The sequence below is a fragment of the Trichoplusia ni genome, chromosome 11, assembly GCF_003590095.1.
Source record: "Trichoplusia ni isolate ovarian cell line Hi5 chromosome 11, tn1, whole genome shotgun sequence".
Classification (NCBI taxonomy): Eukaryota; Metazoa; Arthropoda; class Insecta; order Lepidoptera; family Noctuidae; genus Trichoplusia; species Trichoplusia ni.
Window position 1 is genome coordinate 9,927 of NC_039488.1, and position 273,139 is coordinate 283,065.

At 35.9% G+C, this 273,139-nt stretch overlaps 17 protein-coding genes across 28 annotated transcripts; 6 read left to right on the top strand and 11 right to left on the bottom strand.

Moving 5' to 3' along the window:
- The first annotated feature begins 8,918 nt into the window (after window positions 1–8,918).
- On the top strand, window positions 8,919–17,092 carry LOC113498616. The gene is made up of 5 exons (XM_026878693.1): window positions 8,919–9,179; window positions 12,690–12,820; window positions 13,375–13,530; window positions 15,887–15,962; window positions 16,547–17,092. The coding sequence occupies exons 1-5, from the start codon at window positions 9,017–9,019 to the stop codon at window positions 16,657–16,659; spliced, it is 639 nt and encodes a 212-aa protein (XP_026734494.1). The 5' UTR covers window positions 8,919–9,016; the 3' UTR covers window positions 16,660–17,092.
- LOC113498615 lies at window positions 17,021–21,372 on the bottom strand. The gene is made up of 4 exons (XM_026878692.1): window positions 20,136–21,372; window positions 19,290–19,466; window positions 18,054–18,186; window positions 17,021–17,749 (listed from the first exon to the last, which is right to left on the bottom strand). Exons 1-4 carry the CDS (start codon window positions 20,428–20,430, stop codon window positions 17,629–17,631), a joined length of 726 nt encoding a protein of 241 aa, XP_026734493.1. The 5' UTR covers window positions 20,431–21,372; the 3' UTR covers window positions 17,021–17,628.
- Window positions 21,373–21,814: 442 nt separating this feature from the next.
- On the bottom strand, window positions 21,815–26,586 carry LOC113498613 (tryptophan--tRNA ligase, cytoplasmic). The gene is made up of 9 exons (XM_026878691.1): window positions 26,439–26,586; window positions 26,069–26,198; window positions 25,877–25,945; window positions 25,397–25,556; window positions 24,763–24,945; window positions 24,296–24,473; window positions 23,568–23,774; window positions 23,106–23,237; window positions 21,815–22,619 (listed from the first exon to the last, which is right to left on the bottom strand). The coding sequence occupies exons 2-9, from the start codon at window positions 26,187–26,189 to the stop codon at window positions 22,458–22,460; spliced, it is 1,212 nt and encodes a 403-aa protein (XP_026734492.1). The 5' UTR covers window positions 26,190–26,198; window positions 26,439–26,586; the 3' UTR covers window positions 21,815–22,457.
- A 436-nt stretch (window positions 26,587–27,022) lies between these two features.
- On the top strand, window positions 27,023–55,099 carry LOC113498661 (spastin). 4 transcript variants are annotated; one of them, XM_026878761.1, is made up of 11 exons: window positions 27,023–27,630; window positions 28,736–28,906; window positions 29,106–29,273; window positions 35,723–35,916; window positions 36,876–37,079; window positions 39,555–39,669; window positions 40,668–40,810; window positions 43,093–43,283; window positions 43,779–43,978; window positions 45,300–45,475; window positions 47,857–55,099. In XM_026878761.1, exons 1-10 carry the CDS (start codon window positions 27,168–27,170, stop codon window positions 45,461–45,463), a joined length of 2,013 nt encoding a protein of 670 aa, XP_026734562.1. In that variant the 5' UTR covers window positions 27,023–27,167; the 3' UTR covers window positions 45,464–45,475; window positions 47,857–55,099. The 4 variants fall into 4 exon arrangements, with proteins under 4 accessions (XP_026734562.1, XP_026734564.1, XP_026734563.1 ...); XM_026878763.1 differs by having other exon boundaries at window positions 36,888–37,079; XM_026878762.1 differs by having other exon boundaries at window positions 35,729–35,916.
- On the bottom strand, window positions 54,915–58,184 carry LOC113498667 (odorant receptor 46a-like). Its single transcript, XM_026878775.1, has 8 exons — window positions 57,481–58,184; window positions 57,265–57,402; window positions 56,709–56,877; window positions 56,443–56,552; window positions 56,176–56,275; window positions 55,991–56,095; window positions 55,589–55,744; window positions 54,915–55,395 (listed from the first exon to the last, which is right to left on the bottom strand). The coding sequence occupies exons 1-8, from the start codon at window positions 57,816–57,818 to the stop codon at window positions 55,339–55,341; spliced, it is 1,173 nt and encodes a 390-aa protein (XP_026734576.1). The 5' UTR covers window positions 57,819–58,184; the 3' UTR covers window positions 54,915–55,338.
- Window positions 58,185–58,250: 66 nt separating this feature from the next.
- On the bottom strand, window positions 58,251–61,841 carry LOC113498666 (odorant receptor Or1-like). Its single transcript, XM_026878773.1, has 8 exons — window positions 60,942–61,841; window positions 60,654–60,788; window positions 60,064–60,232; window positions 59,770–59,873; window positions 59,541–59,640; window positions 59,069–59,173; window positions 58,575–58,730; window positions 58,251–58,400 (listed from the first exon to the last, which is right to left on the bottom strand). The coding sequence occupies exons 1-8, from the start codon at window positions 61,274–61,276 to the stop codon at window positions 58,350–58,352; spliced, it is 1,155 nt and encodes a 384-aa protein (XP_026734574.1). The 5' UTR covers window positions 61,277–61,841; the 3' UTR covers window positions 58,251–58,349.
- A 1,369-nt stretch (window positions 61,842–63,210) lies between these two features.
- LOC113498660 (conserved oligomeric Golgi complex subunit 2) lies at window positions 63,211–66,600 on the top strand. Its single transcript, XM_026878760.1, has 6 exons — window positions 63,211–63,417; window positions 63,506–63,733; window positions 63,888–64,731; window positions 65,097–65,302; window positions 65,739–66,184; window positions 66,311–66,600. Exons 1-6 carry the CDS (start codon window positions 63,340–63,342, stop codon window positions 66,582–66,584), a joined length of 2,076 nt encoding a protein of 691 aa, XP_026734561.1. The 5' UTR covers window positions 63,211–63,339; the 3' UTR covers window positions 66,585–66,600.
- An 83-nt stretch (window positions 66,601–66,683) lies between these two features.
- LOC113498662 (DNA polymerase iota) lies at window positions 66,684–68,857 on the bottom strand. The gene is made up of 2 exons (XM_026878765.1): window positions 68,686–68,857; window positions 66,684–68,588 (listed from the first exon to the last, which is right to left on the bottom strand). Exons 1-2 carry the CDS (start codon window positions 68,694–68,696, stop codon window positions 66,776–66,778), a joined length of 1,824 nt encoding a protein of 607 aa, XP_026734566.1. The 5' UTR covers window positions 68,697–68,857; the 3' UTR covers window positions 66,684–66,775.
- Window positions 68,858–69,113: 256 nt separating this feature from the next.
- LOC113498665 (protein phosphatase 1 regulatory subunit 21) lies at window positions 69,114–74,796 on the top strand. The gene is made up of 8 exons (XM_026878772.1): window positions 69,114–69,289; window positions 69,364–69,558; window positions 69,791–69,928; window positions 70,539–70,790; window positions 71,033–71,116; window positions 71,274–71,600; window positions 71,794–71,889; window positions 72,233–74,796. Exons 1-8 carry the CDS (start codon window positions 69,224–69,226, stop codon window positions 72,377–72,379), a joined length of 1,305 nt encoding a protein of 434 aa, XP_026734573.1. The 5' UTR covers window positions 69,114–69,223; the 3' UTR covers window positions 72,380–74,796.
- A 421-nt stretch (window positions 74,797–75,217) lies between these two features.
- Window positions 75,218–118,279, bottom strand: LOC113498663 (serine/threonine-protein phosphatase 2A 56 kDa regulatory subunit gamma isoform-like). 6 transcript variants are annotated; one of them, XM_026878770.1, is made up of 11 exons: window positions 118,063–118,279; window positions 105,199–105,382; window positions 91,020–91,219; window positions 88,618–88,821; window positions 82,623–82,753; window positions 80,409–80,526; window positions 79,930–80,042; window positions 79,404–79,566; window positions 79,001–79,230; window positions 78,491–78,695; window positions 75,218–78,204 (listed from the first exon to the last, which is right to left on the bottom strand). In XM_026878770.1, the coding sequence occupies exons 1-11, from the start codon at window positions 118,078–118,080 to the stop codon at window positions 78,058–78,060; spliced, it is 1,713 nt and encodes a 570-aa protein (XP_026734571.1). In that variant the 5' UTR covers window positions 118,081–118,279; the 3' UTR covers window positions 75,218–78,057. The 6 variants fall into 6 exon arrangements, with proteins under 6 accessions (XP_026734571.1, XP_026734568.1, XP_026734572.1 ...); XM_026878767.1 differs by lacking the exon at window positions 118,063–118,279 and adding an exon at window positions 117,756–118,056; XM_026878771.1 differs by lacking the exon at window positions 118,063–118,279 and adding an exon at window positions 114,237–116,062.
- Window positions 118,280–119,217: 938 nt separating this feature from the next.
- Window positions 119,218–123,150, bottom strand: LOC113498493 (dynein regulatory complex protein 9-like). Of its 2 annotated transcripts, none has more exons than XM_026878501.1 (9): window positions 122,768–123,150; window positions 121,921–122,012; window positions 121,486–121,556; window positions 121,187–121,358; window positions 120,965–121,111; window positions 120,632–120,737; window positions 119,975–120,169; window positions 119,658–119,789; window positions 119,218–119,447 (listed from the first exon to the last, which is right to left on the bottom strand). In XM_026878501.1, the coding sequence occupies exons 1-9, from the start codon at window positions 122,885–122,887 to the stop codon at window positions 119,259–119,261; spliced, it is 1,224 nt and encodes a 407-aa protein (XP_026734302.1). In that variant the 5' UTR covers window positions 122,888–123,150; the 3' UTR covers window positions 119,218–119,258. The 2 variants fall into 2 exon arrangements, with proteins under 2 accessions (XP_026734302.1, XP_026734303.1); XM_026878502.1 differs by lacking the exon at window positions 122,768–123,150 and adding an exon at window positions 121,661–121,831 and having other exon boundaries at window positions 119,219–119,447; window positions 121,921–121,989.
- Window positions 123,151–123,511: 361 nt separating this feature from the next.
- Window positions 123,512–128,645, bottom strand: LOC113498494 (dynein regulatory complex protein 9-like). Its single transcript, XM_026878503.1, has 9 exons — window positions 128,336–128,645; window positions 127,816–127,880; window positions 127,555–127,625; window positions 127,181–127,352; window positions 126,483–126,629; window positions 126,003–126,108; window positions 125,391–125,585; window positions 124,998–125,129; window positions 123,512–124,638 (listed from the first exon to the last, which is right to left on the bottom strand). Exons 1-9 carry the CDS (start codon window positions 128,420–128,422, stop codon window positions 124,432–124,434), a joined length of 1,182 nt encoding a protein of 393 aa, XP_026734304.1. The 5' UTR covers window positions 128,423–128,645; the 3' UTR covers window positions 123,512–124,431.
- A 363-nt stretch (window positions 128,646–129,008) lies between these two features.
- LOC113498492 lies at window positions 129,009–147,731 on the bottom strand. The gene is made up of 7 exons (XM_026878500.1): window positions 146,779–147,731; window positions 145,129–145,248; window positions 141,618–141,698; window positions 133,564–133,703; window positions 132,842–132,958; window positions 132,352–132,413; window positions 129,009–131,433 (listed from the first exon to the last, which is right to left on the bottom strand). The coding sequence occupies exons 1-7, from the start codon at window positions 147,670–147,672 to the stop codon at window positions 131,402–131,404; spliced, it is 1,446 nt and encodes a 481-aa protein (XP_026734301.1). The 5' UTR covers window positions 147,673–147,731; the 3' UTR covers window positions 129,009–131,401.
- Window positions 147,732–148,347: 616 nt separating this feature from the next.
- LOC113498539 (neurogenic locus notch homolog protein 1-like) lies at window positions 148,348–210,645 on the bottom strand. 2 transcript variants are annotated; one of them, XM_026878572.1, is made up of 25 exons: window positions 210,357–210,645; window positions 160,387–160,466; window positions 159,254–159,400; window positions 158,778–158,971; window positions 157,958–158,189; window positions 157,421–157,561; window positions 156,994–157,315; window positions 156,599–156,888; window positions 156,249–156,451; window positions 155,933–156,116; window positions 155,502–155,706; window positions 155,011–155,204; window positions 154,522–154,690; window positions 154,255–154,402; window positions 153,940–154,146; window positions 153,610–153,799; window positions 153,191–153,367; window positions 152,946–153,011; window positions 152,480–152,608; window positions 152,220–152,360; window positions 151,862–152,140; window positions 151,430–151,579; window positions 150,811–151,025; window positions 150,324–150,464; window positions 148,348–150,237 (listed from the first exon to the last, which is right to left on the bottom strand). In XM_026878572.1, the coding sequence occupies exons 2-25, from the start codon at window positions 160,442–160,444 to the stop codon at window positions 149,980–149,982; spliced, it is 4,440 nt and encodes a 1,479-aa protein (XP_026734373.1). In that variant the 5' UTR covers window positions 160,445–160,466; window positions 210,357–210,645; the 3' UTR covers window positions 148,348–149,979. The 2 variants fall into 2 exon arrangements, with proteins under 2 accessions (XP_026734373.1, XP_026734374.1); XM_026878573.1 differs by lacking the exon at window positions 152,946–153,011.
- A 20,617-nt stretch (window positions 210,646–231,262) lies between these two features.
- Window positions 231,263–245,987, bottom strand: LOC113498978. 2 transcript variants are annotated; one of them, XM_026879259.1, is made up of 8 exons: window positions 245,829–245,987; window positions 237,313–237,336; window positions 236,188–236,393; window positions 234,567–234,696; window positions 233,727–233,909; window positions 233,091–233,269; window positions 232,598–232,704; window positions 231,263–232,134 (listed from the first exon to the last, which is right to left on the bottom strand). In XM_026879259.1, the coding sequence occupies exons 1-8, from the start codon at window positions 245,872–245,874 to the stop codon at window positions 232,026–232,028; spliced, it is 984 nt and encodes a 327-aa protein (XP_026735060.1). In that variant the 5' UTR covers window positions 245,875–245,987; the 3' UTR covers window positions 231,263–232,025. The 2 variants fall into 2 exon arrangements, with proteins under 2 accessions (XP_026735060.1, XP_026735061.1); XM_026879260.1 differs by having other exon boundaries at window positions 231,264–232,134; window positions 233,727–233,891; window positions 245,829–245,984.
- Window positions 245,988–257,755: 11,768 nt separating this feature from the next.
- On the top strand, window positions 257,756–260,184 carry LOC113498452. The gene is made up of 7 exons (XM_026878445.1): window positions 257,756–257,847; window positions 258,062–258,085; window positions 258,248–258,462; window positions 258,633–258,759; window positions 258,908–259,087; window positions 259,516–259,697; window positions 259,981–260,184. The coding sequence occupies exons 1-7, from the start codon at window positions 257,793–257,795 to the stop codon at window positions 260,098–260,100; spliced, it is 903 nt and encodes a 300-aa protein (XP_026734246.1). The 5' UTR covers window positions 257,756–257,792; the 3' UTR covers window positions 260,101–260,184.
- Window positions 260,185–265,642: 5,458 nt separating this feature from the next.
- Window positions 265,643–268,003, top strand: LOC113498453. Its single transcript, XM_026878446.1, has 7 exons — window positions 265,643–265,735; window positions 265,950–265,973; window positions 266,136–266,350; window positions 266,530–266,656; window positions 266,805–266,984; window positions 267,378–267,559; window positions 267,800–268,003. The coding sequence occupies exons 1-7, from the start codon at window positions 265,681–265,683 to the stop codon at window positions 267,917–267,919; spliced, it is 903 nt and encodes a 300-aa protein (XP_026734247.1). The 5' UTR covers window positions 265,643–265,680; the 3' UTR covers window positions 267,920–268,003.
- Window positions 268,004–273,139: the final 5,136 nt, after the last annotated feature.

Genomic DNA, 273,139 nt, shown 5'->3' on the forward strand with positions numbered 1-273,139 from the left:
TACGAACCGCAAAATAAAATGAATCCGTCTTCTGAGACATTGTCTGCGCTGTGTCAGAATTGTAGGTTAGTTTGGTTTACAATTGAGCAATCACTTCCCGTCGTGTGAACATAGAGTAAGCAAGCTTTTATTGCGAACCTATAAATAACGCTACAGGCAAAAATAAACCGCACTGTGCTCATTAACTTTAGAAAAGATTTCTATCAATAAACGTACCTTATTCTATGATCCTACATACAATAAAATTAAAAGAGGTATGGAGCTTAAAAAACGTTATAAATGTAAATTGTGAAAAATAAATTAATGTAGGTAATAGATATGGTGTTAATTTATGGAGAGTCCCGATACATTTTGCTTTACGGCATTCAAAATAATTTTGTTGAATTGTTAGGTACATTACCACATAATGACATCATCATCGTTTATATTTATAGCATAAAATAATCATCGTTATTTAAAAAAAAACTGTTATAAATAAAATATAAAGTGATTCTTATAGGTAATCAATCAATTGCACAATGTTGCTGACAATTCTCGTCTTGGTTTTTGCAAAAAAAGTATCTACTTAAATGATATCTTCTTAATAAGTGGATCTGGTAGATTTCAGCCTATACCATGTAAAAAAAGCAAATGCCGACTCCTATCTAAAATATAACCAAATAATATCTTTCAGTAACATCTTTTCGGTGTAAAAAGGCTTTTATCTAAAGTAGAATCATTATAAATACTAATCTCATCTGTCACATAACTACGCTCGAAATGATTTTAATACGTAGTGTCATAACAGTCCGATCGTGTAACAGATTTAGTACCAATACAAGTTATGTTTAGTGTTTCACAGAATCCGAGATCTTTTGATCACGTTTACTAAGAATGTTGGACAGGGATTTATAAGGGAATTCACTGAAAATTCAGCTATTCATGAATAAACTCGGTTTATTTACATGTTTCTGGTTCAAGTAATGTACAATTGGTGTAATTTTAAGAAAAAATATGCGTTAAAAACTAAATACTGTCTTCAGGGAATAGAATAGAAAATCAAACTTTAAAGGGTAAAAAAAACTTATAAATAAATTTTATTTTAATTCATTTATCGAATTATTAATAAAAAAACTGTTCAAAAAGCACGTGAATCTTTTAAAAAAAAATTTAGCATAAAAAAATGCATATTAAAAAAATAACGTTTTTTTTTTTAAGAAAAGTTAGCGCTTAGCGCGTCCGTTTTATATCGACAACGTGTTCGCCTAGATTCGGTCTAGACTTACAAGATGTCTCGGTCTAGCCGTCTCTCGTTTGTACCTAGAATTACCAGGAGTACATAACGGACAAGGAGCCTTGTAAGCACTAGGTTTACTCTCGGTGCTAACTCACACATACGATATAATAAATACGTGTTGACTGGATTTTCAACACATCTGTAAACGTCTGAAAATTATATAATGTCATTTCATTAAATAGCTACCATTAAAAAAATACTTTAGTCTTTTATTTCACTATTATAAAAGCCGATTTATTTTTATAATTTCGTTTAATATGGAGGGCTATATTATATAATGGAATGGCTATGGGTTGAGAAAAGCTCCACTTGTGCGCTTAGCAACAGAAACTGATAGTCATTTATTTTAACAAGATCTTTACATTATTATTTTAACCGTAGAGTAAAGACACATTGTTTTAAGGAAACACCGAGGAAAAGCTGTTTAAGTATAAAATATTATGTAAAATAATAAAACGCTTTTTGTAGAGTCGTTTAACTTCGACCTCTGGTATTCAGGGTCAAGGTCGCTTTTTATTTCTTTTCTTTCCGTTCATTGTTTTTATTTGCGGAAGAAACTGTTAACCTTCATGGATTAAACACATTTTTTACATGATACATGATACTTAAATAATTTTCCATAATAAAAAAAATTAAGCCACCAAACACTATAGAATTACAGTATTGACGACTAACTTCTATATTATAGTATAATAGCATCTAAGTATTACCTTAAGCCTCTAAATACTCCATTCTCTTGTCGGTCCTTAATATCTTTTAAAATATTATTCTCTTCACCGAGCATAAAGTTACAAAGGCCTATTCAGCTATTGCCATAAACATGAGGCTTGGGAGACAAATTGTTGATGTCTTGTTACCAAATAGAGGATGGCGTTTAATGTACTTCTCACCGATCTTTATGACGTCTTACTGAATATGTTGGTAACGGTTTTGACAAATAAGTTTTGTAAGTAAGACTGCTGAATTTGTGTTTGAGAAGAAGCTAGCTTTCATAATTCATCAGAAAATTTTATAGTCCAAGAAAGATGTTAAAATGTTCTTAGAGATGAAATTATGTTTCGTTTGCTTCTGTGACCCTGGTAGATCGTACTTTTCTCCGGTAATTTTCTGAGGGAGTTTAGAAGGAATGATTTAATCAATTTAATATTCCCCGCGGGAAATAGAATGAAAAATATTTCAATTTATTGCTTGTTAAACAACTGTTACCATTGCCAATGCATTTTCAACGTGTGTACATTATTAAATGCGTTATTGATATGCTGAACCTTACTCGATAGCCCTTTCACATGATACATTCACTGTAGACCGGAGACAAGTAAAATAAATGCATATTTTATATACAACAAGCAATATAAAATTAATATTGACTCTGATTATAGTGTTTACAAACCAATTTGTTGCTTGTATCTTCTTACTAATGATATAAGAAAGAGAGAGACGATTAAGGTCCTTTAAGGTTTGGAAACATCTTTGGCTGCCATAAAAATGTTAGGATTGACATATTTTTATACAATGCAGTAATTCTTATCGTACTTTTAATGAGCAATGTGAAATAGCCAATAATATGGTTAATATTTAAAAACCGTTTTATTTTTAAAATTCAGTTGTATTACAAAATGCCTAGGTTTAAAGGTATCCAGTAGTATAAGATTGTATATTTTTTTACTTGCTTCATGGAACTAATATAAAACACCAGCATAAAAGTAAGATATTAAACACATCATAGACCTGTGACGTCAATGGTCATTCTCGATTTTATTTCGCGTTATAAACATTAAACTTACGACGTGTACTTGGTTTTAAATAACTCACGTATGCTCCGTACGCGATGTACATGAGCTGTACCTTCGCTGGAGATGAAAGATCGAATGAGAATTTATGATAATTGCGGCCTGTTGCTATAGATACCGTGTCAACAGATTTTAACGTCATAGAGAGGTTACCAGTACAAAATATTCGAGTCTCAAGATAGCAAACGGAGGTATAGTAGGAAATCTATAGATATTATATTCTCTATTAAAATAACCTAAGCCTAATACCCTTTACTAGTTGAACATTAGCTATAGTATAATAAGTGCTTATCTATACAGGACAGGTTATTAATAAAACAAGGCAGGATAATAAAAAAAATGATGTTTCGAGCAGCGAATTTGCAAAATGAGCTCCGTATTAAAGTGCCACTCAATTTGTTGCACGGTAGCGAACTGGTTCCAACACAAAATTGTATGTAAAGATATACAAGCAGGTAGGACATGGGTTACGATGGGAAACGTCTAACATTTATATTTATCTTAATATTTTAGATGATTTTTTAGATTACAAGTAAATCTTTACGAAATCAAAGATAGTGATGAAAGAATTTTGTTGATAGAACTCGAAGGTAGAGAAAAATTTAGAGGCAGTAAAACTAACAACAAAAGCATACTATCGGTGAACACGGAGAAGTACTCGTACTTAGCGCAGTACCCAAGCGGCGGATATCAATGATATCTCAGTAACAAATGGTTGCTTCACTAAACTTACACACTTGCATTAGTAGTCTCAGTTTGCTCACAGAGTTAAAAGCTAAACATTGTCTTCATCCCGACACAAAGCGCTTTGAACAAAATTACCGAACGGGACATAACTACAAAAACAAACAAGCCGAAATTGAAAGCGAAGTTTCAAAGAAATCGCGTGCGCACAATCCTAACGCTACTGTTTGCAAAAACTTTAAAATCTAACAAGCAAGCGAACGAAACAAAGCCCTCTCATAACGCAATAGATATCATATTAGATTGTGTGCAAAAGAAAGCCTTTTCTGCCGTTATCTAAATCTTCTAAGCGTTTAATTATACGGCCCTGTTTGCCACAAAACCGACAATGAATTTATGCATGAAGGGACAGAGAATTTCTCCACTCGGGCCCTGCGCGGTATCTCGAATAAAAAGGAACAATAGTCTTTAGTTTTAATCCCGCTTCGTTTTTTAAATATATTTTTTGGACGAAGATCGGGTTCGTGTGCGACTGAATTTACGACTTACGAGGAAAGGGTTAGGGCTGCCAGGAGATAAGCAGATGATATCAGGTGCGAACTCGAAACAACTTTATTAAAGAAATTAGTGACTATGACATGGACCGGTTTGAAAAGGTTGGATTTGTTTGATAACATCTTGATTATGCATTAGGAGATCACTGTCTTAGATATGGATTATACTGTGGTGAGCCAGACTTTAGCGTGCAATAGCGATTGTATTTTAGGAAATTAAACTATTTTATCTTAAAAACGTATTGCTGAGATTAAATAAAGATATTTAAAAACCATTTGTTTCAATATCTTTCGAAAATAACAGCTAAAACCTCGACCATAATATATGAATACGGTATATAACACTTAAAGATTTCAGTGTTATGAAGTACCATCCAAAAAACTCATCTGCCGTTTAACAGTCGGCAAAAATTAAAGCTATTTCACCAAAGTTAGAAATGTAAAAAAATAGCTGATAATACTTCACTGTATTAACATGTTCTTTGTAACACGTGGTAGCCCTACAGCCCTCCCCACTGGCCCTTAAACTCGCCCCCCAGCGCACAAGACATGCGCACAATTTGCGTGTGATTCTGATCGGTGCGTACGCGCACACTTTGTAATTTGGCGAAATTACAGCACACACTACAGTGCATATAGTATATTTATACTTCTTTTTCAGTTATTTCTGCATAACGACCACTCGTTGTTGGACAGTAATTGTCTTGTTATCTAATTAAAAGAATAAATCTTGGTATAAGTATTTGGAATGTGGATTTATACTTTCGAATTGTCGCGTGTTCCGTATTTTGTTTATAAATAACATTTCTAGATAACAGAAGTCGAAATGTCTGTTTCGTGAGAATACATCGTTTTGTGTTCGTGATCATTTGGTTTTTAAACCAACTTGAATTATTGAAAAGCTGTGCTTTTAATTACTTTTATAAAGTGTTGTACAGTACAGTACTAAATACCTATGTTCAATTTATAGCCAATTTTAAATAATGTATATGGATATATGTAGGGTAAAAACATTTCTGTTGACTGTTATTCATAGGGCAGTATTATATGGATATTTAGCGGTAAACGATATAAAAGTAAAACTTTTTTTAATTAAATCTTACACAAACGTAGTTATAATTTCTAATAAACCTAACCCAATAATTTTTTTAAAATCGTAGCTACATATTATTTTCGTTAAATGGTTATTTTATGTCTTACAAAATAGAAAAGATTATTACCTATTTATTACTCAGCGCCTGGCGTTAAAATAACAGCAAGCAATCATTGATAAGTTACTGTTGAGACCGGCTTGAAAGCCGGTTATTATAAAAACCAATAATATTGATGAGATGACAATACGAGACCAAGAGTTATAAAAAGTATATTGGAAAATAAGAATAATTAAAACATATTTAAAAATCGTAACAGGTAACTCTTATTTTAAAAAATTAACAGTTGCCTTAAATTTAAGTGCAGAATAGGGATTTTGACAGAATTCATATTTAGACACTAATAAAAGGTTCAATTGAAAATTGTGACCAAAACATTTTTCAAAAAAAAACTGCTTCCAAAATTTTAATTTATTATTTTATACTTAACTTAGCATGGTTTTAAATAGTCTGTTGAAAAAGAGAATTTATTTTTGACACTAATCTCTCACCTATAAAATCACATAAAAGGCTAGGATTAAGTTATTTTCACTTATTCCCGGTTAAATTGTTATAAAAACGAATTTTAACAATTCCCTTAAAATGTAATCCTACCTGAAGTTAAAAGCTGTCATCGTTATAGCAGCATGCCCAACAATCACGTAAGTTGAACAACACAAAACAACACACAGTCAGTCACAAGAAATATATAAGTTCGGAAAATAATATATTTTGAATGTCCCGCGTAACTGCGCGCTATTGCGCAGGCGCGCCGACAGTAGAGTGAGCCTCGCAGCCTCAGGCGCACTGTCGGCGCGCGCGCATCCACGCTGCCCCCACCACGCCCGCCATTCATGAAAACGTTCAATGGAGCTTTTAAACTTCAAACTTAGTGCTTTAAAGTCCCTGCATTTCGCACAGCCCCGCACAGCCCTTTCATGTAAAAACAATGGCCGTTTTGCGAACTAACTATATGGGCATGTCGTTTCGTTTGTTTGTTGGTTGCTTGTTTTATTTATGGGGAAAGGGGGTTTTAAGCATTGTTTTATGAAATTTGTTCCTTGAAGTGATTGCACAATGATTATGAAATTTCGTTAGTCGTTAATAACGTTTTTCGTGCTTGGTTTTGTTGTGTGTTTTGAGTTTCCTTTCAAACATGGTTATATAATAACGACATTGTAATTATCTGTTTTATGTTGAATATGAATCTGCACATACCTAGAAGGCCTACTAGCTCTTCCTACATTTACTCTCTCGCCATTTTGAAAGTGAAACGCAGCTTTTCATCTGTCTTCAAAAATTGCTATAGAGTGCCTTTAAGAATTAGTATCAGGCCTTCAGGCAAGAGAATCCAGACTGCCCATTCACTGGCAGAATCAAGAATTACGGTTAACGAGTATATTAATTTCTAAGAGGAGACCCAGTTGCAATGAAACGGTTATCAGAGTATTAATACACTGTATGTCATGTACATTCATTATCTGCAGATAATATCCTGCCGCAGTCATAATAGGTACAGAATGAATTTATATCTCATGTAAAATACCATTTTTTATTACAAAGTTAGGTTACTGAATTTATCATCTTGACGTGAGCAGAAACTATGGATAGTTCCAAAAAAAGATACGAGCTGTTTTTTGATTATGATAATTCTACAGGAATTGTGCTAACCCGTATCAAAATATGTCAAATATTTAGGCTCTAAATACTCATATCCTGGTATAATTGTAGTAAGATCATTTTAAGCCGATATCTTGCCAGTGTCGGAAAATTAACCTTAAACTAAATTATCAATCCATCGAATGAGATTTTTGTCACATTTTATATTACGTAAGTATCTTGATTTTTGCCAGTTGCTGCACAATAAAACCTCCTGCTTCCCTCCTCCGTCCCGTCTCAAGAAAAGGTAACTCCTGACTACGATTTTACCTTCTTGAGCCTAGAAACATTCGATCTATTAAAATTATACTATCAAAAAGTCGTAGTCCTCATCAAACTAATTATAGCACGTGCTTGAACTTCAATCATTTCAAAATTCGTAAGCCGGCGGATGCTAGCTACTAGATAAAGGTTTAAGGCAGCGACCGTGACACGTATCTGCCCTCCGGGACATGGGCAAAAATTTTGGCAAAATTTCGCAATGCTCCTATTATCTAGGATAGTATTACCGCGGAAGTATTCCACATCGGTTTGCGCAACATACGTAGCGGATGCGATGCGTGGGCATTATCGCATCCGTTCACGACTGCGGCGATGAGACCTCACTGCTATTGATTTTTTTTTTGTATGAAAACCACAAACATTTAGGTCTCGTTATTATAATTGTTTTTGAAGGTTACATTGGCAGCCTTCTGAAAACGCCAGTTATATCAACTAGCTTTTGAAACTATTAGATCTCGGCTATGAACATTCTTGCAGGTGACTTGTAGTGTACAAAACTAGAACATCGCTTATCAAACTAATTAATTTTGATCTAGATTCTGAGAAAATATATAGCTACTTAAACAAATAATAATAAATAGATATTTTAGATACGTACATATATCAGGTATCGTCTAACCCTCAAAATGGTTTTCGTTGCTCTCCTCTTTCAGGTGTTTCCCTTCTTAACTTTTTGTCTAAGAACATTATCACGTGTGATTATAAATCAATCAAATGAATCTATTTTTGAAAACCTTCATAAAATTTTACGCAAAATTTCGATATGAAAAATATTCACAATTCCACATGGTCATGACTAATCTCTGTAACTTATTTGTCGCCTTTATTTTACATTATTCAGTTTACATAACTTAAATTTATAGTTTTATATCTTTTTCCATATAACCTGAAAAAGTTTTGGAGGATCAACAGGCGAGGCACTTCTTAAAAAAGTAAGATTATTTGATCTTTCTGATAATCAGTAGAAGGATTTCAACTATTTGAGTAACGGTGAAGGAAAACAACGTAAGGAAACCTGGATTCTATTATTGGATTATGAAATCGCCAATCCGCAGTGGGCTAGCGTGGTGATCAATGCTCAAACCTTCCCAAGAAGAGACCTGTGCCCAGCAGTGTTACGTATTTAATGACTGGTATTAATTACATAAATAAAGAAAATAATATAAATCGAACAAAAATCAAATATAAGTACTTAATACTTCACAATCACTTAATTATACGATTAAGACATTCTACCTTAGAGGGCCAAAAACAGCAGGAATCTGTACAAGAAACTTATAAGTTCCTAATGAGATTTTTTATATTTTAGACAGGCAGCATTTCAATAAATCATTTTCCCTTACTCTTCTCACTTTTATAGAGTTCATTTAAATAAAAATGGAATCCGTATAGCAACGTTATTCGATGATAACGATATTTATTTGATTTAAACTCAATAACCATAAACTCCAAATACCAGAAAATCCTTCAAGCACTGAGTAAAGAGAGACTGGCCATAACAAAAACGCTATGGCCTAACGCAACATCTGACAATACATCACACTGTCACTTTTTTGGTACATCAACATCATATTTTTGTAATTTTTTCTAAATCTTCAGTCTCGTAATTAGTTAATATATACAAAATAGATTCAAACTAAAATGGGTGATGTGAGTGATTCAAAGAGTGATAAAAAAGAGCGTGTGAGATGCGACGTCTGTCGTACCATCAACTTAGCTAAACATGTGAAGCACCCTAAACCAGACATGCAAATGTATGAAAAATGTACCCCCGTAGAAAAGTACAGCTGTCCTCGCGTCGCAGGTATTACAAACCTTCTTCTATGTGCCACTCCAAAAAGATCGGCTATCTGTTGGTAACTATCTAGCCCTTGCATGTTGAACATTTTATATGCACTTACAATCCCCATATCCACTCTTGGACGTCATGATGCCAAAACTTGTAAAGAACTAAACTTAATCTAATATGTCACCTATCTCCAAAAGTTATCTGAAATTCTGAAAAGTATTTAATATTAAAGATACGTTCTTCAATACTGTTATTTATATGGAAAACAGAAGAGATCTATTCATCGCAACCTACGTAACACAAAAATGTAGAGATCTTTTACTAACAGAGATACGTCTTCTTTAATAAACAAATTCATTATTTGAATCTACTTATGGAAACATTCTGAAACTAATGCTCGTAATATATTTTTGTAGAATCCAATCAGACTTAAATTTCCGAACAGTTTCTACTAAAACTAAGCTTCGAAGCTTGAAACTGGAAACATTGCACGTTCTTTATGCATTTATGGTAAACATAATTGAGCTATCTTCATAATTTATTGCCTTACGGCCGCTTTCTATATTCGATCCCGAATCTAAGATTCCGATCAATCCAGATTTTTTTCAATCCCTCGATTGAACTTGAATCTGCATTTCTTTAATCGATCTCGTCTCGAAATCCATCGAAAAAAAACGGATAGATCGCCCTGCTAAACGTTTTGTTTTACGCATGTGCAGAAAAAGTACTTCATGAATATTAATGAGTAAAAAGGTGTTTTTTTTCTTAAAGCTTATCTATTTTATGTATAATCACTAGAAATTCCACAAAATACAAAAATAAAAGATTGGGAAGTCGTAGCGGTAAATACTATAATTCTACCTGAAGATTAGAAAAAGCATAAACGACAATAAACGTTTATTGATGAGCAACGGAACGTCAGTCAATCGAAAAGTTGTCAGTCAGTTTGACATTAACATAATATATTTTAAAATCGCAATTTTATTTGTTGTTTGTTTTTCCGATGTCTCAGCTATAGAATAGAATACAGCGGTAATATTCGAGCGCATTCAGAATAAGTTCACGCGCCATCTGTACAAGAAACTGTATGGGGTGTATCCGTTCTACCTACATGGATCCCACTCTGTTTGTTCTGGGCATGGTTGGCAATGATCAACTGTATATGAGACGGGAGTTTGCACTGGTCGTCTCCTTGGTGAAGGTGATTCGTGGAATGGAGAATCACCCGGAAGTATTGCAGCGCTTGAGTGTGTGTACCGGACCGCTTCGTGCGGCGGCGGCGAAGCCCGCACCTACAGCGAGAACAAATTTGCTCGCCAAAGCACCTCTTACAAGAGCTCTCCACACCACCAACTTCTTCAAAATCAGACTAACGTGTTTATGTGTTTTTAATAATGTAATGTGTTGCAATTTTTGTTTAGTTTAAGTTCTAAGTTGTCGCATTAGGGTAAACCCTGTAATGATACTTCATGGTTTTAAATAAATAAATGAAAACGAGAATATTATAATCGTTATTTATTGATTCCAGTATTACAGATATTGGTAAAAGTGTACTTAGTACACAAAAACTATAAAACCGAAAGAAAAAAAGTTTAAGCGTCAGCTTATGCTTAGCAATCCAAAAGAATTACTGAGCGCTGGTCTTCAGCTTAAATCCTTGACCCCCGTTTACAAGTAAAGTACAGAAAAAAAAACAGCCACTCGATACATCACAATCACAATTACAAATTTTGAGGACAGATTTTGTTCGTCTTCGCTGTCACTACTATCCCAGTCCGATAGCTGAGCTAATACTTCAAGATCGCTATCACTATCACTTGAAAATATTTCCATTTTCACAGATTTCTCAGTACAATCCGTAAAAATTTGGGGATCGCGATTATAGATCAAAAACGTCGAAAATCGATTTGTCAAAACCAGAGATCGGTTATAGAAAACGCATAACTGTCACTTTCATATAAATACCAATCTAAAATCTCGATCCGCCCTCCCAAAGATAGATTGAAGAAAAAGATCGAGAAAACGATCCATGGATCGGTTATAGAAACACTAAAAGTTGAAAATGGATTCAAATGTCAATCTCGATCCGTAAATTAGGGATTGAGATCGAATATAGAAAGCGGCCGTTAGCGAATATATTCCAGTACGCGGTCTGCCTTTCGTCTGGACGTCTAAACTTCCCTCTTGGATAGTTTAGATAGCAAACAAACCTACATCCCAGAAAGTCTGTGCTAACATTCTAAAAACAGCTTTTTAGACTTCAATACTTTATGAATCAGTCGATGATTTACAAGATTGATTAACGATTAGTAAAATGTATTGGAAAAATAGCTGTGTAAATTGTATATTGAGTTTACAAATACACTTAGACATCATACTAGTAAATTGAAATACATGTCCAAAGCGAATTTTGTTAGTACACGGTAGCCATATTTTTTTCTTGTAAAATGTTGGTGTTTATGTTAACTACGTTTTAGTACATAGTTCGGCCATTGTATGAGTGAGTCAGCCGGTACGCGAACATATAAAATCTTACGTGAATTCTATTTTAGTGCACAGATAACACTGACCGAGCTCGTGTCACTGACTCGCCATCGCCATACTGCATACGACACAATAGAATCGTAATGTGTTTCTAACTTAAACTCGATTCAAATCGCTAATTGAATAAACATTGTTAGTAACTAGATTCAATTGTCCAAAGGTCTATCAAATTATAAGTAAGCGAATCGCCGTCAATCATGTTACAAATAACTTTTGCATACAATTTAATAAACAAAAAGAAAAATGTTGTAACCCTACAAACACGCAATCAAAAGAGCGCCCCAAAAAAACATTCGTGAACAACGGCCGTAGAAAAAAAAACGAGACTGTCCAATGTACTAGGAAATAATAACTTGGATTAGGTAAAAATATGAATCAAAAAGTACTCTTTCCGGCTACAATAGCCAGAAAGAGAGGGGACCAAGTAATTAAAATATATCTGTCTCTTTTGCATCAATGGAGGAGCCGTGTAAAGGTGACTGCCCTACATTTTACGGACGGGCCTCCTAGTGTCTCTGCTGCCCTGGTATTTATTACAAATTATGTAACGTCTCCTAAATGCTCTCAAACTTTTACCAGGCACTTTACGTTCTATGTTGTTACAACGGTTACAATAGCTGTAATTATTATGGTAACTCGGCGACTTGGCGAACGGATTTTAGAATAAGACAAATGACATTATCTGCATTAGTATTTATTGGTGGGATTATAATTGATGTATCCTAAACACTCTCGTTATTTATAAACCTGATTTTTTGTAATCTTATTAAGTGCTGCTAAATTGACTGATAGTCACCGAATCATCTTTTGCCACATTCAATCGACTTGTTTAATAGAATAAAATAATTTAAATAAACGTATTACGATTTCACTTCAGAATAAAATGTAACAACTAATGTGACATTGTACTTATTATTAATGGCGCATACAAAAATGAGGTATCGTCTAGTATAATGTTACTATTTAATTATTACTTTTCAGAACTCCCACTGAAACCTACCTGTATCAAGGTTTGCAGTAGAGAAGAGTTCAAGTTAAAAAGAAGCGGCCAAGCTGTTGTGATGCCTAGAATGCCTCATTACGTGCACGGAAAGCTTTTGTACGCCGTCAAAGTTGGTGAACTCTACCTCTTTTATTACTTGCTCTCCTGGTAGATATTAAGATTTCTCTCGAGGAACGTCCATATTCTGAGACGTTTTACATAATCTTCACTGAACCATGGCTCTTCTTAATAAATGGCTGGTGAATTTTAAACCAACAATCTTTGCAGATTTGTTCAGGCTTTTTTTTACATTGCTCTTCGAGCTAAAGACAAGGGTAAAGTGATCTCAAGTATTAATGGTTTTCTTGTCCAATAAAATTATTTAATCAGAGATGCCTATCATATTACAGTAAAATATTAAAATGGTAGAGTCGAGAATCTCGGTTGATCATATTCAATCATTTCAATCAAATAATCTGTAATATGACATACTTCTTTTATTTTATTGTTGTTATGTACATCCTTTTTTTTAAGTTTTGTGTATTTGTTTAATTACCATTTTTTTTAGTAAGCAGACTTGCATATATTAATTTGACTCCGAACCTACAACTTACAACCTCCTCTACATTTCACCAGTATTAGTAACATTAGATACAACTCATCGTTTCCCTATCTCCTCGGCAGGCTGGAATCCTAATAGGCTCTGTTTACTTCACTTATACACAAGGAGTGTGGGGCGACCAACAAGAAGTCACAGAATGCCTCCGTCGTTGGCAGGAATACATTCGCAGCATCAACACTAGACGTCCACCCATCTTCGATCACTGTGGTAACGTGATTGTACGTATTATTTTCATGAACCTTAAATCTATTACTATAAGACGCATTCTCGCATGAGCTAGAGATTGTACTGAAATGTCTGTGCCTCCTCTCAACTCATGTGATCCTGGTAGAAGTAGTTACGTCACCAGTCGTTCGATCAACTTGCCACCGGCTCAACGACACCGCGCGGCGCTTCTGCCGGCGCGCGTCATCACTGTCGCTTTCGTTTGGATTTCGAAGGATGCTTTACATTTTTCATTGATATTGTTGTAAAGATATCATATAAAAACTTGCCCAGTAAAATAAGACTAGTTATAAATTATTTTTTAAGCTCTAAAGGTTTCTAAAAATAAATAGACCATTTTCGAACTCTACACACATGAATAAATTATGAAAAGAAAAACAAAATAATAAGTATGTAGTCTTCACGATAGTATCGTTTAGGTAGTGAACAAATATGACTTTGTTTTCTAAAGTAAAATATTAATCAAACCATTAAAAAGAAATCTTATTCCTTTAAACTTCCAAAACTGCCAATTTTCATCATGTAATCACTAGTTACATCTACCAAGTCCGTAACATTTACAAAGGAATCATAGTAACTATCTCCTTGCTGAATCTGAGAGCCTAGTAAATCGGTGGCCGTGTCAGACACGGCGCGGCGTGCCAATCGCATTCGCACACTTCCGCAAAACGTCTGTCCACCATGAAAGCCTTCCGCGGAATGAAATGAAACAACTCGAACATAATACGAATAACTCGCTCGAAGTACTTGAGTGCCTCGGTCTGAAAATATCAAAGCAACTTTCTGTTTTAACGAAGCTGTCAAATACTTGTAATTAGCATTGCTAAATTTATATTTACAACGTATTCTCTCTTCTGAAGTCTAATGCAATCCCAGCTTTCTGTGTACGGTAGAAAAATAAAAAATTACATCCTAAATTAGTGAATATTGTGACACTAATAAATATTTTGTCATTTTTTTACATAATTATAATGTAACAAAAGATACAGTTTGAAACAGTAGCTTGTAAACAACGTGTAACGAGACAGCGGCAAACTATTTCGGTACGCCTAGCGACGCGAATCACTGCTAACCTAGTAGGTGTATGCTACGCTCCGCAGACACTATGGGGCGATGTTGTCGCGGCATTTCATAGACAGCATTCCAGTGAGCCGTCCTAGGGTTATGACAGCCTGGTATGAGCACGTCTGACACATACGAGGGACGCCGTTCTTTGCATAGTGTTTGTTCATTCACTCCTCTCAACGCTCAATGAAAGCGGAGCGAGCTATTATAATAGGCGTATGTGGTTGTGTGCAAAAAACTATACTTGCGTAGTGCGTTAGTTGAAGTGAATAATATTTCCATAGATATTTTATTCATACGTCTGCTGGGAATTAAATCTATGACTGTGGCTTTGATTTCTGCCAAACAAAATCAATTCTCTAATGTTGTTTTAGTAAAAACAAAAAAATTAACAACTCGAAACATTTATTATAATATAAATTGTTTACACGGTTATTTTAGCAATCACTGAAATAGGTTTTGAGGGCAAATCACGGATCCTGACCAAAGTGACGCGGATAAAAAAAGCGCCCATTTAAAGCCAGAATTTGAATCATGTAACGTAGTGGTACCCTTCTGTGCTCCTTGTACGTAAATATTGAAGGAGGCAAGGGTACGTGGTGATCGATACCGTGTAAAGTAATTTAATACCGGCAGGAAGGAGCGTCCTATGCGTTGATAACAGCCTGGTATAAATGGGGCATATCGCTGACAATGTTACAAGGATGAAGTTGTAACGGTTACACCGACGTCTGCCTATCGGATGGACATGAAACAAGGCTGAACTCATTTTATTTATAGTAACCTTCGCTAGGGTTGGGGAAGTTGTAGAGAATATTATATTGTAGGAAATTGTGTATCAATAACGTCTTTATATTCTTTCGATAAAATTAACAAAGCTCATATGTAATAGTTAAACATTCTTAATAACAACGACATTTAAAAAAATCCGGGTATTAGGATTGGTGAATATCACATATCAGAAAATTACATATTAAAACAGTTGCTGGAATATAGACCTGCAACTATGTGCATAATAATTCAATCTTTGAAAGCCTAGTTCACATAAATACTTAGACCTTTGTTTAGTCCTAGCTACCGCATTAGGTTAAGTAACCTGTAATGGTAGATTAGTGTGATAATTAAATAAATAACACATACATAGATGGATTCTGTACTTACATAGTTACTATAAAACATCAGATAAAATAATTAGTACGAAAGTCAGAGAGGCAGCGAAATAAAACAGTATTCATATTAAATGTCCCAGTTACGCTTTAAATTAATGATGACAATTTGTTTCAGAAAAAAGATACCGTGGAGAGTTTTGTGGCACCACTGTACGCCATGTACAAAAGCGCCGTGACAACATGTTTCGCGGGTAAAATCGTATTCTGAAACTAATTTAATAGTTTGCATGGTAGAGCATACCTACGTTAGTGTGTAACGCATGCTCTACCATTGCCGGTAGAGTTATACGTATATGTATACTTTACAACAGACTTTGGTTTGTGTCTATTTTTCGTTTTTTTTCGGTTCCGAAATGTTGATAATGTGCCAAGCTAAAGTCGAGTAGCGATCTAGTTTTATCAGAGTTGTTGGCTATTTAATTGACGTGTAGCTTCTATCTCAAGCCACTGAACGGTCCATGGAACTTGTCGGGTTCCAAAGTATGAACTCGATATCAATTTGTTTGAAGCAGAACTATTCTGTCGGGATTAAACTTTTCTGGTTCGAAACAGTTTCGAAATACGAAGGAGGAAGTCTTTAATTCGACTTTTCTTATATCTTTTAATTTCCAAAAGCTGGTGCTTAGTCATGTAGCCCCATTTAAATTTGAACAAGATCAAGCCAGTGGTCGCAGTTAATTCGGTATCTAATCGTAAATTAATTACCTAGTTTAAAGTAGCTTACCGACTCTTTATCTTCAGAAGATCGTACTTAATATAGTGTACTGTTCAACAGGTGTAGTGAAGGTGCCGCTCATAATAAAATGCGCGTACCTGGACTACCTAAAAGCCTTAGAGAAAAAACACGAGGAAGCCGCCTTGGAACGGAAATTAAAGAGGAAGGGATAATCATAAACACAACCCCCCCTATGATAATTAACAACGTAAATTATAACTTTTAAAATTACAAGTTGAGTTAGTTTCAAACTGTCAAAAAAATTCAAAAGTTAGTCGTTGGATCGACTAAGCACTATTTGATCGTTTATTTTTGTCGTCCACTAACTTTGATTATATTATTATCTAAGTTTTAGTGAAATTTGTTTATTAATTATCTAACAAGTGTCCAAGTTAACATTTTATAAAATGCATTCTATGAAATACCGTAAAATGTCTAGTATTGTTTAGTGCTTGCCGTACTATAATTTTTAAATTCCTAACATCGGAATGTAGCAATATTTAAAATTATGGTGAGCATATATACAAGGGAACGTATTTTAAAAACATATTTATTGTATTGTTACTTATTGTTAAAAAAGAGTAATACAAATCTTTGAATGATTTATTGCAATGTTTTCTTTATTCCGTCCTAGTGCTCCTTACTTCTTAACATATAACGCCTTTTACTAAAGGCATAGCAATAGCGCGCTTATAAGAATTATAAGAAATGCTGGTTAACATGAAGCCACGACTCAATTTTTCCATTTTGTGTATGTAATATATTTAAAAATATCATGGTATAAATGGGAACTTACTCCACTAAAAATTAAAAGCTACTGAGCTAAACATTCGTTTTGTGGCTAGGAACCAAATTAGTATCTGTTCTACTGAAAGTCATGCATTTTCAATTACAACTAGTTTATATAAACTTTACATACCCTGGATACAAGAACACAGTGAGTTTGTGCATTTACCACCTACTCTACCCACCCGGGATTTAAAAAACGATTAATTTAACCTAATTCTGGACTATCCTCTGACCACGACCATGGTTTAGCCAAAACTTTACAACCAAGCACAGGGATTAACATAAAATTTGACTGATAATTAACTGATTATTGCTTTATGACCGTATCGGAGAAACCGGTATTTAATCTATGATTAAAATCTCTGCTGTCTCCGTCGAAGCTCCGTGGCGTGCAGCTCGAAGAAAGCGGGGTTGTCGTCAGGAGACCCTCCAGCCAGCATATACTCCAAGTGTCTGATGTAGCATATGGCTATCCTGGAATAGGGAAATAGAACTCATTTAAGTCAACGGTAAGATAATGACTGTAAGCAGTAAAATGTTCATATCGCGTTTTTAAGTTCGAAACTCAATTAATGAAAAGGTTTGCTTCATGAAACGATTTGTTTTTTGAAATGATTAAATTATCTATTTTAGAAGGTGTTTATTCACAGTTTTGTAAATTGGTGACCGTTCGACAAGCGTTAACAATGACACAAATCCAATAAATTACAATTACATTTCTTTCCCTGAAATAGCGTGCTTAAAGCACAAGGATTTCGGATATTTTGCCTATTATTACCTGAGGCACTCAATTTTGGAGTATTTCTTCTTGGAAGGCTTGGTGACCGGTAGTTTGGAGCGCAGCAAGTCGAATGCGCGGTTCATGTCTCGCATTCTCGTCCTCTCTCTGTCGCACGCTGTCTTTTTGTACTCTGAAATATTGGTAAAATGGACTATTTATTTATTTATTTATTTATGTACACACAACAGACACAGAGTAAAACACGTATAAAAAGAAAAACACCGAAGGTACAAAGGTACTGCTTATTTCTCAAGAAATTTCTTCCAGCAGACCTGCGACAGGAGATGACAAAAAGAAACATAAACACAGTGTGTAGACAAATATAGGACAATAAAAATAACAAATACACAACATAAAACAATATTTATAAAATATATACTTATATAAATATATAAATATATAATATAACATAAGACAAGGACGTTAAGCTATCTTAGTGATGCAAGATAGTGTTCTTTGACACGACGTTTAAATATACTGATAGATTGGGAGTCGCGAATGTTAGGCGGCAGCGCATTCCACAGCCGCGCTGCATGGACAGAGAAGGAGAAGGAATAGAAGTCGGTGGAGTGAGGTTGACTTTTGAGGTGGGATTTAAGGTACGATCTGCAAAGGGCATCAGGAGGGCGGATAAAGGAAAAGCGGTCACGCAAGTAGGAGGGATAAAGTGGGTTGTGAAGGACATTATATAGGAGACATAGAATACGAGTGTTCCTGCGAAGGCGAATCGGGAGCCACTTGAGTTCATTGCGAAACTGAGAGATGACTATTAAGTATGTCTGCACTAAGAGCTGAGTGGTTGAGCCAAATCTAATGCGCGTCGTGTCACGGGTTCGATCCCCGCGTAGGATAATCGTTTGTGGCATCCACCAATACATGTTTTAAGTCCAGATGTCTTGTGCATGTGACTTGAATGTATGCGAAATCCCCGCGACACAAGGATTCAATAAATTAGAGCGGGAATCGTTTTTTATTAAAAAAGAAAAGAGTGTATCCCCTTAATCGATTCAATAATTGAGTTTCGTAATCGGAAAAGGCTTATGTCAGTTACTAAACCTTCAGCGCATGCCCAAGGGTCCTCTAGCTAGATCAGCGTTAATTGCCTATTTCAGACCTAAATAATTGTATAAGATTCTAGTTTAAGAACTTTCTATGCATCATACTAAACCTGGGCCCATGGGCAACTTGATACACAATAGAAAAAAGTTTTTAAGGCTATATATATTAGTTTACCTTTCTCGAGCTGCATGGCTCTCTCCTTCCAGTTCATGACGGCATCCTGGTTGACATCGTCTGTGCCGTACTTGGGATTGTCCTGGGATTCATGGGAGTAGTCCAGCGAGGACTCAGAGTTGGCCGCCTCCGGGATCGTGGACACGTCTCTGTAATCTTGCTCGTAGTATCTGGGACCTATTGAAAGGATATAGAAGCAGTATAAGAAAATAGCCACTTTAAAATATTCGTTTGCCTGGTACTGCACCTACACGCTTAGGTATGTTGTATGTTGTATATTGTATTCTATATTATTGTAAACGAAAAGACAGCGTGCTGCTGGGAAGTATGTTGCGCCGTTTCTTTTTTAGAAGCAAAAGCACTTAGTAAGCGATGAAAGATTCGCGATTGACCTTAAAAAAATGCTTATTAGTAGCCCTATTTTTAATAAATGACTTATGATTTTAATGATCTCTTAAGTCAATCTTGACGCTATGAAAGAGAGTTGCGCTACGCGTAGTGTAAGGCGCCACCTACAACTTTACACTGGCAATACTTTAAGTTGCTATGGTACAGGGAGTTTACCGCCACGTCTTTAAGTAATAATATTATGGTTGTGGAAGCGAGACAGTGCAATACACGGTGTAGAGCAGCATCTGCCTTCCACACCCGCAGTGTTCATGGAGCAAGTATCTATTAAAGAAAACCTAAAGAAAACCTATGGACGTTCTGAGCTTTTATGTTTTCACTATTGTTACATGTACTAAGTACCTATGTTCAGACAGCAAAATGACTCACATAAGTAAACAAACGGATCTAAAGTACGTGACGTTCTTAGTTCGTTAATAATTTGTACTTCTCCCTTACCTTCTGAAGCACTGTGTTCCAATTCGTGAGGTCTGAAATACGATATCCTCCTTGGCTCATAGTCCTCAAGCACGTAGGATCTGTGATGGGATATGGTCTTATCATACTTCTTATGGGAGAATGTGTGTTCTTCTTTAGGCTTGTCTTCTTGACGCCCTATTTCTAGTATAACACGTTCTTCTGTTTCCCTTTTCTCTTCGTCATCTGCTTTGACAACGGTGTAGTTTGCTATGAGAGGCAGAGGTGCTTCGTCATCATACGTTTGATTGTACATTGCCTCTACACGAGATTCCATCTGAGGACTTCCTTTAAGAAGCTGCTAGCTGCTTAAAGAACTTCCAAGTTTCTTGTTTTCCAGAAGCTCTTTTCTTTGTTACAAGAATTGAAAACCTGGACATGTACCCGTTAGGGTCTAATACCTTCTTCCTTTCCTACGCCAAGAACCATATGGTCATGGATCTTTCTAGAAATTTCCCGCGAACTTCTGATGGAATTTCCAATGAAAGTTAGCAACTACTGCAACTATTGATACAGAACTGAGGTCCTTCTCTGAACACTTACTACTTTACGATTGTGAACTTTTTTTTAAATATAATTCATTCCTCCACAGATTTCGTACCAAGTAAAGGTATTTTTGATATCAGCTGAAAGTTTCACAACAACTTTGCCTAACGTATAACCACTTGCGTAATACACTGCGGCTATTAATCACCACTTGACTTAAGAAGCACGGAACGCCCGCCCAGTGGCTGCGACAACTGAGGACTGTGTCATCCACATTTCTGTTCTATTGTAATGCATATTCGATCAAAGTGTCGGTGTATGTACACAAGTGGCGTGCTACAATTTTAAGTTTCCACAGAGGAGGGCCGTTCGCCGTAACTATTGTCTCGCGTTCCATTGTTGCCTATTTGTTTTGTGCTGAACCTCTGTGTCACCCATGGAGCGGACTCCTAAGTGGATTAAATACCTTCCATTTTTATGCTAATGAGTTTAGGAGGTTGTGTTAAGTTTTTCTTAGTGTAGGCAAGTCTCGTAACTCTGTTCATTTCATATGCAACGCGAATGTTGTGGTGGTTTTGGAAAACAAGATAACAATGAGGCTTGTAATTTTAAGTAGGTACGCTATTAGTTATGGTTAATAGAGGTTTTTTGTTTTTCAGTCATAGACGATTTATTTTGCGTAATAGGTATGTACCTACCTACTACAGATGTAGGTGGTCTAACGTGCTACGCTGTTATTTCCAACTCACTTGAACTATTGACATTTATCTATCTTTTCTTCCGTTTTCAGTCCTGTTGTTTATCTCCCCTAAGAATTAAAAGGGTGATCTCAAAAACTACCAGATCACTATGTAAGGATATTGTCTAGACTACAGACCTAGTCTTGACGGTAACCTAACCTAGGTTTCTACAGATAAATCACATTTACATGGCGGTTAAAGCTTCGCGATCATTACGATAGCTGTCATAAAACATCTAACTCTGAATCGTTATAATTTTGTTTTTTCTTCACAAAGTAGATTACATACCACCTTATCTCACACAATTAAAATTACCAATTAATTGGTTCGAAATAATATTGATATCGAAACACCTGTTGTAACAATTTCGTCGACGTTAACAAACAAATAACGCGCTGTATACTGACAATAACGGAAAAATAAGAACACCTTGTATGTGGAATATTAAAATGTTTATTATGAAAAATTGTGTAAAGCTATAGCTTAATTACTACGACTTTTATATTACGATAACCATGCGATACAGAGATTATTATAAATATTGTATACAATGTACTACCGACATGAGTATAAAAACTCAACTGAAAGATCTTAAAAAGTATTTTATTTAACTAAACTGTAAAAAAATACTTTCTGGATAAATAATATAATAAGTTAATGACAGCTTTATTAGGAAACTTTTTGCCTTTCCTAGCACAACTATTTAGCAACACGCACTAGAATGATATGGTCAAACAATTGTAAAATCGTTAATATGTAACTTCTTTAAAGTAAAACCCTGTTGAAAGAAAATAACGAGGCAAATGATAATAGACTCTACTGTGCAAACAATAAAGTCATTTAACGAGTGAAGCGTAGAATGTGTAAATTTGCCTTTCTCATTAATTATGTTTTATTTGCCTCAGTTACCAAAGCATATGTAATTCCATAAAACATTGTATGAGAAATTCGATGTCCGATACCAATTTGAAGGCAATTTCATTAAAAATCACACAAGTAACCTTAAAGGCATACTGATACTGACTAAGTCAGTCTTTTATTTAATAAGTTAAACGAAAATAATTTAAACGACGGAGTTTTACAGTTTTATTGGTCTGATCTTGAAATAACTTTCTACGATCTCATCTGTGACTTTGGCGCGGCGCTGCTGGTACTGTTGGATCCAGGGCGTGATGACGTTAATGGCCTCCCTCTTCAACTCGCCTGTTAGTAAAACCCCGGATTCGTACTCATTCTTGATCTGTGGAAGAATATTTTTTTTAATGATATGTATGTTGTATGGTGTTGCTGAGTGCGCGATTGACGGTGTTTCTGGATGTAGGCCCGATTACGAAAGTTATTTATGCAAACAAGATTACTAAGTAGCACTTTTTGATAGATAAAATAGAATTGACAGTACCCAAATTGCTTAACCGCTTTTTAAGTGCTCTTGCTTTTTACTACCTATATACGTAAACCAGATACTTAGACAACTGACTGTTGGATGGTTAACAATTTTCTTCTGAAAATTGAAAACTTGTGAACTCGCAAGTCAATGTTTATAATAATCAGATAAATAAGCTACAAAGTAGCACCTTTCGATTTTAAAGAAAAATCAACCCCACTTCCTAAGTGCCCTAGCTGTGGTGTTCGTTGCGCCATTTCCATTACAGATGCACCATTTCATTTACTATACAAAATTTACATAAGTAAATCAAAATACATAATAAAATATAGATGTTATTACCTCAGCCAGTCTCCTGTCGTCCTCCAAGAAGTATGTGAGGTACTTGTAAGAGATATCTACGCTGGTGTTGCCTCCCTTCAAACGGTGCTCGTCCACCGTCGCTTGACCGCCGGAGAACGCGAATTTATTGATCTAGGGGTGAAAAGACGAGTCATGATAAACATTGAAGACTTTTTTTATATTATAGTACCTAGTGTTCGTGAGGATGTTTTTTTTTTTATTTATTATTTGGTGTCATAGAAAAATAAGAACGAACGACAAAACTTACGAACCTTAGAATTTCAATTTTCATAAAAAATTGAATGAAGATACATATTTTTCCAGTGATATTAATTTTTAGTAAAGTTATTCCTTCTCTTAGTTCCCTCACTGCTGTGAATAGAGAACTCATGTGTGCGTCTGCTACAGTGTTAAATAAGTGCTAAGTTTATTCCTCTCTAAACTGATCAACCAAAATTGTACCTTATTCTTAATCTGCTTAGGGCTATCATTCAAGAAGATGGATGCGTTGGGGTCGCTGGAGGACATCTTGTGTTGCGCGCCCTGCAGCGCGGGCAGGAACGTGGAGTGCAGCAGCGCGGGCTTCGGCATCTTCAGGCGAGCCGCCACGTCGCGGGACATGCGGAAGTACGGGTCCTGGTCGATGGCGCACGGGACCAGGCAGGGGAGCTGAGGGTGGAATATTAGTTGCATTAAAGTCGTCGATAAGTTTAGAAATGAACTTTTTGATGGTTTTTATTAAAAAATAAAGGTGTTTATTGTCGTAAATAAATTTTATTTCATTTTTTGAAATAACAAACGAGTCGCACATTGAGCTGGATTATAAATCACACCACAGTTGAAAACAATTTGAACATGTTAGTTTTTATTGCATAAAAAAACATATAACATTTTTAACTGGCATAAAAACGCTGTGACTGTAAGAATTAACTAATTAATATTATTGCGAGAGTGATTTAAAAAAGTGCGGTAACGACACATGTTTTCTTTTACTTACTGATAGCTCTTTCAACTCGACATACAATACTTATGTATAATACTAACAAGGATTCAATAATATATTTTAAGCACAAGACTCTTGCTTCATAAGCTGTTAATAAGCGAAAAAAAACCATGTAAAAAAATCCTTGATCTCAAATTTTAAATAATGTTCATGTTAGATAAAATTCAATCACAAATATTATACTTACAACTTTGTTCTCAAATATAAATGGGAAGCTAGTGGAGAACGCCGGCGCGGCCTCTATCGACGGGAAGGTGATCTTGCCGATGACGTCAGACTCGCCGAACCCGAAGATACCCTTCACTTGGTTAAACGTCACGCACTTCTGAATCCTCACCATGTTCTGGTAGAAAGCGGGGCATTGCCTGTAAATGACAACGTATAGTTAATCTCAAATGAAATTAGTCGGCCTAGTATACAAGTAGATTATATTGTGCAGAAATGCCCATACTCACTGCTAACCTGTCATAAAAAATAACGATTTTGGTTGAATAATTAGATAGACAAGCTATTATCAGACCCAACCGGAGTCGACTTGCGATCGCGCCAACGCGGCACCACATGATAAAGGATTTTGGTTGGGTCCAAAACTAGTTGGGTGATCCCGATGAAATACGTGAGTAAACCATTATCAAATGTTAACTTTATACTCACCCAACAAAATCTAAATCGTTGAAGATGAAGGTTTTTTCCTGATTAAAGCCCACTGCAATGATGTCTTTAGCATTGTCAAAGGCCATTTTCCTCGCGTCTTCAATCTTCAGATCCCGCCACAGAACCTTCTCATCATCAGTCAGCTGAATGATTAATGGTACATCGAAAACATCTTGCAGCCATCTGAAAATAAAAAGGGTGGTATTTTTAATTCCTGGCTCTTTTTCTCCCACTGCAGTATGTGTCTCCAATATTATGTTTTTGCCAAATATATTTGTATCTCGATGATGTAACCTTCTCACCATAGTATTTTCGCCGTGATTATTAAGGACGACATTTACTAAAATTAGTCTTATTATGTCTTGAGAGACTGATCAACAAATTGAAATTGTAGAAAATTAACTTTTAAATCTATCGTCAAGGACTATTACTAGTTAGTCTTTTAACTGACCAATCATAGTTAAGAGAACTAAATTTTAAATGTTAGAATAGATTATATTAGAGAGAGAGAGGTAGACCTTTCAGAGTCAGACACTTTCTGATCTAGTAGTACCAGAAGTAAAAAACGCAAAACTATGATGTTTGTTTTTTCTGTTCTCTTACAAAGTCATAAGAATGTTTACATTCAACTCACTTTGTGAACATGAAAGGCACCATGTGTCCGATATGCATGCTCTCGGAGGACGGCCCTCGGCCCGTATACAAATAGAACTTCTTGCCAGCCTCATGTAGATTTAGGATTGTGTTGAGATCACGGTGCGAGAAGAATATTCCACGAGTTAAAAAGTGATGTGCTGTAAAATGTTTTCATATCAAAGATCCTGAATACTTGTGGTACTAGTTGTTACTCGGTTGATATTACTAGTGATAGTGGTTACTTGGTTAATATTGGAATTAAAGATTACTTAATTAGCCACAAACAAATAATTTTTAAACAAAAGCAGCAGCAAAAAACAAAAGATGTATAATGATTGATAACATTGGTTGATACAGTAATATTTAAGATATGAGATTAATTGATGCAATTTATTATTACTAACTACCAAATAAAATAATTGGAATAAGGGCAGGAGAATGATTATAATGAAACTGATGTTGATTTTGAAATATTTACCTTTCTTGCCTGTCACTTTTTCAAAGCGTTGAATTAATTCATCATCTATTTTCTGACTTCCAAACCTTTCTGGAAAGATAAATAAATGTTTTTAGAAGAAAGAATTATATTATTTTCAGTGTATGAAGAAAATTTTCTTGATATTCTTGATTCACATTAAAGGAATGAAACAATTATTTGTAGTATACTTACTTATAAGTTTGTCATAATCAATGCCTGTATCAGATTTTCCTGTTACAGTCCATGGGTCTACAAAATCATCGTCTTCATTGACTGCAGGTTTAATATCAACCTGAACTTCACCTTCAGCCATTGTAATTATCTGAAATGTTTACCCAAAGATATGAGAAAGACAACCTTGCTTACAAGCTTAAATATTGCCGATAAATTGACAGAAATAAAGTATTTCTTGAATCTATTTGGTTTTTAAACTATACAACCAAGATGGGACTGTACTTCATCTATAAATATATCTAAATATTGACGTGTCTGACCAAAAAATGTGCGAGTGATACCACTGATACCGTCTAAAGTTTAGGTTATTTTTATTACTATGACTTACAGTTAAGTTTTTATATTTGTTTATTAACTCCTAATAAGACAAAGTTATGTGTACTTATTGTAGTGCAAGCTGATGCAACTATTAGTAAAAAATCAACAATCCGACATCGATCTTTAGTTCGCCTATGCGGCGATGTCACGTCGCCGTCAAATAAACGTTTCGTTTATTTACCACTAAAAGCTGACACTTTCACAAACAATAAAGCAATAAATATATGAAGTTCCGTAATCTTATCTATATTTATATGAATATGAACAGTGTCTATGCAAAGTACGAAAAAATTAGATGATACTATTTATATGTATATTATTTTGTACTAAGTGATAAGTTTCAAAACGCAAAATAATCTACCAAACTTGCTATCACTTAATCTTAGTTACTACTACCAATAATTTTAACTTACTGGTTTTTGTCAAAAAGAGCACATGAGTTCAGCATTTGAATAAATAGTTAAATAATTTTAATTACACACATAATTAGTCATAGTGGTAAATAATTTATGGTATTTAATACAAAGAGTTCTATAAATTTATAAAACTACCACAAAAAAAATATTTTAGATGTCCGCAGTGCAAGCGTGACAAACGTCAAAATTTGTCAATAATACGTTTCACAGCTCATAATTTTTTTTGCTGTATTTATGATAGGGAGTAGGATAAGCTCGAATTTCTTTGTCTGAAAATTTTATGGGGATTTTGTGTTAAACAATCCGGTGTGTTGGTGTTCTTGATGGTGTCCGGCGACGATTCAAATGGTGGCCGTTTGTCGCGTAAAACTACGAGGTCCCCGAACCGTAAGTCCAAGAAGGCAGATGCAGACCTAGCAAAGGGGTCAGCGTTGCGAAATGGATCGCAACCTTCAGTCCATAAACGGAACCTTTACGTTGTTTCTTTCCCAATCATCATTCTGTTCAACGTACTAAGATCAATTTTGTATCAACTTTTTATAATTTTTAAATATTTGTATACGGCATCGCATCGGTTTATGCACAAGCCTCATAAGGCTGGTGAGTGTAACTTGGAAGTAGTGGTGAAAGACGGTATAGTGTCGACGGAGTTAGCCCCAAGTGAAGAGATGACTCATATACACAATGTTGGTCCGGGGGACCCTTTGCTGGCCAAACAAAAGCACCACCATCGGAAAGCTTTTGAGTATATTTCAAAAGCCCTGAAGATTGATGAAGAAAATGAAGGTGAGTTTTCAATTTTAATTAAAATATTTTTCTTAATTTATTGTATCCAAGAACAGTTGCATATAAAGTCTTTACTCTGTACTGAAAGTAAGTTTAATATACATTTTATGACTGAAAACTCATTAATTAGTTAATAGTAATTAATTGCTCATAAATCTTTAACAATTTGCAGTTGAGAAGATATTTTAAAATTCTGAATTTCATTGTTTAGGGGCACTAAAAAGACATCAAGATAATAATATAACAATTCAAATAAAAGGCTGTATAATCTTAGTACTTCTACCTATCTTTATTGTTGTAGGACAAAAAAAGGTCTTTGTTTAAAATGGTGCATATTATGTGTAGAAACTTAATATTCCAAATTCAAATTATATTTTTTCTATACATCACAGCCAGCAGTAAGTGATGTTTGGATACATATTTGTAAATCATAATAATTATAAAAAAGTTACATTATGATAACCAATACATTTAAATGAAGCCTTTATTTTGTAAAAAGAGCTATTTACATATCCTATTATCATATTATTATTCAAATAGATTTAATTTGGCACAGACATTTTTTTCAAGAACAAGTTTCTCTAAACCTGTTAACCATGTTTATATTTTAATAACATGAATGGGAACTAGGGTAACTATCTTAATATAGGTATGTAAATGGTCTTGAATTAATCACATAAATCTTGTTTTATTAGATAAAATAGAATATGTTTTGTGTTGTTACATGCTATGTGCCTAAGTTAGCTATATCATTTGTTATTTAATTCTATGAAAAACATTTCTAAGGCCTAGAAAATTCATAAAATATCTTTCCCTGGGATACTTCAAATTTCAAGAAAAGTCACAGGCAATTTTTTACTGTTATTCTTGTCATCCACATAGACAGAGTGACAGGAAAAGACTAGTTCTATGTAAGACATTAGTAACATCGTATTTTGGTCTGGTGTCAATTGTACTAAAGCTCAATACTCAATACTTTATTGCTTCCATAATGTAGTTACAGGTGGTAATTTTAAGTACAATGATCAATTATAGACCCCATATATAAGCCATATCCTGTCGCAAGTAATTTATATATCTCCTATCAAGCAATTCTCTCCTACAGGCCAAAAAGAATTAGCAATAGAGCTTTACAAGAAAGGCATTTATGAGCTGGAACGAGGCATCGCCGTCGACTGCTGGGGCGGGCGCGGCGACGCTTGGCAGAGAGCGCAACGACTACACGACAAAATGAAGACCAACCTTGGCATGGCCAAGGATCGCCTCCACTTCCTTGGTATGACAACACAATATACCTCACAACAATATCACTGCAACATACTTCAAGCTACAAACCAACAATGCTATTTTATTTTGAAAGTGGAAATTGGCTGTATGTCTGCATGCTAAGCTTTTTATTTTTTTTCTTTAAACATATATACACAACTTATCCTACAGTTTCTATTCAATAAGGTTTAATCTGTTCCCCACTGTAGCCAACCTAGTCGCGCTCAGTAAGTTGGGCGTAGAGAGTGAGCCCGAGCGGAGCGACAAAAAGCCAACGGAGTCGCCTCTAAAGGGGCGGAGACCGTTAGAGAAGTCCAAGACGACGTTACTCGCGCATACAGAAAGTAACAGTGGTCAAACGAAGCCGCCGAACGAAGGTAGAACACAAGAAATAATGCTTAGCTTCGTTTGACGTAACCTACTGCAAAATTCAAACAAAATCCGAACTAACCTTTACATAACTTGATTGTTTACACTCAACATTGGAAACTAATTGGACTGTTTTGTTTTTTAAATTGTCAGTGTTTGCATGTGGGTTCACTGTGCCTACCATCATTCAGCTTGCAGTGTGTAGTGATCTAGCGACACTGGTATCTTGGTGCTGTAATATAATATGCAAGTATGGCCGCTTTCCGCTGCATCTATACATATGCCGTAAACGTATCATTAATAGAAATCACCTTTCAATTGTCTAATGAAACTCATTCATTACGTATTAATTTTCATTGACTTATCAAATACTGCCAGCATCGTCATTTATCTCATTAAAAGAGAATTTCTAAGTAATTTTCTATGTATGGACGCAGTCACTCTTGCATAGTAACTCGTATTATTAATTAGCACAGCGCACAAGATGGACACTCATTAGACCGTGTTTCTGTATTTAGATTTTTAGAAGTCGCTTCGTTACTCGTAGAATTAAGTTGAATACTACTTTCGTCACGTATTCAACTATATTTTTAGATTTGCAAACTTTTCATGAATTGCGTACAAATAAGGAACGTAAAGGTAGTGTAAATATGCTTTTGCAAGTAACGTCATGTCATTCATAAAAGTAACTTCCTCAAAAACCACTTATCTTCCTTAGATATTATGCAAGTGTCCCGTTACACGTAAAACAAATATTTATTAACATTATGCTGCATGATAACGGTAAGATGACTGCAAGGTTCTATCAGAGCCTTGATGACGTAAGTACAGCAGAACACAGCGTAATCTTTGCAAAAGAATATGTTAAAAATAGATCGCTTCTCCTTGAAATGTATAACGAAATTAATCTAGGTAATTTTATTGTCCGGAAAATATGATGGTAATTGTACAATGTGCGCTCGTTACTCGTAGGCGAGTTGGTTTCAGTTCATTTGTGCTGTATGGCTAGTGATCGTGTGCGTGCGGTACAGGGGGCGGGCTCAGTCATGCGCATTGCGCACACGCACGATCTTTTACATACGACTGGCAGTTCCCCTAACATCTCGTTACAGTTCAACAAGCAACACGGATAACAACTGATCCTATCTCTTTTCCCTCCAAATTAATCTATGCTTGCGCTTTTTAAACCATAGATAAATGTAGTTATTAGACCAGAATCAGAAATTTCACTTTTACAAAAAAGTATTTGAAGTAGCTACCTACCTTTTTACATAACTTTTGAAACACGAATTCGGCTTGCTTTTATTGGTGTTGGGACAGTAAAAAGTTTTCTAACAATATTAAGAGCCTTATTTTTTCGTGTAGGCTCATTGTATTTCATACTACGGTTTTTTTTTCAACACACCGCTACTAATCGAAATCGAATCTAGGGTATTAAATAAAAACTATCAAAGTCCAGTTTTAATAAATCCAATAAAAAAAAAAACGACGGTCTTATGTAATTGCAATGTAGTCATTATAAATGTATCTGCTTTGATTGTATTTAGAGTAAGCTACGGCAGCAAAAAGGTTACGTGACAAGGGATGAGCTAGATTGGCTAACATTGACCCGATTCGTGTCCTTTCAACGGGTCCAGTGCGAGGCAAGCATGGCTAAACAGTTTGTAAATATTAGGCCGACGAAATTAGATTGCGGTGTGTTAGAGCAAAAAAGGGTTAAAAAATATCTCGAAAATTGGAATTTTGCTTGACGTAGCAAATTCAGTTTTTTTGCAAAATAAATGTAACCTATTTTACAAAATTGGTTAACAGAGATTTAATAGTTGTCGTATGAACTACAAATCATAGTCGAAATAATTATATTGCTCATAACCGGCGTTGTTGAACTTCATTTAAAGTTAGACTGGTGTAATTTTGTCAAATGAAAATTTTATCAAATTTGGCTCATTAGTTTTTATATAAAGTCGGTTATAAGTTTTTGTTCTTAAAAAACATTATAAATAGATATATGAAGGAAGCTGAGTCCGCAACACCGAAAACACTCCATATTTATGTCCAACAAGAACAGTTCTCCGTAACATAAAAGGGAAGCAGAAATTTAAAATCTCCAGCCGGAACTTGTGCCAATTCGCCAGAGTACAATCTTACTCAAGTCATTGTAATGAAGTGTCTAGTACCGGTCATAAGTATTATTGCTTGACCGTAGGCGACTGGCCAACAACGAGTAAATTAATATTTACGCTGTTATTGAGTTCATCTAGTTTTATGGTTCCCTATCCAAAAGGTAAAAACGGAACCCTATTACTCAGGCAACGCTGTCTGTCCGTCTGTCGGTTACCAGGCTGTGTCTCATGGACCGTGATAGCTAGACAGTTAAAACTCCACAAATGATGTACCTATTCTGTTACCGCAGTTATAACAAATCCCACAAGAAAAGTTCGAGGTTTAGCAACGATTGTTACAATCATTAATTTTTTGGGTAACAAATAAACTTGAGACCCTCAAATTTATTAGTCACACGACCGATTCGTTGTTCTTTATCCAATTTTTACGGGACCCTTAGTGTCGTATGCCCGACTCGCACTTGATCGGTTTCCCTATTGAATGACGACACCATTTCTATGCCTATGTCATTTTGGGCTATTTGTTCCATAAAGGTAACTGCCGTGACGAAATACGTCTATTGAAAATTGTTTAAAACATGGTTTGTTATTGTTCTGTTGCCTGTCTGTTCATAAATGGATAGTATAAGAGTAGGTACCATGGGTTACAAATTCCTGTGCCAAGTCTCGGTAGATTCAGACAGAATATTTGTGATACCAAACATAAAGTTATCAATAACAACTAGAGCTGTATTGTTGCTAAATGAACCATCCAAATGTTCTTCAGCTTATTGCTTAAAGTTATCTGAAGTTCAAACAATTATTTTTTAATTTAAACTAGAGCCAGGCGTATTCGTAATTCAGTTAGCAGTTACGTAATCCCATCACAACTGTCACTTTGTACAAAAGTTATACTCGGCGGGATAGAAATTTCGTGGCAAGTTATCAACTAAAAGCTTACCAATTACAATACGCTTTGTAGTCTATCCAACAACTTGGACAAAGAGCGATTGTACGATACAATAAGATCGATGTGAAAGAAAGTTTTCACTATCATTTTTTTTAATATAAAAAGCACCTTTCCACAGTTTGATAGACCTTTCGAGATTCATAGTACGTCCGGCGAACGGTCGATGACCGACTGACATTGGCAGTGGCCGCTTTTCATACAGTCTATTCGATCGATCTGTCTATGTTGTTTAAAGTACTCGGTTGCTGGTACAGTCGTTTAGAAGACGTTTTTCTTAGACGAAGTTAATAGGTAAGGTCGTTGAGATTTTCGTTTTGAAGTCTGAATATTATACTGGCGCCTTGTCTGTAGTCATTTAGATGTCTAACTACTTTTATTAAAGTTAAATTACGGGGAGTATTACACCTATACTCCGTTTCATTGGAATATTTTTACAGAGGTAAACACTCGTGGGTTCTCTCTCTTTGTCTAAAACATTGGTTAAAAATAAAGCGTGACTAAAACAATAAAGATTACCAAATGAAATACACAACTGAAATAAATCAGTCGTTTATTTATTTCACATGTGTTTGTATAAAAATACACTCCAAGTCTCCAAGATTAGTGTATTAAAAGATTGTTTACCTTTTAAATACTCATAAAAATAGAGTATGATTTATGTATTTCTATTTTCAAGACGAATCCCGATTAAATAACTGACCTAAAATTAAAGTAAAATTATGTGGTTATTTTTATCGCCTATAGTAATCGAACCCACTTCACGCGTATCAGGTTAACAGCATGGTAAGCAATGAATCCTTATTTAACATTGGTGTATTTAGGTAACTTGTTGACGAATCCTGTAGGCTTGAACATCGTACTTAAATAAACAGCGTACTTTTATTTGTACTGCCGAACTAACAAGCTATTCTCGGTAAAGTCAACTGCTTACCCACTGCGTCACAGGTCGTCACTCCATTAATTCTGCAGCTTAACAGTCTAAACTCGTACACCCTCGAGGTCACAAACATGGATTTAAATAGGGAAATAAGACAACACGATGTTTAGAAAACAAAGTTGTATTACTCATCTCGCAATAACGAACCACCTGACAGCGAAAATTGTACAAATATTGCTGTAAAGTTTCTAACTCATGTATGTTTATAATAAACACAGTCATCATGCTAAAACATCGAAAGCAAACGAAAGCGAAAACAGTATAAATATTTTTTTCAAAATTTTGATAGTTGACGTCATCACGGAATTTTGGCAAATTGGCAGCAATTATTGTGTTCATTTTGCTCGCTTTGTCTAGTCCGTCGATATGTAATACAGCTACCGGTCTTTTGTTCTTTATCTCAATCAATACAAGGAGACAACGCATGAATGATTCATGTTTATACTTCATTGAATACTATTAACTAATTACTATATCTAGTTGTGTATATTGCGTTTATTCTTAGATTTATCTGGTGGATGGTTTCTCAGTATTGCTTTTATAGAATTTTAGTACAAAGACCTTCGTAGTTCTGCTTTCCTAGTAAGTAAGACTTATATTTAGGATGATAAAAACGGTCTTCTTTAAGAACACCTCGAATAGTAACGGACTTCCCATTATTTAGGAATATGGGGAAACAGCGTAGCTATAAAACTCGCTGATGTTGTAGTTTGGCAATGCTAAAGAATTTTGAAAATCGATAATATTGTTTAGAAGAGTGTTGTGGCGCAATTTGGGGGAGGCCTATGTCTAGCAATGAACTGGGATAGACTAAGTTGATTGAAGCGTGAAAGCATATCAACAACTTACATGACCATTTAGCAAAGTTTCAGGGGGTTTTACAATCTGAAGGATAGAAACTTCAGTAGGTACCCTAGTTATACAAAATCGATGTAATGAAAATGTTGTTACGTCATAAACTTATAATTAGTTGATATCTTGTCGACTACCACTCATAATGTCAGACACACTTGGGAACATAATACTTATAATTAACGACATGTAGCAATGATATAGTGTTGTGCCAATTCACACGTTGTTAAACAAAAAGTCTTTAGTCTAAACCTATTTTCTATTGTCTAGTGTTGTTGGCCGACATTCTATACCTATCATGGTGCATTTCAAGTTAATTAACAAGTTGGAATGCAGATCTTTTTACTAGCAGTGTTTGAAGTCTTAAACAACCTTACTGCATGATAATACAATTGTGCCTACCTATACAACTCTGTTTTACCTTACAGTGTAATTATGAAATATACCATAACGGCAGTGATATATTTTTTACAATTATTTATTTTATAACGGTCTTCTGACTTGTATTTATCAGGTTAGTCGACTATTTTCGGACCCAACCGGAGTCCTTAGTAATGAGCTGATGCGGCGACGTTTCGCGAGCATTTTAATGATGTACCTAGGCAATTATTTATTTAAAATTTTGATTGACGCGGCTATATAGTCCAAAATTATAAAACAACAACTTTACAAGCTAACAAATAGCTGTGTATATATGGGTATATCTACTTTGAAAGTTACGATATTACAGCCGATAGCTCTTAAAATTATTACTTTAATAAACTTTCGACTATGAATTACATAACAACGTTTTAGCTAAAGTAAACAAAAATTCAGTATCAGCTTCGCCGCGAATACTTCTAACAAATATTGATTTTGTAAAGAAATTCAGCTTGTTAAAGTGGCCCGATTGTGATACCAAAATAAACAAACGTTGCAGTTCTTAACCTAGTTTCTCAAATAGTCGTAACATCGTAAAATCAATATTAAATCTTAGAAGATAACTGTTGACTATAAACTAATGAATTTTGTTTCATGTTTTATTGTGTGAGACCTGATGATGTTATTAATAGGTACAGCTTACTGGCCTCTATCAAGAATTATCGTTTTATCTTAATTAATTAAACTATTTAAAATGCCACTCTTCAGGTAGCTGAATTTTCAGATAAGATCCGTGATGAATAACTAGTTTTCGGTTAGCACAGATATTCTATTGGAATTTGGAACAAAGTTCTTTTTTGGTCAAATTCTTTGTCTAGTAGGATTAAGGAAAAGCCTTCGTAGATAAGATGCGTTGTTAATATTAATTTCGGGTTGGAGACTGGCATCCTCAATTTAGAATTGCGTGCGACGTTTATTCAATCATAACTCCAAATTCCCTATTGATCTTTAACATTTCCATATTGGCTTAAGTATTGTATTTACAAATCTTTAGAAATATGAGATGAATTAGCTAAATAAGTTTTTTTACTTAGTCTGTTGTATTCAAATAGCGTGTTCATTTTTTCTGGCAACCTTTAACTTAGAAATAAAAACCTCGGCTTACCATAATGTTGAAGTACCAGGCGTTTAGAACCCATAGAGATGCTATTTCCTCCCTAACAATACGATCTTCAGTCGCAGGCCGAAAGCTTACGACGGCCGGTCGACGAGTGCCGAGTGGGGGCGTGGGGGGCCCGCTCATGAAGTCCCAGACCCTGCCGCGGTCGATGGGCAGGTCATCATCACAACCCAACAGCTCCAATGGGAGCTATAGCAGATATCCCGTGAAGCCGGCGTCAACGCCACCCGCTGTCAAGAGACAGCTATCTGTAAGTGTTTAATACGTTTTTTGCTGTAAAATTAGTCTCCGAGATGGTCAAGTAGGTTGGAACCAAAAAAGTTTTAACTGCAATCTGAATGTTAGAAATTTAATACTTGACGGTCACGTAGACACCCCAGGCAGGGTTGGAGGGATGAAATGTATGGCCTTTGTCCTGCAGTGGGACTATTCGGGCTATAAAATGAGTCGCAGTAAAACTTACTTGTTAATAAGATACTGGCTCCCGTTGGTGTCGTAAAAGACATGTATTACTCAAGAAAAGCATCATTATTTATGAAACTTGTAGAATTTGTCTACTACGAAACTAGTCGCATAAATCTAAACAACAAGTTGTTTAATCAACGATATTTGGAAAGTTTTACAAAACTTTATCTAGGAAACTTCCAGGAATATCTAAAACTTTCTATTTTAATTGCACAATCAATTCGATCATAAATTGGCATCTTCATTCATTCAAAATTCATTCAATATTTTTTGTTAACCTTTTACTAGACTTTAGCAAGAAATAAAACCGCACTTGAAACTTTAATATCCAAATATTGGTTTCACAAACTTATGTAAGAGACCACGCGTGGTCTTATGAAGTATATCCTCCTACATTACCACAACAACCAGTTTTGTTGCATAAGGCATCTGTAAAAGGCGGTGTGATATTTGGTACGCATGCCACCCACATATTGAATACGCTTGCAGCATAACGTTTTGCGTATTGTTTTGTAGCTCACTCACTATATTTTCAGGCATTTCAATAGGCCTGTTCTTAAAATAGCAACAAAAATGCAAAAAAATAATATTTTTGAGAGTCTTTAATCCCTCTTCAAAGTTTATTAGATGAAATATATACCCTTCTAACATTATTAATCCTGTGCTTTCATTTTTTCTCCCTTCCTAACATATTAACATCTCCATTCATCTAACCATCACCTTCGATTCGCGTCTCATCATCAGAGCGCATACCAGGTACCATCAAACGGGTCGCCAGTGCGTCGCGTGGTAGGCGGCGGTTCACAACGCGGGACGCCCACCAGAAGTAGAACTCCGCAGCCAACTCTTGCAGTACGAGGAGTTGACCCCAAGCTAGTCCAGCTTATACTGGACGAAATCGTTGAAGGAGGTCCTAAAGTACACTGGGAAGATATTGCGGGGCAAGATGTAAGTATTACGCGTTTATATGTTGGCTTAACTAGTTAAATTATTTGAACTTGTGTGTAAATACTCTTCATACATGATATATTATCTGATGATTTATTTCTCCAAATGGCGGTTGGCGGTGTTGCAGGCCGCAAGCAAAAACATTTAGACGTCTTAGTTAATAAAACCCAATGGGTACAGTGTATTGTTTTCTTAAATTAATTTGCATCTTTAATTAGGCAAAATCTACAAAAGCCCGGCGCGCCGCAAGACGTGTGACTGGTGGCTTTCGATAAAGTCAGCCTTTTGATACAATGAGAATTATTAAAAATATTATTAGAATAGTGACATATAGATTGCATTTTCTTCTCTGAAATAACCCACGCTCCCAAAACATAACTACAAAGACGCACCCTTAAAATTTGTCCCGAACTGTCAAGGGCTCTCGGCTTGAGTATCATCGACATCGTTTCCTCACTTTTGACAGTAAAATTCCTACAAACTAAAGATATTTTTATGAGAATAACAAGAAAAAATCTATGTTTGCGGTATTTTTGATCACTATAACTAATATTTACGAGAGGTATAGTAGATCGGGAGATAACGCCGCGTTAAAGTGATGTAAACTTGTAGATTGTACATTGACCTTAAAAGTAACGGTGCAACAAATGTGTCAGTCGAGTCTTCGTGTTGACTGATATTTACGTCATCGATATGGTCAAGGGCAATCAATTTGAGGCAAAGATTGTCCTGTGCACATTGTTTTATTTATGTCCACGTTAATTTCTTCATTAAATGTGTAATTTAAAATTGAAATTGTCAAAAGTCGCTTCTCGAAGGAATTTAGAACGGGGCTTGTACTGGTTTTTTTTATAGTGACTGTAAACTTTAGGTCAAAAAAACTCCCTATTGCAGTGGTATAGATACTTACTGTAGTAGCAATTACCAAAACCTTTAATCTCATACTAATGTTTACCTTCGAATTTACTCTTTACCATTGAAAAACCACAAACTGATTTGGACAAAATATAACGCCTTTGTCATGCAATTTCTGGGAAATAAAACCACACTGCGAATACTAAAAAATAGCGATATACTCGTTAACATGTCTCGCGACTTGTCAGGAAATGGATGATCGTTTGTAATCAAACTGATGCCGCAGCAATACGGAGAAATATTATGTTTACCAAACAATTATTGTCATTTATTTGTTTACCAAAGAGCGTGTGAGTTTGTAACACGTTTCTCAGATCATTTAGGCGGAGGATGAGATATTATTTTATTTCTAAAATAATGAAATCTAAATTTTCATTCGAATAAATCCTCTGAGGTTTGAAAAGGAGAACTGAAAATAATTTCTCACGTTTAGAATGTTTGAAGTTGATAATTTCAAATGTGAACATTGAATAGGTCATTAGGACTTGAATTTTTACCCGGTTTAATAAAATTAGCATTCGTATTAAAGTTCTTAATAACAATTATAATTAATATAATTATGCTGTTAAATAAACCGCTGTTTCCACAGAACAATGGGCACTAAATTAATGCTTCTCACCATAATACCTTAAAAGCACCTGTTGGACACATTTTTTACTCTAGTAACACAGAATTTTATAATGGAGATTGTACCTAAAGCCGTGTCTCTTTGAACAAAATTTACCGACATGTGTTGTGTTAGTGACTTATGTATGACCCTTGTCCAACAAGAATTATTCAAAATCTATCTGTGTTTAAACCCCGATGCTAAAAATGACAGGACGTTGTAAGTTTAACGTGTACATGTGTCATGCGTGGGTGTCGGTTTTTGACAACAGGGCTCTTGAATCGAACAACCGATTTTGTCTTTACTTTTCTTGAAAATTAAAGAAAATTCTATATCTTTTTATATATCATTTGGATTTAAACAAATTTCCAACAATTTCGTTGTGTACGCGCCTTTATATCTGCGGATTAAGTGGAGCCGACACAGTTCGTTTAGGCTGTGAAGGGGAAAGGTGATATAACTTGCGAAAAAGATTTCGCGAAAATGCTATGTCAGCAGGGTGACCTTGACCCAGACACTTATATATTTTTAACCTTATTTTTTAAATGTTTTAACATACACATGCTAAAGACATGGTGTAATGTGTTACACAACTTGTATGTATGTGTGAAAATTATTATCGGTAGCAAGAATCTTTAATATTATTTTCGTGAAGGGTCCACGTCTTTTTTTTAAATGACTCCCGGATTATTGAGGTGTCGTTGGGATTTTACAAACATTCAAATACACAACAGACTCGTAACAAGTAATCGTGGATCACATCAACGCTTGCTTTACGTAGGGATCGAAACCGCAACACGTCGCAAATAAAGGGCCCGGCCGCGGCGTGGTGACCACGGGAAGATGGCATAGATTTGCTTGTAAGAACTTATGAAATAACTCACAACTCCCATAAAATAGTTGAAACTCTAACAAATTGCAGGAATTCTTAACATTTTTTTCGTTTGTTGTAGGCGGCAAAGCAGGCGCTTCAAGAAATGGTTGTGCTGCCTTCTTTAAGGCCAGAACTCTTTACGGGACTGCGGTCTCCCGCTAAAGGATTACTTCTATTTGGACCACCAGGAAATGGTAATTATCACTTCAGATTATTAGAACTTTTTATAAACTTTTTGGTCAAATGTATAAATGTTTCAATTGTTGACATTCCTATGTGATGCTCGGATACAGTTTAAAGTTTGGTGCTAAATTATTTTACGATCTATTCTTTAAGAGTACAGAGTATTGAGTTTGAAATTTTTAACCCCCGACACGTGTCTATCCGTCTATGACATGATAGGTACCGAACTTATTGAACGATTTCGATTTAGTTTGTTTTCTATAAAAGATGATTTATGTGCGACTGTTCTTGTTAGTCATGTTTGATAAAAATCGCAATTTAAAGCTATTGGGGAGTGAAAGATTTTACTGTCGAAGGTTTTAATTATTTTTTTATTATAATTATATATCCATTAAAATTTCAGCATGTACATTTAAAAAAAGTCTCAACAAACAGTTATATCTTCGTTATGTGCACGACAAAACTAAATATAACCACGCAAGCTCGCCTACACTTCAATAACAATATTATTGCCTACTTTACCTTTCAGCAGTCTCTTACGTAACGCAAGTTTTCGTATAAGGCCTATAAGGCATCTGACACGCGAGGTCTAAACATATCGTGTATCGTTTAGCCGCACAAACGTTTACTTAATGGACATCTTGAATGTCAATAGTCTGGTATTGTTATGTGACCTGTCACTGTATTAGTTACTGCCTGCCGCAAAATAAAAGGTTTAGTTCACATGCTCTATTACTTCTATTCCTGTGTTGGCGACTTTGTTAGGAACGAAATGTAAATGAAGGAAAGAGGATTGAACTAATTACTCATGCGTCCAGTATTAGACTACCAACTGTTATACGTTGAATATTAGTTTTCTTCCGGTTCCTCTTTATAGGTATCACATTGACATTGATATTACATTTTGGAATGCTGCGTGCTCTAAGACTGAACATTATAAAACAGCCTGGAGAACGGCCTACTTGGAATAAAAACTTCTGATTTTCATAATCCCTCTTAATAAACACAGGTAAAACGCTGCTCGCCCGGTGCGTAGCGGCCGAGTGTTCGGCTACTTTCTTCTCGATATCCGCTGCGTCGCTCACCAGCAAGTACGTCGGCGAGGGCGAGAAGATGGTGCGAGCGCTGTTCCAGGTGGCCAGGGAGCTTCAGGTAATCATCTTACCTATAAATTCTACCCGATTGGTTTTACCTGGTTATGTCTGTTAGTCAGTATCACCAAAATGATATGGACCTTGCGCTGTCTTAGTATTTTTAATATAAACCAGTATCATCATTCGCAACTAATGTATAATTGTCACTATAACACGCCAATATATGCTCATGCTTGGTATAGGCATCTTTTCTTTTCTGTCCATATTTTGGACCCTAATATAGTTCTTTGTGCCGTTCTAAAACTAAGTTGATAACTGATGTTCATTGCTATATCACATCTGCTTGATGTCTGATAATATCGTTTTGTATTTTTGTATGACATTGGCCGATTGGGTTGCATTTTTGGATTAATTTAGATTAGCTTTTTCCTGAAAAAGGAATTGACAAGGAAGAAAAACAAACTGAACTCTTAATTTTTTTTATTAAATTTGCAAGGCTTTCATTAAACCCAGCTTAATGACACAATAACATGCATAATAGCTATAGGCTGTAGAGTCACAATGACATAGTTAAATGATTAACATGTCACGCGGCATGCAGTCGTTATCGCAACACTAGGCAGTCAGGCAAGTCGACGACCTCGATTCTAAAGGCGCCGCACTCTGATAAAAACTATTTCGATATTTCAATGCACTTTCAAATATTCATACGATTTGTTTAATGATCAGATATTAAGACTTCCTTAAGTGCAATTACAATTTTTTAAATATATTTGATGTGTTGGAAAATAAAATTGTTTATTATTAGACACGAATATTGGTAACGGAAACGGCTAAAAGAAAGCAACAAAATTCACTCTCGTGTATTATTTAAAGGACCTATCTTAGTTATCTGTAGTCTATTCACTGCTGGACAACATGGAATAAAATTAAGTTTCGATAAATTTAATTACAAGAAATCAAATCGAAATTAAATAACTACCAAACTTTCAGACCATCAGGCTAGTGATTCAATCCAAAAAATTAGAAATCGCTTTTAACCGCCGTCTTAATGGAAATAAAAATGTTCGTCGTTAAATATTTGACATAATTATTGAGAGATGTTCAAATCACTTTCTATCATTATTTCAAGTGCTTTTACTGTTGGCAAAAGTGATTAAAGTCGAGTGGACGGTTGCAATCGCAATCTCATGTCGATTCGAAGTCCGCAGAGACAATTATTTAATCAATTTAATAGTTATGAATCATCTCTGTATCATACTTTTTTTCTGCTGTGAATCAATCCTTTAGTTACTCTTGCTGTTAGTTATGTCTCGACGTAATTGTGTCGTATTTTTAACCTTATCATCCGTATGTTAAATACTCAAATGGACGAAATCTAAATATATTTCTGTCTGCTAAACTTCTACAAAACTTGAACAACTGTCATAAAACTTGCTTTTTGGTAGATAGTATTAGTGTATAAAACTATTCTTCGTAGTTACATTACTGCAAAAATAACGAAGAAAACCATGTATTTGTAGACACATGACTTGATAGATCATCACGTGGTATCAGTATTTTCTTAATGCTTATTTCAAGTCTTAGATCAATTTTTGTTTTCACACCGATGACTGTTACAACCTAGCCCTCCACTTGTTTTCCGGTCCATTCACCGGTCGAATAGTAGGAACCGAAGGAAAACACTAACTCGTGATATATATTACACACTTCATATGCATATAGCATGTATAATATGAATATGCACAAGGCCCGGTCACCAGTTATATGTCGCAATTACGACAAAGGTCGCAATAATCGATCAAGTGTGCACGCTGTTTCCTTATTTTATTAATATTTTATGGGTATTATATTATATTATGACCTTGAAATTGTAATTACTAGTAGAAATATAATTAAATCTGTGTAATTTATTCTTTGTAAATAGGTTTTTGGCAGGCAAATCGCCTGTAATGTATGAATAGATAAAATAATTCGTTTTGCAGATTAATTATTTTTAATTGAAATTGAATATGGGTTGGCAAAGAGATTTTCCAAATCGGTTAAGAGTGAGTCGGGAAATTTTGGGGTACGCTGACCTGGACCAGCCGTGGCCAAAGACCAGACTAAAAACTGAAATAATTTGTCTTTAAACTTTACTAAAATGTTTCTTGCTTCATCATCATCATCACCATCGTCATCATCATCATCACCATCGTCATCATCATCAGCCCATATCCGCCCACTGCTGGACATAGGCCTCCCCAAGTCAATTGCTCGCCATCGAGATCTATCTTCGGCTGCTCGGTTTTTGCTTCACTTGAACATTAATTAAAAGGTTATCCATCTATCCCCCAACAGCCCGCGATAATATTCGTGGATGAAGTGGACTCGTTGCTATGCGAGCGGTCGTCGGGCGAGCACGAAGCGTCGCGGCGGCTGAAGACGGAGTTCCTCGTGGAGTTCGACGGGCTGCCCGCCGCGGGCGCAGACCGACTGATCGTGATGGCCGCCACCAACAGGCCGCAGGAACTGGACGAGGCGGCGCTCAGGTTGGTACAAGACTAATATGGAGACTTTATAACTTTAATTTGACTCATGAGATCATCATCACTATTTAAATTTTGAAAAATTCCGTGTCGTTGATTTCTTAGTTATTGGATAAAACGACTACTTTCCAAGACGCGTCCTAATTCATGAGTTACCTACGCGCTGTCGGTTGTGACAGATGATAATATCTAAAGGCATCTTTCATAGCCTCTACACTCAAGTGTTCAACGATCAGAATTCGCTCAACTGTGTTTGATTATTAGTCCCATGCGTTAGATCATCGCAACGGATCACTGCGGTTATCGCTTTGTATCCCAAACTTGCAATGTGACCTTATAACACACAAAAACGATGACCAGAATTTTGCACGTTTGAGCACGAACCTCCGCGATCTAGTTCACTATCCTCTCCCACTGCGTTGATACAGTAACTCAGCCTCACAATATCGGGCCCGAACTAATCTGAATTCGTGTATAACCTGCTTGTATCATTGTCAGACGGTTCCCGAAGCGCGTGTACGTGTCGCTGCCGGACGCGCGCACTCGCATGTCGCTGGTGCGGCGCGTGCTGGCGCGGGGCGCGGCCGCCGCCTCGCTCAGCGACGAGGAGCTGGCGCGTCTGGCCGCGCTCACCGACGGGTACTCCGGCAGCGACCTCACCGCGCTCTGCCGGGACGCCGCGCTCGGACCTATACGGGGTGAGCATAGACTATACGAGTGATATGAACGTGAAAGTTCGTTTGGATAGATGGATGCTTGCTATCGCGATTTGATCGCTAGACGAATTTGGACGAAGGTACACAGATAGTTGTTAATCTGGTTTAACAAAAATAGTTTCCAGCCCGGTTTAACACTGAAAGACATAAGAGCATTTTTATGAAATGAAATCTTTTATCCTGTACGTAGAATAAATCATCACTTTTAAATGTCTTCTTTTTTTTGAGAACGCTACATCGACATGTCCTATCTGACTACCCTGATTACCCTTACCTATCTAGATTCCCGTGGTAAGGTTTTCGATTTATTGCGGGCGCGGCCGCTAGCAACAGCTAGTCTATACTATCAAAAGGTAGCTCTGCTGGCCACACTTACCAATGGCTACAAAAAAACTATCTATTTTCATTTCCCATAGAAAATTCCAAGCTTGAATTTTCACCCATTCCACAATTTTCCGCGATACGTCTGACAAAACATTTTCCAATGTCAATGCTGAAAACCAAATTCGTTTCACATAACACTAACCATAACAGTATTACTTTCTTGCGTGTGTTATTGAACATCTTATACATGTCTAACATGCAACGATGCGCCTTGACCCGCTTACAGGAGTCTTAGCTCATAAAACGGTATCAAAACTATCGGATCACAATAAAGCAACGCCCACGCCATCTGTCGGGCAAAGCGAAACTAATCGTAAATCTTTAAACGCCTATACGCGTACGATGTACCCAGTAATTATGTAGTAATATTCATTTATTGTATGACAAATGTATCGGTCAATAAACTTTTATTATGTGTTGTAATTAATGTATTGTTCTATAATTTATTTGTAAAATAGACACGTTCATAATCAAATCACATTTTATAATAATCCTGTCAGTGTCTTTCTTAAGGCAAACCTAATATATCTTTGATATCAATGTTTGTTTTTTTCTCAGTGAAAAGAAACTTTCTTCTCAAAACGTGTTATATTTACAAACAGTAGTATTGATTTTTTCTGATCAAAAAACGACCTCAAGCCCAAGAGGGCAGGATTGATGACTTTTTTTAAACCAGACCTTGAAAATCCTTTCTCATATTAACAGTTCCTTTTCCCAACTATGTGGGGGTCGGCTGCCTGTCTAACCGGATACAACTAAACAGTTTTTTTACAAGGAGTGACTGCCTATCTTACCTCCTCCAACCAATTACCTGGGCAACACCGTACCCCATAGAAACTGGGGATCAGACTTTTCTAGCTTCTGACTACTACTGATTTAAATCAATTCCCAATATTCATATTCCTTTTCGTTCCTCCAGAGTTGGACCCTGAAGAGGTGAAGTGCCTGGACCTGTCGCTGGTACGCAGCATCACGTTCACGGACTTCATGGACGCGCTGAAGCGGATCCGGCCGTCGGTGTCGCCGCTCAGCCTCGCCGGCTACGAGAAGTGGTCCGTGCAGTACGGCGATCTCGGGCTATGACTTGTTATATAGGTATTATATCAATCAATCAAATTTTACTAGTCTTGTTGGTCTAGTAGTTAGTGACGCTGACAGCTATACCGGAGGACGTGGGTTCGATTCCTACCCAGGACAAATTGTACCACCGTGCTCGATCTGTCGGTGGTTCCAATCCCGCGTTGAGCAAGCATTCATGTGTTCCACAAGTGCTTGTTCTCGAGTCTTGTTTATGTGACTTGAATGTTTACGGAACCTCCGCGACACAAGGATACAATTCCTCAGTGAAAAAGATGATTTTCTCTTTAAAAAATTAAAATTACGTGTATTATGTGAATACATGAGTATTGGGTTTCAAGGATCGTTTTTTTTATTTCGTGACAAAGCCCGACTCGTACTCATAGCGTATAGGATAGAGTAAAAATCGATCGTGTTTTATTAATGGTTCAGGCGTATAAAACTAAAAGCTATATAACAACGAACGCATCAAGAACATTGTCGTATCTGAGGGCACGGCAGTGCCCCTGCCAAGTCTCGAGCAAAACGGGCACGGCCGTACCATCTTTTCTCGAAGCGATTCGCGGCTGTTTCGCCCCCCCTGTATCTTCGACGTGGACAAAGCTAGGAGTTTAGCTTTTCGGGGAATAATAGTAGGCATTAGAACAAGCTTAAGTTCGAAATTACATGCCAATTGAATTAATGGTTTAGGAGTTACGGTCGATCAAAGTTACACCATTTTGTCACTCACTGACTCACTGACTCACTGACTCACTGACAGATCATCAAAAATCTAAGGTACTTCTAGCAGACTTAGAAACTTCAAATTTTGCACCAAGATAGGTCCTTAGCCACATATAAAGGAAAAATTATAAAAACATTAAAAAATAATATGCCATAGAAAACAATTTTATATTTGCGGTTTGGCAAGAACATTATGTATGGATTTTGACTGCATTGTTAACTTTGTTCGTTGTTTAAGTACCTATTCAATTGGATGAATACATACATAGAATAGAAAAGAATAATATAAATGTAATACACAGACTATCATTAATACAAATTAATACATAAAATTCATAATTCATTAAATTAATAAAGCTAAAACTCCATTGTATTGCGATAAATATTGTATGCGCGCTCGATAGATGGCGTTGTACGTGTCTGAATCGCGCTATGGTTTCGTTACAAAGCGCAGTCTAAGTAGTACTTCAGAATAATTCGATAATTTTCATTTGATAGCGCCACCTGTCTATGAAAAACCATTTCGAAACTAAAAAATATTGTAGTGATAATTGATATTCGGAGAACTTTACGTGTTATTTAGTTTAGTTTAGCTATAGTTTGTAAGTTAGTAGATATATATATGCATATATATATATAAGTTTATGCTTGTTTACATTAGAAGTAACGAAGTCTCAGAGAAGAAACAAAAGAGATAGAGATAGAGAATGGGTTCTAAGCAAAGCAGTAGCTGAAGTCCTAGAAATTATGACACCTAAAAAAAAGAAAGAAATACACTTACAAAAAATAAATGAGATCCCACCAAAAACATTAAATGTAAAAAAATGCCAAGTCTCTCGATGCAGTCTTTCCATCGTAAAAAGTTTTGAGATCTCATAGAAGCCAAGTCCTATTCAAAATATTTTGTAGTTATAAATCAACATTTAGTAATTGTATCAATAGTTTTCTTTATATTATAATTATAGTGACTTGGCAATGAGCACAAATTAAAAGCTGCTTGATGCCTGGAATTATGTGCAAATGTTACTGACGAGACCAGTGATCAGATTATTTGTTATGTGTGAATCATGATGGTCACTACCGACTACATGCTCCAATACAATAATTAAGAATACCTTACGGGCCATCGCTTTATGAAAGTAAATGAATCGAGAGTACACTAAGACTGACTGCCGTTGCCGAAATTCGGTTGGGACGACACGGATAAACCAAAAGAAAATTAATTTTGTGATATTAATGTTTACGCATGCGGTGTGTGTAACTTTCAACTCCTACAAATATGCCGTTTTATTTGTTTCTTCTTGTGCTCATTGCCAAGTCACTATAATTATAATATAAAGAAAACTATTGATACAATTACTAAATGTTGATTTATAACTACAAAATATTTTGAATAGGACTTGGCTTCTATGAGATCTCAAAACTTTTTACGATGGAAAGACTGCATCGAGAGACTTGGCATTTTTTTACATTTAATGTTTTTGGTGGGATTAAAACTGACCCATAACAATTACGACTTTTAAATTTAATAAAACTATAAAAAATAAAAACAATCATAAACTTCTTATTTCCTTGCTTTTACTGCCTTCCTGGTAACTAGAGCAAGGAAATTTAAAGATTAACCATAACCAACTATATTAAACCATTGAAGGCTAACAGAAAAATTTCTATTTCAGGTATTGATTTACTCAGAGTGAGTCATTAAAATTAAGTGAATAGAGAATATGTACGATGTTGATCTACAATTGATAAGTTTTACGCAAACTACTCGTCGCTCAAACTTTATAAGTCTTATTTATGCCTCGACTGATGAACTCGACATAGTTTCAAACTTCGCCATACAGTCCGTTCATACAGCCCTAATTACATGATAGATAAATAAAAACCTATCTTGAACAGTCAATGTGATCTAAGTTTTAATCTTATTTAAAAGACGTGCAATGGAAAAGTCAACCTTATACTATTGACTTAAAACTCATTTTTAAACGGGATGAAATTCTCTCTTCTTTGTGTCTGCGTGAACGGACTTCATTCCCTCTTGGATCTAGTAACATTCCGAGCAGACGAGGTATACAGCCAAATACGTTTCTTTACAATTGACTTAATAGTATACCTATTTTATAATAAAGGAGAATGGGGAAACAGTGTAAACCTGTTTTGTTTCCGTTTACAATTCCAATAAAGCCGTTATATACCGTAGTACCTAGTGTTGTCCAATTAGCAACTAACCGATTCAATTAGTCGATTTTAGATTCAATCGATGTTCATAATTCATCGAATGACACATGCGTTCTCCTTTGTTATATAAAATCACATCTAGTCAAAATGTGACTGTTTGTGTGAATTACAGTCCGATAGTGAAGCCCAGTCGATTAGTAATGTTTATCGACGATTGCCGTGATCGATTTTACCTGTAATATAGAACTTGCCGCAATACGTCAATGTTGATGCTTTTTTATATTGAATACCTAGTGTTAATTATGTAATTGGTTTCAACTCATTCTTGATTTAATATCGATGTAATATACTTAAGATTATAAACTAAATAGCACTGCACTACGAAGCAATAATATTATACTGCTTGAAAATAAAATTGTCAGAATGAGTTAAAAACAATTATAGTTCCATATGTCCAAACTCCACTAACATAAGTCCTTAACGGGTGACGCCAAAATAGTATAACCCGGATAGTTAGAGAAGTCGCTTTCATTGTATCTAGACGTGAAGAGATCGCTTTTTGCCAAACACTTCTCTATCGGCCCGGGTTACATTAGCCCTCATAGTACCCGTCCAGTCAAAAGGAACGTTGGAAAGTGGCCTCTATGTCCAGGTCAGAGAGTATATTATTTATTGCCATCCCTCCTTTTGGCTTGTTCGGTTTAGTTCAGCTTTTTAAGGACCAAATATGGAATGTACCTTCCCTAGGTTGAATTCCATTGTGACTGTGAACAAACACAAATTGTATTGCAACGAGAAAGCTTTTTATTGTGATTTTATCCAAATAATTATCCTCTACATAGGATGGAGTAAATATAAAATGATTGTTTTGCATTATGATTTTTGTTACCAATTAATAGAATTATCTAATCTCAAATAACCGAACAAATGGAATCGTTGTACAAAATGCGTTTACCTTTTAGTATTACCTCAGAATTTTGTATATTTGAATTTATTTGCAATTAATTATATTGTAGCTTAATGAACTTATTATATTTTAATTGTATTTTAGTGATTTATCGACAACCTTATGAATCTACCGTAGTATGAAAGTACGTATTTTTATTAGCCCCTTGTAGTCACAGTATTTAACCGCGTAAATAGATGTAAGGTACCTAACACGTAACATGGATAGACTACACATTTAAGTATAAATAGTACATAGAAGAAAGTTAAAAAGCCTAGAACTCTCAATAATTATGAATAGTGATTTATCAGGTTGTCGATAACATTGTTGAAATTAGTATAGTTTTAGCACTGCCCAATGTTGTTAGATAATCCTTAATTAAATCAATCAAGGTTTTATATTAATTATATTCTTTATGGCAACACAATTCTACACCAAAAGACTTATTACTGTTTTGACGCAGAATTGTGTTATCGAAAAATAGATTTTTGTTTAAAAAATGTTATAATTGTACTTAATTAATGTAATTTGTTGATTTTATTTTATATTTTCTAAATTATCTTGCCGGTATCGCGACGTTTGGTTTCTCGGTATAGTACGCTGCGTGTCTTATGAAATAGTTACTTTACTCGATCGATTCGCAAGGCTAGCCCCGACTGTAGCAGAATGGATTCAAATCGTTTGCTCAAAATGTAAAGTACGATGATTTTGAGCGTAAATGAAAATATATTTTCGTAATGGTTTGTTATAAAATTGTCTATCTCTTCGATTAAAGGTTATTTAATGGAAATCAATTACAGGACCACGCGTTTGTATATATTAGACTTGACATAGTGTGCCATTTAGTTTGCACTATCGAGCTGTGAGCTAACATGACGTATTCAGACATGAGGTTAAAGCAAGAAGTTTTAATACCTGTTGTCAGCATAGAATAATCGCTATTGCTGTAAATAAATGCGGCATAAGAATATTTACTGTTGTTTTAATTTAGTGAATTGTAATCTGCTTTTAAGCTGTGATTAACACCTGTCTGAATACACGTGTTTCAGTATCTTGGTATGTCGTGAAAAAGCTAGTAAAAGCTATAGCCACAAAGGAAGTGGTTATGCAATAAATGTACTATCCAAGTCGAATACATAGTAAAAGTTCATAAAGTAGCAGATTGATAGTTATCGAAGTTGATACCAGTCGATTTCAGTCTACAAACGAGTACCGCCAAATACATGAACCCTATGTATGAATCATACATAAAGTCGCATTGGAGATTGAAATTGCCTTTTATCAGATAACTTGCCTTGTCTCATACGAAGCTACAAGCTCACTAGCTCGGTATCGTGTCAGCCGGAAATTAAATAGTTTTTGTAACGATAGTGATCAATTCCTAAGAAGACAGCGACATAGTGGTTAGTGCAGTTTACGTAGCGACTATTTTAACGTAACTAGCTATAGTTAGTGTAGCTTGTAGTTCTCAAGGTATGATTGCGTTGATTATGTGTTGTGGCGTGATTCTGATTTGTAGATGGCAAGGGAAAGAAACGGGTTTTAATAGTGGGAGTTTGATCACGCGTGTATATCGGGATAGGCCGATAAGTTTCGGGCTCAACTGGAGTCTTTATGGCGCGGCCGCGAGATCGCAATTCGTTTTTTTTTTCTTTATAGTTTTGGGCTTATAACTTTGAATACGTACATTATGTGTAAATCGAACGCTACGTATTTTTCTATGAAAAAAAAAGTTTTTCTCGTGAAGTAGTATGCAAATTGCATCTTTATTTCTACGCATTTTGCAAAAGAGCCTATTTCCTAAAAAATATTTCTGCTTCGCTTATCTTTGCATTATATTGGAGTAAGCTTCGATTTAAAAACCGCGAGACTAAGGAAGCATATCAGGTAACTGGGAGCAGGGATAGCATCGGAATATATCCTGTGTAGTGGCGAAACTAAGAAAATAGGATAGAAAAAGAATTTTGGACTTTTGGTACGATATCGCCTTATGGCGATTATAAAAATTAAGGCTATTTGCAAAGCCAACTTTTGTATTCACAGCCAAAGTTTTTAAAAAAGCCCTGAGAAAAGTAAGAGGTATGGTTGTAAGGAGTCTGGTATCCTTTGGAGAACCTTTTAATAAGGTTAAGTAGTGGGACTGGGTCTTCTGAGGTAGAAGAACACGCCACAACCCGCGTATGTGTAGATACAGTTTAGATAATGTTCCCACTTCTAGTGCTGAATTATACAAACATTAAGATTCGATTTGCTTGCTAGGTCTTATGTCCACTGAAGTGAACGACGAAAAATTTGACAGGAGGAAAATGCTTATGACCAGAAAAAATAATGTCTTAAGTCAGTTTAGTCAGACACGGGCATCGACCGAATAAGATGGAAAAATCACACTAAATTTGATAAAGGTGATGTTTTTTAAATGAGATAAGCTCGTCGCTGGCTTGCCCGGATCGGGAGACGTAAGCTCGGTAGGGCAAAAAAATAAATGTTTTTTTTTCTTTGCTCCGGAATAGACCGTTTATTTCAGTGGACAGTTAGACATTTAGATAGAATAATTCCCTAATTCCTCACGACTCCCACTTAACATTACTGCTGATACGATTATTTAGATATGAGAAAGAAATGTTATTGTCAAGATAAGAGAATGTTAAGTAAATAGTTTTAAGGAAAATGTGTGTTTTTGTGTGGCAATTAAGAATGTAAGAAGTATAAAGATATGTCTTAAAGTTGACGGATGTGTAATGGAAAGTCCATTGCATTATGTAAAATTTTTTTTATTATGAGATTTGGGAAACGGTTGAATGAAATTTCAATGTTATTATGTATATTACGTTTTGATATTCCCGTAGAGTAAGAGTTGAGTTTTGTTGCTAGTTATGTGTGGACCTCGTTTTAATGAACTTTTTTACCCTTTTTCGAATGAATTAAATCTTATTTTTTATCGTATTGGCAAGTATCGTTCAAGTGGGATGTACGTAAATATTTTTTAATAATGAAATCTTTTTAAGGCAAGTGTGCAAGTTTATATTAACAAAATAAACGTTGTGATTTTTAAAAGATTTTTTCACGTTTCGGTTGTGGTTCTTTTGGAGATATTTTCCGTTTTTTTTTTCTATACGTGTCGTTTCGTAATTTGCTTGTTTGATCGTGAACTTTTGTACCAGTGTTACATGCGTTATGTTTTGGTAATAAATGGTAGTAAATGTGAAGTTTGATTAGAAATTATTATCTACTTATCTTTGGGAACTTTTTGTTGGAATGTCGCAATGGTAGAACTAGAATATTATTTTTGGTTTTCTCAAAAATTTGAACTATGAAGGGTTCACGAGAGGGAACACGAGAACGAACTTTCGTGCAATAATTTCAAATAAAAAAGATTGAATATTAAGAAAAGAATGCAAAACAAAACACTAGCAATCGCAGCTTCTACAAAGTGTACAGTCGATCACACAACAGCTGTAACGAACACACTACTTCAAGACAGTAAAATATATTTTTGTAATTCGTTATTTCCGATGTGCGCTCGACTGTAAAAAGAAACTGTTTACATTTATTTTGTGTTGGAAACGTCGCATGCGAAGTTGGTACACTGCATTTAAGCACGCACGCGCTCACAACTTCAAATAACTTTATATTAAGCGGAAAAGCTTTAATTAACACGTATTGCGATATTATTACAGTCCATTTGTCCATTACTTAAACTAAACTATTTTCTGTTCTGAATTTCTTTTATACCTTGCCAACCTAGTCTTCCAATAAACTTCTATTTTCTGTTTTCCTGGTACTTTATTTCTTGAAATTGGACTGTTATAATGTAAGTATTGCGTGCTAACTCTATGCGTTCATACATACAGACTGCACTTAAAATACATAGTATGAATGAAATCAAACTTATGAATCACGCGCCCAATTAAAACTGTTAAGAATATATTGCATAGACTATCGCTAGCTATATTTTCTAAATTTTATTGTTATGAATCTCATAAACATGTTTTAATTCTAAATTAATTACTTTTGGAGTTTCAGGCCGTTTTCAAACTGAGCGTATAACCAGCCGTCACATTTATTACATTTCAATACATATTCACTTTCAATCACACCTATTAGATCATGCCAATGGTCACAGGGTAGAAAACCTGGAATAAACCAATATATTTTCGAACTCTGGGGCGTATTACAAAGTAATTATCATTTGTTAAAACCGGCAAAGGTTAGACTTTTTCCAAGCGTGTGTTACGACGTCAGATAACCAATGTTAAACTCTGATACCAGGTTGTACATCACCCATTCAAAAAGAAGAATCACTCATTCGTCGACTGAATAAATGTCTGGTTTGAACATGGTCTCATTTAATTAGTGAAGTATAAGTAACTGTGAAGTGAAAGATTTCGGTCAATATTGAAACACTTTTAAATATGTACTTGCATTAGCTAGCACAATTTTGTAATTATATCTTTTAAATTCAGAGACCATATAATTATGTGACTTTATTCAACATAATCATTCATGTTTTTAAGTCCCAATACTTATCATCGGCATCAGCCTCGCCTCTTCCTATGCTGGGGTCGGCTTCCAAGCTAACAGGATGCAGCCAAGTACCGGTATTTAACAAGGAGTGACTGCTTATCTGACCTCGTCAACCTTACAAGACAGTACCCCTCAGTAAGACTGGTTGTCCGACTGCATTGTCTGATAGCTCCCAGAACGGAATGCCTTCCACCCCCACTTCACGTAAGACGGTCGTAATTGGTCGCAACAAACACGCGGGAATCGATTCAGTAACTGAATCTAATCAATTTGACAAAATATTACCATTCATAATTTGATCACCATCATCATTATCATGAACCAAATAATCGTGCTTTGCCTCGCTGTGATATGGATAATAAACCCAATGCCTTATTATTTCATGCGCACTATTTTTAATCCAAATATCGTTACTATTGTATTTGTCTGTCTTTAACACAAGTTTTCACAAGCATGTCACATACACATACATATTTCACGATGAAGTTTTCCTAATAGTTTAAATGAATCACAAATTTTATTTAAAAAAAGGTATTTGTGAAGGTTGCAATGAAAGTTAAGAGGACATTTTAATAAAATCAGACAACAACGTATTTTTATCTTTGTTATTTTATTAATACCATGGCAACACTGCGTATTTATTGCAGTTGGCAAATCAAGGCACACAATTTCACATCTACCTGCTTATAAAACTTGTATGACAGACAGACAAACGATCTGTTATCTCAAAACTAATGAGCTTCGTAACATAAGTAACGAATTGCGACTGATTGTTACCTTATAAAGATATTTCAAAATTATTTCCTAAGTCGTTTTGATGTGGTTGTTTAAAAGCGATAAGGAATAAGAAAAACGTATTGATACGGATCTTTGTTTATTGCTAAAGGTAAGACAAAACTGATGTCACTCAGTTTTAAATTAATTCTAATGTTTTGGCCTATTTATAAAGAAACGATTGTATGTTAAAAATTGTTTTATAAGACTTGGGGCTAAGGGTAAAATGATGGCGGATGAATCTCATTGAAAAAGAAGTGTTACATTATTTTGTCAGTATTGGTTAAATTAAGTATTGTTTTAATACAATCGTTTCTTTATAAACATTCCACTCGTCTCCTATTATTGCGAATATAAATTCTAAAACGTGGTTGTAATTGTTTTTACACGTTCGCCTTTATGCTACTTGTTTTAATTTAAGCGCACGAATTTATCGATTTGACTAAAAACTTTGTCGGTCTTACACACTCTGTAATATTTTGTAAATACAAAAAAAATGTAATACATTCTATCGCTGGCGATTTTTTTTGTGAAGATATTACAGGACAACATCGTAATAAAATATTGCAAAGTGTGTACAAGGCCTTATGTATCGTTGAGTGTTACAAGAATAAAAAAAATGATATTTTTTCATTATAATTAAGCACACTTTCGCCTAAAATGTCGTGAATGTTACACTAAGCATATGTGATACCTACACGGTTTATAAATAAATAATTAATTTGTGAATTTTGTTTTATTCTGTGTTAACTCTGTTCAAGACTGCGAAGTAAGAATATGAACAACGTAGAATCTGAAATAGAGAAATATAATATTATCTCTTTAAATACATTTAAAAAACACTTATTTATTTTTTTAAATCAATATAAGAAAACATATACAAGTATTTTTCAATAATATGTACTTGTTGAAATGACCTGAATAGAAATTTACAAAATTAACTATGTTGATAACGCTGTTGAAACTGCTGCCGGTCATATACTCACCGCAACGAAAGTAGGTCTAGACAAAGATATATAGTGTCCAGCTTTAAAGATGATAGGTTTCTTCATTCGTTCCATGGCTATCCACAAGGAGCGCGCGAACTTTATGTCCTGTTCATACCAGGGACACAAGTACAGCCAATCTCGGAGATTTTCACTCTAAAAATAAAAAGATTAGCTACGAGTTCTAACGATTGTGTTGTATTGTCCTATACTTCGATCTGACGTATAGGTACACCCATAAGACAAACAAGTAGATGTCACTAATTCGCCTAGCAAAAGCTTCTCTTTTAAATTCAGTCTTTGTAATTCAGCGTCAGACACCTGACTGATTATTTAGGGCCATCACGCCCTACGCGTTGGGAAAATGTACTCAAACGAGACATCATTTTTAAATAGTCTTACCCTTATTGTTAGTTCGTGCCCACACCAGCAGTAAAGGAATAGCTGTGACAACATGGTCACCATGTAATTTAGCATCGAGTAGAACTGGACGCTGTCGTGTTCCACCTAAAAATTAACCCAGGAGGTATATAAATGCAATAGCTCTAATATTCAATAGATGCTAGGAAATTTCATCAGAAACATACGATGGAAATCCTCAGTCCGATATTGCAGATTATAACGACGGTGCCAGTCAGTTGGAAGAATATGTTCGCGTGGTATGTGTCTTCACAAAGTTGAATAAATCTGTAATGATAGCATAATATTACTGATTACTTACCCTTCACGTACATATATATATAATTCTTTGACATCCGACGTCTCCAACGACTCGTGCCATTGTATGTGCAAAAATCTATGGCGGTTGTCGCTTGGAGTCGCAGTATTGGGTGCGACAGACTTGTTTTACAAACCTTTCCACAGTTTGATGCTGTTTTATGCATTCAATGAGAAGCTCGTTATTATTTTTTATACTTCCGTCATTATTTCCTTTCGACTTTGATGATAGAGACACGTTTTGTATCTGAAAATAATTGAAACTTTAGGTATTAACTGCGTAATGAATTTAAAGCTTCCAGAATTAATATATTTTCTGTAATTTATTTATTTTATACTATTTACTCTTTTTCGCTTGCTCAAAAGAAATCTAATTCGTGTCTAAAAGTCAAGCCTATAATACCTTTTCTATTTTGTTCATGATAATCTCAAGCTGGGCACATCCGAACATGATCATACAGACGGCGACGCTGTCAACAGATATGAAGAGGAACGCGCTGATGTAGATGCTGACCATCTGGTAGATGTAACCAATCTCGTACCCAGGAGACTTCAGTGGGGTCACCGGCATCCTGATGAAGAAATTTTAGTCAATAAGCAAGAGTCAAGTTGTAAGGATTTTGTAAGGTGTGAATGATGCATAAATAAATAATACGACGTCCAGTTTATTCACGCTTATTTCGTAAGGGTTTGCTGAAATTGAAGTAGAGAGATATTCAAGAGAACAAGCAAGAGTCGTATTATGCGAAAAAGATGGCAAGAATCAACGTACTGAAACTAATAAAGTGCTTTCACAACAAATTCTCGTGAAGCTTGTCAACGCTCAGGTACGATACTTAGTCTAATTACCCCCTCTTTCACACCAACAGGCACTCGTAGTACCTACCTATCTAAATAGCGTTTCGTTCCTCTTTACATTACCAGTCTTTCCTTTATAGAATGTAGGGTGTAATACTCACCAGATTCGAAACGGGAATGACCGCTTGCTGGCATCATCAAACAGCGGTATCATAGCCCAGAGCGTGCAGGTGGTGGTAGCGCTCGTCAGGAAGAACAAACACAGACGCCTTATCTTGCGAGCTTGGGTAGCTAGAATTCTGATAGAAGCTTTGTTACTTAAAAAAAAACTCTATGTGCATTAAGTTAAGGTCCAGATTACAATAAAAATTACTTACTTCTCATGCACAACAGATTTCGGTTTAAAAATATCGTCATCCATGTACCCCAAAAGCTCTATTAAGTTGTTCTTGTTTACCATGAAAGCTGTAGACTTGTAACACAAAGACGCCTGAGTGAATAGCAGGTATGAGGCTTCGGAAACCTCGTTCATATTGCCCCATACTTCTGCGATGTAAATAATTTCGAATAGCAGAAAGGAATACTGAGTCCACATAACAAAGAGCATGTACAATTTCCTAAATATGATATAGTTTGGTGGATGAGGCCAAATACCAAAAAAACCTAAGATTCTTTTCGGACGACCGAGAAATAGTTCCGTGTTTTTTATCACCATTGTTCCGTTTTCTGATCTGATAGCGAAAGTCTATTGTTGAGAATTTCAGTAGTGTGTTGAAGACTTCAATTTATATAATCCATTTTCCAAGGATTGTTTAAATATTGAAAACAAAAGTTTCGAACAATTAATTGTTTGTGTAAAGTTTTAATTGTTGTTGATGGGTTAATGTGTTATAAATTGAAGGAACTGTGTTATTAGCAAAACAGCAATTATTACTGTTCTAAACGAAAGTTGTTGTTTCTGAATTGTTTCTGAAAATTATATTTTACCTTATCGCTTTGTTCACAGTGCAGGAGGTTCTCATATTAAGTACGCCGCATGATCTTAGTCCGTAGGTATTAATTTTATACGCATAGCTTAACTCTCTCAAAATCGTTATGGAAAGCTTGCTAAACGAACGTATTGTTCTTCTCAATAAAACGCCGTGTATTCTTCTAATGTAATGATTTATTTAACTATTATTTGTGTTTCTACGTATCTTTGCTACATATCTAAAAGTGGTTTCTTGAGCTAAGTTTCATTATGCTTCTACATTGTCTGATTCAGTACGGCAAAGTACGAATAAGACATTCGGAGAATCTGAAACAAAGGTACTAATGTAAACGAGTAATCAATGATTATAACTTTGTAAGTATTTAATAAATTTTTATTACATACTTACAAAGTATGTAATAAAAATTTAAATGTTAAATGTAGTTCTTCGTATTTACGAAGAACCAGATAGTACTAAAAATGGTTGAAATCAATACTGACTGCAACAAACGTCTGCCGAGACAGTTGTATGTAATGGCCAGCGCGCAGCACAAGAGGGCGATTCATGCGCATCATGGCGAAGCACAGGTCGCGCTTGAACTTCACGTCCTGCTCATACCAGATGCATTTATACATCACCCTGTGTAGATCTTCACTCTGGAACCATCAGTTTAGTTAAAGAAACAACTAAAAGCCTCCTGACCAATTTTTGCCTATAAGTATTGGCAAAATTTCCAGTGCTCTCAATTGAACATGTTTCTGAATTCTTATGTGTGTGTTCCCTCTCTTTATGCTCTTCCTCTCGTAGAGTCCACGTGGCATCAAACCATCACTGCCGCGGCGTACGATGACGAGATCAAACACAAGTCCAATAATTTATTTACAAGCCACGAAAAAATACTAATTTTTAAGGTATTCAAACATAACGATCTAATCTGTACCTACATACATACCTTCTGTGGCCCAGTTTATATCTACCTGGCCCTTATACATACCGTTGCAGTAAGTTCATGTCCGCACCAGCAGCAGACAAACAACTGACTTATCATCACCGACACGTATGTCAGGATCGAGAAGAACTGCATGCTGCGCCAGTCGACCTGACGAAAATGTAAAAAGCTACTGTAGAAACACATGTCTTGGCGTTGATATAGGTTTGAAGTCGGACATCTGACGACCCGAATAACGATTTGTAGATTATTGACATCCGTTGGTACTCCATTGGTTTAACACTTAAACTATAATTCTTCTATGCGATCACGTCAATCGCATACCTAATGAACTAATTTTATTTTTAAATGAATGTTTAGACAAAAATACACACCAGTATTGTTTTCATTTTCTCCTCTTGTAAGGGGACATGGATCATCTACTATTGGCCGGTGGGTCGCAAAAGTACCCTACTACTAATTTTTATACCGTTTTAAGTTCCTTTTAAATTCTACCTTATAAATAAAGAGTACTTACTACCAAAATTCTTAACGCGGACATGCAGATAATCCCAATACTGCCCATCAATTGGAACAGTAAATATGAATGATAAGCGTTCTCAACTAGCTTCGTAAACCTGAAATAATTAAATATATCTAATATGTTCTTAGATAAAAATGTATGTAGATACGCCATCACCGCTGATTCGGACGTCTTCCACAGCTTTGATGTGAGGCTTTCAAGCTTTTTATTTCGTAGGACTTACGTTACTATGGTTTGATGATGTTTTATGCAGTTTGTGAGCTTTTTGTAGTTTTCTGATAAAGCCTCGGTAATATCGCGTCCACGTTTATCCCATACGGGAGTAATCTGCAAAAAACAAAGCATTTTTTAACACCCGCTACAAATGACAGCACCATTACATACTTTAACTGCGTTGATTTTAGAAAAAGTGCTTTTAAATAATACATTTTTTTTCTAACTGATAGTAAAAGTATGGGCAACAGAAATGAAGAAGATTTATGATTATTTCCCAAAAACATTCAATTAAATCACTTACTGTCAAAATCTTTTCTTTAACGATCTCGATCTGCGCGCACCCGAATATCACGGATGAAAAGGTGACGCTATCCACACCGAAGTACATGTAAGCGCTGATACATATCGTTCCCAACTGGAAGCCATACCCGATGTAGTATTGCACGGCTTTCTCCGGGTTCACTGGCATCCTAGAAAGAATAAAAAGGCCCATTTCAGGGTCAGTCTTGGACATCATCGTCAAGAATCAAGCGTACGAGTTTTGGTTCGGAGTTGGACAAGGAACAAAAGAGGTCACCACCACTGAGAACGACGTGTCGCGGCTTTTATCCCCGCGTAGGACAAGCATTTGTGTGATCGACTAATGCTTGTTCTGAGTCTAAGTGTCTTTGTGCACGTGATTTGTATGTTTTTAAAACCACTCGAGACACAAGGATTAAATTCTTCCCTGCGGGAGTCCTTATAAAAATGAAATTATAGCTGCTACGGAAGTGAAACGCCGCTCTTCGCCATGAAGAGATCGCGCTGACAAGAACCTTAAACTGCAATAAAAATGTGAGAGGTGGACCCCCAAGTTAAATTTTGGTCAGGTCAACACCAATTAGTACTTACCACATATCGAAGGGGAATTCCCGACTGGCGTCATCGAATAATGGCTTGAGAGCCCACAGTCCGCAAGTTATTTGAGAGCTTATCATAAATGCTAATAGAAGTCTCTTGATACGCTTAGCTTGCACCTGTAAAATCCTGGAAGGGAAAGCAACACCCAACCTTAAAAAAAGAAAATGGCGCTTACACGTCCCTATCATCATAAGTGAAAAAGTCTAATGATAAATGATAAAGCTATCATTTGTGGATCCAAATTAAGAAAAATAGTTAGTGGGCACAAAAAAAACCCACATCTCATGAGTTGCTGTCTCTGGCTTAAACACCTCTCCGTCCATAATGCTCAATAATTGCCGAAACATATCCATGTTATACTGAAATACTGTGATTTTTAAGCAGAGGCAGGCCTGAGTGAACAGCAAATAAGATGCCTGGGAAACTGCGTCCAAATCACCCCAAACTTGAATAATATAAATCATTTGAAATATTAGAAATAAATATTGTAATGTTATCATAAAGATTCTGTATCCCTTATATATGGCAGATTCATCATCGGATGGCATCCAGACACCAAGATGCTTCATCACAAACTTTGCTCTATCCAAATAAAGATCTTCGGACGAAGTCATTTTGATACAAACAAAAGTCCAAATGATTGTAAAATTTCTTCGTAATGAAATAATCTATTGTGTTTGCCTACTTATAAACGAAGTAATTATGGTAAATAACCGGTTGATAGCGACCCAATTGATGTGTTGTATCTATAGTGGGACGATAATTGACGTGTTTCGCATAAGTAGGTACAGGGGGCATACAACTATCTAACTAGACCGACTGATAAAACCATTGATTGATTGACGCATCACCATCCTACATTTTGAACGTTAATACAATTTTGGGAAGCCATGAATGAAATTTATTCCTAATGAGAATCTTAATAACGAGACCATTTTTCTTATTACTCTTTTATCTGTGACGAGATCTGCTAAGAGTGTGAATGTGATCTGCTACACGAAAAAGACATTTGCTACGATAATTTACTTTGCTACGGATATTCCATTCGTTACAAATCCTATGTAACGAATCTTGTATGTGTACGACCTGGTGCGTGTGATGAGTTCTACGAATTCAGAATGCTGCCAAATAAGTGAATTTCGAAACACATAGGCGTGGAATTTTGGTACATCTTTTCATTAATACATACATAGTTTCTCTCAAGTTCCCTCTCGCCTACGTAAAAGTCAAAAATGTGTAAATATCACGCAATATGCACGTATAGCAATTATGACCATTGGTAGTTTTGCTGCTAACGCAATATTCAAACTTTAATAGTAAAGCCCTCGGCTGGTGCACCTTCAATATTTTTTATGATACAGACGAAAAGCGCAGCCTGTATAATATTCCTCAGAGTTAAACGACATTTCTACAACCTCGTCGATTATCTAGTAATTGATAAATTTACGTAATGAGAGCGAAATTATAGCTTCGGGGTTTGATTATTTGTTTGTAGGTACAACAGTTTTTACAGCTTAGAAAATTACAGGTGCTATTACTGTGAAAATGAAGGGACTGTAAAGCGACAACTTATAAGCTATTCTAAAAACTATTCTGCCAATTGAATAGACTGCAGTATTAAGAACTAGAAAAAAATAAATTTATTGATTGATAAGATTTGTTTTTTATTTTTAAAGCGATTACTTTGGTCTATAACTTGATTCATTAGTGTAGTACTTAAATCAACCTTAACTGGTATTTTAGCCAACTGATTGCATATGAAAGACTTAGGTCCGTATTACAGAAGGCTACTCAAGTCCTAATCTCTGTTTAAAACTAGATTTGAGTTGAGATTTCATTTTAGAACGCTCCTCAAGCATAGATTCGGTGATCATAGTTCAGCTGAGTGTAGATCTTATTCTAAATCATTACTCAGTTCTAGATTACTACTCAAGTAGAGATTTGATGTGTGATTACTCAAGTGTGGTCGACACCGCGCTTGAGCAGAGATTTCCCTTTGAGTTCAGCAAATAATTGTGTTGTAATAAAAATAATGGATATTTTGGAAGAGTTTGATTATTACGATAATTTATTAAACGATATTTATTAAACGTTAACGTTACGCAACGTTATTTAACAATAATTTATTTAAGATTTTAAATAAAACCTACAGTTAAAAAGCTTAATCGTCTTTAAATTAAAATATAATTATTAATCGGTTTGAAACTAAATTCTTATTTTGCGTATGTTGAACCAGAATTTCGGGAAAGATACATTTGTAAACGAAGACAGTCTGATTCATAGACAAGACATATTCTCTGCTTGAGACGCGATTTGAATCTCGATTCAGCTGAGTGAAGTTTGAATAATGTTCTGAAATAAGAATGACCCTCAAGTGCAGATTCAATATTTAAACTATGATCAGGTGATTTAAGATCAAACTGGACTTGAGTAGCCTTCTGTAATACGGACCATAATTTTCTTTCTCAAGTAAATAAAACATTCTTGAAGTTTAAACATTTTTCTGGGTGTATCCGAACCATAAACTTGACGTGTGATGTGTCAGGCTTACGTCAGTGAAGTAAGTGTCAAAATGATCGCCGTAGGAAGAAGCGATCTAAATAGATAATTAAACACTTTTTTAACAATTCCTCTCAATAATGGTGCCTTCATAATACAATGATAGTGACACGTTAGTATGGAGAATAATATAATGGAGTTTACATTGCCGCCGGCCCCTCGTGGGCTGTGCTTTGATAGAAATGACTTTGTCAAGGTATTTTAGCCGCTTTCCTTGGATTAATTTGTGTTAATTTAAAGATTATACATGAATTGTTGTCCTTAATTGGTTGTGAATATTACAGACGAATTTTTCCGTCGATAACTTTTTGGCGGATCACCAAAATGTGGCATCATTGGAGACAATGCGAGATGATCTGGGAGTGTACTTAAAAGTCCTAAGGCTGGCTATGATAGAGCTCATAAACAAGGACTACGCTAACTTCGTCAATCTGTGCGCCACACTGATAGGATTCGACAAGGCGATTGTTAAAATTCAAGTGCCATTGGGACAGCTAAATGATGAAGTAGTTGTAAGTACAATTTTTGGTGAAAGAAATAAAATCTTTATCATTTCATCTTTGCATTAGCAAAATGTATGTTTCATAGCTTCCTTTGAAACACGATAAGAATAACACACTTTGTAACTGCATTATTATTTGAACAGATGGTTACTTTTTTTTATAGGGTGTAAAACAATGCTTAGAAGATGCTATGAAAGAGCTGTCAATGTGGATGAGTCAGAGACATGGGCTACAAAAGAAAAAGCAGCTGCTCAAGCACTACAGCCAAACAATAAACTGCCTGAAAACGTTAGACAATGTGCTAAGAAATATTTCTAATAAGAAAAGACAGGAGCAGGTAGCTCTGGCAGACCGTGCCGCGATGCAGTACAACCAGCTGAAGTTTTCCATTTCAAAATGCAACAGTATAATAAAGCCTGACCATAAACAACAATACAAGGAACTAGGAGACAAACTAATACAAACACTAAATGATTTACTTTTTCAATTTTGGAATGATAGTGATGAGACAAATGTTTTAAAGACCCTCATAACCCTGGCTTCTTTAGACCGTGTTGCCGAATGTGAAATGCTTATTAGAAAACAAGCAGTTGCTCCATTATTGCAAGATGTTATCAATGAACCTGCTCTACAGAAAAGCAAAGATGGCCTTCAAGGAATCTATGAAAGAATCTTGTCTCTTTTGGACACAAAACTGAAGTTACTTGTAACAGTAATGCAACATTCCAAGTTATCATTTCTTGTTAAGAAGTATAGGTTTTTAGTGAACTGTTTTTGGTGCGAAGTTGAAAATAGGTTAGAGGTGAACCTTGCTTCAATTTTTGCTCCAGGGAACCCTCAGATATTTTACAGGAGATACAGTGAAAGTATTGAGTTCATTAGAAAGCTAGAAGGGTACTGTTCTCCTGAAGATGTGCAATTAATCCATCAGAGTCCTGAATATAAGAGCTTCCAGAGAAGATGGAACTTGCCAGTCTATTTCCAGATAAGATTTCAAGAAATTGCAGGTATGATGATTTGAACTGCTATTTACTATGCTATACTATTTTACATACTATTATTTTGATAAATCATAACTGTTTTCCATTGTTATTCTAATCAGATTCTGTTTAGTAAGTACATTATTGTCGTCATCATTACTATTTATCGTCTATTTACGATGTACACATACCTACCTACATACAGTTTATTAAGTTAGATAGTATTATTATGAAGTTATTGAGTGTTCAGACATATGCACCGGGCATCTCTCTATTGGCTGTTCGCCAATATTGACTATCGATGATGTTGATATGAAAGAAGTCTTGTTCCCACCAGATTACACGAAAGAATTTCAAATGTGTCTGTTTACTTAATCAACACACAATCGCAGGAAGTTACGAGGCGGCGCTGCAAAAGAGTCCTACATTGGAGAACAACGATGATTTCGTTCTGAGGGAGACCTACAAGTGCTGGTGCGCCGTCCAGGAGTGCTGGGTCGACGGAGTCTACATCGAGGCACTCGCGCATAAGTTCTGGAAACTCACACTTCAACTGTTATCGCGGTACGCCACATGGGCTAACGGGTATTGTACACAGGTAATAAACATTATGTGCCGGCGATTGGAAAAAGCGATTGAGTGCTGATAATGTTGTTGTATGCACTGATAAGAAATATGAAATGTACGAGATTTATGATTAAGCTAATGGTATTTGTAAAACTTAACTGTCCCCTGTCACTACTCAAGGTCAAACATCGATTGATGATATGTAAATTATTATAGCTCACAATGCATTGCGTAAGTCAGCAAAGGTTGTTTATTTCTGGAGTCTTTGTTATCATCAGAAAGCAGTAAAATTGTCACAACGCGATTGAAATTAGTAAGCATACCTGCATTTGTAGGTAGTTCAAAAACACTGTTTAATAGTAAGTCTTACAACATTATCTTACTCATCTAAAAATAAATTCATGAACTAAAAATAAAGTTGAAAACAGATTAGAAAAGTTACATAATTGTTATAATTTTATTTTTAGAGAATACCAACACAAAAGCATGAGCCAACAAATGTAAATAAAAACCTTATTGACAACAGTATTAACATCTACGTCGATGTACAAGCCCTGCTGAGGAGATTGCTGAGTTTATTGGAGCTGGTCCAAACCAAAATACCTATAGACAACAAAGATCTCCTTGGTCAAAGTTTACGAAGTTCAGAGGTTGCGCTACAAGGCACAAAACAGAAGATTAAAGAATGTATAGTCAACGAACTTTACGATAGTTGCAATGTTCACTTAAAACAAGTTAGTGACATCCCTAGGCTATACAGAAAGACTAACCGAAGCGTGCCCACCAAGCCTTGCGCCTACATCGATGTAGTGTCCAATGCATTGAAGGAATTCAACCAAGAAGCAGCAATCAAACTGGACAATGCATTTATCATAGAACTCTTCGAATCCTTGTTCAATATTATGACTGTTTCGTGAGTATCTAACTCGCAACAATAATGCACGCTAAAAAAATTGACGTCAGAATGAAACTTACAATGAACGTAATTGTTATCTCTACGCGATAATTAAACCGCTATAAATAGTACCATGTGTTTCAGATACTACAAATATGTAGAGGATGTTTTGACCTCGGTGCAGAGGACCGAGGAGTCATTGAGAAGACTGAAGCAAATCCGTGAGATCAACTCCCCGCAGAGCAGCGACAGCGCGGGCGTGACGGACGGCGACAAGATCCGGCTGCAGCTGAGCGTGGACGTCGCCTCGTACGGCGCGCTCGCCGCCACGCTGCGCCTCGATGTACATAGTGTTCACAAGTTCACAGAACTTTCAAGTATGGTAACGGAAGCTGTAAAAAATATAGATATTAAATGATATGCCCAGTTGTATACTAAAGTTTTTTTGTTTAACCTGTAGAATAAAGATTGTATATTAAAGAAATAAAAAATATTTATTTTTAACATAAACATGTATTTGATCAGCTGAATAAAAATTGTATGATTTGAAAAAATAGAAACCATTCACTTATCACTTAAAATAATTAACAAGATAAAATCTTACTAATACTATTTGTGTGGAACAAAATATTTCATAATTGTGTTCGATTTAGCTTTGTTCATGGTTCTTGGACTACTCCTGGGCACCTCAGAACTCGAGGGGTTCTTCCACATGGCCTTCAGTTCCTTCTGCATGTCGCCTGGCAGTGCACTAAACACCTCCTTGTCGACGTAACTCGGGCAGTCGTCGCAACTCCGCTCCTCGCACTCCTTCATAGTGTCGGACGTGTCGGAGAGGTTGTCTTTAGCAGGACTAGCGCGAGGCGTCAAAGACCGGTCGCGGGAGTTGAGTCTGAGCTCTGACACCTTCTCCAACTCTTTAGAGTTTAGTCTGAGTTCACCCACTTTTAGTTTACTTGGAGAGGCGACTTCTTCTTTAGACAAACATCGTCTTTTTGCTATCCACGTAACTTTTTTAGGTTTTTTAGGCGACGGCTCGACTTCGGCGTCGGAGAGATCAGTCGTAGTGCTACTGCTCGGCGACACTGCCGAGTAGTCCATAGACGTAGCAGAGGTATCACATTCATTTTGTAAATTAAGCACTGATTGGACGGATATATCATTCATTAAGTAGTTCACAATGGAACTTCTGCCCGTCATGCGCTCCTGGAACTTTGTGAACGCTAGCCCCACTAATGTTAAATGGAATGGTTTAGTCAAATCCATTAATTTGTTAAATAATCTCATAATTATTGTCATCAGTTTTTGCCTGCCTGCTTCTGTTACTGTTAGGGTGCCATTACTGAGAGTGAAGATGGACGGGGATATTTGACTCTGTCTTGACTCCCTGTGACTGCTCAGTCTCTTGGCATCCTTCTTACGCAGTGTAACTCTCAAAGAAACTGGAATGCGACCATCTTCTCTCACAAGAACTAACAACCGCTGCAACAGGGCACAGAACTTATCCTCTACTTCACTCTTGACACTGACAATCTTGAAACTATCTTCTAGACCTATGCTCTGAGGCTTGCCAGTTTGTTTTACAGGAGTATTATCTTCACCTAAACTTAGAGATTTCAATCTAACTGCCATATCACTGCTAAAATGTTTTTTCAATTCATCTAACGAAGCCTGTTGCAAGTCCGCAACAGATATGATATTCTGAGAAATTAATGCTTCTGTAGTTTTAGATCCAATACTTGGAATGGCTCTAACACTCTGTAAAGTAGACATGAAACTGGTCCCATGCTCAGGGTATATTGTTGTTTGGTCATTAGGCTTGTTTTGGGGGCAGATTAGTTTAGCTAACAACTTGTTGTGGGCAATCCCAGCACAAGTTGTGAAACTCAAGTCTTCATTTATTTTCTTTCTCATTTCACTGGCGATTTGTGATGCTATCCTCAGTCTAGTGTGGCACCCACACGGACAGTCCACACTGGGTTTGTTGTACACATGACCAGCAATAGTGACATTACTAACATTCGCATTTTTCAACTTTTCTTGTACTAAATTTGTGACATCAATGTAATTTTCGTCCATACCCAATTTTTCCACTGGACATTTCCAACATTGTAACACAGCAAAAATCTTATTAGAAGCAGTTCTGTAGTTGTGCAAGTCTTCACCATTGACAAGTTTTAAATTGGGGCAAACTTTTAAAGCGTCGGAAACAAGCATACATTTCTGCACGCCGTACTTCCTGGCCTCGTAGTTGCTTGTTACGACAATGTTCTTCTGTTGTATGCCGAGCGGAACCGACCGCAGTTCGGGGTTTCGTACCATCTCCACTTGAGCATAGAAACAATCTATATCAATGTGAATTATACACCGTGCGTGTTCGCTTTCAGCGTCGTTATAGTGAGAGCAGCCAGTTTCCATATTCCTGCAAAATTCAGCATAGTTTAGTCATAATTTACTTTGTTCTAACTTAGTTTTACCTGTTGCGATACAATGTTATGAAAAAATAACAAATAACGTACCTATCGTCCATGACAATACCATTGATAGGTGAAAAATATTTAGTAGTATGTAAATATGCTTTATATGTGAGAAATTACAGCGTTTCTTTCATAAATTTCCAAAATATTGATATTTTATATTGGACAATCACGACACATCAACAGAGACAATGTTGCTCGGTAAAAAATAATTTTCCCCCGTTTTTTATTTTTTCGTCTGAGTTACGATTCACCTCGTAAAGTTGTCCATCATAAACGGAATCGATTAATGTTTTATAGTGATTTTGGACAGCAATAGTATAACAATAAGCAGATAATTATTTCAAATTTTACACTTATAATCAATTACACGTAATAGGCTATAAATACAATATAGAAACAGTTTTAATGTTAACTTTAAAATCGACTATTCTCTTTATTATCATTTGACACTTGACAGTTCATTCGTCCACTATCACAATACGTCACTTTCATGAAAGTGGGTGTTCATGTTCAATACAAGTAACAAATAAACAGCTAAATACCGGAATTTACAGTTATGACCACCTGAAAATTGACAATGGAGGGGCTGCCTTCGGGTGATATACAAGCAAAGTATCAAAAACTAGCAGCTGAGTATTCAAAAGTGTGTAACATTATTATCATTGATGCGGTGAAACTATCGGCAATTTGTTGGATTCATTGTTTCCGTTGTTCCAGTTGCGAGTGCATGTCAAGGTGCTTAAAAAGGGGGTGCTGGATGAGCAGGCGAAGTCGAACGAGCTGCGGGATGGGCTTAAAGAAAAGGAGAAAGCTCTAAGGAAGGGGGAGTTGGAGATAGACTCGCTGACATTCAGGAACCAGCAGTTGACGCGGCGCGTGTCCGTCCTTCAGGATGAACTCGACGCGTTACAGGTCAGTTGCACCATAAACCAACGCAAGAACCGTCATTTAAAGTGTTGCGAAGTGTTACTAATTAGTAGGTGATTGTAATCTTATCTAAATTTGCCATGGATTAATTCACAACAGATACCTGATATCTGTTCATCAAAACAGAAACTATTTACAGACATGTTTGTCAGAATTAGTCCATCATTCAAAAATTCTACAAAGTAAATTGTATTTATATAACATGTTTAATTTACAGTTGAAGTTGACGAAGAAATCAAAAAGCAAAGGGGATGAGAAACAGCCTACAGTCAGCTATCCTGGCCCATTGGACTCAGGACTGCTTCAAGAAGAACTACAGAAGAAAATCATTGAAAATGCACAGTATGCTTCTCAGGTAAGTTAAAGAATTATGTTCTAACCAGAACATTGGAAACTTGATTTCAGGTGATTTCATAGATGATTGAACTTATTCATAGTTACAATTGTGGACCCCGTACAGCATGAAAGAACTGTTTAGATAGTTGACAGTTGCTAATAACCAATTAGAAAATGAAGTGGACTAAAGTAGGACCTTTTTTGGCAACTTATAGATCTTATATGTTCTTGCCTCTTTAAAGTTATCACCTACAATTTTAATGAAAATATACTAAAAAGCAAATTGACATATACCCTTCATTATAGAAAGTAGTCTGCACATGTATTCTTGATACTAAAGTTATTTCAGCAATTGAAGTGTATGAGTAACACTCCAATGTTGTTAATTGTATCAATTAATGTAATGAATACATGCATTTGTTTATAGTTATGAATATTTTGTGTGCATTGTCGACTTTACTGTACCTTATTTAATCAATAATTTTGCCATTCTCCCAACAAATTTGAATTCTAATAATAATCTTATTAGATTTTTTTTAATTACCATACAGAGATTAATAACTATATGTACATATGTTGTATTTAAACTCTATTAATTTAAGATATTTAATAAAAAAACTTATTTTCAGTTATCAGACAAAGTATTTGAGGTATCCCAGTTGAGGGCTTCACTGGAGGACTACCAGAGGCACATTAACGAGAGTGACAGTAAATACAAGTGTGAGATAGCCAAGCTCAAGAACAAGAACCAGGAGTTGCAGTATTCTCTAGAAGAGGCCCAGAAGGAGAGGCTCGGAGGCACGCCAAACAAGATTCAGCTGGCCACCAGTAGTCAGGCTGCCAGTTGTAACGGAGACTTCTTGTCTGAAGGCGGCAGCTTGGTATGTACCTATAAATCATTTATTCCATGAGTTTTGATTTTGTTTAAATAAATTTTTATGCTTGTCGAATTATGTGAACGAAATAATTTTCGAATGGAAAAATTTACTGAATAGTAAACTAAAATACAACAAAAATGTTATAATTTCTTCAAAAAAAACCTACTATCATAATGTTACTAGTATTAACAACAACACAAAATAGTGAAACAGTCTATGAACAGTTTATTAATTGATGTTTGCAGGTCGGAAGTGAGGATGCGCTAAGTTCTGTAGATGACTTAAATGTTACTGAACAACTTAGTATAAAAGCACATTCACTAGAACAGGTAACTTGCACATATAGTTTTGCTATACATTGGTTATTTTACATTATTTTCTTTGAACACAGATATTTGACTTAACCATAAGTTTACAAAAGGTAAAAAAAAAACTTTTGGGGAAATTGATATAGTGGTTATTCCTAATTTTCGTTATCTTTTTTAGGAAAATCAAAAACTGAGAATGGAATTCGAGATGCTTCGAATGGAAAACGAGAGTCTCAAATTAGAAGTAGCAAAATACGTATCCGCGAGTCAGAAGAAGCGAGGGGATGGTCATGACTCTGGTGACTTCAACACCTTCGGGGAGACGTCTGTGGACCACGAGGGCAGGGTCACCGGCCTGCTGGGCAGCCTGGAGGTGCCCTTCCTGATGACCAGCGAGGTCGAGACCAGGGAGGAACGCATGAAGTCGTACTTTAGGAATAAGATTAGTGAATTGAAGTCAGAACGCGAGGAGTTGAAGAGCAAGACTGAACATTATGTTAAAGAGGTATGTTTTCGTTTGTTTTATAAAAGAGTTTGGGAAATAAATAACTTTCTTCTTAAAGTATTGTAAAAATTTGCAAATATTGTTTTGCTGTGGCTGAAATCTATAATGTTCAATAAAACATTCCTGACAGTTCTTGAAAAAGTATTTCTTTCTAATAATCATTAATGAAATCGTTAATGAATTGTTTGTCTAGTGTGAGATGCTGCGTCTTCGGTTTGAGGAGATGGAGCGCGACAGACAGGCGGACGAGCACACGCTCAGCGAGAAACACAACACTATCAGCAGACTGGTGAGTACCGAGTAGTGGCCATACTGAGTGTCTGACTCATCGTGTCTGGTCATATACGAGTTAAGTTATCTTTATATTGTGTTACAATTATATGGATATGGAATATGGATTATATTGTTCGACGAATTTTGATTATATCTAGATAAGATTGCGTAAGAATACAATGATGACTCATTGGTTCGACGAGAGTGATTGCATTAACTTAAATTATTTTGAAAAGAAAGTCTTAATTACAGTTAAAATTTTGTAAAAGATGAAAAGTCTCATGTTTTGTTTTAGGAGTAATCAACCTAATTTTATTAAATGTTAATCAAAACAATGTTAATGTTAATAATTTTCACAGGAAGAGGAGTTACATTCGACATCGCACAATTACGAGGAGCAGATGTCTGTGCTGACCGAGCACGTGGCGGGTCTGAACGAGCAGCTAGCGCGGCAACACGACGAGATACAGCAACTGAAGCACACGCTACACAACAGGAGGAAATAACAGACGGAGCCCTGCGGAGTACGGCTACATCCTGCAGCCTTATGACGCCCTGGTACCTTCACCCATCAACATTTGTACTAAACAATACAGTAACGGAAATAAGTAACGAATTGAAGCATTCATTATAATATGTATACGCGAATACGAATCCGACCACTCAAAAGTTGTTATGAAATTTTAGTTTGACCAGGACTGAGAAAATCCGTGGTAAGAATTCTTTGGCCTAAGTGAGGCCCAATTTGTAATTGCCCGCATTAAACAATTATACAAACTCTACAACTTATAAATTTAATCTCTGGTCAAAATGGCGGTTAGTTTTGATATACTAAAAGTCAAGTAATTTATAATCAAAATATTTCTCAAATAAATATGATGGCTATGGGTTTGAAATCCCAAAATACAATACACAAAGAGTAACTAAACGAAGGCCAGTCCCAGTATTGTAAAATATTAAAAATATAAATTATTGTTAAAATATATGGTCATAAATATGCAATCTGTACAGTTAAATTGTTAAACGAAGTTTATTCGAAAAATCAAATAAAATGTAAATTAAATAATAAAAGAAAATATACAGTAAGGTAACAATGAAGTTTGAGAAAGCTAGATAGATAAACAAGTAGTTAACAGTTTTTGGCAGTAGCAACAAAATATATAGTATTTTTTTATACTATCTGCAGAAGTTTTATATTAAAAAAGGGCTGTTTAACTATATTGACAGATCCATTCACATTTTCTCTTTAACTCGCTATACAGACTGTTCGATACCTTACTTCTCATTCGGCCGATCATCAATATTTTAACAGTAAAACCACCTTTATAACAAAGAGGAATGGTTTACTTTTGAATGTAGTGAAATGATTACCTGGTTTAAAGAAATTAATGGCTTTTTGTAAGTAAAAATATACAGAGTTCAATTGGATTTCAACGTAACGTTTTGTCTTCTTTTCACCTATTTCAGTGTTAATCAAATTTTATTGTATAGAATGTAAAAAAATGGCGTAAACTAATAAAGGATATAATAAACTTTATCTCTGAGTGTAAAGCATAGACTTTAATATATGTATCCGTATCAAAATCATGTCACCTCCATTTTAATTGGCTTTTCTTTACAAAATGTGATTTAATGTATTGATCTGATTGTGTTCACTGTGTTAAGGCACGAAATTGTTTAAGAATTTCACGTTTATTGGCTATGAAATTAAAGGAGATTGAAAAGTATTTAATTGTTGAAATTAGATAAATTAAAGTCGTATTATGATCATGTCCTGACAGAATTTAGCAAAATTTATTAAAACTAGAATAGTGATTGTTAATATTTCTTCCAGGGCTAACATTTTAGTGCCTAGTAACTTATTAACCTATTTTCCTGTAACATGTAGGCTGGTTTTCCGTTTTTTCTACATCTTGATTTAGTTTTGTCGCACGAAACATTGCAACTTCGACATTATTGATTATTCCAATACTTCTGAATAGCTTGTATGTAAATCCTGGCCATCAACTAAAAATAAACTTATATTGAACATCAATTTCATCACCTTGTAATTTTTTCTAGTCTTCTTTTTGAACATTCCTGCTGCACCTTTGATGAGATACCACTGGCCTAATTGTATGTACACTGTATTAAATTGGCTAGTGAATTGCGCGTTAGTTTAATTAAACCCATAGGTAGTGAGGGAAGTTTTTATAATTATGGAGTATCAATTGTTATAAAAAATGTATAAGAAGTAATAGAATGAAACCCACAGATTGTAAGTGTAGTTTTCGGTTTTTCGTCATATTGAATTATTAAAAGACTTATTGATGGTTTTTCTACCTGGTTTAAATGTAAACAAAAGATGTCCTTTGCGAAATTAGTGACAAAGAAAATTTAATACATTTTACTGTGGGTTATTTTACCAACGCTTGTTTACGTAACTATCAAAATAAGCTTTCTTAGGTAACTCAACTAAACAAATTGGTACAATTTTGGATCATCAAAACTGAAAACATAAGCAATGCAACTTCCAGTGCACGTATATGAAATTAGCCATCGAGTATAACCTTGTGACCAATAATGCTACATTGCAATGCAGTTCATCAATTGATTCTTTAATTAATAAGTCAATGCATATGCATCAACTGCTTAACCATAGTGTTAATGTATCCAATGTTCAGACTTCAGAGTTTGAAATAAGTTAACCGGTTTAGATAAGTTATTTATATTTAAGTAAAATATTATATGAAAATATGTATATGTAATATGTGTAAAAAGTGGTATAGATATCGCGAGCATTTTGGTATGTTCTTGAGACCCTATGTAGCTATGATGAAGTTTCCAGATTTTATACGCAAGACATACCAAAGTACTCTCAAGTCCTTGCATATAATGTATAAATAAGAGAAATAAATTATCAATAAATAGTTTTCAATACTTATTGTTGTTTTAAATCATTCTGTAGTCTGTCGTCTCCTGTACAAAAGCAAAGGCAACTGCATGGATACTAGCATAGTGGTTGTAGTCACTTAACCCACAGCAGTGCTTGACGTGTCGCTGAATCGATGCACGCGTTGGACTATCATTATGTAATCCACGAATGCTTGTTTTAAATCTGAGTGGTGTGGATGTTAATTGAATGTCAGTGAAACCCCCCGGGACGCATGGATTTAATTCTCCAGCGCAGGAGTCGTTATTAAAAAAACACTATTTATTCTCTTCACAGGAAAATTTTAGGTATATGTAGGAGTTTATAGGCATTTAGTATTAAACCGAATGAAATATGGAAGTCGGGAAAACAGTTACGTATTCACAAGAACATTGGACACGCGGGAAGGTCGAATAGGACATTAAAACTCACGTTATATGCACAACTTTGTATTATAACGATAATCATAAGCACCTTATAATATGTCATCTGTTACAATATTTGTTTTCAACAGTTACATTATCGTTATAAATATTTATACAAAATTTATCAATTTGTTGAACAGCGTTTTGCAAATAATTCGCTAAAGTGAGGTCTTTGTCGATCATGCGTCACGCTAACAAACAGACAGGCAGTTAAACATATTGTCAGTCAGCAAGTAACCGTCTAGAGTTGGAAGTATATCAAAAGATTGCACTTGACCGCCTACCTAAAGCATATTGCGTGGTTTTATTGTAAGTTTATACCTTAATTACAAATCGTTTTATTAGTACAGTCACTTGCTGACGAGACACCTGGTATTGAGACAAGTATTGGATACTATCAACTATAACAAGGCCTAGAGCTTATTACCACAGTCAAAGATTTTCAAACTTGAATGAACATTGTTGCTTTTCGAGATCAAACGTTTCATTAAAATTATGTTGTCTTGAGATACTTTGTGTAAGCAACAAACGTCAAGTCAAAAATCTTTCTGGTCTCGAACTGGCCATTACTGTAAATGTAGAATTTACCATTCGATAAACTCTCGTAAACTCGCGCCCGTAACGTGAAACTGTCTATTAAATATTAACGCCATTATACAATATTGCAAACAACTATAATAATATAAAAGTTACAAAATCTAGCTTCATTAGTCGATAGTATCGGATACTTTGATTAAAAACACTCGATAATTTTTATTTCAGTCGTCATTCAATAACATGGGTAAGTTATGTTAAAATAAAAAAATAAATAACTACATAGATAGGTGCTCTCAAACATCCTCTCTCACCCGAAGCTCATCTAATACATTTTATAAATACATTACACATCATATGTTAAGTCGACTGTTTGAAATGGCTTCAACGCAAACTCCTTTGGCACTCTATACACACAAAATAATAAAACTTAAAATAAATCGAAATACATCACCGTGGGTGCCCGACTCGTTAAACTAATATACTTCCGTAAAGGCAGATAGGCATATATTATTTTTAAATAAACTAACTTTACGTCGAGTGTACTAACGGATATATATTCAGCTTATATTATGGAAATTATAGTGTATACTAAGTTTTATATTACCCTAGAGCGAATGTGGAGCAAGCGAGTTTAGTACGCGGGAAGCGGATAGCGCGTTAAGTTTTTACATTAAGAACAGATTTAGTAACCGATGGACGGTTGTGTTAAGACCCTAAACATAGTAACTAAAACGTCTAGATCCTACTCATTTAGTTAGATTAGAGGAGCTATATAAGCCGAATATGTTTCCGTTCTAGGCGGGGACATATAACATAGGACATTAAAATATATTTTAGTAATGATTAAATGAAATGCTACGTCATTAGTAATTATTGTGCATAGAATATCCTCTCGCCCGTCATACCAAATCGACTAAAATATAATATGAGATAACTACAGTTTGACATAAAGTATGCTTTACATAATTATTGTGAAAACCTTAGATTAAATAATGATATCTATGTCAAACGAATAGTATCAGTACAAACATATATGTGTTCATGTATTTGGTTTCTATAAATAATAAATTAAAGATTTAATAAGTGTCGGGAGACTATCAATTGGTATTGTTAGTCTATATACATATAGATTGATATATATTTTAATACACATATACACAGATTATTATTTATGTACGTATTCAATCGCAACTGATGATCTCCCGTTATCAAAACATTATGGCGTTTAAATCAACATGATTATACATCTAAATACAATTAAATTAATACACGATTGGGCTAAAACATTTCGTAGGTGGTTCTGCAGTGGAATGGTGTATAAACCTGTTACTTACATTTAAAAAAGAATAAGTAAATACAAGGTACGAAAGCAAGGCGCTTTGTGATGCATATTGAAATGATTCGTCCCCTCTCAGCACAGGGACGAGGTCTACACCAAACTTGAACAGTACAAATTGTATTGACAAAGAAATTACATTTTTCATTACCTCAATCAAGTTAGAGTGAAAGAAAAACGAAATCCCATCAACGTACTGAGTAAGCAATCGTTAAATATTTGTAAAAGACCACATAAAGAAAACTACGTTTCCAGACACTCTCACAATTTGCATCACTCTGTATAATACAGGTCGACAACGCGCCGAATGACGGTAGAAACATCATTTAGATTATAATACAATTAAATAACAGCAGTGCTTTCGAGTACATTTAAGTAGCAATTTACTTGGCGTGATAGCCCACCAATCAGGCAGTCCGGAGCAAAAGCACACGGCTTCTGATTGGTGAGCGAGCACGCTAGTCGCCCGCGATTGTCGACCTAAGTGGATATAAAACATCAACAAAAGGACACTACCGTATTAATATAATTATGTGTACTAACTATTCAATATAGACCACAATGCGTCACTCGTGTCACTCTTATAGCGTCCTCTCGCTCGCACACTCGGGTTCCGTCCGCGGTGTTACCGGCGGTCCAATGTCCGGCACTTCAAATCACGTCTTGATTATTATTATTACAGTCCGTATAAATTTTGTTTAAACATATTGTATTGATTGTAGTTAAAATTGTTAAGGCCGTTAATAGTTCTGTGTATATTTGAGTGTGGTCTTAACGTCGATTTTGAAGTAGTGTTTGTTGAAACGCACTCCAGAGCCATATTCACGTATACCTTTTCGTAGGGGTCAGCCTTGATTGAACAGTTTTGAACAACATTGGTCGGCAGCCATGACAGTGCGCGGCTGGTGTGGCGGGAGCGGGCGCGCTAGGACCACGCGAGGGGAGCGGTGTGTGTGTGTGTGTGTGTGTGTGTCGCTAGCACTGGTTGACGTCGGGCGGAGTGGACAGGTACGGGTCGGCGCGCTTGTGCTCGATGAGCGCCTTCACCGTCGTGGAGTCGGCGGGCAGCTCCGACTTCTTGCGGAGGAGGGGCTTGCTCGCGTTGTACCCTTGCTTCCGGAGCTGCGGACGGGGTATATTGTATTTATTTTTAAAATTATGTATTGGCAGCCTATTTTTTAGGCACGAATAATTTTTATTTTTAAAGACTGGCTTAATAGCTCATTACGTATTCGTATACGCGTTTTACCAAATGCTATCGTCTATGTGCATTAGCCCAAATCTCGCCGCAAATTAAGGTCCCTGAAGTTATGCAGAGCATGCGGCGCCTTCGGCGTGTGTTGAACTCATTCGGTTCTACCCCTCGGGGAGAAACGGTAGCAGGTCAAGGTAAGCTAGTGTTCCTTACCTCCTGCGCCTCGTGCTCGATGCGCTGGTAGGAGAGCGGCGCGAGCGGGCTGTCGTCGGCGGGCGCGGGGGGCGCGGGCGCGGGGGCGCGGGGCGCGGCGGGGGCGCGGGGCGCGGCGGGGGCGCGGGGCGCGGCGGGGCAGGCGGCCGCGCGCGCCTCCAGCGAGCGCCACACCTCCTCGCGCTGCAGCAGCCGCTCGCGCTCCCTGCACACGACAATAGTTAGCAACAGTTAAAAACTAAATTAATTGTATCTTTATTAGTTCTTTGAAACAGGTTTAGGAAAGATATCGTAGCAATATAAGTGGACTTCTTGAGCTTAGAAACCAGTTTTCAAATGTCACGAAACAAAACACGAAAAAAATATTTTTTTTTTTCGGCTTACGCGTTTTAGCTCAACTATCCGTGCAGGCAATTTCTTACCAACACAATTACTTGGATCAAAATCCGTTACCTCTAAAAATAACTCCTTCTGTTAAAAAAGAACGACAACATACTGAAAACGACTCACTTCTGTTTCTCCTGTTTGTACTGCTGCGTGCACTCGTCGAAGAGTTTCTGATTCATCTCCATGAAGAGCTTGAGCGCGTTGTACACGAGCCCGTGGATGGTCTTGTTCCAGTGGCTCTTGGTGTTGCGGTACAGCGACGGGAACATTATGGGCAGGATGTGCGTCGCGTTGTCCGATATTAAAGACATTATGTACTCATTGTTCCAGTAGTACAGAGCGCGCTCTGCCACCTGTCAAATATAATATTAAAGCTAGAGACTTTTGAAGTAATTTGTTGACGGTAAGTTAAAGGACATTTCAAGAATCGTTGCCTAAAAAGACAGAAGAATAGGCAGATAGAAGTCAGAGGTTCGAGTACTGTATTTAATTGTCAATAAAAAAATCGTTGGTATATTCGACTGACCTGAAAGTGTGGGCTGGAGACGCACTTCGCGAGCTGCTTGAACAGTGGGTCCATAATCTTCTGGAACTCCGCCGGCTCGATCACGTCCAGGATCTCTTCCATCTCATTCAAGAACATCACTTCTTTCGGCGAGTGTGTTTTCGGCCAATATTTTAACAATGCCCTGTAGAATAAATACAGGTGAGATTAGGGATTGAAGCTCATTTTATTTTGTTTTTTTTAGACTTCGAATACATTGTTTATTTTGGATTTGTGTCTCGTATTGCTTTTCGTAGGTCATATACAGAAATTTTCTAATATGGAGCTTCAATTGAAAAAAAAAGTATAATTAATTTTTCGTCCCACCATCCCCACAAATCCATCTACAAAAGGCAAACGCCTTGTAAGTTGTAATGTTTAAAATGTAATGTTGTAATGTCTAAAATATAAAACAATTCATTACACAAATTCGGCTAACTGAAAATACAAAAATAATGTCAGCAAACATTGCTTACATTATTTATAACGTATTCACGCCATTACATACCTAACAACAGGCTGTGTGAGCGAGGGGTCCTTCTCGAGGAACTGCACCACGCAGTACGCGAGCTGCGGATGATACACCGAGAGGGACTTCGCTTTGTGCAGCGGTAATAGTACCTGGAAAAAATAACACGATAATAACTTATTATTTTAATTAATTGACACACGATAAGCTGGTGAAAATTGAGACTTTAATATTCTTGTATTAGGTAATCTTATTTATTCGTAAAAACGCAAGTACTTCATAATGTTGCTAAAACTTCTCGCGAAAATTATGATCTTGTACTTAATATAACTAAAACATTGTACGAAGCCAAGACCAGGAAGACGTACAGCAAAGAAAAAACTATTGCAGTAGTAGAGTGGTTTAGTAAACTATGAACGATGATGAAGTGTTTACTTGTAAACTGAACTAAGTTGTTATTTATGAATATTATAAAATCTAAGTTTGTATGTAGAAGAGTATCTTGTTATTGTTCTTACCCTCAATAAGAAGAGTTTGTGTTCCTCTTTGAGCGGCAACGCGAACCCGTTGATGATGGAGCCGAGGATCTCCAGCAGTTCCGCGATGCCGTTGTGATGCTCTGTCTCGTATATAAACCTGAACAAGGAGGATAAACATTAATATTTTGTAACTATTTAAATTAATAAGAAAATGTAATGTAATTTTTATGAACAATCCCATATCCTGCAATAATGCCTTTACAGTTTAAACTCTAAAAAATTAAAGTGGCATTCCCATTTTCTTCCATTACGTCCAGTTTGTAGTATTAGTCATGTTCTCTAGTTTATTTAATTTTTTTAACCGCCTAGAGTGAGTTTGCTTGGGAGATAAATAGAAATCGGGAAAAGGTCGGAGCTAATTGGACGGCAGTTATTTCAAACAGGTGAATAAAAAAACTAGGTACTACATAACAATGTGGTAGTAAACGCCAAATATATTTATATTCTTGAGAAACTACAATAAGCGCGCGTTTTTGTTGACAGTTCAAACAATATTATATGTATACTAGAATATTCAGTGAACATAAAAGGAAATCGTTTCCTATGTAAATATCTCGTCCTTACAATGTTACGTTAACTCCGGATGTTTTACATACAGATCAGATCTGGAACTGATGTGATATGTGTGCAGGATGTGATGAGGATAAAATCTGTCTACGACTTGCATTGAACGACTTTCAATCATCATTATGGGGTGTTAATGTTACTGTTTTTTAAAAGTATTAAGATGCTTTTCTATGAGATAGGGGGCAAGCGAGCAGACGGATCGTCTGATGTTAAGCGATTACCACCGCCCATGCACAATTGCACACCCGCAACACCAGAAGAGTCACAAGTGCGTAGCCGGCCTTTTAAAAAAGAATATGCTCTTTTCTTGAAGGTTTGAAGGTCGTATTGGAGAACATATGGAGAGGCTTATGTCCAGCAGTAGACTGCTATAGACTGAGATGATGATAATGATTGGCTCGGAAAGACGACAAGCGATTAGATGTGCGAGGCAGAGATTGGGACCTTTTCTATAACATACTAAGTACCCATAAACCACCTTAAACGTATGCATAATTATGTACATTAGATACAGACCAGTGCCTGATTATCAAAGGGAATATTCAGTAGACATAGAGTCAGTAATCCCACGATAATGGCGTTCATCTGCGCTCGGGGCGCTCGGACAGAGTTACCTATTTAATTGGGTCACGTGAGAAGAACGAGATCTGCTTCATTAATTTATTGTTGTCCGTCACGTTTCCTCGTACATAAATAGATGGGGGATAATTAGTGTTTACAAGTACAAACACGTTGGGTTTAATCTTTAAAAAATATTAAACATGACACTGCACGAATCTTTTGAGGAGAAACAGCCAGAATAGTGGAAAAATACCTGTCCAAAAAATCCAGTTTTAGGAATTTTTCGACTAGATTTGTTACAAGGAGAAAATTCAGGAGACTCTTTTTTAGCTGTGACAGTTTTTTTTATTAAGAAATTACTTTAAGACAGAAGGAAGGAAAATAAATCATAGCTATTAATTAAACTGGGTGTCTTTGTGGACTTGAATGTTTTTGCAAACCACCGTGACGCCTGCAGGAGTTGTTTTTTTAATCTTCTATACATGAAACCTGTTTGTCAATGTCCTAAGATATCAGATACAACTGATAGCCTTCCATTTAATTGTGATAAATCTCTAATTGCCTCGATAAATCTCATTCAGAACGTTGAGTTGTACGCACCCACTACTAAACGTTTTTCATTGAATGCAATCTTGATAAAAATCATTGTTGACTAACAAGATGCATATAGTAAGTATCTATCTTGTGTTTGAAGTAAATGAAAAACATTCAGTGTATTAAGAGCATTTTTAAGAAAAAAATAACTTCCTGTGATATTTTAAATGCTCATAAAAGAAACGTACAAAGTTTGTGAAAAAAAATTTGTATATTCCCAATTTTTTAATAAAAACTATATCTTACATTTAAATTTGAGATTAAATATAAGGTAACTTTATATTATTTTGTGACGCGTGTACTGGCTAGAGAACAAATTAATTAAGTAATAAGTTTTAATATACAGTTAACTGTATATCGTGGATATTAGTAACTAACAACGTTATTTCTCAAGCAATACGGTTCATTTTCGTCCATCACGATAACGAGTGACGTTTGTTCGTGTATACAGTTCAACAAACAAGTACTCACCTATAGAACACATTATTGATTTGTTTCCTTATGTATGCGCGCAACACTAGGAACTTGCCGTATATCCTGTGTAGCGTCGTCTTCAGGAAGTCGCGTTCCCGCGGGTCCTCCGAGTCGAAGAGTTCTAATAGCTGTCGACAATCATGTTGCTTTGTTAATAATGTTTATGATGAAAATTGCAAAATACATAAAAAAAATGATTTTAACTTATATGACAGCTTTGCATGATCAGGATCACATTTGCGAGATTTTTGCCGTCTAGGTTCTGGAGTTGTGAACAAGTTGGTGTTGTTGATAAATAAGGGTAAATTTAAAAATCTAGCCACAGTACAAATCGGCTGATTTACTGCAAATTCTTTATACTAGGAAACTGAGTCTTAATGAAGAGAAAAAAAAATGTTTTTCAACAGTTACATAAAGATATTTTGTTTGTTTTTATATAGCTGTATGTTCTCCATTTACTTAACAAATGAAAATAAAATTTATATTAGAAATACCACAAACAAACTGTCATATTATTTTTTCTCTTATCAAGTAAATGGCAAAGAAACATATTTACAGAGCAGTCTTTCGAAAAGCAAATTTACCTTCAAGAGACTGTCATTTTATCTTACGATACATTGTATATCTTGACACCTTCACAACGTCACAGTTCATGTTTTTGTACGCTACACAAATATAAATACGAAGGCAAACGATGAAAAATTCATTGGTATCGACCAAGTTATTGCTTCAATTAAAGAGAACATTTAAGGCTGCTATAGACGTGGTGAGGAATATCGTGCTGAGTTGAAATACACATGAGACCGCAGGTCTGGTATTAATATAATTCGACTGGCCTGTTGGCCAGTCCTAGGTTCGATTCCCACCCGAGAGAAATGTTTGTGTTATCAGCGCGATCATTCGTTCTCTGTATGTATTTAGAATTATCTTGCTATGGTCATCAAATCAAGCTTCGCATATTTTAGGACTAGATGGCGTTGTGTTAAATATATTATTATTGTGTCAATAGTGATGTATCATCGCCAGCAATGTATCGCAACTCGCCTGGTATTTCTCGCCTCGTCTAAATGAGCCTTTATAGACGTATCGTGTTCGATGTCTGCATGTTCAATTTACAGTGTTGTCTTGCAACATCATTGTAATATACGATTTTTGTATGGTATGTTTGTAGCATGCGTAGTGTGAATAGTAACTGGGCTGTCAGGATGTATTTAAATGGTCTGTAGAGCTTAATTTAAGCCTCTGTTATCTATATGTCTGAATCATGTTTTTTTAAGTGATATGCGATAAAATGGAAACCAGAATCTGACTAAGTATTGGAGCTACTAAAATATAAATGAGTTGGAATTCCTATGACGTTTCTCACGGGTTATCGAATACGAGTTTCAAAAAGTAATATAATGAAATTGCGCTGACTCTGTCATAAACTGTGCTATAAAGTAGGAAGAAAATATACCCAAATTATATACGAAATTCATGATCTTAATAACAAACAAACTGTAAAGTAAACAAATATTTTAATGTTTAAATTTATGGAAAAGAAATAAACAATTATTGATTTATGAGAGATAACTGGAAATTATCACGGGGTAACCGAACCTGAATCTTTTATTCGGTATCTAAAACAGAATCATAAATCAATCAACAACATACACCAGCACATTACTGCCCTCTTCCAAACATAAAGAATATTGAACACGTGAACAAAACGTCTTCATTTAACACCTACGTTACATTTATCGGCTCGCATGACCTATTTCAAGAGAGGATTAAGTAATAGTGCATTGTTAATCTAATTTCCCGTAGCGTAAGTGTGAAGTGACATTAACCAATCAGCGTAAGGCAGAAGCGTGATGAATCAAAAAGGCTTATAAATCAGTCGTTGCGAGTGTAAGGCCGAGGCTATGGTAACCAGCGATTAGCGATGCCACTGAAAAAGCGAAACGAGTTACTTATAGTATAGCTGCTCTCGACGAGATTTCAATTTTTGGATTAAAGATGCATAATGTTGGAGTGTTCTTAGATTCGATTTTTTTCCGACTTTTAATAAATGCGGACAACATCACATACATTGATCTGAACCCAAAGTAAGTTGCTAAAGCACTTGTGTTATGGAATTCAGATACAACAAAGGTACCACAAACACCCAGACCCGAGACATGTAGGAATAAGAATTTTTACATTGACCCGACCCGGGATCGAACCCGGGACCTCAGAACTAGCGACACCTTGAAACCGGTGCGTACGCCACTCGACCACGGAGGTCGTCAAATGTTCTTAGATTTGTTTGTTAGAAATAGGTAGAGCCGTTTAAGAGTTGTCATTTTTATTGAAGAGTTTAAAATTATATTTGCAATCTTTAACGTCACTACGTGAACGTTCAAATGTATTGAGATGACAACTCACGTGATCATTCAAAACGAAATGTCATTTTTGTACTTTCGAGTGTTTTCAATCGACGATAACGACTGTAAAATTATTACTAGGCTGGGGCTGGCTACTTTATGAGTGGGAGTTTGACGTTGTGTGGCTACCCTACTCATACATACAGAATCCATCCCTCGCCGTTTCGACGTTTTTAGTAGCTCTGTTGAACGTATTACAAAAGTAGGAAATTTAGCTAATAAGAATTAATCACTCATGTATCGCTGGTCGCGTCGCTTTCTACTGTAGCCCTAGCCTTATTTCCAACTAGCTGTTGCCCGCGACTTTGTCTGCGTGATTCTCAAGATGTGAAAAACTATGAAGTTTAATAATAACGATCATCTCAAAAATGTAATGCAATATTGAAAATGAAACACTTTTTTATATTTTAAGCTTGCTTTTTTATTTCTAAATTATAATGAATCTTGAGCGGCCCAAAAACTACCAAATGTTTGAATCAAACACACTTCATCGTTTACGATACTATCCTGGTGTCAAATATTTCACAGCTGTTTTAATGACTTTTTCTTATTTAATCCCAAAAAGATGGGTTTATAACTTTGACATATCTGCCTGCCTGCCTGTCTGTGACATCATAGCTTCCGAACGAATTGAACTATTTTAATTTAAATGTGAATTAGTGACAAATCGAGCCGTTCAATAATGGGGGGGGGGGGGGGTAGAAGGAAAAAATAACAGAAGGCATAACTCAGGCTTAGCAATTCTGCTAAAAATGTTTTACTTTCGAGGGTTTTCCATTTTCTAATTGGGTGGGTTATGATTTTCGAGCACGTTTGTTCTTTGGCCGGCCTACACCTGAAATTGCTAGACGGATTATAACAGTGATTATGAGGTATCATAAAATTATTATTGTACTGTAACCAAAGAGGTAAACCAGAACCATATTACTGAGGCCCCGGTGTCCGTTCGTTTGTCTGTCACCTGGCTGTTTCTCAGGAACAGTGATAGCCAGACAGTTGTTATTTTCACACACGATGTTTTCTGACGATATAAAGAAGATGTCAAATTATTTTTGTGGACGGAGCTGGTGAAGTGAGAGTCGGGCTCGGTAACTATGGATTTTACATAGTGTCATAAGATATAAGATTTTGCAAAATTGCACCCATATAAACGGTTTCCTGAAACACTTATGTTTGATTGTCCTCTTAATATTAAAACTGATCTTCCTCACAAACATTTGGAATATTTCCAAAATAAAAAAGTTGGTAAACGTGTTATCTTGGCCCCCTGGTGTTTTGATCATGATTTGCCTTTAAATTGCTGATAAATAAATAGAGTTATAATAAAAAAATATCAGTCACCCCTTTTTTTTAAATTGACAATGACAAAAATCTAAAGTACCTATAGGATATGTGTAATTTGTGATGTTACGACAAAGCAAAATATGAACATAAAAGTGACTTCATGTGCATGAGTTCTATTTACTGTACCAATTTACAAAAAAAAAATACGTATTTTATTCGTTAACATACCTGACGATCATTGAAGTAAAATACCTGCCGTCATCCCTACTGCATAAATGGAATTTAAATAAAGACTACATGAAGTTGGTTATGAGGTTACGCTGTCGATACCGACAGCCAAAATGAATTTTCCAGACATTGTATGACGGATGTAAGTGCTGATAGCTACACGCTATTATCAGCCTTATTGGGGAAATTTCCAAAAATATGTCCCCCCTCCCTAATCCTCGTCGGCTTAGGGATCTCAGAGACTTATTCAGTCTCGTTCCTTCCCCTGTTTTTACCAGGCTACGAAAGAAGAAAATTTTAAATAAGTACAGAATACAATAAATTGAAGGAATTTTTGGAAGGACCACGTGTGCGGTCTCTATAATGGCGGATGTAGACCGATCAAATCGTTAAAATATTGAAAAATCCCAGGTATCAGTAGACATTATTCTATCAATAGATACATAATGTATATTCATTGATAGCTTTGGTCTTATAGATCTTTCACATTGCATACCTATCATGCAGTTTTTATGCAAGTTTTCTGGGCTTTTTTATCCGAAATACTTTTGGTCTATGTAATGTTGCAAATTTAAGAAAAAAAAAATAGTTGCTAGTTGTTACAGATGAACCAAGGTAATAATTAACTGTGTCGTTCAGTAATTTTTTGTTATGCATAATTATAGATGAGATCAATGTGAACTACATGCAACTTTGGGTTGAGTGTCACTATGAATGTTTTGATTCTTCTTTGTTCCTTTCTTTCAAGAATGTACCGATTACGGTAACAATTGCATAAAAAAAACGTATTAGTTTATGTTTCTTTTATTTACTTGTGAAATAGTCGCGGTAGGTCTATATCAGACTTGAAAGAGAATAAAATGACTAATTTTGTGAAAATGATTTATTTTCGAAAAATCCTATTATTGCTCTGCCAAAAGTCTTAAGATAAATAGCGTGATGTTTTTTGTGTAAATTGATGACCGTGCTGCCTACTACTCAATGGGTTGAAAATACACCTCATAATTGTATTACACGATGTTACGGATGAGTCCAAAAATTTAAAACTTGACTGCTCATGCCCCTTCCATAGTAGCGTTATGGTTTTTGTATATTTGTTGTATCATGTGTACCATAAGGTTCATGCAAAATTTGAACGAAATATATTCAGTAGTTTATGAGATAATTTGATATTTGTTTATAGATATAAAAGGCTCCTGCTCACCCCCTGTATCAAAAAGCGAGATAATAAGTAAAAAGTATGTTGACCGGACCTCTTGTTGAAATTCTCTGAAAATTTGAATCAAATCTATCCAGTACTTTCCGAGATCTTTCCGGACATACATACAGACAAACAGACAAACAGACAAAAATTCTAAAAATCATATTTTCGCCATCGGAATCGTTCGTAGACCAACCTGCAATTATTCTTTTTTTTAAATATTCAATGTACAGTTTTCACTTTTCTACAATTTTATTATATGTATAGATAGCATATGTTCAAGGGCAAGACTATGGTAAACATTGGATATGTGCAAAGTATTGTATATAGCAATATATATTTATCGTTAAAGGAATTAGTTTGTTGTTCTATTCATTAGCTGAAGTACTAAAAGAGGTATAAAATTGTCCTGAAGTGCTTGAGTAATTTTTGTTGTCGTTGCCTGTGTCATGTGTTTGTATTGTCTATATAAACGTAAACATACATGACGTTTGCAAGTGACGGTTCTCACGGTTTGTGTCAACTCTGTTTTAAAATTGTAACATAAAATTTCGTTATAATATCATCTGCGTAGATTGTAACAAATGGATGATAAAGCTGAAAGAAAATAATGATTCTATTTAAATCTAGAATTCTATGTCAAAAACTATCTTAAAAACAAACGCTAAAGCGAAGACCATGACAAAAAATAAACGTTTTATAGAAACAGAATGAATAACTTATTTATTTATGAACGTTTTAGTAACGAAAGGAGGTGCATAAAACTATCAACCCAGCATATACTATCTTTCAAATATAAGAAACTGGTTCATGTACATATTGAAATCGAATTATTTGAAAGAAAACTCAAAGCTATCCCAAAATCGATACTAACCTGTAATACAAATTTCTGGTCTATATATTTCTTGGCGAGGTTGGGCTGGAAGTCTGGCGACTCCAGGAGCCGCAGGAACAGTTCGTAGACGAGCTGCAGGTGGGGCCAGGCCGCCTCCAGCGTCGGCTCGTCCTCCTCGGGGTCGAACTCCGCCCCGTTGGGGTTCGACGACGGCGGTAATGTTCGGAATAGATTTATTGCGAACTGTGGACAAAATAATGACAACATTATAATATTTGGCAAGTTTTAAGGTGGTTATTAGAGATTCGTAATTATATGGGATTCTTCCGATTTGTCACCCCGTGTGGTTGGGGTAAAAGATGGGTGTCTCTGTTCATGTGATCTGTATGTTTGTCAAACCCCCGCGACACAAGGATTGAATTCCTTAATGCGGGAGTCGTTTAAAAAAAAGATAGGAAAAAAGTTTGAATTGTCCCCTCGATTTTATGGTTCAATCAAAATGTGTGTTGTTCCTTGTAGCTTTAGGGTTTTCGTGATTCAAAATTTAATTAATGTGGAGGTTTATTTGGTTCTGGTATTTAAAAAGTGAACAGACCTCATGCATGTGACCTTTTTAACCTATGAAATACTAGGAATCGATCTACTTCATACAAAGTCGTGGTTTCCTATGGACATGCGCTGAATAAGGCTGAATGAGCGTGGGTAGTCCCTTAGGATAAACGCGACAATAATGACCTGAGTTTTGATATGATTTTGATGTTTAACATATTCTTGGACGTTGTCGACTAATGGAATAATTTATTACAAATACCACTTGAATTAGACGACTGAAGGACAAAAAGGCCGCAATGCTTTGCTACAAGTATCGGATCGATTAGTTGTACACAATTATATTTGATTGAAGTTTACAAAGTTCAGCTAACAAATATAGAGTTAAAGGATGAAGAAAGGACGATCTAACTTCCCCGTACCGAATCTAGAAGACGGGATATAACGAAATCATACACATGTTAGTTTGAGACGTGCTCAAGTTGAATCCAATCAGTTCGGTCAATAGACAATCAAAATCTATTCATTGGTTTGAGTTCTATTGTCTCTGTTTGGAATCCAACTGACCGGAAAATGTCATACACATAACATGTACATAACATTAATATCGTGTCAACACAAAGACATTTCTAGAAAGTACGAAAAGGTACGATACACGTACCTTGTCCTTTTGTAGGTATAGAATTGTTCGAGCCTTCGGTAAATTGTTAATGATCGGTATATGACAGTCCTTGAGCTATACGCCGACAGTTACTACGTGAAACAAAAACAAGAATTCTGAGAAACAATTCAGAAAACATTTTCCCTTTGTTCTGTGCTGTCGAGTGTAAGAAGCCAGAGAGTTATTTTTCAAAGAAAATTGTAAGGTGCTTAAAGAAAAGTTTAAGGGAAAATAATGTAGCTATTTCGGTTGCTAGCCATCGATTTCGTGGCTGTAAGTATTTCTTAAACATTAACTAAAAGAACGAGATGTTTTAAAGGTTTCAATAAAGCAACAGGAAGCAAGATAAAATCAACGTTAATTACAAAGCCTTAGAGACCAAATTCCAATTCGCGATTCGTAATAAGACATGAGTTGTTATATATTTGGCTTCGTTAATGTGCTCAACATTTCGTCTCGGTAAACTAAGATTTTACAATCTGTGAATATCAAACTAAAACAATATCACTCCGTACCTACTAACCGCCCTACATAGCATATAGGTTAAATGATGGCGCCAATCTGTGACGTCATACTTTCAACTCTAATAGGGTTGCTCATTTCCCGGGTTTCAAAATGCGCGATCTCAGTACCAAATAAAAGCGACTATTCGTTTTTTACATCTCTAAATAGTATTTTATGCTCGTTACGAATTAAATTCTGGTATTTTACCAGATGACATAATACAACCTTTGGGTGATCCCATCCACAACCCCGATTGGGACGATAATTACACATCGATGCTTATTGAAAGTCAGCAACAAACTTTACAAATATTGTAATAATTATAACACTCAACAAATGCAATATGTTTTAAGTCAACAACGTTAATTTGTTGAGCACCAAGCCACTTCGTTTTATAGAATTATCAGGTCGCTAAACATTTATGCCAGTTTTGTAAATCTATCTTGGTTCATAGTATTTCTTAGCTGACCGTGGTACATCTTCAACGTCAATATTTATGATGGTCTATAGAAATGCAAATTAAATGGATAGCCAAGAGGTTGAGGTCACTTCGCTAAATAAGCCCACTGGGCGCGAAGTGTCGTGGTTTCGATCTCCACGACCGACAAGAATCCTTGCCCTGAGTCTAGGTGTCTTTGTGGTTAATTTGAATGAAATGATTCTGAATATCCCCGGCACAAGGATTCAACACCTTAGTGCCGGAGCCGTTTAAAACGTTTTCACTCACCATATTAACCGCCTCCGGGTATATAGGTTCTGTGATGACGCCTCTCTGTGACGTCACGTACTCGACCATCTCCAGCAGAGCTGCCCGCTTCACCTCCTTCCATTTGAGGTCGGAGAGGGGCTCGTCCGCAAAGTCGAACAGAAGGCAGCATTGCCGCAGCTTCTGAACGAACAGCTGTTCGCGTTCCGCAGCTGGTGCATCTGGTGGGCAAGAGAAACACGTTTTAAAACACAGCAAGTATGAAATTAATACCACAAAAATGGTAATTATAATTATGTTCTCGTTTGAAAATGTGTAAAGTAAAGCCGCCATTGATCTCCCGCTTCAAGCGTACCAGAAAAGTCACGACGCTTTAATCCATATATTAGCCATAACAATTAATAGAAGAGGTCTTTAATTAGATTTTAACGCTAACATTTCTACCGTCACAAATTAAATCAGCTTCAGATCTGCGTTTAAAGTTTCCGGTAAATGGAAATCCACAATACGTTACACGCTTGAAGTCAAACTTACTAGAAGGTAATAATTGCGCTGTCAGACTAGTTCCTAAACTTTCAAGACCAACTAAATTAATTTTGAAGTACGAATTAAGACTGTATGTGCGTTTAAGTGTTAGGAATACGTTCTGTTTAGTAGGTAGACTAATAACTACATATATACACCACAAAAATTAAGCTTATAAGCAACCATCGATCATACAGTAGATTAAACTGTCTATTATTAAATATAAATTCACAATAATTAGATGAAACCACATAATATAATTATGAGGAATAAGAAAAATCGTATCCTTAACTTTCGGCTAAGTAGTTAAGCATCCCGAGATTTATTGGCATATTCGAGCAAAAAGGTCAGACAATTGTTTAAGTAAAGAGACAATTCTGCCAACAACTCAGTGCTGACTGTTTTCGTTTCGTAATAAATTTGTCACCCGCTCCAGACACCCTACTAGGGGTTCGGTGAGTTATGCCCCAAATGCGTGCCTGACTAAAACTAAGCGTACATTTAAAATACCCGAGGAAAACTTCGGGCATAAACACTCGGTTCGGGAGAAATGTGAATAAAATCTCTGTTTTTCAGAACATCATCTAATTCTGCGGTCGTGAAAACTACCCACAAATCAGAAAATAAGGGGAAATCAGTATAAAAGCATTGTTTTTTCCGTTGCTTTTACGAGAATTTTTAAAAGAAGGGGAGATTGGGGAGAGGCCTAGCTTTATTTAGTAATCCGTTAAGTTCTTTGAAATTGGGGTAACCAAACTAAGACTTAGACTTTCGGATTGAATAAAGTACTTACAATGAATAGATTTGACTCGCTCAGCTAAGATTGATTTTGAATTTAACTTTCAAATGTGAAATAATGCTACAATTTCATATCATGAATTGGGTATTAACTTAAAATTTCTTTGAACGGAATGGGCATTTAAAGTGCCCCGTTATTGACTTATTCAAACCATTTAAGAACTTAATCTTTAATTTTCTTATGGGGCTGTAAACGAAATCGTTAAGATCGCAAGGTCATCTTTGTGAACAATTCCGTATGTTCATGCCTAAAGTATGTAACCTTGAATCGCAAGACCGGCTATACATTATAGTTTTCTTGAAACAGGTGATTTTACGACTGAGCATTTGTAAATGAGCTCTGTTTACATTTGAGAAAAATACTCTACGGCGAATAAAGTGTTTGATGCCGCACCTAGCTCAGGACCGTCTAGTTCTAAACATTTCATGAGTTTAAACATCTTGTGTAATAAACGTCCCTTTAAACAGGTAATGTAAACATACAGCGGCATGATATGTTGACGAGCATTAACAGCAGGAACAGGCAAACGACCTCGTAGTGCTAATTTCTCTCATTAGCAAAGTTAACAGCTACAGAAAGGCCGTTTCGAAGCAATTAAGCAATATCCAATATTCTGAACACGAATGTGGTCTTGCATGAATAATGTCATAGGCAGTGCTGCAGAACGCGAGGAGGTCGCTATACGCTTCCCATGGCATACATACAGCACGGGGCCGGCCGCTGGCCACCGATCGGTCGATATATTTCTGCGGCATTTTCGCCATTTCCCGTTCGTCTATCTACATGTACACATGTTAGACTGTCAATGATTAGTTTCAGCCATTCAGGCGCATTGTTTCGGGGCGGCGAGTCTGATGTGCCGCTTCAAGGTTGTCAATGATGAGGCGTGGGCGGCTATTAGTTATCGTTACTACAGCGTGGATAATCCACGTCGTATATTACGATGGCGTATTGAAAATTAATCTTTCGACGCAGTTCAGTTGCGTTTATGCTTACTTCAGGAACTATAGGCCACAAATAGATACGGCTATTTCGCAGGCGGATGCCGAAAGTCAGCCAAACAGCGGAACGGTTTGTAAACAGAGATTAGGATATTGCCGCTTTTGAAGTCCGTGTATCTGTAAACGATCACTGGTGCATTGTTGATGTAGCGACGAACCTTTGAGCAATGGCAACTGCACCATCAAACTTTCCTTATCGGCATTAGGTATCGGCGTGGGGCGCTCGGGCGAGACGGCAGCCGCGGCGGGGGGCGGCGGGCTGCGCGCGTCCGGCGGCGAAGGCGCCTTCTGCTGCGGACCCTGGCCCTCCATGCCGGAGCCGGCGAATAGCGCGAACCGAAAAGCGCGCGCGACGTCCGACACGCTCTCTGAGCGCTTGGTAGCCGCTTGGTTCGCGACAAGATCTAGGCCCGAGTGGAACGACGGAGACTTTGGGATTCCGAGCGGCGAGACGGCGCGGCGCGGTTTGCTCTCAGCGGCGGCGAACATAGCGCGAGAGGGCGCGCGCGCGGCCGGCCCGGCGTGGACCATCGCAGGCGGCGGCCGGCAGCGGCATCCGAGCGGAGGCCCGGCAGCGCCGGGACCGGTGCGAGCTGCGGTGCGAGGCCGGACTGCCACGCGCCGGTTTCTGCCGCGAGTCGCCACTTGCGGCGCCGCACGTGCGCGCGCACACCCGCCGCACCCCGCCGCGCGCCCTCGCCGCTCGCACCCCTACCGCTCTATACAACCTCCGGTAGGGTTGCTACGTCATACAATGCACGATTTACATAATGTCTAACGATTGCTTCTATGTTACAATGATTTCTCTACACACAAGAGTGCGTCTCAATAGTAGATTACGTCTGAGTCTTGAGCACCGTTGTAACGAAGTAACGGTATTTACGGATAGCAATGACGCCGAGAGCGTCTTACAATGACGCCTATACGGTTAACACTGTATCAGCCCTGCGGATATTACGGAGATTTCGCAAGTCGAGGAGGTCGGGGTTCACTCTACCAGGAACAGTAAACAAATTACCCTTTTCGTTTAAGTAAATACTTGGTAAGTAAAAGTAGTTTTAAAATCCGTGAAAGAGCTCAAAATGTAACACAGGATTTAAAACTGTATCTGTTTTATGTAAACACAAATCAGCTGAGAGCCCTCGTTCATCTTTGATAGTATACGAAAGCTAGAACTGTTGCTTTGTAGAGAACATCTATTAGACATGTGCGTCCCGATTAGACCAAATATGTTCATTTTTCATTCAAGCAATAAATTATAAATTGCAAATAACGAGGCAGGAAAAACGGCGTGGTCTTCTGTATAAGAACAACAAGGAGTACACAAGGGTAAGTTTGTTTGGGTGATTCCGCAGGGGGGTCCTGGCACGCGGCGAGGGGAGGGCCGCATTCCTGAAGCAGACGCTCTGCGCTTTCCACTGCACCATCGATCGTTTAATTGACTTAAATTTGTCTGAGTCACTTCCTGAAATTATTTAGTAGCGGTGAAAGTTGTCTTGATAGTTAGATTTGGATATACTTCATATTATATTTAAGTATATATTTTTTTTGTCGAATGATTAAAATTGAAATACAATAAGCACACCTACACTATTTAATTAAAGTTAATTGCTTAGTCTATGAGAACGAAAAATGGGGATGATCATCTCATGTACCTTTTTTTCCCTTCAGGATATTGTATGCTACCACAGAGTACAACTTTCAGCCATTTTCCTTTATCCTTATTAATTATTTTAGGCTTTCTGTTTAATAATACTAATAGTCGTATCAAATACACATGCCACGTGTGCAAAATTTTGTACAAACGGCAAATTAAAGTAAACGTTAAGGAAAGTGGTTCCGAAATATAAATTGACAGCTGATGTCGCAACATCGCAACAAGTTGGAGATAGGTCAGTGTGATATCACACTCGCTTCAAGACAAAACCTTACTACACGCAACACTTTACACCCTTGTCTACCTTTCTCATAAAATATATCTTTACTTTAGATACAGATTATTACAGATAAAATTTTGATCTACCGAGCAGCTCCTGAAACTGGTTCGGATTATGGAGATTCGATTTTAATTATGGTATGTTTCAGTTCCCGATTATTATGGTATTGAGATCCAGTGTCATCAGAGTTAGCTGCAAAAATTGGGCTTATTAGTTCCAGGGTACCGACTCGTAAATTTAATTGTAAAAGCACCTGATTCTACCAGGAGTAAGCTTACGGATCGGTTATTCATTTCGTTTATAAACATTTCTTACAAACCTACAAAAGTATCGTTCGTACGATAAATACTCGTAAACAACCTACATAGTATGAATATCAATTACAAATAAAATAGACGATCGCAAAAATACAAAGAATATTCTTACTTTCTTTTATAATGTTCCGTTAGGGTGACTAAACATATAGGGATAGTACAAGCAATAGCATTTATGCATCATCACGCTCGTTCCCCAGTGAGGGGGTGGGATATAAAGGGATGCCGACGAACCTATGTAATCCTATGTGTGATATGCTTTATACAGAGTTATGCCTTTCATAGACGGTACTCGATGTAAGCTGGAATTGTATTGTGATAATATTGCTTGTGACATCCGTTGGCTCCCATAGTGTGGTGACTTTGGCCCAACGATCGCTGTCCATGCGGCTAACGTGACCCGCCCAATCCCATTTAAGCCTGGCAGCCTTTTTGCCGACGTCTTTAATCCCAGTTTTGGAACGCAGCGTGGTGTTCGGAATTCGGTCTCGCAACCTAACACCAAGAATGCTGCGTTCCATAGTTCTTTGGCAAACTCCAAGGCGGACTTTCTGCGAATCGGTCAGCGACTAGGTCTGAGCACCGTAAGTTAAGATGGGCGACCTAGGAAGCGGTGGCGAGACGACCTCAACGCTTAAAAACCAGGCTGGTTCCATGAGGCCCAGAATAGAGAGTCGTGGAAGGATTTGGGGGAGGCCTTTGCCCAGCAGTGGGACACAGTAGGCTAGGAAAAAAAAATTGCTTGAGTGGGTTTCGGAAATTCAAGACTTCGTGAAAAGATTTTCTAGCATGATTTAGTTTACAAAAGTGGGAAGGAAAGTTTGGTCTTTTCACCGTCATCATGATTACAATATTGTACTGTCTCTTTTTTCATCGAATTGTTGTGGACTTTTCTTTGCATTTTCCCTATAATGTGAGTGCTGAACTACAGAGTAAACTAATATAAGTTTTATTCTTTATGCTAGAAATTCTATAACAAAAAGTCCATACAATACATATATTTGATTGCCATCGATCGATTTTAAAGATTCCTTCAGCGTACACAAGCAACACCTATTCCATAAGGAGATAAAATGTAAATTGAAATATTTGTAAATCTAGTCGTGGCTCCTTCGAGAAGCGAGGGCGGCTCGCAATTGGTTTATACAACGTGACGTCACGGGCAATGGGTGAGGGTCAAATTGTTCAGAACAGGCTTCTTAAATTGCGGTGCGGTAATGTAGCATTAGTTGCTTTTAGGATATATTAAGATTATGGAGTTTGAGATCAACTTAGATACAGTAACTTCTATTCTATAAAGAGGGATTTTATTTATACATGAACACCCATTTTTAATTTAATGGGAATATCAGCTGTAAGTCCTAAATGTACTTACATATGATTTAAAACATTAAAAGTAATTTAGAAATGATAAATTCCACACAAGCTAGAGAAAATTGGTTTGGAGGCCACAGGCAAGCGTTAAACATTTTAAACCGCTTTTTCCACAGGGTTTAAAAACAGCAATCGCGACGTTAAGCCTCGCAACAGGTCAGAAAAACGTTAGGTTAAAAAGTTTTCTATTGTAAGGGTTGACTGTTGGTGGAAGGGGGCGGAAGGGGGGAGACATGTACGTTTCATTATCAGCGAGCTGGCGACACGAACCGAACCGCAAGTACTCGCTTTCAACCCCGCAGACGATAGTTCTGCGGTGTAACTTTAAAAATTGTATTTGGTCGGAAAAGTTTTTATTTATTTTGGTGAATATATCGACCTGACTTACAGTCTGCCTAAAACATTCCGCGCATTAGGGAACCTGTCTACGCAAACGGGCTGTAGAGGGCGGAATAGTTTTGTTGAAATCCGAGGCTGCCTAATATGCGTTAAAACCTTAGAGGTTGCTTCATATTCAGAAAAACAAAACACATGACGTGTCACTGAAATAAAAAGACTCTGGAAAAAATACGACAACCAAAATATACACAGGCTTGATGCCTGTGTATTAACGATAAGTACCCGCGCCTCCAACTTAAAAACTGTCATGAAAAAATATTGTAAATTTGAATGTAAAGAAATTATTAATCCAAACAACCTAATGACAATAAATTATAAGTGATATTTTCAATGTTACAAAAATAGCAACATCCTACCTGCCATAAAAAGGATACGCACTTCGAATATTAGTTTTTCCTAGCCTCCCTTTAATGTTTTTCTTTTGAAATACAGCGTAATTTTATTTATTAGGCTACTAACATAAAATACAGTAAACGAAGTGCGTATGTAGATAAAATAAGTTTGTTCTAACCTGTTTGTGAAGTATGTCAAGGATACCTATCTAAGACTTGTTTGTTCAGGCGACAAGAAAAATCTGAACCAGGAACAAATAGGAAGTTGTTGTACCGTAAAACAATCAATACTCAATACTCAATCATTTATTGCTGAATCCTGATGACGAAATGACGAATATCCTAGAAGCTGTAAGCCTTAATGGTCCAACAATAAAACTGGACTTGACATGTCCTCTTAGTTATGGTGGTAAAGTATTTCGACACACTTGTTTCGTATTTCGGCATATGGGTACTGGACCTACCGAATTGTCATTTAAGATCCCCATTAATCTCCAATCATATTGATCACAGTAGAGTATGGGACAGCTTTGATTTTAGTGTCATTAACGGGAGATTTAATTAATCTTTAAATAGCCCACTTTTACTATCTACAGCAGGTAAATAAACAGTAACTGATTAGATATGAATGTGGTCATTATCATTTCTTTGATTTAGTGGCATTGACACAGTTTGATATGCATTATTATGTGAGAAAGATTTCACATATCTCATTACACGTGGAGTGAGTTTAAAACCACCTTAACTTGTGTTGTTAGTTTTCGTAAAGTAACATGTATTCATGCTGTTTTGTTCACAAATTGTCTAATATTTATAAAATCTATTTTCTCTATTGTTTCAGTTCTACCAGCTCTGTTTCAATATTGAATCAAAAATGAAACCGCTGTACAAAATTACTATAAATAAAATTCTTAATAAAACCGACAAAATAAGAAAATACGAACAACCGAAACAAGACAAGAAAGACGCTGCTTTAATAAGTTTTAATAATCAGATCAAACTTAATGCAAGGTCAGTGCCTAATTGAGATAAGAGAGCAGATTAGTGGGGCGCTGATGAAATTAGCGAGATTAGTGGAGTGGCGATGACCTGTGCCCTAATTTACGCTCTTAATTAGGCACCGTATACCTTTAAAGGGTTCGACATCAAAGAGGTGAGGAAGACATACTTAGATATAGACGAGGGTCCTCATATTCCGTATACTCCATGACGTGCCCCCATATCGTAAGTTCGATATGCGACAAATATTTACCTATAAGTAGTAAGTCTTTTGGGTGTTTTCGTCTAGTATATTAATAGTGTATTCCTCTACTTGAGGTGTGTTTATATCGGAAGAACAAAGAGGCAAGAACGGTGCCAAGTTTTCTAAAATCGATATGTCTTTATTATACGTTAGAACTAGCCAGCTTCTAGCTTTACGTTGAGAATAACAAGTCTGTATCCTCGTAATAGAGATCTGAATTAGAACATTCGTTGGATATTTTCTGCTAAACTTTGGCATGTATGGAATAACATATAAAATGTAGCAAGGAAATAAAGAAATAATTTGATAAAACTAATTTTAAAATTCAATGGAGGTACATATATAAAAAAAATAAAGACTGCGTCAAAATAATCGACTCCAAAGAAGGGGGGGCCTACAAATGCTTCAAATGAGAACGATGTGTCAGATTTTAACACTAATTTCAAAGGACTATCACACAATAAGTTCTACTAATACTAAAAGAAACCTCATGCGTAGATACATACATAAGTTAATGGCTTTACAGCACGAGGAACTATGTTAGTGCATGGGAAACGTTTGAAGAAATCATTGTGATGGCTTGAAGGTTTAACGAAGTCTTAAATGCGAAATAAGCAATTTAAAAACAATAGAGATTTCAATAGCAGGAAAATGCGAAAAAAAAATTCGAACGAAAGTCATACAATAAAGTTAAATTACGCCCAACATCTACAAAATTCGCTTTATTGTATTGAGCAGGCAACGATTTTTGATCCAATTGACAAATACGAAGGGTTTCCGGGTCACACGAGTAGTCGTCGACCTATATTCATGATGTCTGGAGATTGACGCGACAGTCACGACGCTGTATGTAGCACGAAACCGATTTTTATATTACTGATCTTAGAATTTCGTGTGAACAAGCTCTTTTTCTCTTTGAATACATGATTCAATATTCATCCATTACAGTAGCACGTGTTTTTCATTAAGACTAAGAAGTACATTTCAAGTGATATTTTGTAAAAGAAGGAAAACAAAGCATGTTTGAATACGTATCGGGTTTATCGAACTAAGAAAAAAAACAACCTTTTTGATTAAGAATCTTTGGATCTCAAGGTAAGTTGACGTTAATTAAGCTTCCAAAAGTCCAACGAACAAAAACAAAAAGCAGAAATGTCTAAACTTCCCCGTCTAGTATTAGGTCATTTTCGTAGTGAAACGCGAGAAATGACACAAAGGGGTCGTTTAGCGAGAATTAGGACGATGCCAGTGAAGTATGCATTCATAATACCTACTTATACTGGAAGCTCGCTTGCAGCGGTGAAAAGCGAACGGAAACGGAACACGGCACAAAGGGATGCCAAGCGAAAAGCGTAGGACACATGCCACTTTATACGGCGTTTAGCGTGAAAAGCGCTTAAGGCGCTTAGGGATGCTTTGAGCGTAGGTAAAGAAGAAGTCAGCTTATTACTTACTACACAGGTAAGACCATCAACAGTTTTGTCGCGTTTAGTCGCCAGCGCCGGGAAAGGCAAAAAAGCCAGTCGACATGTTTCGCAATCAAATTAGTTTCTTGGAATACTTTACCACTAAGCCCTTGATGACATTACAAACACCAAAAGCATCTACTGATATGGATGATCATAAAAAGCTGATACTTGAAACTCTTATGCCTAATGCAAATTATAAAATTAATTATCCTTGAAGCGATATAATCTTATCACTTGTGATTACACAGCCTCCCGGAGTGCTTATAATTTCGAGTGTGCTATCTTACTCAGAATATGTTCAAATGTTAATATTTACCTATTCCACACGGATGAAAAGAAAGAATTGTGGTTTCTACAGTATGGTATAAATTATGAGAAAATATATAGCAGCCTACATACACTGATCACCATGCTAGCTCTCTGGTTGGCGATTTCAGAATTCAATATTTAAAATCAGGTTTCCTCACTTCCTTTTCTGCACTGCTTGCTAGTACCGTTTAGAAAAGTTAAAAAAGCGATATTGGATCGAATCTAGATTCGTCTCGTGAAAACTCCAAACACAAAATCAAGGGCGCACATTATACATATGGTTCACGACTTCTTTAATGTTCATACCTTAGTTACATTAACTCAAGTGAATCCGGAAGCTTACCGCCACTCTGCAGCCACGTCAAGCAACTGGGCACTTCTCAAAATTCAGAGATTCAAGTTATTATATAAAAACCGAAATTCAAATGTTACCTACAAAATGTTCGTATTTACATTTATTTCGCAGAAGTACAAAGATCCCAGTTTATTTACAATTTGTTTATTTACTTCGTTTGTTTTAACCACTAATCTTTATACGCCGTATAAATGAATACATAAAAGAATTATCGATCAATTAGCATGTGCACGATAATTATGAATCTAACAATCACCCATTGTCCGTTTTAACGGTGGTCATAATACATATATTCGTAACTGCGACTCTGATTTCGTTCTGTAATATGGAACCGCACGTACAAGGAATCACTTTAATTAACATAGTTCTAGTAACTTGAGACATTTTTTTTTACAGTAATTGAGGATATTTTTGGATATCGATTTGATGTGTCTGCCTCATGTTTAGAAAGTACAATGTCTTAAAATCGTTAGCTTTAAATGGGGTTAGAAAATTGTGATCTTCGCATTAGATCTTGTTTTTACGGACAAAGTCGTGTCTATTTAGTGAGTATACCTGTCATATGGAATCGTTCCTCGAAACTACACATTGTTGCCACTTGACGCCAGTATTTTGTGTACGATCAGACTTTCACGGTCGAACTAACTTGTTAACAGGCTTCAAACAACTACGAGGTAACGGAAAACACAAGTTTGGAGGGAAAAGTTTTGAAACTTAGCTGGAATGCAGTATCCAGTTAAGATAGAAAATTAAAGATGAGCTGACTGAACACTCAGGTAGGGAAAATGATGGATTGATGAAAGACGTTAATCTATTTACATCCAGGAAAGCTTAGTATAAGCCTTTGCAAACACAGCGACTAATCTTTCAAGCCATTAGTCAAAAATAGTATCGATTCATACAACCTTGGCACCAAGATGGCCACTTTACAAGTACTATGCAAGCGTCAATTATTTAGCTATCTGCGTTATACTCCAAAGCAATGGAAGACGATTATTGTCATTTGCCTTGGAAATAAAAGAATGATAGCATCTAGATGTGGCCGGACTAAAGTGCTTGTAAAACGTGAGACGATTACGTTTTACATTTATACCAATGTCAGGGATTTATTGAAGTATTGGGTAAGCAGGTGGGATTAAGTAGCAGGGTTAGTCCGAATTCGAAGACGGGGAAACTGGTCCACTTGGGAGAGAACAGCTTTGGATCCCGACGGGCTGATTTAAAGGGATAAGCATCCTTATCGTTCAGTAGTTCTTTTGAGTAGCACTACAACGTGACTTCGATGTGTTGTAGAGTAATTATATCTCAGGTGCAAAGTACAAAGTTTGATCACATCTAGTGATAACAAATCCACTGAAACTACATTGTCATTAATGGCTATTGGGAAATTATTTTGATAATAATCCGAGCCCTATCTTTCTGAAACACCTGAAAGTGTTTTCCTTTATCAGACAGGATTATAATTTCGACTGTATTTGCATAGTTTACGACAAATTCGATAACCTTATACAATAAACCTGCATTGTTTGCATTTTTCGTAAGTTTTGCTTGTTACGTCAAGTAAGAAAACCTATGATAGGTATACTATAACTAATTCAAAAGAACTTACGCCTACATGCTCTCATGGCACAATTCCTTCGTAATCTTTTAAGACATTAGATGATCAGACAAAAGGTGTTTTTGTTGCACTACACGATAATATCACTTGAAACCTCCCCATTGGTACTTTTGTTTACAGAGCTTATGACGTCACATATCCACCGTACAAAAGATTTAAGTGCTAGTGACGCACAAAGCCCTACCCACTAAGGACACCTAACTGAATTAGCTGAAAGTACTTGTTAATTAGTAGGCCAAACTAAGACATAAAGACGTACATTATACATATAATTATATCGAGCTAGGTACTTTAATATTCTATTTTGAAGCAACAACATCAAAAGTTATATTTTCTTCTCATTACGCGACGACGTCGAGTGACGAGAATAATTATTTTTTATGAAGGAGAAAATGTGCAACGGACACGGAAAAAATCTGTGCAGTCCGTGACAAATCACCTCTCATACTTGCGTGTAGTGTTTTGTTTTTCTTGATATAACACAGCGTATAGCTTTAATAAAACGGAAAATCTGAAATGCAAACGGTTATGCCAACGGTGTCATGATTTTGTTATATTAACGAAGCCTTCGAATAAAGAAAAAAAAATCCAATATTTACTTTTACTTTAATTACATTATTTTACTTTATTATCATTACAAGCAATGGGCGATAAATAAAAAGGTTACAAATGATCAAATCACACGCCACTTCGATTTTAGAATTACCCAACTTTTAAAATATTTCAGTTGGGCAATCAACGAGCGAGCAATGTAAACACGGACAAACAAAAACTGTAGTTATTAGGGATTTCCCGTTTGTGGTTTTTCGGGTCCCGTAGCGTTATGAAAAGCAATTTATTTCCATTTCCCCTTGAAAATGTTATCCCTTAGCGTACATGAAAAATGACATCCGGTAGAACCTTTCCATATGAATATAAGAGCTTGTCACGTAAACAAGAAACATCTTTTATACAGGGGTTTGTCGGTTCAAAATTACATCAAGCTTGTTTAAACAAATAGTTTATGAAAATAATATTAATACGCATTTGCTTAATTCAATTTTTTTTAATGTTCAACTTGCAAAATGTTTTAGTCCGCTTTACACAGAAAATTTAATTACGCATGGCATTAGAAGCGACGGCCGATATATTTTGAACATTAATAACCGAAGTTTCACTTTTCATTACCAAGTGTTGACCTTGAAGTAATTCCATACGATCTCGAATATAATGAACGCATATTTGAGTAGATACACGTGAAAGATTAGAAACCAAAAAGTTCCGAAATTCATTAAAATAATTCGGATAATATGAAAATGTAATGCGCTGAGCATTTATTTCGTCAATGACGTTGTTTGGGAAATAAGTATGTAATAAAACAGGCATATGAGGAGGAGCTTATAAGTCATAAAACATCGGTAATGCCTCGCGAGGTCACAGCGAACGAAAGCTAAGAGAGGTATATCATATTCAAATTTTACGGCGAAATTACGATTAATGGTACCGGTTAGCTGTTAGTGTCCGACACTGTCGTTTGGTTCAGAGTTAGATTAACATACAGATGAACCGTTCGTCGCTCGTGCAGTTGTGTAGGTCACTGGAACTCCACGCCACGAGGTAGCCTGTTCTTTATTACTTTACAATGTATTTCTAGAATGTCTAACAAGAGGCAATTTGCTAAGCTCGGAAACGAGTGATATCTTGATATTCGTATTTTATCATGTCATGCGTGACTACAATCGATTGTCGGAAGAAATGTCTTTAAAAAGGTCAAAGAGGGTTACGTTGTATTTCGATCTCTTTCTATTACTGTATAATATACGTAGGTAAATAGTTTACATATTCTATTAACAAGTAACGAAATTCTTATCGTCCACGTCCTTGAGTACCTACAGCAGACGGTGTCATTCACATGATAAAACTTTAAAACTAGTATTAATCGAGAAAGTACGACTGTCGAGTGATGGAGGACGTTTCACCATGTGTCCTATTGAAATAAATGGATGTGCACAGGTACAATATATTTAACGAGTCCTAAGTAATTGGATCGTTGACATAATAACGTCAGCTTAGCGGGAAGGCTACGTAAGTAAACGAAGACATACACAATGCTTTGTAAGTCGTTAAGGAGATTATAAGAGCTATCACAACACATCTCGACTTATCACTTTCGGCTACTAACATAATTTTCATCGTGCGATTAGATCCTAAACAAATTTAGAATAAAACTTGACATCACCTCTAAACATCATTCATATTCAGCTCATCAGAATTTCTCAAAATAATTAAACAATTGAACGATACTTGAAACAATTACACGTTTAGTTTAAAATACATTACAGCATAACATTGTCACACAATGGGTTATAAGACAATATTCTTAGCCGAATTTCAAAGAAACTATCGCTAATATTCACGATGGAAAAATTTTCACGACCATGCGTCGCCCGGTCTTATTTGTACATCGCAAAAGTAGTAAATTTACATGACCCAAAAATTTTACTATTTGATAAACGATTATCGCAAAACAGTAGTAGGGTATTTACCTTTCATGGGTGGCAGTTTGACGAGTTCTTGGTTGTGGTTGTGCACGTTGAACCTGCTGGAGCCATGCCTCCGAGGCTGGCCGTTCCAGCCGGGGGGGCGGGGGCCATCTGCGGAACGGGGTACGATGGGCGCTGGAGGAGGAGGCCCCGATGCGAGGGCCGATAACTGCTTCTCTGGACGAGTCTTGGGACAAAATACAAAAATATTTTAACTTATGAGATATTTGTGCTTAATAATTTAATTGCGCTTAATAATCCTATAGGGTCTTATATGTATTTAGATATAATGAGCATTCATTTCAAACGCTGTTGGGCACTATAAAAGTAAACGGTTAAATGGATATTATTATTCTGACTGCCCTCTTGGTCTAGTGGTTAATGGATTGACTGCTGTAACGTAGGTCGGGTTCGATTGAAATCCAGGACTAATGTTTGTGTGATGAGCACGATCATTTGTTCTATGCCCGGGTGTAATTTATGTATAATATGGATGTATTTAGAAATGTATAAGTATGGATACTAGTTGTCTAGTACTCATAATACAATCTTTACTTAGTTTTAGAGTAGATCAGATGTCGTTGCGTGAATGTTATGGAATATTATTAATAACAATTTATTAAAAAACATATCTTGATAGATCAAAACAATTCCTAAATATAGAATTAATATTCTTTAGATTCTGAAACCCGGAACGTAATGACAAAAGTTATTACGCGTTGGAACCTAAAAGTAATTTCAATACTGGTTTCAATGGTCCACAGGCTACTTAGCAAAATATACTCGTACAAGTCTTACACATGAATTTTCAAAATTGACAAAAAAAAATGACCAGAAGTCATTATGGAAGCCCATGTAGATAAAGATCACGTTTGCTCGAAGGTTTTTACTATAAAAACCTAGAATGGTTACAGTGCTACGGTATAAGTTGTATTGTCGTTTCGTGCGTTATTTGAGTCCTTGTAAAAGTCATGGCCCTCTATAAATGAAAGAGAATTGAACGAGCTGTATTTATACATTTTTAATGAAGATTCGCCTTGATAACAGATAAAATAATTCATGCAATTCGTATATTAAACAATATTTTTTTTATTTATTTTTATTATCACATGTAAGATCCCACTGTTAGGTATGGGCATCCCCCGTCTTCTTCCTCAAACCTCTTTGTCACCACATATGATTTCTTAATTCGCATACCCGTAAGTAGCTCATACAGTTAGGTTGTCTAGTCACAACTTAGCTTGGGAAAGCCAGGCTGTATTGTGGTCCGCATTCAGTCTGTCCTATCCTTAACTCATGTACCTTGCTTTATATGAAGCGCCTTACTATCTGTTCCAAATAATGGTGTATTTTATAAAGATAATTATAAATAGTTTGATATTTAATGCGTGCAGCAATTTAAATACACGCTTACGAAGTAAAATTCTTCCAGAGCTCGTTGCAAAATGAACATTTCATTAATTTACAGCAACGCTACGTAAATAGGTTGAGCTGTTTCGCTAAACGAGCGTATATAAAACATACGTTGTCGAGAACGGTCTGCTAACGAGTGGGACTCAATGTCAATGCTGAGCTCTGTGGTAATGGAGATCCTCGCTATCAAGAACATAGACCTACATATAAATAGACAGCGCAGTTCCACACTAATTGGATTTCATCATGTTCTTGTTTTCAACAATTTCTACACCCGTCTTTACGAAGGACTGAAGTAATTATAACGGCATTGTATCTATGAATACAATGTGTAACAACCATTAATAGTATAGAGTACCATTAATAGTGTAGAATCTATAGTAGATATTACACATTGTGTCATAATTATACGACTCGTGTATTCAAGAATCGATTGAACTCGAGTGCAGCAGGATTATAATGAAAAAGCATTTTAAAACACGCTTTGGTAATAAAAACAGACACAAGGATGTAGATTCTCAATGCATTGATTAAAATAAGAAAAACAACAATAAATCTTATGCGGTTTGTTTATAAACACAAATCGGACACTCAATGAGAATTTATATAAAAAAGCAACAGTGTTTAAATAAGTCTAAGTGCAAGATTTGTAGATGCAGTGCCGTGGGTGTGAATCGATAGTGTAAACATAGTCGGGTTCTGGAAAACTGCACAGTGGAGGCATACGAAAATGTCATATATTTATAGCAACACCAATAGAAATTCTTTACGGGACACGCCAAGGTTTATTGACAATGATCGATGCAAACTGACAATGAACAAATCTGTATTCCGTAGCGATACGTACGTGTCATCGATCAGGTAACTAGCGGTTACGTTGCGGATAGCTTTTTGCTATTAAAAGCGGATTTTCCTAGACTACAAGATTACAAGTCTGGTTTTATATTAAGCAGCCAATAACTTAAATACTTTTGATTTAATGACAATTACTAAACTAAACCGTGAAGAAAAAAGGTCATATTATTTCTTAGAAAAACATATTTCAATTACAATCGTGTAACAGGAATCGATATCCTAAATAATATATTAAAAGCAAGGTGGGAGGTACAGTCGGCAACAATACAAACGTCCAATCAGATACGCAATGTCAAGGTTGTTGTGAAGTACGCAATCAATACCCGTCCAGTTCGATAAGTTTACTGTAGTGAACGTTTACTCGAGTAAAGGTGAGGATTTATTTATGACGTTCAGAAAACACGTGTGCCTGTTAAATGGCTGGCTTTATGTGTATCATATTGCATCCCGAAGAGCTGCTAACAATCTGACAGCTCGAGTTATACATACAACGTTCTATTTTGGGTTTTAGATATGGACATCTTTATCGTAGGATGCACTCTGATAACGTGTTGTCAACGAACTGATTAGTGTAGGTTGAATGGGTTCGTCAGCGTTGCCCTTAATGGGTTTGTAATCACAAGTACAGGTTATCTATTCATTGTTGGAAAAATACTCTTCGAAAACTAACGTTAAACAATCAAATTCATATGTCAAACAAAGTTATTCGCCACGAATGTGTAATGCATTTCTTCGTTTTACATTCGACATTTCCATCATATCTCAGAACAATTTATGCGAGCCTCGTCCGCTTAAGAATTACAGTTTCCTATTACCAGTCAGGAAGTGATCTGGATAATATTATAGCTACATAATCAAACCAATCTGTACGTAGACAGACCAATATAGAATTACAAGGAATTGTAATATTGCAATAATAATTATCACGCTTAGCGGGAGACCGATGAGTGATTATTACAGTTAATGTATAACATGGCAGCAATATTCTGTTATTAATTAGTTTTATACTTGATTATAGAGCTAGTGGATATCGTAGATCTTTTTTAACAAAAGGCGGACAAGACGAGATGTCGTTCCGCGTCTTGATTGATGGTAATTTTATTGAAATTGCGTAAAATAAGTTGTTTCTAGAAGGTTGTCTTTAAGCCAGGATTACGTATTGACAGACTTCTACCGATGAAGCGGTTCTTTTCGCAATTAAGCAACCTCCGTGGAAGAATAACCTTAAGTGTGCTAATTTGGTAAAACAAAAAGATCTACAAATTGAACCAAGTAGTTGCTGGATTTAGAGTCCCAGAGGAAACATTCCCGTTCAGGGTATGACGTCAGACTGGCTATCCAACAAGACAGACATCGACTAACTTTACACTCGCATATATTAGTCCCAGGAGACTCCTCTAGGTCATATACTGCTAAAATATTCTATTCTCACATGTTTTTAAAGAAAATATACATTTAAATGTTGGAAATACACGCTTTCTATTATATTTTATTTATGTTAGTTATTCAATTGAATTTCGAATGTACCAAAATAATAAATAAGCAAACCGAAGTCGGGTTGTCATTTTTTATACGAGGACAACTTTCTCATACGCCGGTTGGGAGAAATATGTGCAAAGAGGCCAAAAATAGTGTAATTAATTACATAAATTTTATAAGTATGCAACCACCAAGTATAAAGGTCTGCTTTATAAACCACAACGTCAGCTTTCCTGAAACCTCGTATTTTATGAAAATCTAGAACATCCAGTTTAAATACAATCTTATAGTTTTACGATCTTATACTTTGGGATAATTTATTTAGCGAAGTATTACGAGTTACGTCAGAGCAAAGTGTGATGTACTCTCACAAAGTTTATTATCAGTTGAAGGACATTAAGATGTAACATCTAAACACATGGGCGCTGACCTCGCGCGGTACCGGGTTGCGCCCTTAAGTTAACGCAACAATGGCGTTGGACAATCGCGTCTGTTATCATTATATGCGTGCGCGATCACCTGTGACGCATTACCAATACAGTACAAGTATATGATTAACGTAAATCAAGATAAAGAACGTAAACAATAATTCTTTGCGTGTCTTTATGAGGTAAGTTATCTAAAAATGCTTGTGTTATGCGAGGGTTTGGGCTATCTAGTATGTGATTATACTATCCATGTGCATTTAATCGAAAATCTAGGAGTTTGACGAGAGGAATCGACAAATTTTGAAAAGAAGTGATATTTTAATACAGCAAATGAAAATAAATCGTGTCCAGATCAGAAATCTGTAATACATCAACTTTTATAACATCGAATAAGATCACGCCTCCCATAATTTACAACTACCTGAACGATCATCTTATTACCTTGAATCAAAATGTTCCGTTTGGTATGTAAAGCAAATGGTATCGCTGTGGACGGTGAGCGGGTGACGTAGAGAAACCACCGTTACACATAGACTTTAGCTCGATATAAAATATAATATTAAGAATTCCTGACGCTGCCGTTTTTATTAAAGTATCCGTCTATTCGTGTCACATCTATTTTTGTGATAACAATTATATTACATTCGCGAAAGGATTGGATATTTGCAGAGCTATTTGGACGTGAGAAATGTTTGAGGAATTGGTTAGTGGGTGTGTTAATTTACCTTTGAGTGTTATTTATGTGCACAGGTGAACTTACGTGCGGATAAGTTATATTTTGGCGTGTACGTAATATTCTTTTTGGTGATATGAAAGCTTACCGTGGCAGGCGAACGATTTCGTCGCCTGCGGAACATGGAGGACAGCGAGTGACTGGTGAGGTTCGCTGTGGAGGCGGCGGACACCAACATTTTACACTTGGATCACAACTATTACACACTGAAACTAGTACATTCCCGTTTTCACTGTTATATTAATTGTAACGCACTGAAGTGACGTTATCAGTTATAATTGCAAGTACAAGATAACATGTTACAGTATTAACAATTAACTTTACCCGTTTCTGTATTACCCTCAATTTATCAACGGTTATTACAGTCTGTTATTTCAACACGAAATTAGCGTCTTTTGTCTAATACGAACAAAATAAGAATGTTATCATATTACATTTTAAGACGCATGACAGGTAAAGATAATTTTTAAATGTACCGAGATAATATTTTAGTTGCACGAAGCTGTATAATCACGAAAGCACACAGACGTACTGAAGCACAATGAAGACGCGCTTTGCGATCCAAAGAACAATAAACTTTTACTATTATGCCACATAAAAAGTTCCACTGCAGTGCGCAGTGGCTCGTATTTTGCGAGAACCTATCACTTTTCTTAGTTTGGTCAAAACACGGCGAACTTTCTCTGCAAGTTTACCATATGTGAGTCATGGACTCATGTCACTACGGCAAATGTCAACGTATAAGGAAAATAATCAATGTGTAAGCATAAAATGTGGAAGTTATGCCTATAGAATATTGAGTTCATTAAACGTCTGATAAACTGTATTTTTTAAATAGAATGAATACTTTCGTATGCATTTGTGTAAAAGACGTTTCGAATGGGATGATGTTCGTAACGATGAGTAGTGTTTTTAAATATTAAATTATCTGTCGTTTCCATGTTTTACATTTATGTCTATAAAATTATCCACAACATTGTATCGACATCGATCTAAAAATAACCACTACTGTTCGAGTTGAATATTTTAATGTGAATATAAATTATTCAATGCTTTTTAACCGTTAGAAAATACCTAAATTAAAACGTCGAAATAGGTGCCATACAGTGCAGTAGAGTACAAACACAGGAACGTTATAAACACTGCTTTGTTTTGAACTGAAACGTTCAGTTTTCTCACACTTCCCACGACTTACTTATGTTTTAAACTTTTGTCTTGGTCCGGCACCGATCTACGGCTCGTCTTAAGATAGACTCATTATTAAAAACCGGGAGATTGTACAATTTTAAAGGTGTAACAGAGTTTTCTAGAGTCGTCAGGGATTGAAACCTCGTTAGTTACACGATCCGTCCGGAGTAACTCAATCCCGGGTGCGCAATCTACTGCATAAATTAAGTCTGTAAATCCACTTGGCGGCATACATTTTTCGTTATCTTGCAAATTTTAATAAATCTTCTGACATCACTGCGGCTGATTAAGTTTAATTAGGGTATTACGGTAAAATAAATCATAGCGTAGAATGAAGATAAGCAGGAGCAACAAATTTACGTCAACACTGAAAAATATAAACCGTAGTAGCGTTATTTTGGGTGTTATACGCGTGTACACAGAGGCGGCCGCGTCGTCCAACTAATGGCACAGGAATCGGATTTCTAAATCGCATTGTCGAATTACAGTCGATTTCCTACAATTAAACATCAAATTGGCGCAACTAATGTTACGTTATCGTTAACAAACATGATGACCTGGTTGCATTATATTCGCGAAACGCTGCTACTTAACTAATAATAAATACCAGTTCGTGAATAATGGCAGGCACCCAGGGGCACTGCAATCAATTTGTAATAATTCGCCAAAAATACAATTAGTAAAATACTGTATATAAAATTTGCTTAACTGGCAGAGCCTGGGGCTTCGTTTAATTGAAAGTCAGCTGTTATGTGTTAATCCAATATAATATGACTACGACGATTAAAACCTGCTTATACGTAATAGTCCAGCTTAGTTCTCAACTTCAAATATTCAGACGTCCGCGGTCGACGAACAACTTTGAAATTTTAAATCAATAACATCTGAGAATTCTGTAGCAGTTATGTACAATTATACAATTTCATGTGTGTAATTATTGACAATCACGCAAACTTTTAGCGCTTATTAATTGTTAAGCTATTATTACATTAACGTATTATCAGTCTGACAATCAAGCGGTTATGTTAGTAAGGTTTAAACAAGTATTCTGCTGTTCAAGTTATCCGGAAATAAAACGGCAACCAAGGATCTCCGAGCAAGCAGAAACAATTAGGATAAATTGATCTAAGATGCGTTATCTAATGCATTAAGCGCATTTCCAGATACCAAAGCGAGGCGGAGAATCCTTTATCGATCCGCTTAAATCACTAATTATATCTAAAGGCTTTGATCTTTAAGTCATAAACAGCGAGTACTACAGACTTACAAAGCGACTCTTAAAGCGATATTTAAATAAACATTACCTCTAGCAACTGCGAAAATATTAAAACTAAATTTCAAACTAAAGGAATAACGTGTTTCAACAGCATATGATATTCGATGCATTCAAGAACATTTTCATATCCGTGTTCAGATCAACGAAAAATCTTAACCTTTAAATAAACCAGATGACCCGCGCATACGCAATGAACGTCAGTGTAAAACTCCCACATGAATTAGAGAAAGCAAACAATGATGCGCTGAGTTTATTTATAGAATATTCTTGAATCCATGTAAACTAGGAATAAACGTCGCAGAAACCTAGATCAATTATTAAGTTTCTATATAATGTTAATACCGATATAAACAGAAAGCGAGATAGCATTCGTTTATCATCGGAGAATTTAATTAGCATTATTACTGTAGAGTTTATACAAGATACAGGACCACTACTCAAGTAAGATAAGTCTCAAAGATAAGACATCTCACTTTCCTATCAAAATATATTTGTCGTGGTATATAAAGGCGACGCTCCACGTGTTTACATTAGTGATAAAACCGCAAAACAATGCGTAATACTGAACTTGAAGGTAAAGATTATTTGTATCACGTGATGGTAGAAAATAAATGGCTGTTTGTTCAGCAGGGAGGGTTTCTTTGGACAATTGATCGGCAAAACGTGTCTTATAGCGTATGTAGGTTACTTTGAGGAAAGTGTGTTTTATTAGTGGCTGTAAGTGAAGGTCAGCTCAGCGTGCCACCCTGTTAACAGTAATGGACAATTCATAAGCTTGATTACGAACGCGTGGCAAATAACGTGGAAGTATTTTGGTTTTGTTATAGCTATACGACTTCTGGAAGATTGTTATTAGACTGCACGGTCAGCTGAGCGATAAAGGTCACCAGATCCACTGTGCACGACGTATCGCAGGTTCGATCCCTACGTAGGACAAGAATTTGTGTGATCCACGTAGTTTTGAATCTATTTGTTTGACGACAATGTTTGTGAAATAAACGCAACACAAGGATACATTCCTTAGTACGCAAGACGTTTAAAAAAACCTAAATATCAGTCGACTCTTTTAATAGAAATTAGCCCGCTGATATTTAACGCGAATTTCATTAAATTTTAATTCAAATTATATAATTCGATCACGTAGTTATAATTGAATCAAACAGAGGACTTGTTTGCGGATATTAATTTTAGATCTCTTTTAAGTTAATTGCATTAAGCGTGTGACCCAATTTTATGTCAACAAACAATGTTTGTACCAATCACGAGTATATTTAAGACGAGTTAAACGTAATGGAATGTTATGACCTGTTACTGTTTAACGAGGAAACAAAATTAGATGAGTGCAAAATTATCGCGGACATGCGTAATAAAGAAGGAACAAGTCATCGTGACCGTGCAAGCATACGAGCCGTTTATAACATGAATGTCGTATACTTTGGTCACGAATGCCATCTCACTCTCCCCGAGAGTTTTATGAATGATTAAATAAAGTAATTACATCAGTGGAAAGGTCGCCCATCCATCTTCTGACGTAATAACATTATGCTGCCATCGACAGAGCTGCCAAAGTCAACAGTAACATTCGAATAAGCTGCGAAAGCTTTTAGCAACACTGGAAGATTTTAAATTGATAGCTAGATATTAGTATTAGCTGCGAGAACTCACATACCATTTTCCGGATCGAAACATTGCACAAAATCAATCAAAACATCACATAACAAGCCAACTAGATTTTACCAGTTCGCGAAACCTAAGCACGTTTAATTAAATCCTTGTTTTATTAATAACCTTTTGAGATAAACTTGTCAAAATTCTGATGCTAGTGACGTAAATACCGACAAAGGTCGAGCCGATGTTTAATCGTGTCGATATAAAACAGATGTATCTGCAATTGTGGAGCATACATGTGATAGTGAAAGTTGCGTCAGTGGAAACAGATAACAGACACTCTTGCGTTCTATACAGAGAAAATTTGTATTAGTTATTCCATAAGATTAACATAATAAGCGCATCAAATGATACGGGGACATACAAGTGGCACACGATAGAAAGAAATATGTGTAAAATCTTCGTAATGAGTGCCGATATATGAGATGGAAGTTAAGAGATACGATCCGACGGCGAAGGATCGAGATTGATTGGAACTCGTCGCAAGACGGACGAGACCCGAATCCCGAGTGTCACTAAGATTTATCTTAAGGAGCTCCTTCATTTGGTTTCTAGTATTTCAACGTCAAATTAGATTATTCTGTTCTGGCTTGATAAGGCTTTTCTTATGCGAAACACGACTGAGACGAATACTACTTTATGTGTTATTAATTGAATATTATTGAAATACAGAACGCTTATTAAATAAAGCGGAAAGCTTCTTTGGATATTGTAAAAGCGGTGGAATTCCAAACATCTGCCAAACTAAACATAGCAACACGGGTGCGCAATATTACAAGTGAGATGATTTCAAATCACAACGGAATACTCGGGTGTAAGGGAGGCTAGCGGTCGCGCGCGTTTGCGCTGCCTCGCTATCGTCACACGCACTGCTGATCCGACATGTTCAGCGCTCACGAGAGATGCCAAATCCTCCAACACCTACATACAAAGAACTCTGTAGACTCGTTTACATATCACTGATAAATATTCAATGCGCCATCAGCAATAAGGTTGAAAATTCTAAAGCAGAAATTTATGCGAGTTTCGAGTAAAATGTGTATGGGATGTTTTTTGCAGGATTTAATGACGAAGATTGATGTTGAGATTTCTAGCGTCGCTTCATATTATCTTTATTAATATAAACATAATGCACTATATAAAGATTATGGGTAATATGCATTCTGTCATTTATTTACAGAATAAATTTCTCGAAGCCCTCTCCAGATTCAAATGAAATGAATGAAATCTCTGTGAGCAAACTGTAATTAAATGTCATCAAGTATAAATGTTTTATGTAGCTCTTGCTGTTCTGTGGAGTTTGAACCTAGGAAAATTCCTCTCATAAAGATTTCCTCAGGAAACATTAATTTTTTGATAGATAACTCAGTTAATCGTTGAGCAATGAATCATATTTCCTAGTTTGTTCTTAATATACAGACAGATAATAGCATAATTTATCAACCAGTTCTGACATTTCAGCTACACAATAATTCCTAGTCCAAGTGAGACTGTAAAAATATGAAGTTCACCATTCTATATTGTAGTGTAGCTTTGTCCCCTTGCACCTCAACCAACATAGAAGAGTTCACACAAAACTATTAGATACACATTTAAATTCTTTGGATAACAATGTCAACAAACATTAGAAAACTATCTGTGTACATTTACAAGTGCATACTCAGAAATACTGATAAAAGATTAATGAGTGTTTAGAATAAGTTATATTTTCTGCTTTGTCTATCCCACTGCAAAAAACATGCTAGAACCAATGATTCTTGTCTTCATGTGCGAAGTTAAATGAAACACTCATTGAAAAAACAAGCAATAAGTAAAACATATGTTTAATTAGATAACGAAAGACAGAGTATTCCCTAACACACCTATAGTGTTGAACGGCAGGAAGGTCTTTCTGTTCCTTTTAATATTTTTCTAGGGAAGTTGAAACCTTTTTTAAGAAAAATTTTCTTCAATAATAATAATTATTCTGATGTATCATATCTCAATATCTCTTAGCAAAGCGTATTGTGTGACTATCAACAGCTGCAATCATCATGCTATTACTGTATGAATAGTTGCTACAAAGGAAATTATATTATTAACAACTAGCTTTTCGCCCGCGGCTTCGCCCACGTCGAAGTCGGTTATATCGCGTTTCCAAGAGAACTCTTCAAAAGTCCAGGATAAAAACTATCCTTTGTTCTTTTTCAAGATCAACTCTATCTCTGTACCAAATTTTATTAAAATCGGTTCTGTGGTTTAGATGTGAAAGCGTAACAGAGAGACAGACAGAGCTACTTTCGCATTTATAATATTAGTAGGGCCTTACTATTATGCAATTTTTACAGAAAATATATTGGAATAAGGTAATAAAAGATACGTAAATATTCATGTTTTGTTAAAAAAGATCCAATTAAATGGTGATTGACCATCAATTGAAATATCAAACACTCATTCAATTATTTTGTTTACAATTTATAATAGGCCTGAATTGTGGAGACTGCTTGTTTAACCTTTAAGACACTGTTAAAAGTCAAACTGTGTCTGTTTTAGTAAATAGTCTTGGTATGAAAAGTAGAAGTTAGAAGCATTACCAAAGTGTTTAGGTGAAATGTGTGAATACTTCCCAGTTTAGCATGATTCTATGAAAAAAACCTTCGTCCCTACTTGTATAAAAGCATCCTCCCAAATTTCATAAATGATCACCAATTAGAACTGAACCAAGAACCTAAACGCAAAGCAGATAAAATTAGAGGCATCTCTTGTCTCTCTCAGAGGCTTTTTTATACTTTGGGTCTACTGATTTAATACCTTAAAGGTAAACTACTAAATTAATAAATATACTCCATCAAATATTACAATATGAAACATTATAATGGTAAATATGAACTTAATTTTATTATTGATCAAATAACCTAATTTTGTTTGCCAAGATAGGATGTTATATCATAGTTTCTTAACACTAGATGTATTGTTACATTTGTTTGTTTCTTTTAGAGCAGTCAGAATAGAAATACACAGAAAAGATAAATTACTTACAAGTTGGGTTAGAACATTGAATTAGTTACAAATAGGTACAAGGTCTAGAGTTCTAGTCATAAGGATAAATAGCTGGGTCTTAGTGTAAATCTTTTAAATGCATGTAAAATTGATTTTAACAGCCTATTTTTGCAAAAAAACTGTTCTCTGTTAGAGCTATTTCCTTCTATTAATTTAATTAAGATCTACACCTAAATTATAAGAACCCTTACACTGTATTAACGCAATAACCAATAAGAATTTAATGGCATAATGATTGCTATAGGGTTTTTGTATCATTACGTATATTTATAAAAACATATCCTGTTGATGAAAACATTGTAACAGTCTACAATTTCTTACGACATGGGCACTCGAACGAAAATCCTAATAAGATCGATTAATAACAGGTTTTTTTGCAAGTTTTATTCATCGATAGCTTAGGAACGCACTAAAATCAGCTCAAGAAAGTCGAATACCAACGGGAAGATAATGTGATCTTGCAAATTAATAAACAACTCACCTCAGGCTCACTGTCGCCGTTTTTGTTTTTATCAATTTTAGTCTTCATCGCCTCCTGTAAACAACAGCGTCCACTGAAACTCTCACAACACACGCTAATCCGCTTAGAAACACTAATAAACGGAGATTTTACACACTTAAATTATGCAGCACCGCATACCATAAACGAACTGACATGGCATAGTAGGTATTACAACGATGGAAGCGTAAAATGCCGACAACGTAAAATACCGTTTTTTTTTCAACGATCAGAAACTAACTTATTTGTTGACTTTTATTAAATTTGTTATTTTTATTCTGAAACTCACCTTTTCTTTTTTCGGCATAATATATTAAATAAATTAATAAATAAAGCTATAAATACAAGTTTTTGATAACATTCGCGTGGAGAGTTTACATTTTAGTTGTCAAATAGGCGGCGCTGATTGGCCAGACTTGGCCGAACAAGTCACGTGACTTCATTGACGTTGCAGATAGTGATGTTAATGTAAAGAGTATCGATTAAATATTATATTTTAGCTAGTATTTTATAAACTATAAATGACGGTTATAACCGACTTTTAAAAGGGCAGCTATTTTAAGTTTGCTACATCAGGACCGGCACACCATATAATTTTACGTTGCATATATGTATGTTTTGCTGGTAGTATGTCAATTTGATTGTCTGCTACGTATTGGGATAAAATTTGCAGAAGACTCTTATAATATATATATTGTTTAATACTGTGTTTTTTCTGGAATTGGCATATTGATTGATTGATTCAATCCACAATCCTCCTAAAAAACTAAACATTTCCATTATTTTCTACAAAGACTAGCATGACACATATAGCTTGCAGAAGTCGGTATTGCACATCCTCGTGCACTCTCAGCAACGTCTCTCGTCGTGTCGATAACTCTCAAAGCTATTCCTTAAACGCCCCTAGATCAGACTACAATAACTCTTTTCCCTATACAATATTATTAAAAATATTAAACGGAGAATTGAATCTGAACTATCAGTTTGGATTCAAACTAAGAGTTCAAGCAATGTTTTGTTACGAATTTCACTCAAGACAAGGCAGGTTAAACTATAATCTTTCTTTCATGATGCAATCGAAGAAAATACTCACTAGGGATCTTAGTTCCAGTCCTATGAATTTGATTATCATGTTGGTTGTTTTTAGACTTAGACACAACGACAACAACGAATCCTTAGACGAAGTAGAGAAAATCGACATGAGGATTCAAAAAATGTAAGGGCCAAGGTCTTTAGAATAGAAAACTTCAAATTTGGGTATAGGAATGATACATTTCGACAAGACTAATTTGTCAGTTCAGACATTCGGAGTTTCACCGGCTTTAGTGATTGAAGAAATGTAATTTGTGTACAGGGCCAGGTAACACTTTTTCCAAAATAATAATGGTAAGAAAAAGGTCATAATAAAGTATTGTAAAGTTAGTTTATTAAATAAGTAAATTAATTAACAATATTAATATTATATTAAAAGTTAAATGACTAAAATTATTTCTTGAGTCCCTTCTTGGGCTTTTTGACTTTAAAGGGCCCAAGCTGAAGGCGTACAATCAGTCCACGCCACCAAGCTTGCACAATTATGGCTGAATTAGTCATCAGTTCGATGTAACGACGATTTTCCTCGCGCTCTTCCTTAAATTTGATCCAAGCTTTCATTTGCATCTCGTGTTTCGCCAGCTGAAACATATTAATGGCTTGATGACGTTATATTTTCTTAAAAGTGATACATCTTGGCAAAGAACAGCACTGTCTGGTGTCTGTTACACCTTTGCTTTACAGTAGAACACAAAATCCGTTACAAAAATAAACCCCTAATCGCACAGTTAACGGCAATAGCATATATGTAATCTTAGAGGGTGTCAAAAACAACGAGGATGAAAAAAATACCATTTCTTCAAGCTCAAATCTTTTATCACGCATGTTTTGATAATCGTTTTTCTTGATTTGTATCTTCAAATCAATATTTTCCATATCAGTGTCATACTTGTCCATCCATTCTTCGACCTTAGCCAGTGTTTCCTAAATCAAAAAGATTACTTAATATGATATGTTATGGATATACATTATCAGTTTTGGCTCATTCAGGTTTAAAACCGGTACAAAAAGTTTAGAAGGTCTCTTAAAAATAGAAGCATAATTATGCCTCAGAGAGGGATTGACGAATATTTTAGATGGATGAATTTCATCAGCAGCAGCGCACTAACATTAATAGCAATGTTCACTAATAGTTCCACTTCAGCATGGACCCGGTTCTCCTGACCGGTTCTTAGCTTGTAATTCGCTATCTTATCCCCAGGAATACTTTCAATGTCCGATATAACTTGATTGTTTTGTTCGGCTCTAGCTTGCTGCCAGTTATCGATGTAGCGACTGCGTACTTCCGAGAGCAAGACTGAATCCTGGAATTGAAGCAATTGAGTTATTAAATTTAATTATTATTCAGTTTGACTAAGCAGTGCCAAAAACAAAACGTTTGTACTGAAGTTATAGGTATCAGAAAACAGTTTCGGAACCCAACATCAAGGCTAGCTTATACTCCCCCTGCCGGGGCAGCGGTATTGTCCGAAAGGATGGCCTTTGTCGGTGATGGTCAAAATGCATGGGTTTTAGTTAGTAAAAGTCTGACACTACCTTCCGTTTAACCCGAAGCGGAAGGAGTTATTTGATTTCCCATTTGATAAAAAGGCTCATACTACCGAATCTGGTACGGTAAAATTTTTAATTTCCTGAAATCGTACTATCGAACCAAACCGCCACTGAATTGGCGTTAGTGTCGGGTGCCAGAGTTAGTCGATCTCAATTCTGTTGAGAGTTAGCAAGCAAAAAGTATTGGATACATTTATAGACTATTTTATACGTACTTCGACTTGTGTTCTAAGCCTATCAATGTTAACGTCGGTATCATATAAAACAGTTTTGAAATGATTGCGTTGCTGCCTCACTTGTCTGCTCAATTCTTTACGTAGCCTGAAAACAGACCAAAATGTCATCATCGGCCTAGCCTTTTCCCAACTATGTTGGGGTCGGCTACCAGTCTAACCGGTTTCAGCTAAGTACCAGTTTTTTACAAGGACAACTGCCTATCTGATCTCCTCAACCCATTTACCTAGGCAACACGATACCCCTAAAAACAGACCAAAATGTATCATTGATGTAAAAGAAAATGATGGAATATTTTTTACTTGACAACTCACATCCTGTTTTTAGATTCTTCTTCTTCTAATTCAGCGCGATATTTATTGCGTGTCTCAATTTCTCTGATATATTTCACAAGTGGTGTAAAGTGAAAAGACTGCGCCAAATCTAGATATGTAGATTGGACAACGTTATTCACATATTTCCTAAAACAAGTAGGTACATTATTGTAGAACTAGGGAACATAGTAACTATTAATTAATTTGAAAATTAAGGATTACCTATCTGCATCCAGCTTTTTAATTTTATATGTGATAGAGTTTAGATTAGCTGGATTTATATCAACTAGATCTTCATCGGCGTGATTGGGTTTCTTTATATCAAATTTTACAGCTAGAAAATTGTCTAAATCGAACAATGTCTTCCTTATGTTTAACTCGTTGTTGCATCTTTCTAAAACAGAAAAAAAAACAGTATTCAACCTTTTAAATAACTCAATAGACACATTTTGATTCTGACAAGCGCAGAAAAGCAGGAATTCTATCTGGTTTTTTGTTTCAAAATAACATAGCTGACTTACCTAAAATCCACATTTGTGAAATCACATCTTCAAGAAGAGTGGCATATAAATATGACAGAAGGGTCGTCATTCTGCAAAGCATTTACTTAAGTAAACGAAGAAGTAAAAATAGTATTGAAAACTGAAATTACAGTCAAATTTCTAGAATTTCTACACAGAGGCCAAGTCCTAGTACTAGTACCATCTCCCAAAGTAAGTCTTGCTGCTGTGGAAGGGAGATGATGTTCTACGCCGTGTATTGAGTCATCACACTTCCACAGCTGCGACTTTTTAAGAACCAGGCAGTCAATCCACTTGGGTCATCTTCGGGCCTGCTTTCGAAGCAAACCCGGTTCTCAATTGATTACTGAAAGATCACCATTACATGCAACATCTAATAGACGTTAAAATAATTAGTCAAAAGGGCTCAATCAAAATTCTAAATTTGCTAATTACCCTTCGACCGGCACGAGCGTTATTGGATCAGGAATATGAAGTTCTGCAAGCTCTTGAGAGATGCTTGATGCTGTCGTACGTAAGTACGCATTCTGCAATATATAAGTAGGTAGTTGAAAGCATAATAAAGTGCTGCCTTACAGCACCTTGGCGAGATGTTCAAGTAGCGTGAGTTCAGCAGTTAATTGAACCTCTCAAAACGCAGAAAAAGTCGAAGAATAACATAATAGAACCTTCTTAAGGTGCGATGTCTATAAAGGTGGTTAGTATTAAATCAAACAAGAACGTTTACTTTCTCGAACAAATAACTTTGAATTTAGACATAATAACATCTAGGGTTAATAATTTTGCATAAGATACCACTGTCCCCGGGCAATGCAACTTTAATTATTGAAGAAGTGTTCTGCAGTTGCAAAGTTAAGCAGTGCCTTTGTACATCAGCAACTTGAGTGGAGACAGCCACTCAAAAGTTTTGCAAAAATTTTAAAGTTGTTCAAAGTGAAAATTGCAGTGCAAACGGTATTTATTGGCGCAATTTTCTGGCTTCTTTCTTAGTCAAAGCATGGCTTGGGATAGGAGATCAGTCGATTGACAGTTGAGGACACAGGTCACTTTAAAAATCGGTTATACATTTAACAGTTACTAATTGCAGTTCTTAGCAAATAACTTAATCTATAAACATATAATCAATTATAGCAACTGAAAACTGGAGACGCTCACTGGAACGCACTACTCGAGTTGCTGTGTGTGCAGAAGAATTGTAAAAAAAAATATGTAAATAGCATTTGCTGCAACAGTTGCACCATGTTCAAAGCGTCTTAAAAGTAATATAAATGGATTTATTTACTGAGGTGTATAGTATCTCGGGCTGCTCGGTAGTAGATGCCGCCTTAGGTGTTTCATAGGTGTAGACTGCCGCGCGGCCCCAAGTGTCGGACACTATACTAGCTATCCTGCCACGCTCCATGTTTAACTAATAATTCAAACACTTATAAAAATACTTATATTGAGTTCTCTCTTATGTTTTAATCGAAAACTGTTACTGAATGCTGCACTCGAGAAGAAATCATGGCGTAGTTGTAAACTTTTGGGTAGGTTGACTACCAATTGCCTGCGATTTCTTGTCGTATAGAACTTTTAAAGGAGTTGCAAAATTGTAAGTAATAGATACAAATAGTTCGTCTTCTGACAAAGTCAGACTAATGCACGCACTGGATAAAATGGCATTTTTCAGATGCATTCTATTTTTAAATAAAACGTACGGATTTGTTTTTTTAATTAAGTTAAGTACATAGATGACATGACATATTCTTGAATGGAGGTTACGGCTGTCCAATAGGTTTTATCCATACAACAGTCTAAAGTGAGTTCCTTTATTCTAACGTAGTCCCAATGCATTTTTATTTATGAGATATAGTTAGTACCTAACAAGACAACTCTTCTGAAGCTAAACAAGTTGAACTTGTTCAATCCTACGTCTATCTAGGAGCGCTGATTTCCAACAGCTGCAGAAGCACAGACGAAGTGAAAAGGCATATGGCGATATCTAGGTCCACCATGAGCAGGCTTCAAATGTTTTGGAAAAGTGAAATATCACAAAGGCCTCCAAAAAGCGCCTCGTGAGAGTATTTCTCTATGCTGCAGAGACGTGCACTTTGCGGGAAGTTCATAAGAAAAAAAATAGATGCACTAGAAATGTGGTGCTGGAGACGGATGCTTGGAATTACGGGGACAGAGTTCCGCGCCGATAATACCGCTCTCTAATGAACTCGGCATCTAAAAACGCATCTTCATCGTACAAGGCAGCATCCCTACTTTCTTTGGGCACGTCTCTAACGTGAACGATTCTTGATTTCTTCAGAAAACGTTAATTTCTTTTATGTCATTCTTATTCTTGCTGACTTTGCATACCTTAAATACGAGATGTGTTGGTAGGTACTTATGCCAGCCTAATTTGGAAATGACCTACAACTTATAGTGTCCAGACATCCGCCGGTTAATATTAAAACATGAATTTACTTTAGAAATAATTTAAATATATTTCCTACAAGTAAATAGTATTACCAAACTAAATATTAAATAATCAAAATACAAAGAATAATAACTACAAATTATTTGTAATCAGTTTTGCTACATATCTGGTTCCCGAAATGCATTTTATTAAATTGCATTTAAGGAGTCAAATACGATTAAATTTCGCGAAGAAAATCAAATCAGGTACAGGTTCATACATTGAATTTCGATTTTATTCTTGAATATCGTATTTTTTTCCAAATTGTGCTAAGGGATAAATTGGTATATCTTGGTGAATAAGTCTAGCGAGGTAAATATAGACGAATTTTGAAGACTACTTCGGGCTTTTTCCATATTTATTTTTAAGTGAAAAAATATTTATGAAAACATACAATAGTACTGAAAAAAAAACCATCCAAAATCCATGTCAATTTACCTCACAAGTCCTATTCACCTCGTTTTACGGTATCTTACTACAATTTCTATTAAAGAATATTATTATTTCTTCTTTTTAGCTTCCCCTGGGGGTGGAGGTCTCCTTCTTGGCGGCTTGTAGGGCCCAAGTTGGAGGCGCACTAGGAGGCCGCGCCACCACGCTTGCACGATGATCGCAGACTTCGTCATCAGCTCCTGGTATTCTAGAGCCTTCGTACGATCGTCTTTGAACTGAATCCAGTTCTTCATGAGCACCTCGTGGTAGGCATACTGTGGGTAAACAATTTGGTTTGCTCATTTTAACAGATAATGAATGCGAAGACTGTCTATCTACCTCGTTTTTACGCCAAACCTACTGAACCTATGAAATTTGGTACACAGGTAGTCTAGAGCCTGAGAAAAGGTGTTGAAAGTTTGTATGAAACTTTTTTAGAATGGTTTAAAATTTGGCTTAAAAATATGTGCATACCATTTTTTGGTATTATGATTTTAAGGGGTGATGGGGAGATCTCAATACTACATTTAATATTCTCAGGGAAACAGGAACCACCGCACGCTGTCAAGCGAAATCCACGCAGACCGAGTCGCTGGCAACTGATACGAAATAATAGTAAAAAAAACGTATAAACCGTTTGCTCCATTTCCTCCCTTTGTTCCACAGCGCTTTGATATTTATTCTTCATGATCTGAATCTTAAGGTCCATGTCTTCCATGTCTGTATCGTACTTATTCATCCAGGTTTCAACCTTTTGAAGAGTATCCTGAAATTATTTAATAAGTAATTGAGATATACTAGTAAAACAGTTCCTTTTAGATTTTGTCTGATGCTTCTGAACGGTGCTAAACCTAACATTTTTGTTCTTGAAGTGGTCGTTTAACTTTACAAGTAAATGCAGGCTTTTCATCCGAAAAGCTTTAAACGGTGATGGCACAATATACTGCATATAGCGGCATGTCTCTTATTATACAAGTTCGGTAGTCCTGTTTAAGAGCCCATAAGCCAAAGACCCAGATGTTCTCACACTAATAAAGATGTTCACGAGTAGTTCCACTTCGGCATGTATCCTCTGTTCCTGAGATAGCCTCAGCCGGTAGAACTCGATGGAGTCGGACGGTCCAGACTCCTTATCCAGGATCGATTGCTGGTGCTGCTCCGTGCGGGCGCGCTGCCAATTCTCGATGTATCTTCCTCGAGTTTCGGCGTTCAATGCTGCATCCTGAAGTGGTTAATGTGGTGATAAAGCTATGTTTATTATTTAAGGGACTTAATCCATTTTACTGTATCGTTAATGATAAATATGTAATATTAAGCGCCTAGTGTATGCCGTTATGAATGTTGAACTGCCTAGTCAAATGTCATAGGATTGTATCCTGGCAAATTAATAATGTGTTTATCACTTTCTCAAAAACGTGAAGGAAAACATCGTGAGGTGAACTAAACACATCATTTTTTTTATAAGGGCTAGTAACCAGACCCTCGAACCTTTTCAGACTCTAATATCACGCGATTTATAAGCTCTGACATCAGGTTATACATCAACCACACGAAATCAGACAGAAAATTTAAAGTAGCAGTGATAGTCTAGAATAATACAAAAAGACTAGAAAGGGAGAGAATATTCAGAACTCCTTACCTCCACCCTACTCTTGAGCTGATCTATAATCAAATCAGTATCGTAGGCGACTGTCTTCATGTGGTTTCTTTGCTGTCTCAGTTGCCTCATCAGCTCTTTGCGTAATCTGGTCAATTGCAGGATAAAATTATACGTGACGTCTTAATCCAATATTTTGTATTGGCATACAAAATTGATAAAAATCTCTATGAAGTGCCCACTTATTTTAATTTTGCTTTCTTGGGGAAAGTTGATCATTACCGCAAGCAACTAGCATCTTCATAATCCAGTACGAAATAATTACATCATTTTGCCAAAACAATAATTTGAAATCCAGAATGGGGGTGGAAAGTTGTCTTCCAATACAATCAATTTCCAATCATGAAATGCATAGGAGTGCACAAATAGTATCATTTTAATACATTCGTTCATCGGCAATTGTAAATAGCGGAAATGGAGCCACGGTTTTATCTGTTGGCACATTGGGGATATCATACGTACGCTTTGTTCCTAGCTTCTTCATCAACGAGATTCATCCGATAAGCTTCTCGGTCCACGAAGTCCTGGCTGCTGTCCGTCATGGTCCTGTAGCATCTGTATAGCGACAGCTCCAGGTATGTCCCCATCAAAACTTCGTTGCAGTATATTCTGAAAAAAAGCAGGTACTGGAAGTCAACAGGAACATGGAAAAGTATGTTCGATGCATAAGACAAAAAAACTGGGCTTTCCAAATAGTGATTAAGAGTTTATGAGTGATTCTACCGGGAGGTCTCAATAGAAAATAATCTCTGCTTTTTGGAACATTCCCTTCGGGACCGAACATGAATAGTGTGGGTTCCATATTGTACATATTTCTCCAAAAAGTAAAATCTCTCTACATGATACTATATTTTCCTCAGTTACTTTCAAGTCAACTGGTTGGTTGAAACAAGAATCGCAGGTTCGAGAACTGTTTGAGGCTTATTATATTCTTCGTATTTAATTGTAAGTTGAAACTTTGAGATATGGAGCTTCTGCCAGAAACCACGCCGGCTTCCCCTAAAGAAATATTAGTTGAGCCAAAACGGCCCAAGTTATAAAAATTCCGGTGAGGGGTAGGGGGGATAGGTTGCCTGCTGGCCCACCCTGAGCCCAAGGCTGGCTATGCCCATGGATGTGGATAACAGTAAATTAGTCAAAGCATAGTTTAGCATCGTTACCTGTCTGCAGCCAATTTGTCCAGCTTGTACTGCATGCTGTCGACGTTCCCGGGGTTGACCATCGAGAGGTCGTCTGTAGTTTTGGTGCCGCGCTCTATCTCGAACTTCTTGGATCGCAGCATCGCCATGTCAGCTATCGTCTTGATGATACGAAGCTCGTTGTTGCATTCGTCTGTTTTGGTAAGAAGAAATTACAATTTCCACATAATTCCGGATATCAATTCAAGCCATAACAATTTTTTTTTAATAGGCCGTGCTACACTAATTACAACGAGGAAATACATTAGATTTTAAAATAAAAGTTAATCTAATATAGTAAGTTTTTTTTTATTTCGTTAAATAGAGAGCGTCCTCGATGTGATGTGGGTACATACCTAAAATGCGGAGCTGCGTTATTCCATCTTCCAGTAAGCAGGCAAATAACGTAGATTGTAGGTATGGTAAACTGCCGATCAAAACCAGAAAAAAACTTACTTAAACAGATAATCGACATCAACTAAATGAATTGTCTTCTTCACCAGACTATAAAATCTACTGCCAGGTTTCACCTTAAATGTTTGGGCTAATGCCTTTTTCCAAATCAATATTTTAAGCAGATGCAAGATGGAATGAATTTATAATCCAAAGCTACTCACCATAACTCTGTCTTGACTGAAGTTATGGACTCTAGCTCGTCTGAACCCGAAGCTTGCAAAAATTCCTGAAGTTTTTAAAGGTCTCTGTTAGTCTAAATCTGCATATGCAGACATATGAATCCATAAGTTGTTGTTGTTCACAAAAAGAAGAAGAGTAATATATTTTTTAGTAAAATCCAAGGCTACTTAAATTTACTCATGCTTATACCAATTGGACCTGAATCCAGTAACATTGCTTGCTACAGTTGGAATAAGATTAGGTGATTAGGAAATATACAAAATTTTATAAAACATCGCGACCGATCTGAATCCGGCTGAGGATTCATATCATTAAATTCGATTGAGGTCGACTCTACTTATTTACCACCAGGTGGCAACGACATAGCACCCTAATTAACGAAGTAGGTGCATTATAGGTAGTATAGTAAGAAGCTGCTATCCAACAACAACAGACACTGGGAAATTTGCAAGCTGGTATTGTCATTATCTTCACGTAATAGTATTTAGGATCTAAATATACCTGATTAGATTTCTCGAAAGCTTTGCTGGAAGCTTGACGATAAAACAAATTTTGTCCCTCGCCTTCGTCGTCATCTCCCTTCTTCATTTTATAAGCTTCCAATGTTATATAACCATACAAAAGTAAACAGGCGTTACTAAAGCCTAAAAGTCTCTAAAATTAACACAATATAATTAAAAATTACTAATACATTTTTGTAAGACGATACAAAATAATGAGCTTTTGTTTGGCGTCACTGTGACACACTCATGTTTTAGCGTTGTGATGGGTACAGTTTTAATTTTATTTGAACTTGGATTTCGGTTATTTGCGATTGTCAAGTTATTATCAATTCCGTCAAAATACGCCTACTTTATACAACTGAAGGTATCAATTTTAAAACTCAATAAAGGTTTAAGCGAATCTCTAAACTCCGGTCTTGTTCGGAGCTAGAAGCTTTTGAAAAATATTTCTACTGATTAATAAGGCAAAAGAAAGTATGGTTAAGAATGCCACAGCTAAGGCAACAGCCTCGCTCCTAACAAGGACTTGCAGCAGTGGTAAAGTAGCAATCGAGCGATGTTCCGAAGCTTGCCGATAATAGCCGAAGATGCTCGGGTTGGCCTCAGTGGCGCCACTACTGCGGCATAAGGACCAATTTCTTTGGAACGTCTATTGTAAATAAAAGATGGAGTACAATGTAAAATTTTAATACCAGGCTCTGTCCACAAAATAATTGATGACTCCAACACGAGTCGTTTTGGTCTAACAGCGAACAAACACATTTTTGTCGGACAACATGTCATACAGCATATACAAAATCAATATCTACTAAAATATTACATCACACGGCTTATAGTAACTGATTATTTTTACACAACTTAGGACTAACGTTATAATGGGTAAAGAACAAGAAATAAAATACACTTTCATGTACAAAGTAGAATACTTTTAACACACAACTAACGTAAATAAAGTTATGTATCATCGTTTCGTTATTTACACCAATTCCATGTAAAACTGTATGCAAGAGGTATTTTATTGTTTCTTCAGTCACTTTAGTATTTTGTGACGGTAAATACATCATAGTTTAATAGACGAGGCGGTGGAAACATGTGTGGACTCAACAGCGTAGGAAGGGAGGCTGTAAAGAGGTCCACACACATTTTAGACGACAGAGAAAAAAAACCGGTACTGAGTAGAAAACAATTAAATAAATCTGAGTAAAATAGAATTTATCCAGAATAACATTATAAATATTTACAATGCGGCAAATAAGTATAAAAACAAATAAATAAAATGTACATGTTGAAATAAATCTCATAAACACGTGTCGAATTGATATTCAGTCTTAGCCATTCTCACTGTCCACTGACGCACTTCAAGTAGTCATTAAAAAAAATAAACAAAGAAATAAAATAAATATATAAAAGATAAAGAAACAACAAGTAAGGAAAACAGAAAAATATAACGTATACACATTAATACATAAAATATGAATGAAAGAGATTATTTTTTACCAATTAGAAATATAACAGGAAGAACCGTTACTTTCTATCTTTTAATTATATTGCAAAAATATTTCTCATTATTTGACATACACATTACTTCTCATAGATAAAAGAAATAAATGGATGCCACAAAACAAATAATTCAATTAAGTATTATAACATTATTTATAACAAAACATCAGTGAACTAGCTCAAACAATGAATAATTCCTATAGGCTGCGTTTCCACAGGTATACATAGCGTAGAATATGTTCCATGAAAACCAATAGAATTACTTCATATACCTAATCTAACTTAGACTTCGGTAAATAAAGCAATTATATTATTCCTTATACAGCACATTATCGCTTCGCATATCTAGTGTAGACACAGCCTTACGTGCGCCAACGAAAACGAATCATCCAAGATGGCCGCTCCAATAAAATACACAACAAAATTAATACTTCATAGGCATGGCGAACATAACCACACATTAATAAAATATCAATATTTATCTAGAACTATCTATTTATCTATCTAAAATATGACTCTGATGTCGGTTGACATTCAAATAATATATTTAGTACAGGACTGCAGTAAGTAACTCAATAAAGTACAATTAGCAACAATGTTTCATGAATAAGTTGGGAATAAGGCTATTGCATTTTCAAATCAGAACAACTACACTCATTAACTTTTGTTGCTACCTCACTAATCACTTGCTTGGTCAGTAAGCCTAGAAGAGGCAGTCATATCGCTAATTGTCAACGTATCTGTAAATAGCACGGAAATCGTTTTTTATGTGCGTATATAACAGGAATTGAAATACCTAATATATGACACATTCAATATTAAAATCAGTCTTGTGTTTTAACAAAACAACTGTTAGTTTAGAATTTAAAGAAAAAGTAAAAATTTCAAATCAATTTATCTGTTTTGGATAAGCAAAACGTTAGATGGCTGTTGAATTTACGGATACAAAATGTTTTAAATATAATTACTGTGTGAATAACAATAAATCTTCAACCCTAAGCAAAGTTCTGTAATAAAACAGGATGTATTAAAAAAAAATTGTATAAAACTCTCTGTGAAAAACATCTAAGACGACACCAGCCATTGTCTTAACACAATGACCGACATCTGAATGAAATAAAACTTTAAATATTATTACAGTTGTTTTGGTACAAATCTGAGGCATTTCCAACAGTAGTAGTATCAATTGACGTGACAAATTAGCACAAACATTATTATATACAACACGTTTTAAAAAAACCCGATTATATCTCGAGTGACACTTCTTTGCTTGAAAATGATCAATTTTCTCTATGAAACAAATAACAAAATGAGGTGGATATACCTTTAATTATCAACAGCAGACCAAAATACGGAAAAACAACTCTAATTTCTTTTCGGAATTTACTGATAAAGTTATTCACATCGAAGCGATTTCCAAAATATACTCGAGGTTTTCCAAAAGACATTGTATACAATAACTATAATATAGCAGTTACGATCTGCAGTCACCGGTACTTGGTACCCAGGCAGGCCGGGGGAGGGCCGCGGGCAGCGGGGGGGCCGACCCCCACGGGACCCATCATCACTTGCTAGATGACGGCTGGCCGCGTTCTTCTGAAAAGACAACGAGTTTATAAATTTTAAGTAAGAGGCATTTATGGCTCACTAGCGCCCCTGGTGGCAAATACTTCAATACTTGTATTGATTGTATCAGATCATCTGCCTGGAAACCATTTCATTCTCATTTCACTCACTAATATACAATATGAAAGGATATGGTGCCTAAGCTCTCCGACTATAAATTACATGCGCAGAAATAAAACTGGACCTGTTAGGTGTTTTACACCAATTATAACAAGTGTGAATTGCAAAAAAAACGTAATTTCAAGTTTACATTGCTTTTCAATGTTCCTCAGAACAAAAAAGGTATTACTTAATTACAAAGAAAACAAACAAAAACCAACAACTGACGTCATTCGTACAATGTTACTTGTTTTACTGTTTACATATATATGTTAGTAAATAAACTAGGCAATGCAGTAAATAATCAAACAAGTTTACGATCGATGAGTAACAGGATACGACTTGTGTTAAAAGACTCGTGTCTGCAATATAACATTTTCCTCCTTTTACAACAGCCGGTAATTCCCTAGCGTAAGTACGATGCAATTAAAGCATCATATCTTTACAAGTCTATTAATAATTTGAAGGAGTGTTGTAGATATTACGCATAAATAAGTCGATATGTAACCAGTTCAGTCCTGCTTTTATAGGCAGTCTTGGAAAAAAATAATTAAACCGCGATAAAAGATACAACGAGTGGTGCCGCATGTAAAAGCTACGAAATGATTTTGATGATCTTTTATTTATAATTCAAGTCTACAACTGGCCCGCAGCTGGGCATATGGTACTTCGAGTATAATTTTGTTACGACAGGTTATTTTTAAATGTGAATAAGGTAAAACATCCTGTTTGAATCTTGATAACGCTTAATTTTTAACCATAATTATGTGATTATAATGTAGTACTCACTGTAATTTCTGAGGGCCTCCTCTCTTTCGTGCGTGTCGAAATACCACAGCGTGATAGCATATCTGTAAACGTAAGAAGCTTAGGATTAGGTTAATCTTCAAAATATTAATACATATCATAATTTGTTTGTTTTACCTTTTCAATGACGGTGGTTCAAAAGCACGTATTTTGGGTGAACAAAATTCTGTTTATGTTACAGCTAATGAAGGTAGCTACAGCTAGCGAAATTTGAGAAATAAACGGGTTGTATTTAAGGAGTCAGCGGATAGGATCTAAAACATTATCTATAACATTGTAATTAAGTCCGTAAGCCTTCTCTAAAAATAAATAAATAAATAATTCTTCGGATGGGAAGTCATCATGACTTCTTCTGTTTGGGGTGAGCGGAGGGGGGTGTCAACTGTCAGGCTCCTACTGTCTAAAAACTACTTTTGTAGTAACACATTAACATTACCAAAAAGACATCAAGTAATGAAGAACAGGTAATTACCTGGTACTATAGGCGGGCTGGACCTCGTGAGGGTTCCGTCTGTCGGACCAGAAGAACAGCATCCTGTCGAAGATGGGCGCTATGTCCGCCACCTGGTTCGTGCCCTCGGGGAATACTCTGTGGAACATTAATAAATAACGTTATATTAAAAAGTAACGAGGTGATGGTAGCAGAATAACATCGATTTATGAAGTTTGCGTGGAAATGTAAGCCTCTCAGAAGTATGGAGTCTAATAAAGCCTGTGACGAGCAGTAAGACACAAGAAAGCTGTTTTAGTGAGGTTTGACTAAGCCACTCGCATCCCACTCGCATACCCCAAAAAGAATTGAAAAATATTGTATATTCAAAAAACCTGCGATCATCCTCTTGTTACTTACAAAAATAAACCAAGAAGAAGTAATCATTATCAGCACTGTTTTTTTTTATCCATGAAACATTTTTCACAACCTTGTGAATCTTCTAAGATAAACAGATGTTAAAAAAGCCCATAGTTTGTAACAAACAAATGCATTTTAATCTCTCGACACCTTACATTAGACGCGATCTCTCAGGTTTAAAGCGTCAACACAAAAAAAAAACATTAACAGCTGTTCTGGATCAATGGCGTCACCTGGCCTTTAATGGCAAGGTGAACGACCTTTTCGACTACCCTCCCCAAACAAAAAATGGCGGAGAAGGTCTATTGTATTGTTGTGGGTATTTTTTTATTATTTTTGTTTACCTGAGTAGTCCCCCGTATCGTTTGACGTCCCAATCGAGATTCAGATAATAGATGGCGGTGATGCAGCGGCCATCTTTGTTGGGGTTGTCAACGTGCTTGACGTAGTGACTGCCGGAACCGGGGTAGCACGCCACCATCGCCTGAGGAAATCATCACATTTGATATAAGAATACTACGTATTTTTTTATTATGCTAAGTAATCATAATTCATGAGCAAGACTTATACGAGTATGTTTAAAATTGACCATCTGTTTGACTTTTGCTAGAAATACTTGTCATAGAAGTAAAATAACCATACCGATGCGAAACTACTTACAATGATATTGTGAATTGATCATGAAATTGATTAAAATCTGCTAAAACATTGATAATTGATAAGCAAGGAAGTAAAAGTAAAAAAAAACGAAAACAAAATTATGCGAAAATTAGAATGTATTAAATTCTGTTGAAAGGAAGTAGCACTATAATATTCTAGGTTAACGGTTCAGAAAGTTTTGTTTATAGTAAATTTGACAAGCGTTATGTTTTGTATGGCATACACGTGTTCGATATAAACACATAACTACGCGTCGGAGCTATTAAACTGGTGAATAGATCGCGCTATGGGTGGTCTCATTCAGTAACGTCGGCTTATAAACGGTATGTGGTTTTAGCTTGAAGAGTTCCTATTTATTCTGGTTAAGGATGAAAATGTCTCGGTGGATACACCTTGATGACTAGGGGTGAGTTTAACTCCTACAACAGAAACTATAATAGCCGTGGACAGGGAGAAATGAAAGGAGAGTGGATAGACTTTGGCCTGCAGTGGAAAAGAAATGGCAGAAAGGAAAATACTCCTGCAGGAAGGAAAATAAATGAGGAAAACCCGCTTCGAAACCATAGTTGTGATACCGATATTATTCCGAATAGAAAGCATCAAGCATTGCGCTAAACGAAAAATAAGGAATAAGAATAGGAGCATGAAGGTCGATGCCATATTTAAAAGAAAGTACATACAATAAAAAGTCAAATTATTTACGATAAGATTTATCATTAGTTATATCAAAATCCTTTAAGTATGTTTATTATCAATAATGGTTCATTAATAAACTCTTCCTCGAACCGATAAGCTTAGAATCGGAATGTTAAATTACATCGTCAGTCATGACATCATCAGAGTGCAAAATTATCAAGACTTGTTATCAGATTTGTGTAACACGTTGAATGAATTAAGATTTCTTCTAGAATGAATTAAAAATACTAGTTTATAAAGTATTATCTACGGCAATATGTACATAAAGTTACCTTTGCCCTGATAAATTTGAACAAAATTTGTTATAATACTGTTGAAAATAAAATCTTGATACTTGATATTTTTGAAATATTTTAAATGTTGTGTAATATTATGATAACCTATGGTTACTTTAAATTTGAGTAAAAAAAAGCTGATACACAAACATAAATATGAGATAATTGCTCAGCTGATTATTTAATTGAAAGTGCGTTGTCCATGGTCAAGATGACAGACCCCACAGGGTCCATAATTGACAGTAAAATTATGGTATGCAATAAAAAAAACAGACCTAATGAAATGTCTAACTAATAGTCATAGTTCATGGTTTGGCTAGGAGGAGTTGTATCGTTTTTACTGGAAACTCTGCAATTGCTGCACTATTTGGCATGAAAAATTATTTTGATACGTCAAGTTCAGATAGATATTATATGGGCTATTCATGACATCGCGTCGGTAGTAAAACAGTGAAATCATCTATGACCCACACAATAGATGACTGTTGGAATAGATAAAACTCAATGTTTATCTACGACTAGCGGACTGTGAGATGATTTATGTGATGATCTTTAGAGGCACTGGAGAACTTTATTTAAGTATGTAATTTCATTTACGATGGTCTAGGAAACAGTAGAAATTTTCCATAATTTTTATCGGTCGTCAAATTAACACCCTGTATAAAGCTTCAACAAATTCGGAGATTTGTAGACAAAATTGTAATATTAACTTATGTTTATTATACGTATTACCATGACACACACGTTAAATATATGTAAGTATGTCAAGTACTTACCTAAGATTTCAAAAACGAGGTATATCGCGAATTTTTGTGATCAACGCCGGCGCACCTACGATACACCGATATCATCGCACACATACGTGTACTTTTACACATCGAGAGGGTGAGATAAGAGAATTAGTTTATTGTTTTGTTTATATATACTTAATAGCTTGATGCTAACTTAAGAAGCTTCCGAAAATAAGGAATGTACTAGGGCCTTTCGGCAAAGGAATGAAATATTGAGTCGAGTAAGAGACGCAGCTCTTTGTCGTATATTGCATTGTCATGCATGCACAACTACAATTAAATACTCCAAGAAGGTCGGTCCTCTAAGTTCTAATCATTAAAAAACCACCTGCTAATCGGATTAAAGCCTGAGTATGAAAGCTATTCAATATGGCAATGAATGAATTACATACATTTCTTTGAAGAATACTTCTTTGGACTGTTATTTGTGTCGAAATTCTAAAAAATCTACGTCTTGGTAATGAATAACAAAATTATGTCAACGCACCATAATTCAGTTTACGTGTGGACCTTTCTAGGTCAATCACAATTTATTTTTCCTGCCTTGATAGAGTGCAAAACAAAAATATTTGTATCTGAATCAAAACTGACGTTTGGGGTTTCCTAAACACAGTTTATAATTAGAACTTCGTACAAAGCCGTCTTTCCTTTAATAACATGTGGATGTTAGTAAATATGTTACAAATTAATCTGATATATTTAATTTACTCATTATTACTTTTGACGTGGCCTTTTCTTTTGATAACAATATTAAGGTGTAGCAACACTGATTTAACTTCCTTTTTTTCAAAGTTTTATTAAATTTTGTCTGTGATCTAATCTTGCATTTTTCTCGTCAATTGTTAGAAGAAAATTCTTTAATCCAGAAAAAAGTGATCTTGCCAAATAACTGATCTGGTTAAGCTATGCTTGACGCGGTTAATCCGTAGATGGGTGACCATCTTTGTCATAACGAGTTCCTCCGTGTTTCGGAAGGCACGTAAAATTGTGGGTCCTGGCTGTTATTCCTACATCTCTGACAGTCGTTACAGGTAGTCAGAAGCTTGAAAAAGTCTGACAGCCAGTCTAACCAAGGGGTATCGTGTTGCCCAGGTAACTGGGTTAAGGAGGTCAGATCAGGCAGTCGCTCCTTGTAAAACACTGGTACTTAGCTGAAACCGGTTGGACTGGTAGCCGACCCCAACATAGTTGGGAAAAGGCTAGGCCAATGACGAAAAATGATATTGGCAAATTCCACGCGGACAAAGTTGCGGGTACAGCTAGTTAACTATGACTATATTATTAAACATTGAAAATTGATTTATTTGTAAACACATGTTACCGAATGTTTAACCATTATAGTATTATGTAACTGAAGGGTTTACAACTAATCCAAGTTGTGATAACCTTTGACAATGTCGAGGTTCATATTATTATATAATTAAGCTAATGTTCATTAGTCGAAGTTCTATTCAATTTGAAAATTTGCTTTTCTTGAGACTAAAACCTTTGTAAATACAAAATACGACGAATCTGTCCCTTTTTATTAAAAGCTTTATTTAGCTTCACCTGCCCTACTGTTGTCTGCCTGCAATATTTTTTTTACAAATTATTTCTATTTCAAAATGTTACTGGCCAAAGTTGTCCGGAATCATACAACTATAGATGATAATTGAATATAATTAAAAAAAGGGCAGGTGTAATATTTTGCACATTATTTTTTGCAACATGGCCAATATTCCTCTTACAGCTTTTTTTACATACATTCGTATTCACATTATCCTACCTATCACAATTATTCCCACAATTACAGTTCTCTACAAATACAAGACACAATCTATTGGACGTCCCACAAATTCGTCGAAACATAATCTCTCAAGGTTTTACTATTTCGTCGCTGTGGCGTGCGATGAATGCCCTTTTGAAGCACGTGCGACCTTTTTTCTATTGGGCCTGTTGGAAATCACAAAGCAAAGATGCTCAAAGATTATAGAATCAAGCTTTTGTACTCAAAAGGAGAACATTTGAATTAATTTACTACAACATGCGCTAAATGTACTTTTTCATGATCTTTATTATTAGAAACTTAATATTATTAAAATAAGACATATTTAATCGATATTGCTTATACTTTCTCGATGCATAATTTCTCTGAACGTTTGTATACATATAAAACAATGGTCACTCTCTTCAAAAACATGTGTATTGTTGATAAACGAATGATGTAATGGTCAACCAACTACGTGACACACCGTGTGTTGATAATAAGTAATTAAAACATGAAGGTAACTGCTAAAGGTTCAATATCCTGTTTTGTAATAATGTTTTAAGGACAAGATATTGTAAAACATATCTTGGTGGTGAAGTAAAACTAGCGATGTCGTTGTAATTCAATGGTTGAAAGATTTTTCCCAGCAAGTAGAAAAAAATTGTGTCACTCAAAAAAGGACTTTGCAGAATTGATATTCAGTAAGTTGTGAACAATAAAGGATCACGGCAAAATTAAGTGACGTAGTAGATTGGTAAAACAAATGTTAGTAAAAAATAAAAACAGTAAATGATAAAATTAGAACTAATCCGTATAAACCAAATACAAATTCCGATGACAATCCACATTAAATTATCAAATATTTAGCAGAACATAACACTGCAAATTAAACGCTTTCAAAGCCAGAGTCAACACAGCACCCAGTCAATCAAGACCTGTGCATTCTTACTAGATTCGAGAAGTACGGAAGGAGGCGAGTACCAAACTATGATAGTTATACTTTGAACAATAGTTTGTCTTTGTAGTTTGTGGTTTGTAAACAGAGGGATGTCGGCGTGGGATTCGCTTACGATTCTTACTAATGTTTACAGTCGCCCCCTCCCCGCGGCCCCGCGCCTCCGCCGCCATGCTGCGAGTCACGTACGCAACGCCTCCACGGCGCATGCGCCAACGCGCGTTATTTTGGTTTTTATCGTGCAAACCGATCCCTTCGCGATATTACTTTTGCGAATGATAACGATAACGTTTGAGGCGAAATAGTTTTGTAGTAATCAATGTTTTAGGTTGTTCAGTGCGTTGCCTGTCCTAGAGAAACATTTGGGTAGGTATTACTACTTCATCAAATATTTAGAGCGTCAATTTCATTCATTATTGAACTTAGGAAGATAGACGCTGTAATAGAACTTTGTAGTATAGTATTAATTATCTGTGCCTCATTAAATTTTAGATCTGAGATCTAAATACAAACAGTTTCACCGTTTATATATTTTAAATTTTAGATTTTTCTTAGCTGCAAATTATTTGTGTATATCCACATTCTTATTAAAATAGGTCATACAAACTTATATTATATTTACTTAAGGATAAAATTATATTAGCTTGAAGAAAGCTACAGAACTCCTTACAGTATAGAGTTGGTATTTTTTTATATTTTTTTTATCACTTAAGCAATTAAAGATTACAGATGTATTGCTATATCCCTCCTAATATGTTATATATATTAAAAATATATGTATATTTAATCCATAAAATCCAAACTCTTAAAATGTGTGTAACCATGATAGGTCGTCGGGCCTACGTGATATTTTCTATGTGACCCAGTTATTGGCCACCCAAGAACGGGAGCACTGGTACACTGGCCCTAATAGTTTAATATGTATTAACATAAATCCAGGTTTCAAAAGACTGAAACATAGTTTTGTATTCAAAAGCAAACCTTAATCTTAAGTAAATAAGGTTAATTTTAGTGTTGTTTTTATCCAAGATAAATTAATGAATAATACTAGGTAGATAATAAAACAACTTGAAAGTATGATGTCAAAGTGAACTGTATACAGGTGTATTGACTAGATAAGATTTCGTTTCAGACATATGTTTGGTTTTAGTGCTTATTCTCTGCGTTTATGTACTCTATGCAACACCTGGGATGAACATTGTATGAGGCTTTTATAAAGACTAGAAATAGGTAACTAGACTAGTAATTATATTTTTAATGAAATTAGAGTAATAGGCAACATCGGATCGTTACACAACGGTATCACTTTGATAGATAATTGAGTTGTGGAAGTCAGGTAGGCAACACTCCAAATATAGTATCCCAAAGGTTTAGAAGTTTTGGAAGCTGACCTGTACTGTATCTGGGAAAGGGAAAAAGCTAGAAAGATGATTAGGGCCATTCATTCATCAGCTATTGAAAATAGCAGAATTATACCCAGTTTTGTTGATCCATACCAGATGGGCTGCATGAAAAAACCTAATCTCTAGCCGGAGGTGAATTAAATTCATGAAATGTTATATTATGCAATATCCAAGATAATGCCATGACAAAAAAAATATGACAAGTTATGACGCTTAATGACAATGCATTGAATTCGAAAATGATATCATTTCGTGCTTATTATTTGTCAATAAACAAATTATAATACATAAAAAAATTATAAAAGCAACGCGTGATTGTTAATAATAAAATGAATTTGAATATTGGAATTTCTTATAGACGCCAAGTGCTGCAAAAAATATAGAATTGTTAAAAAACGAAGCGATATTTTTCAACTGACTGACTGAAAATGAATACTGGTATAACTAGTAGAATAGTATTCACCTAGCTCCTTGCCACCGGTATATTTTAAACCACAGAAAGGGAAACATCAAAACTTTTACACATACTTAATTATGGTTTTATAATTTGCAGTCTAATGCGGTGTAGAAGTTAAAAAAAAAAACTCTTCGAAGACTCAATTTATTCAATAGTGACTCAATTTAGACACATTCGGTATACTTTGAAAGTTCAATCTAGTGACAATGAACTTATGAAGAACACTCAAGTTGTATCATGTTGAAAGCATCTTTCGAAGTTTCAACAAAAGATTTCTAAACATAAATAATGACGCTGATGATTTAGATGAGGTCGGCAATGCTACTTCACAATCACATACTCATAACTCGAATGAACGAGCGCGCAATTTCACAAGTGAACATTATGCAATGTGGAAAAACTGTTGGATTTAATCATCGTTACAGCGATTCGTTTTTGCGCTGTGAATAATATGATGATTAACAGTCGGGCTTGATCAATTGGTCAGATAATAATAAACAGGATTACGGTCTTATGTAAAGCCTGCATACAAAAAAGTTTAATTAAGACATTGATAATGAAATTCATCCAAAAAACTTTTTTCTTGTAACTGCGTATTGCATTTACGAGAAATTTATAATCTAGTACATTTCTTCTAAGCCAGGGGAAACTGGAAACTACAGTCATGATGATTTGCCATCAACAACACCAGAATGACTTGAAAATCGTGATATAACATCAACTCCTTATGGAATTTGTCAATCGATTTCTATTGCTAAGCAAATAAAATTAACATATGGTTTACACGTATTATAATATATGTAGCGTCTAAAGTATGTGTCATCTAACAACATAACTTAGCATTAAGGCTTAAGTAGAAAGTTTCGCTCTTCCAAGGCTGTCGATGAAATTTTGATTTTATTCCAAAGTACCGGAGCTTTGGGCGTTTTGTTTGTGTATATGTTTAAGCATCTTTATTTGTCTTTAATTGGGTAAAAATACAACGTATGCAACAAGAGTAAATAGTTATCGGTTATACGATTGTTTTACATTGATATGATTATACGCTTAAGAGTAGCAAAAAATAAAAATAAGAAAACGAAACGAAACGAAAACATTTGCATCCTTCGAGACGTGCCTTCTCATCTTCTCATAAAAATATGTTTTGTTTAGTTGAATTATAATATAATCAGATTTTGTAAGCTAATTACCGTCGTTATCATTCATTAAACAAAAACTTTGACACTTAAAACATAAGAAGACGTTGATGACGAAGATGTTACAAAAACAATAAAATCAGACTTAAAAGGTAGTCTCCATACGATAGTAATTCTTCATTTTCCCATGCAATAACTGCAAGTTTCCGTTCATTAGCTGTCAACACACATGACAAACACACAATCCAGTCTTACATTGAGTGTCTATCAATATTTACCTTCGTTCTGCCGTTGATGACGTAGTCCCCCATTCTCCCATTGTTGGCCATCTTGTTTGCCCTCAGTATGATATTGTCGACCTGGAAACAGACGGCATTAATTGTGTTTTGATCGAGTTTGCAGAATGTAATGAGAACGTTCGTTCTTTGTGGAAAAGAAAACGCGGAACATCATAATATGAGCAGTCACAAAATGCAAAATACATGCAAAATGCTATGTTACGGGGCCCGGAAAAGGTTTAAAGGTAAGTGAGAGCATCTCACGAATACGTTGACTCAAAAAGTATAATATTGTTATATTTAATCAGGCAATATAATATGGCAAACAAGACATTAGAAAAGGCAAATACAAAAACTAGGTCGAGTGAGCAAATCCTACGTCATCATATTTGGCAGCTATGTCCGTATGTGTGGCGCCTTCCAAATCTTGAGATATGGACAATCAGCTGCTATCTCTTTTATTCTAGGTTTGATACATATTACAGTTATCTGTGATGCGTAATGTTTAAAGAATTTGCGAAGGTATTGATTTTGTGTGAGGGATCCGGCGAGATTAGAACACGATGTCAGTTTGGAGAAAATCACTACGCTGGGACAGCAGATTTTAGACTTAGCGCAACAGCTGGACTATATGTAGTGAATCTTGACAAATTCCAAAAGGGTAGTCAGATAAAAAAAAAGACAGGATTCCCTCTACGGAATACTATTTAAATTCTGGCTGAAAAAAACTGGCTGCAATTGTAAATTTTGTTGCGCAGAAAGTTCAAAGATAATTATTATTTTTAGTAAACTCATTTGTTTTATTTTAACAGCAATTAGCATGTTGTCGCAACGCGGTCAAAACGACGGCTACACATAATTGTGATAACTAAGGAGCATTTATCATGAAAACAATGATAAATAGGTAATTGACGACTGTTTGCATCGATTTCTTAAAGATTTTACTATATTGCATGTAACTCATCACAAAAGTATTAAAATTCTCAATGATTCCTATTCCTACGTAGTTATAACGAAATCTTCTCTAGAAGTCCTATGCTATTAAGAGAGTATATTCTTTACACAACATTCAAATCCTTACAAGTACTTGAAAGTTCAGAACAACAATTCAAAGGACCTAGAAGTGGAACACGTTAAAAAACGGCTGCATAACGAAGTTGTCAGAAAGTAAGCTTTGCAAGGGAAAAAAGTCACCAGTTATATTATTTATTTGAGCCAAAAAAAGCATAACTTCTCTATACAACCCCGCCCACATTTTGCACGTTGTTGTGGCTATATTGTGCAGATTTGCAAGAAAACGATACGAGGGTTTAGCAAGCAACTGACAACTTTTTAATTTTAACTTAGCAACTTTACGCACTCCAAAATGACGCGACCAGATTTAACCTGACCACTACAAAAGTCGGTAACCTGTGTAAACAATACGTGACATCACGAGTAGATTCTGTTGTTATAGGACTTGCGGTTATAGTGACCCCAAACGGGCGTTTTGTGGTTACGTTATAATAAAAAGATATACAGCAAGAATGTTAATAGTTATTAAAACTGTAGCACACGTAGGGTGATGTGATTTTGAGGCAGACTAAAAGGTATTCATTATAGAATTTTTGGGAACAAAAGACGATCGAATGTTTTTCATACATTAGTGCGGTCATTCATTTTTACTACTGTAAAATATCTAAGGTGGTATTAAACATACCACCATACCATACTAACTATAATTCTATTCCTTTCTAATACGCATGCAGTACCAGTTCCCCAGATACCACTGCATCTCACCAATCCAGGATTCACGAATGCAATACTTTAATTACTATTTCATCTCTATGATCTTATTATCCTTAAATTGATGTACTAAGGACGCAGTAACATGAAGAGTAATATGATCCAGAGCCGGCCGGCCCCCGGTGAAAGTAAACCATCCGGATTTTAGACCTTGCAGGTATTTAAGACACGCACATATTATGCATTGTTTATCATTGACATTCTTGGCAAGACTTGGTATTAATCTGTAATTACTTCATAAATGGTCAAAGAAATTTTTGGTAATTTTAAGAAATTTCGAGTCAATGAAGGGCATCCATAGTCGACTTGACTGATGGATAAGTTAAGAGGCACGCGTCGTAGAAGAATAAATATAATCGTCGGGTATCAAAATGGCTTGTCCATTTCATTAAGAGACATTACTTACTTTTAAAGAATTATTATCCGATTTCTGGCTTTGCTCACATCTTTAAGTTGTGTTTGTTAACTCGGCGATAATTTTCTAAACTGTTTCGTTTGTGTGTACCTTTGAAGATCTTCAATAGTTCGCTGAACATTAACTGGGCGTCTATCTCGAACTAAAACCTACTTTATGACGGCTGGTTCCGCCTAAAACACCGCTAAATCCCTATCTATATGAATAATTATTCTTGTCAATAGATAATCATGTTTACAAGCGCTATCCGCTAATATACATCGATTGCGGTTATGACTTATCATTCGCTGGACAAAGGGAGTATTATCAGTCATCAAACAGTCACTGTCTAATTGTCCAGCACTATATCTAGGCATTGTAATGAATTCTTGTACGTACATTAATCGTACATTGAGTGTATTTAAGTATAGTGACAGCTGTTCCAAGTTTTAAGGATTAGAGACATAAATATACCACATGAGAAGAGGATATAATTGGACAAGATATATTTACAATTTTGCCATACCGACACTAACGAAAACCGCTAAACTCTTGAATATGAGGTCACAAACAAATACCATCTCAAGACACCAAGTAGAAAACACCACGCAAGTAGAAAACATTCAGGGATCTTAAAAAAAAAATAGGAACGAAATTTAAAGGAGTTTACAATAATTACTTCAGATGGACTAATAATTAAAATGATCAATTTCACTAGGCTAACCTACCTACAACAATCATTACAAATGGGAAAGCGGGAAAGGTAGTTTGGTACTACATACCTCGAAATACATTTACTCTCACCATTCCTACTACATAATTTTAATATTAATTAATAATAATAAACTCCTAGTTATATCGCTAACTGTTTTCCTGTATTATATCCCGATGGAGTGTGTCTCGGGTCACGTACGAAGGGCTACATTACCCATTATTCTTATTTCAGACTACATTAGTCACAAAACATCCGGAAGCTTTTCCTTTTTGTATTCTGACCTTGGTACTACTTCTTACGCTACATACAAGTTCTGTAATAGTGGTTGTATGTTTTTAAAGGAATTTTGATACTAACAGCCTTAGCCAAAGAGATAAGGAAATTTTGCTCAACATGCAGTCTGTGAATAGTGAATATTCCCTAAGTTAATGATTTAAAAGTTAATCACGATTGCAATAAAAATCAAATCACTACCAAAGGTCTTGGGATGAATTTAACTCGTTCTTTAGTACATACATCAAAATCATAACGAGGAGAGATGGATGATAAATGCAAAGAATTGCTGTTTAGATGGACTTTGATGTGGTAAAAAGAAAACAAACATTGAAAACACTTACTTGACTAATTAATTGTCTGATGTAGTGGCAGTTGGCTTCCTTGCCATCAATCCACGTGATAAGGTCACTTCGGATGGTCTGCGCTTCTGTACTTGCAGGGTTGGACACTAGCTGACCTGCCTGTAACATACAAATTTGTTAGGTGGTGATGTGTCAGTTATGACAAAAAAATTAGAATCAAATGAATCCTTGTAACAGCATAAATCACTAAAGTTTTTTGAATTTGATGCTGAAATTGCAGACTATTTTTTTTAAACTACCCCCGAAATTGTAAAAACTTATACACTGTATCTTACTTGCTTTCAAGTGTAATAAATAGAAGCACATGTATGCAACATATAACAGCAATATATTAACATTACATTTCTCTAACGAAGATGTTTTGAAGATAAAAGAAACTTAAAATATGTGATTGTACTAAAATTATACTTGAAAAAGACAGCTAGGCATTAAAAGCATTTAACATTTAAATCCATCCAATTATTCCATAAAATAAATGTATAAACAAGTTCATATTTAGCAATTAGTAGAAGCCAATATTATAAATATCAACTTACCTACATGTAATTTTAAACTTTTACCTAATGACTTAATTTTAATAATTAATTTACATTAGTTATTAATATCCACATAATTATAAGTAATTGTTTCTAATACGGAAATATTAATTTCATTATTTCCATCCCTTAGCAAGTGCCTCTATTAGCAATTTAAAAAAAAATTAAATGCTGAATAATTTGGAAGTGAAATCCAAGGAAAAATATTGAATAAAGAAAATTCTCCACCTCTTGTAGAATAGTCACTTAATCATGGATTTACAAAACCCCCATAAAGAAATAGTATAAAAACCTTTTTTTAATAACATGTATAAAACAGAAAGGAATTCATTTGGGACACAACAATAAAAGTTTTTTAATAAACATGGTCCCATATTTAAGAGGATTAATATTTTCATTACTTTGGTGTTTTGATCATGTCATAATATAAAATTAAATCAAGTTGTCTTAATAGCAGTAATCTATAGAGCAACATCTACTATCTAGTACAGAAAGGGGAATAAACTAAAGCATATTTTTTTTCTGACATAGATAAGAGTAATAAAATTATTGCTGTCTGGTTAGAAGATAAATATTTAATGTTTTACTGTTGGCATACTTCATGACAGATCATTTATAAAGTTAAAATTGCATTGTTTTATAACAACACTACTTATTATCTTTTAAGTACTCCAGGTTTTTATTAACCAAAGAGGATGATAAATTCATTTCTGTCCCTCTTAAGTTGACAAAACAAGTAATATTATATTGTTATAATAAAACATGTAACAATCAATTTCAATTAAAGAAAACTATAACAATATAAATGTGCACAGCTGGATACAGGCCTCTTTTAATGTCTTCAAGATTTGGGCATAAATCATCAATTTTTATACAAAGAATGATATTAGCTTGCTGTATCAGTGTAAACAATGTGTATGAGTTACATTCCATATGAAACTTGATTATATTTTAGTGAACAGCTATTTACAACCTCACCTTGTAAACTATTTATCATTATGTTACTTCCTAAACACTTAGTTTACTTTTTATGTCACACGACACTCGGGTTAAAACCTAACATTAAGTTTTAAAATAGAATAAAAAGACTTACTGTGAATATTCCCGATCGGTACATATCTAACACTTCATTTAACACCATCAGTCCTCTCTCCTTGCCCAGGAAATTGTTGAGCACACACACACCATACTGTGTCATGTCCCTGATTACTCGATGACATATCTCATAGCAAGAGTCACTCGGGTCCATATAGTAACTATTAGGCATATGATTAAAGGGTGCCCCGCTGCCTTTGAGTGAGGCCTCAGGGTACTCCTTGACGCGGGTACCCTGTTCAGGCCCGTAGCTTGGCAGCACTGGCATCTTCGCAGTGTCTGTCCTGTTCACAGCACGTAACACATTAGAGGTACTCGGCGTGGCGAAGTCCACCGTGCTGAGCTGTTGCGCTGACTCGCGCAACACCTCCTGCTCGGACGAGCCCTCGTATGTTATGGCACTACTGCTCGTTAAATCGCGGTTTGTATACACTACACTAGAAATTACACTATTGTCATTGTGTCCCGATGCTTTCGCTTTGCCTTCCTCACTTTGTTTAACGTTTTCAGTTGATATGTGCGAATTGTATTTACTAACACTGTCCGACGTACCCTCTTTAACACTATTTTTAACGTTTTTTGATTTAGATTTATTCAAATGTCTTACGCTACTACCCTCTTTTGAAATATCCTTCTGCCTATCTTCTATGACGTTGGAAGTTCCGTCTTTCACTTTCTTCTTAGATTCTTCATCAACAATTTTGCGTTCACTTGAATTATCGCTTTTTGAACCCTGTTTCGGTAACTTTGAAGCACACTCACTTTTGTGTCTTTTCCAGTCTTGACGTTGGTGATCCGTATTACAATAATAAACGTTCAGGCATCGAGCGCACCTCCGATGAGTTTTCTCGTTGCAAACGGCGCAACAAGCGAGGCCGCCTCCTTGATTCATTCTAAATAATTTCTCCCAAGGGCCGGCCCCTACGACTTGTCAACCGAAAGAAATGTCATCGGCGACGTGACAGTTACACGGATATCAAAAAGGTTACCATTTACTTGCAGAATTTGTATTTAATAATTATCTTTTTGGATAAAAATCTAAATTAAGTTACGTGTATCTATTTAATTTTGAATTTATTTGAGTTAATTGTCATGGACGATAAATGAACTCATTGGGTAATAATAAGAGCATGTCGCGCTTATAAAGCTAGTTACCCACAATGGGCTTACTAATAAGAATTAGTAACCTTACTATATACAAAAAATGTATAATTTTATTATGAAACTCTATTTTAGTCTAGAAGATTAAAAAAGAGTCAGAATAACTGTAAATTAATAAAATAATCGTAATCCCTCGCATATTCAATACCAAACAAAAAAAAATAACATAACATATTTAGGCTACACTCTTTTTTATTTGCTCAATTTTAAATTGCGTTTGCTTATTTTTATTTATAAGACGTCAGGGATAAAAGGTCGATTAATATTAATTTAATAAATAATTTGTGTTGAAGCAAAAGGTTGTCAAAATTCTTAAGCTTATTTCCCCAGCTGCTAAAATCATGGTAAGCGTTGGAATTATATAAGTTGGATACATTATCTTGGTTCAGGGATAAGAAAAGACATGTTATATAAAATCATTTATTTAATAAAATAATGTAATACATAATAATATTATGAATAAATTCTTCATTCAATTACTTCGAGGTTTTTGTAAAAAAGAGCCGTGACATGTAAGCTTTAAAATAACTTATTTAATAAGAAATACCAAATGGAAAATACGAGTCAAATGTGTTAATATTTGGTTGTTGAATAGTACAATGAAACTTATATAAATATTACACTTATTTACAAACATAAAACAGGGTGAAATGATTTACAATACGTAATGGAACGAATGAGGGAGGATACTCATGAATAAACAGACTAGATTAGTTCTACGTCGAGCCACGTTCTTATTTCGTGTTGTTTACCAAAGATTAGAAGTTTAAAGCGGTAGCCTAGCAGTTCATAGTCATAGAACTAAAATAATGATGAACCTAGTACTGGAGAGCGAGACTCAACGAGAGGAACTAAAGAGTGCGTAAAAGCGCGCGTATTAATAAATTTACGCGCGCCCTTGCGCTAACTTATTATTAGTTTCTTATTCTAGTATAAAACATAACAAGATAATTGTCTTCTGAGTTTCGGAAATTATGACAAATATTTTACATACAGATAAATCCATGAATTAAATCTGTTTGTCATAGTCTCCTAGAACTATATCCCTTAACTTAGCGATTGTTACAATTCTCTTAGTGTTACAGCCTATGCCTAAGTGGTAAGGCATCGAAAACATTGTCACCATCGCGTAGTTCACAGGCCATGTCAGAGATTTTTCAGGAGTATTCGACCATCACCTATCAGTCTCTAATCTTACGATCACTGACGACATCTGATCTGATATCTGGTTTTTTAACTTAACTCTGTACTTACAATTTTAAATATACTTTACTAAACCATTCTTTTCCATCACACTTACTATAAATATTCTTCATTGAAAAGGATATTTTACAGTTCATTAAATCTTTCAAGAATCAGTAAATTAATTTTATTAATTCACTAAGAATTTATACATTCAGAAAAAGTTTATAAAATTACAAATACAGAGATAAGGGTACTACTTGAATATACTACGTAAGGTACTCAAAATTCTAGCCAATATTATTTTGGACCCTATAATTACTTTAGTACCTGTACTATCATTGCAATAGCTTCTTTACGAGAAAGGTAAACAATCAGCTTCTCAGCAAAAAAGTTATACCATACACTTTGTCTACATAGATATGACATATCATTAAAAAGAAAAATTATAAATTCGAATTTGATATTAAAATTTGTTCTGGTCGTGGCTGAGGAAAAATTCGGGACAGCAGTTAAGGGAGAAAGATCTATGTCAGTCAATATTTCTAAACATTTTTAAATATCATGTAAATATAACAAGATTGGAAGTCATTAAGTAAATAGAACCATAGTTTTGGTCAACGAGCAGATAAATTCCTTTGTGCCGTGAAAGTCTAAAACGAGCACAATTTTTATTGTCACATAGGCCCAATATGTCGCAGTGTGACACTCAGTAAGACTATCGAGAATCTTTTTATTTTAATACTTGGCAACACATCCTTACCCATAGTGTAGCGACAGAATTCTAGCGGGAAGTTTAAGTTGTCATTTGTCATATCCATGTTTTAAACATTTAAGTTTTAAAGCATTTTCGTAGTTATACTCTAGTTTGGTCATCATTTTGTGGTGGGATAGGTGGTGGAGGAGAGTGTAGCACCCTTGCTAGCTCCGCTTTCTCATCGGCGGACAGGACGTAGACGGGAGGTGCCGCCGGTAGAAACCGTTCGGCTTTCTGCGGCTCTCGCTGCAATCTAGCCCGGTAGAGCATCACAAGGACACACAGTACGCTGATGATGAACGCTGAAGTGGCCGCTAAGACTATTAAGGCAGTGTGGTAAGAAGTTGTAGCGGAAACCTGGTAAGAAAAAAAATCATTTTATGTGTTATGTATACGTGAGAAGCTAATATTTAAAGTTCTAGAATCTAAAACTGAAAACTTACAGTAGACTCGCTAAGTATTTCCCGCTGTTGCATGGCGGGTGGCAAAAGCGGCGCGAGTCGGTACTCGCTGCGGATGACATCTGCGCCCAAAACAGCCGCCTCGGGCGACTTGCTCGTTCCTGATAGTTTTTCTTGTTTCACCTGTGCAGTAATTGCAGTTTTCAATGAGTAAAACAAAATATTTGGCGTTGGTAGTTGGTAAAATTACTTCGGTTGGCAATTCTTAACTGTACATTACTTCCTGTTTAGTAACTACCTCCTTCGCTTGACTTTGGTTTGCTAATCCTTTCAAATTGTTTACGTCCGGTGCGGACCTTAATTTAAACTTAATAGGTATACTACTTATTGTAGTTAAATTGTAGCATCAAGGAAATCTTAAAGATCTAAATTGTATACGATATAAGATTAGGTACATTTAACAGATGCCAAGTATATCTTGGTTCTAAAGGATAGAGTATACTAAAAGGGTTGTAAGATAGGCACTGACCAGGTTCTCGATATGGTAGACGTAGTCGACAGCGCGCGGGCCGGCGAGCAGCGCGCGCAGACGGGCGGCGCGCGGCTCGTGCGCCAGCGTGACGGGCACGCGCGCGCCCAGCGCCGCCAGCCGCGCCGCCAGCACGCCGCGCGCCGCCTCCGCCGCAGAGCCCTCCACGTTTAGCAGCTCCAGCTCCAGCACCGCAGATTCTACGCGGGTTGGTTCTGAAGCAACAATAATATCAGTTAATAACCATTGCAGTTAATCATTGGATTGCGCCAATTGATTGCGTTATCATAATGTTATTTTCTAAACGTTATCGTGACAATATGAAGATTTATTTGGCAACCTTTTTATTCCTTTTTGGATTAAAATTTACTGATATCCATCAAAGCACCTCCAATTTTATTATTTTAGATACCTAGACCATAACCGTTTTCATCATTATGTTCTTCAGGGCCATGTTTTCACAGACTTAATGGTGTTTTGAGTCCTTGTCCCTTGCCGAATATCGAAAATCTTTATAGTTATAATTTTAGACATTAACGACCAGTTCGAATCGCTTTCAAACCAAAAGCAACGATTTAAATTTAATACTGTTCTAGAACTAGTATTAGTAGGTACTCACCACAAGTGTCGGGGGCTGGCGCGTCGTTCACTGATCCTATGTGTTGCCTCTTCTGTCCGGCCGCGTCTACGCACCAGCACCGCCCGCGGTTACACTGCCGCGGGGAGAACGAACCATCTGACAGGCAACGCGGTCGCAGACCCTCGCCACCTATTGATAACACAACATTCGTAAATATTTCATGGTACGTGGTGGTTTCGGCGGTTTTTGAAGGTTGCTTATGTAGATCCTGGCTAAATAGCTGAGTGTTACAACTCAGTGGCAATTCAAATATATACAGTTAAAAAAGTGCTAAGACTATTTCTACTTTTTGCTTACGTTTACTTCTCATTCAATAGTTTAGCTACGCCATTTTTATATATAAACATATTGTTGATTACATAAATTGGAACCCTCTCCTTTTTTAACTCGATAATTAGATAAACTACAAACCATTATCAATTTCCTCTTGAATCATCTGACATTTTGTCTTAAAACTGATCTTCTCGGTGCTGACTTCTAGAGGTTTCTCAACTCTTCTGGTGGAGTCTGCGGGCTTCGGCTCGACGATCTCTGACACCAACACAGGTTCGTCTTTTTGTATAAGCATTTTCTCCAAAGATTCTTCCTCTCGACCTTCAGCTTCGAGATCGATATCTTCATCTTCGTCGTCTTCGTCATCGAAATCTTCTCCTCTATACGCCGTCATTTGTCTTATTAGTTCTTCTAACACTGTAAGAAGAGTTGGTATTTTTAATTATGAAGCGTGGCTTTTTTACGTTTGTATTTTTTTTTTCATTCACTCTATTACCTTCATCGGCTCTAGACCGTTCGTCCATTGGGTCACGTTGTACCCATTTGCGCGCTTGTCTGAAATTGCAGGAGGGTTTAGCGCCGCGTACCAGTGAGCCCTTTAGAGGCTCCCCTCGGGCGCTAACACACCAGCACACATCTATAAAGAAAGAGTGAATGCCATTAACACTTTTTAACAATTGCAAGTAGAGATATTAACGCATAAAATGTGGATAAATTACGCTTATTATTTTATTAGTGATTGGTACTTTAACTTACCGATATGTGACATACACTGCACCGGCTCCCAAGCCCCAGTTGCGTCACACTTTGGTATGAATGTTCCTTTTCCGTATTTTTCTGAAGCGGCTTCGTTTTTCTCTCGTAGCCTTTCACATGGGCTCAATACTGTTAGACAAAGCAAAAAGTTTAAATACTAATTCGATACAAATAAAAGTTTGAGCTAGTGCGTTAATTATTTGTGACTAAAATAAAAATCTAAACTATATGGTTATTCCTAAGGAAGTACTGCCCATGGTTTGCCCTAGTAACATTTGTTTACCACAAATGTTGCTAATAATAAGAGACTTACTATTTCACACTACATAAATTCTTAGATACTCAAGTACGTTCATGCTTTTATACTTATATCAAATGCTAGTTAAGCCAACCATGCTATTAGAAACGTGCAAAAACATTGAGTGAAGTTAACACAGATTAAAAACCAAAGAACTTTACGACATGCCTTCATCTTTCGATGTGCGGCTAGTCTTCCTTTTTTTATTTTTCTGTTTCACTGGCGCACCTTCAACTGTTTTGAAATGTAAAATGTTTTTTAGTAGAGTTGGAAGCTACACCGGGACTAAAAGTTAAAGAACTTCAAAGGTTAAGGAAGGTAGTAAGAAAACCATTACTCTTAAGTTTAATTTCAGTTGTGTATTTTGTTGGACTATTTACATTTCAGTTCCTATTATCTTGCGTTGTACTCACCAGGGCATACGTTATTACATTCCTCTTTGGTTCTGAAGTTGTTGTGATTGCCCGAGCAGCCATGGTACTTAAAACGTTCGCAGCGATTACGTTCATGGTTAAAATGCCATCTTGTCGTGTTGAGTACATCTCCTTCTGAGCAGTTCCCTTCGTCCTTGTTTTCGAAGCATACCGTACCTATACGAAAGTAAAAAATTAGAACCTTTCTTAAGACGTATTATAACCTTTATAAAAATACAAACAAAATGAGAGCTGTGGGTTGTTACGCTTTGGAGCACTCCCATAGTCCAATTATGTGATAAGACCATTACAAATGGCGATTTAATGGAATGTAGGTAATCAAGAGAAGTCTAGATCGACCTATTTTTAAATAAGGCCTAAAACTAATCTAACAATGCATATTTTTAAATAAGACTTACGTGGCTTTGGACAGCAGACAGATGGTCTCGAATCATGTGGAGCGAATCGACAAGCGTGGGTCGAAGGACAGGCAGCAGCGTTTGGCCCGCACTTTAGGGGGCCCGAGCCATCCGGTGCTTGTATAGGGTCGAGCCCTTCGGGGCACTGTGGGGATGGTGCACAACGGGCTAGTGGTAGGCAGGATTCACCCTAAAATGTAAAAACATTTGCGGGTTTTAATAGAGAAACAAAGAAGTTTTTTATTGTGTAAAAGAATGAAATTTGGCAGCAGGTAACTTGTACGGTATTTTGCAGAAAAATATTTTCAGCAAGTATTTAGGCCTAATTACCTCGCACTCCAAAGACACAAGTTCACAGATCTCATCAGATCTACACTTGGCATCAGCGCATGGATCGAGACAGTCGCAGGTAGGACAGCCCTTAGCGTCCAACTGCCAGCCGTAAGCGCACACTTGTTCTGCAGAACAGTCATTTGCAGGACACGTGATTGGTTGATTGCAGTTAGGTGTAGAGTTCGTAGCCCGTGTACCTTGGATCTGGAAAAAAGTGAAGAAATTGTAGCTTTAGAGCCCAAGAAATATGGTCGTCCGGTCTTTTTTTTAATCCGACCACAAATGTGCTATAGTTTTATGGGATCTACCCACCTCATTGCCAGCTATGTCGACGCACCAACAAGCCTTGTCGGAACCCCGGCATTGTACCGTTTCGTATGAGCCGTCTTCTTTACATTTTGGTATCCACGCCCATGCTGGAGGACTGCCATTTTCAGCAGCCGTGTGAAGAGCTAGTGCCCTGTGATAGTAAAAAAAGTAATTTGTGATTAAAATTTCGCGCTCCCACATCTTCAACGTCGTCAATACCCTACTTTAGGAGCTCGTAGCTCGTAGTACGTGTTAAGAAGTGGGTAGTACCTCCTCTGCTGGCAGTGCGTCTGGTGCACGGCGGGCGTGCAGGCGGTGCCGCAGCCGGTGGCGCAGCAGCGCTCGGCCGCGCCGCACTCCGCGTCCGTGCGGCACGACCACTCGCACGCGCCGTTAGACGGCACCAGGTACGGGCACTGCCCGGGCTTGCGGGGCAGACCTGGACGACATGATCAATACTTTTGATTGATTGTTGCGAAAGATTTATTTTACATAATTATTGCTCATATTAAAGGTGCTCGATATGGCGAACCTGCCATGCCATACCCTAGCCGGCTTATAATGAAATTTTCAGACCAAGATGTTCTTTTAATAGCCTCCATGTATTACAACACATATTTTTTAAAGATTTATTACAACGCGGTGACGTGGGTTGCTCTATCTTGTATGACTATTCTAGACGGCGCGCGGCGATCCGTTTTGTCGGAACAGTCGTCTTAAATTGTTGGTAGGTATGTTCAAAATGAAAGAAAAACTTACAAGCAGGCACAGGCGGGCAGTAATCAGCGTCGCAGGCGACATCGACGGCGGCGCAGGCGCGGCCGGCGGGGCACGTGACGCCGGCGCACGGATCGCGGCAGCGGCACGTGGGGCAGCGGCTCGCGCCCAGCTCGAACCCGTAGTCACAGCCCATGCGGCAAGTCAGCTCCAGGCAAGATAATTCCGAACGTACTCTGGCGAAAAAAAAAATTAGGTTGTTCAGATTCAGTAAAAAAGCGCTTCATCTATAAAACGAGAGCAAAATGGACGTATTTTTTTTATAAAACGAGGTTTTGAGAATAATGGCAAAGTGTTTACGTCTTTTTAAAGTAGAAATTCGGCAAAATTTGAGTATTCGTCCAATGTGATTGAGCAACATTACAGCGTTTCATTTTAAATTATTCATGCTTGGTTTTCATATTTTATAATGTTCAACCCTTAAGTTTCAGCTTCATGATACAAACTTGTAACTAAAGAAACAATAATCTTACTTGTCACAATCCACAGAAGAAGCGTTGTTAGTGCTTGTCTCAGGTATCTCTGTTCCAAATGAGTCAACACACCAACAGCGTCCGTTAGCACATTGTTGCGAGGTGAAGGCGCCGTCAGAGTTACACGTCGGCGCTGGTAGCGCTAGCTTCATGCCGTCCACTGTGCCTTCCATTTTCTCGTCGAAGTCGCGGAGGTATTCGCACACTGGTATTAAGGAGAACATTAAATTGTGATAAAATGTGTATTTTGTATAGTAGTTCATGGTTCACTATCGATTATCACTCAAATTGATGATTTCATGATACGGGCGCGCTGCTGTCGCATTTTATCTCACCACTGCTACTTTATCCCTAGTAAGAAACGCCCTATTCTTATCACACAAAGTTTTGTAATGTGCCGTGTGTTTTGTAATGACGGGCAGTCTACTCACTGGTAGGAGTATCATCAACCCTGTCGGTCTGCAGCCGCATCTTAGCAGGGTCCACGCACACTGGCCCGCAGTTGGCAGTGGAACAGCACAACATGTCGCTATCACACTCTCCGTCGAGACACGATACCGTGGAGTTCAGGCCGCATACTGCTTCAGCTTCGGTGCCGCATGACTCGTAATTCACCTGAAACGGTAAGTTTCGTTATGATGATGAAATAAAGTTTGTTGCTGTCGTGCCTACAGCGAGTTTTGCATAAAAATTGTGCCGTGTTGTTGTAAGAATACTTTGAAAATTAAACAAAAATATTCTGCTCACCTCAATCATATCGCCGTCGGCGGTACTATTATCGACATCGTGAGGGTCTGGGCAGCAGACCGACACGCCAGTGTGTCTGCCGCGCGTGCAGGCGTGTCCCGCCGGGCACGCAGACTCCGCGCTGCAAGTCGCTAACGAGCCCTCCTCGTCAGAAGCTGGCGTTCCTATCTCGCAGGGGTTCTCGTATGATATCCGTGGCCGACCTGGAGATTAACATAGAAAGTTAGCGTTATTGCTTATTTAAAAAAAGGTTATATTGTAGTATGTAGATGCAGAGAAGATCTGAAGTTTAAATATTGGTTGAATACAAACTAGCAATTTCATTGGGTGCTTGTGTTTTGTCTACTTACATACTGGGTATCCGGTACACAAATCTCCGGAGCATTCAGCTTCTTTAACTCTTATGCATTCTTCACCATTGGGGCAAGGGAATCCTGCGCAAGGGTCATCACACTCGCACGTCGGGCAGCCGTCGGCGCCGCTCTTATATCCGTATTCACAAACTCCTGCGCAAAGTGCGCGGGCGCATGATGACAAGCTTCGAGCCCCGCTACGGGCCATCAAGGGAGTAGCAGAACATTTCACTGAGGATGATGGTCCCATGGATCCGCGGAGTTTATTGCCTTCGGAGTCGACACACCTGAAATTGTTTTACTTTATTAGTACACAAATTTGCATATTTTTATTACTGCCTTGATTCATTTCTCGGTTGTTTCCGAAAAACGTGAGAAGTATAAATACTAACCAGCAAACTAATCCATTTCTAGAGCATTGTCTTGACACAAATGAACCATCGTCGGCACACTGCGGCACGTATCCCCTTCCTTCCTTCTCGCTCACTACCAGTAACTCAGCTAACATCTTCTGCTGGGTACACATTGTTACGTTGTGAGGTAAGATGCAATGTCTGCCGCATTCTCCACCGTCGCAACATTTCTGCATCGACGGGCATTCTAAGTCGTGGGCACATGGAGTTCCACAATCCAATTCGTTGGTCATAGGGACTGGGCACGTTCCAGCTTTTTGTAGTTCGAGTGACGCTGGGCAGCATACACCGTAATCATTTCCTGTGAACATAACGGACTTTAATTGAAAAATATTCATTTTCCTATTAGTGGAGAAATCGTCAAGTTCTTAAGTTTGTAATCTGAAGAAGTGGTTAAAGTTCTGACCTGACTCAACAAGACATCTATACAGTGGTGGACAGTTAGGTTTCCCAGGATCAGTACCACATAGGAACGGTCTACTTGTTTCAGATATCAACAACGGTTCTCCTACAGGACAAATGTTCTGTAGACTGCGGCCTCTTTTACCTGAAATCGATAAGGTTAAGGTTATAAAATAGCCAAGAATATCAAACAACTCTGATTAGCATTTCCGCCGGTATAGTGCGATAATATTCATAACATTTATAATTCTTACGTAGTTTCGACGGGTAGTTTGCATGTTGAAACTGTAATTAGCGTCCTTGTTTAGCAAACAATTATGTATAAACACCAAGATCGGTATTGATTAATAGGTTTGTAATTATAGAAGTAATTATGCAGGTACCTAAAATATGCAATATTAGGTATCTGCATAATTAACTCTCGAACGATTACCTCAAGATCAAGAACGGTTAAAGGTATCGTATAACATACCTCCTATCAAGTGGGATATGTTTTATATACCACTGATTCATCAAAGATGGTCGCTCTGAAGTTACTTACATGTTGGTACAGGAGGGCAAGGTGGTCGCAAGCATGGAGCTTCTTCCAACTGGCAGGACAACTGTCCGGGACACGTAACTGAAGTACAGGGGTCTCTGCACTTGCACAGCGGACACCCACGCGGATCCAGTTCGAAGCCCAGTGGGCACAGCATCCTGCAGGTGTGAGCAGCACACGGCGCCACTTTTGTACAGTTGACTAGGCCAGCAGCTGGCGCTCTAGTTCCAGGAACCTGGGAATTTAAAATCAATATTCAGATCATCTATAAAAATACCACCACGTTGGCACGGTATCTAATCATGATTAAAAAGCTACGTCCTGCATTTTGATTATACTCGTGACCTGTTTGCGCTCGCAATTTTTCCGTGGCAAAACTAAATAACTTTAATACTGTCGACGCTTCATATAATTCCCTCGCTTTTACAACACTCACGGGGATAAGGGTGGCTCATAATTCTACGCCGAGCACAACACATAAATCAAAACTTGTGAAAGGATTTATATTTATGAGATTTATAAATTTTTACTCTCTTAAAGACTGGAGCGCAGTTTGTCTTGTGATTTAGCTTTTGTATAATGTGTAAACAATCCGTTCATGTAACGGCGTTATCAGTAACTGGGTTACTGAATACAACATAACATAAGTATAACGTTTCGCTCTGATGCCTGTGGCATATTCAATTCGTCTTAATTAATTTTATTAAGGCGAATAGTATTTTAAGCTAACCCTATCCCAATCAGAACACCATCATCAATGACATTATGTTCAGTAAATATTTTACTAGTCTACTTACATAGTTTTGAATTTGCGAAGTCTTACCTCAAAACCAGCAGCATCAACACACCAGCAAGAGCTGACAATCTCGTTATCACATTGTATCTCCTCGAACTCGCCATCCGAGGTCCTGCATCTTGGCGACCTCATTGAATGCAAGAGGCCTCGACCTCCTCGACTGTTTTCCGCCGCAAGAGCGCGCGATATCCTTTCAGTAGATAGTTTTATGTTCTCACAACCTGAAAACGATAACGCGTTCTTCCTTATGATAGCGACTTAATAAAGTTGAATGGAATAGACGATAATCAGAATGCAAGTATTGAATTGAAGTACAGCTAAAACATGTTATTTATTTCTCATATCATCCGTAATACCGTCCTAAGATAAAATAGTCCTTGTGAATCACTTCATTTACAACAGTATTTAATTTCATCTGTTAATACTTTGATAAAAGTAAGTAGAATTTGGAAAAAAATGCTGAAACATCGGCTTATAGATGTAATCGTGAAACAACAACGTACCAGTAAACAAAGGATCGATACAAGCTTTCCCACACGTGGTGGTACAGCATATTTTGTCCCCGCACTCCTCGTCTGTGTTGCACGGCATCGCACGTGCCGGGCACGCACTCGCTTCCGCCGGACATCTTCCCCTAAGCTCTGCGCTTGCTGCAAACACAACATAACCTTAATATAAGATATTCCTCCAGTTCTTGAAACTATAATACTGAAATAATAATAAATGTTTATTATTTTACCCCAAGAGGTATTACACTGAGACACTTTGTTCAAGCACAGCCTTTACCTTGTGACTCTGGGGTCTATAATTTCTGTTTTTGATAGGGACATCTACGATATCTAAACTGCCTATGAAACTAAAGCTTTTATAAAAAAATGTGTAAAGCTAAGTTAAAGTCGATCTTTTTTAGAACAATGCCCGTGCAGGACCCAATAGTGGGTAATTACCTTATGTCCGCACTCTGTAGAACACTAGGTGTAAACTGTAAAGTAGTAAATTTCACGTGTAACACAGTTTCACCCCACGTGGATATACTAGGTACTCATGCACCGACACACTAATAGAAAAAGTGCCCTTGCCTCATAAAGAAATTGCTTCAATTTTGCTCCACATAAAGTTGTTAAGCGAAAGAGACGTGTACAACTTGTGTAATTAACTTTGTTATATATGTTTCTGGATCTACATACTATACAACATCAGTTCTATAAAAAATTACCTAATTAGTAGGGAAAGTTGCTATTTATTGTATAGGCGTTAGCCCGTATTAGATTCGCGTAATCTGGGGCGGAACATTGGTAATAGACGCGTGATAAAGACAGAAAGCTATTATACCTCCGCAAGGTAAGTAAGTGTGAATAAAATGATTGATAGACTCATTAAACAACATAGTTAATTGGAGCGGTAACTGGTTCTAAGTTGTTCTACACGATCATTATCTATAGACTTTTCAGAATTATGTTGATCCGGTTGTACTAGCTGTATTACAGTTTCATATTTATGGTACTCCTACAATAAAAATCGACGATACGTAAAATGTTATTTCTCTTATAAAACTGTAGAATACGTGTGTACGTAACTACACATATTCGTACAGATTAAAAATTAATTGTTAGATGATGAAAGCCAATATATTTACCTTGCTGCAGAAGCAGTGCGCAAGCGCAGAGCAGCGCCGCCCTCACCGCCACTGACATCGCTGCATCACACACGCGAACACTGTAACAAAACAATAAATTATGATTTAAGTAAAAAACAACGGCACGCAGCAGTTCTAATAACTTTAAAAGAATTTAATATTACTTAAACCTCTTTTGACAGACAGACTTGAAAATTAAAAGATTAATACTTATTTTTTATTGCATTCTCTATTGTTAAAATAAAATCAACAATCATGTATTGTGTCTTCTTGACACTATCGTTAACAGTTTTCGTTACACAGACCGGTTCATAGCATCCTCCGTTAAATACATATCACATTTTATTGTCAAGACATTATCTGATCACGTATAGAATATGCAAGTGAGGTCGTCGTATTTTTATTTATTGCTCTTGCATCTGTGACTCATACAAATTATTCTACTCCTACAAACAAGGATTTCGACCTTGCTTGAATTGATTCGGTACCATTGTAAAATGTTAATTAGACATTTAAAGTCAGTTACACATATCAGCTATTGAATGACAATGGCTAACAAGACCTTAAAGTTTGGACTACAATTGCGTGAGTTCTCGAAATCAGTTTTTTAATGCGCTGAGACATTATTGACCAGTGATCTATCGGCCAATTTAAACAAGGATTCAAAATAAAATCTTTTTTACCTATACCAAAGTAATTTTCCATCTCGATTTACCAAATTATTTCTTTATTCGTGACAAAAGTAAACAATTAACCAGGCTTACAATGTGTGTTACCATTCCGTGCGGTTTCTTTGAAATTGTTTTTGGTGTAATTACTCACCAAGATTAATGGCACAAGTTTGGAACGGGCGGGAAAAACAAAAACTTTTACTTGGACTGTGAACAGACTAGTTACTCAGCTCCACACAAGTCCATCACGTCTTCATAACGTGTGTGTATGCACTACAGTTTGGATTCCGAACGCGCGCGCATGCGTCCTCGCGCCACTTCGCGGTTACGTACACCGGGCTTTCCCGCGCAATGGCCGATGCACACTGAATTTGTTTTATTGTTTTTTAATTACTCAAAACACTACCTGTTGTAGTTTCTTAAGGTTACCACTCCTGTATTCTCGCGTCTCTTGTAATGTATTTGTTATATTAACTACGGAAGTTAGGTCACGGTGAGCCCATCGGTTGCATGCTAATTAGCGATTACTTTCTCCGATTTTAGTTTTGAGTTTAACGTTCGCTGGTCATTGAACTCAGTTGTTTGACACTGAGCCAGAAATATTAACACTAAGTCAGTTGTTGGATTTTGAAATGTTTAAGTAATCGCTTTTTCCATTAAATAAGCATTTAGATTTGTCAGCAAAGGTGATCCCTGTTTGGCTACAAAATCCTTTAACTGGAGTGGATTGAGGGAATAAGACATGCCTATTGATGAGCGATTATGAAAGTTTTAATTAAGAAGTTTTAATATCAACTGCCAAAAGGGAATTCTCGTTGTACTTACTAGTTTCACTAAACTTATAGAATATCGGAACTTTATCAAAGCGTTCTCAGTGCTTCGATATAACCTTAACGCGGAGGCGATTACAAACTTAGATCTAACTGAAATACTTCGACTGAATAATAGTACAGCTTAAGGTTTCTAAAGGTTAGATTATTAAGTATGACAGAATTGATGAAGTTGAATTTGCTAGTTGCGCTACAATACATTTTGTAAGCCAAGATCTATATTATTGGAATGTCTTAAGTTAGACTACGTATAAATATTGTCGTGACTGTAGGTTATAGCTCTAAACAAAAGGGTTTTTAAATAAAAGACAAAATTATTTAAAACTCAGAGAAAAAAACCTGATAGTTAAGTATTCCTACTTAGGTACAAACCTCGTGAAAAGGTTTGTTATCTAAAGAAATTGCTTTATAATGTAAATCTGAACCACTGAACTTAACGGGAAAATAACTTCAAATTCCATCCACGAAGTTTTGATCCGCAGATTTGAGTCGGATAAAGATTCTCAAAATTTCACGTATACGTCATGCGTACGAGACCTTTCGCCATCGTCGAACATTTCTCGTAGTCACGTTAAGTCAGGGATGTCGTAAGTTAGGAGTGAGTGAACTCCGCTGAGTCTAGTGCGTTGTGATGACGCAACCCAGCGCGTGGTGAAAGGCACACCAGACGATAGCTTGCACTGTACTGTGTTAAGGCGTTTATTTTTTATATTATTTAAGTTGACAACGGAGAAATTTTGCCGTCTGCTATGTTTAGTAAGCGATAAAAATAGATACCTAACTTGTTATTCTTGCTGCAATGTAAGGTGAATTCTGATTAGGGAACTGAAAAAGATAATGAAAAGTCTAAGCATGCAATCTTTATCTTAATTCAATCACAATGGATTATGAGAAATCACGACGAATACCATTAAAAAGACATTAAGAGAAATAGTAAAAATAAACTCACATCAATAAATGAAGTTAGCAAAGCTAGTCAAAAGTCATATAAAAATAGTAATTCAACGACCGAATTCCGTAGTACTAAGAAGTTCGACATAGATATGGTAAAAGTTTAAAGTCAATGTGCTCGTAAAATAAAGTCCTTACTTAAACAAGTAAATTCGCAAAGTGTGAGCAAGTTTATCGAAAGAAAATGGTTGTTATGGCGGTGTGCCTGCAAAATAGAAGTTTTGTTTCTACACTCGGTAGGTAAGGTATCCAGTTCTTTATCGGGGGTCTACCACAACGTCTCAAAGTAACATTATTGCTGGATTGGAAGAGATGCCGCTCTAGCACACTTCCACAACCAAACTAATATTATGGTTGAGGAAGAAATTAAGTCGTGGTGGAAGGTTTTGTTCATTTGTGCTGATCTAGTTTGGCACTTTTCTCTTCAATACTTAAAATCTTGACCGCAACTGATCTTATCTGACTATGACTTAAGCCAATTCCGATACCTAATAAACGGATCAACAAACCGGCCAGTCAGTTATCTATTTATCATTCCGTGACATAATCTATTCAATAAGAGTGATTTAATCCATTGTTTTTATTTAGACGTCTGACAGTTGGTTTTGTATACAATGATCCGATAACAACAAACAAGAACTTATGTTGATGGGTATTTGAGATAATATGACATCATTGTGTCTGTTTGTCTAGTTTCGATTTAATTAGAGAACTTCATATTGTACAAGTTTAAGTTAGGTACGTCACTCGTCGAAAAGGAACATCACTCGCATACATTTGAAGTTTTCTATTCTTTTGCCTCTCTGTATAAATCATCGCTTTTCAATGTATGCTAACAGAAAATACTTGACAGCAAAAGTGGCTCTTTATTGTCATGGTATGGCATTCAACATGGTAATGGGTAATTTTTAAATTTCACCGTAATGGATTACAAAATTTGAACAATTTGCCTATTGTGCTTAATTACCGAGAAATGAATGGGAAGCGCTCGAATTTGCATTTCAATTAGGTACGGTATTTTCATACGAATAAAAGCATTGTAGGAAGGGTAGGTATTATCAAATTGCGCCATGGCCTTATTACTTACTGAAATGTTAAACAGTCTTAAGCCGCCTTTAGGTCTGCTGTCTCTTTCACTTCAAAGTGTTAAGTAGCGACAGCTAGACATTTAAGAAGGACCTAATATGGTTTGAATTGGGAAATAAGCTCACAAAAACCTTATCTATCTATGCTTTTTTACTGGTTACTTTGATTTGAAATGGACTTTTCAGATTACTCATCCACAACTTTTTTATTCGTTTTGTTTATGTTGAAAACATTTTGAATAAATACATTTTGGTCCGCACTTCCCACTTTGTACGCTGCATATTTGATCACGGTTTTACGTTTGTGGCTTTGTGCTGCACCCAGTGACTTGTAGAAACTCCACTTTGATATAGCAATACAGTTTCTATCAAAGACTAGGAACCTACATAATAAATGACAATCTGTTTTCCAATACTAGATTGTATGAATGTTGACATCTTTTACTGAAATTTAAAAACCAGTGAATAAAGGAAAACTAAGTACTACTTAACCGCTAACTAAAGCTCCCTACCGCATCATCTGCCAGGATCAATTAAGTTATAACTAACAATTATTGATGTTAAGCGGAACAGAACTTTATGATGATTTGTGTATAAGCATATCGCTAAATGTTTTATCTCTTTATGATGCCTGTATAGCAAATGAAATTTGGCTGATACAAAACAGAACCAGAAAAATACTCTTTTTATTCATGTTTTTACATAAAAGCCGTGGAAAAACAGCTACTGACAGCGGCCGTTTTATGTTGATGAAACGTATAAAAAAATCTTTTGTTCTATCTTACATTTATTAAGATAAGGCGAGATTCCGAGATTAGCAACATCGGCACGTAATTCATACATAAATATATCCCTGTCATAAATACATGTACTTCAGTAATATAATAACACAAGCCGGAGGTGCAAAGTTCAACAGCTTTATGAAACTCGAAATGGAATTCTTGATAATGTAATAATATTTATTTTCTGTCATCATAACTTAAGTGGATAACTGCTCTTGCTCGTAGGTACAAGTGTGTACAATTTTTTGTTGTTGAATTGCAAGTGGTTGTTTGCTGTTTGTGTTTTGGTGAAAAAATAAACTTCTTTTGATTGGGTCAAATGACACCTGAAAAATACCAGTCATATGGATATGATTACTAGCGGACCCTCAGTAATATTCAGGGAATAAATAGAACTTTAGTATTGAGGGTACTGGACTCGGATTATTAAGATGTTCTCAGTTATGACTTCTATATTGATAGGATACAAATAGTGCAAGCACATCTCTAAAAAATTACGTTGCAAGTTTAGTAGACTTTCAGCCAGAGTAGCGATCCCGTGACTCTGACCAAAGCAGTAGAAGAGATCCCGACCCAGGGTATTGGGTGTTGTTAGGGTTTAAGACATTAGCATTAGACCTTGGAGAACAAAAAAAAGTATTGTAGACATTATGCGAGTATCGGAAAATCCATAGGCGAGGCTTGATATTTAAAATTAAACTATCACAATGTAGAAAGTTGAATATGTCACTCACGATTTTGGCACACATTATGACGACAACAATGTGTTCATGAACGACTCATTTGTATTCTTACGAGCTTTTGTTATTCCGTTTAATTTACCTTTTGTAACGCAATTTTGTAAAAGACAATAGCTGGAATGCCTGAATGATTGTCTGGGGATGTTGCAGCGAGATGAACTGTGTTATGTTGTTATGCATCATCACAATTATGTTCTCGTGTTCTCTGACTCATTAAAGGTGTGGTAAGTAACTGAAGGATGAAGGATTATGTTTTAACTTCTTTCTTATTCTTTGAAATGCTTATATTTTGTTCAACATATCTCTTATTGTATCATATCAAACTCAGAAAGATGGAATCAATTCGGTATCTATCTTTCAATGTTTTCACAAACCTCTGTATCAAAGGCTTTCAATATTTGTAAGGAAAACTAGCAAGTGCGTTACATAAAATAAACTCTTTCACAAAAAATATCTATTGAATTCTTTCACTTCAATTCTTTCGTGTTTTCAATGGAATCAAAACATTGTTAGTGGTAACAATACTGTTAGAATTAGATACAGTTTACGCTTCAGCAAACCTTGCTGCTGAAGCTATAACGATACATTCAAACCGACATTTACCTATAAAATACATTTAGTCTGACCACACCACCACGTTAGTAGTATAGAAAGAAATAAAAGAAAAATAGAAAAAAAAGATTACTTAAACGTAAAATCTTCTGCATACTAACCATTACCTACTTTATTAAGCCTCGATGCAAAAGTTGGCTTGTTATAAAATTGACATTTCTATCAATCTGCCTGTCTGTCTGTGGCATCATAGCTCTCAAACGGGTTGAGTGATTTCTGTTTACTTTGTGTTACATATTTCAAAGATGCGAGAGCTCTTAGACATGTTTCATGAAAATCGGTTGGGTCATTCAAAAGGCTTGAGGGGTGAAAGTTGTTTTTTGTTCAATTTTTAATTATATCTGCTTATCACGGATTGAATCTTGTGAACGAATATTTCCTTATCATACATACTGATAAATACTTACGAACAACTTCAATAATTATACTGTAGACAGTATTTGCTATTGTATTAATATTTCATAGAGCAACCAAGGGCCGATCGAATAGTTCGCACGGCGGGAAAGCCGCGCGTGACAGACAGGCAAACAAGTTGAGGTCATTGATGTCTGCGCTTTCTCGATTTCACTGAGTCACTTCATTACAGAGCTATTAATGACATAATTAATAACGCCCATAAAGGTTGCATATAGATACGGTGTCGGTTTAATTGTTATTGACCGTGAATTGTTACTTGTAATGGTCTTTTTAATCGAAATTGAGTATTATCACAAGTTGATAGAGTCTAATTTAGGTAAAGACTTGTTTTGTCTGAAAGCATTGGCCTTTAATGAAGGTTTGTTCATATTATTGAAAATAGCAGGAATGTAGGTAATGTAGGGTTCGCACGTGGCTAGAAATCGCAAAAAGACAAAGGTTTGGATGAGGGAGTTAAGTAGTTTTACCTGGAAATGGTTTCTTTTACCTATGGTCAACAGAAAAAGTAGAGATACCTAATTAGTTATTTTACATCAGAACCTGGAACCATATAAAAATGTAGGCTAGGCAGTATAAAGGCTATATATTTGTTATTACCTAAAGATATTTTCAATAAAAAAGTACAAAGTGGATAGGCTTCTTTGTAAGTATGTATGCCAATTTGTCGCTAAGCTCTTTTACGTGTAACGGCCTTAAATAACTTAGAAAGTGCTGATTTCTGAGATTTTTAGCGAGTGATACAAAATCGTAGCAGTATATCACTGTAAATGGCTCGAGTAATCCAACGAAGTGTAAATTACTGAAAAGTTACGCGAAGGAGGCTGTAAAAACATGAAAAATGTTTTTGTAGATTATTTGTCTTAGATTAAGTTAATATTTATCTTCTTTGTACTTTCTGCTAAAAAATATAGCCGACATCCTAAACTTTTAAGTTAAAGTAACAGTTTTATAAAAAGTTAGTAGGTAATTAGTATTCCAGCCGCTTACACAAATACATAAACTTCCTAATATTTACATTACACTACTAAAAACATGTCGCATCAATTCCATACCAACATAATATAACACAAAAATCAACACAACGACAAACTATGTGGGAAAACGACTATAGCTACTCACTCACTTCACTCATTTGACAAGAGCACAAAAAACCAGTTCAAAAACAATAACCCTTCCTATATATGTTACAGTATACATTAACTAAAAACAGAGGAAGGAAGGTGTAACTTGACTATCATGTAATATCTTTACACCATAATGCATCGCGTGTCACGGAAGCTACTCATGTCTCCTGCTTGCTTACACCATGATTGATGTATACACACCTGGCTGTTGTGATTGTTGCAAGCGTAAAAAAATTATTTAAGTGTGTTGTATAGAAATGAAGTAGGTCTTCCTTAATAAAGGTTATGGATTTTCTAGTAGATTGTGTTTTAACATCAAGACGCTTAGATACCTAATAAAATAGATTTGTGGGAAGAGTATATTTTTTCATTTCTAACTTTTGTATTTCATAACTTATCTTGTAATTGTGTCTTCAGCAACCTAAGATGTTTATTTCCAGTGCTTATTTCCGACATTAAAAGATTCCACAAATATAAAATTTACCTTATTCAGTATTTAAGGAATACATTCTGTATCAGACACAACAGAACATAAAATTCAAGAAATGCTTTGCTTCTAGGTAAACCTTCATTTGTTTTATTTTCCTAAAGCTGTCAAGTTGGACAAGCATTCTGAGAACGCGTTAAATAAATGATCCCTTGCCGTTTTATTACAATTCCAAATTCAAATACTTCGGACGGACAGGCGGTAAAAATGGCGTAAGATTTTTCAATATAATCTTCCACCTTGTAAATGATTTTTTTTTTCCTATAAAAACGTTGTTGCATTCGCGAGTAATATAACGTACCTATTAAGGAAATTTGATAAAGATTCATTGAAAGGTTACCTTAAACATAAGAAGACTAAAACCAAATAAAATTATATAGCACCAAATAACACCAATTATTATTTGGATAGTTAAGTATTTGAAAAGCGCTTGACACTACTATTACTTCTCTTACATGCAATTAACCTTCATTTTATCGTCAGGGTCAGGTTACGTCTATTTTAAGACTTTGTAATTGATTGACAAAGGTATAGCTTAATCTGACACTTTCCAACAGACGCCTAAAATGGTAAAAAAAGGACAATTATGCCGAACTAAATTGGAATCCTTATTTTTGTAACTTTATGTTTGTAAATGTATTTTTAGTAATGGCCGGTAATAACATGTTCCCTGGCTTACAATTTAAAGAAAAAAAAAACAACCCTTTTTTCGCCTAACCGTTTTGTTTGTAGGGTACGCTAATTTCCCAAATTAGTAGACACACACACAGGCACTCATAAAACATGACCCTCCTTTTAAAGCATTTGGGTAAAAATACGCTTCAATATAATTAGTTTCTATGTGTAGATCAAAATACACACAATAAACTATGAATTTACAGAAACAACAAGAACCGATAAAATAATAATAGATTTCGATACTTTAAACATGCAAAATGCAAAACCAATTTCACTAATATTGCATTTCATAATCTATTTAGCATTTAAAACAGGAAGTAATCGTAAATATTGAAACGAAAGTTACTCATGACTAAAATAATTAAGGGCTATATTTAGTGCGCGCTGAATAAAACATTGATTGGAAACAATATTTTCAGCATAGTTTTTATAGGTTGAGGATGTTGGCTACCCATTTAACAATAGGCAAATGGTTCTGGTTTAAAATAGTGTTAGAACTGAATTAGGTAAATGTAACTTAGACTTAATGATCTCCTAATATGCTCAAGGCTGGACAAACTGTAGTAATTCTTGGCAACTAAGAGTGGTATGAGATGAATGCATTCAGAGCCTTAATCCGTCGAAAAGATTATACGTTTTATACTACAAATAACAAAAAATATACGGATATCAAAATCCCGTAAAGAGAACAAACCGTATAACGATAAATAACTTGTGAATCTAAACGATTTCCTTCCGCGACGTCGCGGTCTCTTAGAACAGATCCGTTTAAGATAACTGCCACGGTTTACCCTCCATTACATGACTAAGTGCCGTATTTACATTAGTGGATCTCGAGTGCCCTTCCCGTTATACAGACCCGGCATTCAGAGCCTTTGGAACGTGGAATTTTGAGCGAGCAACGTAAAATGCTTTGATTTTCAGACGGTTTGTGCACTACCGTTCATGTACTTTTTGGTTGCAAAGTGGTTTCTATATTCGGTTCTGTGGAAGCTTGCTTCACCTATCAGAGTTCGTCAGTGATTCCGGACGTCATTTTTGAAACTAGATTAAAGTCGTAGTGTTCATAAAGTGAGCGGATGGGGAAACCTTACAGTTTCTTTGGGTAAGTTTTCTGTTATTTCCTTATCTAGCGTAGACGAAAATCATGACATTTTGGTTTCTGGTTGGGAGAATATATATCCTTAACCTTGTTGAAAAAGTTACACGTAATTGAGTAATACTCCATCATGACAACACGTCATTGGTTACCAAAATGACTCAGAGAGAAACGTACCTGCATTATTTTGGCATCGTGCCTACCGCTACCATGGGTACCGATCTAGTTAAAGCTATTAGCTATACACCAAGCCTGCAATAAAATGCCATAATGCAGTGTAATTTTACGGTCCTCATCGTAGCTTAAGAGAAAAACACGATACTTACTTAAATGCTGTAGTGACATTTTGAGACACAGATTTATTTTTTGGGCATTTACAGATTCAATGTTTAAAATGAAACGTGGATAAATCTAAATATTATCTTAAAATTTAGAATAATTTTTCCCTATGGATATGAAGGAAATAACCGACAAGAATAAATAAGATAGTCAATACTACAAAGAGGAATGCTAAGGAGATGCCGTGACCGAATTAGAAATGTTCAGGATAAACCAGGCCAAGTGGTAATGAAATTGGTATGACAAAATTGTAGCAAGCGAAAATCAGTAGTCTGTCTGCAAAGGCCACGGCGGCCGTTAAGAAAAGAGGTGCGACTTAAAGTATGCCATCAGTCTTGTATGTTTGTGTTATTGCAAAAATCTTTCAAAATATTCTGATATTTAATGATCTGATGTATTTTACAACCTTTGCTCGCCTTGGACTTAATTTATTCCCATAATTATACCTACGTCTTTTCTTCTATAAACTACCAATCTTTGAATGTTGCAATTTTTTCTTTGGTGAGTCTAATCAAAACTGAATATTTACATACAAAAAATACACTGATACGATGCAAATTATTCATTTAATTAGAAGCGAACAGCTCTAGTAGGCCAAGCGAAGAAAATGAAAGTGTCACGCGGAAACCTAATAAGCATGAATTATTATAACATAACAGTTCCATTACTTTTAATTAGTATTACATAATTGTAATCATATAAGAATTAAATTAGTAGCAGCTTTCTGTTTCCAAGCAGGTTTTAATTCAAAATTACGTCAAATTTTGGCGCTTAAAATCTACGTTCTATAATCTGTCCCAATTTGACCTGAATTTAGGACATAGACCATAAATCTCTAAATTATAGCACAATACCAACTGTACGAGACATTCTCGACAATTAATGTATGTGCTATTAATTAACAATGATAAATGACATGTAATCCATACTAATCGTCGCGTCCGCGGCACTTTCACTTTGACTCATGCGACAGACACCTACTGGCGGAGTGAAACGTTTAGGAGAGAGTTCGCCGCTACTGACGTCTGCCACTTGGCTGTGTGGCTCCGCGCCTGTGCGTGCCTTCGCGGTAAAACGAATATTTTAAACGCCATTACTTCACACCTTGTTTTAGTTTTATTTTGTAGTTCTATGCTGTAGATGCGGTTCGTTTTGATTTGGGATAGGTATAAAGAAGTAGACTAAGTTACATGGTTTTGTTACGTGAATCAGCTGTTTTTAACAAGTTGCTAAATATGCTGCGCTTGGAAGGGATGCCCGAATTCTTTATAAATATCTATATTTGTGCAACTTGTAAATGCGTTGTATAAATCAGATCACAGCACCTTCAAAAGCAAAAAAAAAGAAAACAATCAATAGTACAAATCTAGTGGTCATATAAGTTTTCTACTACAATACTTCAAAATCGTGTTAGTACTCTACTCTGGTATCTATATTTCCTTTTACAGACAGATATAGATGACGTTCTCCGTGGCATTTACTAGGTTCCGCACGAACGACTCTGTTTGATAAAAATCCAATTTACGGCAATCGAGATGTCTCCGAAATTGGTGCAACGATACTGCAGAAAGGAGCAGCGTACCATGTAGCTCGTATAAATATATTATTTATTATTGTGTGCCTAGGAAACTGTGACATCCTGGTTTTTTATTGCTTAACAGTATCGACGTATTGCGACGTTTTTCTTTTTACAAAATCTCAAATACTACAATAATAGTGATGGAAAATGGGAATGGATGGATGGAATGAGTAGCAGAAAAGCAGGATAATTAAAGCAACTGTAAAGGAAAATTCCTATCAAATTTAATGCAGCTACCATTATAAGGATTCAAAAGCGAAACTAGAATCAGAAACAGCTTGGTTCATACTTTGAAAACTATACTTTTTTACCTCCAAGTCCAAGTTCTTTCCTTCCAAGTTTTATAAAAGCATTTTTCTTTACATTTTCGTTAATCGTTTGTTAAATGCTATAGTTTGTACATTTCTCAAGCCTTTAATGGCTTAAATTGTTATGAATATTACGTTCGTGTAACACCTACTTGTGTTACAATGCCAGAGTAATTATAAAGGTATTAGATTGTGTGTTATTGAGCAAAACATGATTTGAATTGTGTAAAAAGCGGCCAAGTGCGAGTCAGACTCACAGAGTTCTGAGTCTAAAATAGCGTCGTAAAATCATAGGTACCTGTTTTATGTTTTAATATCTATTTTGCTCTGTTTATTCGTTGTTACAGCTACAGAACATCATTTGTGGAAAGTTGGAAACTCAAACAATCGGAATTAAAATGAGATATTTTAGTAATTTCAGCCAGGTGACAAGCGGGCGGACATAGAGCAGATCCTTAGTACCAGAATCTTGTTTTTCTTTCGATACGGAACCCTAACAATTTGTTTAAGTTTATAATAGTGTGAATACTATTAGAAGTGTAGCGATAAAGTAAATTGTGTTCGCGGTTAGTGATGTAAGGAATGTGTAAAGATTTGTGTTTTGTTTTAATGTTGTTTTATTTTCAAGATATGTTCAATAACAACTTATATTTCAAATGCATTCAGCCAAAATCACTCTGTGTTTATTTAACAATGAAACAATAATGAGGAAGTTTATTGTAAATGTCATAAACATGAATAAAATAACCGAATACCTTTCATTAATTTAAATTAAGCAAACGAGTTAAATGAAACACAAATTGTTTTTGACAGGAGTAAATATTCAAAAGTTAAATGAAGTTGATGACCTAATTAAATCGCGATATCGATATATTTTGTAACTTAGATTGAAAAGCGGTACTGTTTGAAGGTCAAAAATTGACAGCGGCCCATATCAACAACCCTTACAGCTTCCTGCTCTGTTTAAGAAGAAACGCAGTAACAAATTCCCTAACAGTACTCTCTCTCCTATATTAATGGCGTGACGTCATATACCTAATGTATTGTAGTTATAACTATAATGTTTTACGTATTTGCTCCATACTGGACTACACGGATAGCCGAGTGGTTGAGGTTTCCACGCCAAACCCACGTAGGACAAGCATTTGTGTTATCCACATGCTTGTCCTGAACCTGGGTGTATTTGTGCATATTATATAGGTTTGTGACATCCGCAACACCATTCTTACATTCCTTAATGCGGGAGTCTCTTTTATACATATAGGTACTTGTATAATATAAAGTAATTCAATAATACGTGATCGTACAAGATGCGGCATCCACGTAGGATATCCGTTTGCTGTCTGACATCATGCACGGAAACTGGCACAACTTTGAAATTCACGGTTCTTCTTTCGAATTTATTTACACAATATGATATTTCGTTTTGTTTTGAGATGACGTATTGTTTTGGCAACAGTTCATCACATAACTTTCACAGCTACGACTGTGTTTTATGGTTACCACATGTGATCATTCATCGATTGATTTAGGACTGTAGCAAAGCATTTTAAAGTCGTCTTCTTTGTTCTTGTTAAATGTGAACACAATGAGATAAAACAAATTGTTATCATCTGCTGACTGTTTCTGAACTACTCAGATTCAACTACACTTTATTGTGAAATAGGACTGGGCTATTTGGTCTTTTCTCCACTTTTTATCTACTCAAAGCACCTCTTATTTGATGTTTATCCTACATGCATAAATGTATTCAATATCGTTAGTCTTACTACAGCAGCAATACACAGAGCGCGGTGGAGGCACGTGCCGGGACAAGACGATAGGTCCAAACAACGCATTACTGCATAAATACAGATGCTGTTTCCTCCAGATCGTTTTCTAAAGCACTCTGCTTAACGATATTGCCTTTAATTGATTGCCGTTTACTTAAAGGGGAATCGATGAAAGTGAACTTGTTTCTTTAATGTTTGAGTTTTATTTTAATTGCGAATAAGATTGGTTTCAGTAGGTTTCAAGCTCAACGAGAGTCACGTAAGTATTGGAATGGATGAAGAGCAAATTCCATCGAATATTAAAATCAAAACACCGCCAACAGAGGCCCAGAATACTATCCGTCTACAAATTAGTCCCAACATCTGGATTTCTGGAACATATAACCCAAATGAGCAGCATGATGGAGTGTCGTAAACACAACTTGCTTCATAGAGTCTTATTCATGGGACACTGCGCCGGGGATTTTATGTCCACGGAACTTCCTCGTAGCTTTATGGACCCGTTATGGACCTTACAAGTTACGTGTCGTTTTATGAATAATACCTACGGGTATTAGGTGATCCGGAATAGGGATTTTGGGATTACGGTTCTTTTAGTACCGATACGGAATCCGCTAGGGAATTTTGTCCGGTTTATGGCATTTGGATGGTTTAAGGTGTGTTGTCTTAGTATGAAAAGTTTTTTGGACTGCTGTTAATATTTGTTGTAGTTGCCTAGTGGTTGAGTTGATTGTTACCACGCCAAACCCATTTGCTCGCCGTGTCGCGGGTGCTATCCCCGCATGCTTTGCTTGGTCTGAGTCTGGATGCCCCTGTACTCAAGGATTTAAGTACCTAGAGCGGGAGCCGTTTAAAGAATGTATATTAGCAGAAACTTGACCGACTTATAAATAGTTTTTGATGCGATGGGTTCAGAAAGTTCAGCCGTTTATAAAACCTGACTTTCAGAACTCGTTCTGTATGCGGCTTTTCTTTTACTTTCATGAAAGTGGTTAACTCACGTGTGTCGGGTTACTTGGCTTATTATATTTTGTTGGTAAAATAGTACCAAGTAATTGTATAACTACAGACTCGTTTAAAATCGACCCCGTAAAAGTATTATTCCAGATGAAGTTTTACGTGAACCGGACAAATAGTCTCTACTTGAAACTTTAGAAACTAACGCCAATATTCTACTCTACATTAAGTACCTACATAACCGTTGCTCTACAAACACAACATTTCACACAAAATCCGTGTAATACAATGTAACAAAGTACTTGAAAACGAGACCAATAGTGCAATATAGATTAAGTTTTATTGAGCAAGTTTGTTCGCCATTTGCCCTTAGACGGCTATGTGCGCGAGTGTACCAATGTGCGGTTAGCATGGATCCGTTACGATGAACCGCAGTGCGTTCAGTGACCTACAGGCGGATATCTATTCGATGGGAAATTCGCTTGTTAATCGCAACTATTGCAAGCAACGCAAAAACTGATTTCACCGCGCGTTTTCTGTATCACAAGTGATGGTGTCGTGCGGGGACTAACGGTTTGACGCTGTCTTTGGTTTTAAGTTGTGAGGTTATGTCATTGTTGACAGTGTACAAAGAAAAAACTGAATCAATTAACGTTTCCGGTTTCTGATTGTTTCAGAATGACATGTAATTGTGGTCCAATAATAAAATTAGTTTTTCAAATTTTACTTGAAGGGTTTTCTTCTTTGTTCTCTGGCTTATAAAAGGCAGATCGATGTCTGTCAAAAGAAAAATAAATTACGAAACCAAGGGATATATTGTGTGTAATAGCACGGCTGTGCTGTTGATTATCTTATAACAAAAAAATAACATTGTGATCTTTAATTAAAAATTATTCCAGTTTGGTAAATGGAATAGGCATTTGAGAACATTTTCCAATCTAAAAACTGAATATTAATTAATTTCACAGAACAGTTAGTTTTAATAAAGCTTTTCACATTTTTGTTGATCAAATGAAATAAAAAAAGTTTCGTTCTGATTTCAATTTGTTTTGCGTTCTTGGAAAGGAGTCTACCAAAATGGCATGTAATCGAGATAACGACCCAATCTCTCCAATATTAAATGTGAAACGTTGTGAATTGTGACGTCATCAAAAAAGTTTATTTGTATCTGCGTTTGACAATGTAACCGGGATTTTTTTACAGCAATATTATTGGGCGATGTCACTGTCAATGTAACTCATGATGCTAGACCAATAATGGAAATTGTAAAAAACTTTACTTACAAATATAACTCCTTTGCACAACCATTTATATAACATTTATTTTATATTTTAGTATCACAATTTATTGTTTCACAATTATTTTTATATTATTGCATACCGGAATAAGGAATTAAATATAGTGTTATATTTAAAACAAAAAACAAAACACTACAGAATTGTTTTGCAACACGGATTTAGGAGGCCTACCTGTCTACTTGGTATAAGACTGGTCAGTGTGGAAGCGAGACGCTAATCTACGCTGTGAAGTGCGCTATCTCTCTCTCACAACCACAACAACCCAACTTTTAAAGAAGGATTTGGCAGCCGAGTTAAAGCACTCCTTTGTTTACTAACCTGTGTTTGGTCCCAAATGAATAGCGTCCTTTTAATAACAGTCTTGATTACCGTAATTAATCATTGTGCTTTTAGCAAATAGAGCAGAGCTTCCGTTTTTTGTAAGGTTGGCTAATAAAGGGAAAAGCTGTTTGTGATTTACAGTTTGCATGTTTTATCTTTGCGTAATTAGAGAGTTATTTTGTTTAATGTTACCTTTTGACTAATTAACAATATACTTAAACATTTTTTTAAGCCTTTTCACAAATTTAACAATTAAATTAGGATAATTTGAAAATCCGCCGTGATTTATACTTTTTTTTAGTGCTGTGTAACAATATGTTTCCGCATGCCATACATAACACATTCACATTATTTTTATTGTTTATATAACTGTACTGGCGATTTGTTATTTAAATTACTCCTTTATTGCTTTTCAGCTTTGTTTTATATAACACAGACAATGCACTGCACAGTTTATTTGACAAAAATTCTAATTTATTGCTGTTTTGGTCCACTATTTTTATTTGTAACGTTTTTTATTGTATTCTGTTTAGCACTAACGTAGTTAGTTACTTACCGTACTTTCGAAATTTATTTTAAGGTTATACATTCGGAATAACCATTTAGGGATATATTAAACTGATGTATCAGCTTAATAACTATTTACGAACGTAAAAAATACACCTTGCTTAACCTCGATCTTTATTTTTAACAGAATACATCATCCGTCAAAAAATTTCACTATCTAGTTATCACGGTTTCTAAGACAGCCCAGTGACAGACGCCGGAATAAGTAAATCTATACTCTATACTAATATATAAAGCTGAAGAGTTTGTTTGTTTGTTTGAATGCGCTAATCTCAGGAACTACTGGTTTAAATTGAAGAATTATTTCTGTGTTGAAAAGACCATTCATTGAGCAAGGTTTTAGGCTATATATTATCACTACGACTAATAGGAGCGAAGATACAATGGAAAATGTGGAAAAAACAGGGAAAATTATTCATCATCGAGGGCTTCTGTTCAAAAATTCTAACTTATATCTTCTAACCACGCAGACAAAGTCGCGGGCAACAGCTAGTAAAGTATAAAGTATCAACGAAATTATCTTTACCTACCCGCTTATATCCTTAAGCTTTTAGTATAGCTTTATAACAGGTGTTAACCTTTTAATTTTCTTTACGATTTCATGTCGACGTTCAGAATCTGAGAATTAGCTAACGGGTACAAAAACTCCTATATCTCAGTCTGTGAGAACGTGTCATACTATTTCCTACATTAACTGAGTTCTAACTAACGGAATCTTGATTACTGTTAAATTTAAACCCGAGGCTTTCGTGATAGAGTTAGTTGGCGCGGCATTTACTTCGAATGCGATTTTATAGCCAAATAACGGCAATACATGTAAATGCATTGGCTGCTTGTGTTCGCGTCGACGGGAAAGCAAAGCGTTGGGTAGGGATGTTACTTATACACCAACGTTTCTTCTCGAAGTTTCCATTACACTTTAAGAAAGAAATAGAGATGGTTTTTGTTTGTAGTCATTGATGCTGGTATTGTTGAATGCAACCTTTATATAAACAAAAATATTTGATTAAAAAACAAGAGCGTAATATTTAAGAGTTTTAAATTTAGTTCATTTTATCCCACCAATAGTATGACGATCTTCAATTAAGAACCAAGCCTCTTCGCTTCTAAACTAATTTTCTCACTAACAACCAATTAGTTTCATTTCATTAACCTTGGAGTAGCAACCCTGAGCTGCACTTATCACGATTTCGTGTGGTTATTGCAAACTGCGCCGAGGCGTCCCGTTAATGTTGGTGCGAGTCTCTAACTTAACGCGTTTGGGAGTTACTATCAGGTAATTAATGAGATATAAGTAATAGGTGTTTTAATTAACTTAACCGTAATATATTCCAATAAAAAGTAGGTATAAATGTCTTTTGCCACTTGTGAGATACGCAGATAAACATTGCGTGCTGACTGTGCCTTATTTGACTTTTCCCATGTTATCTATATTTTACGTATTTATTTGTTTAACTTTTCACTAAAATATTGAGAAATCATTTAAAAAAACCTTTTAAAGCTCTCTTCTAGAACTACTAATCTACCAAAAAAACCTAGTACCTAAAACTAAGGGATTCCTACAAGCTCTTCATAACGATACCTCTTCAGGCAATAATACAAGTGGGACGTCTTTTCACTCTTTCAGCCCCCAGTCTTACTTCCACGACAGCGACAGACCTTAAGGTCTCATAGTACCGGCCAACACATTGCACCAGTCGCAGCAGGACTGGAGCAGTAGACCGGCCCGTTACCACGGTACACCGGCAGTCGGATCTCATCGGTAACAGGGTTAAGTCGCGCCTCAGTGAGCGCACGCGAACATTCTACACAAAACCGCACCTGTTTTTCATGGATACCGAAGATATAGTATTCCAGCAATATGTTTAACTTAACTAAGATTCAATTGAGTGAGGACTATTCTTTTTCAGATTGGTTAGGGGTACGTAGACAACGAGACAGGGAATTTTAATCTATCCAATATATCCCCACGGTCGTCAGCGTGGGTAAATTAGACATTACCTTTCGAAGTGCATTATAATAAAAAATAATGCTGACGGTAGTCCTATACCCAAAAAAATGTATTTTCTTCAGAATGAGTGAAAATATTTACTATGTTTAGTTTTTTTTTCAATCCAGAGATTCTTAAAGGTGTAAACCAGTTAGCGATAGCAAGCTAGCAACAAGCAACAAGCGATCTGTCGCTTATGCAATACTTAGGTTTTCGTGACGAGGTTTTTATTTCCTTCTCAAACCTACATAATTTTATTTATAAGCTATGGAATGAAGCTTTCGCCATGCCTTTACCACTGCCATCACATTTTTTCAACATGCTCAATTTATTGTCAATTAGCAATTTCTGACTTAGCCCATTTTGCCGAGAGCGCGTTATCGAAAATAATGTTCTAATTTATTTTTATGCTGCTACCTACTGGTCTATTATGCTGAGTCGTAAAATCGGTAATTTAATGGTACTTATCGGCTAGTAATATTACAAGAGAATTGGTTATATCGTTCTTTGTTACTCTGCCGTAACCGTAGAATGTTAAAATTTAATACCCTTAGTAATTTACGAAGTTTGGGTTTTATGTGACGTGTGATGTACATAAACCTCGGATGATATAATTACAAAGTTTCTAAAAGTCACCTTCTATATTTAATTGCTACTTTTTATAACGGCTTTGGGATATGTCATTTTAGTAAGCTAGTATTTTCTGTGTATGAAAAAAATTACAGTTCAACCTAAGTTCATATCTGTTTTTGAAATCTTATGCATGGGGTTTGGCGTGACCGTCTCACGAGCAAAAGAATTTAGTAATTTATGACAATAACTACATTCTTTGCACATGAGTGTACATAATAGTAATAAAGTTATAATGTTCAAGACTTCATATAGAATTTCAAAGCCAATATTTTACCTATCCAATACTAAAACACACCTAATACTAAAATGTTTCTATATCCAAAGCACTTTAAAAGCGTACGACTTTTTATCTCTCCATTTCAGTGTTAAATTTCAACCTATACCCAAATAGGTTGAAATTAGAGATGCGCCGAATAACTATTCGGTATTCGGTATTCGGCGTATTCGGCAATTTTTTCACTATTCGTATTCGGCCGAATTATTCGGTTTGGTGCCGAATATATTCGGTTCTTTTTTTTTCTGCCACATTTCCCGATGTAGAACTAAAAGATATAACTTATTCTGTTATAAGTCTACGAAATACTATGAGCAATTAAAATTTAACTCAGTGTTTATTTTTAACCAAAAATCAACATATTTATTTCTTAAACAACTTTATTTTAATTTTAAAAACGCTTTAATCAGTCTTTAATCATAAATTATACTTTTAGACCTCCAAACAAAATATTTCAACCATAGAACTAGATAATAATCCCTACTATAATATTAAATGCGAAAGTAACTCTGTTAGTCTGTCTGTTACGCTTTCACGTCTAAACCACTGAACTGATTTTAATGAAATTTGGTACAGAGATAGAGTTGACCTTGAGAAAGAACATAGGATAGTTTTTATTCCGGACTTTTGAAGAGTTCTCTTGGAAACGCGATATAACCGACCTCGACGCGGGCGAAGCCGTGGGCGAAAAGCTAGTAATATTTATTTCTGAAACTAAACAGTTAAAATTAAAAAAATAATATATTTTTTTAATGTTTGATCTTGCGGGCGGCAAGTAAGTACATGTTGAAACCTGTTTACTAATAAATTAAAATAAAATATTGTAATAAAATTTTGAACCGAATAGTTCGGCCGAATATTCGGTTCGGTAAACTTTAAACCGAATAGTATTCGGCATTCGGTTATTCGGTGAAACCACTATTCGGCGCATCTCTAGTTGAAATGTAACACAATTTTACTATCTTATAGACGGGCGTGACGGGATACGTGTTGATACCAAATATGTACCAAATTCCCCGAAGTTATTTCCCTGTATTCATACCCGGTAAAGGTCTCGTATTATATAACAATACATCACAATATATTTCCTATGCCATTGTATTTGTGAGTGATAAGTTACTGCTGAGTAAGAGGTATTGGTTATACAATAAGTGGTGTTACACAAACTAATCGATTACAGATCTTATCGATAAATCATGTAGTGCTAACACAGCTAGTTACTGCTGAATTTGATACCTAATTGATTTGAAAGGGTGAAAAAAATTTACGTGTTTAAAAAAAGTTTTGGTCCATTTTATTGATTGACGAGAAATGTAGCTATACGTTTCAACGTAGTACGTATATTAATAACTCACTAAGTACGTACTTAATTAACTTTAAATATCTATATGTATTTTTATTTATTAAGAAAATAAAAACAACAAAAATACCTCTGATGTACACGGGTTATTTCTATAGAAAAAAAATTACCAGCAGACCGAAAATACCACCGACCAAAGATAGTAGGCACCTTATTATACTTATTTACATACTTCTGTGATGCTAAGTTGCGATACCCAATAGTTTTGAGAACGACTAAGTTTGTGGGTTGAACTTTCGACAAACAACTTTCTTAGCTTCTTACTTACGCTAAGGATACTATCGCAGAAACTTAGACGCCCGAAATCTGAGACATGTAACTTGAAACAAACATATAGTGGCACCTTCAAAACTTCTATTCAGTGTTATCAACTTATAAATATCGGCAAAAGAAGAAAATTAAAGCAAAAGACAACATCCCTTTAAAAAAACAAATTGAATTTTATGTATTCCTATAAAACTCGTGATTATTTGCACAATTGGGAAAAAAATCGTTTTATTTTCATGTTAATGCTCTATTTTCTTTGTAAAGGTCCTCAGGGACTCGTCGCTGCTTCAAAGCTTACTAAAATTCTTTGTTAAAAATATATAATTATCCGAAAAAGGTAAGCGGCTTATCAGTTTCTTTTTTTGTAATTGAATAGAAGTAGAATTTACGGAAGGAAGTATTTTGTTCCTTTAGAAAAGGTCTTGGTTAGTATAATTTTGCGAAACCCTATCATCATATCTTTATATTATATTTATTTATTGCAATTGCGGAAATGCTCTAGGCGATGTTCCTCTGAACAATGCCGACAGGACCTCAGGGCCGTTGCAGACTTCTTCGTTGATTAGTTCGTTCCTTGTTTTCCAGCAAACAAAAGTCTGCGACTATCCGTCCATTAGACTAATTAGCTCCATAAGTCTGCGTTGAAAGATACTGGCCGGGGAATAATGTTGAAAGGCTATTTCTTTTTAACTGATGCATTCTGCATTGCGAACTCGCGACTGCATTCCCTCTATACATGAACCATGCCGTTAGTTTACTAATATGGCTAAAAACAAACAAATAGTGGTCCCTAGAGTAACTTTGTGGAAACAAAAGGTCTTTTCACAAAACTATTTCCTTTAAACTTTGCTCGACTAAGTTAAATTTTCAGCGGTATTTTACGGACACCTAATAAACTTGTGTGAAATAATACTGCATTGCAGTTATTTGAATGATTGAACATTTCCCCGTTTCTCTAAACTGTACAGATCAGGGCTCGTTTCGTTTATTTGTAAAAGTTTTACACCAATTTACACGGCGGCTGCCAATCAAACAGTTACAGACCCGTCTGAATTTTAAAATAGGTCAATACATATTTTACCTACTGTCAGAAAGTTGATGTTTTGCGTATTACTGACAAAAACAAACCCTGTTTTTCGGAATACAGATATCAGTTTATTTTATTGAATACATTTTAAGTGTACAACACGTTTCACATTTGTTAGTATACAATTTTTTAATTAACGCCTGTTAAAGCGATGCTTTCGTACGATATTAAAAACTGTACAATTGCAGGAACTGAAAGCATTTATCGTTATTGGATTGGAGACTCTTTCAATGGAAACCGATGAAATTCCCATTTCAATAAGCATTTGAGAAGAGTTTATTCTACAAACATTCGTTCTAGAATACTAAGAGCCTCGTATTGATAAATGTGAAATGTGAAATGATGAACTGTAATATGCTAATTAATGAAAACCAAAGAAAGGAAGTATAGATTACCAGACCAATTAGCACGCGCTGGCTAATTACCTCATTAAATATTTATAAAAGTTCGTGTTAAAAGTTGATGAACTTAATACAGTTCGTTTTCTTTTGTTTATTCTCCACAACCTATATGTACTTAAGTTAAATTAAAGCAACTTTAATAAACAGAAACTCGACGTTAATGAAACCGTACTTGAGTGAGAATAAAACAGCAACAATGTCAGGAATAATTCTCTTAAAAAGCTCATAACAGAAGTGTGCTCGAGACCCCTAGAAAAATGTTACGAACGTGCTAGCGCCGCGTTTACAAGAACTGTAAAAGTCCTGACTATGAATATTCAGACATCTTCAGTTTTCTCGTCAACGTGTGGAGTTTAGTGCGGCCGGTGGCAACTGTGCCTCAATTTAGATAATAACTAGCTTAACCGGCAAACTTAGTTTTGCGATATAACAAATTTCTAGGAAATTTCTGCTACAGAAAAAGCTTTGTAGTTAGGTAATTTGCGTATAAGATTTCGAGAAATCCATTTCGGAGGATTAAGTATGATAGTCTTAGTTGAATATTCTCTTCTAAGAATTCACATCCCTTCTGTCTCGTCTGTGCCGGTCTGCGCCAGCACTTGTCCTAAGATAATTAGTCAATCAGCATTCCACAGATGGAAGCCCCGCATTCCAAACCATTAATCTTTTGCCGATATATGTATACACGCAACACTGTACTGTTACATTTTCTAATCTATTAGACCGTGTAATGGGCTTTTAACATACCTAATTCAGCGGTCAACCCTATGTAATGTAGTTAGTCGGGATGAAGCATCCGTCCACTGAATAAACATAAGCTGATTCCCTTTCATTCCCAAACTGGAAGGAAGACAACAAGGAATTTGTCAAAGAATAAATACGCTTTTAGCATAAATAGGTACCATTTATGTAACATTAGACGGAGATGCATCGTGCGTCTGACGTGAGAACAGCACTAAAACATAAAATATGCAGTCCACGCGAAGTGCGGAGATAAAAGACTCCTCCGTAGCGTTTTAACAATCGGGTCGACGTATAAATTTTTACTATGTCAACGCTCCCTGGGCACAGCGCTGCATTTTTAACACACCGAGAAATAGCGATATGGTTTTCGACGCAAATCCTCTAATTTTAGATAAACATAAAACAAAACACGCTTTTTGAGCTTTGAGTTGATTAAAAAGCGCAGTAAAGTTGAATTCATTACAGCGGCCACAAAACCGAGGCTAAAATAAAATTTCGCTCCGCTCTTCCTAACAAATATGAAAAAGGACAAATGGGAAGGCAAAAAACATAACTCTATGTTATTTCGCACACTTTTTATATTCAAACATGAGCCAAAATGTCCGCGGGCTTAACAAATGTAGATGATAAAAACATTTTTCGTGTAGCTGACCTTCGCTAAGGGATGGTTGGAATATATCATCCAACATTTTCCCTGACACATTTAACTCTTGTTTATGTTCTAATTTATCAACAAATAGGGATTAAAATATTGTATGCGCTTAATTAAGCAAAGCCTCATAAGGCCCTTTACCCCATACCTAACCATCATATTGTTAATCGTTTTTTTATATATATTTTAATCAACCTAATTTGTATACGCGTATTAGTTATTATACCTATCTATTATATTGATAAGGTGGACTAAGTAGTACTACACAATTGGAATAATAAATTGAAATCGTAAAACATCTTTATCGTAAGCTCTGTATCTGCAAATAGTAAAGATGCTCACATTTTTGAAACCACTTGGTTATACATATGTACATGTATAAAACATTTGACAAAGGCTGGGCTTTGGACACTTTGGATGACCGCCAGTGAATACATTATCGATATAGATCCTAACTCTCTATTGAAATATTCACGTAGGTACAGCGATAGCTGTTTTTTCCGACAAAAAAAGCAAAATCTTCTGGGAAATCTCTGCGCAAATTGAGAATAATACAATACCATCGAAATGCTAAATATTTTTGTATTGCTTTTGTATAAATTAGCATATAAGTAGGCTTGGCTGGTAGCATGTGTTTTGAATAAGCTTTATTTATGATGCCGACTCATTTGAAAAGAGATTGCGTATCGAATAACTCGGTTTCTTTTGTTTTGGTTTCCTTGTTTGGTTTACACCCACACCAGCTATGGTTTCTATAGATTTCTGCTGTTTGGGGTATTATCCTTCCTAGCTGTCGACAAAAATAGCTATCTTTTCCATTTGTTTATTACTTATGTCTCTTCTTTTATATTCCTTATGATGCATAAAAGAACGCAGGAAAAGATATCTTACTGAAATAAATAATGCACTAGAAATGCAAAATACTCTAGTGGAATCAACAAGATCTATCTAGAAAATAATTACATCTAGGTTGCATATAGACCGCAGATCCATCAACTATAATTCGAGAGACCCAGATTTATAATCGAGATACTCCGATTACAGAACTGCATCCAAGCATAAAATTATATCCATAACGTGTACATAGGAACCGGCCACAGACCAAGATAATCCAATGAATTAAGTGCGTTGCAAACTGGTAGCCGAGGATAATTTAATAACGAGATATGGTCAGTAGGCCATGCGGAAGCACAACCGGTTCCAGGGTACCAACTGAACAGGGTCAGGTACTGCTTATTTTATGACAAGTTTTAATGTTAATGAACTGCAACTAGAGTTATATTAACGTTTCGAAAGACACTGAAAGAGGTCTACTTGGATTCAAAACTTTTTGGTTTTTGATTTTGTAGGTATGTACTCGTACTCTGAATGCCGTAAGAGGTCAGATTTTTTTACCATCAAGTTTTAACGATCATTATTAGTTCAGTACTGCAGCCAAAGCCTCAAAGCTAACTGCCATCATATCTCCGCATAAAGAGGAAAATCTTTTTTAATATTTTTTTCGAAAGAGTCCGGAAACTGAGGGTCTTGTCCTCTTTGCAAACGATGTTTTTTAGGTTCTAGAAGCCTTTCCCAAATCAGCCAATTAGGGAGCAGTTCGTAAATTCCATTGTTTGATCCATAATACATTGGGGGTTCGATTCCCGCATATTCAATGTTTGTTTAGGACAGTGACATTTTTATTGGAACCCCTTTTTCATTTCTGTGTACTGTAAATTTATTTACTTTCTATGTACAATGTATGCCTTTGCGTCGAGGGATTATTCGCTATTGAAGTTCACAAAGGAAAATAGAACCGTCGATTTCATCACATACTAGAAAATAAGGTGAAATCGTGTATTTTTAGCTATATCATAAAACGTGTATTGTGTAGCGTACTTTAACGGCGAGTTGGAGCAAAATAGGTAGATGAGTAAACACTTCTTTTCATAACAACCTAGAGAATGAGAAGTCAAAAGAAATAAGCTTTTAACACTGACGAAAAAAGGTATCTTTTCAAAACACCTATAGGTATGCTTATGTAAATTAATTTATTCTCAATATAAACGTTAAATTCCCTCCCCAGTCAAAAGGCAAACACCTACAATTTCTTCTTGATTTTTTTGGCCCTTTTTCATTATGGACCTAAGTAAACCGACCTTTTTAAATTGACCAAACCTTTGTAGCAAAAATTATCCTTTTCTGAAATGGTGATAGATGCATTCGTACCTGGAAAAGATAAAAAATATTATTAATATTTGCCTCATGGAAATATAATTGAATAAAGTTTTCTGGAAGCCGCAAAACGTGTTAAAGTATTTTTATTGTAAGTGTGCAAGTGGGACAGCGCACTTCACGGTGTAGCGTGCCGTCTCTTTTCAACAAGAACAGTGATATTGTTACTAAGACGTGGTGGTAGGCAATCAAGTTCATGAACAGGTATAAAAATGTCTGATGTCTGAAAAATACGTGTTTTTAATTTGGTTTTATGGCTGCCTCTAGTTGCGTGAGATAGCTAAATTCTAAAAGTGTTTCGTGTGAAAAGACGTTTCCTTTTCGTGTGTTTGGTATCTATAACATAAATATTAATTTAATAATCAAGCAACGCCGATTAGTAAAGTTATTTATGAGTTGTTTAACCTTCAATTGGCTACTTAATGTGTAGATAATTTTTATAACATTTTTAATTAAAGTTTGACTACCGTATGCGTATGAAAATAATATTAGTATGTTACCGAAACCGCAATAAGTATGAGAAGTCATTATGACATGCATTGAGACAGCTAGGTTTACAGAAGATTGAGAGAAAAAATCGTTGTCGCCTAACAAATGAATCAGAAACACACCAGTCATACTTAAGTTAAGCAGTCAAACATTACGCGCAATGTTAACTACCAAAATCTATTGAAAAATAGGGATTATACGAAAGCATGTAAGCTACTGCCACTGCCTACCCTACAACAGGTGTTTTTGTATGAAGCTATACTTTGTATTGTAAACGCCCTACATTAGTCTAAACAGGCTTAAATACGCGGATTGAGAGGCAGTGGGGCGGCATCTGACCCCTTTCCAGACGACTGGCGACGCAACAATACCGCTACTGGTTTGATTAGTCATATGTGTTACTTAATAAACTTGTGGGTTCGTGGCTGCTAACTTTTCGGTCCAAAGACCTCGCAAAGGATGAGTAACTGCATTTTATTTATAGACGTTTGAGTTATTTGTGTTTTTTTATTGCAGGAAGTTTTATTTATTGGCCAGTTGTCTATTTACATAATTTAATATAGCACCATCATTGGAACAAACAGGACGTAATGCTGTGTAGCTATGTTTTCGATTTGAAAGTCTTAGTCCAGAAATCATTTACCTATCGACATTTTTGAACTTATTATCGTATCGGTGTGCCAAGTTTGGATTACATACTAAATGGCTAGTTGCAGACGGATGCGAGTTCAGACTTTCACAAGATTGTGATTTCCGTCTGTCTTATTAGGGCAAATTGATCCTTTAATATCCCTGATTAAACTGTAAAATGAAGTCGTACACATCAATGCGAAGATTACCGCATGCTGATGCTCTGCAAATCACTGAAGCCATTTTTATACTGGCTTAGGTTTAGCCCATATCATCTGTCTAACATAAAACGGATTTAAAGGGATCACCAAGGTTCCTCGTAATTGAAAGACTGAGATTCGAAGGTGTATAGGTGTATAAGACGTACTAAGCTAGGGTAGATCCATGTTCAGTGGGGTGATATTCTATAATATTATCTAAGAACTGACATAGGGGAAAAAACATTGTTGGCCAAAAAGTTCATGCTGCTCTCCATAGGAAACACTAGGATCATTGTTATAACAGACTTTAAAATTATAAGTTCAGATTATCCTTTCACTAATTCATTTATTTTATTTTGGCCGAACGGCAAGCATTGATATAGTAAAGAGTCATATCATCCCATGTCACAACTATTACACCACCAAATAAGACACAAATAATTCATTCAATAAACACGAGTCAATCGAATTTCTACACTAAACTTGCCAATATTTCACCATAAATAAGTTTGTTTTCATAAGGAAGCTCTACTTTGCACAAGGCTATAGAAAAACATAAAGCCCATTTTCGTTCCAAGGAACCAAGTATTTTGCGGAAACTGATCATTTTTCACAGCACGCATAAATTGCCTCGGCTGCGCTATCTATTGGCTGATTCTATTACAATGACTTGTATGTTGCTGACGGTTCAATGTCGAATTTCGCGTAAACTATCTTTCTGACATAATTTTGTGTGTTTTACTTTGTAGTGAATGTTTTTTATGGTTTTGCTATTGACGTAATAGTATTCGTATTTTTTTTTATTGGTATTTTATAAGTTCATTGAGTTTGCCGATTCTTCCCACTAATAATGACAGTTTGCATTTTGAAACTACATACCTGGTATCATTAGTATTAAGGCCTGTATATATAAACTATAGATTTTAATTTTGATAGACGTTCCTTTCTTTCGCGATTGAAAGTGCTATAAGTACTAATACTGGCTTTCACGTTTTAATTACATAGATACTACTTTGGTTCTTCTCATTGGATTATTCAATGCTTGTTCTTCGACAAAAATAATACAAGCACTATATTAAAATAAATGTCTAAAGTTTATTACGTTTTATTTAAGGCAGTTAAATCTGTCCTACAGTCCATTACTCCCGAGTTCAAAGTTCAACCAATTGTAAATGATTCCTTAATGCACGCATATTGCTAACCATTAAGAAAGTCATTTGAAAAGTTCAGCACTTAAATAACACGCAACATGTATAAACATAATTATTTCAAACAAAAATATTATTGAAACAATGAAATAAATTAAATAATCGTATAAACATGTTATTTGTTGACAAGAAACTTTTCTAATTTACAATAAATTAAATAAGTACATAATTTCACGGTTATATTGAGGTCTCAAAAAACACCAACCTCCATTGTTCCTAATTCGTTTGACAAACAAAATTCGAGTAACTTTTCTCATTATTGTTTGTATGTAATAAACATAATTCACAGGTTCCGACAAAACAATCTGAATTGTAACAGAAAAATGGCCTACTTACAGGTCCAAGTGGCTGGCTTAGGAACTAGACATTATCATAATTAGGTTTGAAGAAAGAATATTACATCCTTATTATTTTAAATGCCAAAGTTTTTAAGTATGGATGTTTGTTCCTCTTTCACGCAAAAACCACCAAGCGGATTTAGACAAAACTTGGTATACAGATAGTTTATAACCAGGATTAACACATCTTCTTCTTATCCCAATTTGAAGTTCCCGCAGCGGGCAGGCCCGCGGTCACATATACATAGTATGTTATAAATACAATGTAATTCATACATAAGATCATGCTTTTAATTAATAACATGTCGAATCAGACAAAGGCGGGATATAAGCGTAGGTATGAGAGGCAAAAAGATTAATGATAGTGTATGAATGATGAGATAATGGGAGAAATATGTGAATGAATTAATAGTGCATCGTGTCGAGCCCACGTGATTAACCTATCATTGTAAACACGTCATTTGAAGCTTAGTTATGTGGTTCAGACCTATATCCAAAATTATCTAACGTTCTTACTAATCTACTAATCACATTATAGATAACAATCTACATCAAAATTCAATAGTTACAACTTACCAATCGTTAAAAGTGGAAATTGTAAAGAAGGTTATGTGGTTAAAAACATGTGATATAAACGTTCACATTAAAAAACAAAAACGACAAAAGTCAATACTTTTTAACAAATGAACATCTTACTCCTCAGTATTGATTTAGTAAAAGCCCTACTCATTGTAACAGCAAATACTTTTCAACAATAAAAACACAATAAACGCAGACGGTTGACTTTTGTCGCGAAACAAAACAGAAACGTAATTTAAATGTAATTGCTGCGGGTCTTAAAACTGGCTTAAATTATTTCGGCACAACAAGTACCGTCTACAGTCTATTCGGAGTAGAATTATAATATCACTGTCATGCAACGACGTCTTGACAGACATATTTATGAATAGGAGCTCAATTTTCTCCTTGTTGTGTTGTCTATCTGGGTGTGGAGAGAATGCCGTGCAGCTATAGGTCTTAGCAGCCATCAAAGACATTGCAGTAATTAAATTTACCGGTGCTGCAACAATCAGCTATTTCAGATACTCTGGCCAATGATGCTGACCGAGTACAAGTCATCTTCAAAACATTTAAAACGATAAAATATGCTTAAAGAATTGCAATCTTAGTGTTTATTCCAAACAAGGAGTTCAGGACACCACGCTTGACGGGGTTCAAGCGTGGTACCTTCTGCAAAGCAATAAGCCTTTATAAATCATTTGGCAACGACAGCAAAAGTCGAATCCCAGAGTGAAACCTTCACACGTCACCTTCATTTCATTTTATTGCCAGATGAGGCGGCGTCAGGATTATGTCCGAAACTCACGTTAAATATTCCGAATGCTCCCGAAAGCTTCCGAAATGGTATGCCTGGATGATATCAAGGGACTCATAAACGAATTTCACGATTGTAGCCGCCGCTGGCCACTGGCGGCCGACGACACACCTCTGATTAAACCAATGTCGAATTGTCGGACAGCTTTCCACGTTACATGATTAACATTCGTTCCAAACAACTTCCAAAAGTTTGTTCGTTTGAAAAATTACATTTGGGATTCCACTTACAAATTTTTTGCCGGTAGAAGTTGGATGTAACGCAAATATCGCGGTGTTAATTAGGTCAACTACTGAAAGCGGCACGTGTACCGAGCCAGGAGCGAAGGTAACTCTTATTGAGGAGAGTGCCAAAATTGTGGGTATAATAGCTGTATTGTAGGAGGTAATTACTGACACGTTTTATCGTGGAGTTTTATTGGCCAAGGTGGGTACAAAATTATTACTGTTAGGAGAAATGTTCCGAATTATAATAAAAGTTAAACTCAACGTATTATTGTCGTTATATCTGGGTTAAAATATTCCACTGTTGGAAAAGTCTGTAGACTCTTCTTCAACTTATCCCTTTTGGAAGCCGCAATAGAACAGGTTGATAAGGATGAAGCCAGGTCATTTCATCTCGCAACCTCCACTTGCATCTGATTTGCCAACGCTTTTTTTTGGAACCTCAATAATAGCCGCTGTAGCTAATAATATCAGAGAGACACAAATTCCAGGAATAAAAATTAGCCCTGACCATACAGAGTTTCAAATACTATGAGGCAATATACTCGTACGCTTTTAAGCTATCAATGAAGACGAAAAGCGACGCGGTTAAATTAAAGAAGTACTGAGGGATCTCTTAGGCGTTTATAGTCCTTTTACAGCGGCTTTTATAGCCCAAGACGACGAGAGCGGAAAGTTAATTATATCAAGTGAGCCGTATATTCACACATGTGGTATAAAACTTCATGCTGACGAACACACAAAAGCCAGTCCAGACGATTCTCATCACGTCTTAAATTGATATTATTGCAGTTGAGGAAAAGAGATGCCACGTTACAGTGTGTAGAGCGCCGTCTCACCTGCTAGTTTTTCTTTGGGAGGTGAAAGTCCAAGAGTGATTAGGCGACACACCGTTGAAACACGATAGCGTATAAAGAATCATGGCACTTAAAAAAATGATTTTTTGCTCAGATGTTTCGTCTCAATCGTGAACCGCGCCGCGAAAATTTATAAAGCCGTAAGAAAAGATAAATCTATGAACATTGCACGTAGATAGGCACAATAGGTACAAGATTCCACTGTACAAAAGTTAAGCATTAAGTAAAGTAATAGGACTAACAGAAATTATTATGTGCAGAACGAAATTCCACGCATTGTTCCAAGTTCCATTTCAAACTATTTGACGTTTACAAAGGAGCCATTTTGAGGAAAAATTCTGTCGGAATGTCAAAATCGTTTAGAAAAATTCTTGTAGCACTGTTAGGATCAGGGAAAATTTTTACCAAAATAAAATGAAATAGGATTTTGAGGAAAAGGAATTTTGTATTCCGAGACGAAACAAGAAAAATGTCGTAGTTTTGTTTCTTGTTAAAAACAAATTTATTTGCTCTCATTTTCCAGACGCATTGTCTGTTCATAAGTTTGTATAAGTACAATATTGAATGTCAAAACTCCATTTATTGGATTTGTTTAGTAAGTCTGTCACAATGCATCTGCAAAATAACTGAGATGAAAAAAAAGATTACTTACAAAAACTTACTTACAAAAACAATTGAAGAATAAGTATGAATTAGTACAATTGTACATTTTATAAAGGTAGTACCCAGGTGTTTACTATCTTTTTAATATTATGCTTATTATAAAGTCAACATCTAAATCTGTTTATCTTAATGAGAAAACCACAGCCAGCTTGTGTTTAAAAAATAGTCTAACGAAGGTAAATATTAAATCATCTTTTTGTTTGTGAATGTGGTTTTATTTATGACAGAGTCAAACCCCGCTTAGTTCAGAAAAAAGTTAAGACTGCAAACGACATTTTAATTAAAGGGATTAATTAAATATTACGACTTAAGCCTTATCAGAAAAGTAAATGAGAAAAGTTTTGCTGTAAATAATTACAAGGTGATTCCGGGAAAAATCTTTTGGTAATTGAAATGTTTTGAATCCAAATTATTTCATTAGATAATATAAATTGACTTTATTTTTATAGCAGGGTATCGATTCATTATATTTATATACTAGCTGTTAGCTAGCTAGACCGTAAAATTGGGATAAAACTATCTGTGTACCAAGTTTCGTCTAAATCCGTTCAGTGATTTTAGCTTGAAAGAAGCACACACATCGATACATACAAACTTTCGTGGGTATAATATTGGATGAATGGCAGGATACTTTAATATATTCATATTCCGATTAAAACCTATTTTAATAACGGACGCAAAGCGATAAATACAATCGAATGTAAACGTTTCATTAAATTACATTTACACACAAATTTCGCGGCTTATATAAATTACATTTAGGCTGTACACGTTGGCACTCTCTAAAACTGGTTTCCACTGTACGTAATGTACCGGAAAGTGCCATAGAGTAGCTATTGTCAGAACGACAATACATTAAGTGTTCAATAGTCTGTAGCTGTTTTTTTATGCTGTGGCACGCTTGAGTTGAATTATTTAGTAAGTATTTTAGCGTAAATTCACAGTGCTGCCATGGAAATAAATTAGAATTCAGATGATTGTATTTGTAAAGTTTAATTTAAAACAAATATTTTGCAACAGTAGATATACTTATAAATATAGAATGACTTAATATTTAAGTGATAATAATAATACAAAATTTTGGAAAAATAAACAGATTTTGTCGTTAATTTGCTGGGTGTAGGTCTCTTCTTAAGTTCCCATATAGGGTAAATTCAGACATTGATTACCACGCCAGCTTAGAACTTTTTAGTGATTTCAGATTCCAGTGTAGAAATCTAAAACTGCAAGGACTCTACAACTGGATCTACTAAGGCAAAAATGGGGTTCGATTCAACAATCAAAATCAATTGAACAATAATCGTAAATTTATTTGAACAGGGCTTTCATACAAACAGTTCGAAGCACTTCGGAGTAAACCAATAAAACCCGAGTTTTATTTACTTAGATTAAGGTAAAAGCTAGAATTCCTCTCATGGAAATTACCTTTTACGAACACAATGTGGAGTAATGATGTCTAATCCATAAACGTTACCGATCTCAAATAAAGATTGTTTTCACCCAACCTAATGTTGCGGAACGACACAGTGTAGCTATTGTCAGTACATTAAGCTGAATACTCAACAATATTTTACACTGTGGCTTCGTATTTCTTTTTCACGACTTTATAGCCTAGCCACTATGTGTTTAGAACGTTGTCCACTTATTAATGGCCAGTACGATGCAGCCTTTTCTTTTTATGCGCTGAATAAATTCTACATCGTCAGAAATTCTATTGTAACGTATGAATTGAATATAGCTAAAGTAATCAAAGATAAATAAGAGTTAAATGTTTATTTAGGTATCCATTCAATATCCCAATTGAATAGAACAATACGACGCGATTAAAGCGATAGCGTACCGAATGATAAATCCTTATTCTGAAGGGTTAAAGCTATCTCATTTCCGTTGTCCAACAAGACTGGAGCAATTTGTCTGTGTAGCTTTATCTCTGGCATTCGTGCAGTCCTCGCTTCAAACAGAATAGGGATTCGTGAAATATCTTTAAACTCGGTATCGCTTTTGTGCTCTCTATTATTCTTGGCTAGAAATTCGTTTTAATTGATTGAAAATGTTTGGTTTCAGTGGAGTTCGGTGGTTACTCTGTAATTTCAATGAATAGTTGGCTTACGATTTGCAAGGTTCTTGTCTATTATGCCAAAAAGATCCATGTAGCATTTAGATATTTAACTGGCCAACTTTTGAACGATGGCTGCTATATGCTAGGTAAATAGCCCCTAAACATTAACCTTCGACACTTCCCAGAGATTAATGACACATTACAATAAAACAAAAGGGTGTGTTCCATTTAAAGTTCTGTAACAAACTATCGCGGCTTGCGGATTCCAGCTGATCACGGGAAGCGGTGCTTACAATGAGGAGTCACGCAACGGACTCCCGGTATGTAGGTTACACACAAGGCGTTAGTGATTAACTAGAAGTTCGTCAACAAAAATTAGGTTACCTAGTTATCCTACCCATAATACCCATCTATAACAACTGGAAATCGTTTTTTTTTGCTCAGTGTCTACCACTGCTTTGCAAAGGCCTCTCTGAAATCCTTATACGATTCTCTAATCCTCATCATCATTAGTGGTTTCTAACATCTATATCAGATGATTGAAACACCAGCCTTGTTAGTTTTTCTTTTAGATGAATAAATGGTATTCTACTAATATTTAATGCCAGTAATTTTAATAGGAGACAACCACCTACATATTTCAATAACTTCGATTTCTATGGTCCTTGTAATTTAAAGTTCTGTATTGATCTGTAGCTAGTTATAGAAAATAGATTTTTGTGAGTCAAAAATAGACTAACAAATATCTAGGTCAAACACAAGTATTAAGTTTATCAAACTCCTGACCTGTTCTGTTTCTAGACCATAGTAATCTCGAACAGCAATTCTGCTATTACATATAGGTACATATATTTCAATGGCTACAGACGTATCAGCTGAAAATTACGGGAGCATAAAAAGGAAGATTCCAGCCAAAGGTGAAGTACCGACACGAGAGATAATTACACAGATTAAAACTCAAAACTGGCACACGTAGGTCATATGGAACTTGGACAGTTTTTAAGCTGAAAATTCCTTGTAAACGTTAAAGTTTTGGTAAATCGTAAGCTGGTGTTTACAATAGCTACAGACAACAGAATTACCTTTTTAAATCAAATCATAGATCATTTATTGAAAATATGAGTGATAGGTAAACTTAGGTGTACCTACTCAATTAATTATCAAATGTTTAAACCTAACTATGAAATCGTTGATCTTAAACTCATATTATCAAAACTACTATGTTCCACAAATAAAGCACGAGAAATCAAAAGCGAAACAAAAATAAAACTGTTACATCAAACGTAATTAAGTAACCCATAACTATAAAAGTAGAAAATGGCAAGAAAACTAAAAAGAAATTCAAGGAAACACGTGCCAAGTAGTTAAAGTGTTGGAGACGGGGTCACGGACATAATAGTCAATACAAAACTATAGGAGACTTGCCAATTCACTATGACAACCGGCAGTAGAAGAATAGCTGTCAAATTTCCACCTCTCAGTTCGTCAAGTTTGTTGAGAGCGTGGGAGCGAGACAGTACCCTACATTTCCCATATCGGGGTCTCGCTCCCACAGCAACCTACTTCACGAGTATAATACAGGTGCTGTTAGCTATTACCTCATCCATTTCCTTTTACAAGAAATTGCCGGGTAATATCCGCAGGTGGAAGATTTATTTCTTCCTTGTTTGATGACAATTTTGTAGAGACTGGTCGTGAGAACAGCATTGTCAGTGGCTTTCATGGCTTCTAATGAAAGGTCCGTTATTTATTTTCATTGCAGAATGTCGCAAAAAGTGTTTTTTTGAAAATTGATGAAAGATAATCTTAACAGCATGGTGACTAATACTCAATATTTGTACATGGGAAAAGACGCTGCCAATTAGTGAGATATTTATAGGCTGGTAATATCTCCAATCCTACATTTCTCTGATTGGCTATCCTCGTGTTTCGGTAAGTTTTACACCATTTGCCTGAATTTTACGTCTATAATCATACCTTTAGCGTAGTAGTAGATGAGAAATCTTCAGTATAAATCAATCGGCATAAAACCTGTAACATCAAACCTGCTTGATGAGCTACCAGCACGCGACATACACCTTTTCGTTCTACATTGACCGTCTTAGGTAGTGCGCAAACGTGGACACTTTTGTATCTTTTTCATAGTAACTATTGAGGAGATGATTAATTTCTCCGGTTGGGTCCGAAACCAGTCGGGAACTCCCGATAAATACGCGTGAATAAACCGTTGCATCATTTATTACTTACTTGACTATAGAACCAGTATGGAGAAAAATGAGAAAAAAACATTTATTGTTTCAAAACTTACAATTTTAACTACATTAATTCAGTGGTTCGAAACTAAGTTGAAGCTTTTATCTTGGGGGCCTGAGTGGCGGAAGTTCTTAAAACATTTTTTAGGTGTTAAAGCAAGATTTTATTACAAAATCGTAAATCGTTCACTACTTGCGCATACATAAACTGAATCCAATCACCTATACATGACACATCAACTACAGTTTCCCGAGTCTGTCGGCTACAAAAAGTATCCATGTTTGCGCAGCACCTTAACGACTTTCGTCGTAACGGTCGACACTCTTAAGTAATTTCGGTTTTTTCTACAATTAAACAGTATTAGAGTTACGAAGCAATATCGGGAAAAATCTGACGCTGATCAATGATTAATGAGCTTTTTCTACTTCGCAACTGATTGGTTTGCATCGCTAATTTAACAGTGTTTTGTTTTTGTTCCCTTAACGGAACAATGTCAAAATTTATTCCAAAGGTTTTTTTAACACAATATTGTTAAAATACTATGTTAAAAATATTATTTATAAATCTTTAAAGCTTTTTCTTCGTGTGGACCAAATAACTTTCGTAAAACATTGAATATAATATATATATTTAGGCTGAAAACAACAACTAGATCATACTTTAAATATAAAATATCAGCCCCTACGTTTGTATCAAACTGAATTATTGATATCACTAGATAGATAAGAATAATATTCTCTTGGAAGCAGTGTTCAAGTAATATATTAGCATTGTGATCTAAGAAAACTGTACGATTCTCTCAATATTACAGAATATGGAACATGACAGAATTGTAATTCCAATATGGCGCTGTGTACGATACTCAAACTAATACCGAAGAGCCAACATAATAAGACCCTTCCAAAGTGGGCCACATCATAGCGCCATCACTGTTGCACTTCAGCGTCTGTGTATAATCGCATCTCACTCTCACTGTGTAACATCTAACTTCAAAGATGTCAACTTTACCACACATGCCCTTATTTATTACACGCAAGAAATGTATTGTTGTTTAATTTCGTTCAGTCGCATTCCGGACTAGTTATGTTACTCATAAGATAAATTGGAATCATAACCGTAAATCCAAGTTATTTATTTCTATTCAATATGTATGTCAACTTAATTCTTCAAAGGAAATGGCTGTGAATGGAATTGATTTGGGGGATAAAGTACTCTTGTGTGTCTATGGAATAGCTGGAGATAAAATAATTTTGGATAAGGTAAGGTCAAAATACAATGATTCATTATTTATTTACAATGATTTTATTTCATTTCAGATTGTTTTTCAATAACAATTAATTCGACAAACATAGTTTGATAAAAATCTAAATCATTCATAACCCAAAATAGACGATTTTTAATTATGAATCTAAAAGTATGTTGCCAAAACGGGAACATGATTAAACTATGATACATACATTAAATGCAAAGGAACTATTGTCTTTATCTGAAAAACTAGGGTTTGTTTTTGATTTTAATACTTCATTCATTTAAGTTTTCAAGAAAACATACTCAATTTCATAAAAACCAGGAAAAATAAATCGTTACATAAATCCTTCTGAAACTATTTGAGATACAATATAGCTACAAACTTTAAATTATTACAATTCTCAAAACACACATCTAACTTATAATATTTCAATTGTCTTTGTAGAGTTAGCTTAATTGTTACAGTTTAACTTCTGAGTTAGTTCCAGTAACATAGTTTATAGTACGATACTATTAAAAAAGGATAGCGCTATCAGCCTATATAGCTTTATCTCTTTCATTAGTGAAATTTTCATGTTTGTTTCATCGTAGTACTTGTTCCAAACTTAAATTCAATTTGGTATCCAATTACAACAGTTAAAGTTAATAACCAATAGACGAAGCGTATAATTAAGACCAAAATGTTGTATTAATTACGGGTTCGTCAAGTTTACTCCACACGATCTTACATTATTAATAATGTCAAGTAACATTCCGAAGTCTAAAGTCCTTTTAAAAGAAAATTAATGTCAAGCTGATTTATGAATATCAGTTTAAATAAATAATTAATTTTAGCTAAATAATATTATGTTTACGAACAACTTTCTAATAACGGCATTTAGCCTCAAATGCCGTTTATTATATAGTTCTGGATACTTAATTATTTAATTTATTATTATTTAATTAATGTAATTTGTGTTGTTTGTTTTCCCAAATATAATTAAATATGTAAATACATTAATATAGCAGCAAGTTATAGATTATAAATTACACTCAGGTGAAGGACGAACAATCGTGCTCATCGCACAACCTTTGTCATGTCAAAAAACTATCAAATTCTTAAAAAAAATCTCATTCTGAATTAACGCAATAAACCTTAAGAGGGTCCGTAGCGATCCCTATCGGAACATAATCCGCCCTTTGTCAGCGCGTTAATGGGGATTACTTAAGACAATGCTCTTTATCAAGTCCTACGCTGTACAACGGCAGGACAAATTCGCCCGCCCCGGGATATACCGTCCCGAGGTGCTTTGTATCCTCGTAGTTGTAAAGATTTAAGTACTAAGAGGCAGTAAATGATTAGCTTAAGTACTATATTAATTGGAAGAAAAAAAAATCTAAGAGGTGCTAAAAAAAATGATACTTTTTGTCTCTGATTTCTTCATCGAGAATATTTGCTGATTTTACTGTGTAATAGCGTGTGTATTTTATTTTTTAGAAGAAAATAATGTTTCAATAAAGAATACGGTCTAGAAAAAGGTATTCTTAATCCAGTTAATTATTTAACTTCTGTAAAAGCGTAGCATGAAATATAAATCAAATATTTAATTAAGCTCTAATTAATTCTAAACACGACTCGGATTGGTACTAAACAATTCATCATTATTAATAAATAATGCAAACTCGTCGATATATAATTTGCCAGTAACAGAAATCGATTACCCCTTACAATTAAGGGAAACTCAATTTGGGTATATTGAATTTAAGGATTCGCCAGAATGGGTCAAAGCGGTTGAAGCCTTATCGAGGACGCTGTGACCTTCATCATCTCCTATTTAATTGGTTTTACGGATGATAAAACCGTTATTTCGAAATATATATATTCGAAAAGAGAAAAAATAACCACTCTCTGAAAAGCGTTTATTATTCTGTAGCCATTTAGCATCAGACATTTAATAAAAACTGAACTCGTAATACGTACGTAAACCCGGGGTTCCAAACAAAAAGGCTAAAGATAAACAAACAAATTTATGACCGAAACAACTGCTGCTTAACCTCATTTTATGCACCTATTTATTGTCCTAGCGGCAACTGAAATACGTCATCATCTTTTGAAAATTTCAACCGTCTAACTAGACAGTTCGTGGGATAAAACCAGGAAAAGTGACATTTTTCCTTTAAAAATACAGTTGTACCCAATATAGGTCGTTGTGAGTATATAATATTCGTATTTATTGTTGTTAGTCAGCCGAGCTGAATAAGCTTTCACTGTGCCCTACCGCGGGCGAAACCTGGCGGCGAATATGAACTACAACACTTTCTCCTGCATAATGTGTGCAAATAAATGAAGTGGCTTAGTGTGGTGCGAATAACATACGAATATGTGTTGGTAGTGTTGCTACGTAGGTACACACAGGGAAAACCTTTGTGTGTGTGAAAGTGGACGCCGTACATCCTTAACTAGCTGTTGCCCGCGACTTCGTCCCCGTGGGTAGGAGATATAACTTATGATTTATACCTGCCCTGATTTTTCACATTTTCCATTGTATCTTCGCTCCTGTTAGTCGCAGCGTGATTTATAGCTCGATGAATGTTCTATTCAACACAAAAAGATTTTTTCAATTTGGACCAGTAGTTCCTGAAATTAGCGCGTTCAAACAAACAAACAAACTCTTCAGCTTTATATATTAGTATAAATACGAGCAGTTCTCCGGCCACTTCATATTTTGAGAATAAGACCCGTATTTCAGAACGACCGGAGCAGAATAACACCCTTGGTACTTTTTGTCAGTGTCAATTCATACGTTCTATTTGGGAACGTCACTAAAGCAATTGTTTTCTGGCTTTCGTTTTTGAGAAGGGCCTCAAATATCCAAAACTGATACAGTTTTTAATCTCTAATTTCATCAGGAGGTTCTTCAAACTAGTTATGATAAATAAACTCTTTTTTTGGTATGGGAAATCTTAAAATGACTGCTCCTGCTTGGGTTTGAGCGGCAGAGAGCGTCAGACTTTTACTGAATTAAGCCCACCCAAGTTTCTTCCTTGCTCTTTATGTACCGGGGATGTTTAACAGACTCTATTCTCCACTTTTCAAAAAAACAAGTAATGTACCCAAGTTTATCAGAAAACAGTTCAGTTCCGTTCATTCCATGCGTCAATCGATACTCAAACGAATAAAAGGAAAACGTTATTGAAATTGGTTTTCTAAAAAAGTTTGAGAGGAAATTCAACTAGAAATACGATTGCACAAGTAGACAAAAAAAGTGACTATAATTGTGAAATTATCGTGAGTGCAAATGTTCCAGTGTTTGCGATTGTCAATATCCTAAAATGTATGGTATGAACAAAACGGATCTCCTTTTGCTTATGGCATTGTCAGAGCGTAACTAATCGATTCTAAATAGCTCATTCTGTCGTTATTTTCAAAGTATAAATTAACTCTATAAATTACTCCTACATATTATAGAAGTTATAGATAAAATTTATTGTATCCAGAGGTAAAGTCACAATGTATGTACACTGTACAAGAGATACATACATATAAATATTTAGTATATTCTCCGCATGTCGTCCACAAAGAAACTCTTGTAGAGACCGAGAGATCTTGTATGCCACCCCCCGTGACTGAAGACCGCAGACCTCTTTGTAACAAAGGGCACATGCAATGAAAAGAGGGTCTATATAAAAAGGTTTTTATCAGATCTGTAAGATAAGAAATAAAAATATGGGATTGCATTGGGATCATAACGTGATTTTCTTTTGTTCTTATTTTGAATGGAAGTTCGTTGGCTGTTTATAAGGTTTTTTTTTGTTTTATCTTGGCACTAAAAGTAAAAGTTTTTGTGTACAAAGTAACGATTTTTTTAAGCGAAGATCTGTGAACACTAACGGCAAGGGCCTGTATACTATTAAGTATGAGTTTGTACGGTGTTAGTAAGTGGTAGATAAAATGATTCAAATAAATAATATCATATCCAAGATGCAAAGACGAATCATTCTTAATACCCTGGCAATTGTATTCAGAGAAAAGAAGAGTATTTATTTTTATCGACAAATAAGTAATTTAATCTAAACAAAACATAAGCCATCAAGATTTATGTCCGATATAAACATGGTAAGTATGAAAAATAACCAATGTCACTGACTCATTATAAATTCTTTAGTCATACAGACAGACGATAAATCAGATACAAGTGGGAGGATAAATGCAATTCGATATTATCTTAAATATAATTGTTTATTTAAGCATGATGCTTTTGATTTAAATGAATAGATATACAATGCATTAACGAATCTATGTAGACAGGCTTTCGAGGGTTTCAGTTAAAATTACATGCACTAATAAAAACACCAAATACTTTATAATGGGCATTTGTGGTTCATATGAACAAAACGATGTAGTGAGTAATTCATGACCGTATATTAAAATTAAATAGTAAATAGATTAACAACGCATAATTTCGCATCTACGCACGATTGAACAATATTAATTAACTCTAAATATCAGAATTTAAATAATAAATCGACTTTCCTTCTGGTACACATTTTTTAATTACGTCACATAATTTGGCAACATTTTTCCACAAAGTTTTACTTATTTTTGGAATATCTCCAACTGTGAATATAATTAGAATTAAAAGGGATTAGATTAATAGGGAAAGAAAAAAAAGAGAATATTAAAACCGAATACGAACAACAACAGCAATAATCTACGATTTTAAAAAGTCAACTGTCACTGTCATTTTGAGGTTAGGTTAGACCACGCGTATAATAAACATTAGCTTAGACAATGATTACATTCTGGCAGGGTGACAGCTCGCAGGGCTGCGACTACAATAGGACTCGCATTGTTATGCAGATCACGACGCACGCTGATACGCTGGTATTAAATGCTCATTGTTTAATAATTAGGTTCGCAGCAAGTATTTTGATGCTTTAAAACGTTAAATGAAACTGTTGTCTTTACTATGTCAATGGCCGAATATTTCGAGATTCCTATTTGAATCTTATGTGTTTACAGGATGTTTTTATTCGACGTATTACAGACATACATACTTTATTTCAACACTATTCTCAATTTACACAACATCCGATATTTTAAATAAATCTTTTGTACGTAATGAAATGCATTCCACTCCAATTTTTTTTTATATTTGTTAAAAGATTTTCAGTTACATGTAAGCATAACCTACATTTAATTACATTAGAATTCACTTTGAACTCCACAACAAGTTCTATGAGAGCAATTCTCGAAAACGAATTAAACTGGAAATTAAAGACCGGGATGGCTAAAAAACTGTTTGTATTGTATCTACATACATACACATAAAGCCAACTAACACACACGCTGTATCGCAGAAAAAAGCAAGGGTAATTAAGAGAGTTAGAGCGCGATACCAGTTTATTTATTTATTAAGGGTTACCTACTGTTTTACGATTGTTATTAAATTTGTGACATGATTTTCGCCACATTTATAGGTTAACTTATTCGAAAAGACAGGTAAAACTAAAGGTTCTTAAGGTACTTTATTCAAGTGTCGGATCGATCCATCGTATCTGAACGCGATATAATATACAATACATACTAGACAAATTTTCACATAAAATCTTAATGCAATAAAGGACCTTTTACCTTTTTTAATTTTACAAACGATGACCTTTACAAAATCAAATGATAAAGATCAAAAAAAGACGCAAATCATATCAGAAATGGTAAATCAACCCGAAAATGTTATTCCTATCCACGTATGGTCCGGACCCGTGCCTCTGTGGGGCGGTTTTCACCCCATTTGGAACACTGAACCACCCCTTGTGTATTCTACGAGATATTTTTAGCCCGTACACAGTTTCGCAGAATAGATATTCAAACAAGAAAAAAATAAAATATACGTTTCCCTACAAAATTGGTGTTGGCAAACTCTTATGATACCTACGTAAAATGCGTTTACATTTTCCTCGCGACCTCGTGATGTATTTACCGAAATCAAATGTCACGTGAAAGTTTCAGATAACACCCTTTTAACCTATGTTCCTTTTCCCTGTGCCGAAAACCGACTCAACAGATAAGCAATAGCAAAGTTTATTCATTTCTCAGGGTGATGGTGAAGTAGGTATGTAGCTGAAACACTAAATGTGGAAGAAAATTGGCTATTTTCCTAAAAAGTAAAAACAATAACAAGATGAAGGCATAAAGCAATAAAGAAAAAGTCTTCACCGCCTGAAGAACACCTGAAATAAAAAAGCGAGGGGATGTGCGCTCGCGACGCCATTGTTGGAACCCTTTTATTTTTTCACAACGTATACAGATGAAAGGAAACGCGAAAAACAAAGTCAACAATGCCTTTGTACCGGTGATGTGTGTCTGTCACTCTGATACGAACCTTCTTTTTAAAAATGTTTTGTTACGGGGCTGTGTCGCGAAAATACTGCCAACTTGTATTTATAGTTAGATTCGTTATTTAAAAATAGAATGCAAACTACTTCTTATAAACCGTTTTTTTTTATTTAATGTCATTTTTAGCAAAGGTTTTAATGGATAAATAAATCAAATGGAAATTTTAGTAGAACGTTTTGTAGTTTGGACGTCTGATTCACAAACATCGTATCAGTGTAGAAGCATAAATCATTGTTGTTTCCCGACTAATACCCCATTCATTAATTAAATTTTATTCCTAACCCAGATGCGGGTAAGGGTATCCTAATCATGATCAAATATTTACATTCTATAACTAGAGCTCTAAGGATGCACACATAACTTCGAAAAATGCATAAAATTCAAACGATGAAAAATCTCTAAACAGAGCTTGTCAACATTTTCTTGTAGTCCGAATTAGCATAAGTTATGCATAGTGAGCAAGAGGGAGGGGTTCCGAGGATTTGGTTCAGGGTTGTTTACCAACTGTGGACGTTAATTCGATGGCTGATAGTACGGGGCTCACGGGCCTCACGCAGGGTCACGACAACTTTTGTTTGGTTAATAATGTAGGTTACTTGAAGCTCACCCGCGCTTCCTGTTTAGAATATCAAGGCTTGCGTGTTTTTCGCGAGTTTTGCGGTACAAAGGTATCTGGCTGTCAAGCTGAATGTGGATGACGATGATAAATGAATGAGAGTACTTTTCGGAATGTTATTTAGCTGGTAATTATGTCTTATGAAAATAATTGATTCGTTTTTGCATGATTGAAAATATTAGAATAAAATACATAAATTAAAGTTCCTTTTCTATATAAACGTTTCTTTAGAAATTCCAATTACCGAACAGATATCAAAATTTAATTATTTCCATAAAACTAAATTCCAACCGTTTACAAAATCTAGTTAAGCCTTTGGAAAGTAAATGGTATTCATTAATTACGGCTGGCAATAAAATAGTTTTTAAAAGAGATTGCCAATACAAAAATACATGACAGCCACTTTTTGAAATCCGCACCCAAAAATGTTTTTACCAATTAGGGCTGTGCTATTAGGCGCCTTCGCTGTTTGTTTACAATGTTCTCATGCCGACGCGGTGTTCGTTATAAAGTAATTAGCTATTGCGATAATTTGATCGACTACTTCTTAGCTGGAGAGCTTGTAATTGTGTTAAATCGCTCTTGTTATTAGAAACACTTTATTGCAGCATGGTTATTTTTACTACACTTTTGTGATGACAATATTATTTAATTGATTTTAAGTATGTGTGTTTGACTATGTCTGAAAGCGTTTCCTTACTATTTTTTCATTTTATTTTTATTTAGCCGCTACTTTTCCACTGTGGGGCAGGTTTTTCCACTCTGTCCGGTCTTTGCTTGTTTCGTTACTAAACTTAATTATAAATTAGATGTAAATGCGAAACAAAGAGTTTTTTTTTAAATAATATTATTTGTTATGTCAATAAGCCATTTACTAGGTCACGGGTATCTAAGAAGACGCGAAACGGGATTGTGTTTCAAAATATGACAGAAGCAGACGTTCATATTCTTGGTGACAAAAGATCGGAAGACAAAAGCGAATCGCCTATTGTTGCAAATGTTAATGGGCGGCGATGATTATTTACAACGCCAGTAGCTTCTAAAACAGTATGAATACTGCTTTAGAAAGACTTGAACGAATAGTCACTTATGAAAATGTTGTTTCTAGTTTTGAATCTAGTTTACTAATATATTATACTAGCTGTTGTCCGCGACTTCGTCCCCGTGGGTAGAAGATATAAGTTATGATTTATACCTGCCCTGTTTTTTTTCACATTTTTCATTGTATCTTCGCTGCTATTAGTCGCAGCGCGATGGTTTATAGCCTAAAGCCTTCATCGATGAGTGGTCTATTCAACACAAAAATATTTTTTCAATTTGGACCAGTAGTTCCTGAGATTAAAGCGTTCAAACAAACAAACAAACAAACTCTTCAGATTTATATATTAGTATAGAAGTATAGATTACCAAATCTAAATCCGAAAATATTTATTTAAAGTTAAATATTAACTGAAATTGCAATAACATTCTGAATGGAAAACCAAACAGCTCATCAAATTCTACTTTTCAATATACCTATATCATTTTTCCACACATAGGTTTCACATGACTTTAATCCTTCATGTTAAAAAAAATACACGAAAAAAGCATGTTGTATGATGTTCCTTCACAAGCCATGTTTGATGTTATCCGTATACTTGTACTGTTGCAAAGCGAGCCGGGTTTTAGCTGCCACTTATAATATCAGCGTTGCATACCAAACCACGGCTTGCTTTGACGCCGTTTTTTGATCCGAGTCTACAACACAGCAATTTACTCTGCTTTCATTTAAAAGCTCTTTTTGATGTGCCTCTAGCTGTGGACGGGAGAGATTTGTATGAAAAAGAAAAAAGTAGTATTCAAACTGCGGTCGATGGGTAAACACGATCCTTATCCAATTAACTGCCGTGGCCTAATTTACTTTAAATTTGAGGACTGTCCTATAAGTATCTGTGTGTATCTTTTCACTCATGAATGAACAAAGACTCCTATATAATTACAACTTTGTGATCCTCCGAGACGCTTTACGGCCTTTGCTCAAGCCACATAAATAAAACAATTGAGAAAAGTACAGCTCGAAGTAAATAGAATTACTGTTTCGTTTTTATTACGCTATCAAATAGGAGCCGTCGCATGCCATTTGGATAAAACCTTAGATAAAACGCAATTACGTAGCGATTCTATTAGACTGCTCCACTTTATGTCTCTCATAGCCCCTAAATTAATGGCAAAGGCATACATTATTCTGCCACACATTCAGCCAAACAAAGAGGTCTCATAACTTAATTTGTACTAAACAGAAATTATATTACGAACCCTAAGAATGGTATTCTTCGCAGATGAGAGCAGAAATTTGGTAATGTAATTTAATGAAGTAAATATAAATTTATTTTCTGTAATTAACTTTATGTACATACAGAATGGTTGAATTTAGCTTGATTTACGGTCATAATGCATTCGTGGCTACGATTTAATCATAGCCCAACCGCATTTTGCAACATTATTTGTCCATTATTTCAGTTTCTGTGCTTTATTAATAATATAATGTGTGGCTAACGAGTATGTTTTACCGAGTACCAAAATATATTCTTTCATCTGATTGTTTGTATGAGAATCACCGTCGGTTTTAGTGCAAATAGCGAAGCATCTCAACACAGAAATAACACACAATGAAGCGATGGATATCAAAAATAACGCGTTTAAAAAAAAAAGGATTATCTCCTTAAAAAAAGCATGATTAAATTTATCAGTTTTCCTCAGATTTCTTTCTTTGTGCTATAAAGAAAGCTATTGCTTCTTAGTATGCGATAATTTTCACAAACGTTCGTTCTAAAATTATCTTGAACTAAATGAAACTCCTTCCCTCTCCTTCCTTCTCTCTCTTATCTTCAAAGTGTAACTACATTTTATGTTGCGGATAAATGCTTCGCGGGAAAATTACTTTACTTGTGTATTTTCTTCACATTTTTAATATATGTTTAGTCAGCAGTAAACGTGTTGCTTAATAGGCTAGTAGAGAAAAATACAGAAAGCTAGAAGTTCAGGCGTGTTTTATATGTATTTTACTCAAACATTAGCCAGTTAGCTAGCTCAAAATTACACGTAAAAGTGATGAAATATCATATTTACAGAATTGATTATTTCATTTCATTTCAATCCATCGTCCAATTCAATAAAACCGATTATACCGGAATATACAGGACTCAGAAGTTACTACAAAACTGATGGTCGAAATAATGAAGCAAATAAGATGATGTATTTGAGTCCAACGTTGTCAACATTCGCCACTGTGTCTATACAGGCTATTAATCAGTGTCACATGGAAGGTAGGACATTTTTGCTGGACGAATGACCCAATTTATCAACTGTAATCATTTCCCCTAATAAATATTTGTCATTTGTTATTCTGCTAAGATTTTAAGCTATCCGCAATCATTTTTAGAAACAATACTGTATTAGAAACAAGGCAACTTTTTTCAAGCGTAAATTATTTTGTGTACATCAATAAAGATTAGTCCTGTAATACAAATTTTCTAAGCCAATGATAATACTCTTGGTTAAAGATTGTTCATGAGCACGCAAGAATGATGTACCTATGTGTGTATCTAAGTAAAGCATGATTTCAGTTTTCTTTCTAAAACTGTAGGGATACGCCCGAAAGAATCAAGTTGGCACTCTGATAACCGACACTAATCTCTGACAATAACGCTAATTCCTGCAGTGCCTGCAGAGACACGATTTAGAACAATATTTCATCAATAGCTAACGAATAACTACGCTTTTAACACAAGCTCAGTAATCGATAGTGATTTTTTAATAGTACCATTTCATTGCCGAATCGAGAACGGGATCAAACTTAAAAACAGAAACAAACTAGGTCTAAACTTCGCATTCAGCTACCAGCTGACTCCAGAAATGTCCGCTTCCAAATTATTTACTGTTAAAAAATATAGTTGCTTTCTTGTAATTAGTGTATTTGATTCATTCCAACACGACAGAACAAGAATCATTAGAAGCGTGACGAATGTGGAAACATTTCTCCAAGAATCTTAATGGAAACGTTATTAGCTGTTCCCGAAGACATGTCACGTTAGTTTTGAATGAGAGAAGGCTCTGAAGGGGAGTATGAGTAGGTATGAGGCTCTTTTAAAGGATTAAAATGTAATCATTTATTGTAATAACTATCAACGAAACTTAAAAGCAGTATTGTTTATTGAAAACAGTTTAAGAGCTAGCTTTCTTTCTATCTTTTCATGCTTTATGGTTTTCTGATCAGTACCAGAACAGATATTGCATTAGTTCTTTGTGACAAAGTGAATCGAAGAAGAAAAGATACATGAATTATTCGAAAACTTTGAGCATGGAATTATTCTATAATGGTCAAAAAGTGGTAGATATTCTTCCTTTGTTGTGTTAAAACTCAAAAGGGGTACTAATAAACCAATTACTACTTGCATGACCGTGTATTTGTATTTGTCCGTTGCAGCATATAATTGGATTGTATATAACAACCCAAATGATTGAAATCGGTTTGTTGGTCTTTTATATTACAGTTTCTGTTTTATCTCTTTTAAAAATATTTTATTTATTTATTTTCCGATGAAAGCGGATTCAGATCCTTCTTCGAGGTTCATGTATTTGTTACTTGAATTGCCTTTATTTAGCTATCAGCAGTAAGTCTCAAGGCACTTAATTAATATTCCATAAGTTCAGTAAGCTGAGCTCCGAGCTGAGTTATTTCTTGATCATAAATTTCCTTCAATGATTAACTCTATGAATAACTTAAGTTAATATCTTCATTAAGCCGCGGTATTGAACTTTACATGCAAATTCGGTATGAAAGAACGGTCGGGAATGGAAAAGAACGATTATTTGAATCTAAATTACGTCTATTAACTTATTTATTTGGTTTACCACTAATATAAAAAGTAAAAATATATGTTTTCTTTAACAATTATAAATAAGCGGTCATCAGACAAGCGTGACTGCATCGCGATAGAGCGCACTATCTCACTCGAGCCACACGTCAAATAACTTTCACATTTTAGCGATTTACGTAGACCGCCTTTACATAAAAATACCCACATATTTAATAACCCAGCTTTCATAAAAATATCATCCAAGCTCAATGGACGCGATGCTCATTCACAAAACAAACATAAACATTCGAGACGCGCGTACGAAACTAATAAACGATAAAACTGAATGGAACACACCTCCTTAAGTTAACGTATCGCTCCAGATTTGCTCGAGGTATCCTCCGTATTGTTAGAATCACTGCGTTCACTTTGTTTGGTCACTTGTAGCACTGTGTGACACTCGCGCCGATCGCTCTCGCCGAACTAAGGTCTCGCTCGACGCGTATGCTGTGTTCGAACGTCCGACAAAGACTGATCGCGTGCGGTGTGGTGGCGGCGCGAAGCGGCACCGCCGCTCGCCTTCTCGAATCAAGGCCATGCAAAACGCTGCTCCCATTTCCCCCCAGTGGAAAGTGTTCGTATCCGTGATCCGTGCCCCTTTCGGGCAGGTGTGGGAGAAAGCACCCAAAAATTGATCGTTCTGACTCATTCGTTGAGATGATTCGCTTGTCTGCATCGCTAGATGGACATGCTGCCATGGAAAGTGAAAGAACCGGTTTCGGAGGCGCCAAATCTGTTAATGAAAAAGAAAAAGTTCAAAGCGGCGCGCCTCGTGCCTCGCGATCGATTGTGGAGGCATATAAACAAGAAACATGACAAAATAGCTGGAATACTTAGAGCTAACTTTTTTATTAAACGTGTCAAACTTTATCGAGCATCACGCTCCCTCCTTAATCAAACATTTATTATTCAAGATACTAAGTACAAAAAAAATCCTCCCTTGCCAGCGAAATGCTTCATAAGTTGTGCAAAGTTGTAAATTAAAAGTTGGCAGCAACTCATAAACATTGCACTGCCACCGGAATAGTTTTGATAAGTTTATTTTATCTTTGTTCAGTTCCAGGCTTAAGTAATAAGTTAATGAATTCTGTTCACGAAACAGAATGTATGTCGGTACTCTTATCGGGTTAAGTAACGTAACGTTAACAACAGGCGGGAATGTATGAGAAACATATTGAGCTCGAAGTTGCTCCTACATTTGCTATTTCAAAGAGAATAACTTTGCATTACAATGCAACGGCGATGCACGCTAGTTTTGAGTTTGCTGACACACAATAAATGTGAGAAACAAATATTATTCTGGATGGTTTCCGATGTTTCCATCAGGGAAATTGGAAATTCGTGACCAGTAGAAACCTTTTCGATTCCATTCTATTTTTCTCCAAAAAAAAAACAAGGATCAAAGCGGGCAGAACCATCCATTCATTCCGCCATAGAATTTCATTTGTCCATTCGACAGAATTTAAATTGATGTTCTCCTAAATCACGACAAACTAGCGCCCGCTGTCAGATCTGGTAGTGTGAAGTAGAAACTGTCAATCGTTTGGTACATTATCCGAGTCATCGATTATTGATCAATTGATCATAATGATCTTCAAGGCTCGTTAGAGAGAAAATGTTTTTGTTGACGTATACGGGTGCTTTATGCTTTAATGTGAAATGAACTTGTCTGGTAAAATTATTATAATATAATTATCTATTGCATTGTAATATACTTTACAAAGCATTTAGGTTACACCTGATACGATTAGTTAAAATTAGCATCGTCTTATAAGATATTGAAAAAGAAGCGATTTACTATTTCTTTAACGCTTCAACTTTTTCTTTCTAAAAGGATGAATCAAAATCTTTATAAAAGGATGGAAATTAACCGTAAAATTTACTTATGAAAAACTTTAAAAATTAAAAAAGTAACCAGCAACAGGCAATACAAAATAGCGACTATTAAAAATACAGTTAACCACGTGACCATACATCATCATACTTTTTTGACAATTCGAAGCGTTTCCTAAAATACAAATGTCAAATTACAAGTCATGCCATGGCCTGGACACGAAATTGAACATAGAGCGACAAGATCTATGCCTAAGCCTCTTGGCAATCCTTGGAGGTCCCATACACAGATTACCAATCGGAATACTTAATATCTACACAATACATAGTAGGGATTAGTCACAAAAGCCTTGTACTCGTGTAGTTAAGGTCTTTCATACGATATAGCTTTCTCTATTTAGCATACAAAAGAGGCGTTATATTATAATTGTTACTGCCAAAGGCTTCTATGATTTTATTTGTTGACCTTATTTTATTTCAGGTGAATGTGGTAGGTGACATCAGGAATAATGTAATTTGAAAAAATAATCTCATTAGTCCTACAGGTAGATTTTAAATAAATAAAGATACGAAGATGAACAGTAATGAAGATGTAAAATGTATGGAAATAGGGGCTAGTGACGACACTTGTCGGTATTAAGTTAAACGAAACACGTATACACGAGTAAAAAAAGCTACTAAGTAAACCATTTGATAAACATGAAACCTGAACTCAATTTCCAAAATCAAGCTACCTTTCCCGAAATTGAAATGGATACGCTTCTAGCTAGCTAGAGTTCCATAATCAAAGAGGAAAACCGAAACCTTGCAACTATGGCACCGTTGTCTAACCGTATGTTAATCATCAAGCTGTATCTCATGAACCATGACAGTTGTTGTCAAATGTTAGAGACGCGAGTCCGACTCGCACACGACCGGTTCTTTTTTAGATTATCTTTTATGAATGATCGAAAGCTAATTAACTATTAAGATGGATATAAGTAGGCTTTATTGATGTAAACTTTAGTACGCAAACTAGCACTTAGTGCTTGATATCTGACTCCTGTTTGTCTGCTCTACATTGTTAGATATTCGTAACAGCTTCCCAGTCTAATTGCATTTGTCGTCGGCAATTAGTCGCTCCGTGATATTACCAGTTTAGCCATTTCCAACTCCGATTACTGAGGATCGGTTGACAACAAATTAAAAGCGGCTTAATACTAGTTTGGCTTTTTATATAGATCTAGGACAATCTTTGACTACATCTTTTGAAATGGTTGTAAAAGAAAAAAGGGATTTGATCAAATTTCTGATCTAAGGCAGCTTTATTTTTGTTTTTTCGATGAATATTTTTTCGCACTTTTACTTACCTCAGGGTCTTGGCATGGATAGCTTAGGGGAATGAAAATGCCAAACGCGGATTCGGTACCCGCGTAGGAAAAGCATTTTGTGAATTACAAATGTTTGTTCTGAGTCTCGGTGACTAGTGCGTGTGACTTGACTGTTTGTGAACACCCCAAAAGGGGTTCAATTCTATGATGCTGGAAACGTTCTTTCTACAATAAAATTGAATAAACTTGAATTTTAAAATTACTCATAATTTTTCAGCGAAACCTATTTAATAAAAACAGTTACCGTTTTATACTGTTTATGTAGAAACCTGGTACTTTGTACTTAACGAACTCGAAGCGGTTTATTACCAAAGAGGTTCTCTCCAAGGTTTTCGCGCCAACAACGTTGTGGTGTTATAGTACCCTTTAATAAACCTTTCGACAGTTATTGAGTGTTTAATCTCGGCTTAACGATGAGCTGGCAAGAACTTGAAAGCATGACTTACGTTATCTTTATGTTACTCAAACTTATAATTAATTTTGAATTACCTATTAAACAGGACAATGTGCGCATATACCTATGTTTTGAACAATTACTCATAGACATAAGTTATTACATTGACTCTGATTGAAAACCTACATACATACGTACGGTCGACGCTCATTTGCAGGATTTTGTACAGCTAATTTGAGGCAAAGCTTGACTCGTGGCCACTGTATAGGCGAATAGCCCAAAAAGGACCAGGTACCTGCCTTACGGCGCATTTAAGTTTTAGGCGCTATTCAAAGAAATATCAGCAGTGTCTGTGGAGACTATTAGGGCTGATGCCTGCGCAGCGATATTTTCCGAAGGGGTTACCGGAATATGGGCAGGTTTTAGTTTTATTTTTTTTAGCAGATTTCTCATCCGACAAAAGGCCTATTATTTATATACAACTTTTGTATATTTAACTCGCAAATATCTATTAAGCCTTTAGAAGAACAGATACAAATTATTACTCATACATTATAACTGTATTATAACCTGTACACACTACATAGTGTTAAGGAGTGTGCCACTTACCTCGCTCCTGTGCAAACTCCATTAACTAAGGAAATTTCGTAACGTATGACGTTACAGGAGAGGGCCTATGACCAGCTCTTAGAGTAATACTCGTGCAGTTGTGGGAGCGAGACGACACGATCGGCCGTAAAGAGCGCCATCTCACTTCCACAAATCCAACGATACTCTTTTAGGATGTGGTTGTAGGTAGTCCCTTGCTTTGAAAATGATAAGATTTACTTCTAATAAAGTATTCCTTCATTTATTATTTATTTAAAGACCAGGATCTTTTTTTGACAAACATTAACTTAACGTTTTTATCTATATAATGTACTAAATGTCCTTAATAAAATCAGGAATGACAGGATGTAGTATTAAATGTCAACTTATTTTTACAAAGCTGTTATATGAAAGAAACTATTTCTGGCATAAAGTATCGCAATTCTCCTCAATCGTCACTGGCTTTTGTACTTTAGATTATAAGAGGAAAAGTCTTTTGAATAAAATACGTAGCAAACATTTTATTTCGAGAAAACTCTTTGCAAAGTTTGTTACACATTTTTATTCACACGAAACAGTAGTTCGTTTTCCATGTCATTGACCGGCGGGAAAAAGAGAAAAGTGGGGGAGAACCTTGGGCCCAAAGGGTGGAAATGTGGAGAACTGAACCCCCGCAACACTGACTTGTGGACCCATTAGGCGCAAGATAATGCCAACTCGGAATTGCCAATAATTTACGAACAAATTACCAATCTGGTTTGGTAAAAACGAAAATTGATTGGCAATTATCTCATTAAGGGCAAATTGGATGCGAGGGATTTGTTCAATTGGGTTATATAAATTATTTTCAATTTATTGTTTTCGGATTTATAAACGTGGTTTTAATTTTGCATCATATTTTTATTTTGACGTAAGTATGATTAATATCACTTCAACCAAGTTTTAAATGTTCATTTTATGGGAAATTAATTGATAAATATAAATTAACGATTTAAACATATTTTATTTATTCGTCAAACGGACTTTCATATTAAGGCCTTCATTCTTGTGTGGGGGAGGGACTCCACAAACGTTCAAGTCACATGGTTCGAACCCGAGACATGTCGATCGCAGATGATTTGACGTGGTGATCTTAGCCATACAAAGGCCTAACGTGCTTTTCAAGTCACAAAGGTATTTCAGCTTTACCCATCGGGTAAAAAATAGACTACATTTTGACCAGCTCACGTGGCCAACACACTTCTACAATCATTAAGGTCGCTACAAAACGCTGAATGGAAATGAAAGGTCAAAATACTTGATCTCTCTAAATAAATTGATTTCCATACTATCAAATCTAATTAATTGAAGATAGCAATTGTAGACTTCGCTAGACGGTAGGTTTTTAATCAATTGACATTCGTACTGATAAAAATATCAAACGAAAGGATTTCATACACTTCGTAATTTATTTGATGATAAATTGGTAACATTTCCGAACACTAGTTAAATAAAAGCAGGAACTTGAATAAAATTCTATTTACTTTGCAAATAATTTGAAATCGTCATTATATTATAAAAAAAAAATAGCCATACCATCAAACGTGCAAGCGTTTCTTAGCCAATATTCATCCATATTTCATATAATATTTAAATCATCTATACTTCTATATATACTAATATATAAAGCTGAAGAGTTTGTTTGTTTGTTTGTTTGAACGCTCTAATCTCAGGAACTACTGGTCCAAATTGAAAAATTATTTTTGTGTTGAATAGACTATTCATCGAGGAAGGCTTTAAGCTATAAACCGTCACGCTGCGACTAATAGGAGCGAAGATACAATGGAAAATGTGAAATATCAGGGCAGGTATAAATCATAAGTTATATCTTCTACCCACGGGGACGAAGTCGCGGGCAACAGCTAGTTAAATATAAAGTTAAAGTGATTCCGTAGTAATGTACTAACTTCCTCATCATTTGCTTGCAGTAGTTTAGAGTAATGACGAAGAAAGTAACTTTTACATTTTCTTATTATAAACTTGTTGAGCGAAGGTTCTCGTGCAGTAAATACTATAATCGCGTTAGTTCCACACGCGAACGTTTACTCGCTACGTAAAGGTGGAAACAGATTTACGTAACTACACATGGTTATGATGAAGAATATCTAGTCTTCTATCTGTCTTTCTAGGTTTCCGTAAATTTGTTCTGGACTTTATATGGATACCCTATTACTAACGCTCCGTTGTCTATCTGTTCATCCAACTGTCACCAGGCTGTATTTTATTAACTGTTTAGGCAAAATAGTTGAAATTTACACAGATCATGTACTTCGGTTACCCTTGTAACATTAAATAAAATTAGAAATACCTACGATATATTTAAGCAACGGTTAAAACTTTGAAAGGGTGATTATACGGCTGATTCTTTTTTTGTTTTCCAAGGAACTCCATCCTTGTATTGTACGGGATTACACGAGTATTCAAATGGCATACATAAATACACCCAGATTCAGGACAAGCATTTGTGGGTCACACATACCGCATATTAAAATGTTTGACATTTACAACAATTCCAACAAAACAAAAGTGCAACACAAACTACTTTTTATCCGAAAACCAAACGTGTCTATTTCTAGTAGTAAAAAATGTCTAGTAAAATTCTCAGTCAACCTCCACCTTTAAGAAACCGAAGCGATCTGCGTTTCATCATGCATGAATAATTTCCAATGTTATCTGTGAGATCTTTGCATTTCTATTACTGACATTCATTCATAGGACTTCCTCCAAATCCCACCTGCCAGTGCCTAGAGACGTCATAATTCGACAATCATTAGCGTTTCTATTAAATGCTTGAATATATCTCGTGACAAGTCAAAGTCACGTGACTTATCGAAATGTCATTTCCATATATTGAAGCTAACGATTTTAGAAATGGTCTTTGACAAAAGAGGCCGTAGTTTCTTTGCTGTCTTCCTTCCTTTACCTGTCTTTAAGTTCTTTGTTAGAATGAAGTCAAAGTGTCCAGCCCGTGTTTTGGTACTGGCTGAAAAGCAGATTTAGTTCAACTAGTGGAATATAACAAAAATATATCCGTTCCACTTAATTGGGTTAGAGTACTCCGTTAAATACCTTTGTGGGAATAAATATTTGGTAACAGTTCAGTATCGCATCAGTATCCAACGGGAGTGACCACAGACCTCTCCTGTTCAAATTATAAAATATACAGATACTCAGACACGTCATTCATTAGTCCTTATTTGCAAGGCACGACAACATTTCCTATCATTCGACACCAATACAAAACTTCTATAGTATTTATAAATAGTAGATAGCTCCTTCTTGAATAATAAGATATTCTGTATTCAAAGATAACAATTACGAAATACATGGTTACACATATAGTATTGTTCATTGATGATTACATTCAACGTTTAACCAGTTTTCGATGAGATCAGCCAGTTTCATCATCTGTGACTAGATGACGTAATGGTGAAAAGAGTGACTGAAAATATTCGTAACCACTTTTTATTTGAAATATTGATTTCATTTGGTTTTACTTTTTAAATGGTGATATTATCCGGGTTGATGTCATAGAGAATCACTACTCTGAAGCCATTTCGCTACCACAACGTCAATAGTTAGACGGGATAGTGCTATGTCTTAGAAACCCTTTTTTTGCCACAAGAGTACTTGGCCCATCTCTTGTATCTGAGACCACGGAAACTCGATGCAATAATCCGCAATCCAAGGCAAGGAAGCTCCTAGGTAAACGCAACATAAACTGAAGATTCTTTTGTTTCTTCATGGCCAATTGATTGGCAGGAGTAACCACGGTGGGGTCCATGCAAGCTCCCAAGATGTCTACCTCAACGCTCGACATCATCTTCATTACTAGTTAAGATATCTTTGAAACCCTAGTTCACACCTTTGTTTAGTCCTAGCTACCGCATTAGGTTAAGTAACCTGTAATGGTAGATTAGTGTGATAATTAAATAAATAAATAAATAAAATAAAATAAAAGATTTTTCAATTAAATAGGCTTTCCATAGATACACCCATACTACTACAGTTTAGCTTAAGATAATTATAATGATTGTAAAAAGGCAGTCCATTAACCTATTTGTTTAGAAAATTAAATTTAAGTTAATTGCATTAACCCACTCATATTTATTCAGTCAAGCTATTTGTACACCGTGACATTTGGACAAGTCTGACGCCCACGAACAATAAACCTTTTACGATATTATATTTTTATATCAACGTAATCCACGAAAAGATAAAAGCCTTAAAGAGGAAATCTGAAAAGAAAACTCGAAAAACGGAACTAAATTATTAACGTTCTGCTGCTTAATCAAAATGTTATTTAAAAAAAGGTATTCGTAACCAACACAGAGTAATAAATCCAACGAATAATTAACTACACACCTTACGTTAAAACAGGAAATAACTTACAAAATATTTACGTAAGAATCCTGTTTTCCATATTTAGAAATTTGTATGAAATATGGTAAATGTGTATGACAGTGTTTATTAGAGAAAATTCGGAGGTCAGAGTGCTCGGGAGAATGTAAAAATCCGGTTGTGAATTTTTGTTTTGTTGTGTCCGGCGTGAAGGTGGAACGAGGTCAGTGTCGTGTGTGGTCCAAGTTGGGAGATGTAAGGATGTGTTGCTGACTAAATATATATCTACTGTGAGTTTCTATTGCGTTGATAACTATCTGAATGAAATTTTGAATTGAAAACTATTTTTATAATTTTTAAAATTAAAAATTAAGTTATGTTGACATAAAGTATTTTTTTTTATAAACACGGAGTGAAATTAACGCGATCGCAAATAACTTCTCGTTTAAATCTGGATTTTCTCACTATTTCTAGCAAACATAAATTGATAAAATTTACATATGACGTGATTTTTATGTATAAATTTTGCAAAGTCGTAACGTCAGTAACTCCGTCGTCTAAACTTTAAAGCAGCTTTTCTTTACAGTTTTCTTCAGATAATTAAACATACGTGTCTAATTTAGTTTTCCGTTTTCTGCTCTTGTTTGTAAAAGACTGATTTTATTGTCCATGAACCCCAAAAATAGAATTAGATATATATTTATTTTGAAGAACATTCCAACAATAGACAACATAAAAAAACGCTTCTTCTCCAAACTTGTACCACGCCTCTCGAATCCAAAGTAAGCTGAACCGGGCACGCGTGTGAAATCGTACCGTAATAAAAGCAAACACGATAACAATGCTTATCGCTGCCGAACTGCTAAAACAATTGCTGACGATGTTCAGCCGATCAGCTATCTTCCCATTGTCAGCTTCCAAGAATCTATAAGATTTATAAGCAATAGTCATGCGTTATAGCTGTTTGTACTACTTCTATGTGTTGTTTGGACTATTTAAATCTTTTATATAATTTGATTGTGTTTAAATGTGGCTTTCAGATACTGGGATGAAACATATGAATTAGTTCAGAAGTCCGAATACTGTTTACGCATTGGTTTAGAGGTAGTGTGGACGTTATTCACACTTCATGTCAAAATGTGATCAAGGAAACGACTGAATTGCAAAAAAATACTTTTTTTTAAACTGTAGTATTTTTTAATTTGATTTCTTTTAAAAATAACTCAAAATTCTCGTAGTTGAGAATTCAACAAGATAGCAGCATATTTACCTGCAGATAGGAATAAAAAACAATACAGCTAAATACAGTGTTTATACAGTCCGTTTTTTTCGGGGAACTGATAACCCTTTTTTCATAAAATCGAGCGCTAAAAAAGGGGGCTAAAAGCTTTAAAGTGCATCTCTGCCTTTACCTAGAATGAGTGGGAATCAAATTGGTAAGCATCTATCTAGCAGAATCTAATTTAAAAACGGTCAAATGCGAGTTGGACCTTCGACCGTGTCTAGGTATTACTAATAGGGTTTCTTTTTCCCTATTCGGAGCGGAGCCCTAAAAATCATTTATTTAAATCATTTATCCCGTATTCTCTATTCTTTACTCTCTCTACCGATTTCTAAGCGCCTCTTCCTAGCCGTGGAGAGGAAACGCGCGCAAAAAACTGCTCTGCACTGAATGCTAATTTTCAAATTAGCTAATTAATTTTCAATTAAAAGAAAATTTAAGTATGACATTTTTAAATTTAAAGCAAACTCAGTTATCCCATAAATGAACTCAGAAAACATTACCCTACATTTAAACCCGACTGTTCAGTCATACAAAAAGGCGCGAAGCTGAAAATAAATAGGAGCTGAATACGGTTATCCCATCGTAACTCATTTATCGCTCGCAGATATAGAGATAACAAGATTGGTAATATACGCTAAACTACAGAATCTTATTTACCCCAAATACTTGTATGATTCTCAGGCGAAATTCGAAAGTGATGAGTTTATGAGATATTTGAATTGCAAGTTTATAAAATTTTAATATTGTTCGAAAATAACCGCAAAGCTTGCCTATTATTATACTGAATAATAATATTGCAGTCGTTGAATCAAGACTGCGCACTACGCGGTGTAGAGCAGTGTCTCTTTTTCACTTGTAACTCTGTAAAATTGTAAATAAAATTTCAACATCATTGTGTAATTTTGAAAAAATATAAAACTTCAATAACATAAAATTGTTATAGACCTTTGGTCTTAAAACAGCTGCGTCAAAGTATAATTATTAAAGTAGTTTCATGTGGTGAAGCATGTTCCCTCATTATTGACAAGAAATTAGTGATTTGAGTCTGTCTAAGATAAGATAGATAAGAGGCATGATTTTCACATGGTATGGACATATTACTGGGAGCAAGAGAGTTATTTAAATTAAAATTAGTCGTGAAATTATTATGAGAACGTCAAAGGAATCGGTGGGTTGCGGGAAAAGCCACCCTTCTCTTTGGGTAAAATCTTCATCTCCCACAAGAGAAGATAAAAATAAAATCAATTTAAATCTCTCTTCAACAAATGCAACAAGATCAGTAAGTTATGGTAAAAGTAAAACGAATCGAGAATCGAGTGAAGACTCGTAGTACGATTGGAAAGTAATCGATTAAAGTCGGGCCAAGACGGGAGATTGATGGAGGACTCGTGTAATTGTGTAGCTTGGTCCAAGGACCCTCGCCGATCACTCAACGTCGGCAACAGCAACGGCCAGCGTCATCACTATCTACCGCTTACGAACCATCCCTACACTATAGACTTGTCTGTTATAATATCAGCTTTTAAATAACGTGTCTAGGTAAACACAAAAGAGTTTCCTTTGTAAATAGTGATCTTTAATTGACGCTGTAATAATTATCATTTAGAGAAACTGCTTGTTTGTAAAAGCCAGTTAGAACAATCAGATTGTTAAAACAAGTGCAAACCACGAATACAACTCCTTCCTATTGTATTAGTAAATTATTATGGGTAACAGAATAGGCCGAACGGCTAGAGTGTATTTTATACCCCACATTCCAATTTCGTGCATGCCGCTAAAAAATACTATTACTTTGTTATTTACTTGATATGTTTATTGACTTTTGTTCCAAGTGTCCGTCGGAAAAACATACAAAAACAAACTCTACACAATTCGTAAAATTACAGACCGTTGTGTCACCTTATCGTTATTATTCGATACTTTAGTATAGCAGCAAACACTAATGTTTAGAAATTTAACAATTCCTGCAAATGACCATGAATTCCTCACGTTTCGTTTGACTGTTTCGGGTGAATACTTTATAAGGTGTGTATCGAAAGTGGTGTAATCTTATCGAGGATCTGAGTGTCAGAACGAGCGTGATGGAGCGACTACCGGCTCTCAAGGTTAACCGAAACAAAGCCAGAGGACCTACTGCTGTGTATTAAAAACATGCTATTGCGGGTGTGGGAGAGAGATGCCGTTCTACGAAGTGTATTGCGCTGTCACGCTTCCTCAACCATAATAACATTAAGGTTGAGGTTTGTGGTGGTGTTAGAACCGGAACAACTAAATATCCTAAACCATTATATGAATCTATATTAGGGAGCTATGTTGCATTTGTTTTTTGTTATACATAACGATTAATACAGTATTTAGATATAGGTAATTGTGAAATTATTTTAAAATACCATTGAAAATGCACAGCAGATGAGTTAAATTAACCTCTCCTAACATTATATTTTCTGATAGTAACTGTCGTGAGAATGATTCATTATTAAATGATGTAACCATGTGCATCTGCTCATGATACTCGTGAGGATTAAGGACTTTAAGGACTCCGGTTGGGTCCGAAACTAGTCGGGCTACCCCGATAAATACGCGTGAGTAAACCGTTACATCATTTAATAATTATATTTTCTGTCGATAAGATGTTATCCCTTGAAGAAAGTTTCCCATGCTTCGGACTAGGTTAACTGTTATACTTACTGCGATATAAAAACAAACACACTCCAATATAAAATTGTTAGTCTCCCCAAACATTACATAATAAATATGAGTGTCCTTTCAAGCTTTTAGTTAACACCTGCCTTTAATAGTTGGGCAAACATATTAAATATTCACGCTAAGTAAAGTAGGCCATATTGCCTATCACACAGTTCCAGATGCCTCAAGGATGCTGCTTGTAGCTTCCGCATCAATATTTGACGTATTTATTTATGTGACATGTTGTATGGAACTCTTTTGACTCAATAATCAGTAGTCTGTCATGCCTTCCTCCACTGAACAGGTAAGTAGCTGTTAGCAACATGTTTTTGAAATGAAATCGAAGGCGCATTGGTCATAATCTGGTGTAGGATTACAATTTTCACTCCTTCCTGTCTGCTGTTAAAAAAACACTGAAAATCATGTACAAAAAGCGTCGATAGGCACGTTAAAGAACGTCTAAGGATGAAAGAGATTCTTTAATTAATAAATGAAACGCAAAAACCAATAAACGGTTTTGGACGAAGTCTTGGTACACAGATAGTTTTTAGCGTGGACTAACACATATTTTTTTCCGATTTTATGTTCGGTTATTCGATTTGGCGACTAGCGACACCTATCTATCTAAATTGAGCAAAGTGGAACAATTCAGATGCACTCACGATGCACATACATGATTAGTAGGTTGTAATTTAATCCCCGGCCAACCCTACAGCGTGCTATGTACGGCAGATATCCGCAACTCAACCTCTTAGTGCCGACTCATCCCCTATTGAGGGTGCAAGTAATTACCCAACCCATTTACCTATTTATAGTCCCGCTCGTGTAGCCATGTAGTTAGTAACTTTGAAAGGAAATACTTTAGTAATATGGTATTAGTTTTCTTTTGAAAGGTTTAGTTTAAATACTTTGGTATTTACTTGTTAGAAGAAAGAATTTTAGGTGCAACAGTTTTTCCGAGACGTCAGATTCATAATGTAGCCAACACTGAAAAGATCTGAGTAATATAACTACACAAAATAACCAATTTACATTCAGATATTGTTTAAGCCAGATTTTTTGATTTTCCGATAGTTTTTATATAATAATTATGTTATTATTTTAATAACGGAGACCGTGATTGTTGTTGCAATTACATAAAATACAACCTATAAAATTATTTTCAACTATCTTTTGTACTTAGTAAAAAAGAATAATCAGATTAAATATTTGTAGCCTCCAATAGACAGATATTCTAGCATTAAAACAAAGCATTCTTAACAAGTATCTCAAACAAAACAGTTTCTAAAAACAATATTTACTTCAATCAATGCTTCAAAACATCAAATTGAAATAATTAATGCGGTAAATATTTAACTTTCATAAGCGATCATTTAAGTCAGCGCCCATTCTTGCGTAAGGAGCAGACAATGTGGTGATTTATATTGTCTAGAGAATCTTTTGAACCATCCTACAATATGATAGCAAGGTCATTTTAACGTTCAGCTGTTCATACAACTTTTGGTAATAATTTTGCCGCATTATACTCTATAAATTACACGCCTAACAAAGCTTGGTTGACCTTTAAATGTTGAGAACTGATTTAGACTCGATCTTTATCGTGGATTCGTGATTGGTGTCTGTTTTATTTCAGAATTTGTTTTTGGTACCTATTTAGTTGTAACGATTAGGTTAGACAGCATTGGAAAGAGAAATTGTTTGTGTAAATTCGCTTTAGGTACCTATATCCTTATATAGGTATGCTGAAATTAGGATATATCACCTCTTTTATATATCTTAGCTTTAAGAATGCTGGCGTCGACGTTTCCTATCTGAGAAGAAATGTCTAAACAAACTCAAGGGTCGCTGTTGAAATGCAAATATAAGTGTTAAAACAAAAATAAAACAAAACACATATGTCTCTCATCCTAAGGATAGGACTGCAGAAACTTGTCCTGCAAACAACCTGGCCCTGTTCCTTAGGCGAATTTCAGCTACTTGAAGAAACCTATAAGTGCTGCCGAGTTGTCATTTTATTTAGTTCTCATAGTAAATATCTAATTATTGTTCTTTGACGTGTCCAGTCACCTTCAAATCTTAGAGACACTAAGCGTTATTTTGTCATATAGAAAGCAGAATTTCTACGTAACAATTGAATTCATAATATTCGTATGTTTATGGTTTTAGCCTGTAGATATACACAACTGTTTCGTGCCGCCGTTGACCGTGAATAATTTCAGCAGACAAGTGTTATTTAACTGTTACACATAAATAAGTTATTTCATGTCATTGAAGATAATGTAAATAGTATTCGGTAAAATATATAATGTGTGTAATTTTGCGCTATTTTCCTGTTTAAAGTAAACTGGTGCAATTTACATTACTGTTAAGGATAAAAATAGAATGTATGAAGGATTGCAACGCATTGGCCATACTCCAACACAAAAACGCGGATGATGTAGCACTGTGGTTCAGGTTTAGTCAGTAAGTGTCCGACACTGCCCGTTTCCACCCCCAAGGGAGCGGGTGTCCAAATGGATTCCACTGCCGTACCAAAAGAAAAAAATGATAACATTTTATTTATCAAAGGGTTTCGAACAATTGGCATTCATCATCACTTTTGATTACAGTTCAAATGCCACAAACATGGTTTGTTGGGACTTTGTTTGCCGTTGTATAAACTCCTCTCTGATTTCAGCAAAAATGTCAGTCATCTCCGCCCATAGTGACATACTTGTCATACATGCATTTGACATTTTCGACGTGGGTAAATCCTCATTAACACCTAACTATACAGGGTGTTTCCATCTCTTCACCAAGATGTAAAATTAAAAAAAAAGTTTTAGTCTTATTAAAAGGAGAGGAATATTCTCCCAAATATTTTTGGGCAATTTGGTTGCCCATTGCCCAAGAAAAGCTTCTTATAGCCCAATTTGTTAAAATAAATTGAAGCAACGGGTCACTCACGTGTCATCAAGCTTGCAAGACTAATTTCGGATCCAACCGAAGTCCTTAATCAGGAGCTAAAGCGGTCAAATCCGATTGAGCCGTTAAATAAAACTTGCTATGATTTTCATAGAGGATCATAAAATTTTAAGTTTCTAATGTCTAACTTTTTCTCACCCAACGACAATATCGTTAGCTCAAGCAACTGAAATCGGTGCTTACCTAATTCACTGCTCACGTAAACTATTAACTAATATTATAGAAGTACAATAGGTTTCATGGTACCAATAGAAACGCAATAATTGTTGTTTGTTTTCAATTTGTACGCCATTTCTAAACGTATTGTTAGATTATTGAGACCGTTGTAAATATTACACAAGCGATTACGTACAATTCGGAACTGCGCTCAAATTAACCGAATTAAATTCACGTTTCATTTGTTATTTGAGTAGGTACTTGTACTAAATTAATGCATCAAGTTTTTAAAGCAAAATATAATATTTAAAAAAAAAACAGAGTCCTAAGAAAATCTTACACTTTGCTACTTTCTTACGTGTATTGCGTTTACAAGTTTTTTTTTCCCTTTGGCAACATTTTGACTTCAGAAGACTGTGTTCTTCTAGTCTAATTAGGTTTTTCTAAATAATAAAAAAAATGGTTTTTATTGATAAATCCATAATCTCTGCTATGTTTGTGTTTAGCTATCTTAAATTTTGTGTACTACTGACATACGGGGATAGAAAACATTGGAATAGAAAAAAAATATGGAAATACAATTGCCAAACAAATAAGTTCTAAAATGAACGCGACATCGATATTCCTGTCAAAATTTAATATTTTACTATTGCGAAAAAACATAATGTAGGTATATTTTTCATGCCGATATCGCTGTGACGTCAGAATGAAAGTTAGATAACACCGGCGCAAATTTTCCGAAAACAAACAAGCACCAACGTTCCTTTCAGTCCTTTATCCAGAATAGAGACAGTTTTTCAGTCAGTCAGATTTACCTATTTGTTAAGGAAACGAATAATACTATAACATAGAAGAGCATATAAGGTCAATTAACCTCTGAAGTCGGTTGTAAACGCAATTTAGTCATACGTCATCAAGCAAAAACTTAAAGTTGCGCAAGAATGGGAAAACATAACGGATAGAGTAACTTGTTAATATTCGGGCCTTGTGCCACAACGTTAGTCTCGTGGGGCATTCCCTGCGTGGCTCACTCAACTGAAGTCGATTGACACATCCGTTTAAAAAGGCCTTCGGGGCGAACCAGTGACGTCAAGTCATAATTGCAAACGTCCCAATCGGCAGACTTTGAGTAACGGCCTCGAATAAATTGCAGAAAGCTGTTTTAGTTAGATTTTCGTATCCCAAGGGTTGTGAGGGATATGAGGCTCAGGATTGAAGACTAATGAGTCACCGCTGTCTCTCCGTCCGTCTTCTGTCCGATTATCATCAGGCAGGTCATAATAACTAGACAATTTTAATTTTCAGATAGAGAGAAAAAAATGAAAGTAAAAGCCGAGGTGAGTCCATTTGACACTGAAGGATTTAATCTTATTTTTCAGTAGCCTTTTGTACGGATCCCTCAGTGTCGCACTTGACCTTTTTTTTGTTTTGTATATTGTTACGACACATTTGTGTCCTTTCCATTTAATTAGGCAGCTGTAAATTCTAACGAGAATATTTTGGAAGCCTAAAATCTCAATTTTGATTCGGTAAGTCAAGTTCTTGTTTATATAACTTTATCTGTTTAACTAGCTGTTGCCCGCGACTTCGTCCCCGTGGGTAGAAGATATAGGTTATGATTTATACCTGCCCTATGTTTTTCACATTTTCCTTTGTATCTTCGCTCCTATTAGTCGCAGCGTGATGGTTTATAGCCTAAAGCCTTCCTCGATGAATGGTCTATTCAACACAAAAATAATTTTTCAATTTGGATCAATAGTTCCTGAGATAAGCGCGTTCAAACAAACAAACAAACAAACTCTTCAGCTTTATATATTAGTATATAGATTAGGAAATAAAGGAACATTGCAACACAGCAAAAAAATCGAAGTTTCTGAAGGATGCTGTGAGTAACCGAAGTGGCTTATTTGAAATTTCAATATCGACACAGTGACCTACACCAATTGTTCAATACAACATCCTTCCCAACCACAATACAAAGCAAAAATACAATAAGAATGGAATAATGTCAATACATTTCATAAGCGGACAGCTTACAAGCAATTCCCAAAGGCAACGCCGGACACGGGGAATCCAAGCGTACAACACTAATGCAATAGTTTAGTCTTACAATAACCACCATACAAGTTACAGTTGCAAAACTAAACCATGAACCTTAAGACAACGGTATAAAGGTCAAAATAAAAGTGCAGAACTTTCACATGACTTGGTAGAAACGCGTGAGTACATACACATTGCATAAACATATTATAGTATTGAGTCAGTGCCGGAATTCTTGCCACAAAGTATTATTATGTAATATATAAATTTGATGTCTTTAAATATCATTCGTCATAGCTCGTCAAATACGAAATAAGGGCCTAATCTGAAAATTAGATCTGATTACAATAGCAATTTGTTACGCATTATAATATTGTTTAGAAACACAATGGTAGCTACTTCTGTTGCTGCTTTTCGTTCACACTGCTACTAGAATTCATAATGGTTTTGTAAAAGTTTCATTTTCATGATTGGTGTACCATCGAAAATCGAAAAAAGAAAAGTAAAATCCATAATAATTCGTGATGAATTAATTCGTAAAAAATATATTGAAAGGTATGAACATCCGTCAGTCAAGGATCCACGTCTTGTATAGCCATACAAACAGATTTTGCAACTTGTACATTATAATAAGGAGTATATTTCCATGAGTCAAGTTTAAAAATTTCCTGATACCGTTGAGTGACGAATTAGGATTATAATACTTGCTTATTAGTTAAGGTTAGGCATTTTATAGGTCCTTAAACAAATCTAATCCTTAAGAAATACTACATAGTGTAGCTATCTTTCATCACTTGGGGAAACAGTAGTCTCGCAAGATACCAGCGGAACTTTTCCTTAAAAATATAGTATTAAGTTACAGTTTTAGTAAACAATGTATCCGAAACGTATGAATGTGTTTTGTTCGCACTGACAACTACAGTTCTTCAGAATTTCAAACCTCAATACAATAAATATAAAAAATGGCAAAAGAAAATAGACGACACTCCCGTTGATCTGAAATATCAAAAACATTGCAGCATTTGACTGTTCCTCTGGCTATCAGCGGGCTTCGCGCCAACTCTACGCCCGTTAAAATGACAACGCCTGGACGGCGCCGAACATTTTATTCGACGATTTTACTTTTGCTAGTATTTATCTTGTAGGCGCTGGAGGCAGGGAAACACTCAAATATATTTACTTGTTTAATATTCTAGAGCTGGCAGATTGACGATTTCGGTGATAGTGAGAGAGATTGAAGCTAGGTATTGGCAACAGTTTTAACGTCTGGGAAAATATGTAGATTGTTTGCTTGTGCAGAGGAAAATAATTATCTAGTGAGACGACTAAATGAGTGATAGGTACTTATTAGAGTATACATATAAATTTATAGTTAGACCACACTACCTACTATTTACGTGCCAAAGTGTGATTGTGTGTGTATGTTTCTTACCTCTTACGCCCAAACGGGTGCAGGTAGTTGACACCTTGGATCAACCGTTACTTTCAGCAGACTTCGCTAAATCGCAGAAACAACCGACACCCAGGCAGGCAAATAAAGTAACAGCAAGTTAAGGAAAAAATCTTATCTAAGAAAATATAAACCTGTCATTTGGTATAAGTTTAATAACTGTGTATGTATAGTGACGAGTTACGTCTAATTTTGAATGACATTTTCAACCCTTTGCGTGCTCTATTGTGCTTCAACAAATTTGTACCTATGTTATACGCAAGTCCTTAACAAATATTTAACTACCTTTGCCGCCATTTACCGGCAGGTAACATCGTTGAAAGTTACTTCCTATCCTAACCTTTGATGTGCCCCGTGCGGGCGGCCCTTAAACACAAAGTTTCACTATTATTTAACTTTGACATTAACAAAGTATCCGCCATTTTAATATAACTCGGGTAACTTTTAATGGCAGTTGCAAAGGAGTCTCTCTAATTAATGCTATTTTGTCAACCCGTTGCTTAGAAGAGAAGTTTAACATTTTTGTAAAACCTCATGAACAGAATGCAGCTTTTAGATGAGTGGAAGCCTTGGTCATACCTTCACTATGGAATGTCTTTGTGTCCAGTAGGGTGACATTTATGGGCTGTTATAATTATTATCATTGCATAACAATAAAACAGCCTAGAATGGCTTGTTCTCGAGCCTTAAATGTCCACTTTTCAATACTTTGAAGAGGTATTGGAAAGTGGACAAGTTATACTTTGCTATTGATACTACAACTGATTAAGCAATACGTCCTGCGAAATTAATAAAAAACAAAGAACAGTAAATTTAATATTCTGTTACTAAAATTGTTCGTTTGAAATATCCTGTTCGAGGGCTTCGAATTTTCCACAAACACGTGTTCGATCTATTCCATAGTGCAGATTTGTCTCTTTACATCGATATTTGTATAAACGATCTCGCCAGCATTTGCGACCCATTCGAAGTGCACTACTTCGACATAAATATTTACATTCATCTTGTGTGTGAAGCAAGCGAAATAATCTTTGCAAACAACAGAGCGCCTTACCAATTTTACACAGCAAATTTGGTGTCCCATTTATGTTTATAAGATACGCCAGCTGCATCCTGATACAAAGATACGTAGAGTATTATTCTATCTCCTATTTCCAAATCTCCTTATTACGTAAATAATTAATCAAAGCACAACCTACCAACACCCTTTGCATATTTTGTGAAAGCGGTACAGCGCAATACATCAACCGTATCATCGTCTCTCTTCCACAACTGAAACAATATTGCTGTTTGAAGAAATAGCAGGTTACAGGAGTACCAGGTGTGCCGTAATAGTTAATTGAGTGAATCTTAAACCAATTTTTCTGAATCCGAGCTGGTTTAACTTAAAACTGGCTTTGGTTCCATGATCAATCATTTAGTGGTGCATATGTGTTCGTGTTGTACTGCACGAAGTGCACGAATAGTCAATTGATTGAGGTCACCACGCGCGATGTGTAGCGGGTTCGTTCGCCGAGAAGGACAAGCGTTTGTGTGATCCTCGAATGCTTGTCAAGAGCCTTTGTGTCTTTGTGAAAAAGAAAATCCTTACATCATTGTGAAAGACACTGGCTATTATAAAATTATTTTGGACAAACACATACAATTTTAAGAGCCGTTGTCCAATTTTCGCTGTGAACGTCGTATGCTATTTTTCAATTATCTGCCTGCCACATATAAAGCTCGTGAGATAAGGTTTACACCAAGATTCAGAGTTATGAATTAACGATGGGAACTAATCGTATGTGTGCGTATTTTCCGCTCTGTTACACAATTTACTGTGTTTCAATGAAAACGGTATATTTTAATTCCATCCTTTGCTAGTAACTTCTTTTTACCTTTTATCTAACCACAACCAAATACGAAAGGAAGCTGTAATTATCTTTATTTTGAAATCTGTTTCATGATCACCTTGGGTTTCATGAAACTTTATGGAACTTTACTAGGAGTGACAATTCACTGAAAAAAAATTAAGTTGAAATGAAGAATAAATTCTTTCACTTTTTATTTATATTTTTATAATACTTATTTTTACTTATACTTTAATATCTACTTATATTATGAAACTTATGTATGGTATTCCGTACTAACGGTTTCTTCAGTTTCTTACAATTTTTAGATACTAACCGATACCTAGTATTCATCGTTTTTAACAGAAAATATTCAATGTTCTTTGGTCACAAATATCCAATTAATAATAGCCAGCCTTGAGCCTAGCCTCCAATAAAAAGTCCTGTCTTTTAAAGACAATAGTTACGTACTACTCATTACGCTAAGGTATAATTATTTTTTACATCATGATCATTACTTAATAGGGTAGAATGTATTTGTCAAGAAAAATGTGCTTAGTCCGTCAGATTTGAGACAGCTTTCCAAAAAAATTGGATTCTTATTTTCTCTTTAATCTTGTAAACAAAACTTTAAACAGTGATTTGAAATCTCGTGTGACGCCACTTACCGGTACTCTTTTAATATCAAGTGTTGTTACTAGCCCCCACTATCATAAATGTCTTCGTCTTAAGTGCTTTTAATCTTCGTTACTTTTTAAAACATGGTAAACTGGACGTGGTAACGTGGTAAAATGAAAAATATGAACATATTCAATATTTTTCGGAAATCTGTCTGACGGACTAAACAGATTTAAATTATAGGATATATGTTTTATTACCTATTTGAATTACAAAAATAATCTGCCATAGTAGTGAGCTAATGTAATTACGTCAATTTGAAATGTTTGTCTTATATCTAAATTGATCATAAATATAACCCTAAACATATATAGTTATCCGGTGAAAATCTTATAGACTTCATCAGTTATCTTGTTGGCGAATCTGTAACCGTTGAGAAGAAGTCGGTCTATAGTCGGAGCTGCTTGTATCGAGTCGCCAGCCCTGAAACAGAACCAGGAATTCAAGACCAAAATGTATATCTAAATAAGTCAAGACTAAATAAGTCAGGAACGAAGGTTGGATATTAAAATTAAAAATCTATTTACTCCGTCCAAAAAATATTGTTATAAGTTGAACATATATTTTTGAATCATCAAAAACGGATCATCCAGTCGGAGGATCTAATCAAAATCAAAAAGAGAACCTCCTCTTATTTGAAGTGGGTTGAAAAGTAGTGGTAAACCTCTGGAAACTACCAGAGGATTAAAGAGGAAGAGGAGGAGGTAAAACGTTACACAAATCTCATAAGGAGGATATAAAAAAACATCAGCAATCGAAAATTAATAATATTTATTAATCATTGAAAAATTAAGTGGTAAAGGTTTATTAAAGTTTCAGTCATGAAGAACGTGCATTGCATGCGCGTGCTGAGGGTTTGTGCCCTCCATCAGTCTTGTAACCTCACCAGCACTTGATGTTCCAGGGATCCTTCACGAAGTAGATGTGCATTGAAATGAGGCCGTACTTGTCAGCCCAGTCGCCGAGGCAGTCCGGTGAATTAGGGATAGCCACCTGATAAACAACAAAGAACAAATAAGCCAAGCATAAGTACCACATGCTGAAAATGGAAAACATTTTACGCTAACAAGCTACATTATCTGCTAAAGATCATTTCATAGTTTTCAACGTAGAAGCTTATGGGCTATAATTGGTGGTTATATTAAAACTGAGGTCTTTTTAAATTCTAAAAATAATTATTTTCCGTATTACGAGTTTAGTTAAATAATTCTGTTGCGTTGACATTTGTAATTTCATCTACAAACAGCTTTTTTCGACGTACCTTACGTATGGATATAGTAAGGTAAGTAAGTAACAAGGAGTATTCCAGGATAAAACATTGCATTGCACCTAAATTCAAAGACAAATAATGGAAAAGCCAAGAAAAAATGAGCCGTTACCTTAATTCCCTGTTTAAGGTTTTCAAAGGACTCGAACCAGTTACGATGTTTCGGCTTGGGCAGCCTGCCGATGACCTGGAAGCCGGTGCCGACCAGGTCCCCCTGCGTCGTCAGCGCGAACCATGGCAGCAGTTCCTCGCAGTTCAGATCTTTTGTCATGTTGTAGTAGTAATGTATGCCTGGAAATGTCATTAGTTTCATAAATAATACTGATTGGTTAAAGAAAAAACTTTGAAACTTTTTAAAATTAGGAGATTATTCCTGCATTTCTTTATTAAGATCTATCTGCTCTCCTTTCATCACGATTAAGCAAGATTCTGACCCACGTATAGAACTGAAGCATGGTCCCAAACTTATTTTAGATTTAGAGTTATTTGTTGGAAATTTGAAGAAGTTGCACAAAACAACATTTGACAAGTATCCCAAAAACAATGCCATTCATCTCTTCCAGAACTTAAAAACAGGTGTACTTAAAGGATCGAGGTCGACAGGAGTCGCAAAGGACAGCCGACAAAAAGGTGGTATATTTTTTCAAAAGTTCAACATAATTCTATATCCCGTCATCAATTGATCAAGATTCAGGTCATTATAATTTCGTCCCGTAAATAAAGTAACCGAGGGAACCAAAGTTCTTACCCATATTAGGAATACAGTTTTGTTTCTTAAAAGTGGTGCTGTTGAGTTCGGCCTCAGTGCTGGGTATGCGCATGAGTCGCTTATCGTGTCCCGCCACCCACACGCCGCCGTCCTGCAGCGTCGCCCCACTCTCCAGGGTCGGGCCGGCGCCCGCCTTCAGCGATTCTATGGAGATCACGTGGTCTAGTATTAACATGTTAGTCATTCTTATAAATGTAACTGAAATTGCATGTCCCATAAAAATATAAAGCAGTATAAGTAAAACACTAAAAAGTGATGATTTTTTATACTTTGAGCTCGCATTCTTTGAGACTACCTTTTAAGTACCCTCAAGGCTCGTGGCATAAGGCATGCCGCAATGAACTTGGTTCATAGCTGGATCCTACAAAAGATTTTTTTTGTATTATTATTATCAGTGTTTTATTGATAAAATAAATCATTTTTCTAAAATAGAAAGTCGCCTAAGCTACTCCTAATTACATCACCTACAGATTGGCCGGAACAAATACGTGTATGTACCAAGTATTTTTGCACATACAGGTAGTGAAAAGCGGTTCAATATTACAAACAGACACTCCAAGCTTATTTGTATACATGATTTGAAGTCGGCCTCATGTTTCAAATAACTGAATACTTACTGAATAGTAGCCGTAAACTCCACTAGCCAGTTTAGTTAACACCTTGAGTACACGTTTCGAATGGTATGAAGTTCATGGAACCGCTGATGAATCTTCAAGGTCAGCTCTAAACTAGGCACTTCCACACCGACCATATTATGACCATATTACGTAATGCAACCGAATTTCAACTTTACCCCCTTTATCTTAAGTTCCTATTTACCTTCCGAAACGAAGTACTGCGTGGCCGTCCAGTAGTCTCTCGCGGGCTCCCCCTCTGAGGCTGGTGCTGACCACTTCACGAACTTCTTCTCTGGCTTCACTGGCGGAGAGTCGTACTCGTCTACTGGAAGCTGGTAAAGAGTGATGATAAGTACTCATACTGGTATAGGAAGAATGCGTTTACCAGTACGAATGTTGAGATTGTGCCATTGTCTACTTTGTAATGATATTTTGGCACGTAGTACTTACTAGGTGCAAATCGAGTCCCTAAAGAACCAACAATATATTGATATAGAAATATTTCCAATGTTTTAAATCACTAAAACGTTAAAAGAAAATATAGAAATCTCATTGTTCAGCTAAGGCAAAATATATTAAGGCTTAGGGCCATAAGGAAAAACCAAAGTCGGTGCGATCTTACCCCATAAACACATATAATAATGCAACTTAATTTACATTTTAAACTATTCGGACAGCATGACATTCCACAGTGGCTTAAAATCAGGTGAAATTCAAGTACCTACTCGGTTATATTTGTAAAGCCTTTTAAGGCGAAGAACAAAGTACTTACAATCCATTGCATATAAACGCCGCTCATTTTCTTTCCAATTTCAGGCAAATTGTGGTTCTAATGTCGTGATCTTGATTACTTTCGTCATAGGTGATCTACAGACACGTGCCCAATTACTTCTGGGTAATAAATAAAAAAGGAATAGCAAACAACATTCATTTTTCATGTAAATGTATGAATGGGTATTGGGTAAGCAATTCATAGGGAGAGTCTGATCCAAACTTGAAGCACGTACGTGACTATATTTGATACGGAGTCTTAGTAGAGAATTTACTTAATTCTATATCAACAACTTCAACCCTGTTTTCCTACAATATTCTTACGTAGGTAGATAGCCTTATACATATTTTGATTTCTGACGTATAGAGACAGTCTTGACCAATAACTTTGGTGTTTAGTATCTCCAAATCTCGAGCCGACCGAGATGTGTCAATTAAAATAAACATCCTACCAACTACGACTATTATAGCGGATCCTAGCGTAAATATTCCATCAGTAAACATACAACACATAGGCAGGGATTGCGTAGGCAGGTCCCCGACCCTCTGCGATTGATCTTGCTCATTCAAATAAATTAGATAAGTGTCGCGAATGGACGACGTCACGCTGTCCACCGCCCGAGCCGCGCTTCAATGAGGAACACATTTGCAGGACTCTTTATTGGTAAATAGGACTTTCTCTCAGCCCTACAAGTGGACACAATAGGAAAATAACAAAATTATCCACTGATAACCATATTTCTAGAAATGAACTGTTATTTGAAGTGTAGTTAGTTGGCATTGGTAGTACTTTTTACAACTTATAGAAAAAACATCAACTGGCATTAAATCGTAAAATTGGCGAACAATAAAGTATTTTTGTATTTTACTATGATTGATAAAGTTGATCGATATCTTGTACCGACATGTATAAATATTTGAATATATGGAAGACGTGGAATCAACTTTATAACACAGGATGTTTTTTAAACAAAATATAATAAATACAGATCCGCAATCCGCCCCCTCTGGAGTCATCTTTGACATGAAAATAACACATATTCAATACTCACAGCAATCATAAGTCCAGCCACAAATCCAGCAGTGTCGTACAAGGGGCAGACGGTCCTCCCTGGAGGACAGTACATCCTCAGCTCGGGGAGCGGTCCTGGGGGGCGCTCTGTCCGCGTCCAGCCCTCGGTCTCCACCTCGCTGATCGTCCGGGGAATGGAGAAGAAGTACTCCATGTCCGCCAGAGCATCCGACCAGCCGAATTTCACTGAAGTTGAGTTATGATTTATTAAAAGCTGTTCTAAGATTCTATACATGATTTTTTTAAGAAAGGATATAAACAAGTTATAATGTATATTGTACAAATTATTGGTCTAGAATAAGTATTATGACACGAAAATTAATGTGAATGAGGAATGTAGTGGTTTTTACGTAAATGATTAATTTAGTGGGTTATTAAATAATCATCATCTGCCTAGCCTTTTCCCAACTATGTTGGGGTCGGCTACCAGTACAACCGGTTTCAGCTAAGTACCAGTGTTTTACAAGGAGCGGCTGCCTATCTAACCTCCTCAACCCAGTTACCTGGTCAACACGATACCCCTTGGTTAGACTGGCTGTCAGACTTTTTCAGCTTATGACTACCTGTAACGACTGTCAAAGATGTAGGAATAGCAGCCGGGACCCACAATTTAACGTGCCTTCCGAAACACGGAGGAACTCGTTATGACAAAGATGGTCACCCATCTACGGACCAACCGCGTCAAGCATAGCTTAACCTGTGATCGTTTCACTTATGCGGTTATAGCTTAGCCACGAGCTCCTCCCATCCTGGGTTATTAAATAATGTTTCTAATAAAGTAGATATTGGGAATTTCTTTGATTGGATACATGCAATTAAAAGGTGATACTAACATTTTTAATTAGTAGTACTGTAAGTGTTTACGCTATATATACGAAATATTAGCATAAAAATAAAATAAACAAAAAATAAGTCCTCAAATTAAAACTACATGGTAATGAATAAGGATTAAAATAATTAGACTACACTAATAGCTGAGCGTTAAAGGAAGCCAAACGCACTGTGCGCGACGTATCGGGGGTTTGAACCCCGCTTACTACAAGACACAAGGCGATCCTTAATTCGGAAGTCCTTTGTACATAAAAAAATAAATAATAATATTCACCTCTAAGGCCATCGTACTGAATACCTGAAACAAGACAATTTTAATAAAACACTATTAAACACAATTCGTAGTTAAGTAAATTAATTCAGAATATTCAAAGTACTTTCAAATTTTAGTTGGAAATTTTTAAAAAGAAAATTCCTAAATGCAGTGCCTAGCACCAAGCATTTTGCTCAAAACTTAATAGATTAAAACCGGTTCGATTTAAATTGGAAGGAACATGTGCGTGATTCCTTAATTGCGATTCTAAAAAATAAATAAACAAAACACAACGTGAAGTTTAAAATAAACCAGGAAAATACATTCAAAAAGGTTTTTTTTTTAATAAATTGGAATGCACAAGGACCTTTATTTTGTTATTTTTGTTTTTATCTGCAAACATGCAAACCTGTTCAATATAAAGATTATCCTGTTTAAAATGTATTATCGTTACCCTGTGTTGTTTTATTGACGAGTACAGTTTCTCTTATACCACAATAGTATCATCAGAAATATTTCGGTTCACCAATCAATAATATGATATTAAGACCAAATACTACACAATAGACATCTCAACATTTGTCAGTAAATCCGTCATGTAAACATATGCCATCCGTACTCTGAAGCAATATTCTGATCACTATGAGACATTGTTCCAAGTCTGTAAGCCGATCAACTAGTGGCCACTAGTGTTCTATCATCTATATACTCTATATACTTATAATAAATCTGTAGAGAGGTCAATTCTGTACATAAAATATATTTAAAAAATAACTATCAAGGGGTGGTTAGGGATCGCTACTGATGCCAAAAATGCAATCAGTAAAATTTTTGTCTGTCTGTCTGTCTGTCTGTCTGTCTGTCTGTCTGTATATTCGTTATAGAAACAAAAACTACTCGACGGATTTTAACGAAATTTGGCACAATTATTCTTCATACTCTTGGGCAGGTTATAGTATACTTTTCATTACGCTACGACCAATAGGAGCAGAGCAGTGAAGGGAAATATTGGGAAAACGGGGTAAGTTACTCCATTTTTTAAGCTTCCGTCACGTGTGCAGGCTTATAGGTTAAAGCTACATAGAAATCATGTATGACGGAAATATTCTCCCTAAAATTATATAAAAAATATTCCTCGACAGCATGTCTAACTTTTATGGTTGACTCACAATAACACGTGAAACTCCCGATAGCTTAGCAATTCGGAGATTTCTGATTGTATTTGTCTACTCTAACGTTTACAACACTATCACTCATCCCCAATTAAAAAAGTTAACATTATTACCTATTCAATAAAAAAAGAATCATGTAAATCGGTGTAGAAACACCAAAGTTATACATGAAATAATAAGAAATCGCGCGTGAATACAGAGTCATGCTATAAGGATTATTTTATTTTCGTAATTGGTAGTGTTTAATTATATTAATAGTTTATTTTCGTTATTATTATATTAGTTATTTTGGTAGTGTTTAATTGTATTAATAGTTTATTTTCGTAATTGGTAGTGTTTTATTATATTAATAGTTTATTTTCGTAATTATTACATAATAACTATATATAATTGTAAGTGTAAGGTAGCTTCAGTTACCGTCGATTAAAAATACACAATGCCACCTAAAAAACGACCATCTTTATCTCGAAATTCGAGAGATGCTAAAAGGATGAGAAATGCGCGTTCTCAAGAATCGGCAGAGGAAAGAGCACATCGGTTAAACTCTATGAGAGTTAGTGCCTCAACCTCTCGAGCCAATGAAAGCTCTCCAGAGAGAGAGATGCGATTAGCAGCTGACAGAGCGAGACGAGCTACATCACGGGCGTCTCAAAGCTCTTCTCAACGAGAGCTGAGGCTTACCATTGACCGAGAACAACATGTGTTATCCCGAGATGCTGAAACTGCGTCACAACGAGAATTGCGTCTCACTGCTGACCGCGAACGGCATACATTGTCTCGCGAGTCAGAAACCTACACTGAGAGGGAATTGCGTCTCACAGCTGACCGCGAACGTCATATATTGTCTCGCGAGTCAGAAACCTTCACTGACAGAGAATTGCGTCTCACAGCTGACCGCGAACGTCATATATTGTCTCGCGAGTCAGAAACCTACACTGAGAGGGAATTGCGTCTCACAGCTGACCGCGAACGTCATATATTGTCTCGCGAGTCAGAAACCTACACTGAGAGGGAATTGCGTCTCACAGCTGACCGCGAACGTCATATATTGTCTCGCGAGTCAGAAACCTACACTGAGAGGGAATTGCGTCTCACAGCTGACCGCGAACGTCATATTTTATCTCGAGAATCTGAAACTTTAACTCAATATGAAGACCGTTTGACAAATGATAGGGTGCACCATAATGTTATTCGATCTCTCGAAGACGCACATGAGCATGAACAACGACTAGAGTCGGTACGCGAATATTATAATTCTTTGAGACAAGAACGATCAGTAAGTTTGTCTAATGAAAGATTAAGAATCGAAAATATTCGGTCTCTTGAAACGGACGAACAGCGAGAGGCCCGTCTTACTGCAGACAGATTTCGACATAGCCTTAATAACTTAGATGTACACATAGAAGATCAATCTAGAAATTCGGTGGCTTGGTCCGACAAATATAAAAGTGGGTTTGCTTATAACCTCACAATTGATTATGGATCATCTTCTGTAATAGGCGATATGAACGTGGTATGTCGTTTTTGTAATGCTTCAAAGTGGAGTAAGGAGTCAGCTGGTTTCTGTTGTTCTACAGGTAAAATAAATTTGCCTTCATTCGAAGACCCACCGGAACCTTTGAAATCACTACTTTTAGGGGAACATATACAATCTAAACAGTTTTTAGATAATATTCGCACTTATAATAGTGCATTTCAAATGACATCCTTTGGCGCTCAACAAATCTCAGAAGGTCATTTCATGCCTACTTTTAAGATACAAGGTCAGGTTTACCATTTGATAGGATCCCTTTTGCCTGAAAACCAACCTAAGTTTCTTCAAATATATTTTGTATCCGACTACAACGAACAGTCGAATATAAGAAATCAATATTTCCCGAATTTAAATACTGAACTCATATCACAACTTCAGAACATGTTGCATCAGGTTAATTCGTATGTATGCAGTTTTAAATCGGCATTAGAAGCTCTTCCTCGAGATGATGATAACAATTATAAAATTGTTATAAATGCCGATAGGCGTCCAACTCAGGAACACCCTGGGCGTTATAATGCTCCATCCACGAATGAAGTTGCTGTGGTATTGGTCGACCAGGAATGTGATAGGCGTGATATCGTTATCCGTTCCAGAGATAATCGTTTGCAACGTATTTATGAAACCCACAGGGCTTACGACAGTTTGCAATATCCTTTGATATATGTACTGTCGAGGGGAAGATGGTTATAATTTTGCTTTATACCAAACTGATCCGCGTACAGGCGCACCTAATTATAATAAAAAGATTTCATGCCTTCAATTTTACTGTTACCACTTGCAAGTAAGACGGAATAGGTTTGTATACTTTCAACGTTTTCGTGGCTTATTCAATCAGTTTATTGTAGACATGTACGCAAAAATTGAAACCGAAAGATTAGTTTATATACGATCTAATCAAAGGCACTGCGCGTTGAAGAATACGTGCACCTTCGCGACGCCATGCAGCAAGATAACGATACGGTGAATATGGGTCGTTTAGTTATTTTGCCCTCTTCTTTTACTGGTGGTCCACGATACATGCACGAACGTACTCAAGATGCTTTTTGTTACGTAAGAAAATATGGACGTCCCGACTTATTTATTACTGTAACTACCAATCCTAAGTGGGATGAAATTACTCGGGAGCTTCTTGAGGGTCAAGCACCGCATGACCGCCATGATATCATAGCAAGAGTTTTTCATTTAAAATTAAAATCAATGATAGATCTACTTACCAAAGATAAAATTTTTGGAGAAGTATTGTGTTATATGTATAGTATTGAATGGCAAAAACGCGGCTTACCTCACGCACATCTCCTGCTTTGGTTAAAAGATAAGGTTCGACCTAATGATGTAGACAGTTTAATCAGTGCTGAAATTCCAAGTCCGATTGCAGATCCCGTGTTATACGACATTGTTAAAACTCATATGATACATGGTCCATGTGGTTCGTTTAACGGGAATTCTCCTTGCATGCAAGACGGTCGTTGCACTAAAAGATATCCAAAAGCCTTAGTGGATGGCACTGTAACAGGACATGATGGATACCCATTATATCGTCGCCGTTCAAGAGATAATGATGGTTTTACTGTTGAAAAGCGAGTGTCTGGACAACAAGTTACTTTAGATAATAGGTGGGTCGTTCCGTATTCTCCTGTGTTGTCCAGAGCATTTCAAGCTCACATAAATGTTGAAATGTGTAATAGTGTAGAGTCAATAAAATATATTTGTAAGTATATTAATAAGGGCAGTGACCAAGCTACATTTGCTTTGAGAAATGAACATGATGAAGTTACAAGATTTCAGTCAGGCAGATATATAAGTTCTTCAGAAGCTGTGTGGCGGATCTTAAGTTTCAACATTCACGAAAGATTATCCACCTGTGACTCATCTGGATGTTCATCTTGAAGGCGGCCAACGTATATATTTCAACGCCGAAAATGTCACAGAACGGTTAGAGAACCCTAGACAAACAAGTTTATTAGCATTCTTTCGACTTTGCCAAACTGATGATTTTGCAAAATCTCTTTTGTATGAGGAAGTTCCATCGTATTATACCTACGATAAGCAACGGGGTGTCTTTAATCGAAGACGCCGTGGCAGGCCTGTAGATGGCGAGTCAGGTATTTTTAAAGAACATGTTCTTGGTAGAGTGTACACCGTTCATCCTAACAACGCTGAGTGTTTCTATTTGCGATTATTATTACATACCGTGCGAGGACCAACCTCATTTATAGATTTGAGAAAAGTAGACGATGTTGTTTATCCCACTTATCAAGCAGCTTGCCAAGCGCGTCATTTGCTTGAAAAATGATCAGCATTGGGATGACGCTTTAGCAGAATCCTGTGTTAGTGATAATCCACGACGGTTACGCCATTTATTTGTAACATTACTCACATTTTGTAATTTGTCAGATGCTGTAACATTATGGGAAAAATATAAAGAAAAATTTTCAGAAGACTTTCTTAGAAATATACCTAACAATGATGAAGGCACAACTAATGATAATTTCCGTGATCTTGCCATAAATCAGTGCTTATTAGCTCTTCAGGATGACTTAACAGCAGTAGGCGGTAAATCACTCTGTGAATATGGTTTGCCAACACCAACCTCAGTCGGAGAGGTAACTAATAGGGAATATTCCGCAGAGATTGGTTACAATTTAACGGAACTGCTGACAACATTAGAAAACGGTGTCCCAATGATGACTGCAGAACAACGTTCAGTTTATGACCGCGTGTGCAATAGTGTTCAAAATAATTTGGGAACAATATGGTTTTTAGATGCACCTGGAGGAACTGGAAAAACCTTTTTGACTAAATTAATATTGGCTTATGTTCGAAATCAGCGTAAAATTGCGCTTGCCGTAGCTTCATCAGGGATAGCTGCAACATTGCTACCAGGAGGTAAAACTGCTCACAGTATGTTTAAAATACCAATTGATTTAGATCGCACGGAAAATCCAACCTGTAGTATTTCAAGAAATAGCGACAAAGCTAAGGTATTACGCGAGTGTAGTTTAATCATATGGGATGAATGTACGATGGCCCATCGAAAAGGAGTAGAAGCGGTAGACAGAACTTTAAGGGATATAAGACAAAATGATCGACCAATGGGCGGTATCACGGTTTTATTTTGTGGTGATTTCCGACAAACCTTACCGGTAATACCACGGGGAACCCGAGCTGATGAGGTTAGGGCTTGCCTGAAAAGCTCTTATTTATGGCGAGATATACAATCGGTGCATTTGACTATAAATATGCGAGTGAGAACTGGAGATAACCCGGATGATAGTCAATTTTCTGACACATTATTAAAGATTGGTGAAGGTACCTATCCACAACTACACCAAGGAAAACTTATACTGACGCCTGAATTATGTTGTATGGTGCAATCTCAACCACATCTTATATCGTCGGTTTACGGTGACGTAACAAATATATTAAATAGGGACAATTCTTGGCTATGCGAAAGATCTATTTTAACTCCTCGCAATGACCAGGCATCTGAGATCAATAACAAAATACTGTCGAATATACAGGGGGAAAGCAAAGTTTATAGATCAATAAATAGAATGGTCGATGAACAAGAAGCCACTAATTACCCGATAGAATTTTTAAATTCTTTAAATATGCCCGGACTTCCCTCTCATGAAATTTGTTTAAAAATTGGGATACCGATTATTATGCTCCGAAATTTAAAACCACCACAACTTTGCAATGGAACTCGACTAAAAGTAACCCAGTTGCAATAAAATATAATCGAGGCTCAAATTTTAACAGGTTGCGGTGCAGGAGAAACCGTCTTTATTCCCAGAATACCCTTAATACCAAATAATTTTCCATTCCAATTTAAAAGGACGCAATTCCCAGTATCGGTGTGTTATGCAATGACAATTAACAAGGCTCAAGGGCAGACTTTTCGTGTTGCTGGAGTAGATCTCAGTGTCAGTTGTTTCTCACATGGTCAGTTGTATGTTGCTCTTTCCCGTGTTAGCAGTTCTAAAAGTCTTTATGTTCACGTGCCGGACGGGTCAACTTTCAATATAGTTTACCCGGAAGCTTTGCACTAAAGTATTTTCGTTTTATAGGTACCTTTACCTTACCTTTATAAGGCAGTGGTACTTATATTGCCACCAGAATTTGAACCTTAACACATTATTATAAAGTTTAAAAGCTATAAATATTTTTAAGTTCTGTGTCTTATAAAGGGTTAAGCCTTATGTGAACGTGATCTAAACAATATTACCAATATAAATAATAATAATAAATATTACCAATACATTAACTTAATATACAAGGAGTTACACGCTGATGGAGTCGCGGACACAGCTATCTATACTTTTCTGCCGGAAGTCACTATTCCACGCGGACGAAGTCGCGGGCACAAGCTAGTGAAGTGATAAAACTGTGGTGACAATCAGTACAGAACAACTACGGATCAAAATCAAAAGTTTATCAAAAGCTTTTTTTATTTCAGGTTGTGTTCCAGACATTTTTTAAATGTTAAGGTAATGATGGCACCAGAAGCATAGTTCCAAAAATGTAATTCCTATAGAAAAGAACTGGAATTTACATATAAGGACATAAAATATGGCAGCAAAGAAATGTTAACTGTAAAGCATCCAGTCAAGACATTTAAACTAAATACCGTTGTAAAACCGAATCTTAGTCGATTAATAAATAAAGATTTAAAACCTGTTAATTATTAGTTTAATGACCCACCTGACGCTGTGGCGTTGTTTTAAGTCTACCTACTGCGACAAAGGTTACGAGTTCGATCACCGCAACGGCAAAAAAAAATTGGCGTTTATGTTTTCAAATCACAGGAAACAACTCTATTTTTGTTGATCAAGGCATCTTTAGACTTCTAGAACCTGAGATATAGGCGTGGAAGTATCCAAGCCGTACCACGTAAAACTGAAGTATGTCAGTAAATACATTTAATGTAGTATCAGCCTATATAGGTACGTCCGACTACTTATAGGAATATTCGTTTAGGGAAGAAGCGAGTCACCACGCTAGCTCAATGCGGGTCGGTGAAAATATATTTTGATCATATTAGGTATGTATGAAAAACTAGTGTCCCTATAAAGTTGTAAATGATTTTATTAGTATACTAAAATAAAGTTAAAGGGCACTAGGTATGAACTATGTTTAATTGGGCATTATGTCATACGGTCCAAATGAAATGGTTTAGGGGTTAAGATGCAAATAAATCTGAAGTTGACCATACATTTTGAAAGCGAAATGTCATCAGCTCTTACCCCCACAACTTTTCTATCTTTTATCAAACATTTCTACAAGACTCACACATAATCCGCCACCGAATCGAAATCGCACAATCTATTCGGGAGCTATGATGCCAGACCACAGACCGATAAATCAAACTTCTAACACCCCTCTCTTTGCATAGGGGGGCAAGAGTATTTTCGTCTTCATGCCGTAAGATTTTACCTTTGAAATTGTTACTGACACTCCACTTAGTAACAAAAAGGATACTGCTGAAATCAATCAGGGATTGTAGAATTATCATGTATCACTAATTGCCAAGGAAAGATTCTGAACTAAATAATGACCGTACTTATCAAAGTAGAAAATGCGTAACCAAATAATCTCGAAATTGCATTTCACATTCAAGACGCTATAAAATCTATGTAAACAATCTACAGAGAAAATCTACGAAATTAGGATCTTCATGCTTCACTCTGCCCTTGTCTAATCTCATAAGAATCGTCGAAGTCCAATTGTTTTTGTTACTATATTCATTATTTTCTGTCCATGCAGACTAAAATCACGAAATTCAATGAACGAAAATCACTGAACAATAATAATAAATCTGCACTTACCGCACGCCGCGGCGACGAGTGATAAAACAAATATTATTTTCTCCATGACAAACTTCAACAACCTCGCGAGTCGTTAGATTGTTCACGACTGCGTATTGTGACTGCGGCCCGTGGGTTTAATAGGGCCTGTATAGCAGATTAGCGCAGCAGAGGTCAATCGCAGTAGGTAAATAAATATGGAAAATAAAATGCAAATTTAAAAATCAGTTAACTGCCAGTCCGACTCGCGACACGATGGTTCCATAATGAATAGGACAATGAAATTCAAATTTTCAAACATGATTGGCCGTAACAATCGTTACTTAACCCTAATTTTTAGTATTTGTTGTCATAGCAACAAAAATACTCACCTAACAATCGCAGTTTGTGAAAACCTGTTGACAGTCGGACAGACAAACGAACTGCAAAGCAGAAAGAGTTCGGTTTTTTACGCTTCGGTACGTAACCCTAAAAAAAAAACAATTATTTTGATTGTTTTTCATTCCATTCCAATTTTTTACCTGTTGTTGATACCGATAATGTTACCACAGATATTGATATGTTAAAGACATGCCGCTGAGATGGATGGACTTTAAATATATTTTCATGACTAGCTGTTGCCCGCGACTTTGTCTGCGTGATTTTCAAGATGTGAAAAACTAAGAAGTTTAATAATAACGATCATCGCAAAAATGTAATGCAATATTGAAAATGAAACATTTTTTTTACATTTTAAACTTCCTTTTTTATTAATAAAATAATAAGTAATCTTGAGCGGCCCAAAGACTATCAAATGTTTAAATCAAACACATTTCATCGTTTACGATACTATCCTGGTGTCAAATATTTCACAGCTGTTTTAATGACTTTTTCTTATTTAATCCCAAAAAGAGGTCTATAACTTTGATATATCTGCCTGCCTGTCTGTCCGTGACATCATAGCTTTCGAACAAATTGAACTATTTTAATTTAAACGTGAATTATGTGCAAGTGTTCGTTTAGACATGTTTGACAAATCGAGCCGTTTAAAAATGGGGTGGTTGCAAGTAAAAAATAATAACACTTCTGCCAAAAAATGTTTTACTTTCGAGGGCCTACACCTGAAATTGCTAGACGGATTATGACAGTGATTATGAGGTACCTATCCTAAAATTGGAACAGTGATAGCCAGACAGTTATTATTTTCACACACGACGTTTTCTGACGATATAAAGATGTCAAATTATTTTTGTGGACGGAGCTGGTGAAGTGAGAGTCAGGCTCGGTAACTGTGGATTTTACATAGTGTCATAAGATATAAGATTTTGCAAAACTGCGCCCAGATAAACGGTTTCCTGAAACACGTTTGATTGCCCTCTTAATATTAAAACTGATCTTCCTCACAAACATTTGGATTATTTCTAAAATAATAAAGGTGGGAAACGTGTTATCTTGACCCCCTGGTGTTTTGATCATGATTTGCCTTTAAATCGCTGATAAATAAATAGCGTGATAATAAAAAAACTATCAGACAACCCTTTTTTTAAAATTGACAATGACAATTATCTATAGGTATAGGGTATAGGATATATGGTATAGGATATGTGTAATTTGTGATGTTACGACAAAGCAAAATCTATATCTATACTCTATACTTACTAATATATAAAGCTGAAGAGTTTGTTTGTTTGAACGCGCTAATCTCAGGAACTACTGGTCCAAATTGAAAAATATTTTTGTGTTGAATAAACCATTTATCGAGGAAGGTTTTAGGCTATAAACCATCACGCTGCGACTAATAGGAGCGAAGATACAATGGAAAATGTAAAAAAAACAGGGCAGGTATAAATCATAACTTATATCTTCTACCCACGGGGATGAAGTCGCGGGCAACAGCTAGTATGAACAAAGTGACTTCATGTGCATGAGTTCTATTTACTGTACCAATTTACAAAGAAAAATTACGTATTTTATTCGTTAACCTACCTGACGATCATTGAAGTAAAATACCTACCGTCATCCCTACTGCATAAATGGAACTTAAATAAAGACTACATGAGGTTAGTTATGAGGTTACGCTGTCTATACCGACAGCCAAAATGAATTTTCCAGACATTGTATGACGGATGTAAGTGCTGATAGCTACACGCTATTATCAGCCTTATTGGGGAAATTTCCAAAAATATGTTCCTAATCCTCGTCGGCTTAGCTTTGGGATCTCAGAAACTCATTCAGTCTCGTTCCTTCCCCTGTTTTTACCAGGCTACGAAAGAAGAAAATTTTAAATAAGTAGAGATTACAATAAATTGTTAAAGGAATCTTTGGAAGGACCACGTGTGGTGTTACGAGAGCGGATAGAGTAATAAATGAGAATATAAGGGGAAGTTTGAAAGTGGCACCGGTTACAGAGAAACTACGTGGTAACCGGCCGGTATGGGCATGTTATGCGGAGGAATGAAAATCATGTGGTAAGGAAGGCGTTAAGCATGGATGTGGATGGATATAGGGGAAGAGGACGACCAAAGAAACGATGGATGGATTGTGTGAAAGACGATATGGCTGTAAAGAGTGTTTCTTGTGAGATGACGGCCGATAGGAAGGTGTGGAAGAAGATGACATGTTGCGCCGACCCCAAATAAAATAATTGGGATAAGGGCAGAGGAATGATGATGACGTGTGCGGTCTCTGTAATGGCGGATGTAGACTGATCAAATCGTTAAAATGTTGAAAAATCCCAGGTATCAGTAAACATTGTTCTGTCAATAGATACATAATGTCAAAAACCGTCTAGCGTACGCTCTTATTCATTGATAGGTTTGGTCGTACAGATCTTTCACATTGCATACCTATATGCAGTTTTATGCAAGTTTTCTGGGCTTTTTTATCCGAAATACTTTTGACCTATGTAATGTTGCAAATTTAAGAAAACATTATTTCATTGTTTGAAAGGCTTTTTTTGTTTGAATGTTTATATTTTTGTTGATAGTTGTTACAAATGAACCAAGGTAATAATTAACTGTGTCGTTCAGTAATTTATTGTTGCATATTTATAGATGAGATCAATGTGAACTACATGCAACTTTGGGTTGAGTGTCACTACGAATGTTTTGATCTTGAAGACATAGGTATATACTCCTATCGTAAATAAATACAAAATCTATCACGGCATTCCACATTTGAACTTGAGTCATTTTAGTACATCAATAAAAATAAAAATAATTTAAGTTCCTTTCTTTCAAGAATGTACCGATTACGGTAACAATTGCATAAAAAAACGTAATAGTTTATGTTTCTTTTATTTTACTTGTGAAATAGTCGCAGTAGGCCTATATCAGACTTGAAAGAGAATGAAATCACTAATTTTGTGAAAATGATTTATTTTCGAAAAATCCTATTATTGCTCTGCCAAAAGTCTTAAGATAAATAGCGTGATGTTTTTTGTGTAAATTGATGACCGTGCTGCCTACTACTAAATGGGGTGAAAATACACCTCATAATTGTATTAAACGATGTTACGGGTGAGTCCAAATATTTAAAACTTTACTGCTCATGCCCCCTGCATAGTAGCGTTATGGTTTTTGTATATTTGTTGCATCATGTCTACGATAAGGTTCATGCAAAATTTGAACGAAATATATTCAGTAGTTTATGAGATAATTTGATATTTGTTTATAGATATAAAAGGCTCTTGCTCACTCCCTGTAACGAAAAGCGAGATAATAAGTAAAAAGTATGTTGACCGGACCTCTTGTTGATATTCTCTGAAAATATGAATCAAATCTATCCAGTACTTTCCGAGATCTTTCCGGACATACATACAGACAAACAGACAAACAGACAAAAATTCTAAAAATCATATTTTCGGCATCGGAATCTTTCGTAGACCACCCTGCAATTATTCTTTTTAAAAAATATTCAATGTACAGTTTTTACCTTTCTACAATTTTATTATATATATAGATATAGATTAATCCACGTTTGTTCATTTTGGTCTTAACTAGTATGTGTTAATGTTTACTAATGTTACAGTAATGTCAAGTAATGTTTACTTGCCAGGTAACTACTTAAAATCTTATTAAAGTAAATCTATTTCTTTTGCAGATGGGCAATCCCTACCTTGACTAGATCCCCGATTGTCTGGTAAAAAATAAATATTGAAGAGCAGAAAATTAAAGACCTTTTTTTTTAGAATTGGGAAAAACATTTTATTTAGATAGCTTGCAGGATTTTTGTTTCAAATCAGTTTAACCTCCTCAAGCATTACATACAAACTCTTGAATATGATATATCTAAATTCATTAATTTTACTCGTATGATAAACTTCATTGAAAGGAATGTAGCGCGGAAAACCCGTCGAACAGTTTCACGAAATATTTTCTCTTTCATCTTGGGAAATCCAACAGGAAAATTGTTACACGTCTGTTTTCTCTTCAGTCAGTCTTAAATTCGAAATGGTTAGATAAATCGGTGGTGAATTCTCGACATATTCTAATCAGAGGTTATCACATTAGTTTTCTAGTTTTAACGAAATCAGTTGAAATGCAAGACCATATATGGGATGTCAAGCAACGAAAGACAAAATACCATACTGTTTTATTTACTTACTAAAATAATGGTAAACAATCAAACTTACTTATTACATCTTAATAAATATAAATCTCGTGTCACAATGTTCGTCCTTAATGGAATCCTAAACCACTTAACCGATTATAATAAAATTCGCACACCATGTGCAGATCGATCCAACTTGAGAGATAGGATAGTTTAAATCTCAAGTTATAGTCGCAATTTCTTCTAACCACGCGGACAAAGTCGCGGGCAACAGTGTTTGTATAAAAAGTTAGTAATATAATAAAAAAGACATCGCAAGTAAGATTACAAATCATTCTTTTGATCATCTTATGTTTCCTTATAAATCTGTCTTATAGTTCGATTTGTTTAAAAACTACTCATCAGTTTTATCAAAAAATGAAAGACATATGCTCACAGTGGGTAAGTATCTGCACGTCTCACCACTCGCCTTGCTGGACATAGGCCTCTTACATTGCACTGAGCTCGATCTTCAACTCTCTATCTCCAATCCCTGGCCGGTACCTTACCAACATCATATAATGAGTAAAGATCTTGAATCTCAAACTGCAGCTGCATTTTAATAGATCACCAAGAAATCATCTTCGTAAATTCATTTGAACTTCAAAGATAAGATAAAGATAAAGATATTTTATTTTGTAAAAACAGTAAGTTCTTAATACTTAGACTGTACAGTTCTTCTTACATTCCAATCCAGTTTTTTTGTTTCATCATCATCATCATCATCCACAGCCTTTATCCTCCCACTGCTGGGCATAGGCCTCCCCTTTTTCGTGCCAATTTCTACGGTCCTGTGCTAACCTCATCCAGACTCGACCCGAGACCTTTATAATGTCATCGACCCATCTTGCTCCCGGACGACCGACGCTTCTTTTGCCTTGTCTTGGCCACCATTCTTTTGTTTACATTTAATTTTTGTCCAGAACACTATCTCTTCAAGTACCAAATGTTTTGTACACAGTAGATCTTCTGTTGTTGTTACGTTGTAACCGTACACTGATTGGGTCGACATCCGTTGCTTTAAGAAGTAATGCGCGTGCACATTAAAATGTCCCGACTGTGTGTCTTGTTTAATGTATGCGTACAAAATCAAGAATATCAAAAAGGTTTTTGTTTCCATTATGTTTACCGAAAGCGCTTTAGAACTATTAGTTACAAGTTTAATGATGCTAGGTTCATGCAAATGGATACAGTCATTATAATAATAGGCGCCTGTAAATGTCCCACTGCTGGCCAAAGGCCTCTTGCTAGGTAGCTTGGTTAGTTGGGATCAGATAAAATGGGATTTTAATAGCTAACGATGATTTTCTGCTCTGCTTTCTGCTCTTTCATTTTCTGTCACTTACAAACCTACGAATGCCCCATTTGTTACAAATGGAACTTTTTAACAAATGGAACTTTTGCTTCAAATGCCACTACGTACTATTTTTTGGTTACAAATGCAGAAATTAAAAAAGAACTTCCCCGAACATACACATTTTTATTTTTTATAATATAAATCGCATATTTTTGAAACTTATAACCAAACTTGTTTATTTGAGTATCCTCTGCAGGCAAGAGCAAAACGAATTAAAAATCTGGTTTTGGAATACGTACTGGGAAAACCCTAATAATATTAAGTGACAATTATCCTCATTGCTTAACACAGTAAACACTACATCGGACTTCTTTCATACAGTGTATATAGTACTGGTACCAAAAAGGCTTTGAATTACGTGTTATATACCTTTTATCAACTAACTAGTTCAAGTAGAGATGTAGTTTATAGTCAACACCACAACCATTATAATTTCTCCAAATTCTCCAACCTTTTCTATGATTTCTAAGCCTAAATTCAAGTTTTCTTCAAACTTTAAAAACGAAATAAATCCACAAAAAAACTTAGCAATAAAATGCAAATTGTAATGTAACCGAATTAAAACTGACTACAAATAAATTGTCAGGCGCTAGCTGGGTTAATGACATATATGTAGTACATAATACACCGTGATTTTTTATTCGACTTGCAGTCCCTTTCATGTATCCAATGACTAGAACACGTTCATGATAAAAAAATAGGTATTTATGAAATATGAAAAAAAAATGCTACTTTTATTCAATATTATGATGCAATTCGTAGTTTTTTTAGAAACACAGCTCTGTTGCGAGCGCGGTCCGAGCCTTGTAACAATGGTGAGGGGCGCGGGCGGCGGCGCTTTTATCATTTTTTAAAGTATATTTCAAGTTTCCCTTGTTTAATTTTTCTTCGTACTTATTATCTTAGTTGATGATAAAAAAATAATAATCGCGCCTACGGGGTATTTTACGTCGGATACATGAACTGGGCTACTTTTGTAAGACGACTCAAAAATCGCCGTGTATACAGACTATTCTGGTTGAAAGTAACAAAGGACTCCAAATCCATTGGAAGGAGTCGAAGGAGCCCTTTACCGAAAGGTGCACCTCACTTAGGAATCTCTTGAATAATGATAATCTTTACTGACGCAAAGAAAAAAAATCCTAAGTTGTTGCCGAGTAAATCTTAAAACCATAAGAAAAATTGAAATTTCATATATGGTCTTAAAGTGAATATATTATTATATATAATTTTAAACTGTTTTCAAATCAAATGATCATTTAGAAGTGTAATTTGGCAAAGAAAGTTTTATGTGTCTCTTGAGAAAAATCGTATGTTAGACTCCCCCAACTGGCTCACAAGGCGAAAAACAGCTACTAACATACAGCTGCCTGGCCATCGGCACGGTTATATTGCGCATATGTAGTTGCCGAAAGAGTAAAACCTTTAAAACTGCCCTTTCTGCTCTTTCCAGTTACAAAATAATTTTCGGTATCTTCGAAGCAGCCTGGACCACAGTAGTTCAGAATCGATTGTCTCAGAGCAAATTGTCAATTTTCAGGGTCTCCGATTCGCGCAATTTTAAAACCGTTAATTAGTTGGCTATTTGCAAGGGCATCTACGTATTTATTCCACTTCAGGTTTTAGTTAATGTACACGCCTAAATTAGATCTGATAACAAAGGGGATATACCGGGGATAGATCGTTTTGCCGCCGTTTAAATTCGCGCTTTCTCGACATTTAGGTAACATTGAGTAACAGGCTGTTATATCAAGTGCGTTAATTATTCATTTTTAACATTTACTTACTGTGTAAATATCAGCAGCTGCTTTCGAAAAAAATAAGTTATAACGAGCTAAATATTATTAGCAATTACTGAACATACTTGATTAAAATATTACGACGTCTGGACTCTTGAGAATTTATTAACTAAACAATAAAAACATACTTATTGAAGACAACGTAATTTAGTCTAAAAATGTATGTTAAGGAAGTAGTTCCTTAACATACATTTTTGCACTAAACTAGAATTAACAACTTAACATGCTGATTCAGATACTGTTGTGATATGATAAAGGCCTTCGACAAGGTATGGCACAACGATTTCATCTTCAAGCTTTACAAAACTTGGGTTGGTGAGTTATCTTGTAAGCAAGAGCCAGTGTCGTCCGTGACTTATGTCGAATCAGTGCTTAAGCTATCGTGTGGAGCGCTCAATACCTGATCTCAACTGGAGTCCTACAAGGCTCCGTTCTCTCTCCACTGCAGCTTAGGCTCAAAGAATAAGTATTACAAAAGAGATACTCATTTCTATAAATTGTTGTATCAAAAATCATATTTGATAAACCATCATATACACGGTCTCTGATAGACGTTATAAAAACGTTTCTTTCATCGTAGCACGATTTAAAAATCATCGAAATTAAAAAAGCGATAGCGGTATCTTGTTTTCATTATAAATATCGCTCTGAGTTCCAGCTGCACTTTACTCCCAAAATTTAAATAAAATAAATCTGACTAGAAAGACAAAGTTACGTTGTTTTAATCTTAATCTTCTTTGATAGCAATTACAAGACGCAATCGATTACATCGGGAGTTGTTTTGCTAACTCTTATCATAATTGACGCACAGGGTTTTATTTAGTAGTCTAATAAAAACCCCACTTTAGATTGTTTGTTACTAACCTATTTGTCAATACATTTTGTTATCCCGAATTCGGACCAACTGAGACATGCGCCAATTGTAGACAGGTTCACTGTGATTCGCAGGAAATGTGGAACTACTCGTAAAATATGCTCTAAGGGTCTACCGTCCCGTCGGTTACGAATGAATGGCGTAGCTAAATACGAGGGCTGTAAGTGTGGAGTAGTGGGGACGTAATATATCAGACTATAGGCATCCCATTTCTGGCTACAGGCCTCTCCCCATGAAGGGAAGGTTTGAGCATTGATTACCAATCTAGCTCACTGGTGGCTGGTGATGGCACTACTTAAGGTTTAAACAATATCTTTAACTTTGGTCATTGATGTTTGGGCATAAAAGAAAGTACAAAACTTAAATTCTTTTTTTCCAGAGTTTTAATCAATCCTACAAGTATTGTTTACCAATCGACATACAGAATGTAATGCGGTGGATGTAAATACAATAAACTAATGTGTTTTCTTTATTTTGAACTAAATAATGATCCGAGAAAATAAAAAAAACGCTAATCAGATTAGACTTTGAGCTTCAGATTATTTTTTATTAATCAATTGCACAGATTATAATTTAACAACCACTTGGTTACTCTTCATTGCTCCTAACATCGATAGTGATCGTCATGGCCAATTGAAACTCAAAGTATTACTTTATCATCTACTTAATTACTGACAATAATGATACGCATACGAACAATTTATTTTATTTTGAAGAAAACTTCATTGCTTTATATTGATACAGCTTTATGAAGTTTATGAGATACATTGCTACATTGTACATTCGGTAATGTTTTTCGAGAAATATGGACTGTATCATATTTTGCAAAATCAAAAGCCACGTGATTCTATTCACGTGTTTAAATCACGTGTTTTTTTTATTCTGTACTAAGCGTGCCCTCGGTTTGGCTCCGATACAAATCAAAGTTTCTGCAGATCGTTATGACCAGTATCAATTGGATAAATGAAATTTGTGGATAGTTTCAATGAAATTGCTGTTTCATTCTGAAAAGTCACATAGCCTAACTTGGTCGTTTCCATTATCCTCTACACATTTAAGAGATTTAGTAAGTAGCTGAAGTAGAGTGTGGAACGTAAGATAGAAACACGCTTGTACGATACCACTACACACGGAAAGCAAAGTTGACAGAAATCTCTGTTAGTAGACAGAACGTTTCGCCGAAAACTTTGTTGATAGAAAACATTGTCCATAGATATATCGATCCATAGGACGCACTGTTCATAGGATCCACTGTTTCCAGATACCTCGTTACACAGAAAGTGCCTCTGGAGAAGAAACTAAGTATTAACATTATCAAATTACAAAACTTATTTGATGCGGAACAAAATTAATTATATGTATTTATTCAGCTGTTCTAAATTTTTTCGTGTTTCAAAACGAAATTGGAGATCTGTAAAAAAGAAACGTTTTTTATGTCATATTTTCAACAACTATATTTTAGCAATTATGGACATAGGGCATTGTGACAGCACAGTTTTTTTTAGTTTGTGTAACGGTAAAAAGAGGGGATTTGTGTAGCAGCCAGGGTCACTAACCACTAGACCAACAGGCCATTCAAATGGGCGTAGAACAGATCTCAAGAGTAGGGGGTGACAGATTGTGTATGAAAGATTGCAACGCATTGCCACAAAAACGCGGATGACGTAGTCAGTAAGAGTCTGACACTGACACTACCCATTTCCTCCCCCGAGGGAGTAGGTGTCCATGAGGATTTACCAAAAAAAAAGCCGTGACAGATAGCATGCTGAATTTTCAACATTGATGAGGGAGAAAACTATGAGAAGAAAGGAGTTTGACATAATAAGTTGTGTTGTGAGTTAATATAAAAAAAAACAATATTGATTGTCATCTATCTCTTTTATTATTAGATCGCAACACGTGCTTCTAATGTGGCGTGATATCAAAAAGGCACTTAAATATGCTTGATACGGATAATTCATAATAGATTGAGATTCTAGGATAAACACGCGCTATCAATAAATAGGCCTACATGACCAATAACACCTACAGATAGTAATAGATTGATTGCCTTATTTTCATTAGAAAAAAAATTGAAAAAACTTTCCCTCCCCGCTAAGTTTACGTTACAATGGCCGATGAATGAATGAAAATTTGCCTAAAATGACACTTTGTATACTTTTAAGCATTTTCCCAACAAAATAATTAGAAATTAAGCACCAGACGGTACACTCAAGATCAATAAAACGAGTTTATTTATTTATTTAATATTGGATCTCCAACAAAGAATACACAAAAACACATTTGCAAACAAAAAATACATACTGTTCATTTGAGTTGTGCTCCCTCAATTACAGGAGTTCCCAACTATCGTGTTAGCAAAATGCTTACGAGAATAGAAATAATTTCTAATTTAATCCAATCAGTCATCGGCTACTGTAAATAGCAGAATTGGAGCCCAGATGGACACAAAGCAGTTGGAATAGAGAAGATCAATTTTGTCAGCACCAACGGAAATTGAAATGTCCAAAGTAACTCTATCTCCCTATCTCCCTATCTCCGACACATTATCTCAATCTGCATCATTTAGGGTTTCTTAATAATTATAAACAACAAATTAAAAACAGCTTTATTACAATAATTAAATTTAAAAAAATCTTATTACAGTGTTCGATGATATTGCTAACTTTAGACACTAATATATATAATAAATAATAATATATAAATTAAAAATTACACATCTCTGAAATTCACAAACAGTGTAAAGCGAAAACTGTTTACTGAACATTTTTTAGGAATATTTGCGTACGTTATATCCCCATTTGTTCAAGTGCGAGTTTAACATGTTTCCAAACAAAGGTTGAAAGAAAATAATAAATGCCCAAACCTTTTATTGTTTTTAAAGTACCGTGTTTAAACAATTTGCCCTTAAAAATACTAATTACCAATTTTAATGTTTAACATTCTCATAACTATTACGAATGTGTCACAAAATATGACACGTTACAATATTTGTGTAAATTGCGCGTTTGATCAATAAAAAGAAAAAGGAACGCGACTAATGAAGGAAACATGTAACGAAACAGAAGGCTCAACACATCCCACTTCCTCCCTCTGAGGATGTTACAAAACCAAAAAAGTGTGGTCGAGTTGATCTCTGGATACACTAAGAAAGAAAGCGTATATCCAGCATTCTTGATGATGATCATTTAGTATCTACTTTTCATAGGTAACATAAATTAAGTAAGAACAGTTTTTCCCAGTCTTGTATATAACACAAAAGAACATCATTAAATCATGCTATCGACGGAACCCGTCGCGCGTGCGCATCTGGCGCTCTTGCCAATTACACCAGTATATAAATTGTGTGCAATCGCAGTACCGCTCCACTGGAACAGTTGACAATCATGTTGCAGAAAATCACCCTCGCGTGTCTCCTCGTAGCTTCGGTCTACGGAGCCGGTAAGTTAATTAAAATAAGCTTTTTCGACAATTATACGTGTTAAAATCGGTCAAATTTAATAATTATTATTCAAAATAAAAAGAGTTTACAGTTTTTTTTGATGAAAGCGCACATAATGAAAGCTTTAACAATCTTTAAAGGAACTCAAATGTTGGTATATGTAGACGATATGATGATAAATTGTGATTTTAACGAACTGTGTCTTTGTTTCAGGACTATGGAACCCCGACTTAAGAAGTAAGAAAGAAATCGAATGAAAATACTGCGGTGCGGACAAAAACGACCCTTTGTCAAATATTCAACTTACAAAGCAATCTCTACACAATCCAAATCTTATATTTAGAGTCAGTTTTAGGCTGTGAACTACCTAATACTAATTAATACTCCCTTGTCTTACAGCAACATTCGGGCTGAACCCCTTCGGCATTGGTTCTAGTCAATTCATTCCCAAGGCAAAGAGCATTGATGAAGCCATCAGCATGAACTGGGTGAAGAGAGACCGCCCCGCAGGACCTTCAGGACTCGAGTCTCTAGAGCTGTGGTGTCCTGCTGACGACTGCAGCTTCTGTTCCCTGTTCGATGACACTGGTTACATCGCTGGTGTCCAGATCGGTGTAAGTTTACCCTTTCATTAAACCTTGATTACAAATATTGGAATCAGGAAAAACTAATTATCAAACTTGGTCTAAGTTCGTAAGGTAAGACGCCTTTAATACTTGCTGTGGTGTGAATTGGTTTTATTATTATAGCAACAAACCGCTCACCGCTCTATTGCTTGTTACAGGTCTCCAAGAGTAGGATGAGTGACTGGGTCTTCGACCCGGCTGTCACAGGGTTCACTTCTTGGACCACAACCATTAACGGACAAACTGCAGAATTCTACACCATCCAGCTTTACTTCATCTCTGCTGGTGGGTTACGGATCATAGCTTGTTCCTAATACACGAACTATCTTTCTAATTTGTGCTAATAGCTTTCCAACTGGCACCAAATCCAATCCAAGACGCAGAGCGTTAAATTTGATATTCTGACCTATTAAGCGTGCATTTTATCCCACAGAAATTCTCGCGACAAAGAAGGAGGACCGTTTAGCCAGCCGCAATAAGGATCTGTTGATCCAGCACGGCTACGTATGGATGACCGCCTTCAACGGCGAGCTTTACGCTCTCTCCACCGACACCTCTCTCTTGGGCACTTCCCAGAGTGAATTCACCACACAAGCCTGTGTACCTTGGATGGGTAAGTCTATCATACCGGTCTTCTACCCCGAGTTTCCCAAGATCTTCCCCAATCTCGGCCTTTTCTCCGAAGCACCTACTACACCTACACCTACAGTTGGGGTCAAGTTTCAGTCAACAGGACTCTTAACAATATTTTACGAAACTATAACTTATAATATTCTGACAAACTAGTCTTACCATATGTAAAAAAGCCAGCCATTCGGTCATGAGCAGTGTCAATAAGACGCTTTACTAGATCTTTCAAAAGCATTTTGCCACTCATTCCCCACAGACTACATATTATGTTTAAATATTGGGTACATTATATATTAAAATATTAACTTTTACATTTATGCTTGAACAACTGTCTGTAATGTTTGATCATCTGTCTGAAAAAAATCACCTAAAGTAGATATTATCAGAAGTAATTTTCCTTATCATCCACAGGTCAACATTACTACCACAAGATGTCGAAGACCACGCCGTGCGCCGGAGACACCCTTTTCCCGTGGTTCCCTCTCATGGACTCCGACCAGCTGATCGGTTTGGGTTTCATGACCTTCGGAAAATACACCGTAGACAGCAACGTCCTTGACTTGTTTGAACATCCCGACGAATCTGCTGTCAAGGTACAATACGATTACAATTAAAAAATCACCAACATGTAGGGAGCAAGCAAGTTAATCTAGATGTTCGTTTAAACTTTCCTTTCATGTGAATAGGCCTTTGCAAAGTCGTGGAAAAATTTCAAGGTGGTACCCTTGTGTTGATATATTTGTAGACAAAAATATCCTGGGGATCATGATGCACACTAGAAAACATTTAACAACGTATTAGGGATCATAGGTATAATAAAGGTGAGCCCGACTTCAAGGATTGTCTTTAACCGTTACCACTTGCTTATTATTTCAGATGATTGTCAGCGACGGCCCTCAGTGCCTGTATGACCTGACCAGAACCCGCGGAGTCCTGACCATGCACGTCTACTTCATCGACACTCCCCAACTAGTCGGATGCCCAATCTTTGGTTAAATCATTTTCCGAATCGCTCATAACTTGAATAACGTGTTGTCTTGTTTTAGCTAATGAATTATTTAATTAAATGTTTTATATAAATTTTGTTTATCTCTAACCCTGTCATCTTTTCAACGATTTCGAGTTTTGTTGTTTGTTTTTCAGCATCGTTTTTTAATTACGTACATTACAAAAATAGATGAAGGACCCGATATTATATCAGGAAATCAACGAAGAAGTAAACTTTAAATTAATCAGATATCGATCAGTGATAACAGACATTGGGGAATTGGATGAAACTAACTGCTGTTATCAAAATATGTTTAGAATTGTATATCACACTAGCTGTTGCCCGCGACTTCGTCCCCGTGGGTAGAAGATATAAGTTATGATTTATACCTGCCCTGATTTTTCACATTTTCCATTGTATCTTCGCTCCTATTAGTCGCAGCGTGATGGTTTATAGCCATAAGCCTTCCTCGATGAATGGTCTATTCAACACAAAAAGAATTTGTCAATATGGACCTGTAGTTCCTGAGATTAGCGCGTGCAAACAAACAAACAAACTCTTCAGCTGAGTTCAGCTTTATATATTAGTATAGATAAGAAACCTTGGGGCTTAGACAAAGTAACAATTTAAAAACGAAAACGAAGTTCGACAAGACTCAACTGTATGGGATTGACATAAGCCGCGTTAAATCACATGGTCAATCGTCATCGTTATCGCAAGTTGGTAGACAATGTAATAATTCATAACGAAACGAATCGTCATCGCGTTTGTTCCATACAAATGCGTAGACAAGCAGCACTTTCGGTGTTCGTTATTGTCGCGATCGTGATCGACAAAAAAGATAACGAAACGAAAGTTCAAACGTTGTAGTTATCCATACAAAATGGCCGGATTTCATTGAACAGCTGATTTTAGATGTCAAGTGTTTGCGTATATTTAAGTTTTTTCCTTGCAAATGGAGTCGAGCCGTCATTTTTATTTTTTGAAAGGAAGTTTTCAATGGTTTTTGCAGATTATTATTGTGTTGGGAGGCGGATCTTGTTGGATCGTTTCGATAGTAATGTAGTAAATATTTATATTAATTAATTATTTCTAAAAAAAAAGTAAGTAATTAAATCTCTTTTTCCAATACTTGGATATGGTATTTATTTTTCGAAAATATTTAATACTCAGTAGTAATAAAATAAAAAATATTTTTTATATTATTAAATTTGCATTATTTGTACTCATGTCTATGAATAATAAAAGCCTCTTAGTAAACGTTCTCTAATTTAACCAATTTATGTCGAGTTGGTTATAGTTGGTACCTACTTAAATATTTTTGCGAAAAATAAGGTCATAAAGAAGTTTCACTTCTTACTTTTGTGCACTAGTACCTACACACACACATTTCATTTTTTAATAGAAAAGAATATTATTCTTATCAAATAAATCTTATAATCAAACAAATCTAATCATAATATAAAACTGTATGGTTAACAAACTTCATTGAAATCGTTTATGTAAAATGAAACTGCGCGGACAGCGGTGACCGCAAAATGTTCGATACCATAAACAATATTTCTGTTTTTAACGAATATTCGATTCGTCACAACGATCACGACAGCAGAGTTACATTGGCTAGGAAATGATTGTCGTTATCTCACAGACGATGTCGAAATTCGGTATCGTTTCGCTACAAAGCGATGTTACTTTGTCTAAGCCCCCTTAACATTTTCGTTTCATAAATACATTTGAGGAGCGGCTTGTATTTTTGTCGGGTGAAATTTTTATTTAGAAAATACCTGTTAGTACCTATCAACTAATAATACAAAAATTATAGTGGAAGATTATTCTTGTCTAACTTATATCCGCACACTGGAGAAAACTAAAACTATTTTATACATATTTTAATTAACCTTCAAAATGGTTTATATTATAACAAAGAACGAGCGATATTAATTTCTTCGAGGATACATTATAATAGTCCAGACCATCGGTGAACCGGACAGTTCAAACTAACGGGCCAAATTAAAATGAAACAAAGAACACTCAGTAAGAAACAATTTGGTAGGCATAGATTGATTTCAGTATAGGCAGAATTCAGGACGCCAGGAACGTAAAGCGCAAAATGACCTTTTTACCCGGGGAAATCCTCATGGACTTTCTCCGCCCTGGGGAAGGCGGAGAGGTGTGCCGGACTCCTACCGGCTAAAACCACCGAAATGCTTCACGCTTCCCTTGTACCTGAAACCGCGGGAACGCGATGCAAGCTACCGCGATAGTTCAAAAGGACCTTTTAACTAAAACATAGGTAAATGTAATTTTTGGTTTAGCTACTTTGTGTTAAGCTAAAACAAAAGATAAATAGGTTTCTTTTCCATCGGATCAAAGAATTGGTCACTAATAATAGAGGATAACGTCTGAATACGCATCGATTGTCTCACAACTAAAGGAGCATGAAGAAAACTTGACCTTCAAAAATTGGCAAAACAAGAATTGAAAGCAAACAAGTCATTATATTGCTAATCGCAGTTTACACAAGTGCGAAAGCTAAGTACAGCCAGTAACAGCAGTCGGGTATCACAACCCAATATGTAAATTGGAGACACCTTAAGTTGTATAACAGAATTTGTATTTAGAATTCTTTAATTATACTAGATGTCAAGCCTATTTTGTTTCTTAAAAGCACAATTCTTAAATTCCAAATTCGAATACTTTTTGTAGTTTGAAAAAGAACACAAGAAAAGCTGTTAGAATTTAATTATGTTGTTGTTTTGAAAACCGAATACGTTTAACTTTTGTTTCTATCGGTACCTACCAAGATGTTGAGGAAAAAAATAGAGATAGCATGTTGAATTTTCAACATTGATGAGGGAGACAACCATGAGAAGAAAGGAGTTTGACATAATAAGTTGTGTTTTGAGTTAATATAAAAAAGACAATATTGATTGTCATCTATCTCTTTTATTATTAGATCGCAACACGTGCTTCTAATGTGAAAAGTGAAAAAGGCACTTAAATATGCTTGAAACGGATAATCTATATATATAAAAGAAAGTCGTGTTAGTTACACCACTTATAACTCAAGAACGGCAGAACAGATTTGGCTGAAAATTGGTAGGGAGGTAGCTTAGAGCCAGGAGACGGACATAGGATACTTTTTATCCCGTTCGACAGCGTTCCCGTGTGACTTGACATGAAACGTCAGTCACTATAAAACGTGGTATAACAAAACGCAAATGACAGCTATGTAATGACGTATGGATGACAATTTGATATTTGTAAGAAATCAATATTAAAACTACTTCTATCTATATATATATATATAAGAAAGTCAAGTTTGTTACAACACTTATAACTCGAGAACGGCTGGACCGATTGCCATGGTTTTTGATTTGTTGGATTTGTTTCCGTCCCGAAAACAGAATACATCTTAAAAACAATGAAAACTCGATATGTGTAATGAATACTTTCATTTCAATAAATGCTGATTTGTTTATTACATGTAAAACTTTTGTTGTCCATAGGGTGACACCAGGAGATCAGATAGTAGTATTTCATGAGGGTTGTAGCTGGGGAGCACGAGGGCGGTACCAGGAGAGCACGTAGCCATAGTTGATTAGGGTGATACCAGGAGATCAGATAGTAGTATTTCATGACCTTAGAGTAGGTAGCAGTCATGAAGGGATTACCAGTAGAGCAGTGAGGGTTATAGCTGGGTAGCAGGTACTGTATGCGTGAGAGTAGGGTGGGACCTTAGAGTAGGTAGCAGTCATGAGGGGATTACCAGTAGGAGCAGGTAGCAGTAATACATGAAGGTGGTACCATTAAATCGGGGAATGGTAGTCAAAATCAAAAATAAACTAGATATCTATTGGCAGCACCCATGAGTTTGGCTCTAAGTTGCAGTAGATGTATATGAAGGTGGTTGCGATCTTGCTGAAGGGCCGCGATTAGCATAAAAAACTAATTCAATCGGCAATATTAGTAAATCATGTGTTTCTTATTTACAACCTATATACAACTTAATATGATTACTTAAAAACAATCAGCAATATTATCATCGACTCTAAGGCGGTACGAAGTCCGCCGGGAAAGCTAGTTCATAATAGATTGAGATTCTAGGATACATGACCAATAACACCTACAGATAGTAATAGATTGATTGACCTATTTACATTGGACAAAACATTGAGAGGTATTTAATAAAAAAAATTACCTCCCCCCTCTCAAAAACTTTCCCTCCCCGCTACGTTTACGTTACAATGGCCGATGAATGAATGAAAATTTGCCTAAAATGACACTTTGTATACTTTTAAACATTTTTCCAACAAAATAATTAGAAATTAAGCACCAGACGGTACACTCAAAATCAATACAACGAGTTTATTTATTTAATATTGGATCTCCAACAAAAAATACACAAAAACACATTTGCAAACAAAAAACAGTGTTCCCAACTATCGTGTTAGCAAAATGCTTACGAGAATAGAAATAATTTCTAATTTAATCCAATCAGTCATCGGCTACTGTAAATAGCAGAATTGGAGCCCAGATGGACACAAAGCGGTTGGAATAGAGAAGATCAATTTTGTCAGCACCAACGGAAATTATATTACCTTAAGACGTGTCCTGGCATGGCGAGGGATAACTACTGCACTACCGGGACATCTAACCAGCGTATATATGACAGTCGCACACTCATCACTATTTTTATGGAAAGTCCAAAGTCACTCTATCTCCCTATCTCCGATACATTATCTCAATCTGCATCATTTAGGGTTTTTTAATAATTATAAACAACAAATTAAAAACAGCTTTATTAAAATCCTTAAATTTAAAAAAATCTTATTTCAGTGTTAGATGATATTGCTAACTTTAGACACTAATATTAAATAAAAAACAGTTTAATAGTTATAAATTAAAAAATAACACATCTGTGAAATTCACAAACAGTGTAAAGCGAAAACTGTTTACTGAACATTTTTTAGGAATATTTGCGTACGTTATATCCCCATTAGTTCAAGTTTAACATGTTTCCAAACAAAGGTTGAAAGAAAATAATAAATGCCCAAACCTTTTATTGTTTTTAAAGTACCGTGTTTAAACAATTTGCCCTTAAAAATACTAATTACCAATTTTAATGTTTAACATTCTCATAACTATTACGAATGTGTCACAAAATATGACACGTTACAATATTTGTGTAAATTGCGCGTTTGATCAATAAAAAGAAAAAGGAACGCGACTAATGAAGGAAACATGTAACGAAACAGAAGGCTCAACACATCCCACTTCCTCCCTCTGAGGATGTGACAAAACCAAAAAAGTCTGGTCGAGTTGATCTCTGGATACACTAAGAAAGAAAGCGTATATCCAGCATTGGGCATATTCCTGATGATGATCATTTAGTATCTACTTTTCATAGGTAACATAAATTAAGTAAGAACAGTTTTTCCCAGTCTTTTATATAACACAAAAGAACATCATTAAATCATGCTATCGACGGAACCCGTCGCGCGTGCGCATCTGTCGCTCTTGCCAATTACACCAGTATATAAATTGTGTGCAATCGCAGTACCGCTCCACTGGAACAGTTGACAATCATGTTGCAGAAAATCACCCTCGCGTGTCTCCTCGTAGCTTCGGTCTACGGAGCCGGTAAGTTAATTAAAATAAGCTTTTTCGACAATTATACGTGTTAAAATCGGTCAAATTTAATAATTATTATTCAAAATAAAAAGAGTTTACAGTTTTTTTTTATGAAAGCGCACATAATGAAAGCTTTAACAATCTTTAAAGGAACTCAAATGTTTATATGTGTAGACGATATGATGATAAATTGTAATTTTAACGAACTGTGTCTTTGTTTCAGGACTATGGAACCCCGACTTAAGAAGTAAGAAAGAAATCGTGTGAAAATACTGCGGTGCGGACAAAAACGACCCTTTGTCAAATATTCAACTTACAAAGCAATCTCTACACAATCCAAATCTTATATTTAGAGTCAGTTTTAGGCTGTGAACTACCTAATACTAATTAATACTTCCTTGTCTTACAGCGACATTCGGGCTGAACCCCTTGGGCATTGGTTCTAGTCAATTCATTCCCAAGGCAAAGAGCATTGATGAAGCCATCAGCATGAACTGGGTGAAGAGAGACCGCCCCGCAGGACCTGCAGGACTCGAGTCTCTAGAGCTGTGGTGTCCTGCTGACGATTGCAGCTTCTGTTCCCTGTTCGATGACACCGGTTACATCGCTGGTGTCCAGATCGGTGTAAGTTTACCCTTTGATTAAACCTTGATTACAAATATTGGAATCAGGAATAACTAATGATCAAACTTGGTCTAAGTTCGTAAGGTAAGACGCCTTTAATACTTGCTGTGGTGTGAAATTTAGTTTTTGGTTTTATTATTATAGCAACAAACCGCTCACCGCTCTATTGCTTGTTACAGGTCTCCAAGAGTAGGATGAGTGACTGGGTCTTCGACCCGGCTGTCACAGGGTTCACTTCTTGGACCACAACCATTAACGGACAAACTGCAGAATTCTACACCATCCAGCTTTACTTCATCTCTGCTGGTGGGTGACGGATCATAGCTTGTTCCTAATACACGAACTATCTTTCTAATTTGTGCTAATATCTTTCCAACTGGCACCAAATCCAATCCAAGACGCAGAGCGTTAAATTTGATATTCTGACCTATTAAGCGTGCATTTTATCCCACAGAAATTCTCGCGACAAAGAAGGAGGACCGTTTGGCCAGCCGCAATAAGGATCTGTTGATCCAGCACGGCTACGTATGGATGACCGCCTTCAACGGCGAGCTTTACGCTCTCTCCACCGACACCTCTCTCTTGGGCACTTCCCAGAGTGAATTCACCACACAAGCCTGTGTACTTTGGATGGGTAAGTCTATCATACCGGTCTTCTACCCCGAGTTTCCCAAGATCTTCCCCAATCTCGGCCAGTTTTGGTGTCAAGTTTCAGTCAACAGGATTCTTAACAATATTTTACAAAGCTATAACTTATATTCTTACAAACTAGTCTTACCATATGTACAAAAGCCAGCCTTTCGGTCACGAGCAGTGTCAATAAGACGCTTTACTAGATCTTTCAAAAGCATTTTGCCTCTCATTCCCCACAGACTACATATTATGTTTAAATATTGGATACATTATGTATTAAAATATTAACTTTTACATTTATGCTTAAACAACTGTCTGTAATGTTTGAACATCTGTCTGAAAAAGTTCACCTAAAGTAGATATTATCAGAAGTAGTTTTCCTTATCATCCACAGGTCAACATTACTACCACAAGATGTCGAAGACCACGCCGTGCGCCGGAGACACCCTTTTCCCGTGGTTCGCTCTCATGGACTCCGACCAGCTGATCGGTTTGGGTTTCATGACCTTCGGAAAATACACCGTAGACAGCAACGTCCAGGACTTGTTTGAACATCCCGACGAATCTGCTGTCAAGGTACAATACGATTACAATTAAAAAATCACCAACATGTAGGGAGCAAGCAAGTTAATCTATGTTCGTTTAAACTTTCTCTTCATGTGAATAGGCCTTTGCAAAGTCGTGGAAAAATTTCAAGCTGGTATCATGATGCACACTAGAAAACATTTAACAACGTATTAGGGATCATAGGTATAATAAAGGTGAGCCCGACTTCAAGGATTGTCTTTAACCGTTACCACTTGCTTATTGTTTCAGATGATTGTCAGCGACGGCCCTCAGTGCCTGTATGACCTGACCAGAACCCGCGGAGTCCTGACCATGCACGTCTACTTCATCGACACTCCCCAACTAGTCGGATGCCCAATCTTTGGTTAAATCATTTTCCGAATCGCTCATAACTTGAATAACGTGTTATCTTGTTTTAACTAATGAATTATTTAATTAAATGTTGTATATAAATTTTGTTTATCTCTAACCCTGTCATCTTTTCAACGATTTCGAATTTTGTTGTTTGTTCTTCAGTATAGTTTTTTAATTACGTTAATTACAAAAATAGATGAAGGACCCGATATTATATCAGGAAATCAACAAAGAGGTAAACTTTCAATAATCAGATATGCATCAGTGATAACAGACATTGGGAAATTGGATGAAACTAACTGCTGTTATCAAAATATGTTTAGAATTGTATATCACATACGATGTATCTAATGTCGTCACCATAAATTTCAGGAATTTAGCACTAACTTCTTTAGTTGTTGAAGTCAACAATCAAAGCAAATATTAGCATGATATTGAACTTGGCTCTTATTTTACATTTATGTTTTTGATGAGATAACAATATACTCCATGGATTGGATAAACATGCTCACTTATGTGTGTGACGTGAGATGCAGTCTCTGCCAAGTACCTATATTCAATATAAGTTTAGTGGAATATCGTTTTAAACTTATTCACTACAAGAAACCTTAACATTTCCCTTTCATTAATACATTTGAGGAGCGGCTTGATATTTTTTAGGATGTAAATTATCTTTTTAGAAAATAACTGTTAATCCAACTAATACTACAAAAAGATAGAGGAAGATTATTCTTGTCTAACTTAAATATATTAATAATAAGCCCCCTAAAATCCAGCCACACGTCCTGATTGATCATCTAATCACGTGGGGGCGGACACGCGGATGAGAAATTACTGTCGTGGCAAACGTGGCTCTGGTAACCCATTCAACATGGAGACCCGTTCAAAGAGGAAACGTATAGGACCGCTGCCCGGGGGCGATCGCCGGGGCACACCTGGAGCTGACGCTGGGTCTCAGCATGCGAACCGTCAGCGGTGGGGAGTTGAGCAGGCGGGCTCCCACCGATAAGGATACTACAGCCGATCCCTTCGACGAAATTGACCGACTAACAGACAGGACAGATAGTCCAATAGAACCATTTAGCCCTAGTACAGTACACACCCTCTTTGCCATCTTCACCTATTAGTAATACAGATATCCCTACGCCTTCCTTGAATATTGCGCGGGAGGTGAATACCTTTTTGCCCGCGTCCACCAAGGCTGGCAAACCTAGAGTACGCATGAGATGGAGTAAAAAAGTGAACCTTTTTATCATGCGTACATACTATTACATAACTAAATTAGAAACAGACATGACCATTTACCGTAAGCTTCTTCACGAACTTTTCTCACAAAAATACCCGGAAATTAACGTATCTGAACAGAGAATCTCAGACCAAAGAAGAACAATAGTTAGATATATTACCCTACATAAAGCTGCTATTTTAAATACCTGCCGCATAGTGAGAAAGTTCCTGTCATAAGACGATAGTTAAAAACTTATCATTTAACACCACACGCCGCATTTACTTGGTCTTGACCCGTAAATGTGGTTTAAACCAGCCAAGGGCTGAGAAAATAAAACACTCCCGATAATAATAATAAATCTTTATTTCAGACCAGGTCCATATAAAAAGTAGGTATCACAAAACACAAAATAAATAAAATGAAATACGAATTACAACACAGTGTGTAGGCCTAACCAGAGTCTAAGCAACTGAGAGTCCGACCTATCAGTCAATACGTTTAGAACGCTGTTGGTACTAGTCCGCACTCGGTGAAGAAGTGAAGCACTGCGTTTTCTGATGATGGCATGAAAACCATTAGTGTACGCGTCGGCAAACATGCCCGAGGCACTGCAGAACCGCGGCAACCTGAGCGAACTTTTTTTTTTCGCTGGGAAAAAATGCTATTACGCATCCCCTTCCCGCCGGGGGGCGAGAGAGGGGTATGTGGGACTCCCCGGTAAACCACGTTCCCGGTATACCCACTAAAAAGACCCAGCGGCACTCCGACCTCGCCTAAGTGGAGGGGGCCTGAGAGTCCATGTCGTCCAGTCCCCCACCGCCGACTGCCTGCCTTGCGGCAAGCCCCTCAAGCTCTCCCCCAGAGGGGAGGGAGCTTTATAATGGCCGCTCCGCTGCCTCTTTTTGTGACATGACGACCTCACCGACACTTGGGCTATTTTCAAGGTCGAGTTAAATATTTAAATAATACTCATGACATTAAATTATTTCTTTTGTCAAACGGAGGTCCACCGTTACTAGGACGAGATTTTATGTCAAAATTTAGGATATATTTTACTTCGGATATCAATAACATTCAAAATCAATATTTAATGGAAACCGACACGAAGGAAGTGCAGCAACTTTTATCTAGGTGCTCCGATTTATTTACTGATGAATTAAGGAAGTTTAATAAATTTAATTTGGCGCTCAACCAAAATGTTTTTAACCGCGTTCTGTACCATTCGCTTTGAAAAAAAAGGTTGAGGAGGAGATAGATAGGCTGGTCGGTTTAGGAATATTACAACCGGTTCAATTTCCTAAATATACAACTCCTATTGTTCCAGTTCTAAAGGAAAACGGTAAAGTTAAGATAGCTGGCGATTTTTCTATTACATTAAATAAAGATTTAGAAAACGATAAATACTCAATGCCTAGGATAGAAGAGGTTTTCGCCAAATTAGGCGGAGGGGAGTGTTACAGCAAAATAGACCTCAGTAATGCTTATAACCAATTTGTCCTAGACGAATCGTCTCAAGAACTGACCGCGATAAGTACATCTAAAGGCTATTTCAAATATACTCGACTTGTTTATGGGTTAGCAAACGCTCCCGCCATTTTTCAAAGAGCGATGGAAGCGCTATTAATTGGTATAGAAGGTGTTAGCATTTGGTTGGATGACGTTTGCGTAACTGCGCCAACTAAACAATTACACTTCAGCAGGCTAAAGGAACTGAATAGATTAAAAGAGGCCGGTTTAAAATTACATAGGGAGAAGTGTAATTTTTTTCAAAATAATGTCACCTATTTAGGTTATATAATAGATAAAAACGGATTGCGTACGTGCCCTAAAAAACCAGAAGCTATAAAAAACGCACCGCGGCCTACAAATTTTAATGTCACAGAGGTTAAGCGATTTATAGGATTAATTAACTATTACAGGAATTTTGTTCCTAATGCTTCGTCTAAGTTGCATCCGCTGCATGAGTTATTGCGTAAAGGCGCGCAGTGGGAGTGGGACGAGCGACACGAACGTTCATTGAATAGTGTAAAGCTTGAGCTATCATCGGAAAGAGTGCTGGCTCTCTTTAACCCCACAGCACAATTGGTGTTGACGGTGGATGCAGGCCCGGCCGGACTAGGCGCAGTGCTGGCACAGCGCGACAGAGAGAAGGCGACTCTCGAGTGGCCGCTTGCGTTCGCTTCAAGATCTTTATCAGTAAGTGAACGAAATTACAGTCAGATTCAAAAGGAAGCTATAATTTTTGGTGTTCAATATTTTCACCAATATTTGTATGGACGTCAGGCACCGTTCATTCTTAAGACTGACCATAGGCCTTTACTTTCGATATTCGGAAACAAAACAGGCATTTCAGTAATGGCCGCATCGAGATTACAGCGTTATGCAATAATATTATCTGCATATAACTATAATGTACAGTACATTAAAAGTAAAAATAATGTCGCAGCGGGCCTTTACCTGAGTCTGGCTGTAGAACGGCAGAACAAAATGATTTATCGTTTCTCAATTTCTTAGATAGTAACGTCGCACCGCTAACTTTTAACGATATTAAAACCGTAACAATTTTACAAACGGTGATTAAGTATGTTCAGAATGGCTGGCCGTTCTTCCTTATTTTAATTGTAAAACGGACTTAGAGGTAGAAAATGGTTGTATTTTTCGAAGTCACAGAGTAGTGATACCTGCAATTTACCGGAACAGGTTATTAAAGGATCTTCACACGGGTCATTTCGGTGTAGTCAAGACCAAGAGTGCAGCTCGTAGTAGATTTTGGTGGCCATTGATTGATAAGGACATAGAGCAATGGGTGGGCGCGTGCCACACGTGTGCCGGGACGAGCGCAGCACCGCCGCGCGCGCCGCCCGCGCCCTGGCCGCGCGAACTACATGACTATTAACCAAAATGTATGTTTAATAGTTGTGGATTCATTTAGTGAATGGTTGGAGTGGTTACATATGGGTTGCGGTACTTCAAGTCGGCTCCTTATAAATAAATTAAAAGAATTATTTTCTAGGTTCGGTATACCTACTGTCATAGTCTCAGATAATGATGTAAAAATTAAGTCTAAAGAATTCAAACATTTTTGTGAAATGAATGGTATCCGCTATGTAACCCTATTTGTCCCCTATTTATCACCCTTGCAGTAATGGACAGGCCGAAAACTCTGTTAAAACTTGCAAGGAAATGATCAAATTTATTGCTAGCAATAACACTCAGCCAAATATGGTGAATGAGAAATTGTTAGGGTTTCTGTTTGATTATCGCCTCACTGTGTAACAGGGGAAACCCCGTCAAAGCTTATGTTTGGCCGAAATATCATGTCTAGAATGGATTTGTTATTAAAAGATAGCCATAAAAGTGGAGTTAATAAAGATATTTTTAAAAAACAAACAACTTTAAATACGGGTGATAGGGTATGGTTGAAATGGTACATAGCTAGAAAAGACAAATGGGTTTTAGGTAAAATAATTAAATTATTGGGTAATCGCATGTTTCTGATATCTGTCGAAGATTTTAATGTAGATTGTAAAAGGCATATTGACCAGATTAGAAAATATACAGGTGCAACCGTAACTAGAAGCGAGACGCGCGCTGATGTCGTGAGCCCCGAGCTGTCCGCGGCGGCGCGGCCGCGGCCGCGCTCGCCGGCCGAGGAGCCGCAGCCGCCAATATTGTCACGGAGGTCACGGGGAGGAGGATGAGCGGACTGAGACTCCGCGAGTAGCCGATGCTACTGATCAAAATAATGACACTAGTACCTCAAAATGACAGCCTATGAGGCCGGTTCGTAGTTGTAGGCGTAAGATTAATTATAAGGTTTAAGGTGTAATTTTTATATAGATTTATGTTTTTAATGTTTAAATATTCTTACTTTGTTAATGATGTGTATGTGTGTGTCCGTACCTATGTGTGCGTGCTAGCACCGCCATGTTGTGACCTTGGTCAGTAATAAATTAGTATCCATGGACAAGGGTGGTTTTATTTGGTAGCTGACAGCTCAGAAGATC

What these genes read in the sequence shown, in the direction of transcription:
- LOC113498661 (XM_026878761.1), top strand. Translation starts at nt 27,168, where the DNA reads ATGGTGTCCGGCGACGATTCAAATGGTGGCCGTTTGTCGCGTAAAACT. An exon ending in CTGTCAAGAGACAGCTATCT is followed by an intron (nt 35,917 to 36,875) that starts GTAAGTGTTTAA and finishes TCTCATCATCAG; the next exon opens with AGCGCATACCAGGTACCATC. An exon ending in CGCGCTCGGACCTATACGGG is followed by an intron (nt 43,979 to 45,299) that starts GTGAGCATAGAC and finishes TCGTTCCTCCAG; the next exon opens with AGTTGGACCCTGAAGAGGTG.
- LOC113498493 (XM_026878501.1), bottom strand. Translation starts at nt 122,887, where the DNA reads ATGGAGCGTGGCAGGATAGCTAGTATAGTGTCCGACACTTGGGGCCGC. An exon ending in ACGCTCGTGCCGGTCGAAGG is followed by an intron (nt 121,557 to 121,920) that starts GTAATTAGCAAA and finishes AATGCTTTGCAG; the next exon opens with AATGACGACCCTTCTGTCAT. An exon ending in GAAGAATCTAAAAACAGGAT is followed by an intron (nt 120,738 to 120,964) that starts GTGAGTTGTCAA and finishes GTCTGTTTTCAG; the next exon opens with GCTACGTAAAGAATTGAGCA.
- LOC113498494 (XM_026878503.1), bottom strand. Translation starts at nt 128,422, where the DNA reads ATGAAGAAGGGAGATGACGACGAAGGCGAGGGACAAAATTTGTTTTAT. An exon ending in TCAGTCAAGACAGAGTTATG is followed by an intron (nt 127,626 to 127,815) that starts GTGAGTAGCTTT and finishes TTTGATCGGCAG; the next exon opens with TTTACCATACCTACAATCTA. An exon ending in AACGCAGCTCCGCATTTTAG is followed by an intron (nt 127,353 to 127,554) that starts GTATGTACCCAC and finishes TTACCAAAACAG; the next exon opens with ACGAATGCAACAACGAGCTT.
- LOC113498666 (XM_026878773.1), bottom strand. Translation starts at nt 61,276, where the DNA reads ATGACTTCGTCCGAAGATCTTTATTTGGATAGAGCAAAGTTTGTGATG. An exon ending in CATCATCAAACCATAGTAAC is followed by an intron (nt 59,641 to 59,769) that starts GTAAGTCCTACG and finishes TAATTATTTCAG; the next exon opens with GTTTACGAAGCTAGTTGAGA. An exon ending in CCGCGTTAAGAATTTTGGTA is followed by an intron (nt 59,174 to 59,540) that starts GTAAGTACTCTT and finishes CATTTTCGTCAG; the next exon opens with GTCGACTGGCGCAGCATGCA.
- LOC113498978 (XM_026879259.1), bottom strand. Translation starts at nt 245,874, where the DNA reads ATGGAGAAAATAATATTTGTTTTATCACTCGTCGCCGCGGCGTGCG. An exon ending in ACTCGTCGCCGCGGCGTGCG is followed by an intron (nt 237,337 to 245,828) that starts GTAAGTGCAGAT and finishes GTCTTGTTTCAG; the next exon opens with GTATTCAGTACGATGGCCTT. An exon ending in ACCTTAAACAGGGAATTAAG is followed by an intron (nt 232,705 to 233,090) that starts GTAACGGCTCAT and finishes GTTGTTTATCAG; the next exon opens with GTGGCTATCCCTAATTCACC.
- LOC113498453 (XM_026878446.1), top strand. Translation starts at nt 265,681, where the DNA reads ATGTTGCAGAAAATCACCCTCGCGTGTCTCCTCGTAGCTTCGGTCTAC. An exon ending in ATGGAACCCCGACTTAAGAA is followed by an intron (nt 265,974 to 266,135) that starts GTAAGAAAGAAA and finishes CTTGTCTTACAG; the next exon opens with CGACATTCGGGCTGAACCCC. An exon ending in GCTTTACTTCATCTCTGCTG is followed by an intron (nt 266,657 to 266,804) that starts GTGGGTGACGGA and finishes TTTATCCCACAG; the next exon opens with AAATTCTCGCGACAAAGAAG.
- LOC113498539 (XM_026878572.1), bottom strand. Translation starts at nt 160,444, where the DNA reads ATGTCAGTGGCGGTGAGGGCGGCGCTGCTCTGCGCTTGCGCACTGCTT. An exon ending in TCTTCTGTGGATTGTGACAA is followed by an intron (nt 155,205 to 155,501) that starts GTAAGATTATTG and finishes TTTTTTCGCCAG; the next exon opens with AGTACGTTCGGAATTATCTT. An exon ending in ATGTAATAACGTATGCCCTG is followed by an intron (nt 153,012 to 153,190) that starts GTGAGTACAACG and finishes ATTTCAAAACAG; the next exon opens with TTGAAGGTGCGCCAGTGAAA.
- LOC113498660 (XM_026878760.1), top strand. Translation starts at nt 63,340, where the DNA reads ATGGAGAATAATATAATGGAGTTTACATTGCCGCCGGCCCCTCGTGGG. An exon ending in CTAACGGGTATTGTACACAG is followed by an intron (nt 65,303 to 65,738) that starts GTAATAAACATT and finishes TTTTATTTTTAG; the next exon opens with AGAATACCAACACAAAAGCA. An exon ending in TTCAATATTATGACTGTTTC is followed by an intron (nt 66,185 to 66,310) that starts GTGAGTATCTAA and finishes CATGTGTTTCAG; the next exon opens with ATACTACAAATATGTAGAGG.
- LOC113498615 (XM_026878692.1), bottom strand. Translation starts at nt 20,430, where the DNA reads ATGGAATCTCGTGTAGAGGCAATGTACAATCAAACGTATGATGACGAA. An exon ending in GGAACACAGTGCTTCAGAAG is followed by an intron (nt 19,467 to 20,135) that starts GTAAGGGAGAAG and finishes TCCTTTCAATAG; the next exon opens with GTCCCAGATACTACGAGCAA. An exon ending in TCCAAAATTGAGTGCCTCAG is followed by an intron (nt 17,750 to 18,053) that starts GTAATAATAGGC and finishes TCCCTATTCCAG; the next exon opens with GATAGCCATATGCTACATCA.
- LOC113498665 (XM_026878772.1), top strand. Translation starts at nt 69,224, where the DNA reads ATGGAGGGGCTGCCTTCGGGTGATATACAAGCAAAGTATCAAAAACTA. An exon ending in ATGAACTCGACGCGTTACAG is followed by an intron (nt 69,559 to 69,790) that starts GTCAGTTGCACC and finishes TTTAATTTACAG; the next exon opens with TTGAAGTTGACGAAGAAATC. An exon ending in TGTCTGAAGGCGGCAGCTTG is followed by an intron (nt 70,791 to 71,032) that starts GTATGTACCTAT and finishes TGATGTTTGCAG; the next exon opens with GTCGGAAGTGAGGATGCGCT.
- LOC113498452 (XM_026878445.1), top strand. Translation starts at nt 257,793, where the DNA reads ATGTTGCAGAAAATCACCCTCGCGTGTCTCCTCGTAGCTTCGGTCTAC. An exon ending in ATGGAACCCCGACTTAAGAA is followed by an intron (nt 258,086 to 258,247) that starts GTAAGAAAGAAA and finishes CTTGTCTTACAG; the next exon opens with CAACATTCGGGCTGAACCCC. An exon ending in AGCCTGTGTACCTTGGATGG is followed by an intron (nt 259,088 to 259,515) that starts GTAAGTCTATCA and finishes TATCATCCACAG; the next exon opens with GTCAACATTACTACCACAAG.
- LOC113498616 (XM_026878693.1), top strand. Translation starts at nt 9,017, where the DNA reads ATGGGTGATGTGAGTGATTCAAAGAGTGATAAAAAAGAGCGTGTGAGA. An exon ending in CAGCTGTCCTCGCGTCGCAG is followed by an intron (nt 9,180 to 12,689) that starts GTATTACAAACC and finishes ATTACTTTTCAG; the next exon opens with AACTCCCACTGAAACCTACC. An exon ending in ATCACTGTGGTAACGTGATT is followed by an intron (nt 13,531 to 15,886) that starts GTACGTATTATT and finishes AATTTGTTTCAG; the next exon opens with AAAAAAGATACCGTGGAGAG.
- LOC113498492 (XM_026878500.1), bottom strand. Translation starts at nt 147,672, where the DNA reads ATGAATCAAGGAGGCGGCCTCGCTTGTTGCGCCGTTTGCAACGAGAAA. An exon ending in ACCGATCGGGAATATTCACA is followed by an intron (nt 145,249 to 146,778) that starts GTAAGTCTTTTT and finishes TGTATGTTACAG; the next exon opens with GCAGGTCAGCTAGTGTCCAA. An exon ending in TCAGACAATTAATTAGTCAA is followed by an intron (nt 141,699 to 145,128) that starts GTAAGTGTTTTC and finishes GTCTGTTTCCAG; the next exon opens with GTCGACAATATCATACTGAG.
- LOC113498663 (XM_026878766.1), bottom strand. Translation starts at nt 110,281, where the DNA reads ATGTTGGTGTCCGCCGCCTCCACAGCGAACCTCACCAGTCACTCGCTG. An exon ending in CAAACTGCCACCCATGAAAG is followed by an intron (nt 91,220 to 105,198) that starts GTAAATACCCTA and finishes CTTGCCCACCAG; the next exon opens with ATGCACCAGCTGCGGAACGC. An exon ending in TACAAACAGGAGAAACAGAA is followed by an intron (nt 78,696 to 79,000) that starts GTGAGTCGTTTT and finishes TGTCGTGTGCAG; the next exon opens with GGAGCGCGAGCGGCTGCTGC.
- LOC113498613 (XM_026878691.1), bottom strand. Translation starts at nt 26,189, where the DNA reads ATGGCTGAAGGTGAAGTTCAGGTTGATATTAAACCTGCAGTCAATGAA. An exon ending in TTATATTTGAGAACAAAGTT is followed by an intron (nt 23,775 to 24,295) that starts GTAAGTATAATA and finishes TTCCACCCTCAG; the next exon opens with CTCCCCTGCCTGGTCCCGTG. An exon ending in ACGACAGGAGACTGGCTGAG is followed by an intron (nt 22,620 to 23,105) that starts GTAATAACATCT and finishes ATTCTTCCACAG; the next exon opens with ATCAAGAATGAGTACGAATC.
- LOC113498667 (XM_026878775.1), bottom strand. Translation starts at nt 57,818, where the DNA reads ATGGTGATAAAAAACACGGAACTATTTCTCGGTCGTCCGAAAAGAATC. An exon ending in AAATCTGTTGTGCATGAGAA is followed by an intron (nt 57,403 to 57,480) that starts GTAAGTAATTTT and finishes AGCTTCTATCAG; the next exon opens with AATTCTAGCTACCCAAGCTC. An exon ending in GGCACGAACTAACAATAAGG is followed by an intron (nt 55,745 to 55,990) that starts GTAAGACTATTT and finishes TTTTATTTTTAG; the next exon opens with AGTGAAAATCTCCGAGATTG.